The 288358-nt window shown below is 41.4% G+C and overlaps 4 protein-coding genes and 1 long non-coding RNA gene across 10 annotated transcripts; 2 read left to right on the top strand and 3 right to left on the bottom strand.

Annotated features, from left to right (window-relative positions):
- Positions 1-7534: 7534 nt before the first annotated feature.
- On the bottom strand, positions 7535-19640 carry bloc1s2 (biogenesis of lysosomal organelles complex-1, subunit 2). Its single transcript, XM_074668674.1, has 5 exons — positions 19196-19640; positions 18925-19041; positions 18594-18713; positions 17498-17602; positions 7535-8268 (listed from the first exon to the last, which is right to left on the bottom strand). The coding sequence occupies exons 1-5, from the start codon at positions 19491-19493 to the stop codon at positions 8237-8239; spliced, it is 672 nt and encodes a 223-aa protein (XP_074524775.1). The 5' UTR covers positions 19494-19640; the 3' UTR covers positions 7535-8236.
- Positions 19641-20044: 404 nt separating this feature from the next.
- usp24 (ubiquitin specific peptidase 24) lies at positions 20045-137118 on the top strand. Of its 2 annotated transcripts, none has more exons than XM_074667358.1 (66): positions 20045-20478; positions 33736-33904; positions 34020-34087; positions 34178-34321; positions 41567-41692; positions 42124-42159; positions 42253-42318; positions 42484-42549; positions 42832-42906; positions 45128-45286; positions 45376-45490; positions 45579-45682; positions 45835-45942; positions 46051-46146; positions 46252-46413; positions 48146-48253; positions 48444-48593; positions 49024-49155; positions 50358-50469; positions 50822-50898; positions 51004-51144; positions 51237-51290; positions 51374-51507; positions 51642-51708; positions 55134-55244; positions 55327-55425; positions 55692-55865; positions 56003-56088; positions 61937-62045; positions 62352-62501; positions 62633-62730; positions 64284-64379; positions 64540-64762; positions 65035-65197; positions 66924-67085; positions 67238-67308; positions 67402-67562; positions 67636-67697; positions 69064-69255; positions 69353-69467; positions 70038-70182; positions 70268-70387; positions 70467-70592; positions 70967-71065; positions 81345-81427; positions 81535-81676; positions 81753-81872; positions 81958-82172; positions 84278-84402; positions 85944-86085; positions 93531-93681; positions 93891-93986; positions 94087-94190; positions 94262-94375; positions 95022-95229; positions 95328-95417; positions 97885-97987; positions 98085-98203; positions 126717-126830; positions 126904-126969; positions 127054-127120; positions 129724-129802; positions 129902-129977; positions 133134-133220; positions 133454-133564; positions 135160-137118. In XM_074667358.1, exons 1-66 carry the CDS (start codon positions 20200-20202, stop codon positions 135220-135222), a joined length of 7785 nt encoding a protein of 2594 aa, XP_074523459.1. In that variant the 5' UTR covers positions 20045-20199; the 3' UTR covers positions 135223-137118. The 2 variants fall into 2 exon arrangements, with proteins under 2 accessions (XP_074523459.1, XP_074523460.1); XM_074667359.1 differs by having other exon boundaries at positions 51374-51489.
- On the bottom strand, positions 120856-122752 carry LOC141788530 (uncharacterized). Its single transcript, XR_012598142.1, has 3 exons — positions 122638-122752; positions 121484-121676; positions 120856-120986 (listed from the first exon to the last, which is right to left on the bottom strand). It is a non-coding gene; the product is annotated as an uncharacterized LOC141788530 (long non-coding RNA).
- A 13449-nt stretch (positions 137119-150567) lies between the features above and the next one.
- On the bottom strand, positions 150568-215304 carry LOC141789539 (lysine-specific demethylase 4A-like). Of its 5 annotated transcripts, none has more exons than XM_074669002.1 (22): positions 215014-215304; positions 210623-210788; positions 177917-178092; positions 177651-177765; positions 176495-176688; positions 173896-173945; positions 173113-173216; positions 172789-172926; positions 170180-170409; positions 169483-169625; positions 168321-168712; positions 167049-167145; positions 166765-166949; positions 160873-161077; positions 159597-159673; positions 159410-159465; positions 156206-156314; positions 155687-155875; positions 155385-155555; positions 152608-152727; positions 152375-152467; positions 150568-152282 (listed from the first exon to the last, which is right to left on the bottom strand). In XM_074669002.1, exons 1-22 carry the CDS (start codon positions 215016-215018, stop codon positions 152142-152144), a joined length of 3156 nt encoding a protein of 1051 aa, XP_074525103.1. In that variant the 5' UTR covers positions 215019-215304; the 3' UTR covers positions 150568-152141. The 5 variants fall into 5 exon arrangements, with proteins under 5 accessions (XP_074525103.1, XP_074525102.1, XP_074525104.1 ...); XM_074669001.1 differs by having other exon boundaries at positions 150570-152282; positions 167049-167148; XM_074669003.1 differs by lacking the exon at positions 215014-215304 and adding an exon at positions 214763-214986 and having other exon boundaries at positions 150571-152282; positions 167049-167148.
- LOC141788761 (zinc finger BED domain-containing protein 4-like) lies at positions 187921-195034 on the top strand. Its single transcript, XM_074667819.1, has 6 exons — positions 187921-187987; positions 188081-188225; positions 188335-188566; positions 188657-188779; positions 189079-189252; positions 194906-195034. The coding sequence occupies exons 1-6, from the start codon at positions 187921-187923 to the stop codon at positions 195032-195034; spliced, it is 870 nt and encodes a 289-aa protein (XP_074523920.1).
- Positions 215305-288358: the final 73054 nt, after the last annotated feature.

Below are 288358 nucleotides of genomic sequence, written 5' to 3' on the forward strand. Positions count from 1 at the left end.
CAAGCCGCGCAGACCTGTTGAAATTGCCGTTTTCTTTTCGAAAATCGCTGCACAGTTGTGTGTTTGTTACAGCTATTTGCAGGGCTGCAATCTGTGAGTTTCAATTATTATACGGGTTTCTGTGAGACCAATAATAATTTATTAACAACAACATATTTTGTCTTAATGACAATTTGTGTGGATGCAGTTGGGTATTAGCTAGCAAAGAAACAAGACGTTGTGAATGAGACATATGAGCCACTTGGACTATTACAAAGTAACCTGACTTAATTCTATACACGTGGGAAAGGCATTACTCATTCCTTTTAACATGATTATGTTAATGTTAATTATGTTATTTTAACACGACAAGCTGTTTCATTAGTGAAATATATCCTAGATTTAGATTCATTGTGATACAGTAACTGGCTGGCTTTCTGTTTGCAAAAATACCCCCCTAGAGTGCAAGATGGCACACTTTTGTGCAGCATATAGATGCTCTAACAAATGTTCCTTCAAAACCAGAGCCCGTGGAATCACCTTTCACAAGAAATGACATGAGGGACATATTTAGGATAACTGTTGCTAACTTAGTGCATTTGTACTTGTATAACACAAGTCATTTTGACCCTAACATTTTAGAAATGTTTCTACCATTTGTTTACATAATAATCATTGAATATTTCTTTTTCACATTTCTTTTAACATGTTACTGTTATTTAGGTTTTCATAATGGCATTCAAGCATAGGCTACATGAATTACCCCAACAATATCATAATTTAGCTCTGTATTTTTGTTCTTAACATTAATGTTAAAAGTAAGAAGGGTGTAAAATGTTGTCAATAATTTATATATCTTGGTATCTTCTCATGTTTTTTAAGATTTCCCCAAAACGCAGAGAAGAGGAGACAATGGGAAGTTGCTCTAAGAAGGAACGGTTTTGTTACATCAAAAAACTGCAAACTGTGCAGCGAACATTTCAGGAGTGAGGATTTTGACAGGACAGGGCAGACTGTCCGGCTTAAGGCTGTTGTTGTGCCAACCATTTTCAACTGCCCTGCTCATCTCCAAAGGGTATGTGTGTCATTGGCCAACAAGATTATGTGATATACGTGTTGTCATGATTTTTGCAAGTTTAGGAATACATAAAGTGTTGTGCATTAAGGACATTTTAATATGTAACTGTATATTTTCGCCGGTAGCAACAAGAAGCACTGCTGCCTCTAGAAGGTGGTAATCTGTGTAAAAGGATTGAGAACCACAGGCTGTCACTTGCTCATGTCACTCATATACTTTTATGAATAAGCATTTGCAAACTACAACTAGGTGTAGGGAACCTGTACAATCAAAACTGACATTTTTGTCGAGAGACCCAAAACATAATTTCACCTTTAGCCAAGACAATCTATTTAAATCTATATATTAAAAGAACACTGATTTGGGTTTTATTTTGTAGATTTAAAGAACATAACTTTGTATTGAACACAGCACTGACAGGTGAACATAAATTGTTAAAATGTTACTGTTAGTACTGTCCTCACTATTATTATTATATTTTTCCAAAACCTCAGACAGCCACTGGAGAGAGGAGAAAGAGCCTGAAGAGGAAGGCTCCTGACCACCTGTATGCATTGCCTTCCTGCCCCAAGGCTATAAAGACCAAACTCGATGCAGCCTTGGCAATAGTGCGGAATCTGCAGCGGGAAAAGAGCAATGCCTTGGCAAGGGAGAGGAGGGCAAAGAAAAACAGTTGAATTATTTTGTAATTGTGCACACCTGTTAATAAAAGAAACGTTGATGTCATGTTACTGAATGTGTTTATTTAAAATGTATAATAAAATATATGTAGGGGAGAACAGGTAAGATGAATGAACCATCCTCTTGATCTTTAAAACTTTACACATGAGTTGTCACGAGTTGTCATGAGACCCTAGAATAAGAACACAAACATTATTTCCAACTGGCTGTGGAATTCTTTGACTTATGTGGTATAACTATTTTTATGCTGAAGCAAATGGACCCAGGTCTAAACTTAAACATTAAGCATGTTAGTGATATGCAACGTATAGAACTATGTGAATCATTTAGCAAAAGATCATTTGAATCATTAAATGAATTAGGTTTTATCAAAATGACGGTCATGGGGCAAGATGAACCAAAAGCCTTGGGGTAAATTGAACCAATATGAATCACATATAATGTCCATACATTATTTCTTCAGTTTAAGTTTAAAATATCATGTGGGTCGACTTACCCCTTTATATTTCATATATGTATTAATTAGAAAAATAAAATATCAAACTATTAAATGTTTAACATAAACACTGACAATTTAATTTCACTGTGTGTATGTGTACAGCTATGGCAGGTAATGCTCTACTATCTGCTTTTTTAATTTAATATTAAAGTCCATGGTTATAATCATCCGTAAAATATGCAGTAGCATAACTACATCTCTGACGTTTAAAACAAATCAAACCGTTTAAAATCGGATGAAAATTGAGCAAGTTATAGTTATTTAAATAGTACATGCTCCATAGGCATTAATGTTATCAGTGAGCCAGCAGCCCCAAGGTAAGATGGCCACCGCGTAGCGACGTCAGCCCTCATTGGCTCACAGCGTCTGTGAGCTATCTAGCCTTTATATATATCTATGTTTTGCAATGTCTTCAAACAGCGCCAAAGCAGCCATTGTGTTAAACAGTATGTTTTTTTTCACTACCGTATTTTCCGCACTATAAGGCGCACCGCATTATAAGGCGCACCTTCAATGAATGGCCTATTTTAAAACCGTTTTAATATATAGGGCGCACCGCATTATAAGGCGCATAGAATAGAAGCTACAGTAGTGGCTGGGGTCGCGTTATGCATCAACTAGATAGAGCTGCGCTAAAGGGGATGTCAACAAAATAGTCAGATAATTCAATCAGTCAAACTTTAATAATAGAACACAAACCAGCTTTCTGACAACTCCGTTCACTCCCAAAACAAGTTAGTGCATTAGTGCAGTGGCCGCCCTCGTTGAAAACAATGTATTTCCAACTCCATTTGTCACAGTTCAAAGCTACATGAACAGCGCTCGAGCTGCGCCTCCTCGTTCTTTTGCTGCAGGATCCATTTTCGCGACACGGTGTATCTTTTACCAACTGCAAGGCATAACAGTTAGTGCAACTTTTTATCACGTAGTCAGTGCATTCACAAACGTGAAGGGGAACTTTTCCCTGATTCAGTAAACATGTTAAACGAACAGTCCAATGCGCTACGGTAAATCAAACATTAGTGCAAACACAGTATTACCCTAGTAACTCGAAATAGTAGGTACAAGCAATAACAATATAAAAATAACTCAACGTTGTTCAAACGTTAATGTCCATATTCACAATATCTCCCAGACTTGCTCAGTCGTAAACACGTAAAACTCACTTTTTCGAGTTCATTCCCCATCCACAAATCCATCGAATTCTTCTTCTTCAGTGTCCGAATTGAAAAGCTGGGCGAGTGCAGCTTCCAACTTGCCCGGCTCCGTCTCGTCAAAGTCGGCAATGTCCGAGTCAGTGTCGCTGCCGTTGGGCAGTTCAGTGACAATTCCTGCCTTCATGAAAGCTCGGACCACAGTTGAGACTGACATATCAGCCCAAGAATCCACGATCCACTGGCAGATAGTGGCGTATGTCGCCCGGCGCTGTCTCCCCGTATTGGTGAATGTATGTTCACCTTCTGTCATCCACTTCTCCTACGCAGTTCGCAGTCTAGCTTTGAATGCCCTGTTGACGCCAATATCTAGCGGCTGCAGTTCTTCAGTCAATCCACCCGGAATGACGGCAAGCACCGAATTGGTGTGCTTCACTTGTTTTTTGACATCATGGGTGATATGGGCGCGCATGGAGTCGTAGATCAGTAGGGACGGAGCTGTGTGAAAAAAGCCACCCGGTCTCTTCACGTAAATTTCTCTCAACCACTCACTCATCTTTTCTACATCCATCCATCCCTTCGGGTTCGCTTTGATGACGACGCCGGCTGGAAAGTTCTCTTTTGGCAAGGTCTTCCTCTTGAAAATAACCATGGGTGAAAGTTTCTGGCCATTAGCCTGGCACGCGAGAACTACAGTAAAGGATGACTTCTCATTCCCTGTGGTGCGTACATTCACCGTACTGACCCCCGTTCTCTCCACAGTGCGGTTCACAGGAATATCAAAGGTGAGTGGAACCTCGTCCATGTTGATGATGTGCTCTGGTCGGATCTTCTTTTCAGTGATCTTGTTTTTGCAGTATGCGCGGAAAGTGGCTAGCTTTTCTTGGTAATCTTTTGGCAGTTGCTGCGAGACAGTAGTTCGTGTGCGGATGGCGGGATTACGTCTTTTCATAAAGCGAAAACACCAAGAAGGACCGCCTCTAAATTCACTGATGTTCATGTCGCCTGCCAGCGCTGTTGCCTTCATTCGATTAGTGACTGTAGACACACTTCTACTTGCTGCTCTCTGTTCCACAACCCACTGCTCGAGTTTGTCCTCTAACTGTGGCCATCTCGCTTTGTTCCCTCGGAAACTCTGTTTAGTCCTCTTTACCTGGCGCAGGTCATCTTGTTGTTTCCTCCACTTCCGTACCATTGATTCGTTAATGTTGAATTCTCTGGCTGCTGCTCTATTCCCATGTTCTACTGCGTGACTGATGGCCTTGAGTTTGAACTCTGCTTCGTATGCATTTCTCTTCAAAGGTGCCATTTTGGGGTCTTCATACACACACAAATGAGTAAGGAATTCTTTTTACCGCGCGGTAATTTCGGCAGCACCCCCTGACTACGGTAGCCATAGTTAACCAATATTGATTCATATATAAGGCGCATTGGTGTATAAGGCCCACTGCCGGTTTTTGAGAAAATTAAAGGCTTTTAGGTGCGCCTTATAGTGCGGAAAATACGGTACTTTGTGCATGCTTTTATATCCACCCAGATAACCACAGACACGTGTGTTAATTGTTCATCAAAGTAAATTGTTCATTTGTCTCATATGTGCAGCTATTCAGTCTAATGACTAATTGTTTTCACGTGTATTTATTTAACAGTTCCCTGCATCACCTGTAAGTGTCGCCAATGGACCAACAGCGGTAGAAACGTGCGTGTGCCAGCCATGGAATTGGCGTGAGGCATCGCACATTTCCACAATCATTTCACTCTTGATACATTTGAGCTTTGCTGTGAATAAGAGTGTACACCACGTTTTTGTGCGTACGCACCCTTTGTACATCAGGCCTCTAGTCTCCGGAGTCTGGTGACAGACAAACTGACTGGCAGCGTTGATTTTTGTTAAATCTACGCAGCATTAATCCTTTAGACTACATAGTTCCTGTTGTATATAAAATCTTTAACAGTGAAGTCAGTGCAAAAAAAAAAAATCAGTTCTGACACTTGTAAGTATGTACAAGTATGTTCACAGGGAGAACTATTTACATATCACTTTGGTAAGTATTTGTACATTAGGAGGTATAAGGTATAAATATTTTTCTTACAGCACCTCTTCTCTGTGACCAACATCTGTTGAATGTGCTTTCCTAGTTTTCCCTGTATTTAACCAGGGTCAGGTTCTCGGCTCTGATTGGTCAGTGTTGTGTCATGTGAGCAGGTAACAGGGAAATTAAGTTGTTGTTCACATTGTTTGTTGGCCAGATCACCTATAAGTGACTTTGGGCTTATTTTCTAATGTTTAGTTGCTAATTGGGGCTTGTTTTGCTCTCTGTATGATTCAGCTTAACTCTCTCCCAGCTCTCCATTGCAACACGTTTAGTTTTATTTCTGTACATATGGAACTTCCACTTCGCTCATGTGCACACCGCCCCTCCTCCTCCTCCCCGCTGAGTGTTGCTACACAGAAGAGGAGCTGCAACAGATGGCGACTGAAAGGAATACAGAGGAGACATCCACTGACACTGGACATCGAGATGCTGAGTGTTACTGCTGCCACGACTGTTGTTGTTGTTGCTGTTACAGGACACTCCAGAATTCAGAAGAGCAGGGAAATCTGTGTGATGAGTTATACAGACGGCTTGAGAGTCAGCGGTGTCCTCTAACTCAGACAAATCCTGAAGAGTGTCTGTAACCAAGTTCCACTCGTGACAACAGTAACACTTAGCATCCACAGGCATTGAGTCACAGCTCAGACATTTACACCAATGAGTATTTCCGACTCTGTCTTGATGTCCAGTGTCCGTGGATGTCTCCTCTGTATTCCTTTCAGTCACCATCTGTAGCAGCTCCTCTTCTGTGTAGCTACTTCGGTTCATACAGGTATCCTTTTGGTTCCAAAGTGAATGAAACTTCATTGTCACTGTCATAGTCACTCATTTTGAATTTCCTATGCTGCCTCACGATCCTTAGAGTACAAACAAAAGAATTACGTTACTTGATCAAACTTAAACTCTTAAACTGTGGTATTACTTTTTGATTTTAGTTCTTGTAGGCAGAGAAAATAGCCTTTGAATTTGGTACCGTCTGTCCCTGTTAGCGTCTATTTCCTTGTCACCATCGATAAAAGTTTGTGTCTTACTGAGGGAGAGGAGACAACTTTCTACTGTATCTAATGTCCTTAGTGGTCACATAGAGCTCATACAACCCCACTTCAAAAAAACTGAACTATCCCTCTAAGTATAAAACAAGTCAATTAAGTCAGAGGATTTAGGGGAAGGTCACCCAGAGGAAAAATCTAGCTATTGTAAACGTCAAAACGAAGCCTTTTGGAGCATTTTGAGCATTTCACATTATAAATCTGAATCTAAGAAATAAACAAACTGAAGGTTTTCTATGAACTCAGTGGACTAAGAGGTATCTGTCATTAAGTACAAGAAGTTTTTTTTTTAATATTTGGATGTAACTTATGCAGTACTGTGTTTTATAACTCTGACCCACTATGTTAACACTGAAAGAGTAAACTAATGCATGCTTGTTGAGCTAATATACCATGTAAAAATTTTGTTGTCTAGTTTAAAGCTGTTTCATGCTCTGTCCGGTAAATGTGTTGTATCACCTGTTGTCAATCCTAACAGAGAGTGTCAGAATCGGCTATGTCAATGAATGTAGACTGTGCTGCTGAGACGTCATTGCATGTCATTACGAGAGATTTGTGTTTTGCAGTTTGGTAATGTGAAAAAAAAAGAAAAAAAGTTGTAGGAGACTTTACAGTTTGTATACAGATTCACAAAAATCTTAGTTTAGTTTAATCAGCTTTGTATTGATTTATTTTTGGACCAACATGCGACTGAAAGGGTTGAAATTTGTACTTGCATGTGTGCTCCCTTTTTTTTTTTTTTCCTACTCCCAGGATGTATTTCTAGGCGCATATGCGAGTGAAATGCTCGCACTAGACAGCCCATCTGTGTGTTTGTGTGTGTGTGTGTGTGTGTGTGTGTGTGTGTGTGTTGAATTGCTGTGTCTCTGAAAAGCTTGAACGATGAGCAGTGTTCAAGTTAAAAACATTTCCATTTAAAAACACAGATCAACATTTAAACTCTGAGTCATGGTGCAGCTCTGCCTCCTGCTGGTCAGAGTCACCTCTATGAAGGAAACTGTTCAATAAAAAAGCACACAGTGGTTTATTGAGGGAAAACTTGCTATACAAATAAAAATATGAAAATATTAAATCTTTTAGAGTAAACTTTTAGACAAACTTGAGTTTGATTCCAACTGACACAGTGACCTCACCTGGGCAGGTAACAACCCACCATGAGTGAGGGAGAATCAAGACCAGGCATCAGAAACAACATGACAGAGCAGACTGTTTTTGGTTCTGCATTTTGAGATTGAACTTAATCTTTTTTTTTTTTACTCCACGGAGTAGGAAGTATCCTTTGCACTTCATGAATAAAAACAGAGAACCAGAGTGTATTCAGGGAAACTACCCAGAGTGGTGTGCTGGGAGGAGATTGTTCTGTTTCCTGTGATTTCTCAGTCAGTAAGACTGACACTCCTTATCTTATTTCAGTGTGGATCTAACAAGAAAAGGACAAGGGCCCCAGACCAATCCAAAACAGCTCCCAAACCATTCCACAGATGTTAATTTACATTTACATTAATTAGTTCACATTTGTGCTGCTGAGTCATCCTCAGGGGGTTGAGTCTCTCAGTATGTCTGGTCATAATTTGTTCCAGCCAGAACTGTGACTCTGACACACAGAGCTGAGCTAAAGGTCAGGAGGTACCAGAATTCTGTCTGTGACATCATCTTCATAATTTCCTTAGCCATCCTTCTTTCTCCTCTCTTCCTTTTCTTCATCGTTTCTCCAGCTTTTTGAACTTAGCCTCTGTGAAGAGAAACAGACACAAAGCATCAGTCAGCAGGTGAATACCTGCTGTCCTCTCAGCTGCACTGAGGAAGGAAACACAGCACCACCTACTGGTGGTTGTAAAGTATTCAGAGGGGTTACAGGTGTCTGTAACTGGTGAGTGAACGGATTAGTACTTCTATAGCTCTTTGTTAGTCTCTCCGACCGCTCAAAGTGCTTCACACTTCTGATCTCGTTCACCCATCCACACCACATTCTATCATAACCATCAGTTTTATCTAACACATTCATACCTCGAGCGCTGCCTCCCTGGTGCTGACAATGTCACAGCCCCCCCAAGGCTGTAAACCGAGGGGAAACACTGCACTGACCAACAGTGGGAGTACTTTGGGGTTCAGTGTCAAGGACACTTTGGCATGTGAGTGCAGGAGCTGGGATTGAACTCTTGACCTTCCAATTGAGAGAACTCTACCAGTGAGCCACAGCCGTCTGTGTCAGAGAGAGACTCGTGCTGTGTACGGTATACTGTATACCGTCGGTCTGCTTCTTGATGGTATAAATCTTCAGAACACCAGTGTACACTGATGTTTTTGTTGAGTCTGAATGGAAGGACAGATGGAGAATTTGTATTTTAAGTGGTTTAGAGATGTATGCTTCATATGATAGGGAATGAATGATGGGGGGTACCTGTACAAATGTAATAAGTTTGTAAACATTATCATTCTGTGCATTCCATTTTTATTGTTATTATTATTATTATTATTAATATTGTTGTTGTTAAAAAGGCTTTCAATTCAATTCTATTGCAGTTTGATTCAATTCTCTTCAATGTTTTATGATTAAATGTTGAGTATGTCATATGTTTTTCTTTCTTTTTTTTTTACATTAGTAATGAAAGTTTAAGTGAAAAAAATGATAAATGTTAAAGTCAACAGATGAAAAATAAATAGTGAACAGTGATACCTTGAGACATCTTGAGACGGACATATTTCTAAGACATCCTGAGACATTTTGAGCCATCATCATAATCTTGAGACGTCTTAAGACAATGTCTATAGACACGTCTTACAGACATGTCATGACTAGGCTTGTCACAATACCAGAAATTTAGTAGTCGATACCAGTACCACTACCATTCTACGATACTCGATACTGCGGTAAGAAAAAAAAAATCCCCTGTAGTTTAACATACACTCCTTTATTTGAACAAAGTGAAAAACAAACAATATTATATTACTAAAAACTGTACATGTAGCCTTCAAGTATAAAACAGAGTCAAGTGCATGTAGCCTTCAAATATTGAACAATAAAATAAAACTGTACATGTATCCTTCAACTATTACACAAAATAACATGCCATGTTGACTTCAAGTGTAAAAATAAAAAATATTTCTGTGTAAATGAAATAATTTCTACTTTGTAGCTTGTAACTGGGGTTGAACTTTTTAAGCATTTTATGGAATCCACACTTTTCTACAGTGTACATAGGAACTTGATCCATGCATATGAATTCAGTAACTTCCCTATCCAATGTCCTTGCTTCACCTGAGTCATGTTCATATTTTTTGTGCTTCAGGAAAGCGTCTGTTATGGTTGGCTATGAATATTGATGCTGTCTTTGCCCCAGCCTGTCCATGTCACTGTCCTCCTCTGGCTTATACTGTGAAAAGAAGATTGAGATTCAGGTATAGCTTAATGACTGTATGAGAACAGCAGAGGCAATACTAACGCACACATGCGCACACGCACACGCACACGCACACACACACACACACACACACACACACACACACACACACACACACACACAATCACGTTCCTAACCTAAAAAAGTTACAATTCAGAACATTGGCTAAACAGCAATGCCAGCCCTCTCAAACAAAGACAAACATTATTTTGGGGTGGTTTAACAGTACATTAGACAATTCAGCTGCCAGACAACGTGCCATAACTATTGTGTGGGACAGACGAGGCTGGACATAACGCTAATGTTACTTTGCCAGGCAGCTCATTTACTAAGGGCTGGGCTCATCTCAGCATTGTAACATAATTAGATATGAGCAACAATGATAACACGTGAATTCAAATGCACTCACCTTGAATTCTCTGTACAAGTCTGGATGCTTGTCTTTTAAATGTTTCGCCAAGTTGGACATGTTGCTCCCTTCGTGGTGCTGTGGTGACGGCATTTGTTGCAGACAGGTTTTTCAACCAATCCGTCCTCGTCAGCCTCAAACCCAAAATACTTCCAGACGCAACTTCTGGCGTTTTTTTTTTTTAATTGATTGAGGGGCAGCTGTTGTTAACGTGCCAGGTGTGTGTGCCTCCGCAATGTCGTTGTTGTTCTTAGCAGGGTAGTCAGTCACGTGATCAGCACCGTGTGAGGGTTGCCAGATAATCTCTCATTTACAGCCAAAAAACAGCGCTACAGAAGTGGCCAGATCTGGCTCCTCTGTACCAAGGGTACTATGGGTATTCTAGAAAAGTCAGTATCGTCATATTTTCAGAATCGTAGTACCGACTTGGTACCGAAGTATCGGCTCTCGTGACAAGCCTGGTCTTGACTTAACCAAGACGACTCAACAAATGTGTCTTAAGACACATCTCAAAGGGCAACTCAGTTTTTTTGACACCTGGACCTTATTTATAGCTGTGTGAATGCTTATATACTCACTCAGACAAACATCGTGCAGCTCGGAGTCCTTCAGAAGTTATTTAGATCCAACCCATTTTAGCCACACTTAGCGGGGGCCACGGCAAGGGAGCTTCAGCGCGGGACATAATCTCTGCAAAATCGCTCGTTTCGGCTATATTTTTTCATCCATCGCCAGTGTTATCATAAAGTCAGCTCATCTAACGTCTTCAGACTACGACTTCGAGTTTGACGGTTGTCCTTACCGGTTTGAGCCTGAGTACACGGACGAGGAGCTCCATGAAAGAAGGATGCAGAGGGAGAGAGACGAAGAGCTGGCTCAAGAACAACAAACAGGAGCATGTCCACGACTCAATGTGAACTGGTGGTGCGCTTGTGGACAGTGTTCGCCTATGGCAACAGAAGAGGAGCGTGTTTCTGATAACCGTGGATAGCGATGGATGAAAAAATATAGCCGAAATTAGCGATTTTGCAGAGATTATGTCTAGCGCTGAAGCTCCCTTGCTGTGGCCCCCGCTAAGTGCGGCTAAAATCGGTTGGATCTAAATAACTTCTGAAGGACTCCGAGCTGCACGATGTTTGTCTGAGTGAGTATATGAGCATGCACACAGCTATACAGTTGTGTTCAAAATAATAGCAGTCCCACATCAATAGCAAGATAAATCTCTGTTTTTGTTAGATTTTCCAACTTCTACACTGCAAGTAAGTTTCTAGAAGGTTTAAGAAAGGTATAGAAAACCAGCAGACCCAACAGGCATGACGTGCATGCTGCTGATTCTGTGAAACTGAATCATCAACTGAAAGGGGTGTGTTCAAAAAAATAGCAGTGCTGAGTTCAATTAGTGAGGTAATTGATTGTGTGACAAAAACAGGTGTTAAACAGGTGGCCCTTATATAAAGATCAAGACAATCGACGCTGCTCATGCTGGCTGGGCATTTGTCCATGAAAAACAGAGTGAAATGGGTCGTTCAAGACACTGTTCAGAGCAAGAGCGTTCTTTGATAAAGAAGTTAATAAAAGAGGGGAAAACCTATAAAGAGGTTCAGAAAATGATAGGCTGTTCAGCTAAAATGATTTCAAATGCTTTAAAGTGGCAGCCAAAACCAGAACAGCGTGGACGGAAAAGAAAAACAACAATTCGAATGGATCGGAGAATAACCAAAATGGCAAAGGCTCAGCCGATGATCAGCTCCAGGAGGATCAAAGAAGATCTAAGGTTGCCTGTGAGTACTGTAACAATCAGACAACGCCTGTGTGAAGCCAAGCTTCCAGCAAGAAGCCCACGCAAAGTCCCATTGTTAAAAAAAAGACATGTCCTGAAGCGCTTACAATTTGCCAAAGGACACATTGACTGGCCTACCAAGAAATGGCGCAATATTTTGTGGACTGATGAGAGCAAGATTGTTCTTTTTGGGTCGAAGGGTCACAGACAGTTTGTCAGACGACCTGAAAACACAGAATTCAAACCACAGTACACAGTGAAGACAGTGAAGCATGGTGGTGCAAGCATCATGGTATGGGGATGTTTCTCGTACTATGGTGTTGGTCCTATTTATCGCATACCAGGGATCATGGATCAGTTTGAGTACATCAGAATACTGGAAGAAGTCATGCTGCTGTATGCTGAAGAGGAAATGCCCTTGAAATGGGTATTTCAACAAGACAATGACCCCAAACACACCAGCAAGCGAGCAAAATCATGGTTCCAGACAAACAAGATTCAAGTAATGGAGTGGCCAGCACAATCCCCTCAATCCCATCGAAAACTTGTGGGCTGACATAAAAAATGCTGTTCACGAGGCAAAACCAAGAAATGCAGAGCAATTGTGGAACGCAGTACAATTGTCCTGGGCTTCAATACCCGTTGACCGGTGCCAGAAGTTGGTAGACTCCATGCGCCACAGATGTGAAGCTGTGATCAGAAACCGTGGTTATGCAACTAAATATTAGTTTATGATTCTCAAGGAAAGTTGAATCATCAAGAATTTCTTTATTTATACATTACATTTTTGAGTTTGTAAATAAAGATGTCAACACTGCTATTTTTTTGTACATTGTATTTCTTGACTTTCTGTAAAATATTATCAAATTCAATCACTTTTTCAATTGTTTTTGCTTTAAAAAAGAATGTGCAGTGTCCCCAATACATTTGTTTGCATTGAAATAAAATTTATTTGAAGAATTTTGAGGTTTACTCACCTTTTTCAACGCACTGCTATTATTATGAACATAACTGTAAATAAGGTCCGGGTGTCAAAAAACCAGAGTTGCCCTTTAAGGCGTCTTGAGACACTTTGATGACTGGGTATGTTATTCCCTTCCATGTGATTGCATGCAGGCTTTTGAGCCCCTGTTGCTTTTAGCTCTGGTCATGCCGCCTGTGGGGTCCCCTATCTAGTTTTAGCTGTTCATCCTTAGTCTCTCTTCACTGTGGCATTTGACTCAAGGGTCTGAGTGTGCATTTATGTTCTACCCGGGCCCTGACCCTCACAACAGCCCTTACAGTCCCTCTGCAGAGGGAAAGACAAACAGCAGAAGAGGGGGGCTCTGAACATCTCCACAGGTGTAACATCAATATGATTTATTTCATTGTAGTTAAATAAAATTGAAGTAAGCCTTGAAAGGTCTATAATGGATAGTGATGGGCAGGAGGAGTGCAAACATACCACGTGTCTCACACGTCATAACCATCTTGCTATCACACTCTGCCTCTAAATTGGGCGGTCTATTTAAACCGGGAGTCCCCCATCCCTCTTTGCCAGTCAATGCCTTGGCTGCCCTGCGTTTGTAATGCTGCATGTTCTTTTGCCCCCACTACCACCCCAGCAACCACCTGCAGGCTCCAGGGGGGATTGTGTTCAGTATGTTTTGCTCATCACTCCTCAATTTCGCCATGCAAACTTATTGTGAGGGGTGGTGAGGCCGGAGCCTGGACGCCAAACATAAAATATATTTGCTGCTAAATAAACAATTCAAACATGAGTTGTCTGACTGAAATAGATTAAAGCCCTATAGAGGGATTATTTGTTTGTAGATGTGATTTGTGCACCTGTAAATCAAACTTGATAGACATTGCCTCTGTTGTATAGTACCGTTTCTAAAATCTGACCACAGAACAACCGTACATTTTTATGCTAACAGATTGAATTTAGAGGCCGTTTACACGACAACGATTTTAGGGGGAAACGCAAAAGTTTTGTTGCGTTTCAGCCTCGCGTTTACACGGAAACGGCGTTTCTGCCGACCTAAAATGCAAACTTTTGAAAACGGCCTCAGAGCGGGATTTTTCTGAAAGGCTTCCGACACCGTTGCCATGTAAACAGTAAGCCGGCTTTTTCAGTGGAAACGCTGCCGTCACACTCCACCTCGCGCATGCGCAAACAACAGGACAACAGTACCGTTGTTATGATCATCTCGAACTACCATGTCGTGCTTGTGCTGCTCAATCTACTGTATTTGTTGACTGTCTTTCAACAAAACCTGCATCTGTTGCTCCACTTTTTAACTTAGTATTCCCCTATACACCAGATGACTGGCTCAACCCTACTTCAGTGGAGATCTCCCTAAAGCGGCTTCTGGACAAGAAAGTTATAGCACCACCTACAGGCCAGGCATGCTTACTACAGCGTTTTCAGTCCATCAGCGTTTCCATGAAAACGCAGATTTTTTCACTGCGTTTAGCGTTTTCAGATGAAACGTTGTGTAAACAGGGCCTTAGTTTGTAAAAACCGCTAACTCGTCTGAATGAATGGACCTAAACGCTGCTCCTGCAGTCAAGATGCGTGCGCATCCTTATGGCGATGTAGACTGATAACCCCTCTGTTCCTGTGTGATTAATTTCCCATGTGAATTAACCATGTTTGTAATTTGCAGAGTAAAAATTCCAGGGCGAATCATTGACCATATTTTCAGACACACAAAGGTCCTTTAATTGTTCTAATCCAGTCTAAATCAGCATCTCAGTAACTTTAGGTGGTAATAATTTTTGAGATGGTCTGAGAGCTCGGCTATCTCTAACTCACTGAGGGAGTAAGGCTCACCTACAGTATCTCACAAAAGTGAGTACACCCCTCACATTTCTGCAGTAATTTAATTATATCTTTGCATGGGTCAACACTGGAGAAATGACACTCTGAAACAACGAAAAGTAGTCAATGTACAGCTTACATCACAGTGTAAATTTATTGCTCCCTCCAAAAAACTTAAGATACAACCATTAATGTCTCAATCACTGGCAACAAAAGTGAGTACACCCACAAGTGAGAAATACCCAAAGTGTCAATATATTGTTTGGCCACCATTGTTTTTCCAGCACTCTCTTGAACATGGAGTTCACCAGAGCTTCACAGGTTGCCACTAGAATCCTCTTCCACTCCTCCACGACGACATCCTGGAGCTGGCACATATTTGAGACCTTACACTCCTCCACCTTCTGTTTGAGGATGCCCCAGAGATGTTCAATAGGGTTTGGGTCTGGAGACATGCTTGGTCAGTTCGTCACCTTTACCTTCAGCCTCTTTAGCAAGGCAGTGGTCATCTTGGAGGTGTGTTTGGGGTCATTATCATGTTGGAATACTGCCCTGCAGCCCAGTTTCTGGAAGGAGGGGATCATGCTCTGCTTCAGTATGTCACAGTACATGTTGGCATTTATGGTTACTTCAATGAACTGTAGCTCCCCAATGCCAGTAGCACTCATGCAGCCCCAGACCATGACACTCCCACCACCATGCTTGACTGTAGGAAAGACACACTTGTCTTTGTACTCCTCACCTGGTTGCCACCACACAGGCTTGACGCCTGCTGACGCTTTGTCTTCAGCAAAGTGTTTGTGGGCTTTCTTGTGTGTTATCTTTAAAAGAAGCTTCCTTCTGGGACAACAGCCATGCAGACCAATTTGATGCAGTGTGCAGCGTATGGTCTGAGCACTAACAGGCTGACCCCCCACCCCTTCAACCTCTGCAGCAATGCCGGCAGCAATCATACGTCTACTTTCCAAACACAAACTCTGGATGTGTCGCCAAGCACGTGCACTCAGCTTCTTTGGTTGACCACGGCGAGGTCTGTTCTGAGTGGAGCCTGCTCTGTTAAACCATTGGATGGTCTTGGCCACTGTGCTGCAGCTCAGTTTCAGGGTGTTGGCAGTCTTCTTATAGCCTAGACCATCTTTATGTAGAGCAACATGTTTTTTTTTTTTTCAGATCTTCAGAGAGTTCTCCACCATGAGGTGCCATGTTGAACTTTCAGTGACCAATATGAGAGGGTGTGAAAGCTGAAATACCAAATTTAACAAGCCTGCTCCCTATTCCCACCTGAGACCTTGTGACACTAACGAGTTACGTGACACTGGGAAGGGAAAATGACTAACTGAGCTCAATTTGGGCATTTTCCCTTGTGGGTGAACTCACTTTTGTTGCCAGTGATTTAGACATTAATGGCTGTATCTTGAGTTTTTTTAAGGGAGCAATACATTTACACTGTTATGTAAGCTGCACATTGACTACTTTTCGTTGTTTCAAAGTGTCATTTCTCCAGTGTTGACCCATGCAAAGATATAATGAAATATCTGCAGAAATGTGAGGGGTGTACTCACTTTTGTGAGATACTATATTTAAAGGTATAATTGGTAGTTTGATTTAGATACACCTTTTTTTATGCTGGTTAAAATGAGCTATATGTCCTGATGGCAAGCAATACGTGATGTGTTCTTAAATAAGAGTGGAAAATATCCGCTATCTACAGCAGGAGTAAAACAGGGAAAACACCAACCAATCGCCATCCAGGGACACCTTGCTTGTAAACCAATCAAATCCCGTCGCCGTTCTGCCCACCTCCTGCGCGTACATTTCACTAGCGTGCACATGAATCAGTGCGTGTGGCCGAGCTGAGAAGGAAGGAGCAGCGCTGCAGAATGGCGGAGAAGCTACCTATACCTTGATTGCCCGTTGCCGCTCTTCCAGCTAAACAGAGCAAGAAAAGAAAGACGGAGGCTTTCTTTTCTTGCTCTGTTCCCTTGCCTCTAATTACTGCCCCTCTTGCTCGACCTCGGACCTGTCCCCTCTGACCCAATGAGGTACTTGGCTCTGGGCTGTAGTCCGGATCAGAGTCTAATAAACTTTCACCACAGGGGCTCTGACAAGCAAAAAAATAAATAAAACTGTGATATTTAGTAAGTCCTAGAGAAAATGTACATGTACTATTTGTATTATAGCTTTACTCCTGATATCATGTCACAGGTCAAAGTGGACGATTCTAGCATGACAGTTGCAACAGTTATTGTTTTTTAGCTTTACATTTTAACGTATTGGTGTTTCCTTACATCTAAATGAGACATAACTCTACGTAGTGCAAAGCATAAAATGATGAGCTGAGTCTGTTTTTCAGTCATTCACAATCATAGTTGCAAATCAGCGGCACCTATGCATGTGAGCAGGGGCATTGCTTTGAAGGAGCCCCAAGGGGAGGGGGAGGAGGGGCTAGGAGGAGTCCTGACGAGATGCTACATTCAAATTCATGCTAGTTTTTCTGGACTGCCAACCCTGCGTTTAACTAGTATAGTTAAGCTTCAAAGCTAACTTACAGAGAGAGCGTCTTACCTAGTTTCTTGGAATAAGCGTCCAGTTTGTAAGCAGCCTGCTCAAGTGATGACACCTGCTCTTCAATCTGATTGATCTGATCCAGATATGGCTGCAGACTGGCATCTATAGACAGACAGACAGACACAGGATTATTACGCCATGTCCACACGTACCCCGGTATTTTCAAAAACCAATATCACCCCCTCATTCATTTTCAAACACTTTCACCCACACACAGCACAGCAAATCTGCCGATAAGTGCAGTGTTTTCCAGAGGTAAAACTCGTGCTAGCCAATCAGAATGGGCCCCCGTCATTCACGTGACATTTAAGAGCTGAAAACTCTGTTTACAGGCATCCACGCGAAACCATGAAAGCAGAGTTTTCCAAAATCTTCACTTAGGCTGAAATTTTCAGAAAACATTGCTTTTAGTTATGTAGAGCTATGATTTCATGTGAGTGACAGGTGTAAATCTATAAAAATATATGCAGTTTCCCATATACCCAGCTCCGTGTGGACATGGCCTTAGTCCTACATTGGAGAGTCTACCAGGCTGCTGACTCACTGACTTGTGACATACAATTTTACAGTTTCATTTAGCTGACGCTTTTGTCCAAAGCCATGCACAACACAAGCAAGAATTTTGACAGAGAGAAAACCTTAGTGTTACAAAGTGCTACAAGTTATTTGGCTGCAGGCGCTGCCTGTAAGTAACAGATTTTATTTTCCCCCATGTAGAATAATGTGTCTGTAACTAACCACAACCAATGGCTGCAAAAATATAGTTTAACCCTTAACAGCATTCAATGAACAGTGCTTAATACAGACTAAGAGCTGGGTCTGAGACCTTCTGACTCATTCTACCCCTGAGGACAAAAGGGAGAAGAGTCAGCTTGAGGGCTTAAGTGTTCCCTGAACAGATGAGTCTTAAGACATCTCTTAAAAATATAAAGGGGCTCTATGGATTGTATGGAGTTATGTAATTCATCTCTGTAAATTTATCTTTGTGTCTGCCTGACAGTTTAAACAACGCATCCCAGTCTGAAAAACATCTGATCCAGCTTCAACTGTTAAAAGTAGCTGAGTGTGTGAGTTTATGTTGTGTGTGACTCACACTTGTTGTTGAGGTCCTGCAGGTTCCTGCTGATGTTGATGCTGATGTCCTTCATCTCCATGTACTTCAGACTGGTCAGTTTGTTCATGTTTTCAAGCAGACGGTAATCCTCACATGTACCTGAACAGGTGTGAGATAGGACACAAGATATTTGAGTTAAAAACAGAGAGACGGGGGAAAACACCAACATAAAAGAAGAGAGGAGAGGGGGAAGGAGGAGGAAGAGAATGATGAGGAAGATGAGAAATAAATAGTATGCCTATCAGTGAGGTGTCAGCCAGTGCATGGAGCAGGTGTAGCCGCTCTTTAAGGCAGACCCGCTGACCCTGACCTGTGAGCTCTCCCTGCAGAAACACGGCCATCTTTTCAAACATATCCGTGCAGAGCTCGTTGATGTCTGGGTCTGCAGGCTCCACAGCCTCCTCTGCTGTCTCCACACCTGCATCACCTGACATTAACCAACCAGAGAGCAGCCTGTCAGTGCGAATCAAACCGTAACACAAATACGCACAATGCACACTGATATGTTAGGACATGGAATACTATGTGTCATATTCCAAAAAGCTGCTGTGTTAGCATCAGCATTATAGGCCATTCCTTACTGTTTGTGTTGGTCTTTTTCGGGGCCACCGCTGGGCTACCCGACCCCTCAGCCGTTGTTCCTCCCTGACCAGCGGTGTCTCGAGCCGGGTTCGGAACCGCTGTATGAGCCGCTGGAGCTTTGGAGATGCTGTCCATTGCTGCTGCGTCGTCCCCCGTAGCAGCCATTTTGTTTTGACTCTTCTTTGTCACATGAGCTGACTGATGATCATATGACGTCCGCGCGCCACCACCCCCTGCGCACACACAGCCACGAGCCACGCCCTGCTCCGCTCGCATTTCACGCCACATTCGAAACATTTACCCTCTAGCCAGACTGCTAACTACCATCAGTTTTACACCATAAACAGTGATGCATATCGAAACACGGGTTGAAGTTATTGGTTTTGAAATGTACAATATGGTAGGTTCCCACGTTTGGTGACAGTAGTTTACCTGTTCAAACTTGAGCAATGAAAACCCCATTTCAAAGCCTTTTGGTTATCTATTAAAAAAAATGTTTCGGTCACCTGTCAGCGTGTATAGAGGCAGCAGTGCAGTCTATTAGAATATAATATAGGTGTATAAACGTTCTTTTAAGTAGTATGATAAAGGCGTGGTTTCCATTCGTCATTGCCTCTTGATCATTTCTGGTTTTTAATTTATTTTTAATGTAGCTATTGGAAAACAGGTCTATGTGTTTTCAGTATGTTTCAATTTCTGACAAAGCTTTTCCCTACCTACACTGACAGCAAATTTATATATATATATATATATATATATATATATATATATATATATATATATATATATATATATATATATATATATATATACGCGCGCCCCCGCTTTGAGCGTGCAGTTCTCGGGGTGCAGGCCTCTGCAGTACACCGGTGGGCGCTGTTGTGGGGGAAGCTGATCGTGACAGGCTAACAGCAACGGACTGTAAACATGGCGGCGTGCACAGCGACAGGGCTGAACCGTACACCCCGTTCCTGCTAGTATAAGAGCCGGAGGCACCCCGAACATGGAGACCGAGGAGGAGCAGCACATCACAACGCTCCTCTGTATGGGCTTTCCGGACCCAGACGTGATCCGAAAGGCGCTCCGGCTGGCCAAGAACGACATTAACGAGGCGGTGGCGCTCCTCACTAACGAGAGCCCCGGGCTCGGGTACGGATACGAGCCGATGGAGAGCGGGCCTGCCCCCAGTCTGAGCTCTGGTGGCGATGGGGAGAACAGCGGGCGGACCGGGACTGGAGGGTTCGATCCTCCGCCCGCTTATCATGATGTGGTGGACAGCGAGGTAAGAGCAGCCGCTTACATACGGAGAGGTCAGGGGGAAGAGTCCGGCTTTCTCTAACTGTGATAGAGTCAGGCTCGCCTATTTAACTAGCACAGTTTAGCTTCAAAGCTAACTTTAGCGAGCCCAACGTGCACAGCTGTCAAAGAAGCAGGCGAGACTCCCCAAGGTGAGGACATCACCACGTCACCTGCGCCGAGTGACACCAGACTCTTGAGATTACATAGAGACTTTGTTCTCTTAACACTGCGGGAGACCGGGATACTTACTCTTGTAGCCATCACTGTTAGCTCGTAGCTGGTGAGCTAACGCTGGTCAAGATTTTTAACGCGCCACTGCCTGCCCAAGTGGCACACCTCTGTGGAGGTTTGGAGCTTCAGTGATCGTGTGTTTACAGGCCGACCGGATTACCGCCATCAGCCTGCGTATAGAATTAGGAAAATATCTATCTGAAATGATTCCTAACCTCGATGGATCATCAAGTAGAAATCACTCTATCCTTCACTAAAATAACTACTTATTTGTGATACTTACTGGCCCTCTTGGTAGTGGGGTTGTTTATCGTTGAACTACTACTTTAATCAGAGATATGTTGAACAGGTGAGTGCAAGTGTGAGCACAGAGGTGTGTGCCCGATGTGCTGTCGCTAAGCCTGAAGACTGTTCAGATTCAATTAGCCTGTGGTTGCTTTAAGAGGCTAATGGCACGTTTAACCTGCTCAGATGAGTGGAGTCAAGCATATTGTGAACGCACAATCATACATACAAGACTCAGCCACAAGTTCAGTGTGAATTATTGTAGTGCATTATACTGTAATATTATTGTTTCTCTGAGAACACCTGTCATTGATTTATCTGTTGCTCCTGTCACTTCCTCCTACTGTGACGTTGGTGAACGTTTCGTTCAAATGAACGAATCACCTGGGTGAACGAACTAAACTAAACTACACTTAATCACCTTCTAAAAAGATTCGTTCAATATTTAACTTCATTTGCGCGCTCCTCTCTTCCGTCTTCTGTCACTCTCTCTGTACTATAAGAGTCGCCTAAGCCCGTCCTCCCTCTCCCTTTCATATCAGTGATAAATTTAGTGACTGAACCAATAGGTCGGAGTCAATTGGGAGCCTTGTGTTGTTTAAACCTGCCCCTATCATCTCCCTGTCTTGTCTCCAAGGAAGTAGTGAATATTTCATTGAACATGAGGTGTTGCAAAATTTATGTGCTATTAGGTGTTCCCTACAATTATAAAAGCCTTAAAGGGATAGTTCAGTTTTTTTGAAGTGGGGTTGTATGAGCGCTATGTGACCACTAAGGACATTAGATACAGTAGAAAGGTGTCTCCTCTCCCTCAGTAAGACACAAACTGTAATCATGGTGACGAGGAAATAGATGCTAACAGAGACAGATGGTACCAAATTCAAAGGCTATTTTCTCTGCCTACAAGAACTAAAATCAAAAGGTAATACCACAGTTTAATAGTGCGCTACATAAAATATTTTTTAAGTGCATTAAGTCTTTGGAAATATAAACATTTATCTGGACCTAACTAAGTGGTCATGTGTCCTTCTGCGTAGCGCTAGTGCACTCTGTCCCCCCTCCTCCTTTCAGCTGTAGGGAATGTAAACAAGCTATGCTTCGAGCGCCGGTTGTAGCCTCGTGTAAGTTTGATCAAGTATTGTAATTCTTTTGTTTGTACTCTAAGGATTGTGAGGCAGCGTAGGAAATTCAAAATGAGTGACTATGACAGTGACGATGAAGTTCCATTTCCTTTGGAACCAAAAGGATGCCTGTATGAACCGGAGTAGAAGAGAGAAGAGGAGCTGCTACAGATGGAGACTGAAAGGAATACAGAGGAGACATCCACACAGAAACAAAACCAAAAACTCACTCACTCACAATATTTTGAACAATTTACTGAACAACATTTCAACAACAGGTTATTTAGACTATTTCCCCTATCTGTGATCCGTTATCAGGCTACTGAGACTGTAGCCTACCTTTATTCTCTCACCTAAGTTAATGAGGTGTGTGTTTGAAGCTGACGAGAGAAAAGAGAGCAAGAGGATGTGAGTAGGCGGAGCAAAGTGGAAACCCTTGTTTTAACATCTTAAAAAAATTTTTTGGGGGGGATAAAGGGTCAGATTACGATTCTTCTTCTCTCTGCTCCCTTATTTGGATCTGGGAGTGTTGTGTTTTCATTCTGTTTTTTTTTTCTACAGTGACTGCTGAAAATAGTCTAAATAAATAAAGATTCCTAAATTTGCTGCGGCCCACTTCATCACAAAATGTAGCCTAAATCAATGCAAGGTCATTTTCTGACTGATATTTCCCGATATTGCATGGCTATGAGAGAAATTCGGCTTCTTCCATGCTCTCTTCGTCTGTTGTGTTCACCGTCTTATACTGACTTCACTCTACAAAATCCTAGAGTGCACATGGCTACTTAATATGCACATGCTCATTTGCATTGACCATATATGGTTATGTTCGGGGTGCTGAAGGCGGGAAAGGAGGCATGCCCACATCACCACATTCACACTTTTCTGAGCGTGTGCGATTTATCACAGAGAATAGCGTGCAGCCGAGTGTATGCAGAGTTTGATAGATCTTAAAAGAGTGTTGGTAGTATGCACGTTTTGCCTTTTCGTCGTAAGTGAAACTTAAGAGGACTTTTTACACGCTGTAATAAATTTAGAATATGAAAGAATAAGCCGTGTCAGCTCGTTGGCATGGTGACAGATGATTGTACTGTGTGCCTGCACTGACTCTGAATGCGCGGTGATAATGAAACAGTGTGGCCGCTCTCGTCACTGAAACTCCGGAACATGCACAGTGCAGCCGTTCCTCTTCCCAAGAAGGGGGGCAGACAGCGCAGTGAGATACTGTGTCAATGGCCGCAGATAGCAAGGGCGCTATTGCCCAAAAAAGAAGTTGCACGTACCTCAGAGTCAGACGTCCAGCCCCAGTGTCGCTGGAATCTGGTTTGCGCCAAATGTATTAAGAGCCACGTGTATGAGCGTGACCAGTGCGCGCGCACTCTTGTTCTCGCTTGTTTACGTGCGGTAGGAAAGTACAGCTGTGTAATAGTCTGACAGAGTAACAGATCATAATTTTTTCTCCATATGAGACTGTGGCGGGCCGCCACAGTCTCATTAATTAATGGGAAACACTGCTGTATATCGGACAGCGAGCATGGCAAACAACCGTAAGAAACGGCAGAAACAGCTCCCTGCCTTCTCTGTAAAGATGTGACACTCACTCCCCTGCCCGCTGCCTCTGCCCCGGCTGTAAAACGAGGGGAAACACCCATGCTTTTAATTGCTGCTTTCAAGTTACAAACGGCTATACCGCTGTTGGTCAGCAACAACACTTAGGTTGACTGTGACATTTGAACCCCTAAATACCTGTAGTCCTCAACAATGTCCACACTGACTCCCTGGCAAAATTTGAATCAAAGCGCGTCAGTTTCGACAGCCCTAGTTATTTCATTTAATTATTATTTTGCAGTTTTAGGGTTAGGGTAAAACTGTTTTATTTTACCATACAGCACACATACATTTTTGAACATGATGTGTTTCAGTATGTGAACATGTTCAGGTACATTAGCACAAGGGTCCTCAGGAAGCAGCTCTGCAACCACACAGGTTTCCTTTTCACCTATAAAATCATTCTGTAGGCTGTAGTACTGGCAGGCCAGTTTTGGCCCACAGATCTCATGTTTGACACCCAGCTCTCAAGGAAGCTCCTGGATTCAGCCCTCTGAAGGCAGCCAAATACTGTGATGGTTAAATCCTTATTCCTGTTGGTATTGAGTGACCATATTATCTAGGAGTGCATGATAACTATCGAACCGATAGTTATCGAGCTGATAACAGGAAATTGTCATTAGGGTCATTCCTATTGGTCCGATATTGCGGCGGTTAGCCCCAATAACGTGTATCTTTGTCAGCGCAGCAGTGCCCCGCTCCCACTGTAAGACATGAACGGCCTGCAGAGAGTGATGCGTTCATGTGGGGTCGGCATATAAAACAATGCTTCCTGACTGGGAAAAATTAAGAGTTCCCCCTCATGTCGGAAAGACTCGCCAACTAGGCCATATTGTGGTAGTTGCAGACTTGAATTGGCATCCACAGTATTTTTTTCACATGTTACACATAAAAAATACAAATATAAACTCAAAAAGACGGAAAGAAGGACTAGCAAAAGTGGGAACCGTGATTTTCTGTCACACCCTAAATGCGTCACACAGCACAGCATGATGACACTTCTAAACAGAAAACGTGGAGTCGACTGTGTGGGACTTCTTCAAAGTTTCTGAAGAAGACAGTTATTCCAGGAAAGTTCCATAAGGAGGAAAAGGGAGCAGCTTCAATACTTAAAACCTAATCAGTCACCTGAAACAAAACTGTCACTTCTGCAGAGTTTTGAAAGCATAAGGACACCCGGGATGCTAAAGACGCTAATAATGTAAAGCCAACCGCAACGAAGCCACTGGGACTTTCACACTTTTAAAAAATCCAAGAAATATGCTGGACATGACCCACGGGCTAAGGTAATTTAAGAACTGTTAGGAATACAGGAGCCACGGTTACATGGGGAGTTTTTCATCTTTCCGTATGGAATCTTTTCAAATGACTTTTCCAAAAACAATAGTATACATGGAAAGAAATATTCCAATCTCTGGTCTACATGCCCTGCTGTAATCAAACAGAAGAGTCAATGGGGCATGCGCAGAAAAACGTAAACATCTTGAGATTTATCAAAGCTGGAGGGCGACAGTTTGTTTATCATGTTGTTGCAATACTCTGTATTGCGAGTTTGTCGTCTGTCCAGTCTTGAAATTATGTTCATTTCTTTCAAAGTTTGGATCAAAAACAAAGTTTCCGCAGCAGTCCATTGCTGACGGCTCGCCGCCATTTTTAAAGTTGAGGAATGTCTTTAGTTGCGTCTTATGTCATATCTGAGCATGCGCTGAAAGAACGCACCCTGACCACTTTCCGTTTGAGTGGATACATGAAACCTCAATCGGTTTGGGGAAAGGAATATATCACCCCTGTGAAACTGATTAAATGTCCATTCGGATTGGCGCTTTTCTTTCGGAATGAGGTGTATACAAAGTTTAAATTCTTTCCATTTGAGCAAATAAACCGAATGCAAGCGGAATATTTGGGTCCATGTAAACGTGGCTAGTGTTAGGTCAGAACATGTGCCATCTTCATAAGTAGTAAAGCTTGAAGCTTATCCTCTCCTTCTCTCTTTCTCTGTTTCCATTTCTCCTTTTCACAAAATAAAAGCGATATTTCTGAAGTTTCCATAAAGTAAAATTGCGCCTTGCCGGTGTTTCCATTACGACTAGAATCACGCACAACTTGAGTAAAGTGAGGAATAACGTCTGTCCAGACACTACACTGATGATGATGATGATCCATGAACATTACTGTTTTTTTCACTTAACTGTGATCATGCTAACTCAAAGTAGGCATGAACAAAACACTGAATGAAAATCATCATCTCCAGCTCACATACTCTCGCACTGAGTGAGATCTTACTTCCACACACCTCCGCCCAGATGTTTTTTTTTTTTTTTGTCCGTCAGTATGAAGGCATCGTGACGGCTGTGAGTGCACTGAACACAGAACTAACAGCAGAGCTGTTACAGTATGAACGCCAGAGTCCGTTGTGACACGTACGTGGAGGTGAGGGAGATGCATTGTTATGGTAATGTGACATGTTTTTGCAATAAAGGTGTTTCCATTGCATATTTTGTGATAAACTTCTCTGAAAAATCACCTCATGAGAGCATAAAAACTTTTTCCAAATTTCTTCCAAATTTGAGAGGTTTTGGTGAAATTTTGGTTTCTCCATTGTCAATTCTTTACGATGCTTAAAGTTGCAGAAAAAAATAAGTGAACCTCATTCACTGTAGTGAAAAGATATTCATTTGAATTGAACCAGAAGCCGTAGTCCTTTAGATAGATAGATAGATCGATAGATAGATAGATAGATAGATAGATAGATAGATAGATAGATAGATAGATAGATAGATAGATAGATAGATAAAACCAAACATGCTTCCCCTAGGATCAATACTTAGGAAGCATGGTATTGCTTTCCACTGTTATGCGGATGACGGTATTGCATTGGTATTGGTATCGGCCTGTAGGAGCTGAAAGTTATTGGTTATCGGTATCGGTTCAAGAAAAAAAGTGATGGGCGATGTGGACTGAGGCTGAAACAGCTTATTGTGAGGTTTGGTTGGGTTGTTTTTGGTCTGGTTTTAAGCGATAGTCAGGGTCAGTTCTATGTTAACACAGTATTTGATTGTGGTTTCTAGCATGCTGCTGTTGGGTTCTAAAGAAGTCTTAAACCTGTCCAGTTTGTTTGTCTTTGTGAAATTATTTCTGTTTTGGAGTCGTGTAGGTGAAGTATTAAGTTTATGATCTAACATCCTAAACAAGAGCTGCTTGGTCTCTGTGTTCAGTGAGCTCAGGAGAAGTTTGACAGCAGGATATGGATCCACATAGCCAGTGTTTACTGGTGTTAATGCAGAACAGAGGAGTGTATGGATGTGGATCACCGGTGCAGAATAAGGTGGGCTTTAGACGAGTACGAATTTCTACGACTCCGGTAAAATAAACTATCGATCCGGTGATATTGACACACGGAGACGCGTATTTGTCCATGACTCCGCATCTTTTTTGAAAACGGGTCTGCAGGTGGATACCTGTGTATTCGTCTTCATGCCGTATTTGGTATAAACAGATAAGTCCGGAAAAGACGGTGACCTCATAGCACCCCTCCTACTCCCCGCCCCCCAACCCACATTGTCACACAACAACAACAATGGCGGCAGGTTTCTGATTCTGATATTGTTCCAGCAGCTACAAATATTGCTTCGACTATTATATCAACATTTTCCCAGAGAGCATGAACAGCACCAGCTACGGCAGCAAGTGCTCATGCAGAGATGCAGCATGTTACGCGTGAATGAGCACTTGTTGATGTGGAATCCGCCTCGGAGCAGAACCAAACGGGTAACCCGATGACATGTACAATACGATGTGTAAACAGCGATACATGTTTTGATGCTGACGCCAAGACGATACAGGGCCGTCCTCGTGTGAGGAGGGCCTAAGTCCGTCCTTATTGCAAAAGACTGCTTGATTCCAGCTCAGACCACTATTGACTAGTATAGGTCTTTCTTTATTCTACCCTCTTTCTCTTTATCTGTTAAGCATTCATTATCAGACACAGACTGACCTTCTCTTCAGGTTAAGGGGAGCTCCCTCTACCTTGAAAGCGGCTGTGGCTCAGTGGTAGAGTTGTCGCCTCTCAATTGAAAGGTTGGGGGTACAATCCCACCCCCTGCAGTCACAAGCCGAGGTGTCCTTGAGCAAGATTCTGAACCCTGACTTACTCCCACTGTTGGTCAGTGGTGTGTGAATGTATTAGTTAATATTGATGGTTTCCACTGTGTGTGGATGGGTAACTGCTGGCAGTGTAAACCTGTTTGAGTGGTCCGGGAGACTAGAAAAGCGCTTTATATAAGTACTGGTCCACTAACCATTTACCTTAGTTTAATGTCCCCTGAGCAGCATAAGGAAAAAAGCAGGTTATAGAGGACACAGTTCGTGATGAGAGCTCCCATTCTGCTCTTAGAGGACTCTCTGTCTGACTGGATCTCTGCACAGGCTGTTGAGATCATCTCAGAGGAACAGAGACAGGAGCTGTGGATAATAATCCCACCCAGGACTGCAACAACGAATCGACAAAATCGATAAAAATCGATTAGTAAAAGTGTTGACAACGTTTTTCTTTAATCGATGCACTGTGCTGCATACTGTATTAGTTTCTCTGCAGTTTATTTGTCTTTTTCCTTTCTGTCGGATTATTTAGTGGTTGGCCACTAGCTGAAGGTGCATTACTGCCACCTACTTGACTGGAGTGTTGATTACCTGGGCTGTGGCGCTGTATGCATCACATGTAAACAGATCTGCGTGGCGGAGGAGAAGCCAAGCCAGCAGGTGAGGGAAACAAGTAAACGTGCAAATAATGGCAGAGCCAGAGAAGCCGTTCTTTAAAAAAATTCCAGAGTTTAGGAGTATTTCACACTGAGTAACAGGACACAGCATGTCAATTGCAACGTTTGCAAAAATGACCTTGCGTGGCACGGCAGTACGACTGCACTGATCCTGCACTTAAAATGCAAACATGTTGGGCTCATCAATGACTAGCCGGGGAGCTTAACAGTGAGGCGAGTGGCTACAAAATCCCTCATACATTCCTTTATATGTTGTGAAATGCATGCTATGTCTTTTTGTATAATCATTTTATTAAATCCTCACCCGGTTTGAAAACCACAAGGAGTTCATAAAACTGATGTTAGCATTAGTGTTAGCTGCTACAGATAGTGGTAGGGCAGAGGGGGTTGGACTGTTTGACCTGCAGGTGAAAAGTTTGAGGACACATTTTTATTTTTTTGCTTTTTTGGCCCACTAAGTTCTTAATCTGACGTCATAACAATATAGTTTCTATTATTTTGCCCATACTGTTGATTCTTTAAGGGACAGTACATGCATGTCATTTGTTATGCTGTATAAATGTAGCATCTGGTCAGCTTAAACTATGTTCAAATATGTTGTTTCTTTGTATATGAAATGAAATGATATGAAATGAAAAATACTTTATTTATCCCAAAGGGAAATTCAGGATTACAGTAGTTCAGCTTGTGTTCAATAATAATAATAATAACAATAACAACTATAATAATAACAATAATTAATTCTGGACTTTGTTTATGAGGCTGATTGCTGCTGGCAGGAATGATCTTCTGTACCTCTCAGTCTTACATCGGACCTGAAGAAGCCTCTCACTGAACACACTCTTCTGTCTCATCACCGTGTTGTGGAGAGGGTGTGAAGAGTCCTCCATTATCTTCATCAGCTTGTGCACTATTCTTTTTTGGGCGATCAGCTCCAGCGGCTCCAGAGTTACTCCAAGCACAGAAGCAGCTTTCTTGATCAGTTTGTTGATTCTCTTGAAGTCTCTGGTTCTGATGCTGCTGCCCCAGCAGATTGCTGCAAAGCTGATTGCACTTTCAACAACAGACTTATAGAAGATGTGCAGCATTTTGGTATAGACCAAAGAGCTCAGCTTCCTTAAGAAATAGAGTCTGCTCAGACCTTTCTTGTAGATGTACTCAGAGTTGCATTTCCACTAGGGGTGTAAATAACCAGTTTAATGACGATACAATACGATATCGATTCTTTAGAAAACGATATGATATTTGCCGATATCACAAAGCCTGTCACAATATGATACGATACGATACGATTCAGGGGCCTTCGATCGATTTAAGATTATATAATGTCCTCACTGAACACAATCAGCAACATTTCACCTGAGGCAAGAAAGAAATACAAAACAATTTTGTTAGTTTTATAACTGAAATGTGTAACGATGTGCTGATCTTTGGGTGTGACAGTTTGTAGAGGATTAAAGCCATCTGTATGATCTAATTATGTTTTAAAATTAAAACTGGTTAAATTCAGGTAAGGTGCTTTTTTGCCCCCACAATTACCTTATGGGTCTTACTGTTATATTGTAATGTTTGTTTTTTATATCAAGTAATGATGCAACACTATCATTAAAAATTACTGATTGCATAAACTTTATTATTGACATCCAACATTTGATTGTTTTCTATCAAACCAAAAATGTGAAGCTTTGATTTTAATCAAACCCAAACATTTCTATTTTTCAAAATTAGAACTATCAACTTAACTAACTATAGATTGATAGTTTTTTTTCCTGTGATGCCTGATAACCACAGTTTTTATGTCAGTGTGATCAGACTTTGTTTCACTGTGTAACAGTCGATGTGGAAGAGGAATGACACTAAGCTCTCGCCGATTTTCTTTTTAACTCAATGAAATTTCATGAATCAGTGGCTACAAAATCAAATTATGAGATAACTCACTGTCGTCTGTGCAGCATGCATCCTCTGCAGTCAGATCGACCGTATCTAACCCGGATACAGGAGAGCTATTTTATGACTGGCCGATGTGTCTGGCTCCCTTTTAGCTCTGCGATGCTAACAGCGTCTTGCTACACGTTCGCCTACAGCGGTGTGACTCGGTGGGCGCTGAACAGTCCATTTTACAGCAGGAGAAATATCAGGCGTGGCGTGTCAGAGAGTGAAAAGGTTCAAATGTGTGTCTCATATGCTGAGTGCGTGAGGCTTGAGAGGAAACTTCAGAACAACTCGGGGTTGGACGGAGACGGACATGCGTGTTCGGGATTTCAAAATAAAGGCGTACATTAAAGACCACGATGTTAATTGATGTTTAGACTTTCCATCGATGTGATTGGATCATTGCTTAACCAATCAATGTATCAATGTATATCGGTGGACCATTACACTCCTAATTTCCACTCAAGTCTATTGTCCAGCTGAACTCCAAGGTACTTGTATTCCTCCACCTCCTCCACCTCCTCCACCTCCTCTCCCAGGATGGAAACACATTTATGTGTATTCTTGTTTCTCTTGAAGTCAACAATCATCTATTTTGTTTTGTTGGTATTCAAGATGAGATGATTGTTACCACACCATTTTACAAACTGACCAACCAGTTCTCTGTACTCTGCTTCCTGTCCATCACTGATACATCCAAAAACTGCGGAGTCATCAGAGTATTTCTGCTGATGACATGACTCAGAGTTGTACTGGAAGTCTGAGGTGTACAAGGTGAAAAGGAATGGTGAAAGTACAGTTCCTTGTGGTGTTCCAGTGCTGCTGACCACCTTCTCAGACACACAACTATTCAGTCTCACAAACTGTGGTCTGTTTGTGAGGTAGTCATAAATCCAGGTGGCTATGGAGGTATCCACCCGGAATCTATGGAGCTTCTCACAAAGCAGAGCTGGCTGAATCGTATTAAAGGCACTTGAGAAATCAAAGAACATGCCCCTCAAAGTGCTGCCTGACTGGTCCAGATGAGAGTGGGCTCTCTGAAGCAGGCAGATAATGGCGTCTTCAACCCCAAGCCCATAACGATATGCAAACTGTAATGGGTCTTGAAAGGTGTTCACCTGCTTGTTGAGGTGAGCAAGTAGGAGTCTCTCCAGGACTTTCATGATGTGAGATGTCAGGGCAACTGGTCTGTAGTCATTTGGTTCAGGTTGTGGTTTTTTAGGCACTGGAACAAGGCAGGATGTTTTCCACAGCACCAGAATTCTTTTCAGACTCAGGCTGGTGTTGAACAGGTGCTGAAGAATCGGACACAACTGTTTTGAGCAGGTCTTGAGAACTCTGGGACTGACACCATCTGGACCTACTGCCTTGTTCTGGTTCAGTTTCTCCAGTTGTTTCTTGACTTGATTACAGGAGACAGACAAAGTGGAGGAGGGGACAGCAGGGGTTTCAGGAAGTCCTGAATTGGATGGAGATGAGCCTTTATCCATGTCCTTGACTGAGCTGCAGGGTGACAGAGTGGGGCAGTGACAGGAAAGCTGTGGGTTCAGGGAGGGTGTGTGGCCTGTTGGGTTTGAGGCAGGAGGTGAGCTGAACCTATTGAAGAACATGTTCAGTTCATTAGCTTTGTCCAGACCTCCGTCAGTTTGATCCCCCTTTATCTTGAAGCCAGTGATCTTCTTCATTCCTGACTACACATCCCTCATGTTGTTTTGCTGAAGCTGACTTTCCAACCTTTTCCTGTAGTCCTCCTTGCACTTCTTCGTTTGTATTTTCAGTTGTTTTTGTGTTGACTGGTCACTGGTGATCCATGGTTTGTTATTGGGGAAGCACCTCACTGTTCTTGTAGGAATGATGCTGTCCACACAGAAGTTTATATAATCTGTCACACCCTCAGAGCATCTTCAGCTTCATTAGACCAGGTTTTAATAGTCTTTCTGATGATTGGTTGTTGGTGAACGATGGGCTTGAAGGAGGAGGTGAGAAGAACCAGATTATGGTCAGATCGTCCTAAAGGTGGCAGGGCAAAGGCGCTGTATGCATTTTTGATATTTGCATAGAATAAGTCCAATGTTTTGTTTTCTCTGGTGGAGCAGCTGACTAACTGGTGGAATGTTGGTAGAGTTGCAGAGAGGGAGATGTTATTAAAATCACCAGAGATCGCCACAAAAGCGTTTGGATGTTGTGTTTGAAGCCTGGCAATTACAGAGTTAATAACATCACAGGCTGTGTCTGGGCGGTACCAAGTATTATAGAAACCACTACCAGAATAACATGTCAACTCTCTGGGTAAATAATATGGGCAAAAACTCACAGCTAGCAGTTCAATGTTTCTTGTGCAGATCTTCTCTTTAACAGTGACACGTCCAGGATGACACCAATGCTGGTTAACCAGCATTGCAATTCCACCTCCCTTTAGCTTTCCACTGAGTTGTTTGTTGCGGTCTGCACGGACCGTCATGAAGCCGTGTACAGACGCATTACAGTCTGGGATGTGTTCATGCAACCACGTCTCAGTGAAGCACATAATACTGCATTCTCTGTATTCTTTCTGAGACCTGGTTAGCACCCGGAGCTCGTCAATTTTGTTAGCTAGCAATCTTACATTACCCATCACGACAGTTGGAAGAAACGGTTTAAATCTCCACCGTTTTTCTCTCTGCCTCACTCCTACCCTGCATCCTCTTCTCTTTCTTTTCAACTCCATTGGGATTTGAGGTGATATTTCACTGATGATCTTGAGTTTGGAGAGCATTATCAGTTGATCCCCGTGGTAAACAAGTCTCGTTGCCATGAAGATCCAGCATAACAAGTCTTGAAAAAGCCAAAAAATATCCATAAAATCTCCCGTGTAGCACAGCCTCTGAACCAGCGTCAGAAATCCTCTTGGGCAAACCAAAAATGACAGCTAATGTATTAAAAAGAGACGTATATATTACAAAAAAAATCACAAAAGTAAAGACAGAGCTACTACAATTTGCAGCCACCTGGCGGCGCTTTCTAGAATAGTTCCCCTATATATCATCAAGCAAACAATAGTCATCAACTAAAATAACAACGTGTATTTGGTTTTGAGGATTTTAATATTATGCATTCTCATCCTTTTTTTCCCCAATTCATCGGTTAATTGTAAATATCATCGTAAGAGTAGCCCTAATCCCACTGGTCCCTTGGTCAGTGTTGGGTTGTAATATGTGTGTGTGTGTGTGTGTGTGTGTGTGTGTGTGTGTGTGTGTGTGTGTGTGTGTGTGTGTGTGTGTGTGTGTGTGTGTGTGTGTGTTTTGACAGAGGAGTAATGATGAGAACGGGAACTGTTCTGGGGACAGTATGGAGTTTCCCACCACCAACCTGTATGAGCTAGAGAGTCGTGTCTTTACTGATCATTGGTCCATTCCATACAAGAGGGAGGAGTCTCTGGGGAAGTGTCTGATCGCGTCCACCTGCCTCGCTCGACATGGTGAGAACATCTCTGGTCTGTCTCTGGCTGTCTGTGTATAAGAGTGTGTGGTGGGGGTCCTGGTCATGATCAGCAAGATAACAGGTGCATGAAATCTTCCTCTGTCTTGCCTCAGGTCTTGCCGATGCTGATGAGAACTGTAAGCGGTTCATGGATCGCTGTATGCCTGAAGCCTTTAAGAAGGTGAGCTGGGGGTGTCCTCTCTTGATCTGCAGTGGTTTATTCTTTCAGCATCCTTTGCTGAGATGTATTTCCTGTGCTGTTGTTTTCCAGCTACTGACCAGCAGTGCTGTGCATAAGTGGGGCACAGAGATCCATGAGGGAATCTACAACATGCTGATGTTACTGGTGGAGCTGGTGGCAGAGCGGGTGAAGCAGGACCCTGTCCCTGTAAACCTGATGGGGGTCCTCACCATGGTAGGTCATCTGTCTGTAAAGTATCTGACTGTTACTCCCAGTTGTTCTGTGTATTAATTTCTGTGTAAATGTTTAAATTCAGTTATACTCAGAGAGCTGTGTCCTATGCACATAGCAGGTTCTAAAACAGGGTTCTCAGGTATGGCCCAGAAGTGGGAGAATGATTATTTCTTACACCTTTAACCCCTGTAATACAAACCGTCAGCCTGGTCCCTTTCCTTCTTTTTAAATCAGTTAATGTGTCAGAAACATCTTTTGTTTAAACTCTTCCCTTTTTTGGGATGAACACAAGTTTCGATTTCTCTCAAGAATTTGTCCTTTTTATGACGCTTAAATGCTTTAGACCAGTGTTTCCCAAACTTTTTTCAGGTGACCTACTTTTTTGGGGGAAGAAGCCAGTGACCCAATCCAAAATATGTCATCTGTAAACCAATTGACAGAATAACTGTGCAAAGATAAAGGGTTCTTTAATTATGTATCTGCATCATCTTACATTTTTTGTACCAGCTAACAGGCCTAACATATTTGACAAATGCATTACAATAATGCTGTGTAAATGCTGTGTTAGGTTTACACTCTGAAAATTCTTACATTTTTACTATACGGGTTAGCCTGCTTGCTTTTCAGAATTGTATCCCAGTCATGTGATATTCAGGAAAAGATATTAAGATGCAATGTTCATCCACAATAAAGGTAACAGCATCCGTCCATGCCTCTTTCTCAGTGTGATGTCACTGTACAGCTGTAACAGTCTGTAAAGGTGGTGCCTGTCCAAGATCCAGCAGTGACTTTGGACTTTCAAACTCAAAGGTCTTTTGAATCTGACTTCATATCTTTCTTTTGTAAACTAATGATCAAAGTAATCAGTGGGTCAGCTCTCTCAAATGTGTGATGGTGACACAGTGACAGCGTTTTCCACTAAGTGCTGTAAAACAGTAGGAAACATACAGGGGTTTGGCTTTGGTTGTTTTGATCGCACCAGCTCATGGCTTCAGACTTTTGAAAAGCAGGTACATGTTTCCAGTTACAGTAAACATCGTGGCGATGAGGTGTGTGTGTGTGTGTGGTGTGTGTGTGTGTGTGTGTAAGGGGGTGTTCCCTCTTTCTCTAAAATAACATATCCTTGAATGACACAACTTGCAGTAACTTAGATATTGGTTCTCCCGTCAGATTTTTTTTCATGGATTGTGTGGGGATTGAACAGTCCCATAAAGCGATCAAAAATTCTGTCTCATATGAAGCATATACAGTAGGGCTGGGCAATTATGGTAAAAAGAAGAATCCCGATTATTTTAAGTGATATTGAAATCACAATTAATATACACAATTATTCATTTATTCAAAAACTTCAGTACTGATTTAAACACAACTTTAAAGAACCAGCAAGTGGCACATACAGCATTATTGATACACATAAGTCACACTCACTCGCTGTGGCTGCACATGGAACACAGAAGAGCTATGAAGCACAGGAACTTACATACATCTACACTGTGTGGCATATTATAATTGTTTTTCTCCGATTATATTGTTTTTATGATTGTCAGATGGCAAAAATGAAATCATGATTAAAATCCAATTGATTGAGTGTATCCAAAATGGACAGGAATCTGAATACAGGGATCTGATAAAAGCTTTCTGTGACTGGAGTCATAGAAATTGTCTCCTACTGAACACCTCAAAAACAAAGGAAATGATTGTGGATTTCCGAAAGTCTGGGCTCTGCCATCAGCCAGTTAACATCCATGGGGTGGACGTGGACGTGGTGCCATCCTACAAATATCTTGGTGTACATCTGGACAACAAGTTGGACTGGTCCCTTAATACAGATGCAGTCTTTAAGAAGGGGCAGAGCTGTCTCTTTTTCTTAAGGAAGCTCAGATCAATTGACGTCTGTGGAAAGCTGCTGCAGATGTTTTATCAGTCTGTGGTAGCCAGTGCTTTGTTTTATGGTGCAGTCTGCTGGGGAAATAGTTTGAAGCAGAAGGACAAGAGGCGACTGGAAAAACTGGTGAAGAGAGCTAGTTCTGTGGTTGGATCCAGTTTGGACTCAGCGGAGGCTGTGGTGGAAAGGTATACACAGAAGAAAGTGGAGGCCATCATCCGTCACTCTGATCACCCACTTCACACCATCATAGTCCAGAGAATCAGCAGCAGGGGACGTCTTACCTCTGTGCGCTGCAGGACCGAGAGGTACCGAAGATCGTTCCTCCCTGCAGCCATCAGAGTGTACAATTCTTTGCTTGGAAGAGAGCCCGAACTACTTGAATTTCCCTCCGGGGATCAATAAAGTATATCTTATCTTATCTTATCTTATCTTAATTGTCCAGCCCTAATTTACAGGGTGATGTAATATTCTTTTTTGTTCCATAATACTCAGGATCTTTCAAAAAAATGTAGGACTGTCTTACTGTGTCCAACCCAGGCAGCAATGGCACGCTGCGAGGGGCCTGGCTTATGCAGCTAGACGATCTGACCAGGTTCAAGAAGAGACAGCTTCTTAGCTTCAGCCATCAGGCGAGCATGACCGTGTGATTGTCTGACAGAAAATGACAATTTTGTGCACAGTTTGGCTTTCATAGCCTATAGGCTCAAACTTTTGATCAAACAACCTGTTTCAGTTTTTTTTTTTTTTTTTTTTACTTACAAGTTCCAAATGTTTTTTGTTGCACTCTCCCTTCTTGCTTTTGCATGTTGTAGCTCTTCTTAAAACCCTAACTAAGGTCTAAATGTGCAAAATGCATATTCTAGCAATTTTTCTGGTCTGGTCTTAAGATTTTGATCAGGTCTGTATATCTAGTTGAAAATCTGGTTGCATTTTTACTTCCGGTTACCGTTGAGTGACGTGCTATCGAATGACGCAGAAACTAGAATGTCATAAAAATGTACCTGTGTGTCTTTGACAACCAGCACCTTGATAGACACATGTTCCTGTCAACAGCCCAAGGAGTTTAATATAAACTATCAGTAACTTATTAGTAAATGTTCAAACCCCTTTCCTTTAGCACTCTGTTTTCTGTCTTTCACTTTTCAGGAGTTTGATTAAGATCTTTGAATCATTTGCGAAGCCAAGACCTCTTTGGTTTCACCTGCAGGTTATTAAGGATTTGAACACCCTCACTCTACCGAAGAACATTCCCTCATTTTGGTGATACGGCTTGTTCATGATTTGTGAAAACAGACTACGGGGAGGGAGACTGGATGACGATGGGCGATTGACCACAGCGGTGCTGCTTGGACATACACTCACTGGCCACTTCATTAGGCACACCTTGCTAGTACGGGGTTGGACCCCCTTTTGCCTTCAGAACTGCTTTAATCCTTTGTGGCATAAATTCAACAAGGTACTGGAAATGTTCCTCAGAATATTTGGTCCTTGTTGACATGATAGCATCACGCAGTTGCTGCAGATTTGTTGGCTGCACATCCATGATGCCAATCTCCCAATCCACCACATCCCAAAGGTGCTCTACTGGATTGAGATCTGGTGACTGTGGAGGCCATTTGAGTACAGTAAACTCGTTATGTTCAAGAAACCAGTCTGAGATGATTCCACCTTCCTGACATGGAGCGTTATCCTGCTGGAAGTAGACATCAGAAGATGAGTACACTGTGGTCATAAAGGAATGGACAGGGTAAGCAACAATACTCAGGTAGACTGTGACATTGTAATGATGCTCAGTTGGTACTAAGGGGCCCAAAGTGTGCCAAGGAAATATCACCCACACCATTACACCACCACCTCCAGCCAGACTCGTTGAGTTACTGTTGCCTTTCTATCAGCTTGAACTAGTCTGGCCATGGTCCTCGGACCTCTGGCATCAACGCGGCATTTTGGCCCACAGGACTGCTGCTTTCTGGTTGTTTTCTCTTTTTCAGACCATTCTCTATAAACCCTAGAGATGGTTGTGCGTGAAAATCCCAGGAGATCAGCAGTTTCTGAAATACTCAGACCAGCCCGTCTGGCACCAACAACCGTGCCATATTCAAAGTCACTTAAACCACCTTTCTTCCTCATTCTGATGTTGGGTTTGAAGTGCAGCAGATCATCTTGACCATGTCCACCTAAATGCATGAGTTGCTGCCATGTGATTGGCTGATTAGAAATTTGTGTTTTAACAAGCAGTTGGACAGGTGTGCCTAATAATGTGGCTGGTGAGTGTGCATGCTCGAGTAGTTGTTTGTCTTTTACCTGGGGGAAAGCTGAGTCCCGTCTTTCTCCTTCTATTCTACCAACTGAACTCTCCATTCAGCATACATTTGGCGGGATGGTGTAAAAAACACAACCTGGCCCTGAACATTAAGAAAACCAAAGAACTGATTGTGGACTTCCGCAAATCATCAAATCATGCCCCATTGGCAATCGATGGAGAGCCAGTGGAGAGGGTGACCTCCTTCAAATATTTGGGCTTGACTGTGAGGGAGGAGTTGTCCTGGGGCTGTAACATCACCTCTGCTGAAGAAAAAGCACAGCAGCGTCTCTTCTACCTGAGGAAGCTGAAGAGACTTAAATTCCCCCAGAAGCTCATGACAAATTTTTACAACTGTGCCATTTAAAGTGTGCTGACATATGGTCCGCTAGTGTGGTTCTCAACTGCACTAAGGCATAGAAGCAGGCGATCCAGAGAGTAGTGAGAACGGCAGGAAAAGTCATTGGGTCACCTCTCCCAGAGATCTCCACTGTGTTCACCTCTCGGTGCCTGCGTCGCTCTCGTAACATTATAAGAGACCAATTCCACCTAGCACACCGTTTGTTCCAACTGCTGCTTTCTGGCTGGAGGTACAGGTCACTCCCTGCTAGAACCAGCAGAATGGCTATCAGCCTCTTCCCCCAGGCCATCAGACTTTTAAATGAACACTGTCCCCCTCTCCCCCCTCCATCATCCACTACCTCACATTAACCATAACTGTGTACTGGACTTGCATTGTTGCAGTAAACAACCATCTACACCATGCTACTGTTCTGATTTCCACTCATGAATACTCTACCTTTTGTTGTGTTGTTGTGTTTATATGTCTATTGCTTACCTCATTATTTTGTTTACATTCCAATGCACTTGTAATTACATCACAGCCATGCCACTGAGTGTTTGATGCTCTAAATGTAATTTTGTTGTTCCTTGTGTCAATGACAATAAATTATTGAATTTGAAATCCATCCGCTGATGAGCAGAGCAATGTAAAGTACTTGCAATGAGGTACGTGCTGACAAGCAGGGGCAGACATTATAGACTGGGTTGCCCAGACCAGGGCACTGACTTATGCAGGGAGGCATGAATTTTGTGGTGTGCCGACGGCCAATGCTGCCGGTCTGCTGATAGCCGATGCTGTAAGGTTGCGTGCGTGCGTTCGTGCGTGCATGGTGCGTGCGTGCCGGTCTACCTGCGTGTCCTGTTGTTGTGAGCTGGGCCGAGTCAAAGTCCCGGGCGGTTTTTCAGTCCCAGTCTGCCACTGCATACTGTTAAGGATTAACTCTTGAGTGAAACAGTAAGTGAGTTATGGCCAGTCACAGAGAGAGACATTGTTCTGGATTGTCTCTTTCAATAAACCTTTTTTTTTTTCTTTGAGGCACGTGATCCCTGTTTTTGTATTTTTTGTCTAATTGTTACATTTTACCCCAGTAGCGTTGTAGGTTGTGACAAAGGACCACCATGTATTTGACATCACCTGGGGAGGTCTGTGATATTCTTGCAGGGGTTTGAATTGGTGCAATTTACAGTAAACAAACACAAGTTTGAGAAGTCCGACTCAAAAGTTCAGTGAGTCAGAGGTGCTGAAGCAAAAAGTGTTACAACCATCGGTCTCTCTATAACATGTTTAATCTATTGAATAGGAATCTCTTGTCAGAGAGTAATGTATTAGTGGGCTCTCTGAGTCTCTTGTAGCCTTGTTTTTACCCTATTCTTTAATAAAAGTAAAAACACATGAAGTGCGAGGTATATATACGCATGATAAAACTTTCTTTAAAGTATGATTGACCTGAAGCACTTAACTTTAAGCACAAAAGCAAGTCTTCTAGCTTAGGCTAGCTAGTGTTACCAAATTACCTTAATAGAAAAAAAAAAGATGTAAGCATCCTCCCGCTAATGCAGATGTTATCTGAACTGGGATTGACTGCTTCTCCTTGGTTACCTGGATGTTGACACTGAATTTTTTGACGACAAATTTTGAGACACTTTTTTTACATTGATTTTTTTTTTCGCTTTTTTTTTTTTTTTTTGTGAATTTTTTGGAGCTGTTGAATTATGTAATGAATCAGTGCTTGAAATGCAATGGTTTTCAGAATTCTAAGTCTGATTTCAATGCTGATAAAAACAGTGCTAGAAATTCATATTTTAATCCCTGTTGGCTCAGTTATACCTCCATAGAGGAGAACCAGTGCAGAATTAATAAAGTAAACCTGTGGAGCAGTCTGCAAAGTATCAGGGAGATGAGCAGACACGACAAGCTGCACAGCTAAAGAAAGAGCTGTCAACACAACAACATGTATTCCAGTGAGCAAGAAAGGAGGCCAGTCAAAGAACAGGTCCAGACTTAGTGATGAGCATCTTCAAGACATGCTGAGGGTTTCAAACTACCACCTTCCTCAGAGACAGTGTGACTTAGCTGTCTGAGAAGAAGAGCTCTCAGGTGTCCCGCAGCATTCAGCAAGAAAAGCCAAATACGATTGTAAAATAACTTTTGTTGAGAAGTACAACTGTTCAACAGTTGAATTTTCATTTTCATTTTTTGTGGAGCACCTGAAGCGGCCCCCTCGTGACAGCATTTGATGCTCAGTGGCCCTCAGGTGATTTCAGTGTGAGACCCCTGCACTAAATATAGCTCTTAGAGAATTTTTTTCTCTATAAAACAAAGTTCCTTCTTAGGGATTTTACTTTCAAAAGACTGAGGATGATGACTGTTTTGTACTTGCAGGATGTTACTGGTGTTCTTAGCCATGTTAAAATGAACACCAGTTGCTGCTTCTTCATTTCAGAGGCTGTCTTGTTCATACAGATGTTTGGCTTGCTGTACCCCTATAAACTAAATCCCTCAGAGAGGATCTTAGTATCCTTATTATATAAAGATATTATCTAAATGTTGAGGTGTGGTGTGGTGTTTGTTTTTGGCTTTCACTTCCTTCTGTTTTAACTTGAAGTGAGCCATTAGCTTCCTGCTGAGAACTGAACCTGTCACCTTGTCTTCATTGTTGTTTCCAATGAATGAAATGAGTCCATGTGTCTTCTCTCTCCCTCTTTCCCTCAGGCCTTTAACCCTGACAATGAGTATCACTTTAAGAATAGGATGAAGGTCTGTCAGAGAAACTGGGCTGAGGTTTTTGGAGATGAAGCCAACATGTTTGCTGTGTCTCCCAGTAACACCTATCAGAAAGTAAGATGCTCACCTTCTCTGCACACACACACACACACACACACACACACACACACACACACACACACACACACACACACACACACACACATACACACACACACACACACACACACACACACACACACACACACACACACGCACACATAGAGTCCTGTGTTAACTTTGTTTACCATCTATGATCATGTTCAGGTCAGGTAAACAGTCTGTTTATATCCATGTTGTGTAACTGCTCAGCAGAACATGACACTCACATACAACAGCTGACAAGACAGCTGTGACAGACCATCATGTGTTATCGTCGACGTGCCCGTGTGTGTGTGTGTGTGTGTGTGTGTGTGTGTTTGGTATTTGTGTGTGTGTGTGTGTGTGTGTGTGTGTGCGCGCGCGCGCTGTATAGATATGCTCTAACAGATGAGTGTGTGTTTCAGGAGCCACATGGTTGGCTGGTGGATTTGGTGAATAGAGTAAGTATAAAACTGGATTTCTTCCTGTATGTTATGTGGTTTCAAAAATGCTGCTTTCCTTTGAACACTGCTTTTGTTCTTTTGTTTGTGAAGTTTGGGGAGCTGGGAGGATTTACAGCTATCCAGACAAAACTGAACGCAGGTGAAATCGAGATCGCTGTGAGTGACAGTTAAAAACACACACACAGACACACATACACACACACACACAGTCCCTTACCCCCCACATGGGAATAAAGGGAAATGAGAGAAATAATATAACCAAAACATGACCAACATCAAGTACATTACATGAAACATACTCTTTCTGTCTCTTTCTCACAGAGTGTGTCAGCTCTGGTCCAGCCTCTGGGTGTTAGTGCAGAGTACCTGAACTCCAGCCTTGTCCAGGTGAGACACACTCATACAGAGTTACAAATAGAGTGGATAGCTGTTCCTTGGCGTTTCCTTTGTCCCTCCCTTTGTCCCTCCCTTTGTCCTCAGACTGTTGCTGATCTTCAGTTTCTGTCTCTTGGTAGTGCAGTGAAGTCTTTTCCCCATGAGCCAGATGCTTTGTTCTGCTCTGTGTTTTCTGATTGGCTTTTGCTGTATGACTTATTCTTCCCTCAGTGATCTGTACAGTCTCTTGTTGACTTTTTATCAATCTTTTTGTTGTGTCTTCTATGATTTCAGCCCATGCTCGATCCTGTCATCCATAAGATGATCACATATGTGCAGAACCTGGAGGAGAAGGACCTCAAAGATAAGGTGGAGATTTAGTTTCTCTCTTGGTAGAGAAGAGTTGCACATATAAAAACAGTTTGACACAGAGCAGCCTTTATATTCCAGGTCATTGACCTGATATATAAGACAGTATAAACAGTTAATCCTGAAAGTATGCAAAGAGCTTTACTTTTTTCACATTCTATACTGCAATAAGACTCTATAACGCATTATATCAAACCTGAACTCCCACCCTATGCCATCCAGCATTAAGAAAATTCTGGCCTTTTGCACATCATCTCAGTACTTACTGTACATTGATCTTTGTACTAACCTTGTTCCTATGTAAATATGTAAATAGTAATATTTTTCTACTTTTCTACATTTCTTTATATTCTGATTTTATATTCTTATTATTATTCTATTTGTTATTGCTACTGCATTATTGCACCTTGTTTTGTGAGTTGCTGTGACCAAAAAAATTCCCCCATGGGGGATAAATGAAAAGTAGTCTTTTCTATTCTATTCTATTCTATTCTATTCTATTCTATTCTATTCTATCCTATCTATTGTTTAAGTTACAGCTCCATGCTGAAATGAATAACTTAATTTTTCCCTCTACATAATGACAACATGAAAACAGGGCTTTTTTAAAAGAAAACGACTAAGAAATCAAATTACCATATGTAGTCACAGCCTTTGCCACAAAGCTTAAAATAAGGCTCAGGTGCAGCCTGTTTCCACTGATCACGATATGGAAAGGTGCTTATCTCTTGGCATGAGGTCCCACATAAAGTGGCTGACGATTTGCAAAAAGCCACAGCACAACGGAAGTACAGCCACCTCGCTGTCCCACCATGCCACTCCGCTCATTACTGCTCAGCGCTCATCCGAGATTGTGTCTCTGTTCCACACTTGCTCCAAAAATATGTGCGTGCATAATTTACTTCGAACCCAAATAGGTGGGAGGTAATAAGATATTTGTTCTCCAATACTGTACTTAAATAGATTTGGGCCCAGGATTGGGCATGCATTGGACTCTTGTCGTGAGCGTAAACGAGTGCAAATTGAGCAGGGCGGCACCCCGCTCTGCTTCCCCATTCATAAAAGAAAATAATCCCACTTTGCTCTCTTTTTAAAATTCAGCAGCTCAGCTCCGTCTTCATGCTCTGCTGTACCCACAGGTTAGGGCTGGGGGATTATGGCAAAATTTCAAAACAGGATTAACTGATGAACCTTCTACCTAGATTCAGTTCATGCAGGGTTACTCCACTCTCAGCTCAGTTTATCTGTAAATATTTGTGTAATTTTAAATCAAGTAACTGAAATGAACATGCTTGGTCGAAAAATGAAGGGTAATTTACTGTCGCAATGGGATTGAAAACACACATCAGCTAAAATGGAAATGTTTTGGGTGAAAAAAAATCTCAGAAAAGGAGAAATAAAACAACTTTTATTTCTTGCAAGCAAAAGAAATAACTTTAGAAAAAGGTAAGTTTCAAAGCAAAATTATAAGTTTAAGTGCACTTAGTAAAAAATTGATTACAGGGGAGAATATGTTGCATCTTTTGCAAATAACAACATTGCCATGTGTAAATAGAAAAAACTTCATGTCTTGTAAGAAATACTTAAAAAAAAACTCACATTTTAGTTTTGAATTAATATGCAAGCTAACAGTGCAGCCAACAGAGAAAAATACCATGCATAAACAACAAAAAGAACTTAAAATATTTCCTTGGAAGAAAACAACTTGCATCTCTTTAAAAAATGAGTACATAAATAAAAGCAATGCACAGAGTCTTCAATAAACCACTGCTGATGAAGTGCAAGAAAGGTGCTTGAACAGCACAGCTCTAATGGATCAGGCTGTGTATCTTGAGTGATTGTAGATGTGAGCCTGAATTGTAACAGCTATGGCATGTCATCTTCCTCTCAGCCTTCTATTCCTGTCACCTCAGTCCGTGACCCATTTTTTTACTCCAGGTTTCCACTGAAACACCAGCATGTTTACCATATCAAGTTTCAAGCAGGCTGTGAATACCTCTCTACATGTGATGTTTTTTATTTTTAATACCTTTGCAAAAATTTCGAAATCACTTTTTCATCTTCAGATTCAACATTTTCCATCCATGTTTCATGAGAGTGAGGCGGGCAGTGTTACTGTCGAATGAACGGTCTAATACATTAGTTCAGTAAAGGAGGAGAGGACTTCAGTTTTTAAACTGATTTTGTGAACATTGATCCAAAGTTCTTCTTCCTTCCTCAGCGTCTGGTGAGCATCCCTGACCTGTTGTCAGCCATCAAGCTGCTGTGTATGAGATTTCAGAGAGAGCTGGTGGCTGTGGTAGATGACCTAAGACTGGACACGCTGCTGCGCATGCTGAAAACCCCCCACTTCTCCACCAAGATGAACTCGCTGAAAGAGGTCAGCTCTGATGCACAGAGGAAAGCTTTGATTTCTTGCCCTGACCTTTTTATATCATCCCACACTCTGGTATTTCTCTCCTCTCCCAGGTGACAAAATTAATCGAGGAGAGCACAGTGTCAAAGACAGTGAAAAACGCCATCGACACGGATAAACTGTTGGACTGGTTGGTGGAGAACTCAGTCCTGTCAATAGCACTGGAGGGTAAGCACTGGAGGGGAAGACCTGGAGTCAGTGAATAGTGGGTCTGAAGTGGATCAGATCAGTCAGTCGCTGTGTCTTCATGCTGCAGGTAACATTGACCAGGCTCAGTACTGTGAGAAGATAAAGGGAATCATTGAGCTGCTGGGGAGCAAACTATCTCTGGATGAACTCTCTAAAATCTGGAGAATACAAGTGAGCGCAGTGTTTCATTCATGAGCATGTTTGCTATGATTTCATCTCTTTAAAGCTAAAATGTGTATTTTATAAGGTCTATATTTCACAGATTTTCAGTCAGTCACTGATCCAATTATGGTTTGAGTTAAATAAAAGTTTGTTCTCGTCAGGCTGGCCAATCATCAACTGTGATCGAAAACATTCATACAATCATTGCTGCTGCTGCTGTAAAATTCAGCTTTGATCAGCTCACACACCTCTTCATCCTCATCCAGAAGGTAAGCTATCTCTCTGATAGTCCAAAAAAAAGTATAGGGTTGTGTATGTTTGGAATTAATGTGTGTGTGTGTGTGTGTGTGTGTGTGTGTGTGTTTCATGCTGGGTAGAGCTGGGAGGTGGAAAGCGACCGTGTGAGGCAGAAGCTGCTTAGTTTGATCGGGAGGATTGGCAGAGAAGCTCGCTCTGAAGCCACTGCAGGGAAGGTCAGTCTGCATCTGAATCATTGAGAGAAAACACAGCAGGAAGACCACAGTGTCTGAGGTAATCTATGTGTGCGTGCATGTGTAACAGTGCATAACTGTACCCAGGTGCTGGAGGTGCTCTGGGAGCTGGCTCACCTGCCTACCCTGCCCACCAGCCTGGTCCAGCAGGCCTTAGAGGAGCACCTGGGGATCCTGAGTGACGCCTTTGCTGTGAAGGAGACGGTGAAACGCAGTTACATCATCAAATGTATCGAAGACATCAAGAAGGTTAGACAGATGATAGATTGGCTGATGTAACCACGCTTCCTCTCTGCCCAGAAAAGTCCTAATACAACCAAAATGTCAACATAGGAGGGGGTTCGAGGCGGACACAGACACTGACACACATGGATATATAGAGATGAGTAAGAAGGATAATACCTGTAAAAGTTGAGGTTTTTTTTTTTGGGGGGGGGGGGGGGAATCCCACTGACTTTACCTTTGACTGAACCCTCTGTTCACCATTAATACGTCAGTTGTTGAGCAAAGCAACTTACACCTGCAGTGAGTAAAATGGGACTGAGGACAAAATTCAATAAAAAAATGTAAACATAAAAATGAAGATGCAAAATAGGACATACTTTTTCATTTCGACATTACAGGTGCATTATTTCAGTCATGATCAAAAATAAATGTCAAATATCCATCTATAATTTTTATCTTTAAGACAGCACTTCATGTAACAATATTCAAATTATGGGTGAAAAAAATGAAACTGAAATAAAATTAAAAAGGTGTTTCCATTTTAATTTCCAAAACATGGTCAGCTAAATACTGAACATATTTCAAATCAAAATGCAAACATGGAAATGAAAATCCAATAAAGAAATTACAAATTTAATTATCAACCTTTACAAGCACAATATATGACATGCCTATAGAACAACATAAAAATGAAATTGAAATGGACTCCTTGGTTGTACCTCAACAACACTGCAATCAACCCACAACTACATTAGAATAATACAAAGACCCTCCGACTGAATCGTCAGAACTAGCTTAGTGTGATTTGTTCACCAAATTGTTCAGTACTCCCTGCAGCTCTGCCCGTGAATCAGAATTTAACAAGCTTAAACTCAGCCGAACATTTAGTTCTGCTTGTGGTCATACCAAGAACAGCAGTGGTGGAACAGTGGTGACTAAGAAGCCAATGAGCTGAGAATCTAATGGGATAAAGCTACAGTTTACCTACTGAAAGCTGCCAAAACAATCATTTCCCCAACCGTTCTGTTTATGTTTATGTTCAGTAAATAAATCATTCCCTGACTGTCTGTAGGAGGGGTTGGAGGCGGAGCTGCTGTTCGTTGACATTAATTTTAATTTCGACTTGAATATTGCACCCGTATTTTTTAAATAAAAATGCACGGTCTTGTATTCATTTTCACTTTAATGTATCTATTTTCATTTGAATTTAGTCCTTAATACACTTATGTATCAATGAGTCCTAGATCACTCTAATGACTGGTGATCTATGGGATCAGTCTAATGACTGATGTATGATTAGTCTAAGGCCCAATAATCTTGTCTCTGAGTGCCCACTTGGGTGAAATAGGAGCATGTCTTTAATTATAATACAGATTGAATCAGAGCCTCGGATGAACAGGAGCAAATTGTAAAACACTACTGATTCAATGTTTTAGGTCCTTGACTCTGATAATCCCTGACTTGCTCAAATTAAAGGTACAAAAACAGAAAATCTAAGAAAATCAGCTTTATCTTCTCTTCTTTAAGCCCAAAATCAGATTTCTCCAAATCCCACACAGACTCTGCTTTTGTAGTGGTTGTGTTTGTGTGCGCATTCTGCTTTGATGGCAGTTCTTACCCTTTGTATCTCTGTAATTGTGTGTGTGTGTGTGTGTGTGTGTGTGTGTGTGTGTGCGTGCGCGCGTGCGTGCGTGCGTGCGTGCGTGCGTGCGTGTGTGTGTGTGTGTGTGCGCCTGTGTGTCTGTCTCTGTCTTAGGCCTCTCAGCCCAGCAGTCCTCAGTCTGTCTGGGTTGTTCCTGCTCTCCGTCAGCTACATGAGATCACTCGCTCTTTTATCAAGCAGACATATCAGAAACAGGACAAGGTAACACACACACACACACACACACACACACACACACACACACACACACACACACACACACACACACACACACACACACACACACACACACACACACACACACTTATCTAATTTAAGGATCAGTATGCAGTGGGAGTACAGTGTTGTTACAGTACCAGTCTCCTCCTCCTCTGCCTCCTCTTCCTCACAGAGCATCATCCAGGACCTGAAGAAGAACTTTGAGATTGTCAAACTGATCACTGGTTCTCTTGTGTGCTGCCACCGGCTTGCTGTGATGGCGGCAGGGAATAATGGCCTCTTAGGCTCCACAATGGTGGACGGACGATACACCTACCAGGAGGTAGATTCATAGGTTAATCCTTTATATCAGAAACACATTTAAAAATAGAAATTGGGAGTGTAACATTAAAAAAGAAATTAACCTATTTTGGAAGGTTTAGTGAGACCATCGGCTACAGAGAGGATATTCAGAGTTCGCAGTTCATTGTGCTCATAGCACCTCTTTAAGCAGATAGGATTTTAGGACTGTTCGAGGGAATATTTTCATAAATCAAGGCTAATGGGGCGAGTGTCTCGTGGAGGTCCAACATGAGCTGAAATAGTCAAACCTGCTCAATACATAGAGCTTTGTTACACACAGTCAGAAACAGCAGTACTCTCCTCTTTTTTATCACTGGCTCTTATTCCCCTCACAATCAGCTGCAACAACAAAGTGAGTCAGGAAGTATGCCAACATGACTCATACATGTAACTCGGATTTCTGTGTACAGTACCTGGACAGCCACTTGCGCTTCCTGGCCTTCTTCCTGCAGGAGGCCAGCCTGTACCTGGTGTGGAATAGAGCCAAGGAGCTGTGGGATTGTCTGGTGTCAGGGCCTGATGTTTGCGAGCTGGACCGAGAGGTACCAACAAACTCATACACACACAGGCATTGTATACTTGTTGTACGTACAAAAATAGAAATTATTTAAATATCTAAACATAAATTACACTGACATTACTTGGTTTTCAAAATTAAAGATGTTTGCTTTTCTATTTGTGAGGGAGTGTGAGTAGCAGAGATCTTCACAAGTCTTTTTTTGCAAGTGGGAGTTAAGTCTTAAGTCTTTGTGGGGTGAGACTTGGTTAACCCTAAAGTCTTCAGTCACGGGTCTAAGTCATGTATCAAGTCTTATGAGCTTTTGTCATTTTTTGCTATGCGGTCATCAAAAAATACTGCACAGCTATACCTATGAAAAGCATTCAAAGCTTTTACTGTTTTATTATCACTTCTATCTATTAGCATACAGCATCAGTACTGACTAGCTGTTTGTTATATGACCAGTTTAAACGGGACATTGCAATATGAAGAAAACACACAATGAATGCTTTCCTTTAAGATGGCTGATTAACATTACCCATCTGTCATGTCAATGCACCTCAAAATGTGAACTATTGTGACAAGCAAACGTTCACTCATCTATGCAAATATTCAGTTACAAAGCTAGTAGAAAGCTAAGTGAACGTTATGTAGTTAATGCTGAGCCAACCATCCTTATGCACTAATGTGACTGACCTGTCCGGGTAAGTTTCCAGGTGCCTGATAAAATTTTGATGTGGTGGAATCAGCATCTTTGATCTAGATCCTGCAGACTTTGCAGTCAGTGCTCCTTTTATTGGTTCCGTCCTGTTTGAAGTTTTTATAACCAAATGTAATGACAAATGGTACAGCAGCAGCTGTAGGTCTGCTGCCGGCTGCCATTGTTGTAATAAGATATAAAAGTGATACCACGTGATGCCACAAGGTGCACACCCAATGCGTAAAGTGGTCACCATGGTTACCATGAAAAAAGAAAGGAATCACATTATGTTTGTCTGAGTTTCTTTGCTATTAATATACCAAAAAAGGTAACAAAATGATTGTCCACAAGTCCCAAAACAGGAGTCAGAGTCGAGTCTAAAGTCTTTTGAGCACCAGTCCAAGTGAAATCTAAAGTCCTTGTTTGTGACTTAAGCGCAACTCGAGTTAAAGTCGCAAACTCGAGTCCCCATCTCTGGTGAGCTGGGGACTGATATACAGGTACAGAGACTGATTAAATTGAGGTACTGTGTTGTGTCTGTGTAGATGTGTTTTGAATGGTTCACCAAAGGACAGCATGACCTGGAGAGTGACATTCAGCAGCAGCTGTTCAAGGAGAAAATCCTTAAACTGGAGCCTTATGAGATCACCATGAACGGTAAAACTGAGAAATCAATTCTATTCAACACTGCAGCATATGGTATTAAACATCTATGCTTTACAGTATGGCCCTATAGTATAATAGCTCAAATTATTGCAGTTAACATGATTACAGTTTGCATTATTACATTCTACAGTGTCAAATTTTACGTCATCAGTATTAACAGTTTTCAGTATCATAGTTTACAGTATGACCATCCACTGCATCAGAGTCAACAGTATTACAGCTCAGTGCATCATAGTTTGAATTATTTATGTATACACTGTTTAACATCCCTAACAGTATTGCAGTGTTTATTATTTTAACTGTTTTAAATGTGAAACATCAGCCGACATGTTTTACCTTCCAGGTTTTAATCTGTTCAAGACGTTCTTTGAAAACGTGAATCTGTGTGACCATCGTCTCAAACGTCAGGGGACTCAGCTGGTCAGTCCTCACCCTCAGTTTGTTTTTTAATAAACTGAGAAACAGTCGAACAGTTTAACATAGTGAGTTTATGTCAGTTTTTAATGTCCTATGGTCTGATTTCAGTGTGTGGAGCGCCTCGACCTAGCTGGGATGGATTTTATCTGGCGTATCGCCATGGAAACCCCTGATGAAGAGATTGCCAACGAAGCAATCCAGCTCATTATTACATACAGTTACACCAACCTCAACCCCAAAATGAAGAAGGTTTGGAGAAATCCACTTTGACCATCTTCTTTACAGACATATTGACCTGGTATCTAAATGAAGTGTGTTGATGTTGCTGTCCTTCCTCACAGGATTCTGTGTCCTTGCATAAGAAGTTTATTGCTGATTGTTACAAGCGCCTGGAGGTAAGAAGTGTCAAACTGGAAACAGACAGAAGGCATTCATTTTAAAGACACACCTGGGAACTGTTTCTGTGTTCTTTTTCCAGGCAGCAAGCTCATCCCTTGGGGGTCCAACTCTGACACACGCTGTTACCAGGGCAACCAAGATGCTGACAGCCACAGCAATGCCAACTGTGGCCACGTCTGTACAATCACCTTCCAGGTACCGAGGGGGGTTTGGGTAAGAACATAGTAACTGAAATTTAAAACATACCAGAGAAAAAGTGTTAGTGCTCTAAGGTGTCACTAACTCAACTTCAAACAAAGGACAGAGGACAGCATTCAACATCACTAAAAAATCCTTTTTATCTCCAGGTCCACAAAGCTGGTGATAATTGAAAGACTGCTGCTACTGGCTGAACGCTACGTCATTACCATAGAGGTAGGTCCTCTTCTTCACTCCATATCTGGAATCAGTTTCTTATTCTAACTTGGGATGCACCGAAAATTTGGCCACCAGACATTTTTGGTTGAAAATGACCCAAAAGTACATTTTCAGTTTTCCGCCGGAAGACTTGTATCACTGAAACAACTCGGCCAAAATAGTATGCTGTGATGACACAAGCAAAAACCACTCTTACTTGGATTAGGGCCAACTTGCCTATGGTTTGGACATATTTCAATCTATAGGAAAAAGAAAAAATGAAAAGCATTTTGCAACGCGTGGAATGTGTAACATCCTTTATTTTTGGCCAGGAGCTTTTATTTCATCCCTAATTCTTACCAAAACACCCACTGCTGCAAGCCCTTTCATTCTCATGCTGGCTTTAACTGATTGACAAGAACGGCTCCTGCCTACTTGAGGTCCCTCATCCAGGTCTCTTTCTCGCCTACTCTCTGCTTTTTAATCTCTAGCCAGACTCTACTACTCTGTTGTTTCCAAATGGTGGAATGAATTACCTGACTTTACAATCCACAGGGTCCCTTTCTACTTTTAAGAGATGTCTGAAGACTCATTTGTTCAGGGAGCACTTGGGCCCTTAAGCTGACCCATCTGCTCTTTGTCCTCAGGGATAGGATGAATCAGTAGGTCTCAGAACCAGCCCTTAGTCAGTATCTAGCACTGATTTTTGAATATGTTGAATGTTAAACTATATTGTTGCAGTGATTAATTATGGTTGGTTATGGACACATTATTCTACAAAAGAAAAAAAAATCTGCAGCCACATAAGTTACAGCACTTTGTCACACTTCTCCAGCTGGGTCATACAGTGTGCCCGCCTAGTATATTGTTAGCTTCATGCAGTTATGTTCTTGCTGTAATACTTCAATTAAATTGTCTTGCTCTCCTGCTTGGCATCACTTCCATAATAATAAAACACACACACACACACACACACACACACACACACACACACACACAGACACACAAAGGTAGTAGATTACAGCCGACTGACCCCTCCCTCAGCTCCTGCAATTCTATTGTCCACTATAACATGTACTACCATAAACCATCTGTGTTGTGTGACTTGTGTCTGCTGTGTAGGCGTCATTCACGTCCCCTTCCCTCAGCTTATCGTAACCAGGGATCAGTGTAGTCGCTCACAATGGAAGGCTCCCACTGTTGTGTTTCCTGTGGTGCCCCCCTTCAAGTGCGTGATGGCCATGACCTCTGCCCAGGGTGCCTCAGTCCTGACCACCTTAGAGAGGGTTTATCTGACGAGCCATGTATGGATTACAGCTACATGCCTCAGGCCCTTAGGGTTGCTAGACTGTAACAGGTGTCCTCTGTTGCTAATGGGGATCCCTCCCCCCTAGGACAGCTACCCTCTTACCAACCAAGACGCATGAAGCGCCGCAGTGTGTCTGCTACTGCATCTGCCCCCCCCCCCAAGAAGAAGGCAAAGGCTGAACAGCGACTTGCCTCGGAGGTTGATCAATAATATGCAGAGTTGGCAGAGATGAGGTCTCTCTTGCAAGAACGTGAACCTGCCACACCCACAGAGGAAGCAGGACCATCCACCCTGCCTATGCCAGTGCTTGCACCAGAGGACCATGTTATTTCTCTAGCAGCTTCGGCCTCTTATTTCCAAGATGATGATACTGGTCAGGTCTCCTTGATTTCAGTACCAGGGTCCCCATCGTCAGCTCGGAGCTCATCAAGTGTGACAATGAATAGCTCAATGCAGGCTATCATGCGCACAGCTTTGGAGCGTTTGCAGCTGGATTTGCCACAGCAGACTCACTCTGCTCCTGAAAGCGCTTTCTTTTGGCGGAGGCAACCCTCATCTGCTTTCTCTATTTCCCTCTCTGGGGACTATTTAAGAGAACTTCATGCTTGCTGGAGAGATACTGGGGCTCTCTCCCGGCTTTCAGCAGATGGCTGGACACTGGCGGCCATGCATAATGCAGCTGGAGCCGGCCTGGAGCAGATGCCTGATGTTGAGCCAGCCATAGCATCTCTCATGGTGTCCCCTGAGGTACTGGACCTGAGAGGGCTCAATCAATATTTGAAGGGGTTACCATTCCACATGCTGACTACAGCGGATGTCCTACGCACTGTGACCCCCATATCCCCATCGCACCTCAGCACAGGCAGTTTCTCCGTTTTGCCTACAAAGGCCGCCGCTGGCAGTCCTGAGTGCTCCCTTTCGGGCTCTCCCTCTCCCCCAGGGTCTTCACTCGATGTGTGAAAGCAGCACTTGCACCCCTACAGTCGCAGGGCATAAAAGTGTTGCCATACCTAGACGACTGGCTTATCTGTGCACCATCACATTCTCAGGTGGTCCAGGCAGTATGCCAAGCTCTTTCGTCATGTGGCTCGATTGGGTTTTGGATAAATTACAAGAAGTCTTGTCTGAACCCCTCCCAAAGGATGACCTTTATTGGGGTGACCTTTGACACCTTAGCCATGAAAGCCCAGCCATCCTCTCAACGGGTGGACAACGTTCTTCGCCTCCTCACACTCTTTGAAGGCGGAAGAATGTTGCCTTATATCACTATGCTGCGGCTTTTGGGAAAGCTGATGTCCATGACACCTGTGGTCCCTTTGGGTCTGCTGTTGCTGCAACCCTTACAGAGGTGGCTGAACAGCTTCCATTTGGACACCAAGTGGCATCGTCACCTGAAGCTCAGAGTGTCACGGCAATGTCTTCTTGCCCTGGCCCCCTGGAGGGACAGGGCTTTTCTGTCGAGAGGCGTTCCACTGGGTGTGGTCCCAGCTCGTAGCGAGACTGTCACCACAGATGCCAGTCTCTCATTATGGGGGGCTGTCTGGCAACACAGGACAGTGCAGGGACCAGCTAGCCAGCCTACGGGCCATGTATTTGCTGGGGACTCTGAACCATCTTGCAGACTCCCTCTCCCGTCAGAATACCCCCCCCCCTGGAGAGTGGCGCCTCCACCCAGAGGTGGTACACGCAATTTGGGGTCTTTTTCGCCAGAGCACAGGTCGATCTCTTTGCCTCAGAGGAATCGACCCACTGTCCCCTTTGGTTCTCCCTGAGAGAAACCACCAGCCCTCCTGGCCAAGATGCGCAGGCCCACCCCTGGCCAGAGGGCCCTCTTTATGCTTTCCAGCCGCTCCCTCTGATTTGGCCAACACTTCAGAGAGTCCTAGTCCTAGTGGGCACAGATGCAGTGAAATCACAACTCAGTGGGGACAGGTGAACAGGCCCTCCTCGAGAGAAGGAGGAGACATTTACCCAGCTGAGAGCCCCATGCTGTTGATTTTATACATCCAGTGAATACATTTGCAAGTTTCACAGAATTTGACTGTTCATTCAAAAAGCAGCCACACACAGAGGTTGATGTGGTCTGTATGTTGATGTCTCTGTATTGACGATCAAGTGTTTTCTGTCTCTGTAGGACATGTACTCTGTTCCTCGAACTATTCTACCTCATGGTGCATCGTACAATGGACACCCCGTCACTCTTCACATCACCTATGAATCAACCAAAGACACCTTCACCTTAGAGGTAAGACTTTACCTGTAACACCTGCATAAAGTACACAGGTGCATCTGCAGGGAAATAACCTCTCTTCGTGTGCGTCATGTAGACACACAGTAATGAGACCATAGGAAGTATCAGGTGGAAGATTTCCGAGCACCTGAGCTGTCCAGTGGATAACGTGCAGATCTTTGCCAATGACAGTGTGGTAAGTGTCTCTCAGTGGTTGTTGGTCACTTTGTTTTGAATGAAGTTTTACTTGAATTTCTTACCTCAGTGTGTTGCTCCTCTCCTGGTCATGTGTTTCCCCAGAAGCTAGTAATGGCATCTGTTCAAAATCAGTGTAAAGGGATTTACTCTGCCAGGGTTTCCTCATCCTCTTTGGTCTTCTTTGTAGGTCAGGGGAAACACAGCCTCAAACAAACCTCACCCCTTTTTATTATCTGACTCTGCCCCCTCCTCCCTGTGTGTTAGCTGACCATGAACAGGGACCAGAAGCTTCTGTCTCAATTGGGTTTCAATGATGAGCAGAGTTTGACCGTGAAGAGTTCTGGCACCGGCACACCTTCTGGCAGCTCTGAGTCCTCGGCCTCAGCTTCCAGCAGTTCCAGCTCAGCCGTTTTCAACTCCGCCTACGCCTTAGAACAGGTACCGTCTCGCACCTGACTCACCCCACAGCACCATACAGGCTGACATCCATTCACACTGTCTGTGTGCATGTGTGTATGTGTGCTTGTGTTTACCTGTGTTCATGTGGTTATGTGTGTCTTGCTCTCCCTCTGCAGGAGAAGTCCCTGCCTGGTGTGGTGATGGCGTTGGTGTGCAACGTGTTTGAGATGCTTTACCAACTCGCTAACCTTGATGAATCCAGGTGAGACACTAAAAGGTCTACCTAACATCTATGGAGAAATGAATCTTTATCAGCGAACAGAAAGCACAAAGAAGAAACTCTTTACCATATTAAGAAGTTCATATGAAGATCTGTCAGAGCTGTGCGGAGCTTAGTGCATTACTGCAGGTCAGGTGGGCTTAAAGGAAAAGTCTGTGTTTCTTGACATGAACCTGCATGGCATCCTCATCTGTAGTTATGTGCATCAGCGCTGTCTTACCCCTGTCAGCTGTCACTTGTTGCGGCTCCCTGCAGCCCGCAGTTCCGGAGCCGGATGCAGCCCTTTAGCTTGGTGTCGCTCCATGCCAGTGATGGAGCTGAGTGAGTGCCATGTTGTGTTCATTTTTTATTATCTGCAGGTGCCGTTTTGCAGCGTAACGGCGCATAAAGCCGGCTGTGACGATCGGCGGGCCCGTAAATGCCCCCTGCCCCCACCCCCCAGAAGTTAACACGCATCACCGCTGCACCTGCGGCTCCACACGACTTCTCACAACTTCGGTGGAATAGAGGGCAAAATGGCTCTTTCCATACTAAAGTTTGCCGTGTCCAGGGTCTGGCAGATTGGAGCAGTTAAGCGTTAATTGGCAGCAGTATTAAAGAGAGGCTGAGATAAAATAGTCTGTAAGGCCCTATTTTACAGGGCGTAAGCCTACACTAAGCCACTTCAGTTTGCATCATTAGTCTACGTCAATGCGCATTGCGTTTTTGCAAACATGGACACACTGCTGTTAGAGGAGGGCACTGACGTGTCAGTGATTGACAAATCAGTAAATAAGTGGAGATGGGCTTGGCTGAATGAAATGGGCAACAATGGTCAGCCATTTAGCTCATGGTGCAGGAAAATGAATATAGCAGGTGCATTGTTGTTATTAAACCATTGTTACTGAAATAATAAAAAAATGAAGTTATGTGATTTATATCCAATTAATGACAATAGTAAGGTCTATTGTTACATTATGAAAATATATTACAAGTAGGGGCTTAGGAGGTAATGCAGCCCCCGACCCCCTACTACCACCACCAACACAAAAAATAATTTTCAGTCAAATATATATTTTTTTTTTCCACTTTAATCCATGCAGGTATTAACATTCAATTATGACCTTTGAACTGAATTAAGAAATTTATATAAATGGAAATGGGATGCAGATTAAATCAAATATTTGGGAGTCACATTACCAAAGGATTTTTCAAAAATATTTGAAATGAACTATGGTCCTTTAAGCTCTAGGCTAAAGTCAGACACACAAAAATGGAGTGTTATCCTGTTTTTCAGCTTAAGTTCCAGGATTGATTCAATCAAGATAAATGTTCTTCCACGAATGCTTTACCCTTTTCAATGCCTACCAATCAAAATACCCCGTCAACAATTTTCAGAATGGGATAGTTTAATATCAAGATATATATATGGCAGAGGAAAAAGGCCAGAATTGAATACAAGACCCTTCAATTGAAAAAAGAAAAAGGTGGACTAGGTCTCCCCTGCGTACAAGAATACTATTACTCAGCCCAGCTAAGACCTTTTATTTGCTTGTCTACACCGAACATACACAGCAGGTTGGAAGGACAGAGAAGGCACAACAATAAAAACATACCAATACAGGCTTTATTAGCAGATGCAAAGTTACAAGGTGGACTACTGGTCCCATGCAGGACAGTCTTCTGAAATCCTGGCAGGAAAAAGTAAAAATTTGCAGAGTAGAAGAGTCAACTAAACTTCCTACGATTCAGATTTTGTCCCAAATGAAAGTGATGATAGATTTAAACAATGGCCAACGAAAGATCTGACTACCTAGTACTCATTTGTCCACAAGGGGGCATTCTAAAGCTTTGAAGCCCTACAAAATATACATGGTTGGGAAAGGATGATTTTTACAGGTACTTGCAGATAAGACACTCCTTTAACCAAAACCTAAAGATAGTGTTATAAAAGGGGGAATCAGGGTTCTTATAAATATTCCTATCTCTTCTCAAGTCCAAAGTATGTACTAAAATCATCTCCAGGTTATACAATGGCATATTAGATTCTAAACAAGAGAGCACGGAATATATTAAGAAGAAGTGGGAAAAAGAAGGCAATGTGTTGATTTCCGTGGAAAGCTGGGAAAAAATATGCCAGTTACAGTGGATATAAACAGTGTCAAATGTATTGCACGAGTTTTGTTGGAAACGTGGTGAGATTTCTTGTTACCCCTGTTCAGAGAAGACATGGAGGAGGTGGTGATGCTTGTTGGAAATTATGTGGGTCTGAAGGAGCTGATCACCTCCAGGAACTGTCAGGTTATTAAAAATTACTGGAAACAGATTAATCAACGTTAGTAATGCGTTTGGACTAGACATTTGTTTTAAGTGTGAAACTGTGTACCTTGGTGACTTATTTTCTGTAAGTTATAATATAAACAATAAAAAACTATTTGGTATACTATTGGCAGCTAGTAAAAAAGCCAAACCTGCAAAATGGTTAACAGTTGATCCATCCACCATACAGGAATGGATTTTATCATGGAAAAGATAATAAGATAAGATTTTCCCTCAGAGCACAACAAGAAAACTTTCATAAAAAGTGGTCTAAATGGACTGAGCATGTTAAACATGCAAAATCAGACTTTAACTGACTTAAGTTGTGAATTTTTAGAATTTGTACCCCCTACACATTGTCTTTTTGTTTTTATTTCTTATTTTGATCTAGAGGTGGTGAGCTCTCCAGTTCTGTGGTTTATGTCATAGTGAATACTGAAATGACTTATAAGGGAAAAAAATATTAGTAATCTGGGAAAGCATTGTGGAAAAAGTCACTAAGACTTTATGTACTAGTCTGATGGATACAGAAATCTACGCATAATGGAAAACAAACTGTGCTTTTCCTAATATAAAGACAAAAAAAAGCAAACAAAAAAAAACATTTATTAGGATCATCCCAAACTGCACCAATGTAGTAATTAGAGGTATGAAAAATTATTGATATGGCAATAAATTGCGATACTTTGACCTGTGCTAAAATATTGCTGTTTTAACTCTTGATATTGATACTTTTATTGAAATAAAAATTCATATTTTAGGAGAATTGGAAGTATAATACGTCTTCCGCACCTCCACTGCGGTAGATGGCACTGAAGAGCCACTCCGCTGTATGTTGTCCATAAACTGTATAATAAAGATAAGCTCAAAGTATATTCAAAATATTAACTGCTTAACTTGATTATGTGGGTTTTGATGCCTAAACATTAATGTTTTCACTCTTTTCTTGGATCACTTTGTTTAAAATCATTTTAAGTTTGATTTTTACAGTGTGGTAGACTAATACAGTAACAATCATAGTCATGTTTTGTGCAATATTAGATTTTTATATGAGTAACATTGGTTACAAAAAGTAACCCTTTTTTTTGTTTCATCAACTGACCAAATCTTTCACCCAATAATTTTTTTGCAGCATGAGTTTAATGTTGCAGTAGTATAAGTGACAGACTTGATGCACTTAGTGTATGTATGTATGAAACACTGCATCTGACTTTCATTATTTCAAACACAAAAAAACAGAAAAGATGTTTTTAATCAAATAGTTGACTGTGTAGAATATCACAATAGAATCCCAATATTGTGGTATTGAGATATAATCGTATCATGACTGTCAAGTTCCTTTTTAGCTGTGCAGTGATCCCAACTTGAAAGGAAGAGAAAACTACCCAAAATAGACTGGATTTTACTCTTGACGGATGACAAGACAGATTCTTCTTAGATTCGCTATATTCTTTTCAAGGTTAAAAACCTTTAAAGTAAGCAGACCAAATACAACAATGTTAAGAACTCATATAAATCATCAAAAATGAAGCATGAGCATAAAGTTTAAGCATTTTATTTTAAAAGAAAGTCAACATTCCTATCAAACTAATATATTTAAATAAATAAAGTTTAATTATAGCTTAAACTTACGTTTTACTTACAAATAACTAAAACTATTCCTTTTAATCTTTAGAAATCCCGAGCTGTAAACTAAATTAGGTTCTGCTTTGCCTTAACTAAAGAATAATTTTAAAACAATCAAAGTTTTATTCATTTATGATTCCTTTCCATAATGTTAGTATTTAATCACGTATCTTTATTGTGTTAAGGAGATAAACAACGAGAACAGAGAACAAAGGGGTGCAGGCACTTGCAGAGCGCAGGCCCTGCGCGCACCTGTGCCAGCATCGTCAGGGCAACATTTACCAAACTACAATTGCTTGAAAGGTTAAGACTGCCTCTTTTGTTTCTGCAGTTTACAAAGAATGCACAGCTCCACTTTTTTCTCTTTAGTTTTGAATTTCTCAGGGAGCACAGCATCTGGCAGACGCGCGTCCCTCACCTGCAGCTTGAAGTGCGTAATTTGAAAGTAGGTCAACCCTACCAGAGGGAAATGTGCGCTTTTAAGCGGTGACAACATTCGACAACATTCGACAACATCCACAACATTCCCTATCCCCCCTAGTAAGCAGCATGAGGTGATCATTCATATTGCAAGTTTCATTTATTTGTTTATTTACCTTCAGAACTGCACGTGACTATTTTTATTTACCGAAACTTATCAAAATAAAAAACACATAATTAACCTACTCTCTCATTCATTTATTTCTACCTAGATTAAGCTAGTTTTAAAGGGTATTTTTTTCTAAACCATTTTTAACATCTTATTAAACTTGTAGTTTGAGTCGACAGTGACCCAAGTATCGTGATGCAAATCATATCGTTAGGGTCTTGCCAAAACAAATCCCTCATAGATGCACGGCAGTACTGAGTGCATCTAAATGAACAATCTTTCAGAGGGCCAATTTTCTGCTTTAAAAATCTTATTTTAATGCAACAGGAATCTTTGTTTAATGCAACATTTTAACTTGATGAAAAATAACAATAATAATATAAATAACAACAACAAAAATGATACATACAAAACTTTGTTCATACATAGCACTTTCAAAAACATTGTAACAAAATGCTTTACATAAAAAAAAATCACTGCCAAATATGGGAAAGGAAAACATCTGGATAGTAAAAACAATAAAAGATTAAAACAATTAAAACAATAACAAGATATAGGATTCAAGATTCTGCCCATGATACTTTTTTTAAATATGAGTCTCAAATATGTAACTTTTTCCCAGTATTATGATCATCAGATGCACCTGTACACACATATACAGGGCTCAGCAAATTTATCAGACCACCTGTTATGAAGATGAGAAAACCATCCAGCTATATGGAGAGCTTTTATTTAAACTCTTTCTTTCTCAGTGGGTTTCCTTGCAATAAACATTTGAATAGAAGTCAAGAATTTCAAACTTAGTTCTGATTTCTCTTCTGAGAAATCAGAAACTACTCAAGGATAAATGACCACTCAAACACATTTTTATGTTTCGGAATGAAATAAAAAAATTGTGATGTGCTTTACTTTTTTCTGCTTTTTGTAACAGTACATTAAAAAATTCATGGGTTACATACATAATGAAATTTTAGCGCTAAAAATACGCTTTTTGATCACAGAGCTTAGACACACTGGTGGATTAACTATTACAGAAACACAAGACAATCAGCAATATGCTGTTAAATTAAAGGCAACAGTGGCAAACACCTTACACTGGGTGGTGGTCTAATAAATTTATTGAGTGCTTCATACGTTGAAAGAAACAGTTAAATAGAAACGGAGAGATTTAGATCTCAATAAAGAAAACTCACTCTCCAACATGTTGCAAATGATAAACAATTTCTTTAACAACTCATTTACGTGAGATCAAACACTGTTACTGTACGTGGAGCTGCAGCAGTTGAAGTCCCCCTATATTAAATCTTTGATCTGCAGGATCACTCTGCGTGTTAGGAAGCTGCTCCTGCTGATTCCTACAGATCCAGAGGTTCAGGACGCTCTTGACAACTTTGTCCCCAAAGAATCCAGCGTGTGGAGTCACCAGGTACATCCAGCTGTCAGGGACTCCCTCTGTGGCCCTGTCTATCTCTCTCTTTTTCTCTGTCTCTCTATATCGCTCTCATTTCCGTCTTTGCATGTCAATTCCATTAAAAATCAGAATGAATTAATGGTATGAACATCAGGACAGTATTGCCAAAACTTAAACGAGATAGCACATCACATTAACAACATCATATTTAAGAACAATTTACACACCTACAGTGAACAACGTCTCTTCTTTCTTTCCCCCTCTCTCTCCCTCTCCCCCTCTCCTTCTGTTTATTTTTTGTTTTGTTTTGTTATTTTGTAGAAAACCCTCTTCACCCTTGGTCAGAGCTCTCGTTCTCCATCTCTGTCCTCCAAACAGCAGCACCAGCCGAGTGCTGCCTCCATCTTGGAGTCTCTGTTCAGGTCCTCGGCCCCTGGCATGTCCACCTTTAGAGTGCTGTACAACCTGGAGGTAACACCTTTCCACACAATCTCCATACAACCCAGTCTAGTTTAATCTACTATTAAAAAGTATAATGATAAAACAACTGTTCCACATTTGAGACACCCCCCACCCCCTCCCTCTCTCTCCCTCTCTCTCAGGTATTGAGTTCGAAGTTAATGCCCACCTCTGATGATGAGATGGCCAAAACGAGCAGCAGGTCTTTCTGTGAGAACTTCCTGAAAGCAGGTGGCCTCAGGTACCAGAGAGAGCAGTCAGACATGGAAAGACATCAAATACCGTGTTGACCCAAATATAGAATGACCCTGATTATAAGACCACCCCCCTTTATCGAGACCAATCTTCAGAAAAAGATACCGATAACCAAAATTTAATTTGTTTAAAGAAAGTATTTTAATTGAAATTCTGAGAAAATCATTTAAATTATTATTCGAGACTCCTTTCAATTTTTAAATCTAATCACTAAGATCTATGTTTCAGATGTCATTCTGATGACTGGTAATGGGCATGCCCTCATTATGTTTCTCACTCAACTCACGCAACCTCCTGTCAGTCTCTTGGAAACAGACGCCTTGAGGACCACAATCAGCCTTTATTTTACAGTTCACATTTTTCAGACTGTCTCTTTGGACACGGTATCTTCGGAAATTACACTTTGTTACTCTATGCTTTTTGACTGCCTGACATCTGCTGCATTGACTGTCATTATCTTAACATCAGCATCAGAATAAGAACGTCCGTCCTTACGGACGCTGCAAGGATGATGCTAATTTGTAATGCAATACTTTATTAATAATAATAATAATAATAATAATAATACATTTTATTTATAGAGCGCTTTTCAAAAACTCAAAGTCGCTTTACAGTAAATTGTTAAAAGTGCAGGTAAAAACAAGTGTAAAATAGAAAACGGATAAAGGCAAAAAGGTGACAGTGCAAGGTAAAAACATGGTGCATTAAGATGGTCGATGTCCGCCGTGACCACACTAACTCACAAGTTGGAGAAAAAGGAAAAAGAAAATGAGTGGCTCATAACAGTCTAACCTGCAGAGTCTTCTTCCTCTCTCAGCTCTCACTCACACTCACACACCTGGATATTTTCACAGTATTTAGGTTGTTTACTTTGTATTTGACTAAACCCCCCCTCCACAGTGTGCGTCAAAAGCACCAAATTAGCATGTCAGACCAAAGCTGTTTCTTGGACCAGTCTGTAAATGTGTTTTTAATGCTGTTAAAGTCTTGTTTTTTTGGCTTGTTGTGTATGTGTTTCCTGGTCTTTCTGCAGCCAGCCTCCAGTGGATTTTCCATGAACAGCAACTTTTAAAACTTCTACATAGGCTTTGTTTTTCAAAACCAGATGTTGCCCCATGGCCTGTTATTTTATCGTCGAGCCTCAATAGAGCTAATAACACAGGTAGTAACAGCGACACTGCCCCCATTATTTCTGGTGGTACTGCCCTGTTTGGTCCATATATGTAAGCTTTATGGAAATGTGCAGAATTTATCAGTGATCAGCCCATCCTCATCATTTATGTTAGATCAGGACATCTACAGTGCACACAAAAGATTTCATGCATATAGGTGAAAGTAGCTGTTGGGGCTCAGAGAGCTACCAGAGCACTGGATGCATTTTTTCACCATGACTGAACTTGGTGTGAACTTGGAGCTATATGTTTTGGGGTTCATGTGGCCCTGATTACAACAGTCACAGTGTGTTTGTGCTTTTTTTTTTTTTTTTTTTTTTTTTGGTGTACGTACTTGTCTGTGCTTTTGTACGTGTATGGTGTGCAGTCTGGTGGTGAATGTGATGCAGAGAGACTCGATTCCTTCTGAGGTGGACTATGAGACCAGACAGGGAGTTTACTCGATCTGCCTGCAGCTGGCCAGGTGAGCAACATCTGTCTGTCAAACATACACACACACACACACACACACACACACACACACACACACACACACACACACACACACACACACACAGACACAGATACAGACACAGACACAGGAGGAATGTTTGCAATTTAAGATTTGAGTTATGTGTTCGCAGGTTTCTCCTGGTTGGACAGAGCATGCCTACGGCGCTGGATGATGATGTAATCCGGGATGGTGATACATTGTCATCTCGTCCGTTTCGAAACGCTGGGCGCTCTGGACGTCAGTTATCTCTGTGCGGGACTCCAGAAAAGTCATCATACAGACAAATGTCTTTGTCTGAGCGCTCATCTATCAGAGTGGAGGAGATTATACCTGCAGCGCGTGTAGCCATCCAGGTAAACCCACTCATCTGGAGGCTAATGGGCTGACTGATCTGCTAACTATTTTACAATTTACTCATATACACTACTGGTTAAAAGTTTGAGAACACCCTAATTTTTCCAGTATCTTCCCATAGTGTGCCACCATACCCTTTGATCGTTAATTAACAGTTCTGTACTGCAGAAAGTAGAGTGTTGCTGTAAAAATGATAAAAAACTTTATGACTCTTTTGGAACAAAATAACGCTAATAAATCAACAAACCTTTCTGGCTCGTTTCCTCTTCAGACCATGGAGGTGGGCGACTTCACCTCCACGGTGGCCTGCTTTATGCGTCTCACCTGGGCAGCTGCAGCCGGCAGGTTGGATCTGGTCGGCAGCCCACAGCCAATCAGAGAGAGCCATAGCTCCTTGTTGCCACAAGGTGTCCGCACCCGAGTCAGCAGCACAGGTAAGGCAGGAAGATGACCTCAGTGTGATTTCAGCAACAGCAAGAAAAAAAACTCAATCTTACACACACACACACACTAGTGTTGTCACGATACCAAAATTATGATTCGATACAATACCTGCCTAAAAAATTTCGATATCAATACTTACCAATACCATGGCAAACTTAAAATAGAAGAAAACAAATTTAAAAAACAGCCTAAAGAGATGGCTGCCTCAAGCGAGTTTTTTGACATCTGTTTGTGTGTCTGTGGGGCTAAGGGAGATTTGTAAATAGGGCTAATATTTAAGAAAACACACACACACACACCCACAAAGTATTATAGATTATATGCAGAATCAGTTCCTAGAGGGAACCTGAACTCATTTATTGTTCTCAAGAATAATTCAACTAAATAGAAAACCAGAAAATATTAATTGTTGTACAGGAATGAGCAGGTAAAATAACAATTCCAGACTTAAACAGCCATCTATTGTTTTCATGCTCAGCACACTGTAGTTAAGCCTTCACAGTGTGTTAATACACTGAAAAGTACTCTTTTAACATGAATACTCTAAAAAAAGTGTACCCGTGTTATTTAAGCTCTTTTACAGATGCAACACTTTAGTGTCTCCTATAGGTTTCTTCGTTAAAGTTAGAAAACCACTTGTCACTTATTCAAACTGTGTCAGCACCACACAGCTCTGTGACTCAGGGCTACGTGTGCTCCACAGCTCATGTGTTTATGACGCTGATTATTCGTCGTATTAACAACAAGTCGTAGTGAACTAGTTTTCTTGTCACAAAGTGATTGACACTCGTTTGACTTTTGTGTTTGGGCTCGTCGTTTGAATCTGTCACTCTTGCTCTTTAAGGAGGTGAGGATGCTGAACGATGAGGCGCTTCATCATGTTTGTAGTGCCTCCGTGTGTGTGTTGTAGTAAGCTTTATAGATGGGCTTTGATACATGTATTGGCTTACGAAGCCGCCCCGACTGTCGGCTTTGTAAGCAGAGTAATGACAACTTTCGCTATGTGCACCGGCTTTTTCGACAAGCTGCGGCCGGTTCACAGTACCTCTGTAAACTTGAAGCCATGTCTGTAACTCCGTCTGTACGTTTGCATCCAGCTTAAGAAATCAAACTGTGAGTTTGTCAGCGCGAGACTGGATAATTAAGATGCACTTTAACAACTTTGTCGGACTGAAAACGGCCTAGCATCGACTCGCGAAGCTAATACAGGCTCACTGTCTAACTTGCAGCAACACACACACTGCAGAGCAAGAAAGAGAGCAAGTCTCTGCCCACTCCTCAGAGAGGAGGGAGGACCCAGCTCGGTGGCTGCAGACACTCAAGTTGCCTGAGTCAAAATGTATCTGATTCAGACGAAAAATTGCCTTGGAGTATCGATACTTAAAACACGTGGTATCGTTTACTTTTTGAAAACACGTGGTATCGATGCTTTCTCAGTATCGGTATATCGTGCAACCCTAACACACACATACACACACACACACACACACACACACACACACACACACACACACACACACACACACACACACACATACACACACACACACACACACACACACACACACACATAGGTGTTCTTTAAGGTGAAACAGCTTGTGTGTCCTGTCTGAGTCCTCTGTCCATCCCTAAACCTTTAACCTGACCCCAGACACCTGCTCACAAACTACAGCTACAGTCCCAAGAGTTGAAAATCTGTCTTGTGATGTTCTGCAGGAAGTAACTGCAGCTCCAGCAGTGAGGGGGAGTCCATTCCCACTGCACTGCATGCAGGGATATGTGTCCGGCAGCAGTGTGTTTCCATCAAAGACGCTATCATCGCCCGGGAGGCTCTGTCTCTGCTGGTGACTTGTCTACAGCTTCGCAGTCAGCAGTTGTGTAAGACTGTTAGCTTACAAACACACACACCAACACACACTCAAGCAGCGTAAGAATTTATTGTTATAATAAAGCACTGTTTGACAGTCTGGGCCTTTGATTTTGCATGTGTATGTGTGTATTATGTAACTTTCTGCTTCTTTCCCCTGCAGCGTCATTTTATAACCTTCCCTCCGTCAGTGATTTTATCATCGATATCTTGCTGGGATCTCTGAGCGGAGAGGTAAAAGCGGGGCATAAATTCTGCCGGAGGAAAATTTGAGTCCAAACATTCAGTGGGGTCACTATTTCCTCTCGTCCTCTCTCCCTCTGTCAGATCCGACGTGTAGCCTGTGATCAACTCTACACTCTGAGTCAGTCTGACACCTCAGCCTTCCCTGATGTCCAGAAACCAAATCTGTTCCTCCTCTCAGTTATTCTCACAGCTCAGCTGCCGTTATGGAGTCCAACGTCAGTCATGAGAGGAGTCAACCAGAGGTAAAAACACACCTGACTGTGGATATTACTATGTTACAGTTATTAATTTTATTAATGATACTCTCCTCCTCAGGCTGCTGTCTCAGTGCACAGAGTACTTCGATTTGAGATGTCAGCTCCTGGATGACCTCACCAGTAAGCCAGCTCCATTTTTACTTATAGAATAGAATAGAATACAATAGAATAGAATAGAATAGAATAGAACAGAACTTTACTTGTCATTGCAACAAGTACAACGAAATTGCAAAAGCCCTTCAGTCAGTGCAAAACAGTTTAAAGTGCAAAATAGCTACCATGTTCAGGTGCATTAATGGCATGAGGTAATTGTTGTATTGTAATTTTATGACGACAAATGAGGTACTGATTTCAGTCTTTGTTCAGGACCCTTACTGCTGTTGGGTAGAAACTGTCTCTGAACCAGTTTGTCCTTGTAGTCATAGACCTGTACCGCCTGCCTGATGGTAACAGATTAAACATGTGGTGTCCAGGGTGAGAGGGGTCCTGGGTTATTTTTCCCGCCTTTCAGAGGCAGCGGGAATGGTGCAGTTCTTCCAGTGTGAGGAGAGGGCAGTCGATGATATTTCTGGCCATGTTGATGTTGTTTTGTAGTGACGTCCTCTGAGCCACTGTGCAGCTGGTGTACCACATGCACAGACAGTACACCAGGATGCTCTCAACGGTGCACCTGTAGAAAGACACAAGCAGTCTCTGGGGGATGCTGTTCTTCCTGAGCACCATCAGGAAGTGCAGTCTCTGCTGGGCCTTCTTCAGGGGCTCAGAGGTGTTCACAGTTCAGGTCAGGTCCTTCTCTAAGTGGACTCCCAGAAACTGGAAGTCCTCTACTCTCTCCACACATTCCCCATTGATGGGTAGGGGTGGAATGTCTGTTTTAGTCCTCCAAAAGTCTAAGATCAGCTCCTTGGTCTTAGCTGTGTTGAGGAGCAGGTTGTTATCTCTGCACCACCCAGTCAGCTGCTCCACCTCAGCCCTGTATGCAAACTTGATGATGGTGTTACTGGGGTGTGCAGGGGTACAGTTCTGTGTGTGTGTGTGTGTGTGTGTGTGTGTGTGTGTGTGTGTGTGTGTGTGTGTGTGTGTGTGTGTGGGTGGGTGGGTGGGTGGGTGGGGTGGGGGGGGGGGGGGGGGTGGGGGGGCAAACTGTGCCTTCAGTTTATCTGTTTTTAGGCTATAATCTCAAAAAATTAGCAGCAGATCCACCCCTGAAGGAAATTTCTGTTCCTTGAAGATGCTAGCTTACAGAATGATTACACTGAAGGAACAATCTTAAAATGGCCTTCAAAGCTGTGAATCATGACTCACTTGAAATGAACTCCAAGCACTATACTCAGGTGTTTAAAGTCAAATATGTAAGAGTGTCCCAATAAATAGTTCAACATCTGAACATAGAAAATAAACTCAGTCTGTTGTACAAACTAATGGATGCACACACAGGTAACGACAATCTGTCATTAAGTGTCTCTCCGTACTCCTCCTTGTGCAGTGTCAGAGATGGAAGTGGTCAAAGTAAGCGCAGCCACCATGCTGGAGGACGAGATCTCCTGGCTGGATAACTTTGAGCCCAGCTGGAGCTCAGAGATGGAGACCAGTGAGGCTGACAACATCCTGCTGGCTGGACACCTGCGACTCATCAAAACCCTGCTGTCACTGTGCGGCAATGAGAAGGAACACCTGGGTCAGCACACACACACACACACGGGCACACACAAACACACACAGTTGGTAGTTTGTTGAACAAGGTATAACCATCTGTATCAAACTGCCGTCTGCAGGTCCATCTCTGATTCAACAGCTGTTAGATGACTTCCTATTTCGAGCCTCCAGGATCATCATCAACAGCTCGAATCCAACGCCCTCTCCTGCCCCGAGCCACGACTTCCACCCAAAGTATGTCATCTGCATCCACTTCGACTTCATGTGATCTATTTGGGTGGATTAAACAGTGTGGGGATTCATGTCTCATAGACTCTGCCTGTGAGACACTGTTTAAGTCATTCTGTTTAACTTGTTATAAAATAAAGCCTGATCTTAAATGAAGTCCAACAGTCACACTATACGCATGAAGAGCAGTTAACTGTGTTGTTGTTTTCTTTTGGGGACGAGCTGGAGAATTTCTTCTTACACTAATGATAACTGTAATGAACTGCAGTTGATAATTATGACTCATAAACTGACATTACGCTGTGATTTATGCTAAAGAGATTTCAGAATATTAAGTAATAGTGCAGAAAAGACACCAAGGTTAAGAAATTAACAAGATGCCCCTCCGGTCTTTTTCTACTGCTAGTTTTTGACCTGTGATCTATTTTCTTTTTGTGTGTGTGTGTGTGTGTGTGTGTGTGTGTGTGTGTGTGTGTGTGTGTGTGTGTGTGTGTGTGTGTGTGTGTGTGTGTGTGTGTGTGTGTGTCTGTGTGTGTCTGTGTGTGTCTGTGTCTGTGTCTGTGTCTGTGTCTCCAGGTGCAGTACAGCCAGCAGTCGTCTTGCAGCCTATGAGGTTTTGGTAATGTTGGCAGACAGTTCACTGTCAAACCTGCAACTCATCACCAAGGAGCTGCTGTCCATGCACCACCAGTCTGACCCCTCCCTTTGCAAGGAGTTTGATGTAAGACAGCGGTGACTGAAAACATAATTGATTGATCCAGTCCAATAAGGTTTCATGAATGACACCTGATCTGCATGTTTCCCAGTATCTCCCCCCTGTCGAGAGCCGCTCAGTCTCAGGTTTCGTGGGGTTGAAAAATGGAGGAGCCACTTGTTACATGAACGCTGTGTTCCAGCAGCTCTACATGCAGCCTGGTCTACCAGAGGTACAAAGATCTATTTCGTGCTCTTCTTTCTGCAGCCACCAGGGGGCACTGAACATGGATTTGTGTGTTTGTTTGGAAGGCTTTTCTTTCCATCGAGGACGACACCGATCAGCCGGAGGAGAGCGTCTTCTATCAGGTACAGTCACTGTTTGGCCACCTGATGGAGAGCAAGCTGCAGTACTACATCCCCGAGAACTTCTGGAAGGTAACATACCTGATCTGAAACCAGCTGTCCTCTGATCATTATGCACTCACCTGTACACAGAGCTGTGTCTGCTGTGTTATGAATTCATGAAGTTACAAAGAGATGGGTCCTTTCTGAGTGAAGAATAATACATTCAGTAGATAAACAGACCAAACCAAGAAATATTCACTATTCATAGCAACATGCCCAAAAACATACAGCACATGATCTCACTGATCTGAATGCCAACAGATTCTCTGATCCGTGATTGGCTGATGGAAAAAATATAAACTAAGAACAGAGAAGTTTCTGCTTCTGCTTTTTTCTGTGACTTCATATCATAGACAATTAAATAATCAAATGTTCACTGACCCATCATCCTGTCTCTGTATCAGATCTTCAAGATGTGGAATAAGGAGCTGTACGTAAGGGAACAACAGGATGCCTACGAGTTCTTCACTAGCCTGGTGGACCAGCTGGATGAACACCTGAAGGTAACACGGACACACCCGGTGGTGACAGACACACATATCTGAAGAACACACACATACACCTGAAGAAAGTGGATTATAGATCATTATGACTTTTTTTTCAGAAAACTGATTATTAATGACAAATGACTGATTATGAGGTAATAATAATTGCTTGAGATTTCTAGATTATTGGTGATTGATAACTCATGTCATGACAGTGTTTCCCTGAGGCTTACAGCCTATGGCCAGCTGAAGCACGGGGTGGGGGGTGCGCTCAGTACAGCTAGTGTTGCAGAGAGCAGAAGAGAATTGTTAAAGCTTGAACATGCAGAGACACAATTGACATCCTATATTAGGGGGGATGTAACCATGGTTCTATGAACCCTGAAAGATCGGCAGAGGCAGTGCTTTAAGCACTAAATGATACCATATCACGCATATGCAGGTCGAGTAGGTCTACCAACAGAGTCCCATGTGACCCCCTGATGATCCCGACAGGTCTATATCCTCCAGTGTCATCAAAGGATCTGTTCCTTCATAATCTTCTCGCGAGATGCGTTGATCCCCAGTGACCAGAAGCTCTGGCAGTCATCCAGGGTTCATAGAACAGTGGTTACATACGTAACCCTTGTTCTGTTTCATCCTTCTTGACAGCCAGAGGCGGTGCTTTAGGCACTGGATGACTTATACCAACAAGGTCACGAGGGGTCCCTGTACACCAGTGGTCACCAACCTTTTTGAGCCCAAGATCTCTAAACCCAACCTGAGTGAATGCAAGATCTACCTATTGAAGGCTTGAGGAAAAATGGACAACACATTCTGTATTTGCAGTTTAAACGGGGCTGGATGTATGGATTATACTCATTTACAGTTTCATTTTAAATGTTCTAAGCTATTTTGCTGACCTGCTGAAACTCTTTGGTTGTTATAACTTTTTCCTTTTACATTATGAGAAAATGGAACTTTAACGTGGTATAAAAGACACGTTAGTGAGATGGCTGTGACTGAATATGTCTGTGAGGGCCTTGTAGTCAGACTCATGGCTACAAACAGCCAGTCTGAGACACTCAGTAGGGTGGCTGACAATAAGATGGCTCCTGTTCTTTGATTTGTCTGCATGTGACTGTGTGTCTATCAAATTAATATGGTGATTAATTCAATGATAAGGAATATTGAGCATACAGCATTTTTTCATTCAACATGTTCTTGCAATTACTGCTTTAAATATCCCTTTTGTAGTAATTCAAAGGTTTATCTCATCAATTTTGTCTTAAAAGTACTGCTTTAAAACAATAGACTGGCTGACTTACATGATGTGTAATACATTTTTTATACTAAAACCACAAACTAGGATTTAATTTCTATACAATATCTATAGAGGGAAATCATCAAGCCTTACACTAGTCAGCATTGACATGCTACAGGCTGCTAACAGCTAATTTCACATGTAAACAATGCAGCCATGGATACATGTAGGATCTCCAGACAAACACAGGAGAAAAGTAGTAAAAATAATGCTGAAGCCACAAAAGTTTGGTGTCCATGACCAACAATGAACCATACAAAGTAATGATCCACTCCAAATACAAAGATGACGAAAAAGAGACAAAAAAAATTACAAGAAACGGACAAAGAGAGAGCTGCTGCAACAGGCAGCTACTTGGGCAGCGCCTAGCTTGAGACACCCCAGTCTGAAAGTCTGGACATGCCCCTGCACAGAAACACACAGTAATGGTGTGATATGAAAGCTGGCAGGCTTTCAAGTTTGATCACCAAAAGCTGGAGGAAAACGTCCCTGCTGTTAAAGAATAAGAGGAAAGAAAGACAAACTAAAATTTCTGTCCTAGAGAGAGCAGAAAGGTAAATCCTGTATGGGCGCGAGAAGGATTAATGATCATCTGATGTGAAATACACACAAGTTCTGGAGGGTAGCACTCACCTTTACAGTACCAACAGACTGATTAAAATGAAGGTTAAATTAAATGTAAACCACAGGGGGAACTTGTGCTTCTAAATCTTATAAATCTGGGCATAGCTCAGAACTGAAGTTTTCTCTGCAACTCACGGGATAGGTAGGTTGTGACATGAATCATTACAGTAAAGAAAACACAGAGGTAGATGATAGTGCCTCTGTAAACACTGGCAAATGATCATAGGAAGTGTGGATTTGATTTCCTCAAGCAACTTTTCCAGTCCGCATTTGTCTGTAATGTCTGTGTGCTTCGGGGCAGAACTTCATCATGCGTGATGCGGAGTGATTCGTTTTTTCATTATTTTCTAAATCTACTGGGGAAGCCCCAAAGATCAACTGGTCAATTGTCGTACACCCACCTCAATGTGTAGGAGCTGGCTGGTCCCGTAGTAGGACCACACCAAGTGGATGGGGGTCAGGGATGTTCACCCTGTAAAACCATGTGAAGGTGCTCGGCAATGTCCAAGAGGCCGCTGTACAAATGTCTTCCAGGGGCACGCCTCTCAGAGCTGCCAACAATGTGGAGATGCTCCTTGTAGAATGGCATCGCACTTGAGGGGGCACAGGTCTACCGGCTGCCTGATTGCCCAAGCAATCACGTCCACAATCTGCTGTGCACCGCCTTTTTTAGGACTGTCATAACACACAAATAACTGATCTGATTTTTGCATACTGGCTGTATGATTAACATATGCCCATAACGCCCACACTGGGCAGAGCAGTGCTGACCTGCTGTCATCTTTCCCTGGTGGGGGGTTGAGACGTGCAAGCAGAATTGGCCGATCAAAATTTGACCTTGACATAAAAGAAACCCTCTGCCGTAGGGTGACACCTGAGTCATCTGGGCTCCACCTCAGACCTGCAGGATCTACAGACAGAGTGTGGAGCTCCCCCACTCTCTTTGCTGTCGTGACGGCTAGGAGAAACGCAGTCTTCGCTGACAACCACCGCAGGTCTGCCTCCGCAAAGGGCTCAAAGGGAGGCAAACACAGACTGTCAAGCACAAGGTGCCGGTCCCAAGCCAGTGCCCTCCGGGCTCTTGGTGGAAAAAGCTTCATAGCCCTCTCAGAAAGAGAGAAACTAGCCAATGGCACCCAATGGTGGTGTTGTCTACCTAAACATGCTGAGAAATGGCAGCAATATAAACCCTCAGGGTAGAGAGGGAGAGACCTGTGTCTAGGAGCAACTGCAAGAACTCCAGGATCAATGGCACAGTGCAGTGCCCAGGGTCCAAATCCCTGTATGTATGCAAGTGCCGAAGCAGTCCCAGATGCTGGACACTACCTTGGGATGTAAATGCCACTCCCTTGGGGATGGCATGCCCTGAGATAGGAAATCTGCCTCTTGGTTCCCCTCCCCCGGTCGGGACATTGCTCTGAGACTGGCCAGGCAGAGGGCTGCCCATTTCAACAGGTCCTGGGTCACACGCAGTAACCCTGCTGACCTGGTGCCCCCTTGATGATTTATATGCAACACTGCTGGGATGTTTTCCAAATGCACTAGGACATGCTTCCTTCTGAGGCATGGCATAAAGTGCCTTAGAGCCAGGTGCACAGCCCACAGTTCCAAGACGCTGATATAGTCTCTGCTGGACTGAACAGGCCACCACCCCTGAACAGCTCAGTTTTGCCATACCGCATCCAACCCCGTGAGGGAAGCATCGGTTGTGACAGTCTCAAGACGGGCCAGAACCAAGCCCATGGCACACCCTTCAGCATGAAAGAGCTCTCCCTCCATGGGGCCAGTGCAACGAGGCAACTCCGAGGCACTGAGTGTCCTTTGCCTGTGCCACCTGGCATCCAGACGGAAGCTGTTGAGCCACCTTTGTAAGGGGTGTAGTGGCAGAAGACCCAGAGGCACTACAGTTACAATTGATATCAGCCCCCCCCCCCAGATAAGGGGAACAGGGCCCAAGTCCACCTGCGGATCTGACAGATAAGCCTTCATACATGTGGTGTCCAGAGCCACACCAAGAAAGGTGATGGTCTGAAAAGGAACAAGGAAACTCTTCTCTTAGTTGACCCTGAGGCCCAACTGAGCTACATGGGAAATGAGAGTTGCAGTGTCCTGTGACTGAAACGGCACACACACCAGCCAGTTGTCCAGATAGCGTATGCACGATTTAAGCGCAAATTTGTGTGTACGAACTGTTAGTGAATGAGGCCCAATGTGGCAGCAACAAACCTCTGGGGATTACTATCCAAGGAAGCCAAAGTCAAGCTTGTCACAGCCCTTGGAGGGCAACTGAAACACTGCAACTCTGACAAGAGTCTCAGGGCTACCAGCGATAAGCGAGTAGCATTTCTCGCTTGTCGCTGAAAGAGATGCTACTCGCTTGTCCAAACACCTGCGAGCCGTAAGATGTAAAGAACAGATTCTCTGATGACACTGGAGGATATAGACCTGTCAGGGTCATCATAGGGTCACATGTGACTTTGTTGGTATACTTACTTGACCTGTGCATGCGCGATATGGCATCATTAAGTGCTTAAAGCACCGCCTCTGGCGGTCAGGAAGGATGAAATAGAACATAAGAATGTACAATAACAATTAAAGATAAATAATAATAATAAAAGAACAAGGTATAGACATGGGCCGGTATTCACAAAGCATACGTGGGCTATAAGTAGCTCTTCATTCTTAAGATTTTCCTTTGAGTTTTCCCTGGGTAAGATAAGAATTATTCACAAAGTGGGTCTTCAGAGAGCTCCGAAGGTGAAACACTATTAGAAGGAGGGAGTAAGACTTTATGAAGCCTAAAAGTGGACATTGGTACTGGTGTTGGACTTTGCCAACATGCTAAACACAGAGTCTGCCCCCTGAGACAGCTTTTAGCTGCTGATCCACTATTGAATTAATTTACTGCCAAAACCTCACAAACACAAAAACTGTTTTATTTGCGGCCAGTGATTCACAAACTCAGTGTGATTTGCAAAAGCAAAACATAATTCACAACTAATGTATTTAGTTTTATTAATGAAAAAAAATGTCTCTCCAACAAATACATCTTGCTTCACAAATACAAAAAAAAATGTTTTTACTTAAATTAAAATATCCCTGATGCGCAAAAATAAAATCTTTCAAGTACGAAAAAAATATTGTTCAAGATTTAATTTTTTTTTCTCGAGTTAAAAAATAATCTGCAAGTAGGAGAAAAAATTCTGCAGGTAGGAGAAACATTTCTGCGGAGAAACAGTTCTGCAAGTCGGAGAAAAAAATTGACATGATTCTACCACGTCATGTGACTTTTGGCACGATCTTCCCGCCGTCACGTGACTTTTGGCAGTACCATTCCGCCGTTCTGATCCACATCTGCAGGACTTAGATTTATACATGAACGGCAGCACACGACTCGAGCAATGTTCTGCAATGTGCACGACACAACAGCAGGTGGCACTGTTGATGCTGTTAAGACCATAGATCTACATCATAGATACGGCGAGGAGCCCAGGAAAGAGGGCAGCATCACTCGCCCTGGACTGTTCAAATTCAAGGCAGCATTAGCAGCCAACAGGTGAGTTTGGGACCATGGTTGGTGAAGTTTTTGATTTTACTGGCATTTCCTCTGTTTAGTATTTATATATATATATATATATATATATATATATATATATATATATATATATATATATATATATATATATATATAGAGAGAGAGAGAGAGAGAGAGAGAGAGAGAGAGAGAGAGAGAGAGAGAGAGAGAGAGAGAAAACGAGAAAACAGGAATAAGGTTAATTTGGCTTGATAGGTTAGTTCCGGCAGTGCCATAAATTACATCAACGGAGGAAGTGCCAGTTAAATCAAAAACTTCACCAACCGTGGTCCCAAACTCACCTGTTGGCTGCTTGTGCTGCCGTGATTTTGCGCGGTGATGCTGCCCTCTTTCCTGGGCTCCTCGCCGAATCTATGACGTAGATCTATGGTCTAACAGCATCAACAGTGCCACCTTCTGTTGTGTCGTGCACATTGCAGAACATTGCTCGAGTCTTGTGCTGCCGTTCATGAATAAATCTAAGTCCTGCGGATGCGGATCAGAACGGTGGAAAGTTACTGCCAAAAGTCACGTGACGGCGGGAAGATCGTGCCAAACGTCACATGACGTGGTAGAATCATGTCAAAACTGTGTCTCCGACTTGCAGAACTGTCCCCCCACAGTGTTTCTCCTACTTGCAGAATTTTTTCTCCTACTTGCAGATTTTTTTTAACTCGAGAAGAAAAAATTAAATCTTGAACAATATTTTTTTTGTACTTGAAAGATTTTATTTTTGCTCCTCAAGGATATTTTAATTTAAGTGAAAATATTTTTTTCTGTATTTGTGAAGCAAGATGTATTTGTTGGAGAGACATTTTTTTTCATTAATAAAACTAAATACATCAGTTGTGAATTATGTTTTGCTTTTGCAAATCACACTGAGTTTGTTTATAAATCACTGGCCGCAAACAAAACAGTTTTTGTGTTTATGAGGTTTTGGCAGTAATTAAATTCCATAATCCACCCCCTAAACCAGGGGTCACCAATGCAGTGCCTGAGGGCACCTGGCACCACAAAAACCACTGAAGGTGCGAGGCATGTTACAAAAGACAGCACTGTTCACAATGGATCTCCTTCCTACCACCAATGTTGTGTACATCATTAATAATAATTGTGAATTAATTGTGTAATCATTAACATTGACAAGCGAGCGGTCTCTTCACATAGTATTACTACTACTACTATGATTAATGTTATTAAAAAGTGATCCGTGCAGTTTTGTTTAGAAAGCTTTTATCAGACAAGTAGTCCTTTGTGCCACTCATTTCCCATGAGGTAGTCTTTGGTCTCAAAAAGGTTGGTGACCCTCGCCCTGAACAGTCCAGTAAATGAGCAGATGAAATTCTGCTACATGTATACAGTTATTAATATCAGAGGAAGTGATGTCAGCAGGTTAAGTGGGAGCTTTAAACACTGTTTGAGAAAAACTTCACTATAATCTCAGCTCTCTCACGGGATTGCAGCATGTAACACCGTATCTTACACTCATGCCCGATGTGCGGGCAAGGAGAGGCAACAACCCATTGATTTGTTGAGCAATGCACTCCCAAGTCTGCCTCTTCCCTTGTGCCGTGATCCCAGGACCTAGTTTCCCTTTGAATCCTCTTTGATTCTCCTCCATGAGCTGACCAACAGCAGGCTCTGCTCTGTGTCTTTTTTTTCAGCTCCTTCAATCAGCCCATGATTCCACCCAGGTGTAACCCCTAATTCACACATAAAGGTTTTGGGGCGCACGCCAATTCACACTAGATGCATCTCTGGAGCGCAGCGCCCAACGCAGGTGGATACCCGAGATCACAGAAGAACCACATGTTGCTGCAGGAATCCCACCCATGACAACGTACTTGCATGGTGATTAATTAGCATGTCCAACCCACCTGGCCCCCCCAAAACTTCAGCACCTTCAGTCCATGCCTCCTCCTTTCTGTTGGTGTCCTTGTAGAAAGGATGTGTTGTGTCGTATAGAATTATCAAGTTTTTCACCTCAGATTTCATCTGGATCTGACCTGCTAAATACTTCTGGCCTTGTGCCAGAGATGTAGTTTTGATAAACAAGGATGAGACTTACGATCTGGAGCCAGCACATGGAGCTTTATTTTAAAATGACTGGATGCTCTGATCGTTAATGTGCCAGATGTCCTGTTTGGTAGGATCTGCTCTGCAGAGATTGGCGTGTTTCTGCAGCGCATTCCAGCAAAAATAGACTAGTAGCGAAACAGCTGCGCTCAGCTGTTGATGATCGCAGGGCCGGTTGATCGCAGGACCGGTTGACCGCAGCGTGTGCTGTGTGAATGCTATGATTTAATAGAGTGGTTCCTAAGTACAGCGTGGTGTGCGGCGCTGCGTGTCGTATGTGTGAATTGGGGGTAAGACTGAACACTTCAGGAGCTACTTTGTGCCCACTGCCATCAGACTGTTTATCAACTAGGGAAGCCCCAGACTGTCCCAATGCTGAGCATCCGCCACCCCAGACACTCAACTGCACTCACCCACTTTAACTATCGTTTATATGTTACATTTGTAACATTTCATTCACTCCAATTTATTTTATTTTTACTGCATCGTTGTTTAAGTTAGCTTAGTGTATTGTACTTTGTAGTGTATTTGACTGCACTGCTCTTTTACTTCTCACTTGCTGCATGCTTCAACAAAATAATTTCCCAAAGAAGTCTTATCTTAGTAAAATGACCAGCTTAGACTAATAACAGATCAGTAAGCTAATCAAGATGATCAAAGTGTGTATGAGGTATGTTCAAACATTCTCAAGCTGTGTTACAATTAATTTAGTTGAGCTGAGTTTCTCCTTTCTTTGAATGTCAAATAATTAAACAGATGACTCAGCAGATTATGTGATAAATGATATGACTTAAAGTAGTTTTGTACTAACAAGAATACATTTTTGTGGTCAAACAGAGAAATGTAAACACCAACATAAGTTCACCAGATATTGTTGGGTTGGTTGTATAAAACATAAAGTGGTAAATTACTGAATATATATATATATATATATATATATATATATATATATATATATATATATATATATATATATATATATATATATATATATATATATATATATATATAAATATATATATATATATATATATATATATATATATATATATATATATATATATATATATATATATATATATATATATATATATATATATATATATATATAAAATCTGTGCAGTTTTAATCATTTGGACCACATATTTCCTGCTCTATTTGAACTCTTTAACAGTGAAGTCAGTGTAAAAAATACAATTCAGACACTTAAGTTCAAGTATTTTTACAGTACTTACAGGGGGAACTGTTTACATAAAACTTTTATAGCTATTTGTATATCAGGGGGTTTGAATATTTTTCTTACATTATTTTATATCTGTGACCAACATCTGTTGAATGTGCTTTCCTAGTTTTCACTGCATTTACCCAGAGTTAGACACCTCTCACCTCTGACTGGTCAGCCCTGTGTTCAGTAACTTCATTAAAATCAAGAAAATGTTCTTAGTTGTACATAAGGGGATGGTTGTGACACTTTTTAAAGATAGGTTACAACCCACCCCACCCCTGTCAGCCAGTGTTTAGCTAGCTGTATTAGCATAGTGGATTAAAATTAGCATGGGGAAAATGCATCACATTTAGCCTGAGAAACTACAATTCATTCTGATATAAGTCAAATGGTTTTATCTGGAATATAATTAGTACTAAACAAAATATTGTCTTAGCCAAAAAATTACTTTCTTACCTCAAAATCAGTTTTCTCTATAGAATCTGCATGCACCTGTTTCCAGCCCTGACAGTCACTATGTGTGATCAGGGTGACAGTGGGTAAATACTGAAATAATAATTTGACGCCCATCTTATCCCTGATTGGTGGAATTGGTGGTGTTACAACTCTCCCCATGTCACAACCATGCCCGGTCTCCCCTACAATTAATGACCATTACATGTTTCTGAATACTGTCTCAGTTAAATGATCGGTTGATATCCGTCCATCCATCACCAGGAGCACAGAGCAATTTTTTCTCTCTATTCCCCCTTTTGTAGTAACTAATCACAGCTTTCAGAAGACTGTGTCATGCCTAGCTGCATGGACAACCACACCTCCTCACTAAGATCAAAGTTTCTGTCCCCTCTTTTCTCAGTACTGCTTTCAGTAACTTCTGAATCACTGTAAAGCTCAAACTCCTTGCTAAAAGTTTTGGGGCTAAGTTAGGATCTCTCTGGGAGGACTGAGGAGCTTTGTGAATACAGGCCCTAGTCTATGAGAGAGGTACCCTTAGATTACCTCTACTGTAATCCGACAACATACATGAAATAAAATTCAATCAATCAATTAATCTTTATATATATGGTGCCAAATCATAACAAATGTTATCTCAAGACACTTTCCAAAAACACTCGAAGGGTAGACCCGTTAATGTTAATAAATTTTATTAACAGAAACCCAACATGAAGACAAGATAAGGAGTCTGTTCTCATCTTAACCCACCATCAGTACAGAGTTTTGCAGCATTTGGCAAGTTACAATGGAGAGGAAAATTAACCTGACTTCGTGGTAGGAGGGTAAAGGAAACACTGCATGAAGGATGAGAAATTACTGATGATAGATTTTTGATAATAGATTATAGATTAGTGATTATGGGTGATAGACTTTTGTTGATGCTTTATGGATTACTGATAATGAATTATGAATATTGGTTTGTTTATGAATAGTAATAGATAATATATTTTGGATTTTTGACTGTTGATGGATTATGAATGATTGTTTTATGAAAACACAGAAAATGGGACGGGAGCAGATTTTCAAAAACACGTTTCAGGGAATTTTCTCTGATCAGAAGATCTGTAAAGACTGCCCCCACAGGTGAGCAAGAGGAGCTGTAAAATTAATTTATTATTAAACCCTTATCTCTCTTACCCACACACACCCACACACACACATTGGGTGACCTCTCTCTTTTTATTGGTCAGGTATGAGCGTGAGGAAACTTTCATGGCTCTGAACCTTGGAGTGACTTCCTGTCAGAGTTTGGAAATCTCTCTGGATCAGTTTGTCCGAGGGGAGGTTCTGGAGGGCAGCAATGCGTACTACTGTGAGAAGTGCAAAGAGAAGGTGTGTACCATGTCCTACTCTCATTTTGTCATCAGCCCTGACGTCAGGTGTACTAACGCAGTGTTTACCTGCACAGAGAACCACAGTGAAGAGGACATGCATTAAATCTCTGCCCAGTGTCCTCTGTATTCACCTCATGCGCTTTGGTTTTGACTGGGAGAGTGGTCGATCCATCAAATACGACGAACAGATCCGGGTATAAAAAATGAGTTTGTACTGCTTGGATTATTTTCCAATCAAAATCCCTGAATCAGAGATCATTATTATGTGTTTTTCCACAGTTCCCCTGGGTGCTCAACATGGAGCCTTACACAGTCTCTGGCATGGCCCGCCAGGACTGCAGCAGCGAAGGTGGTGAGGGGCGGGGTGACAGCACCTCGGGGGGATCACCCAGGAAGAAGGTCACAATGTCTGAGAACTATGAACTGGTGGGAGTTGTGGTCCACAGCGGTCAGGCTCATGCAGGACACTATTATTCCTTCATCAAAGACAGACGGTGAGAGACGCTTGAAGAGTCTCTCTCTCTGTCTTGTTTAGATATTCAGAAAAATGCAAAGTAAACCCTGCTGCTGAGCTGGACAGTGTCTGTCAGTAGGAATTATTTATAGTTAACCTTTATTTAACTAGGAAAATAACCCACTGAGATCAGGATCTCTCTGACAAGGGTGACCTGGCCAAGAGGGCATCAGCACATCATGAAAAAGCCTTACATTCTAAAAAGACAGTTTACAAACAAGTTAATAGAAAAGAACATTATGCCATGTGCAAATTGATTCACAGATAAAGTGCAGAATCTAGCTCACAGATAGCAATTCAGGAACACTGGCATGGTCCAACTGTCTCGCATATTTTGTCCCTTAAGATCAAGCTAAAGGCTTCGAACTAAATAAGATCCACCATTTTTAAGTCAAGCTTAGTAGTCAACGAATAGACAATTGAAATACCTCACAGGAACACAAGGCATGGTGGCTTTTAGTTCTTTGGAGATAAGAACATAGATAACACTGCACCAAACTAAGGAGAGCTGTATAAGTCGGCCTGAACAAGTGTATATGCCACCACATCTTCAGTTGCTGTATTGGTCACAATGATGAGTGAAGCATCTACAACCAGTAACAAATCACAACACACATTGATACACAGTGTCCAATGACTGCAAACATTTGGCCAAGGTACCCGTATACAGCACATCACCATAATCCAACATAGGAAGAAAGGTATATGAAACAAGAAAAAAAAGTTTCCTTGCTTTGTTTCTATAATCAAGACAGATTCTGACATTTGCATGCGTTCTATCAGACAGATAATTGCCAAACCAGGAGGCTGCCTGCTTTGATAAACCAACTTGATGGAGGATTTTAATCAGTAATCCATGATCAACTGTATCAGAGGCTTTTGGTAAATTGGTAAAAAGAGCTACACAAAAGAAGGAAGCCGTGATTATTGCTGTTTGTGGAGCACAATCATCCTCTTCTTTAGTTTTCTTGGTGGCATGTGGGGGCATCCTTTGCTCATGGATGAGTGTGCTGGCCCAGTTTAGTCTGTCAGCTCCTGCAGGTGTGATTTTGGAGCAGAGGAGCTGAAATGTGAACTCTTCTTTCCCTCTGTCAAATTTTTTGATCCGTGAGAAACATCCATGAATACAGATTACTTACACCAGTGTGCCTGCAGGACATCAGGCAGGCACTGTGGCTGCTCCTGCAGGCACTCACTCAGATCTAGATCTGCAGAAACTTTATCGTCAAGAGTGAGTGTCAGAGAGAAATGCAGAGTTGATCCAAAGACTCAGATTTGATTCTAACTGGCTACGTGCCTTTTGTTTTTTAGGTATGTGACTGAGAGTTTCCTGTTCCTGTTTGTTTTTATCTGCTTCCCTAAAAAGAGTGAATGATTACTAAAGCCGCGTTTCCACCAAGCAGTCCGGGACGGATCCCTAAAAACCGAGACGAGCCGTCCTACTTTTTTGGGACCCATTCGTATGGGTGCCAGACTGAACCGATCCGCTCTCGGGAGGTGGAGCAACACACTGCAGACGGTTGATTGGTCAAAAGAATCGTCACTCACCCCGACAGCGGCTGCATTTCTCCTGGCGGCTCACAGACTTCTCTGAAACGAAGCTTGATTGCACTTTGTAACAGAGAGTTACATGAAAATCACAGAGAGGACGAAATGCTGCATGTCTTCCATCCGTGCTCTTTGTTTACTGTGTCGCGTTTTCTTCTTTGTTAGATTTAATCGCGGGGTAAGCTGCTACGGCGTCGCGCTATTGTTTACCAGCTGTGGCTTCCGGCATGCGGCTTACACGCCGCCCACCACGAGAGGGCACAGTTTGCTGTGGAAACGCAAACGGGATCAGACTTAACTGTCCCAAACCGTCCCAAACCGTACTGAACCGACCCGTACTGCTTGGTGGAAACGCAGCTTAACATGACTTTTTGTTCATTAAAACAGGGATCCTTCTTCTGAATTATAAAGGTGGATTCCTGTTTGCTCATCTGTCCTGTGCAGTGTATTAGTTTGCTTGTTTGTAAAATATTTAACAGATCCAGAGTGTGACTCTCTTCACATACATGTTCCTCTCTTTCCTCTCTGGCCCGTCAGAGGCAACGCTCGAGGACGCTGGTACAAGTTTAACGACAACGTGGTGGAGGAGTTTGACATGAATGATGAAACTCTGGAGTATGAGTGTTTTGGTGGAGAGTACCGACCAAAAGTTTACGACCAGTGTAAGAAACTTTCTAAACATCATGTTCATTTTTCATATATTTGATATTCATCATTAGCAACAGGACAGCTCATTTCACAGGGGAACCCCTCACAGCTGATCTAGTTTGTTCTCAGTGAGAGTTGAAGAGAGTTTTAACATCCTCTACACATATGTGTAGGGGTCTAATGATTTGTTTTGACAACAATTTGATTCATGTTTTATTGTTGCTGATGCGATTCAGGGAGAATATTGGTTCATTTAGATCACATATGTCAAATTACGGGCCACATGTTGCATTTATTTTACATTACCTTTAGTTACATTTAGCTACATTGTATTCTGTCTTATGCCACGGCCACACCAGACGCAAATTCGCAAATTTAAGCTTGCGTCACGCCTGTAACGCGCCTGTGAAATCCCAAGTCTGGACACTGGACTATTTTGGCAAGCTGAGGGGCTGATGCGTGTTACTGTGCTTGCAGAGTAGAGAGCCCGCTCATTTAAAGACGGAAGCCCAAAAGAGCATCTAAAAAACAATGAGCTGTGGTTTCAAAAGCATAACAGGAGTGTGTGAAAGCCTTGGAGATCACACTCAAGGCCTGCTGCCTCTTGCAAATTCACGTCCGGTGTGGCCGTACCATTACAGTTACATGTGGCCCTTTGAGGGCAACCGTTATGCTGATGTGGCCCTCACTGAAAATGACTTTGACACCCCTGGTTTAGATCAATATGATCAGAAACTATTCAGTGACTTGAAATTAATTCAGTAACTTTTTAGCCAAAAATTTAACATGTGACTGTGAAACAAATACCTGGATACTGGACGGTGCAGGTGAAATTTCCTCAATTTCTGTTGTTTCTTGTAAGGGAATCTTGCATAAATTAGTTATGGATATGAACAAACTACTAAACAACATTAATTGTAAATGCAGTCACATTATATTTAAATAAAGTGTAACCAACACTTCAGGTTGTATTAACAGGTTAACCTTTTGCCATCCACCATGCTCTGTTTTATTGTCTGCTGGCATGTGGCGATGACATCACAGTTAGGTAGACCAGACCAAATTAAAAGTGTAAAAAAGGAAAAAAATTAAGTCTGAAGAGAGGTTGTGTTGTCATAAAATCCAATCATTATCTTCTAGTGTCAATACAATCAATTTATTATCTTTTAAAGTATTAAATCGATGGATGTCATCTGGAAGGCCAACCTACCAGGCCCAGATTGATATTTATTGTTTATTTAATTTGGATCTCCATTAGCTATACCCTAAAGCACAGCTAGTCTTCCTGGGGTCCAGAATGCATCACAGGATTATGAATGGACACATCCACGTAGTAGATGAATTGTTACACCCCTACAAATGTCTTTAAATCAACAAAAATGTTTGCTTCAGTAGACAATTACTGTCAGACAATTCAGTCATTTACTTTTTATTCACTCTTGAAGCATGTTTTTATTAGACAAAGAAGAACAAAGGGATGGAAAAGCAGGCAGGAACTGAAGGTAAAGCTGAGTATAAATCACACATCTCATGTTTGTATTATCTGTGTGTGTAGCAAACCCGTACCCTGATGTAAGGAGGAGGTACTGGAATGCCTACATGTTGTTCTATCAGAAGATCAGCGACTTGAACTCACCTGTGCTGCCCAAGAAGAGCAGAGTGAGCATCATGAGGCAAGAAGCTGAAGACCTCACTCTGTGAGTCACAGTCCATAAGCAATATTGATGATAAGAGAAAAATTGATAATTACCATTAATTTTTTATGGCTGAGGTGACGTGCTTTTTTTCCTGATTCAATTTTTTCACAATTTTGGGGGTGCTGATTCGATTTAAGTTTCAAATCTTTGAAATTTCCAAGTTTTGTGATTTTTGGTTTGCCTGTGTAGCCCCAGACTATGTCAAAAAGCTGAATGGTGATTAGGGTGTCTACAGACTATATCAGGACAGGAGCCTAGTTTCCCCCAAAATGTACAGCACATATAGCGGCAAATGTTGTATTACACTCCCTTTTATTTACAGATATACAAAGTTAGAAAAACTAAAACAAGACAACGGGTGTCACACTACCTAATTTTCCATGAAATTTGGCTCACAACAGTTTTCAATCATCACTCACAATACTTAATATTCTGGTACTTAAAGCCATGTATTATATTTACTCAAAAAAAACAGGTCTCCTCACTTTTATATATTTTATCCATCTGGACCCCAACTTCTTAAATTTTTTAGATTGTAGGTTTAATGCAAAAGTCATTCTCTCCATAATTTAGATTTCATGAATAATTTCTTGCCAGTCCTCCAGTATTGGTGCATTAGGTTGTAACCAATTCCTTGTAATAGCTTTACCCCCTCCTATCAATAGTATCTTTGTTAAATAATTGTCTGCTAATGATTGGGAATGCACTGCCATGGTGCCAAAGTGCAGTGAACAGATATCAAATGGGACAGTATTTTCAAATATATACTCCAGACATTCATCAATGTCAGACCAATATGACAAAAGTTGTGGACAACCCCAAAATAAATGATACTGATTGGCTAAATCTGAACCACACATCCTCCAGCAATTTGCTCCACCACTTTGATGTCTCATCTGGGTAGGGCTAATGAAGAATCTGATAATGTTCTTCCATCCAAACTCATGCCAAGTATGTGAAGTTGTGGTTTTCCATTGCAATTTACAAATACTTTCCCATTCATCCTCAGGTATGACGAGATCTCCTTCTTTTTCCCATCTGCATCCCATATGCAGGGTGTGTGAGTTAAGGGGGTCTTGGACACTTTTGTATTACCTAGATATAAGTCTACTTCCACTCCCAGATTTATAAGTTGAAACAAAAACCTTCAGGATATCACTTCTTATTTCCTCTATCATAAATGTTTTAAGTCGATGTCTTAATTGTAGATATTTGAAAAAATCTTGCTTCTCTAAACCATATTCTTGTTTGAGATTCTCAAAACTTTTTACAGACCCATTATGTACAAAGCAGCAGTAGACCGTTAGGCCTCTCTCCATCCATAATTTAAATCTACTATCTGTCCTATTTGGTATACAATCTATGTCATTTGAACACCAACGTAACATATTTTCTGCATCCTTTAAATCATATTTTCTAACTAATTTGTGACAGATTTTAAAGGTTGTTTTTATCCATGGGTTGTTTTTATGTATCAGACAGTCCATCAGTTTTTTATCGGCTATTGCTGCCTGTACGTGTGGACCCAGTGGTCTTCCCTCCTCTATTTCTTTCCACCTAGCTTTGAACTGCGGATCACAGAAATACACCAAGGATCTTATCTGAGCCGCATAGTAGTTTTTTCTTTTACATTTGGTAAGGACATTCCCCCTTTGCCTTTTGATAACTGCATTTCTTTAAACTTTATTCTTGGCTTTTTACCCATCCATATGTAGCAAGAAATTCATTTCTGCCATTCAATGAACTGTTGATTGTTTATTTCAATTGGCAGTGACAGGAAAAAATACAACAGGCAGGGCAAAATCACCATTTTAATTGATTCAATCCTCAAGTTTAAACTAAGAAAGGGTAAGTGATTCCATCTAGAGATGTCTGACTTAATTTTAAGGGTGAGAGGGATATAGTTGGCTTCAAATAATTTCGTAACATATTGAGTAAGATTAATCCCTAGACATTTCATTGATTTCTTATTACAGTTCAGGCTGTATTTAGTTATTAAATCATCTGGTGGGAGACAATTAAAAGTCATTCTCTGGGTTTTCTGGATATTCATCTTATAGCCTGTTAGTTTACCAAACATATCCAATGATGACATTAAAGCTGGTAGGGATGTAGAGGGTTGTGCTAAAAAAATGAATACATCATCAGCAGAGATATTTTGTGTTCCTGCCCCGCTATTTCTGTACTCATGATCTGTTTATTTTAGGGATGCACGATAAGAAAATTAAAACCGATACGATAACCGATATTTAACTGCTTCTCATGGCTGATGCCGATACCGATAACCGATAAGTTGTTAATTTTATATTTAATATAATCCTTATATAGTCTTCAGTTTTTGCATATGAAAATAAAAACTGTAAGAATGATGAAATTACATTTTAGTAGCTCTGGCCTAAACATTACAGCAGACAACAGTCCTGGCTCTTCAAACTTGATTTTATTTTTTGTGTGATCAAGGCAACACAACATTTCATTAACAATAATGCAATTTGAGTAACTTTTGGATGTGTCATATTACACACAAAGGCAAGCAGTTCTAACACAAGTAAAATCAAAATAAAATTACTGTGATTGCACAGTGAATTTACTTGCATCTTAGTATAGGCTTTTCAAAACTTCAGGGATGTGGGCAGCTGCTATAGATTGAAAAAGAAAAGCAGCAAAAGACATCTTACATGTCAATTCATTAAATAAAAAGCACTGACATGTTAAATCACACAACTGAAACAAAACGTGTATCCGTCAAGAAAAGGGTTTAACAGAACTATGACTCATTTATATGCATCATATTCAAGTTTTTTAGGCATCACAAAGGAACACATCTCTTCAATATTTAGTGCATGAGGAAGAGATATGTGTTTGTGTACAGCTAAACGTTTTCAAAATATGTGGTAAATTAAATGCATTGACATTTGTTAACCTCAACTACAAAAAACAAAAATAAAGTGCATTCTCAACAAAAGGTGTTTACAGAAATGATATGCTCTAACTGCATAGGGCATCATAAAGATTTCTCTGAAATGTTGTTTAGAATAAAACTTAAACTGATTTTAACTTTCCAATACTCAACATTTCTTACCCTCCTCCAAAGTATTGTCACTCTGTCCCATGTATCTTTTCTATTTAAGTGACGGTATCAGTGGGAGATTTTTTTTTTTACAAAGAGAAGCATCTCTGCTTTATCACACCCAATTCTGTTTCTTTTTTCATCAATGACATTTGCAGCAGCAGAAAAAGGCGTTCGCTGTCTACGCTGGTACATGGGGCTGGGTATTTCCTTGGAAGTGAAGCAAGATCTGGGAACCTGGATTTGTTGCTTCTCCAGTACTCAAAGGTTCTCAGATCTGGGAATCGAGGGTTCTGATAGGTACCCTTTTATCTAAAGTAGAACAAGAGCAAAGAACAAAATTATATTTTTAATATTACTGTTTTTTTCTATTTTGTAAGAAACATTCCAAACTTTATTTAAACAATAAATTAATTACCTGGCCTTCTGTTTGGCTTTGGGCCAGCTCTTTTGTGATATCAAAGTTCTCCTGAAGATTTCTTCATACATGTCTAGTAAGGAAATGTTGTTGTTGCTATCTGCCATGCTCTTCTTCACTTTTGGCTCATTTACATTCGCTGCTGGTGCACCGCTCACCTTGGCCCGCAGAATTTCTGTTGCTTCCCTTTTTGTTGCATGGTCAAAATAGCAATCCTTATACCTCCAGTCCAAGATTGTGGCAAGAAGAAAACGGGGGCTCTGTTGTTATGTGACTGAATCGTTGCTCTATGGCTCGCAATAAGGTGCTCTTGTAAGTTTAACTCCCTGATCTGTTGCAGTCTTGTTTAGCAGCTGTTTTAAAGCCTCAGTGGATGGGACCACATCACAGCAGCTGTGGCTGTGACCGAGCTAATGTCTTTTGTCAGCTGTTCACATGGGTTAAGTAAAGTCAACATATTTTCAATTAAAGTCCATTGACATGAGTGTAGAAAGGCAGGTAATTCAAAATCTACTGCATATGCTGCAAGGACTCGCCTCTGCTCCAACAAACATCATCAACAACAGCATGTAGAACATACTATTCCATCTAGTGGCTGCGTCCTGTTGAAGCCTTGTGTCTTTCATGCCTAGTTGTTTCTGTTAGTCTCTAAGACGGGAGTTGGCAAGTTGGGATTGTTTTAAGTGACCAACTATTTTCCTGCTGATGGAAACAGTCTATAATGGCTCTTTGGCTCAGCACAGCCTCGTTTAAGGCGAGCTGTAAAGTGTGTGCCATACAGCCCATGCTGAAGAGCCCACAGTCCTCCATGGCCTTCGTCGTGTTACGTGCATTATCCCTTAGCACAACATGCATTTTTTCTTTTGATATACCCCACCGTTCAAGCATGTTTTTAGAAGCTTGGCACATCATTGCTGCTGTATGCCACCTGGACCACTCCTGTGCATGCAGCAAGGCTTTATGCATCTGAAAGTCTTCATCTAACCACTGAGCAGTTAAGCTAAGCATACTGACCGGACTAACATCAGAAGTCCATATGTCCATAGTGAAACTAATGTGCAGTCCGTTCTTGTCGATCAGGTTATGAATGTGTGTGGCGACTAAGGCCATGTCCACACATAGCCGGGTATTTGGGAAACCGCATATATTTTATATGTTTACGCCTGTCGTCCACACAAAACTGTAGCTTTACGTCACTAAAACGATGTTTTCTGAAAACTCCGGCCAAAGTGAAGATTTTGGAAAACTCCGGTTTCATGGTTTCGTGTGGACGCCGGTAAATGGAGTTTTCCGTTCTCAAACGTCACAGCTGAATGACGGGGGCTCATTCTGATTGGCTGGTATGGGTTTTATGTCAGGATGGTCTAAGCACTGTGACCTGCAGCCCCTTCTCTGCCATCTCCTCCGTTGCTTCCTTGTCCGGTTGTAGGTGCGTGTCCCACCCATGTAGAAAACTCAAACTCTGGCCGGGAAGGGTGTCTGAAAACGGATCCCATTTTTCTTTCAGAACCCTCTCTCAGCCTCTACGTACTGTTGCCTTTTCTTTAACACACTCGGTGCATAGTCATTGTCCAGATGAATTTGTTTATTCTCCCATATGAAGTCTTATTCCGCCATGCAGTTCTTAAAATTTCCTATTTTGTCTTGTAGCTCAGAAACTTGATGATAACTGATCTCGGAGGTGCTCCTTTTTTGGTACCGGCCAAAGTGCCGGGTGTGCCTGTTCAGTTTGAAGATCAGCATCTTCTGACAGAGACAAGCCCCATTTAAGCATATTTACAACAAATTCAATCATAGACAGAGACTTGTTTTCTGATCCTTCTAGAATGGAATATACTCTAATGTTGTTTCGTCTTGATCTTCCTTCTTGGTCCCCCTGTCTTTCTTCCAGGTGAGCTTGAAGCTTTATCAGTTCCTCCGTCACTTTTTTCCAGCAATTGCATTCTGTCTTCCGTGTCTAAAACTCGTACTTCTACTTCGTCGAGTCTCTGTTTGGTTTTGCTTATCTCTCCTTTAATCTCCTTAAGCTGTTGCTTATTGTCTTGTCGGAAATCTTTTATCTTAAGCCAGAACTGTTTTCGAGCTAACTTCCATGCTAGCTTTGCCCTCCTCTTCGTTGTCATTAGCTGATGAGCTACAGCTAGCTGGGGAAGACTCTGGACCCTGTTTCCATTAAATACAACAAATACAACACAATAAATTCACATTCACAAAATCGTAATCCCAGGTGCACAAATCCTTTTCTAAGTCACAAATACACTGACACGCTCACATTTTGCACCTATTGTTGCAGCGCACTAGGTGTTAAACATACTTGTGCACTTGTATTGTATGAAATGAAGGTCTGGTGAGAATTTGAATATGAACAAATCTGAATGTGAACTTGTGCAATAAGTATGTGAAATAATTTACCATGAAAAAAGCTGTGTCCTCTAACACACTAACGCAGATTGCTACTTACAACCACTGGAATCCTCCCCACGAGTCACACATTCTCTGTTTTCTACAAGTGCAAATCAGAAATTGTACTTTCGGTTCCGCTGAGATATTTGGTGCAAAACTACGAAACGATCTGCCCTGCTCTGAGATTGACAGTCTTTGAGCCAGTCAGAGAGGAACTGCCCAGCCAATCAGAGGTTTTTATTCAATATGAGGTCGGTCATTTGTCCCAAACCACAACAGGATTCTCTACATCTAGGCGCTAGGCCACCCTGTTGGTTGTGGCTGCCTGTTGCAGCAGCTCTGTCTTCTTTGTCTGTTTCTTGTAATTTTTTCATCTCTTTTTCATCATCTTTGTATTTGGAGTGGGTCATTCCTTTGTGTGGCTCATTAGTTGGTCATGGACGCTACTGGTTTTGCCTTTAGTGATATTTTTACTACTTTTGCGCCTGTGTTTGTCAGGAGATCCTACATGTAACCATGGCCACATTGTGTACTTGTGAAATCAGCTGTTAGCAGCCTGTAGCATGTCAATGCTAACTGGTGCAAGGCCTGATGTCTTCCCACAAGGTGAGGAGAAGGAGGTGAGGATGATGTGCTGGTTCTCAGGTGTGAGCTAAGAAGTGATAACATAGACATGTTCTTTAATCCATCGTTATGGGGAATGTAAGATCTATCTCCAATAAGATGGAAGAGCTAGCTGTGCTAACCCAGCAACAGAGGGAATACCAGAAAGCAGAGTAGCATCATGCTATTCACTAACATGGCTAACAGAGCTAACACCAGACACCAACGCCACATTGGAAGAACTTCACCTGCTGTGAGCGGACAGGAGACAGGAGACAGAAACAGAACAGACTGCTGAAGAAGCTCAGTCCTGTGGAGGTGGAGACTGGCTGAACTGGAGAATGATGGACAAGCTGTCGTCATGTATTTTCTTATGGACCTTTGTGCACTTTCTTGACACTTTCTTACTTTTATTTTCTTGATTGCTGCTGTGACTCCCCCTGAATTTCCCCTCAGGGATAAATAAAATATTTTCCATTCTATTTCTATTTTATTCTATTTTTCCAAGGGTTTGGGGCCCTAATTACGTGTGAGCCAGTTTTTAGGATTTATTCAGGGTATCTGACATTGCGTTACTAGATAGTCCAAGCAAAACATTTCACCATTTGCTGGAGAAAAACGGTAACTTTTTTTCCAACCAAGCCCGGAAACAAAGAGTAAAATGAAGGATATAAATTTGAAAAAGAAAATATGATTTTTGAACAGAAAAATCTAACCCTGCAACGAAAAATCTCCAAACTTATTTGAATCAATTCCCCCACCCCCACCCATTACTTAGTTTAGCAGCTTTAATATGAATGGTATTGGTTTTTAACTGAGGAAGTTCTATGGGTCATACTGAATGTGTAACTCTTCCAACACACCAGGCCAAAGTTTGAAGTTCGAACTTTCTGCTGCTGGATTTCAACAGGTTCCTCCTCTGTTCTAAACTCACCTTCATCATGTTTTCAGGTCTGCCCCGTCTTCCCCTGACATTTCCCCTCAGTCCTCTCCCCGGCCCCCCAGAGCCAATAACGACCGCCTCACCCTCCTCACTCGTCTGGTCCGTAAAGGGGAGAAGAAGGGTCTGTTTGTGGAGAAGATGCCAGCCAGTATCTACCAGGTCAGAGCCGAGAGCTGAGAGCCATCCCACAGGAGCTTCATGCCAGCACTCACAGACACTAACACCGCAAATCTGTAACATGCACTCTGTGAAAGAGAGATCAAAGATTTAAAGGGCTGGAACTGTTCATCCCAACTCTCTCCACCCGTCTGTCTGTCTCTGTCCTTCTGCCTGTCTCTGTCTCCATCATTGTCGCTGTCTCTGTTCAGATGGTGAGAGATGAGAATCTGAAGTTCATGAGGAACAGAGATGTCTACAACAGCGACTACTTCAACTTCACCCTCTCCCTAGCCTCTGTCAACGCGGTATGATCTTCTCCTTTTTTCATCACACACAGCATCACTCACAGACAGGTGAGAGACACAGTTCCAGATCTGGGTGAGATAAGTGTTTTGTCCCTTACAGACTAAGCTGAAACATCCAGACTACCAGCCCATGGCCAGGGAGAGTCTTCAGCTGGCTGTCCACTTTCTGTTTCACACCTACCTGCACACCAAAAAGAAGCTCAGGTATGTGTTGACCTGCATGAAGAGCAGTGTTTCTCAGCAGCAGGCTCTCCACATGTCCGTCTCTCCTGCAGGGTGGACACAGAAGAGTGGATGGCAGCGGTGGAGGTGTTGTTGACGAAGAGCAGCGAGGCATGTCAGTGGATGGTTCGATACCTCGTTGGACCTGAGGGGCGAGAGATCACAAGGTAGGTGCTTCGTTGTCCAATAGTTAGGACACAGACACATACACTCTCACACGCTCTGCTCAGACAGTAGCCACGGTTACATGAGGAGTTTTTCATCTTTCCAAATGGAATCTTTCCAAATGACTTTTCCGAAAACAATAGTATACATGGAAAGGAATATTCCAATCTCTGGTCTACATGCGTCGCTGTAATCAAACAGAATAGTCAATGGGGCATGCGCAGAAAAAGGTAAACATCACAAGATTTATCAAAGCTGGAGGACGACAGTTTGTTTATCACGGTGTTGCAATACTCCGTATTACAAGTTTGTCATCCGAACGCACCCTGACAAATTTCCATTTGAGTGGATACATGATACCTCAATCGGTTTGGGGAAAGGAATATTCCACCCCTGTGAAACCGATTAAATGTCCATTCGGATTGGCACTTTTCTTTCGGAATGAGCTGTATACAAAGTTTAAATTCTTTCCATTTGAGCAAATAAACCGAATGCAGGCGGAATATTTGGGTCCATGTAAACGTGGCTAGTGTTAGGGAGTGTTGGTGCATGTTCAAATGTGTCTGTGTAAAAAACTGTACATCTGATTTGATTCTGATTTAAATTCCAATTCAGTTTCATGGCTCATTGTTTTGTTTCTGTCCTCAGGGTCTGTCTGTTAGAGTGCAGTGTGAGGGAGGTGAGGGTGGTGGTCGCATCCATCCTGGAGAAGACTCTGGAGAGTGCTCTGCACTTTGGGGACCCAGGATTGGACAGTTTTGTAAATGTTCTGTTGTCCTTATTGGACAAAGACGTTCCTGAGAATGTGAAGAACTGTGCACAGTACTTCAGCCTCTTCAGTAACTTTGCTCAGAGGGTAAAAAACACCTGGATGCAGTCTTTAAATCCTGTAATCAAAGAAACAGGACTGAGTGTTTCTCTGTGTATCCCTCTGTGTCTCTCTCTCTGTCTCAGGGTTGCAGTTCTTGTCAGCTGTTGTTGAAACACTCTGCTTATCGACGGTTGCTTGTCTTCTTGCTGGGTTCCAACAGGCAGAATAGCCAGGTAACGCTGTAACACACCTTCCTCCACACATTCTCTGTTGGTCCCTGTAAAGACCCCATTAACAAATCAAGCATTTAAAACTTACATGGTTAAAATCAAAACCTAAGCATGAGAACAGATCATCCAGAAAGTCTTTACGGCTTCACTTTTTCTACATGTTGTTATGTTACAGCCTCATCCAAAATGGAATAACTCCTTTTTTTCTTCTTAATTCTTAAGACACCACCCCATAATGACAAGGTGAACAAAGTTATTGTTTAAGTTTTTTGCAAATTTAAGAAGAATAAAAACAAACACATCACATGTATATAAGTATTCATAGCCTTTGCTCAGTGCTTAGTTGATGCATCTTTGGCAACAGGTACAGCTTCCAGTAAAATGCCTAAAAGCTTGGCCCACCTCTTTTTGGGCAGTTTGGTCCATTCCTTTGTGCAGCACTTCTCTGGTCCATAAAGCTGGACCATCAATGCAGTCATTTTCAAGGACCTTCGCAGAGTTGTCCTGAAGCCCCTCCTTTGATATCTTGGCTGGGTCATTGTCCTGTTAAAAGATTGACCGTCACCCCAGTCTGAGGTCCAAAGTGCTCTGGAGCAGGTTTTCATGCAGGATGTCTCTGTACATAGCTGCATTGATCTTTCCCTCAATCCTTACTGGTCTCCAAGGTCCTGCAAAACATCCCCACAGTAGGATGCTGCCACCACCATGCTTCACTGAGGACCTCCAGAGCTCTGGCAGAGGGACCATCAGGTTCTTGGTCTCCTCCCTGACAAAGGCCCTTCTCCCCAATGGCTCAGTTTAGACAGGGGGCCAGCTCTAGAAGAGTCCTGGTGGTTCTGAACTTCTGAACAGATGATGGAGGCCGCTGGGCTCATTGGGACCTTCAAAGCAGCAGAAATGTTTCTGGACCCTGTGACTTGGAGGTCTACTGACAGTACCTTTGACCTAATGCTTGGTTTGTGCTCTGATATGCACTGTCACCCGTGGGACCTGTGGGAGGTGTGTGCCTTTCCAAATCATGTCCAATCAACTAAGTTTACCACAGGTGGACTCCAGTTCAGCTTAGGAACATCTCAAGGAGGACTAAACAGGATTAACCTGTGGTCCATTTTTGAGCTTTGTGGCAAAGACTTGGAATTCTTATGAACATGTGTTGTCTTGTTTTTTTTTTAGTTTAAGAAAGGACCTCTTTCACAATACATGTAATTTTGCCCACAGCCCAATTTTTTGTTTATTGTGTGGTATTTGTAGTACACCCAGAGACGCCCAAGAATATACCTTGAGAAAATCCAAACGTCATCCAGGGCCTATACTATGACCTATTTTATGATCATTACCATAGGTGTGAGCCAGGGTGCACACTTAACCCCAGAACTTACTCAAACACAAGTAATAAATCATCAGACTGGGTAAAATCACCTTCACTGAAGTCTGGTGCATCTTTTGAAATCAAATGTAAAGCTAAGTATTACAAATGAAAGAAGTTATTGAATTTTAAGTGGAAAAAATAGTTTTTTTTAAATGATTTTTTCAACAAATTCAATTCTTTAGAGATGTGTCTGACCAGCTTATAGTTGCTGTACACCTAAAATACTTACAAATTATTTGGCCACATATATATTCTCAAAGTGGGGAAAAAAATCATCAAATTCTGAGACCGGTAAAGTTGTTCAATTAACAGGTTGGGTTACTGTGGTAGAATCAGGATACTGTTCCATGCCTTGTATATCATGAAACCTTAAAAGATTTGTTAAGAATTCATCCTTTAAGTATGATTTCTTTTACAATTTGAATGCTAGATTCAAGTAAGTAAGTATTTTAGGTGTACAGCAACTGTAAGTTGGTCAGACACATCTCTAAAGAATTGAATTAGTTGAAAAAATCGCAAAAAAAAACTTTTTTTTTTCCACTTAAAATTCAATAACTCCTTTCATTTGTAATACTTCGCTTTACATTTGATTTCAAAAGATGCACCAGACTTCAGTGAAGGTGATTTTACCCTGTTTGATGATTTATTATTTGTGTTTGAGTAAGTTTTGGGGTAAAGTGTGCACCCTGGCTCACACCTATGGCAATGATCATAAAATAGGTCATAGTACAGGCCCTGGATGGCTTTTGGATTTTCTCAAGGTATATTCTTGGGCGTCTCTGGATGTACTACAAATACCATACAATAAACAAAAAATTGGGCTGTGGGCAAAATTACATGTATTGTGAAAGAGGTCCTTTACAAAATATTAAAAAAGAAAAAAAAATGTTTTTCCACTTGTCTGTATGGGGTGTTGTGTGGAGAATTCAGAGGGAAAAAATGAATTAATTGCATTTTGGTGTGCTAAGATTTTGGTTTGACTTTAAAACATGTGATATGTTGATGCGCTGTGTTAAGCACTATTTCAGCTATGTCAACTGATGCAACCTGTGTTTAATATTTGGTCTTTTGGAGTTTATTTGTTTCTGGTGCTTCTGACAGAACCGGCGGTGGAGTCCGGCTCAAGCTAGGGAGTTCCTCCACCTCCACAGCACCCTTGCTCTCATCACGTTGCACTCTGAGCTGAACCCCCAGAGGACACATGGTTAGGCACTGTCTGTAGAACATGGTGGGCTGTTTTTTTTCTGAAAAGTCCAGCTCTCAGTCTGATCTATAAATGTCCCACTTGATGTCACCTGCAGCTCAAGGAGGCTTCACAACCAGAATGAGCTATGTCCCATCCTCAGCCTCGCTCCTCCCGCTGAACTCAGACATCCTGACCTCTCTCTATACCCCGGAGGGACAGCCCTACCTTTTAGAGGTAACATCCAACACTCACACGCCCACACGCGCACACGCGCACACACACACACACACACACACACACACACACACACACACACACACACACACACACACACACACACACACACACACACACACACACAAACTCTTTATGTGTACTTGATCTAAGGCAGATAGACAATAGATAGACATTTATTTGTCACCGTGGGGAAATGGCATTTCATTTCACACTTTAGGTAGCCCATAAAACAAAAGACACAAAACACTTTCAATCACTTAAAAAATACAATAAAACAATATTTTCACATTCCACACATTATGGCCAGACCAGCTGGATCTATTGCCTGTCGATATTTAAAAATTTGATGGCTTGTGGAATAAAAGACAGTTTGGACCTGTTAGTTTTAAAGAGAGGAAGGCAATAATGCCTTGCAGATGGCAGCAGTTTAAAGACAGAGGCAAGTGGATGCCTTTTATCAGCCACAATAGTGTCAGCCTTTTTCATGGCCAGGTCTTTGTATATACATTCAAGGCTGGGTATTGTGGTTCCCAACAGTTTAGTGGCTGTTGATGCTGTCTTTCTCACATACTTCTTTTGTGCTTTAGAGTCATTTCCAAACCATCAAATGATGCTAAAATTCAAGACACTTTCAACAAAAGCACAGGTCCATTCTGGGCCATTTTGCAATTCACATCTAAAGATAAACGTTTCTTTAAAAATACATTCTTTGTTGAGCCTTGGTGCTCAGGCAGTGACACCAAGAGTCCCATTTTAATCTGTGGTCGAGCACAACCCCAAGGTACTTGTATTAGGTCACAGACTGACTCACTGTTTATAAAAGTGGACTGGACTGAGTTTTTCTTCTGAAAATCAATAAACATGTCCTTTTTCTTAGAGGTGTTGAGGACAAACAGCAGGTTCTGAGAGGTTCTGTCTGAAACTGTAAGCAAGCGGGATCAAATCCAAGCCAAATTGACAGATTTAGAGGCCCACTCACAAAGAAATAACATCCATGTGTACTAGTGACGTATGATCGATACTGAAATATTGATTCTCCTAATACCAGCTCTCTGTGCTTAAAATCGATCCTAAACCCAGAATATCGATACTTTTGATACTTCAGTCATTTGAGGTCCTGTAAATCATTAATAGGAACACAGCAAAAAGTCACCAGACTGTTGAGAACGTATCTGAATGAAACGCCGTTCTATGGGAACTACTTTTTCTTCTGCCTGGCTAAATGCATAATGTGTAAGTGCAGCTGCATGTTGCTCAGTCTGTCACCCACTCTTCCGCTGTCACAGGACAGAATGGCAAAATGCAAAAGAAGTCGCATGTGGAGCTAATTTAGCCACACAAACAGCCAGGACACCGTTTGTTATATTTTAAGAAAAAAGGTCAGGACTTGTGGCAAACACTTTGGGTTGAATCACAACCAAGAATACTAGGTATTCACGATGAGGGGGACTAAGTATCAGTATCGCTAGACTTGTAGTCAAGACCTCCTCAGCCGAGACCAAGACAAGACCAAGACTAAGACCGAGACAGAACAAGCCAAGACCAAGACTTAGTCAAACCGAGACCAAGACCGAGACCGAGACCAAAAAAAGAAAAAAAAACAGTCTAGAGTTGGAGTTAATATTACACCATAATCTGCATGAGTTGAAGAGCACAAGCACCATCCTGGGGTTCAGCTGCATGGTATAAATATGATGATTAAATATAACAATTGTATTATTTCAGTACAGAGACAGTGCATGTCTTGTGTGTGGCTGCGTCCCAGTTCAGGCAGGAGGCATATACTCAACAATTCTATATTTGCCAGATGCTGAAGCAGTGATGTGTTAATTTAACAAAAAGCAGATGGAGTGAGACAGGAAGTTGTGCAGTGACACCACCCAAAAATGCCCAGTTTCTTTTTAAAATAATCATATTCAACATATTTAACAAGGTAAAGATATTGATCAACAGTTAGGTAGAGCTACGCTTTAAAACCTGACAACAAGCTAACTTTGTCAGTTTGTTGCATAGTTTAGCAGCTGTCTACATTTCTCTCTACTCACAGCCCGTTGCTCTGAGACTTGTCTGTAATGTGTAACGTTAGTGAATCCTGGTTCTGTCCTACCAGAACTCATGTACCAACTCCAACCTCACCAATCAGAGCTAACGTAACCTCACTCTTCATTTTATTGATAGACTCTCAAGTTTGAACAGACCACTGCAGAATAACTGCTGACTGTGGGTTGGAGGAAACATTAGCACAAAGTTTAGCCAGTGTTTGAGCCGACACTCTATGTCTGTCCTGTTGGACAGTTAGGCTCCTGTGTCTACCATCACTGCAAAATTAATCACAGAAATCGTTTTCAGCACAGAAAAACACAGACCTCTCTTCTCTCTATTGAACTCAGCTGGCGTAGTGTTGTCATAAAGACTTCGACATTCTGTAAATCAATCTGGTCCTGTCTGACCAAAGAGGGAAGCTGAGAAATAGCATTTGGAAATAAGCTATGTTGATGCTGATAGTCTCATTTTAAGTTGTGTATTAAAATCAGGCATAGAACAGAAACTATTTCAAGAGTACTTGTAAAGTCCTCACAGTCCTTTTAATTTTTTTTTTTGTTTTAATTATAGTTATTATTATTATTTTTATTATCATTATTATTATTTATTTATTTATTTATTTGTAGTCCCATCGCATGTAATTAGTTAGAGCTGTATCCTTTCAATCCTGTATTTTTAATACATACATAGCGAGTGCCCTGGTTGGGGCACCCCATTCTAAAATATTTGGACACACCCCTGCACGTCAGCGCAAATCTCTCTGCAGGTACGTGATGTTGCTTCGCTCATCAAAAGATAGATTTATGCTGAACAGAGGGTTCAACTCGTGGATTAAAGGGAGTTATAATGCAAAATGGGACTTAACTTTCCCCAGGTAAGAGTCAACAACTCCCCAAGCATACAACGCGTCTCTGTCTCTCTCTCTCCAGTTAAATTGATGTGGATCGCCCATCTGCGTCCTGTCTGCTTCTCCGCAGTCACAAACGGGATGAGCACAGACGTATGTCACAAAATACTCAAAGGGCGCGTAAAAATAATAAAAGCCATTATAGAAAGTTGTGCTCTACAAAGCCAGCAGTGTGCCTCGACATATCGTGCGCTTCTAATCGCTCCAAGACCGACATGTTAGTCCGAGACCCATCGAGAACGGGAGACCCCATGACCAAGACAAGCCCGAGACCAAAGACTGTCGAGGCCGTGACAAGACCGAGACCACGAAAAAGTGGTCTCGAGACCGGTCTTGAGTCCAAGACCAGTCTCTAGAACTACAAGCCTACGTATCGCCGATACCAGCCTGAATTTTACCCAGGATTGGAAAGATTGAAAAGGAAACCGGTGGTATCGAACATCACTAGTGTGTACGGAATTCCTGAGGATGCAGAGGGAAGTAACCTGCAGGACTTAGTCAAAAGTTTCATGAAGGCTGAGTTGTCACTCGAGGATTTTGACCTTGACATACAATGCTGTCACCCTGCTCTGGGTCCCAAACCACCACAGAATGTCAGCCCCCGCTCCGTGATCATTTTTTTTCTGGAGTACAGGACCAAAAAGCTGGTACTCCACACTGCGTCGAAAAAAAGGAGAGATATGTCTCGACCAACAGAGAGTTTATTTTGACCAAGATTATTCCACTAAGATGCAAAAGAAGAGGAAAGCATATGCTCCCATCAGAAAACTTCTGAAAGAGAGAGGTCTCCACTTTCAAACCCTGCCACCAGTGACAGTGAGGGGGCTCGTACCAGAGGACAACAGCAGCGTGGGACCTGCCGCTGCAGCGACACTGATGGAGAAACTGAACAAATCATCCCAGGAGACTGTGAAAACCAAACTAAGTAACCCAGACTCACATGAGGAGAGAGTACGGAAAAAACTTAGCTGCTTTCAGCACAACGCTGAAGCTACCACCTCCACAACAAGGTGAACACCACCCAAACAACCACTCGACATTTCCGGGGCAAGAGCTACCAACACAGTGAATTTAACTGGCAAAATCTAAAGACTAGCTGATCATACTCAAGGTGAGACACTGTGCCAACACTTATGGACAATGACTATGATGTGATGTGTGTTTGTGTATATATATATATATATATATATATATATATATATATATATATAAATATATATATATATATATATATATATATATATGTATACGATATAGTGAGTTTGTATGTGTGTATATGGTGTAGTGCCAATGTTTGTGTGTACCTAGGTATATGGATATGAATACATACAATACATTTTAGTACATTACTAATAATTTATGTCAGTCTAAGAGGATTAATAATTAGCTGCAAAATACCAGACTGCTGCTCGGGGTGCCTGTTCAAGTTACTCCAGCGTGAACTGATCCACTACTCAATATTGAGCTATGTCAGTTAGCACTGGAGAGACCCTTCATTTATTGGAGGCTTCCCTCTCCAACCAAATTCTCCTTCTTATTGGGATTTTTGTTGTGGAAACCATTTTTCTTTGTTCTACTTTTATTTGGGGTCTCAACTTACAAGTCCTTTGTTATTGTTCATATTTCAGTTCCAATGTTAAGGTCACACATTGTGTACATAGGGGAGGAGGCAATGCATCTTACAATTTATTTCTAAACAGGAAAACGAAATCATAACACATAATGTCAATGGGTTACAGAGTCCTATTAGTCCTAAAGCTTGTAGCCAAAATGAGGAGAGAAGAGCACAATGTAATCCTTTGGCAAGAAACTCACCTGGTAAGAGCAGAACATGAGAAATTGAATAAGATGGGTTTTACAGATAATTCTACTCCTCTTGTGCAAATGGACATGCAAGAGGAGTTGCAATACATATTACAAATAAAGTAAACTTTCAGCTTGCCAAACAGGTCACAGACAAGGAAGGGTGTTTTGTCTTGGTGAGGGGAATGCTAGATTCTAAGGAAGTAATTCTACTTAATATATTTATATTTCAGTCAGGAACACTCTCGTCATAGATTAACCATTTATTGCCAAATGGATACAGTTAGAATTGGCGTTAAAGCTCTGCTTTTCAGAGTACTCCCTGGGTTAGCCGAGCAGCTTGCTCGAGCTTTCCAGGGAGTGCATAGCAAACCCCCCGTATACATACAGATCAAATCAATGCATACAGATCAATAAGATACATACATGAGGCTAAATAGGAGGAGGCTGGGGTGGAGGTGTGATGATTGTGACAGCAGCAGCTGAGCAACAATGAGGTAGCAGGAATATCTGAGAATGAAGACGTGATTTAAATACACCGCCTTGTTGTTAGACACACGCTGTGATTGGTTGAGAGGGGTAGGTTAGAACATCAGTCTGTCAGCTGATCACAGCTGGGCGTATGACTTCCGTGTCCTGCATGAACTTACGTTAACTCCATTTATATTTTTAAAAAATATTTGATCTCATAGCTACAGAAGTTTCTGGTGTCTTGATCTGTGGGGGGGACTGGAACACCCCACCCTGGACTGCTTAAACCTGAAAAAAAAAAAACACTGAGTCCCTGTATATCAAGATAAAGATTTAAGGGATTGGCTTAATCGATGTATTAAGGGACTTTCACCCATCTGCTCAACAGTTTTACCTTTTTCTCCCACCTTGACTGAGTCCTATCCCTAATTGACTGTTTTTTTGTATTTAGAACAGACAGACACAGGGTCACAGATTGCAGCATTGGCATTAATGACATATATTGAATTATACTACCAGAAACTGTACAGTCAACTCAAATTAGCAGAGCCCTCTGCAGTTAAACATTACCTGGATTCTCTCGCCTTACCATCTATTGGCTTAGAACAAAACAAACAGATAACCACAGAGATAACAAAAGCAGAGGTTGATAAAGCCATTTCTTTTGTATTTTGAACTTTTTATTGTCAGAATTAAACAGACAATAAACACCATAACAACACTTTCCTGAAACTGGGCCTTGACAGATACTTACAATTTCAAAACAGAAATGGGAGAAAAAAAACACAATTATCCTATTTAATGAGGCCTATGACTGGTCTCCATCTTCTTTCAAAGGTTGGAGTCTTCAGCTATAGTTGCACTGTCAGCTGTACACTTATTTGACTTTTTGTATCCATTGGGAAACTGTCGGTGGTTCAGGTTTTAACCAGGAAATTGTTATCATTTTTCTTACAGTCATTAGAAGAAGATGTAGTAATTCCTGATCATGGGACAGTCCATCAGGAAGTATGTCCAGTAAGAATGTTGAAGGGTCCAGAGTAGGGCTGCACAAAATGGCCAAAATCCAGTATCTCGATATTTGTAAGCTATATCTCGATACACTATATATATCTCGCTAACCTGATGTCTCCTCTAAATCACTATGATAATGTTAAATCCAACCCTTTGATGCATAAAATGACATCAAGCAGACCTTTTAGTTGATTTTTTAAAATTTGAATGCAAAAGGGGAAAATCTCAATCAGTAAAAGTTTAGCTAACCTTTTATTTTAAACCAAACTTCATGTACTTATATTTTTTAAGTTATGATATGGTATATTATATAATATTAAATTATATTATATTATATTATATTATATTAAATTATATTATATTATATTATATTATATTATATTATATTATATTATATTATATTAAATTATATTATATTATATTATTTATTAGATCCCCATTAGCTGCTGAAATTAACAGCAGCTACTCTTCCTGGGGTCTCACCAATCTCATCAACCAAAGAAGCCGTAAATAAACACTTTTACATTATATCACTTTCATACTAACAAATACACACAACACAGATTGCAGCTCAACACCTAAAAAAGAATAATAATACTTAAAAATATTGCTCACTTTACAATGCTTTTTCACAGTTATACATGTTGGGTAAACAGAAACAATTTCAACTTTTTCTTAAAGCACATTTCATTACTCTCAGAGACCAGAAAAAGGGTAAAGCATTCCATGCCACCATTGCTCTGTAACACATCGTCCTCTGTTTAAAGTTGGTTCTACACCAACTGATGTTCCGAAGACTGTCGGGTGAAATGATAATGAGTATCTGAAAAAAATTCTAAGGTCCTGTGTAGTATTTCTGGTATTTTTGTTGTTATAATATTTTTGATAAGACATATTAGAGAATATTGCACCCTGCATTTAACACTTAACCAAGCTAAACTATCATACATTAATCTAACATTTGTTCGGAATGGGCATCGAAGGATTAAACGGGCTGCTTTATTTTGGGCCACCTGTAACCTATTCATGTTACTCTCTGATGTACTCAACCAAATTATAGAGCAATAGTCTAAGTGTGACAGCACCAGTGCCTGCACCACTTGCTTTGGTATATGATTAGACATTAAATTTCTGCAGCGTTTAATCACAGCTATACCACTACCCATCTTTTTAACTATATTATCTACCTGCTTGTTCCAGGACATTTGACTGTTGACAATAAATCCTAATAGTTTTACCTCTGTTACTTGTTCTACCTCCGTGTCACCCAAAGATATGTGAAGCTTAGGTGTTTCTCTTAATGAATGTTTAGAACCTAGAACTATACATTTTGTCTTGCCCCTGTTTAGAACCAGTTTATTGCAAAGCATCCATTTTTCTGTTAACTCTAATGCCTTATTTAATATTCTAGTCAGTTCATCAGTTGTATATGCTGAAGCATAACTTGTCAAATCATCTGCATATGCTGCAACAGTGGCATGATCCAAAATCAAAGTAAAATCATTAATAAATATGGTAAACAAAAGCAGGCCCAAACAACTTCCTTGAGGCACTCCACAGCTCAAATCTCTCTGCTCAGAGTAACTACCATTGAAGTATACTGTAAATTTCCTCTCAGTCAAATAGCTCTCAATCCATGCTACAGCAGAAGGGTTCAAAACCGTAACAGCACAGTTTATTTAATAACACATGGTGATCAAGAATGTCAAATGCTGCACTTAAATCAAGCAGTACAGACCCAACAATTTTTTCATCGTCAATTTCCTTCATCCAGTCATCTGTCATCTTAGGGAGTGCTGTGGCTGTGGAGTGTCCTTTTTTGTAAGCATGATGATACACAGAACTCAGCCCATTTTTACAAAAATAACTTTGAATTTGATTATATATTATTTGCTCCATTATTTTACTTAGGGCTGGTAATACACTAATTGGTCTACTATTCTTTCCCGAAAATGATTGTTTATTGTCCTTTGGCAGTGGCAAAATTTTAGCTATTTTCCATTCGGCAGGGCAAACACATGTTTTTAAACTCAGATTAATAATATGGGCAACTGGCTGAGCAATCAGATCAACTACAGGTTTCAATAACTTCATATCAAGGTTGTCAACACCAGAGGCTTTTTCTTTACTAACTTGGAGTAACTTCAATATTGTCTCAGGTTGAATACTTTCAAAAGTAAACTTACACACTTTATTATACATTCTTTTGTTCATTATCGGTTTACTTAAAAAATTATCTTCATCTTTAGATTGCAAATTATTACGTACATTTAAAATTTTATTACTAAAATAACTACTGAGATAATTAGCAATATCACATGGCTTAGTAAAAAACTATCCATCTCCCTCTAAAAAATGAGGTGTAGATCCTGCTTTTCTGCCCATGACCTCATTAAGTGTACTACACTACTGTCTAGTTTAGCACTGACTATTTTATTTTGATAATAATTTCGCTTCTTTATCTTGTTTAATTTTGTTACATGATTCCTCAATCTGCAATAAATTACCCACTGTTGTGCGTCTCCTGATCTGATTGCTTCAGTTTTGGCACGATTTCTTTCTGTCATCTTATCTCAGTTCTTTGTCCAACAACGGCACATTGACATTTCTTACTGTGAGCTTCCTTATTGTAGGTCTAGAAAATTAATTGGATTTTAATCGGGATTTCATTTTTGCCATCTGACAATCATAAAAACAATATAATCGAAGAATAACAATTAATATGCCACACAGTGTAGATGTATGCAAGTTCCTGTGCTTCATAGCTCTTCTGTGTTCCATGTGCAGCCACAGCAAGTGTGTGTGACTTATGTGTATCAATAATACTGTATGTGCCACTTGCTGGTTCTTTAAAGTTGTGTTTAAATCAGTACTGAAGTTTTTGAATAAATGAATAATTGTGTATATTAATTGTGATTTCAATATCACTTAAAATAATCAGGATTCTTATTTTTACCATTATCACCCAGCCCTACCTTATTGGTGCATGTCTATCAATAATTTACAGTAACAAATCATTAAACACCTTAAAGGCCCTGTTAGAATCTTGTTCCTGAAAGACTGTGGACCAATCAATTCTACTAACATCTGTATAATACAAACTCTCATCAAAGTTTCAATATATTCTCTTTAAAATTATTTTCTGCCCTGCTTTTGGTACTTTTGTCTTTCTTCCTATAGCCACTAAATTGTGGTCACTACAACCTACAGGAATAGATATAGCCTTTGAACATAGGTTGGCTGCACTTGTAAAAATTAAATCAATGCATGTAGATGATTTCAAGCCATCAGCCATCATTATATTATACTTTGAAAATGTTATGAACTAGAGTTGGAGATAATATTACTTTCATTTTCATAAAGCAGCTATATAGATAATGTTGGTCATGCTGAAAGGACTCAAGTGACTTCTGTCTTTGAGCCTGGGGTCTGGTTGCGTTGCATCTCATTTGGGTTTGTTTTCTGATAATATCCCAGCTTGCAGTATTTTGATATTCGGCTGTAAAATAGCATCAAAATCATCTGCCTTCATGTTTCGAGCACTGCACAGCTGATAGCCCTGACTGAACGGCAAGCAGGGGAGGGGGGCGGACAGAGTGCGAAGAAAAGCGAAAGTAAAAGTCAAAATCATGTTGCGTTTGTTTTGCATTGGGGAGAGTTGGGAGAGCACCAGGGGGGTATTCCACGAAGTTGGCTAAAGAAGGCTGGGCTATCGCCGGTAAGCGTGGCTTGAATAAGCTGCCACTTTAATCTTACCTGCAACTCGTTCCACTAACGAGGCTCAGCTGATTTTCAGAGACGCTTATTCAAGCCAGGCTGATCCAAGCTGCGGCTAAGCGCGCGTCCGCGTTATGTAAAAAGCCCCGACGTGTTGATTGTCGAAATGACCAAATCATGTCAAAACCGAGAGCGGAGACGTTTCCCTCAGCGGAGAAAAAACTCCTCATGGAGTCGTATGATAACTACAATGTGAAAATCACATAAAAGGGTGACACGGTGGCGATTAGTAAAGCCAGAGAAGCTGCTGGTTCAAGAATATCATTCTTATGTGACAAATCAACACTGACTGTTTCTGCTGAGTTTGATTACCCTTTTTCTTCTCACTCTGAAGCTCCTCACACTGCTGTGGCCCAGAGGAGATTGATCTTGATTAAATTAAAGCTGTTCATATATATAGGCCTATATACCTTATGGGGTGATGTTTCATCAAACACTGACTAAAACAGCAGAAAAAGACATGTAGATGAGATGTCACTTTTTTAATTAGAGATGATTCAGCTGTCAGATGAGATGGGTCAGTGATACAGTGCCCTATATCTAAATAAGGGGAAGACATTAAGTTATGTCACTATGTGGAATCACCTTTACATTATCATCATGATCAGAACGGACCGCCGGTAAAGGAGGGTATTTCTATGGAAAATTGTGGCTGTTGTCACCTTTTATATCATTAGACAATTTGTGCCTTTATTCTGTTATATGTTGACTGTACTTTAAGGGTGACAGAAGAAAGAAAATCAGATAATTTTAAATAGATACCACTGGTGGGATCGAACCCACGCTGCAAGTAAAACATAGATCACCGTGCATCTATGTCCCACCCTCTAACCACTCAGCCAATGATTTTCCTGTGACAGGGACACACAGTCTACTATCTGACATGTCTTGATTCACGGTTATTCCAGTCTAGTATGACTGGGGCGGTTCACCTGTCAAAGGATCACGCAGGTGTCCTAAAGCAAGCTCAGGGAGGACGGAAACCTCCCGTGGAGCTGAAAGAAAAAAGCTCGCTTGATCTTGATTTTCAGTATGAATACGGACCGTGAAAGCGGAGCCTCACGATCCTTCTGACTTTTTGGGTTTTAAGCAGGTGTCAGAAAAGTTACAGAAAGGTCTCAGCTTATGTTTCTGAACAAAAACATCAAATATTACAGGTATAGATTAATTTAATGTGACACCTGCAGTTCACAAGGTGTCTTTCAGAAGCCTTTTGGACCTTCTCTGAGACGCAGCTAAGGTAAGCCTGACGTTAAGCCTGACCGGGACCAGGCTAGTCGCACTGGCTAATTTACCATGGTTACCAAGCCACGCTAGCCCTAAGCCTCGTTTTTGGAACCCAACTCTCGCTAAAGTTAGCGAGGCTAACCCAAATAAGCCAGGCTTTGAGCTAAGCCAGCTTCGTGGAATACCCCCCAGGGATCATAGCAAACCCAAATAAACAGCTACACTCTAGAAAACAAGCCCCAGGAACACACAACCCGCAACTGATTCGGCAAGTAAGTGACTCTCTTCTCTCCTCCCCCAATACAAAAACACGCATGGGGGGGCGTGCAGGAGGGTTTTTCTGGGTGGGCAGGGGAGCGTGGTGCTCACGGGCAAGCCCACGTTGGGCAAGGGTTTTAACTACATCTCTTTCAGACAGCTGATTCACAGTAATGAGTTTGTGCTCTGCCTATCTATCAAAGCTCCTGTCCACTATGGATGGAAGAAACTAAAAATTCCCACTTATGGGGATGGCTCAAGAGAGGAGACACCATCCCTTTTAATTTTTTTTTGTATCTGGTTTTAAATCCTAATGTATTTTTAACCCACAAGTTTGTAATCTTTATTTTTTTCTGAGACTGCAGACTAAGAAATGAGAGACTTGATAGGGAGATACCTGGTAATGAACATTCGTCCATTCTTCCACTGTCTTTGGATCACAAATGATCTAGGCCTCCATTGCTTTTATGTGGGCCACACAGAGCCGGCCCCAACCAATTTGGTGCCCTAGGCAAGATTTTGTCTGGTGCCCCTTGTATTCCAGCAGGATCCTACACCATTAACAATTTTTACATACTTAAATAAAACTATTATACAGCTCTACATTTTAGTGACTTTATTTTTATATAATAAAAAACCTGCAAATAAACACTTTAATAAAATTTAAATAGATACAAAAAAAAAAAAAAAAAAAAAACATCAGCCACACCTGAACTGAAATACAAAGATCTATAAATACAAATTGAAGATTTGAAAATATGTATATCACAGGAACCTATAACAGAAATACAATAAACAAGAAATCAAGTTATTTTCTTAAAATGTTACACTCAAACAAAAACAACCCTGCTTAGGCATAACAAGTGCAGGAATAAAGATAGCATGAGTATTGCACCTTTATTTTACTTGTTTGTTCAGGGGTGGGGGTAGCAGAAGATGCTAATGAAGACTCACATGGCTGTACTACAGATGTGAAGGTGGAAGATCCTGATAGTGCATCAGTTGGCTGTAGATTCATCAGGGAAGCAGAACTGTCCACAGATGGCCCGGAATGGCGGGGGCTTCTAGAGCATCACTATGACACAATTAATTTTTTTTAGTTGGTTCAGCATCTTTTTCCTCTTAATAGGACTACCCAAGCCTTTGACATTATAAGTAACACAAATAAGGTTATTCATCTATTTTAGCACTACATTGTTTCCCACTTAGATCACAAAGAACTCACTCATCACAGGTATATCTCAGGAATAAAAAAAACATTTACAACTGAAAAAATAGCAAACCAACAGGACAATGTAGGCTTTCATATACCAGACTTAATCAGTCAAAGTCCTCAAACCTGAGTGACCCAGTCCCGAGGTGGAGGTTGGTGACTGATTCTCCATGGATAAAGAAAGCGATGTGTGTTGTGTCCCTGTCGTCCGGCTCTCAGGCCATGTCCACCCCTAGCCGGGTATTTGGGGAATCACATATATTTTTTACGTTTAAACCTGTCATCCACACAAAACTGCAGCTTTACTCACTAAAAATAATGTTTTCTGAAAACTTCGGCCAAAGTGAAGATTTTGGAAAACTCTGGTTTCATGGTTTTGTGTTGACGCCAGTCAACAGAGTTTCGGTTCCCAAATGTCACAGCTGAATGATGGGGGCTCATTCTGATTGGATGGCACAGATTTTACGTTGGAAAATCACTGCCCATTATGGGTCTGGCATGCATCAAGCCACACTCACCAACCTGCTGCATGTGGACGAAAGTATTTTTAAAAACAAACAAGGGGGGGGGGGCTTTTTTTGAAAATACCCGGCTACGTGTGGACATGGCCTCAGAGCAGTCTGTTGCAGTTTGGATGTAGATAGATGGTCCTCCACTCCCTTTTCATCACGTCCCGTCCAAGGTTTAAACACTTTGTTTTTCTTTTAACTTTTTCGTTTAAAAACAATCATGAATTCTGCAAGAAAAAAAAGATAGAGAAAAAGAAAAACAGTTCACTCCTTTGTGCTTAAGAAGGTTTTCATCTCTTGGTGGGTAGATGTCAGGGGACCTCTACCTGGTGTCACTCCCGCAGTGCTCCAGCCGTCCCAGGACAGCCTCATTTCTAGTCACACTCTCTCATCCACTCACACCTGCACCCCCCTCTCTTCTGGGAGAGCAATCAACATCATTGGGCAGGTTTTCTCACCGTCCTCAAGGAACACTTTCAGCTGTGCAGGGAAAATGCTCTTCCCTTTGATGTTTTTCATTTTTAACTGCTTGACTGTGTCTCACACAAGCATCCTCTTCCTCTGCAGTTTGGTAGAGAAGTCATGATCAAAGTAAATCTGCTAGTCTTTGTACATCACCTTTCTATGCTCCCATGTTTTTTTAAGTATGGTTTTGACTGAATAATCCAAAATCTTGACAATCAAGTATCGCGGGGCAGTATCGGGGTTCTTTGGCTTGGCGGTTAGGGCTCTGTGTGCTCTCTCAATACCAATGTTGAGCTTGCAGCTCTTATACAAAAAGTCTAACATCCTTCCCCTCACTTCCCTACAGCACACAATAAATTCTCAAGTCGCTACGCCGAAGTCTGTTCTGCATGTCCTCACACTGCACAGTCAAGAGTATTTCTCTGTGCAACAAGTACCGAATAGCCTGCTCATGGCACCTGGCGTTAACACGTCCCTCCGCTTCCGTGATTCTATTTTCCAGTTTTGTCATATCTTCTCTCTGTCTTTTAAATGAAGTTTCTAGTCTTGTTAGGAAAAGTTGGGTTTGTGCATGTCCTTCTTGGTTGTCTTCCCTTTATTCCTTGAGCTCTGCAAGTATTTTTGACTCAGAGTCATGCATGCTATCTTCTGTAGCTACAGGTCCACTAGAGGCTTGCTTCAGTTAGCTGCTTCAAATTATCACCTTTGTCTTTGGCTTAGTCCACTTTATGTGATCCTTTACCTCTCAGGGATTGTTTAATTAAAAAAAAAAAAAAGTATTGTTTAATAGTAAGGAAATAGTTGAAAATAGTTTCCTTGTTTTTATTGTTGTGTGTACAAGAGAAAAAGCACTTCTGTATTCCAAGACAAGTTGATGTTATCAATTTACATGCATGTATACACCATTAAGTTTAGATTTATACATTTTAAGAACAGAGAACAAACAACATCCACAGCACACCCGAGGAAAAAGAGAGAGAGAGAGAGAGAGAGAAAAATAGGAATTAAAAATGGATTAATAAATTAATACATAGAAATAGGAATAAAAATAAATAAAACAGATGACGCATATACAAATATGAACAAATAAAAAAAGTAATAATAATCATTTTTTTTAAATTAACCACGTGAAGAAATAAAGCAATAGGAAAAAAAAAAGGGAGGCGGGCGCTGTTACATTGTTGTAAAAAAAATCCAGAAACAATTGATATGTCATGTAGAATTTGTTCGAGTTTCCCATTTTTGAATATCTTATTTTCTCTACTTTAGCCAGTCTTGTCTTTGAATAATGGCATCTAAATACAACTTTAAAGGTCCCATATTATGCAAAAATCCCTTTTTTTAAGTCTTTTAGTTAAATTTTCTGGTCTTTCGCTTTCCTCCCAGCCCACAAAATGTGATATTTTATGACAAAACCTGCACTTAGTCGTGCTTGTGAATATAAAATCCTGACCTAAAACGAGCTGTTTGGAATTTCCGGGGTTTGACGACGTCAGCAAGTCCCTTTATTGAATAATCAGGAGCAAGTCTGACCTGATTGGTCCACCGGAGCAAATACCCCTTTCCCTGCCCACTCCTCTCCCCACATCTGGAGAGAAATCTCTCCAGCAACGGGGAGAGGAGTGTGGCTGTTTTTGGCTGTAAACAACCACATAGTTCCATGCACAAGCTTCCCATCTCGGAAGAAGGCAAGACTAAAGCCTGGCTCACACTACAGGATTTTAAAAATCTTAAAAGATTCTGAAACCAGGTTGTATCTGGAGAATCTTCACCGATCATCTTCTCTTAAATCTTAAGCACACTCTAACAACAAGATTTGAAAATTCTGACCAGGATTTCACCAAGATTATTCGACCAGAGAGAGTGATGCACCACATGTGCTCAGTTGTTTGATCTGAGGTTTTTAGCGCACTGGTGGGACAGGAGGAGAGAGAAGCGGAGCTGTCTGCAGCGGTGCCTTTCATCCATTTTCATGCATTCAAGGTTTTTTCACGTAAGTTTTAAAGAGTGTGTAACAATGTTTAATGCCATGTAAGTTGCATCTTTTGTGTGACGAACAGAGATAAATGCTACTGTTAATTCACACGTTCACCATAATCTACAGTAAGATTATAGAACGGCTTTTTAACGTCGTGTTAGTTGCATCTTTTGTGAGATAAACAGAGTTAAGGTTACTGTTAATTCACACGTCCACCATTATCTAATACAAGAGTATAATACTATGTTTTAACGTTGTGCAAGTTGTTTTTCTGTGAGATAAACAGAGATAAATGCTACTGTTAATTCACACGTCCACCATTATCTAATGTAAGACTCTAGAACGGCGTATTAACATTGTGTAAGTTGCATCTTTTGTGAGATGAACGGAGATAAAAGCTACTATTAATTCACACGTTCACCATTGCCCAATGTAATAGTATAATATGGCGTTTTACGTCGTGTAAGTTGTTTTTTTTCGTGAGATAAACAGAGATGATTGGAACTGTTAATTCATACCTCCACCATTATTTAATATAAGAGTATAATATGGCGTTTCAGCGTTGTGTAAGTTGCATCTTTGTGAAACGATACATGCATTATGCAACTGTTTACATGTTTACAGTTTGGAAACTTTATTTTTGAATATTTATTTTCATTGTACTCTTAAAATACAGTTTGCACTAGTTTGTTCGCACAAATTTGCTTTATTGCCTTACTTATCATTGTGTGTTTACAGTTTAATTTTTCCTATTTATCATTGTGTGTTTACAGTTTGACTTTTTTTTTTTAATTCATTATTGTGTTCAAAGTTTGACTTCTTTATTTATCATTGCGTGTTTACAGTTTGACTTTCTTTCTACTTACTGTGTTTAAAGTTTGACTTATTTATTTATTATTGTGTTTACAGCTTGTTCTTATTTATCATTGGTTTAAACTACAGTTCTTATGTTGACAGTTTTATAATTAAAGTTCCTTGTTTTAATTTAATAGTGTTCTGTCTCTGTCTTGAATCATATGGGTATTTCATAATAATTTGTGTTTATATACAATATATATCCTGTGTATATCAATGAATTTATTATATATTTCAGCCGTTAAATCAGATATTGATCGATATACCAGATATCGGCTGATGTATCGGATATCGGCTTTTTTTTTGCCCTCAGTATCGGTATCAGCATTGGCCCCAAAAATCCCATATCGGTCGGGCTCTAGTTTGCGTAGGGATGACACCTGCCCCTGTCACTATAAAAGAACAGGATGTGGTCACAATCCAGCAGGTCAAATATCACAAAGCCCATAGGCCAGATGGGCTAAAGGGAATGGTTCTTCAAGAATGTGCTATCCAGTTACGACCATTATTCACCAGATTGTTTCAGATGTTCCTCAATATTAGTTTTGTCCCTCAAGCCTGGAAATTGGCAACTATTGTCCTTGTGTCCAAAACTGCTTATGCACGATCACTTAATGATTTCAGACCTATTGCCCTCACTTCCTTATCAGGCAAATGTATGGAGGGTCTAGTGAGCAGGGAACTCACACTGCAAACAGCAAAGCACATGGATCCCATGGAGTTTGCCTATAGAGCCAGTCGAAATGTGGTAGATGCCAATCTAACCCTCCTGAATTAAGTATCTTATCATCTAGACTAGAGCCCGACCGATGTGGGATTTTTGGGGCAGATACCAATACTGATACTGAGGGCAAAAAGAAGCCGATATCCTGATACAATAAATCCATTGATATACATGGGATAAATACTGTATATGAACACAAATTATTACTAGCTATTGAAAAGTTCCATCTTCCATTTAATGCATGGGACTAAACTAGATTTTAAGTAACAATGTAGCTCCTTTCAGAACATGTAATAAATACAATTACAACTAAACACATAGAAACATTTTCAAAAATTATTTCAACGAAGACAATAACTTGTGAACTTATAAGCCCAGGTTAATCCTGCATGGCATTATGAAGTGAGACGCTGTGTGGTAGCCTTATATTAATTAACACACAGGAGCAGGAGCAACAGAATCACCGCGGAGCAAAAATGTTTACAATCGGCTACATTTTGGCTAATGTTGACTAATCAGTGACAGGTTATAATCAGCCCGATCAATCGGCCCACCTGATTAATCAGTCGGGCTCTAATCTAGACCAGGGGTCTTAGGGTGTTTTCACACCTGATAGTGCGCACCCTGGTGCGGCTTGGAATGTCATATTGGTACTTTGTTGCCATTTTGCAGTTTGTGCGGTTCCTTTCACATCTGCATTTTGTCACTCGGGACCAAATGCCGCAGTATTTTGAGAACGTCATGTTTCCATGACGACAACGGCTAGAGCGCGTGTAGCGTACTTTCAGTTGGAAGCTGGAAGCGCCGAGAGAACTGTTTGCTTAAATCAGAGATGATGGAGAGTCAAATAGGCCTACGCCGAGTTTTTATAGTGCTTAAAATTCATTTCTATATTGTTTGTGTGTATAACCATCTGCAAACGAAAGTGTTTGAAAATGAAGCGCAGCTGCGGCTTGAAAAAGGCATACAGATGCACTGGAGACGCCGAATGGAAATATCTGCCCGATTCCGGAGAAGGCGAAGATTAATAGAGTAGAATAAAATAGAAAATACTTTTTTTTTTTATTCCCAAGGGGAAATTCAGAAAAAATAATTCTTACTATGTACCGTGAGATCCTCATCAGACGCAGATACAGACGACCGACAAGGTAATCAATGCCTGTTATATGATAGGCCATATAAAACGATGTGTTTTTGACGTGAGGAGTCAGGGGAGAGCCCTGCTTTTTAGATGAGTATATAAGTATAGTTAAGGATGTTGGAGTGCGCAGCTGTCCTGCATCACAAACAAAACTCCACGGGAGCCCTCTAATGTCAAACTCGCCGAGTTCGCCTGACAGTTGCATCGCACCTGAGTGCGGCTGCTTTCACACCACAGCTGGTGCGCACCAGAGTGCGTCCAGAGCCGCACCGAGATCACCTCCTCTGGCCGCACCAGTTTGGTGCGCACCAGAGTCCGATTTTGGTTTCACACCAACCCAAAGGGGACCAAATATAGGTCGATCTAAATTTGGGTCGACCTAACACTGTAGGTGTGAAAACACCCTTAGACTCGCGGCCCGGGGGCCATATGCGTCCCGCGGGCCGATAGTTTGTGGCCCCCGCCTTATTATTAAAGTTTCATTTTAGTGCGGCCTGTGAGTTTGATATGAACGGCACTGTACAGTGTTTTCTGTGGAGCTGAACAAACCTACCAATCACAGTGGTGTATATGGCTCTCGAGGGCGGGACATTTGTTTCTCTTTCAAGCAAAGAAACATTTCTCAATGAGTGAAAGTTACAGCAGCGTTGCCATGGAGCGTTTTCTTCCACTCCTGGCTGGCTGCCTCATTTCTATTGGGCACGCGCGGACATTCGTCCCAGCTCGCTGCGTTTACAACACTTCCAAAATGAGTTATTTTTGAGACCCCTGATCTAGACAGTACGACTAAATCATGTTGTTTACTTTTTATGGATTTTTCCTCCACTTTTAGTACGGTTCAGCCCCACATTCTCCTGAGACGCTTATGTGACCTGAATGTCAGCAGCAACCTCATTTTGTTGATCAGGGAGTTTTTGAGAGAGAGAACCCAGCGCGTGTGTGTTAAAAACACCTTCTCTTGTCTTAAACACCGGCGTTCCCCAGGGTTGCATATTATCACCCTTCCTATTCTCTCTTACACAAATGAGCTGCAGCATAACAGCAAAAACCTCTCCCTCATTAAATATGTGTATGATATGGTCCTGATTGCTGGCCTCCATGCTTGCTGTCCCTACTCTCAGTGCATCAACCAAATCACCAGCTGATTTGTGGAGAGTTTTCTTGACCTCAGTATCAACAAAACTAAGGAGATGTGTTTGGGAGGGAGAATTGATGCAGAAGGCACAGGGTCCATCTTCAGGCCTGGAAGCTTGGAAGGGAGGAGGTGGAGCAGGTCACTGAGTTTAAATATCTTGACACAATCATTGATAATAACCTCACTTTCCAGGAAAATGGCGATAGCATTTACAAAAAAGCAAGACAGCAACTCCATCTCCTCAGGCTATTAAAGAGCTTTAATGCCAGTAAGCAAACTCTGGCCATGGTCTGCCAGTCACTCACTGAGAGTGTTCTGTCCTATAACATCATTTCCTGGTATGGGAACCTCTCAGTCAGACACAGGAACAAGCTGACCTGGGTAGTAAGCCAAGCCAGTCCAAAAATAGGGGATGAGCAGATACAGCTTCCGGACATAAACAACCATTCCATAACAAAAAAAGCTCTTCTGATCTACACTGACACCACCCACCACCTCAATCCTGTGTTTTTGTTTGTTTTGATGCCATCAGGAAGGAGGCTCAGAGTTCCTCTAGTTAGGAGAGCAGCATAAAAAAGGTAATTTGTGCCCTCTGCAGTGAACATTTTAAACCAAACAATTTTGAATGAACTATGAGCTCTGTCTCAGGTAACCTATATGCGTAGTGGATTATTTATTTTGTTTATGGACTTGTTGTGTGTTTTTAGTGTTGTAAGCTTTACTGTTGTGTTTTACTGTTGTTGTGGCTGGCGATCATGATGCCAAAGGCAATTTTTCACTGTGTTCTAAACAAATGGACAATAAAATCTTCTATTCCATTCTATTCAGAGCTGGTTCCCACCAGCATTCACCAAAAGTCAGTTTGAAGACTACGGTTGAAGATGGTTTAAAGAGGCACTGCCAGCTCAGAAGCACAGGAGAGCAGGACAGGAGGCAGCAGCAGCAGAGGTGGAGTAGCCGCTGGGTGGAGCAGGGCAGGAGGCAGCAGCAGCGGATGTGGAGTAGCCGCTGGACAGTGCAGAGCAGGAGGCAGCAGCAAAGGGGGAGTAGCCGCTGGGTGGAGCAGGGCAGGAGGCAGCAGCAGCAGAGGTGGAGTAGCCACTGGACAGTGCAGAGCAGGAGGCAGCAGCAGAGGTGGAGTAGCCGCTGGGTGGAGCAGGGCAGGAGGCAGCAGCAGCAGAGGTGGAGTAGCCACTGGACAGTGCAGAGCAGGAGGCAGCAGCAGAGGTGGAGTAGCCGCTGGGTGGAGCAGGGCAGGAGGCAGCAGCAGCAGAGGTGGAGAAGCCGCTGGACAGTGCAGAGCAGGAGGCAGCAGCAGAGGTGGAGTAGCCGCTGGGTGAAGCAGGGCAGGAGGCAGCAGCAGTGGATGTGGAGTAGCCGCTGGGTGTACATGTAGAAGGGGCGGAGTCAAACCTGTTGTGGAAACAATTGAATTCATTCGCCATGTCGGCATTTCCAGGTGCCGCCTTTCCCTTCTCCTTGAAGCCTGTGATGGTCCTCATGCCCCTCCACACTTCTCGTGTGCTGCTGTTCTGTAATTTCCTCTCTGGTCTTTCTTTATAGGCTTTCCTTGCCCTCCTTGTACTCCTCTTTCCCTCTCTCTGAGCAATTCTAAGCCTGTCCCGATCGCCACTCCTAATTGCCTCCTCCTTCTTCTTGTTCAAAACCTGTTTTAAATCCCTCGTAATCCAGGGTTTATTGTTAGGAAAGCAGCGGACGTTCTTTACGGGCACCACCACATCTGTGCAGAACTTAATGTAGTCTGTGACACAGTCCACAACTCTACTGAGGTCACAATTGTCCCCTCCAGAGCCCATAAGTATATTCCAGTCGGTAGATGCAAAACAGTCTCTCAGAGCTTCGGTAGACTCTAGGGTCCATTTTCTGACAGATCTACTTGTAATGGGCAGTCTCTTCACACATGGTGTATATGATGGTCTTAGGTGAATCAAATTGTGGTTGGACTTGCCAAGGGGAGGCATAGCCACTGCACTGTAGGCATCCTTCAGGTTAGCATAACACAGATCTAATATATTGCTATGCCTTGTTGGACTGTCTACATACTGAGTAAAACCTCCTAAATGAGAGGATACGTCAGCATGATTAAAGTCCCCCGATATTAAAATCAATGTGTCCGAGTGTAGTGACTCAATTCCTGTGACAGCTTCCTGGATGACGTCACACGTGATTGTAGCCATAGATATATATAAAGGCTAGATAGCTCACAGACGCTGTGAGCCAATGAGGGCTGACGTCGCTACGCGGCGGCCATCTTACCTTGGGGCTGCTGGCTCATGGAGCATGTACTATTTAATTAAATATAACTTGCTCAATTTTCATCCAATTTTTAAACGGTTTGATTTGTTTTAAACGTCAGAGATGTAGTTATGCTACTGCATATTTATGGATGATTATAACCATGGACTTTAATATCAAATTAAAAAGTAGATAGTAGAGCACTACCTGCCATAGCTGTACACATACACACAGTGAAATTAAATCGTCAGTGTTTATGTTAAACATTTAATAGTTTGATATTTTATTTTTCTAATTAATACATATATGAAATATAAAGGGGTAAGTCGACCCACATGATATTTTAAACTTAAACTGAAGAAATAATGTATGGACATTACATGTGATTCATATTGGTTCAATTTACCCCAAGGCTTTTGGTTCATCTTGCCCCATGACCGTCATTTTGATAAAACCTAATTCATTTAATGATTCAAATGATCTTTTGCTAAATGATTCACATAGTTCTATACGTTGCATATCACTAACATGCTTAATGTATAAGTTTAGACCTGGGTCCATTTGCTTTAGCATAAAAATAGTTATACCACATAAGTCAAAGAATTCCACAGCCAGTTGGAAATAATGTTTGTGTTCTTATTCTAGGGTCTCTTGACAACTCGTGACAACTCATGTGTTAAGTTTTAAAGATCAAGAGGATGGTTCATTCATCTTACCTGTTCTCCCCTACATATATTTTATTATACATTTTAAATAAACACATTCAGTAACATGACATCAACGTTTCTTTTATTAACAGGTGTGCACAATTACAAAACAATTCAACTGTTTTTCTTTGCCCTCCTCTCCCTCACCAAGGCATTGCTCTTTTCCCGCTGCAGTTTCCACACTATTGCCAAGGCTGCATCGAGTTTGGTCTTTATAGCCTTGGGGCAGGAAGACAATGCATACATGTGGTCAGGGGCCTTCCTCTTCAGGCTCTTTCTCCTCTCTCCAGTGGCTGTCTGGGGTTTTGGAAAAATATGATAATAATAATGAGGACAGTACTAACAGTAACTTTTTAACAATTTATGTTCACCTGTCAGTGCTGTGTTCAATACAAAGTTATGTTCTTTAAATCTACAAAATAAAACCCAAATCAGTGTTCTTTTAATATATTGATTTAAATAGATTGTCTTGGCTAAAGGTGAAATTATGTTTTGGGTCTCTCGACAAAAATGTCAGTTTTGATTGTACAGGTTCCCTACACCTTGTTGTAGTTTGCACATGCTTATTCATAAAAGTATATGAGTGACATGAGCAAGTGACAGCCTGTGGTTCTCAATCCTTTTACACAGATTACCACCTTCTAGAGGCAGCAGTGCTTCTTGTTGCTACCGGCTAAAATATACAGTTACATATTAAAATGTCCTTAATGCACAACACTTTATGTATTCCTAAACTTGCAAAAATCATGGCAACACGTATATCACATAATCTTGTTGGCCAATGACACACATACCCTTTGGAGATGAGCAGGGCAGTTGAAAATGGTTGGCACAACAACAGCCTTAAGCCTGACAGTCTGCCCTGTCCTGTCAAAATCCTCACTCCTGAAATGTTCGCTGCACAGTTTGCAGTTTTTTGATGCAACAAAACCGTTCCTTCTTAGAGCAAGTTCCCATTGTCTCCTCTTCTCTGCGTTTTGGGGAAATCTTAAAAACATGAGAAGATACCAAGATATATAAATTATTGACAACATTTTACACCCTTCTTACTTTTAACATTAATGTTAAGAACAAAAATACAGAGCTAAATTATGATATTGTTGGGGTAATTCATGTAGCCTATGCTTGAATGCCATTATGAAAACCTAAATAACAGTAACATGTTAAAAGAAATGTGAAAAAGAAATATTCAATGATTATTATGTAAACAAATGGTAGAAACATTTCTAAAACGTTAGGGTCAAAATAACTTGTGTTATACAAGTACAAATGCACTAAGTTAGCAACAATTATCCTAAATATGTCCCTCATGTCATTTCTTGTGAAAGGTGATTCCACGGGCTCTGGTTTTGAAGGAACATTTGTTTGAGCATCTATATGCTGCACAAAAGTGTGCCATCTTGCACTCTAGGGGGGTATTTTTGCAAACAGAAAGCCAGCCAGTTACTGTATCACAATGAATCTAAATCTAGGATATATTTCACTAATGAAACAGCTTGTCGTGTTAAAATATCATAATTAACATTAACATAATCATGTTAAAAGGAATGAGTAATGCCTTTCCCACGTGTATAGAATTAAGTCAGGTTACTTTGTAATAGTCCAAGTGGCTCATACGGCTCATTCACAACGTCTTGTTTCTTTGCTAGCTAATACCCAACTGCATCCACACAAATTGTCATTAAGACAAAATATGTTGTTGTCAATAAATTATTATTGGTCTCACAGAAACCCGTACAATAATTGAAACTCACAGATTGCAGCCCTGCAAATAGCTGTAACAAACACACAACTGTGCAACGATTTTCGAAAAGAAAACGGCAATTTCAACAGGTCTGCGCGGCTTGAATCATAGCCACGCTAATAAGATTTGTAATAAACCAAACTGTTTGCAAATCTGTCAAGAATTCAGCAAGTTAAGTGTATTTTGTTTGTGTAAGTCGCTCACCTTCCATCCACTACTGTAGAGCGCTCCGGAGAAGTCCCCCTAGGTAAGATGGCCGACCAGTGACGACGCCGGCGAAAGTCCCATGAGCCATCTAGCCTTTATATATATCTATGATTGTAACCTCTGCTTGTGGTGGGATGTAAACAACAATGGCGGCGACTTGCAAGAACTCCCGAGGCAGATAGTATGGTCTTAAAGTAACCAACAGGAGCTCCACATCACGACAACAGGTCTTTGTCTTCATGGTTACGTGATCGGGATGACACCACCTGTTGTTCACCAACAAGGCAAGTCCACTGCCCTTTGTTTTACCACACGTCTCCGCATCTCTGTCCGCCCGTATCATTGTGAAGCCGGTTACATTGACAAGCGAATGGGCGACGCTATCCGCTAGCCAAGTCTCCGTCAAAAAGTATAGGCAGCACTCACGGTAAACTCTGTCAGTCTTAACCAATCCCTCCAACTCCTCGATCTTATTTGGTAGAGAGTTTACGTTCCCCATAATAACTGATGGTATGAATGGTTTGTACCGCCACCTCCGTGCCTTCAGCTTGGCTCCTGCTCGGCATCCGCGGAAAGGTTTATTTATCTCCAGCGGGATCCAATGCTTAATACCAGCCGAAGTGTGTCACAGCCGAAGCAGTACATCTCTTGGGTACTTAAACATGCACATCTTGAGAAATAAAACGCAATTTCACTTGCATTCTTTAGTACAAACACAAGCTGCTCGAACTAGCTGCCACCGCAGTTGGCACATGCAATTAGTGTTCCTCACATCTACTGTCAAGAGTGACAAGTTGGGCTGAAAGTTTATCCACTTTATTTTGAGTGAAGTCATGCTTTGGATGGCAGTAGCTCCCTGTGGAGATGGTGGTCTTGCAGCCGAACTTCGCGGTGTAGTCGCCATACTATGAAGCGGGGATGTTGCCAGGGGAGTAGGCCTCACTAGCGTAGTTTCCGGATTGTTCAAATTTTTTTCTTTTGGAGGTATTTTGACGTGTAACGCAGTCACAACAAGTCTGTGGAGACACACAATAAAGACCGAAAGTCCGTTAAAGTGCCTTAAAGTTCTTTTAAGAGAGTTTTGCAGGAGCTCCCAAAGACGTGTCTCACTCCATTAGTTGCTAAGCTGGAAGTTCTAAAGCCATTTCAAAACAGAAAGCTAGTAAGGCACCTAGAGGAGATGGACTGCCTGCAGAGTGGTATAAGATCTTTAGGGACTACCTGATGCCAATGTTGTTAAAATGTTTTAATCATGTGCTTAAAAGGGGTGAAACTCCACCATCCTGAAATCAAGCTATATCTCTTATTCCAAAACAGAGTAAAGACAGGACGGAGTGCAGCTCATTTGGGCCTATATCAGTTTTTAACATAGATAATAAAATCTTCACATCAATAATTGTTATCAGACTAGAAAACATTGTCCCAGACCTGATTAACACAGACCAGACAGAGTTTATCACAAACAGACACACACAAGACAATACAAGGCGAGCAATACACCTTATGGACCTTATGAGTAGAAGTAACATGAAGTCTTTAGCAATTAGCTTTGATGCAGAAAAAGCTTTTGATTCTGTACAGTGGGAGTTCCTATACTTGTTACTTACAGCGCTTCAGCTTAGATGATATGATTATAAATTGACTTAAATCCATATACAGTTCGCCAGTAGCCCGGATCAAAATAAACGGTGGTCTCTCAGACACAATCACCCTGGAATGTGAATGCCAGCAGGGCTGTCCTCTGAGTCCCACTTTATTTGCTTTAGAGTCACTTGCTCAAAAAATCAGAGAAGACCCAAAAATTACAAGAATTGTATTGAAGGCAAGAGTTTGTATGCTGATGACATCTTGGTGACCTTGTCTGATCCAGATACCAGTTTGCCCAAACTTATGTCCTGCCTCGATCAATTTGGTCTCTATTTGGGATATGAATTAAATGTAGAGAAAACCCAGACCCTTACTTTTAATTACTCTCCTCCAAAAGACTTGCTCAGAATGTTTAAATTTAAATGTAAAACTAAAACAAAGAGATATTTAGGTGTTAATATTCCGAAGACTTTAAATGAGATATATGATACGAACTATAGTATTATCACAAAGTTAAAAATAATTTGGAAAGATGGGCCCCTCTGACGATTAATTTGTATAATAGAGACTGTAAAGATGATTATTCTTCCTCAACTGTTATTCCTTTTCCCAATCCTTACCTGTGAAAATACCAACTAAACAGTTTAATGAGTGGAATCGGACTATCTCTAGGTTTGTGTGGCAGAACAAGAAACCAGGGGTGCACAGTAAAACATTACAATTGGTAAAAGATGACAGAGGGATGTTGCTTCCATGTTTGGGGAGCAACTACAAAGCAGCACAAGTGCAGTATGCTGTCTACTAGTGTGATGAGGGTTACAATGCAAAATTGAAAAAACTAGAAATGAGCTAACTTGATATCCCTCTTCAGTCTCTGATAGGTGATAAAGGCCTCAGGACCAAAAACTCAAATAGCTTAAGTGCCCTCATAAAAGTTCTTCTTAATGTAAGGTTCAAGGAGGTCTGTGATGCGCACCTAGAGAGGAAAGTACGGTTATTAAGATGGGTTGAACATGCTAGGGACTTAAAACCAGCACAACTGGATTCCACATTCAAAGAAATTACCCAAAAAGGCATTACATCATTCTGTGTAATTTCATCTGACAGTGGCTTGGTAAGTTTCCAGCAACTACGGGAGAAGTATGAATTGGGCAAAGGGGACTTTAATAGATATGTACAGCTCAGGCACCATTTTGATAGAAACGTAAAAACATCAGAGAAAAGAGGGGGGGGGGGGGGGGGGGGGGGGATGCAGATAAAGGTCAATTCTATAAGAAAGTGGTCTCCAGGATTTATCTATGCCTGCAATCTTACAAAAAGTTATCTACATCATACATTAAAATCATCTAGGAGAAGGAAGCAAATTTAACGCTTACAGCAGACGAGTGGCTTAACATGTAGCAAATAAACTCCACCACTGCCAATTCAAGGCATTGTAGAGAATTTGTTTAGAAAAATGTCATTAGGTTTTTCAATACACCAAGATGAACATATTTACAGAGCAGGAGAACTGAAGCTGGGTACTATTGGAGACACCATAATCATATGATGGCTGGTCTAAATGGATACTTCATGTAAACAAAATTGGATAGAGCTTTTAAAAAACAAGGTTCCCATTTTTTTCAATTAAATTTCATATTATTTATTAATTTTATCTCTCCTTTTTCACTCTAAAGTAGGTGTCAAATGTTTGAAGTCAAGTAGTGCCTTAGGACGAATGGTGTTCTGTAGTGTCATTGGAAACTCCTCCTTGGATATCATCATCCGAAATCTTTTTGGTATTTGCTGGCTTTGTCTTGTTTGTGCCTTGTGACTTTGTATAGCTATGCACCTTTTTCAATCCCCTTTGTGGACTGCATTGTCTTACATGTGAACTAGAGGAAGTCTCATACAGGATTGGCAATCGTATATCTCCTCTCTGTCTTAATACCCAAATACTGCTATAAATAACCCTTATGGACAGAAAAAATATTTTGTTTGCTAAATAAATGCTATATTTGGAGCTAGGTGTCCCGAATGTTCTGTACTTTGTTTATGTTGTGTTTAATTTGTAAAGCAATGAAACTCTCAAATTAAAAATAAAGTTAGAAAAAGACAATTTTGACCTGAAATACAACATTTTTATACCCACATATTTTTGATCCTGCATTTGGAACTGTTTTTACCTTTTCAGAACTGTTTAATCACTTTAATCTGGATCTGATGTGGTTTATGAACTTTCTCATTTTCAGTTGTTGTTGACTTTCTGCAGAATTGAATGTACAGAGCTACAGCTTTAGACCTGCAGCCTATGAACAGTCCACATGTAGTTTACAGTGACCTAGAAGATAGTCAAAATGACACGTACCAACTCCTGCCACTCAACCCTCGACTCTGTCAAATAAATATTTCTTTGTGTGTGTGTGTGTGTGTGTGTGTGTGTGTGTGTGTGTGTGTGTGTGTGTGTGTGTGTGTGTGTGTGTGTGTGTGTGTGTGTGTGTTAAATCCAGGTGATGTTTGCAATGCGGGAACTGTCTGGCCCCCTGTCTGTGCTCATAGAGATGGTCACCTATGTCTCCTTCTGCAATGAACCCTTCTCGCTTGGTGTGCTGCAGCTGCTAAAGGTAAAACTCTCTCTCTCTCTCACACTCACACACACACACCTGCTCTGTAACAGTTTTGTTTTCTCTGTCACAGACCCAGCTAGAGACTGCTCCTCCACATGAGTTGAAGAACATTTTTCAAATGCTGCAGGAGCTGCTGGTGAGTGATGACATCAGATTACCTGATCATCTTAAAACTAGTTTGAACCACTTTCTCTTACATTGCTGAACTCTGTGTCCTCAGGTAATGGAGGATCCTCTGCAGACTCAGAGACTCAAGTATGCCTTTGAGTCAGATAAAGGCCTCTTAGGTACGTCCCAGTCTGAAGCTGTTTTTCATCCAAAGGAAAAAGGGTATAAATTTAGTTCTAGGGATCAGTTATCCCCTGAAAACAGCCCTGTATTGGGATAGAACTTTCCAGAGGTCCAGGGACTTCAGAGGGTGAAGCTGGGAAGCTCAACATCTATGATTGGTGTAACGTGAAGTTTTTAGTCCTTCCTCGATCCCATTCACATAAGATGACCCCCAGCTGTGACAGACTTGGTTGAGTTCCTGCCTAAACAATGATTTTTTTTTTAGCCTGGTAGTGTGAATGTGTCTCTGTCAACTCCTGGTGTTCCAGCTTAAAGAGTGATCTGTAAACTGGAGACCTTCGGCTGAACGTGTCAGTGTATATGCAGTTTACTTCAGCTGCTCAGACACAGAAGAAGTCCTGGGGAAGTCATCCTGCTTTAGTCTGATATTCGTATATATATGTGTCATAATCTGCTCATCAGATCAGGATTTAATGATGATCCAAAGCTGTTTGAGAAGGGGCATCTCGCTCAAAGTTCTCAGTCAGCAGGTTCCTTTTGAAGCTCAAACATGGCTTTAGAGATGGGGAAACACTCAGTCCGCTGTTCCCTGACTCTGAGCTGTTCAGGGCTTTACAGCTTGGACCGGCTTTAGACAGCTTTGGCAGACAGCTGGTCTTCTTCAAGAATCAACAAATCCATCTGCAGTGAAATAATGCCCCATCACAGGCCCCATGCTAACAGGCTAACAGCACTGCTACACAGCAGTGATGGCAGCTTGTCTGTCTTCTATGGTGTTGTTTTTTGCTGAAAGGCACAAGCGTATTGTGTTACTACCCTCTACTGGATTTGTTGTGTTTTGCTGTTGCCTGATTTTTTATTCTCTTTACATCTTTGTCCCGTTTAGCTTAATCTTGGGCCCGTGGTTGAAATGCAGACTGATAGTGGTGGGCATCGGGAACACTTTTGTGGGGAATGTTTTAACAGGGCCTCAAGGTTCCTGCCCTCGCTGGCCTGAAAACACAGCATTGATGTCCTTCACAGCAGTCTCTGAAATACACCGCTCAAAAAATAAAGGGAACACTAAAATAACACACCCTGGATCTGAATTAATGAAATATTCTTATTTAATACTTTGTTTTTTACATAGCTGAATGTGCTGACAACAAAATCACACAAAAATGATCAATGGAAATCAAATTTGTGAACCCACAGAGGTCTGGATTTGGAGTCGCACTCAAAATTAAAGTGGGAAAACACACTATAAGCTGATCCAGCTTTGATGTTATGTCCTTAAAACAAGTCAAAATGAGGCTCAGTAGTGTGTGCGTGGCCTTCATGTGCCTGTATGACCTCCCTACAGCGCCTGGGCATGCTTCTGATGAGGTGGCAGATGGTCTCCTGAGGGATCTCCTCCCTGTTCTGGACTAAAGCATCTGCCAACCCCTGAACAGTCTGTGGTGCAACGTGGGGTTGGTGGATGGAGCGAGACATGATGTCCCAGATGTGCTCAGTTGGATTCAGGTCTGGGGAACGGGCGGGCCAGTCCATAGCATGCCTTCGTCTTGCAGGAACTGCTGACACACTCCAGCCACATGAATTCTAGCAATGTCTTGCATTAGGAGGAGCCCAGGGCCAACCGCACCAGCACCCCTTGTGAGACCATGGGGTCTGAGGATCTCATCTCGGTACCTAATGGCAGTCAGGCTACCTCTGGCAAGCACATGGAGGGATGTGCAGCCCCCCAAAGAAATGCCACCCCACACCATTACTGTCCCACTGTCAAACCGGTCATGCTGGAGGATGTTGCAGGCAGCAGAACATTCTACTCGGCGTCTCCAGACTCTGTCACGTCTGTGTGAACCTGTTTTCATCTGTGAAGAGCACAGGGCGCCAGTGGCGAATTTGCCAATCTTGGTGTTCTCTGGCAAATGCCAAATGTCCTGCAGTGCTGGACTGCAAGCACAATCCCCACCTGTGGACATTGGGCCTACATACCACCCTTGTGGAGTCTGTTTCTGACCCTTTGAACAGACACATGCACATTTGTGGCCAGCTGTAGGTCATTTTGCAGGGCTCTGGCAGTGCTCTTCCTGTTCCTCCTTGCACAAAGGAAGAGGTAGTGGTCTTGCTGCTGGGTCGTTGCCCTCCTACGGCCTCCTTTACGTCTCCTGATGTACTGGCCTGTCTCCTGGTTGCGCCTCCATGCTCTGGACGCTACGCTGACAGACACAGCAAACCTTCTTGCCCCAGCTCGCATTGATGTGCCATACTGGATGAGCTGCACTACCTGAGCCACTTGTGTGGGTTGTCGACTCCGTCTCATGCTACCACTGGAGTGAAAGCCCCCCCTGCATTCAAAAGTGACCAAAACATCAGCCAGAAAGCTCAGGAACTGAGAAGTGGTCTGTGGTCACCACCTGCAGAACCAGTCCTTCATTGGGGGTCAACAACATGTGCAAATGATTGTCAATCATTTTAGCTTCCTAATTGGACAGTTTGATTTTACATAAGTGTGATTGACTTGGAGTTGCACTGTGTTGTTTAAGTGTTCCCTCGATTGTTTTGAGCAGTGTAATATTAAAGTTTGAAAATATGATGTTCTGTTCTTTCCTCTCAGGGCTAATGCATCAAAGCAACAACGTGGACAGCAGGCGCTGCTACCAGTGTGTGAAGTTCCTGGTGACTCTGGCTCAGAAGTGAGTTCCTCTCGAGGAGGACAGCAGTCTTTGTTCTGCACTTTCTCATCATTTCTCTGGCTCATAATTTATGACATCTTGTTCTCCTTCCCTTTCTAGGTGTGCTCCAGCAAAAGATTACTTCAAGGACCTGTCTGGACACTGGAGCTGGGCTGTTCAGTGGCTGCAGAAAAAGGCAGGTGTCTCCTGGTTCATCTCAGGGACCAGGTTCCTCACCTCAATGAGAGACTGGCCATAAAACACAGATTAGCATTATGTCCAGACCCAGACCTAGTCTCTGATGGTTCAAAGCCTCATATGGTTCAGATGCTGTTGTGGTTCAGAGTAGATTTGTAGTTCTCAAGACTGGTCATGGTCTTGAAACCAGTCTTGAGACCACTTTTTCGTGGTCTCAGTCTTGTCACGGCCTCCACAGTCTTTGGTCTCGTTCTTGTTTTGGTCTCACTGGGTCTCGGCCTGACGTGTCCGTCTTGGAGGGATTTAAAGCCTGCCATATCCAGGGACACTGCTGGCTTTCCATAGCACAACTCTCTATAATGGCACATCATTATTATTACGTGCCGATGGGTGATCCACATCGACTTAATTGGAGAGAGAGGGACACATTTCATGCTTGGGGAGCTGTTTGACCCTTACCTGGAGAGAGTTGAGTCCCATTTTCCCAGTGTGATCTGTGTTTTTCTCATCTGAAATCAATTTCTGCTTTTATTTTTTTTGGGGTGGACACTGGAGCCTAACTGTCAGACAGAAAAAGGACAGAAGAGCAGAAGAAAGCACAACAGCAGTGTGATTACACACCAGCTCAAACATGGGCTAAAAGCTTGAACCAGTGGTTCCCAAGCTTTTTTGGGCTGTGACCCCATTTTTACATCACAAGTTTCTAGCAACCCCAGACACCCAAAACAAACGATTTTTTTGCTAGAAAATTGTTTTTGTTCATGTAATAGTTATATATATATATATATATATATATATATATATATATATATATATATATATATATGAAATTTATTTATTTATTATTTAATTTTTTTTTAATAAACCTTAATTTTAACAAACACTAAGGCTATATAATGTATACTATTATGGATGAGGCAGGAAAGTTAGGTTGACAATTTTAATGCCCCTAGTCAGGATATGTACATTCAGTGGAGCTTAAATTTACAAGACTGCAAATTAATACTGAACAAATAACTAATTAATTAATTATGAAAGAGCTGCAGCATCTTAAACCAGCAACAATGAACATTTTAAAGATAAACCACAGTGCTTCAGTTTCAGTTTCAAAATTTTTGGTGTCTTTTATGTATGGTGACTGTCTCTCTCAACTCACCATATTTAAAGTGATACTCCGGGACAGAACAAGTTGGGTCCTATCACAAGGTTCAGAATAGAATAGAATAGAATAGAATAGAATAGAATAGAATAGAAAATACTTTATTTATCCCCGAGGGGAAATTCAGGAGTCACCGCAGCATTTAAGAAAACAAAAGTAAGAAAGAGTATAGAAAGTGCAAAAAGGTCCATAAGAAATTAGATGACGACTTCCCGTCCACCACTCGTCCACCACTCTCCAGCCCAGCCAGTCTCCACCTCCACAGGGTCCAGGACTGAGCCTCCCCAGCAGTCTGTTCAGCCTCTGTCTCCTGGATCCTGTCTGCTCACAGCAGGCGAAGCTCCTCCGATGTGTCGCCGGCGTCCGATGTCAGCTCCGTCAGCCACGTCCGTGAACAGCACGATGCCGCTGGGTTAGCACGGCTAGCTCGTCCATCCCCAGGAGCGAGATCCCACGTTCCCAACAACGATGGATGGAAGGACAGGTCCACGTTGTCATCTCCCAGCTCACACCCGAGAACCGGCACGTCGTCCTCACCTCCTCCTCCTCAGCTCGAGGGAAATCATCAAGCCCTACACTAGTTAGCATTGGCATGCTACAGGCTGCTAACAGCTGAGTTCACATGTAAACAATGCAGCCATGGTTACATGTAGGATCTCCAGACAAACACAGGAGAAAAGTAGTCAAAAATATCGCCGAAGCCACAAAAAGTTTGGTGTCCGTGACCGACAATGAACCATACAAAGTGATGATCCACTCCAAATACAAAGATGACGAAAAAGAGACGAAAAAAATTACAAGAAACGGACAAAGACGAGAGAGCTGCTGCAGCAGGCCTAGGGCAGATATTACCCCTACAGCAGTGTTTTGTTTTTGTGCAGCAGAAGCCCAGAGCGCTTGCACCAAAGACCCCCTCCCTGCCCATCAGCCGGTTTCTTCTGCACTCAGACGGGGCCATATTTTACTTGACCAAAAACACAAATAAACGGACTCCCACCAAAAAAATCTGATATCTGTCTGCATTCACGCTTTATTTAGAGAATTTTCAGCGCGTTACTTTCACACAAAAACACCGCTAAATAAGGCTCTAGTTCTCATCGTGTCTCTTCGTCCTGGCAGACTACCTGCGTTTGTTTACATCTGGCTCGCCGCGTGTGCTGATTGATACACTGAGCGGGGAGCCCCTCAAGCCAGCTGTGTCTCTGCAGCGGAGGTAGCGCCGTTTTACGACACGATGAGAACTAGAGCCTTATTTAGCTGTGTTTTTGTGTGAAAGTAAAGCGCTGAAAATTCTCTAAATAAAGTGTGAATGCAGACTGATATCAGATTTTTTTCGGTGGGAGTTCATTTATTTGTGTTTTCAAAGTCAGGTGCTGTGGTAGAGAGCGCGCATCTCATCTCCGATGTAACATCCAGTCGAGAGGGTTAAACTTGTTTTTGTATTATTATTAGCAAAATAATTATTATTATAAAGGAAAATGTGTGGTGTTTTTATTTAAATGAAATATATGGGCCTATTCAATCATTAAAAAATATATTAGTATTTTTTTATCTTGTTTTTTTTTGTTTGTTTGTTTTTTTATCAATTGCTGGAAATTCCAGGCGACCCCACATGGGGTCGCGACCCCAAGGTTGAAAAAGACTGGCTTAAACACTAGCTTAACTGTTTGTGATAATGTTCATTCCAACCCACATGCAGCAGTTATTCTGCAGTGGTCTGTTCAAGCTTGAGAGTCTATCAACAAAATGAAAAGCCAGGTTAAGTTAGCTCTGCTTGGTGATTTTGGAGTATCAACTCCAAATCAAGACTGTTTTATTCTTTTCTTTTGGTCTTGGTCTTGATCTCTAATTGACTAGGTCTTGGTCTTGACTTGTTCTGTCTCGGTCTTAATCTTGGTAGTGTCTTGGTCTGGGCTGATCCTAGTCCTCCAGTGAAGCAAAGGTTTGATTTTTTTGAGGTTCTGTTGGTCACTGTGCGTTTCTGTTTGTCCTCAGATGACTGAACATTACTGGACTCCACAGAGCAATGTCTCCAATGAGACCTCCACCAACAAGACCTTCCAGAGGACCATCTCTGCACAGGTAGGTCCACACACACACACGCACACACACACACACACACACACACACACACACACACACACACACACACACACACACACAAAAACACAACCACAACACACACACACACACACACACACACACACACACACACACACACACACACACAACTTTAGAAAGAATAAAGTTTGAATAAAGTTTTGTTTTTTGAACCAGGTATGTTTTCATGTTTCTCTTGATGTGTGTGTGTTTAGGACACTCTGGCGTATGCTACAGCGCTTTTAAACGAGAAGGAGCAGTCGGGCAGCAGTAACGGCTCTGACGGCAGCCCAGCAAATGAGAACGCAGATTGCAGTCTGAGACAGGTAGGAAACACCAAGAGCCCCACCAGCTGCTGTGCTCAGATACCCCCTTTCCACCATTGCTTGTTTGATACTGGTACTAGTGCTACTGCTTAGTTGGTTCTTGTCATGTTCTTTCTGAGGACAGGTTTGATTTTTAATCGGTAGAGCCAAGCTGGGGCCACGTCATTGCGTCACAGTAAAATGTCGGTACGTCACTGCATACGTGGCTGTTCTGGAAAGAGGTGGCGTTGGCCAGGGACGCATGGGCCAGGAAATGGCAGCAAAGTTGGCACTGCAAAGCTTGCTAACAGGCAGAGATTCGTTTTTACAATAATCTTTCCTGACTGTCTATTACACGGAGTGTGTTCGTCTCTGTGCGTGTGAGTGTTAGTGTGTCTGTGAACAGAGCGGATCTCTGCCGTGTGCAATATAAAGCAGGGGAGAAATGTGAACACAAAAACACAAGTCAAAAGTGACCTCCGTGTTGTAAGTAAGATAAATATCATAAGGCTGTTAAGTCTAGCACTAAAAATTCTCTAAATAAAGCGTGAATGCAGACCGATATCAGATGTTTTTCGGTAAAGTACGTTTAATTGTGCTTTTGGTCAAGTAAAATATGGCCCCGTCTGAGTGCAGAGGAGCAGGGAGGGGGTGTTTGGTGCGAGCGCTCTGGGCTTCTGCTGCACAAAAACACTGCTAGGGGTAATATCTGCCCTAAACCTTGTGATAGGACCCAACTTGTTCCATCCTGGAGTATCACTTTGATGGATAAGCGCCCAACTGTAGCTGTGAGTGAGTGAAGAGAAAAGAGAAGATCTAGTTGGCAGAACGTGAAGAGAAATGACAGAAAGTAATGGAGAGGACTGTGTGGTTGCTGGATTACTTGAAACTCTGTTTTTTTTTTTTCAATTTTATATCTTAATTTTTTAAATTGTTTGAAGTTGTGTTAGGTGTTGCAGTGTTCAGGCACATGGTAAATTTTTAATCCCACAAAACTATCAATATACTAAACTTTCATGTCACATGATTCTGGCTATTGTTTTTATTTCTTTGTTTGATTGTTTATTGCCACGTGTGGTCCCATGGTCCTACTGAAGGCCCAGTGGCTGGGGCCATGGTTCGCCACTGCAATACGGTAACAAGGTATAGACTGATCTTCAGAGATGAAAGGGATTAGTGCCTTAATTTTGTCTCCATTTTAATGAGGAATGGGTAAACTCCAGCAAAACAGTGGACGGCTAGACCAGCAGCTTTCCTTTTTAAGAATGACCTTTTTTACTACTGATCTATGGTCACTGTTGCCCCGCCCCCTGGCCCCCATACAGTCAGGGCTTAGCTCTGGCCAGCAAAGAGTTGGTGCTTGCTAAGTCCCAGTTTTTAGTACCTGGAGCCAGTTCTTTGTCTGTGGTAATACAAAGAACCAGTGGTAAGTCAGGAACTGGCCTGCAACTAACACTAGCACCAGTTAGTTGGAAAATGGTTCAGCACTCAGAGGGGATCAGAGCTGTGTGATGGTGTCTCTCTGTTCTCTTTGTCTGACAGGAAGTCACAGATTAGCTGTCACCTGTCCGTGCTTGCTGAACACATGATAAAACACATCTCTCTCTTTCTCCCAGGGCTCAGAGTCTCCCATGATGCTCGGCGACTCAAGGAGCGACTTAGAAGACGTAGACCCGTAGCTCCGCCCTATCAGCAGCATCCCTCAGCAGAGGAGGCAGCTCGGCTCAGTGCGGTGGACAGGAAGGGCTGCACTCAGATTGGTCAGAACATTTAGAACTCACGGCTAAAACCAGTCAGAATACTTAATCTCACTGTCTCTATGGGGCTTTGAATAAACCATGATGAGTTCTTAAGAGAGCGGCAAGGCAGAGGAGCAGAGAAGACCACCTTCCTTCAGTTCAGAGGGGTGGCAAGAAGGACCACCATGTTTTTATACACACCTGCTCACAGAGGTGTGACTTCCAGGTTTTAACATTGTTCTCAGCCCGCACAAAGAGATAGATAGGGGTTACAGCTGCTCCAGAGAGCACACACACCTCTGTACAGGAACTTGGACACACACACACTCATCCACTCAGAGGAGGCAGGGTTAAATAGCGCTTTATTGTCTGGCCCAGTATGGCACTCTCTGCTTTCCCTAGAGCCTCCCAGGTGACCTCCTTTTTCTATTCTTTTTTTTAAGCAATTATTTCTAGTGCTACTTATGCAGACACCTGTGACCTTTGACCCTGCAGACCTCAGTATAGCCATGAAAACATAGCACAGGGCTGGACCAGGATAAAACTGGACCCTGATCTGAGACAAGCAGTGCCATCATCACAGCTTTGTCCTCCTCCTGCCTCATTTCTCTCCTCTTCCTCCACCTCCTGCTCCTCCTACTCATTCTTCACCTCTGTTTTCTGCATTCTCTCCTCTGGATGGATTGGCCCACGGAGAGAACAGTTCTCGCCTTATGCAAGAAAAAGCTGATCCTTGGTAGATTGGCTGCAGTCTGTGCCGACTGAGAGGAGCTAAGGAGCACATTTTATTTCAGGTGCCAAGGCTACAACACGCACACACACACACACACACACACACACACACACACACACGCACACAAGCACCACATACAAAGAGCGCCAAACACTATGATAGAAGATTTGAAGTTATGTTAATGTTTCACTCATGGACAGGTTCTCCTCACTGTTACCTCCATCCTTCATCTGCTTTCTGTTTGCCTTTCTTTGCTGTTTAGCCTCTTAGACACACATACATATACACACACACAAACACACACACATACAAAAGCTCCACCCAAGCCCCCCCACCGCTCCCTTCTCATTGGGAAACTTGAAGTGCCTTAACCTCCCGTTTCCTGCCTCACTGTAGGATGGTGCCACGACTTTATCCCCCTCAGTAAATGTCTGCTGTGGGCTAGGACAGAGGAGCAGGGGGGTGTAAGGTCACAGTCAAATGCTGCTTCTCTGCTCTCTCTGCAGTCTGATGCTATCTAGCTACTCTCCCCCTACAGACTGCAGCCTCAGTTAGCTTGGCATTTAGCATCTTAGCTTTGACAGGTAAATGTTTACAGTAAGAGGACCTGAACAAGCAAACATGCTAAAGTTTTCTGTTGAGGCCTGCCTGTTCACAGAGTCTGAGGTGAGATAAGACCTAAAGACACACACTGCTCTCCTGTGTTGTACTCCCTGTTGTCATTTCATGCTCTCCACCATGTGTTTTTTTATGTTCTGTGCAACACCGAAATTCATCCATGCACTTGTGTGTGTGTGTGTGTGTGTGTGTGTGTGTGTTGTTTACAAACACTGCATCCAGTGTTTGTAAACAACCCTTCCTTCCTTAAGAAGAAAAGGGATCAGACTGTAACATGTGGGAAGTGGGGGGTATATGGTGGGGGTGGGGGGTATTTGGGGAGCTGTAGGGGATATGGAGGGGCTCTGTATGGGTTTTTACTGTCTCTGAGTTTTTCCACTCCCTGCTGCCTCCTGCAGGATCCTGTACCGCATGTGAAGCTCTGTTTTAATTTGTACATCAGAGTTTGACTAAAGGGGACATTTGATATAAAATAAACTGGAATGCACAACCTTTGCAAACTGTTTTCTTTTTTTTTTATCCTTTTTTTATTGTGAAAGTCCAGGTCCACACAAACAATGATGATACATGTTATATCTCACATTTGACCATCTGTAGATGTACAATTGTATCCCACATTCAGCAAGCAGTCCAAAAGTGTGAAGTACCCATCTTATATCAACACTATCAGTGATATTTACATTTAACCTTTTTTTTTTCAATAAAATAAGAACAAGAACACTAGGAAGTAACACACAATGGGGTAAATCTCAGTGGCGTATAAAACCCTCTACAGAGGGAATATACAAAACCAAAACCAAAAAAAAGACACGCGCGAAAAAAAAAACAATCACTTCAGACAAATGATGATCGGATTGGTGTGACATACTTTATCCATCTTTCCCATCTTTTTAAAAAGGTTTCTTGTTGGAGTCTCAGAGCAAAAGTAATCCTTTCCATCATAAACATAAACTATATCGATCCGCAAACTGTGTTTTCATGTCTGTTTACAAGTTATTCTGTCTGTTAAAGCTGGAGTTTTCAAAGTGTTTGACAGTGAGCTTCCCCTCAGAGAACATGAAGTCACCAGGACCTGCCCTATTTAAAAAATCAAATACTGATAAATGAATTATCTACTCTGGGTTTCAACCACAAAATTATAAGTATTTATTTGGAACATTCAGTCCTAATGCAGTCTCCGACATTTTTGTGAAAATGGGTAAGAAGAATCAGATGAATTTTGATCAGTGCCTATATTTCATTTATCATAATGACTGTATTAACTTCAAAAATGAAAATAAAATGAGATGACAGCTCTTGGGCCAGGAAAGAAAACATGGCCACTGTGGCAGCAAAGAATAAAAGTTTAATCAAGATGTAGTAATTAAAACACACTCCAATAACTACTGTATAAATCATATACAGAGCTGCTTTAGCATTTTGCCATACATCGGTTGGCTGAGTTCATATGTTTACATACGTGTATATGTGTGTGGGGTGGGCATGCGCCCCGCCCAGAAGTTCCCTTCTGGGGAATGAGTGTGAGTGTTGTAGCTTATGTGAGAAACAGGTGCTACAGCAGACACACAAAGAAAACATCATGCAAGCTGTTCACAGGTAAGGAACCAAACATGTCCGAGCTACAGAAATTTGGTTGTTTGCTTACAAACAACAGAAAGCGAAGACAAGGTGTGACAAAGGCATTTTTAATCAGCTTTGATAAAAACAGCCCAGTTTATGAGCAGTACAATTTTGTTTCAGTCAGGACCACTTTGTTAAAATAATCTTTATTAACTTGCACGGTTTTGTTTGGCAGTATGGTTCTGTTCTGGGACTCTCTACTCTTTCACGCGCTTGCGTGGAAAGCCTGAGGCAGGAAGACCATACCTTCCTGCCCATCACAAGCCATCATGAACAGCATAAGCTTCCCAGCTTGCGCAGCAGCAAAATAAAAACCCATACAGATCGGAGCAATTGACATGAATACAATTACAGGAGGAGATGGGGTGGAGGTGGGTTGCAAAATGCCATCAGAGGAAGCAGGAAGGAGGTTGGGCCAGAGCTGTTTAAATAGACCGCTCTGAATGCAATTTTCCAATAGGAAGCGGACATGGGAGTCAGCTGAGCAATCAGCTTATCTGCACCTATGACAGCTGGGCTGTTAGAGCTTGAGATCCCGGCCTGCCTGAACTAACGCTACGCTTGATAACAACCACTGCTACGCCTATCCAGAGGTTGAGTTAAACTAAATACCCGAGAGTGGCCAAAAACATGATTGACACCACTGTCTTAACCCACAGCTGGTTTCGGTTTTCAGAGAGATGTGCTATCAAAGTTTGTGTGTGTGTGTGTGTGTGTGTTGAATTAGATCATTGACCTAGGAGACTGGGTGTGATAGAGTGACACTCTGAAGGATTGCCTGGTCCAATAGCCTCTTTCGACAAAGCTCCGGTCAGAGAGAGGTGCACGGAGAGGATTACAGGAACTTAAATGTTGAAGTTAGGATGGATGGGATACAGGAGAAACACAACAGGTGCACAAGATGGTGCCTGTGTGTATATGGTTTGGGTGTGTGGTCTACAAAGGAAAACAGAAATATAGAGAAATATTAAACATTGTAAAATAAATAAATTATATTATTCAATACTCAACATTGTCATATATCGCTGCAATATGTGATAATGTGGTCAAATAACCCAGAAAGTAACAACCACAGCAAATGTGTGAATATAAAGGATTTCAGATAAATTTGATGGTCTGTGTCTCCATCTAGTGGGCGCAGACTGCAACTACAAGTAATCTGGCTGATCACGTGAAGCACTTATGGGTGAACAACAATCACACGCATACACGGCACGCAGAGAAGACCAAGCTACAAAAAACAATGTAAAACAGATAACCGCACATCACCTAGCACCCGGAAACAAAGTATAAATACAGCATCCAGGTTTACAATCACACAATAGCTTATGACACTGTCAGGTGTGTCTAATTAACTTATAAACGATGCTCCGAACTACCCGAACTTGCACATAAAACACAGGATAAGAAAAAGGAGCTTGAACCAAAAAGATGTCTAAGCATTCATAAACAATATCTAGGCATTTACAGCAATCGTCACTTGCTTCTAGTCATGCACGCACACCATGGAAATCGCCGATGAGAAGTGCACTCGATACACGAACAGAAAGGGAATTGACGTCACCTGACAACACCTTTCACAATAAAATTAAAGAAAACCTTAAACACTTTCCGACACTGGGCGAAAGTTTACATAAGGTTAGAGAGACCTCAGACACAAGCTGGAGACAGGGGTTATCCTTCTATCTGACAGATAAACATACATCAACCCTGAACACAGCATATGACTTGATTAAAATACGAAGCTATGTCAATTATTACAAAAATGTATAACAAATACCTCTCGATGTAATTTCTTATTACGTCAACCAAAAAAGTGAGAAAAAACTCCTAACTGGCACATGTCTACCCTTCCAGTCACAGTCCCATGAATCCTATACCTGGGCCCTCCCAAACCCCATACATCTCATCAGGAACTATTGTGGGAAAGCAGAGATGCTGACCTGTATGTGATGTAGTGTTGTCACGATACCAAAATTATGATTCGATACGATACTTGCCTAAAAAATTTCGATATCGATACTTAAACGATACCATGGCAAACTTAAAATATAAGAAAATAAATAAAATAAACAGCTTGAAGAGATTGCTGCCTCAAGCGAGTTTTTTGACATCTGTTTGCGTGTCTGTGGGGCTAAGGGAGATTTATAAATTGTGCTAATATTTCAGAAAACAAACACACAAAGTTTTAAAGATTACATGCAGAATCAATTCCTGGAGTGACCTGAACTCATTTATTATTCTCAAGAATAATTTAACTAAACAGAAAACCAGAAAATAGTAATTGTTGTACAGAAATGAGCTGGTAAAATAACCCTGCCAGACTTTAACAGCCATCTAATGTTTTCATGCTCAGCACACTGTAGTTTAGTTCACACTGTGTGTTGATCAACAAACACTGTGTATGGATACACTGAAAAGTACCCTTTTAACACGAATACTCTAAAAAAAAAAAGTGTACCCGTGTTATTTAAGCTTTTTCACAGATGCAACACTTTAGTGTCTCCTATAGGCTTTTATCATTGTTAAATTTAGAAAACTACTTGTCACTGATTTAAAGTGTGTCAACACCACAGCTCTGATTCAGGGCTGAGCCTGCTCCATGCAGCTCATCTGTTTATGATGCTGACTAATCGTCGTACAAAGCGTAGTCAACTAGTTTTCTTGTCACAAAGTAATTGACACTCGTTTGACTTTTGTGTTTGGACACGTCGTTTGAATCTGTCACTCTTGCTCTTTAAGGAGGTGAGGATGCTGAACAGTGAGGTGCTTCATCGTGTTCGTAGTGTTTCCTTCGTGTGTGTCTGTAGTAAGCTTTACAGACGGCCTTAGATACGTGTATTAGCTCACGAAGCCGCCCCGACTGTCGGCTTCGTAAGCAGAGTAATGACAAATTTCGCTCCGTGCACCGGCTTTTTGGATAAGCTGCGGCGGTTCACAGGAGCGCTATAACTTGAACCCATGTCTGTAACTCCGTCTGTACTTTTACATGCAGCTTAAGAAATCAAACTGAGTTTGTCAACGCGAGATCGGATAATTAAGATGCACGTTAACAACTTTGTCGGACTGAAAACGGCCAAGCATCGACACGTGAAGCTAATACAGGCTTACTGTCTAACTTCACAACAACGCACACACTTTGGAAAGAGAGCAAGTCTCCGCCCACTCCTCAGAGAGGAGAGAGGACCCAGCTCGGTGGCTGCAGACTCACAGGGTGCCTGAATCAAAATGTCTCTGATTCAGACGAAAAATTGACTTGGAGTATCGATATTTAAAACACGTGGTATTGTTTACTTTTTGAAAACAGGGGGTATCGATACTTTCCAAGTATCGGTATATCGTGCAACCCTAATGTGATGCATAGGTGTAAGCTGGTCTTCGTTGCAATTACAGCGCAAGCGTTCTTCATTGCACAGAGCTGTGGAAATCTCTGTATCAGTATCATTTTTCAATGAGAAACAATGGTTACACCATTGACACCATGACCTTCTGTTTGGTCAAAATCAACCGGCAACCTCCGGTCTGAGAATATGAGACAATGCGGAAGTGCTAAAATCTGCTGTTTCTGGAGTGTTCGCTTGAGGCTGGCTCCGGAAGAAGCGGAAGTTACATACACACCAAGCCAAAACAAGCCATTTTCAAAGCAGAAATTAACCTATTTACAGCCTGGTTCAAAAAACTTCAGTCTGAGTCGCTAATTTTACTACCAGCACCCACTGTCCGATGGCTGAATTTTTTGTCTAACGGGGCCGTTCAGAAGTTATTAAGATTGTGAGCTCCCCCAATGAGAGGCACAGCTGAGAGTCACGTGACGGCCGGCGCCCTATAGCTGTAGGCGAAGCCCTTGCCACTAGCAATATGGCCGCTATGGCCGATGTGCTTCATTTTCCGTTTCAGAAACTGAGGGGTGACGTTGGGGAGACTACGCCCATGTTTTATACAGTCTATGGTTTTATACAGTCTATGGTCAAAATCTATTCCAAGAAATTGGTTCAGTTTTCCTAAGTCTTTCATTTCAAAACTTTCAGTGAGCATGCTCTTAACACACTCCAGTATTGTTGTTATGCTACAATCAGATCATCAACCCATATGATTAATATTACCTTAACATATTATGCAAAAATAACTTTATTGAGTCTTTTAGTTACATTTTGGGGTCTTTGGCTTTCCTCCTATCCCTCAAAATGTGATATTTAATGACAAAACCTACACTTAGTAGTGCTTGTGAATATGAAATCCTGACCTAGAACAAGCTGTTTGGAATTTTTGGGGTTTGCTGACGTCAGCGAGTCCCTTTTTTGAATAATCAGGAGCAAGTCTGACCTGATTGGTCCACCGGAGCCGAACCCCCTCCCCGCCCACTCCTCTCCCCGCATCTGGAGGGAAATCTCTCCAGCAACGGGCAGAGGAGTGTGGCTGTTTTGGCTGTAATCAACCACATAGTTCCATGCACAAGCTTCCCATCTCGGGAGAAGACAAGACTAAAGCCTGGCTCACACTACAGGATTTTAAAAATCTTAAAAGATCCTGAAATCGGGTTGTATCTCACACATAAGGAGAATCTTCACAGATCATCTTCTCTTAAATCTTAAGCACACTCTAACAACAAGATTTGAAAATACTGACCAGCACACACTACAGGATTTCACCAAAATGATTTGACCAGAGAGAGTGATGCACCACATGTGCTCAGTTGTTTGATCTGAGGTTTTTAGCGCACTGGTGGGACAGGAGGAGAGAGAAGCGGAGCTGTCTGCAGCAGTGCCTTTCATCCATTACGCACACGCAGAGGGACAGAGGTGAAACTTTTGCTGTATCAGCCAATAATAGCATGATCTCACACTGATCACTGATAATAAAACAGTTTGCTTCTGTCTGAAAATGGTGTGGTGTTACATTTAAAGGCATTATTGAACTGGCACGAGTAGGCCAGTGGAGCGCGCAGTCAGCTGACCCGGAGCCTTTCAGTTGCACCTTGAGCCTGCATTTGTTGTCCGGTCTCTTGTAAGGGAGCTCTCTCTCTCTCTCTCTTGACTGTTGTCATCCTCAGTGAGAATGAATGTTGTAATCATCCAGATAAATATCAAACATGTTTGAAAATTATCGGGGCGGCTCCAACAATTCTGTGAGACGATTGTGGGGCTAAAGATTTCAACCGCTCACACTAGAAAATAATCTTGGCCGAACGTACTCATAAATGAACGCTCCGACCAGCTACACTCAGTAAAACATGTGTGTGCTTGTCACTTCACTGCCGACTGCTTTTCCAACTTGAGACAGTACAACAGAGAGCTAGCGAATAGACTAGTCCTGAATCCAGGCGAATTACCAACCATCCGCCAACAAACCTCAGACCCTGGAAATCTGAGTATTTTATGTGCTGTGTGCTGTGGAGCAGATGTAAGAGCTTTTCCTCAGTGTCCCCCCCTGTCTCTGTTTTAGCTTCAGGATGCGCTCAAGCTGCAGTTAGCCTGTTGTTTTAGCCTGTAATGTTACGGTAAACGAGCTCGGAGCTTGTGGCGCCGCTCTCAGTGACACTGAAGAGCTTGTGAAGGTCACGCCCACTAAATCAGACTGTTCTGAACAGACAGGCTATGAGAGCCTGGAAACAATGCTGCTGTGCTTGATTTATTGGCTTTTTGGACCAAAACATGTTACTACCATTTCATGAAGACATCAATGATCCATATTAAACTGCAGAAAAGGAGAAAAATATGGGACCTTTAAGTTTTGGTTTTCCTTTGTGTACACATAGTGATCTGCAGGGTTCTGTACAAAACATTCTCAATCAAGCATATTGCAACATAGCATTGCAGTTGCAACCTGACTGTTTAAGCCGTAGAGTGATATTGCAACTTAAAAGCTTTTCACCTGTTTCTGACTTTTTCTCTGGTTGCTCAATGTAGATTTCACAATCAATTGGTGCACAGCTGTCTTAACGTCCATTTGGTGTGAGACTAGATTCTCCTGTGCTGCCTTTTGCATGTACACTCTTCAACTTGTTTGATCAGCTGTGGGAATTCATAGTGAATTCCTGGTTTTTAATCGTAAACTTTTGCTACAAATCTTGCCTTGTATTTGTCGGATCCGCGTAGACCCACTGTCTGTTTGCTTGGCAAATGGGTGAGGTTGAAAGTCTCGTTTTTCTCCAATGATCGTATTTCTTCATCCATGGAGTTTTTCTAGTGCCTCGACTTGGTTGACACAATGGCTTCTTGGTAGCTTTGAGGGATGCCAGATATTGCTCTACAACAAGAGTCAACACGTTTGCAATTTATCCTCTGCATCCTCAGTCTCAAAATTCTGTAAGCGAACTGGTTTCTTCTTGGTTCTTGGTGGATTATTTCTGATCTCAGTTTCTTTACCTTGCTGTGTGTGGTCAGTCAGTTCAGAAAAATTTTCAGGAACATCACATTTAATACCCTGACTTTGTACATTTTCCACCTTGTCATTAGCATGTTCTTCGCTGCCACTTGCAGTAGTATGGGCATCTCTGACATCATCTGTGTATGACTCAGGTGTTTGTGTTTCTTTTTCTTTGGCTTTTTTGGCCGCAAACTTTAACAACCTGTGTTTTTAACCTTCTCTGTGTTGGGATAGTACCATGGGCGATACCATGGGGTGATAGTGGGGGGAAACTTGGACCAGACTACCCAGGGCCCAAGTAGGGAGAGGGGCCCGTGAAAATCCCGATTTTTTTTTTTTTTTTTTTTTTCGAATGAATTGGGCCCTCCAATTAATTGGTTTCATGCTTTATTTCAAATATTGATAGCATCAGCTGAGAGAATGAAGATCCAAGATATTGGACATTCCGGAGGCCCCCTCTTGGATAGCAAAATGGTTTAGTCCGCCCGACAGCGACCGGCAACAAGTGTAACGTCAGTGAACCCACATTGAATTGGCATCATGCTGCCCAAAAAGCAGAAATCCGGCTATCGCAAGAAGAAAGAGAGAGAAGAAAAACAATCAAGGCAGAATAAGGGGAGGCAGCTGTTGACTGCTTTCTTTCCCAAAGGTGAACCGAGTTTGCTTGTTATGCCAAGTCCAATTACAGTTAACGTAGTCCACTCCAGACAGCTGGTGTTGATGTCTGTATGCTCACGTCAAGTCTCTAGCTTAGCTAGTTGGCAACCAGGCTGCTTGCAGCTGTAGTATAAAGACAGTTATGGGCCAGCTAACATTAGTTGTCAACATGAAGCAGTTTCAGAAACAAACAGTGGCGCAGCCGCAGCAGCTGGAGCAGCAGGAGCAGCAGTGGCCAGTCCTGGCGGCTGTTCTGAAGATGAGGATGAGATAATACATGAGCAAAGAAAGGTGAGATCGTTGTACAAGTTTTCAAGGGGCAAGTTCCCCCCTCCGACTACCCCTTCCGGTGGTATGATGGATCGCGTGCATACGTGTGCGAGAGAGATGGAGCTGCTGACTGGGAGACCGCTGCCTAAATGCGAGTTGTTTACCTTAAGTTTAAAGTAAGTCATCCTGTTAGTACACAAACCAGCAGCCTAACTTGTAGCCTAATGTTTTAGGTATTTGAGCACAAGTAGGCCAAATACATTTATTCAGGTGGTGAATGAAAGAACTACTCATCAATATAATCTGATCTGATTGTAGCTTAAAACCGTATTTATGCTTTTTTTTAATTTGAAATAAATACCCCTTTTTTCCCCTTTTTCTTTTCTTTTTTTGCTCATGCACATCGTGCACTGGCATGGATATAGGGGCTCATTCTTTCAGGACCAGCGCTGTAAACCTTACCTGTGATCAGAATAAATGCTGAACTGAGAAATGGATCCTCTTCTTGTGATCTTTGGGCGTTCCGAAGGGGCAAGCTCCCCCCTCCGACTACCCCTTCCGGTGGTATGATGGATCGCATGCGTATGTATCTACCTGGTTCTTTAGTCAAAGAACCAGGTAGATTTTATTACAGATCACAAACCTACATCTGTCGCAAAAGAGATTTGTGAGAAAGATATTGGAGAGTTTTAAAATGCAGGATTTCAGATCTAGAGTGACCCCATGTGAGCCAAAACTTGAGTGCACAGAAAATGCTGAAAAAATGAAAGATCCAATAAAGTACAGAGAAGCAGGGGGACGTTTAATTTCCTTGTCCACATGTGTCAGAAATTCAGTTAACAGACTGTGGTGAGGGAAACTGTAAAACAGAAAGTCAATCTTGGAATAACACTGCTAACACTGAAGTTGTTTGCTCGAGACATGTTTGGCACCTAGAAGTGCACAACAAGTGTTTTCTGTTGTTTTGTTCCCATGTAATTTACTTGGCTAGGAGCGAGTTAACCTTGAGAATAATAGAAGCACTTGTCACATCTGTCACACTTAAATGGTTTCTCTCCAGTGTGAACTCGCAGTTCACACTCCCCTTACTCAATTTATTATCCTGTTTGAAAAAGGGTTGCACAATGCGTGCCGACTATTGTAATTAATCCCTGTTGTGGTGACGCTAATAAATATGCCAAAAGCTGAGGAACAAGGACCGGGTGTCGTCAATACGCAGGTAGACAGCCATGCACTCCGACACCCTTAACAGAAGTGATGTAAAAGAAATGTTACATCTTGTCATTTCTTGTCATAAAAGAGGTGTTAACTTCTAAAATTCATTAAAGCCCATAGAAACAACCAAAAACCTTTTTTAAACCACACCTTAATTATATGGGAGTGGGTTTTCCATCAGCTGTAAAAATTAGAAGACAATCCCTTACAGATTTTTTTTTCAATAAACAATAAAGCTTGTGGTTTGAGATCAAAAATCAAATATAATGAGTCTGCTCTAATACAATTTCAGACCCTTTTCAAATATTTTTAGCTATACAAATAGGACCCAGAAATCTCTCCCTGATTTTTTCAAATGAATGTAAAATATACCTTAAACCATTGAAAATAAAGAAAGGAGCAAAAACAAAAACAAAAAAAACTGATAGAATTACTTTAAAGAACTCCTGAATGACATTTTCTTCCCTTGCTTAATTTATTTATTTTTAATTAACCTTGAAGTTATTTTAACTGTTATTTTGTATCTTTAACACCGATTTGATTTTTTAATCTTTGATTAATGTGCAAGTTTTATCGTTAAAAAATTAACATAAAACAACCTCACACCTCAAATTCCAGAAGTACCAAAACAAACTAGAAAAGCAATTTCTAAAGAAATTGTGCTGTGAATGCAGAATGCTGAAGCAGCTTGTGCTGAACTGCTAATGCAACAAAAGCTGAACCTGAATGACTGAAGATATGTCTGAAAATGGTTGAAAAAGTCTTGAAAAACTTGCGCTCAGCTGCTAATGCAGAATGCTGAACATGAATAACTGAAGGTTTGTCTGAAAATGGCTGAATGAAGTCTTAAAATGCTTGCACTGAACTGCTAAAGCAGAATTCTGAACAAGAATGACAAAAGTTATGTCTGAAATCATTTGAATTAAGTCTTGAAAAGCTTTTGCTCAACTGCTAATGCAGAATAATGAACATGAATGACTGTAGGTATGTCTGAAAATGGCTGAATGAAGTTGTAAAAAGCTAGTGCTGAACTGCTAAAGCAGAATACTGAACATGAATGACTGAAGTTATGTCTAAAATATTTAAATTAAGCCTTGAAAAGCTTGTGCTCAACTACTAATGCAGAATACTGAACATGAATGACTGAAGTTATGTCTAAAAATATTTAAATTGGGTCATGAAAAGCTGGCACTCAACTGCTAATGCAGAATGCTAAATTAACCTGCCATGAACTCTTGGATGAAAGGAAATTAATGGATGAATCAGTTAAATGGATAAATGAATTTAAAGTTGAAATGGCTGCATCTTTTCAAAATTTGAAACAATGAATTAAATTTTAAAGAACATTAATGGAAGAAATGACCTGACTGAGGGAAAATGCAAGTCTCATCTCTGAAACGCTGTTAAAATGAAATTCTGTGTGTCCTGTGTGTGAGTTTTTATGCCGCGGCCACACCAAACGCGAACACGCGAATGGCCTGTCACGCGCCGCGTGAACCCCCGAGTCTCGCCGGTGGACTTTTTTGACAAGCTGAGGCGCGAACACGCGAATGCGCGGTATTGCGCATGCGGAGTAGAGAGCTCGTTCATTTAAAGACCGAAAGTCCAAAAGAGCAGCTGAAAAACAATGAGCTGTGGTTTCCAAAGCATGACAGGAGAGTGTGTGAAAGCTTTTGAGATCACAATCAATGCCTGCTGCCTCTCCCTGGTAATCCACCAGCCCTGCTTGGCTGTTCCCTACGATCTCATCCCCGATCCCCCGAACCTCCGACCCCCCGACCCATCTTTCCCGGAGGTCTCCCTGGGGATAATGAAGGGGTGGAGGAAAGAGAGGAGCACAGAGAACTTCCATCTTTTCCCTGGCTCTGCCCCTGCCCCACTCTTTCCTCCTCTTTATCAGGCATAAAACTCCGCTGAGGAAAACACAGTCGGACTCAGTGATAGCCCGTGCAGGCAGATCCAGCTGGGAACGAATGTTTTCAGAACTTACATTCAAAACCTGTCTCCTCAGAGACTTTCAACCAAGCCTGCTCCTGTTTTTCTGGTGAGTTTAATCATGTAAACCTGTCAGCTGAGGCTCATCTGAAGCCAGATGTTGCCATGGTGATCATTGTTTACCAACTGCCATCAGAGTCTGTTGATTCCCAACACAATTCACTAAAATCAGGGTGTCAAACTGCCTGCAACTGTGACAAAACCAAAGGGCCGATCAGAAAAATGATCACACCATAGGAATCCTGAGACCCTGAGGAAGCTGTCTGTGTAAATTTCATGTCTAAAGATGCTGAAATAGGCCCATGACAGCAATAGATAGATGAGGGAAATTTGACTGATCTCTGAGAAAATCCCTCAGGAATCAACATTGGAGTACATGGGTGCCGGAGCTGATTTTGCCCTGACAGTTGGCCATTTTGTGAAAAAGTGCTCCATCCTTTTGCTTCAAAAACCACTTTTTCAGAAGCAGGACAAGCCTCCCTACATTTTGACATATAATATGCCTATGTGGGGCAAAAATTGTGACCAAGAGAGCAGTTTACCCAGAAGTTTCCCAGGTTTCGTTTCCCCCTCTCCCCACTCTGTCGTTTGAATCTCCCACTCTAAGCTGAAACATTCCATCCAATACACACCGATGTTAAACGGCTAAAAGAGCTGAATATCATCATGACCTTTGAAGGGTCATTGTGAAGAAACTATGAATGCTAGGAAACATTCGAAACCCAGTGAATGAAGCCAAAAGATAGCTGAATATTTTGAAGTTTGAATGGAGTTTCTAGCTGAATATATAACTGAATGAGAAGGGTTTGAAGCAGGCTGAAAAAATGTCCTGAAGGGAGAAAATTTTGAAAATTCCGCATTCATCTCAATGGGACTGAAATTTCATAAATCGTTGAATATCTCGGAAAGTATTTGTGAAAAGTTTATGAAGAGTCATAGCCCACTGAACCCCACTGAGACACACGTTTTGAAGTTTGAACAGTGAAAATTGGTTGAAGTTTGTAGAAGTTTTAGCGGTCCAAAAAAGCGGGCGGAAGAAGAAGAAGAAGAAGAAGACATTTTTTTGACACAGAAGAACATATGCTGTGAATGCATTGCTGCATTCATTGCAACTATAAATGTATTCATGGCTCTTCCATTAGTTTAAGATGAACAATCTATCTGGTGATCTCTGCATATTTATAACTAAAATGTCAAAATGTACCCATGTTTGTTTTGTTTTTTGTGCATTATTATAAAGGCAAAAAAAATCCTTCAGTTGTAGTTCTGCTTTCAGAAACTGAAAATCAGGATAGTTTACTCCAAAACAGACACAACAGAACACTCATACTACGTGCAAAAGCAGGGTGCCTCCTTCTTTTGCACGTAGTATGTAGTATGTAGTATGTAGTATGTAGTATGTAGGATGTAGTATGAAATGACTGCAGTATGCAGTGCCTACAACACACAACATTCACATGTTGTATACAGTAGACAGTTTGGATAAAACAGCCCCCAAAAGGTGTCGCTGTGGTCTAATTCAAACAGATTCTCTCTTTAAGTCTCCCCTTTAGCTTTATCTCCTGGATCGGCGGTTCCCCCTTTTGAGATGAACTTTCTTTCCAAAGTACCACTGAAATTGGCCCTAAAAAGACAGAACTTTTGCCTGTGTTCACCAAATATATCAATTTCTGTCCAGAAATGACCTGTCAACGTTTCACCATCACATCAATAACTGTATTGATTTTAATAGAGTAATAATGCTGCTGAAGCTGATCAGGCTTTAAAACATCTGACATTGTTTAGTCTGGTACAGTAATAGTTTTCCATTAGCCTCTCACAACCATTTTTCCAGATCATGCAATGATCAGCAAAGGAAGAAACAAGAATTCTGTCTTTTGAAAGTTTGTATTGTGATCCAGAAGACACAAGAACAGAGAATTTGTTTAACAGGCTAGCTTTGGTTTTTGCACAAATGCACAAGAACATGAAAATGAATAGAAAACCCTCTCTGCCACTTAATGGCACTATGAATACTTTATTTACAACAGAAGAGCCATCATTACATTCCCTTTTCTGCATCAACACAAGAACAAGAACAAACTCACAAGAGAACAAACAGCTCATGGCTCGGGTTAGTTGTTGACAAGACTGGTTTGGGGGGGGGGGGGGGGGGGGGGGGGGGGCAGTATGATTTTCCTATACATGTTGCAGTTTCCAGTTTTAGTGAAAGAAAATATTATATCAGTTTGGTTTAATAGGGTAGTTTTTAAGTGAATAACTTTTTAAAAATATCTTAGAGGCCCCCCAAATCCTAGGTGTTGCATCAGAAATGATCTTTTGCATTGATGTGAAATTCAAGGCAAGCTGCCCTCTTCCAGAACTTTCTGGGTAGATTTTTTCTACCAATTGATTTTATCAGAGCCTATTGATTTCTGATTTACCTGAGTAGTACCTAATCTATCTAATGTAAAGTAAAGGATGTGATGTGGGCGATGACACTTGCTGTAATGGGAATGCAAAGCTTAATGACATCTTAAGCCAGTAAACAAAGTGGCTGATTGTTGGTACTCAGCGGGAGCTCTGTGACCTTCTCTTCAGCATCAGTGTCACCACACTTTCTTAATGTGTTCAGCCAGGTTTTGTTATTTTCAGGTGTTTATTTTGAGAAAACCTTTCTACTATGTACACAGTTTTAGCTCATCACCAAGAAGTTATAAATGAAATCAAAAGGTTTTTGACCCAAGTTTGTCTGGCCCATGCAACAAAGTGTGATAATTAATTCAGGGCTGTCATAAATGGAGTAGATCTATTCCAGCTGAAAAGCATCTTTATATCCAGTAAGTTAACTGAGCCTCTTTCAAAAACCACAGCCTGAACATGGTTAGTAGATATGGGATACATGGATCACTTTGTAGACATCTGATGAAAAGACAAAAAAATAATAATCACGGAAAAAGATAAAAGAAAAAAAGGAAGGAAAAAAAAGCAATACAGAATTTGTATGAAGCCTATTATTCTGGATTTTCCACTCATTTATAAATTAAAGATATTAAGGCAAAACTCAGCCTTTATAAAAGCAACTCCAGCCTCATTTCATTTTTAAACACCCTTTCACTTTCTGGTTTGTGTCACCCTTTTGTTTTTTCAGATGCTTTGCTGCAGAAAAACACCTGTAAACCCATCCTAACTGTAATCTCATCTCATGGCTAAATGTCTGTTTTAGCGGTGGTACTGAGCTTTTACTAAGAGACTAACACACCTCTTTCACTTGGCTGCAGTTACATGAGGTTAACACACGGCTCTTTAACAAAGTCTATGTGATGTTTAAAAAAAGGTGTTTTGACTGAGTGTCCATCAGTCACAGTCAGTCAGTGCTGGTGGTGTGTCCCACAGAGAGTCTGAGCTACTCCATGATGGCTCTGTAGATCACAGGCTCAATGTAGTCTCCTCTGTAGCGTGAGTTGATCACTCTCTGTCTCTTAGATTCTTTGATGATCTCTTTCTCCTCAAAGATTCCGTCAAACCTCATGTCTGAGGCTTTGGACTGCAGAGACATGCACAGGGGTGAATGACAGAGCTACTCCTGGTTTGCTGTCTGTTACAGACTGAGTCTCAGAGAATAAAATAAATACCCACCAGTCTGGATTTGACTCTCTTGGGGAGTTCCTCATCCAAAGAGTAAACATCATCTCTTTTTGCTGTGAGCTGTGAGCCGTCTTCAAACTCCACCTATAGTTCAACCATGTGAATACACTTAGATACTACAGTGTAGTCAAACACATGTGCCAACTTAATTTATTTATTTTATTTTTTTGGGTAAAAAAAACAGAGTATTAAACAATCCAAAAGTCATACAAAGAAATTCTTACCAGGTACATGTGCACTGCATGAGCTGCCACAAACTTGGCTCCGTAGACCAGGCCATCAGTCCACCTCACTTGAACCACTTCACCCTGTGGAGGGGGGCCAAGCTCACGGCAGTCCTGGCTCTGAAACAAACACACAAAATAGAAAATAAATAAATGAATGACATGAAAAGTTATACTTCAGAAATTTGTCTTTTGGATGACCTTTTTGGTCCTGATTTTAACCTAGGACACAAATCCCCTCCATGAAAGTACATGCAAGTTCATTGATAGATTCAGATATGTTACAAATTAGAGTAGCAATGGAAAAGAAAATGTAGAGAAAACCAACTTGGGAGACATTTCTTTCCCCAACAGGTATCTGTTAAAAGATGGAGGCTATAGATTGAAACTGCTTAGGCTCAGACATTGTGGTCTAGATGCAGCAAACTTAAAACAATAGGCAAGAAAATAAATGGTCTCTGCCAGCGTGGGAAGTTGAAGACACCACAGCATGTAATGTTTGAGTGCAATATATCTATAGGGATGAAAGACAGCAGATTTTCAATGAGTTATGGAAGTTGTGTTTTTCTTCCTTTTCTTTTAAATCTATATTGTCATGTGTGCGGACTTTCATCTCGTTGTAACAGCAATACAGTAATGCTATTTCTCCAGTCATCTTGACAGATATAGATATATCTACATATCTATATATATATCTATATATATATATATATATATATATATATATCTATATATATATATATATATATATATATATATATATATATATATATATATATATATATATATATATAGATAGATAGATAGATAGATAGATAGATAGATAGATATAGATATATATAGATATATATATATAGATAGATATATATAGATATATAGTGGCTAGACATGTGAAAAGAGTGACCCCACGGGGCCTAATTTCCCTCAGATAGAGTTTATTGAACAGTGATCTGCTAACTTTTGTCATTTAAGGCCCACCCACAACTTAAGTCATGACTCTGTCTCTGAATAATGCTTCTCTATTACTATCAGGCTGAGACAGTAGAGACATAGATAGTTTTAAACTTTGGCTTACACTTCCTCCTAATTGCTCAGAACCTAATTCTCTAAAGCAGTGATTCCCAACCTGTGGGCTGCAGCCCCCTAGTGGGCCGCAAAGGTACTGCAAGTGGGCCGCCAAAGCTTTTCCAAAATAGTTTGATTTTTGTGCGGGTGAGAATGTAGTTATGTAAAAATAAAAATGTTGCAACATGTTATAGATGCTGTGTTAGTGACAGTGGAGCCTGCAATATGTTTCTTTTGTAGTCAGTTCAGTCCTTCATGTTCAATCTTTATTTTAAAAAAGGTGCTCTCAGAACACATCGTATGGCTGGATTTCCGTTACATAGGATCATGGCACACCGCCACAACAAAGTAAAAGCCGCCATGCCTTCTGAATTATGATCTTTCCTTTTTCTGATGTTTCACACGTAAATTACATTGCACATGGCTCTTGTATGCAACTAAAACTTTCAGAATGCCACAAACATTTTTTGATGCTGCCCGGATCAAACGGTTATCTTTCACAAGCGAATCATCTCTCTGTGTTCTCATGTGAACGAACTCACACTCATGGTTGAAATCATATCACGGTTTGAAATAATAAAAGACAGAGCTCTGGTGGGTATTTGCCGTTCACAGTTCTCAGCTCTCAGCATCACGCACAGCGGAGTTCTGCTCCGATGCGCACAAGACGCACGGTTACTGGAGAAAAAACAACTCCATGCTGACCCTGATCATTCATCTGTGTTTACAGATGTACGTTTTCTGTGTATAAAGTCACCACAAGCAGAAGTGCTCCTGTCACTCTGTGGTTTATATTTGCTTCAAACTTCATCCTGATCAGTTTGTGGAGTCTGTTATGATTATCAGTACAGTGCTTATGCTGAGTTCACTCGCGCATATTACACAGCAGCTGATCGCTGTTCCTTCTCCCACTCGTCCAGGAGTCACCTTTCTGCTCTCTTTGGGACAGAAGTTATAGTTTTGTTGTTTTCATCTCATTCTTTAAAAATCAGCAGAGGAGTTTTCCTCCAGCTTTCAGAGATCAAACCTGAAAGCCTTCATACCACACTGTACCTCTGTGCAGGGGCGTGTCCAGACTTATAGACTTATAGACAATGAGAGCAGCAGTATAGGTGGGTGGGTGGAGGGGTACAAACATACAAATTATTACCGTCTTGACTCACTACTTTAACTATTAGTAACTATGGTTGTATGAATATTATAACCCAGTGTATGATTTTAGAATAAAATGTATTATATATTACTGTGCATCAGCCCGTCTAATAAATTTAAAATACTTTTTTAAGCCCAGATAAAAAGATAGAGCTGACTGTAAACTTTGCCATTAGATAAGGCTAAACTATGTTTGTGTTAAATTGATAATTCATCTATAAAGGTTTTAAGTTGTGGTATGTTTTTATGTATTTACCGGTCCCAGGTGGGCCGCGAAAATGTCTGAGACTTAAAAGTGGGCCTTGAGTTGGAAAAGGTTGGGAACCACTGCTCTAAGGGGGTTGCACGGTAAAATGTGTGCAAGTAAGTCAATAATGAATATGGCCTAATTCACAACACACAAAGAGTTAAACACTCCACAAACTGTGCTGCAGAGCAAACAGTAACAATGATCTGTTATCCTGAGTCCAAACAGAATGAAACAATTAATTCTCAATGTATCAAACTAAGAAATGTTCCAGTTTTTGTCTGGAATGAAAATAAAAGAAAAAGATTTGTACCACGATATCTTCAGGGAAGAGGTTATCGCTGAAGGAACCGTCATCAAAGTTGACTTCATAGAAAGTGTCTTTGGACAGCTGCACAACATCACACTGGTAGTAGCGACCATTCTTGTGCTTGCAGATCACCTTCTGTCCCACCGTCAGTTCATGCATGGCTGCTTTATTACGCTGTTAAAGAAAAACATACGTGCCCTCCTTTATGATACAGCACACACAAGAAACTACATTAAACCAAAAATCTTTCACCACTGTGAAAAAATCATAAAATCTTAAAAAAAAGGTCCAAACTGGCACCTTACCTCATTAGGAATGGGGCCCTTGTGTCTACAGCAGGTAACATGGACCACAAAGGGCCATTCACCTGGCTGCATGAGGACTCGAGCTGCCTGAGCACAGGTGGGATGGTAAGCTGTGGGACAGCGGCCATGAGAGCACTGCACGCAGCAACCAGACACTTTCTTCATCCTCTTCTTACAGAAGTAACATTTCTGTTAGGAGTTATGAAAAAAAAAACACAGGCTCAATAATGCAATGCAATGCTCTGTTGCAATAACTGTTTGAGAAGGAGATCCATCGCAAACCTTTTGCCCCACTGCCAAAAATTGTCAGATTTGACACTGCAGGTCATGTTTTCTTTTAAAAAATACAGTTTTCTTTGTTTTGTTTTTTTTGATTATCTTTTACCTGCACATTTGCAAATGTGCAGGGTTAACAGTATTTCTGTTCACCAGAGTGTCATGCCCTTGTTGGAACAGAGCAACAGGGTTGTTACTCAGCAGATGGGATTTTAAATGAAAGAGCACTGGGCTTTAACCTACCAACTTAAATCTCTGTAGAGGGATTCCACTCAAATCCACTGGACTTCTTTCTCTGATATTGATGAAGCGGGCTTCCAGCACAGCAACAGCACAAAGCACATGTACCCACCTGCAACGCAAACAGTCACAGAGTGTCTTGTGATGTCATAAAGAGAGGAGATATCTAGAATCCTTTTCATAAATGTTTCAATGACTTCATCAGGCAGTAAAGTACTGTTACTGTCCATTCTGTTTGACAACCCATTTCACACTCAGCTGACACTTTTGTCTCTATATGTCTTTCAAACACCCTCTATTAATGGAGATTTGACCTTTGATGTTTTTCTAATGGGTGCTCTTAAACTTTTAAATCATTGGCCAAAGTTTTGCCAATTAAACATCAATGTATTCTTAATTTCTTATAAAACAGCTCTTACATTTTTTAAAACACTGGTACAAGTTTAGCCAGTTAAACACCAATGTATTCTTAATTACCAATTCTTCATTACTTATAAAACAGTAAAAATGAATAAATGAGACATTTATGAAAATAATTCTATTTAGTGTCAGAGTCTTGCACAATGATGTTCTTGTGCCATTTTTCCACTTACACTGAGCTCTGACGCCATTCAACCCTCAGTCCCCACCGCTGTCTTCTCAGTATCATACAGAAGAAAGCTACAGCCAGGTAACATTACAGGAGTAAGCTGGGCAAAGCTTGCTGATGGGCAACTTTATAACCACATTGTGAGATTATCAGTGACTTAGCATGTCTCCCATTTCAGTTTAACTCTCTTTGCCATGAGTCATGACAAGTGACGCATGCTTTGTTGTGGTAATGCTTTTCATCTATGTTGCATTATTAATTTTGTTCTGGCTTAAGTCTGTCTGTAAAACTGAACACATAAAGAAACATACATTAATCTCTTAAAAATTCCTGTTCAATACTTTTCAACATGGTAAACATCACCTAACCATAGGAAAACTATAGGAAAAACCCCTGATAGCTTAATTAGCATCAATTCCACTAACTGTGCTTGACACAGAAATATGGAAATACTCAAAGTTTGACACTGTTTTAAGGTTATATAATTTTATAATTATTATTATATAATTTCCCAGAGGTTTGATGCTTTTTTGCATGTTTTTGTACTTGAAAGTTCCACTCTGTTGTAAAGTACAGAAAATACTAAAGGATAAAGTGTTGTAAAACAGTAAAATTTTCTTCCTGCATCTCTGTTGTTATAAGCATTAAAAGGATGGGGGAACAGTAATGTTATTCATGATGTAAATTTAAGGTTAATCAGTTTTCAGAATTTTTTTTTCTGCCAAATATTGGCCTCAAAATAACATACCAGTCAGGCTGAAATCTTACCTGTATACTTACTTTTATTAAATATAACAATTTGCATTGAGTTAAGCTTTTCACTGTAGAAAGTGTAAAAAACTGGCTTTTTGATTTTAAGTAACTTTTATTGGGTAACTCTTTTAATTTAGTTTTGAAAAACAGAGGGATATTTCTTGTCTGTAACTTTAGCATAATTTTTTTATTCTAAAAACACTTTCTAAAAAATAAACTAACAACAAACTACAAAGAAAAAAAAAAATACTAACAATTATCAACACATAATACTCTTTTCCTTATACACCACCTCACTTGGGGCAGTGATCCACTCTCATGGCTTCTCCTACCACTGCTATGCTGACGACACTCAGCTCTTCCTGTCTTTTCCTCCTGATGACATAACTCTCTTGAGAGATCAGCGTGTCTGGCTGATATCTCCACATGGATGAAGGAACGCCACCTTCAGCTAAATCTGTCCAAAACTGAGCTCATTGTCCTTCCTGCTTGTTCCTTGGTTCAACTATAGATCAATGTCCTGCTTGATTCCAATCAACTTGTGCCCACAAACTCTGCCAGAAATCTAGGTGTCATGATCGATGACCAGCTGACCTTTAAGGTTCATGTGGCCTCAATTTCACGGTCTTGTCGATATGCCCTCTATAACATCAGAAGGATCAGACCCTACCTGACACAACAAGCCACGCAGCGTCTGGTACAGTCCCTTGTGATATTATGCATTGACTACTGCAATTCCCTCCTAGCAGGCCTTCCTGTGTACATTTAAACCTCTGCATATGATCCAGAATGCAGCAGCACACCAGGTCTTTAACCAGTCCAAAACAGCACAAGTCACCCAGCTGTTAATCTCGCTTCACTGGCTTCCAGTAGCTGCTCGAATCAAATTCAAAGCTCTTCTTCTGGCTTACAAAACATCAACAAGAATGGCTCCTGCCTATCTGGGGTCCCTCATCCAGGCATACACTCCCTCTCGCTCACTACGCTCTGCTTGTGAAAGACGCCTGGTGCTCCCAGCCCAGCGCGGCTCTAAATCACGAACCAGACTCTTCTCCTCTGTTGTGCCCAAATGGTGGAATGAATTATCTAACTCCATACGATCTGCAGAGTCCCTTTCTACTTTTAAGAGAAGTCTGAAAAACTTATCTGTTCAGGGAACACCTATGCACTTAACCTGACCCTTCTCCTCTTTGCCCTCAGGGGTAGAATTAGTCAGTAGGTCCAAGACTCAGCTCTTGTGATTTTTTAGCACTATTACTGAATTTTGTTGAAGATTGAGGTATACTGTTGCAGCAATTAATTGCGGTTTGTTGGCTTGTTGATTATTGCACCACCCCCCCCCCCACCCCCCCCACCCCCCCACCCCCCCCAAAAAAAAAAAAAAAAAAAAAAAAAACCTTGCACTTAATGGCAGCACCTGCAGCCGAACAACTTGTAGCTTTGTTGTCGCACTAACTAGGTTTTCCTTCCATCTAAATTCTTGCTTGTACTGTACGTCGCTTTGGACAAAGCGCCTGCTAAATGAAACTGTAAACTGTAAACATGTCTCACTTCTTGTTATAATGTTATAACGTAATACTTTTTGTACAGATGTCTGGGAACCAGTCAGAAAAGAATAAAAGGCTCCTAAATAAATAAATAAAGAGATAATTTAATTCTTGTAAATCTGCAAACCATAAATACATTCCCCCCTCCATTTATAAGTTTTACATTGTTTAACTGTGACCGGGATTCAGTCTGAAAAGAACAATGAGCAGCTGAATATGTTTTGAGCCCCTGTGATTGAGCACTTCCTCCAGTTTGGGAATAAATGGGTCTCATGAAGTACGGAATCTTATTCCAGATAACTCTTTGCAGTAGCTTACTTGTTGTTGTTTGCTTTCTGCAGTGCACCTCCTCTTAGCAAACATAGACAGCAATTCTGCACCAGGGAAAAATAAGACAGCATAAACTCAATATTAATCAACAAGAAGAAACATATATTTGTTAACATGGATTTATATCTGCTAAAAAGGCTTTAGGTAAAAAGCAATGCATCACATGTTTACAGACCTCAGCCATGGCATTAGCCTTGCAGCGGGCACATTTCCACTCCTCACTCACACCTGCTGGATTCACACCATAACAGCCTGAAAGACACAATCATAGGGATGGGTATCTTTCACATTCGAAATGACACGGTCCTGATGCTCAGTGCCTGGCAATTGGCATTGGTGCTCAACGGTGCTAATTTTCAGAACTTTCGAATAGTAAATATTAATTTGTTTAATAAAAAAATCTCAAAGTTTTCAATTTTGTTATAAACTTATAATATATGTATAAATGTATGTTTTATATTTATTCTCAGTGTATAAACTTACAATGCTGTGTTTCTGTCCAGTATGGAAAATCCCCTGCTCTTCTACTCCCTCACTGTTACAGGGATGTGTTTAGGTACCAAAACATAGAATCGTTTGATTTTACGTGAATTAGTATTCAGTACTAAAGACAGAATTCAGTTGGTACCTATTATAACCTAATTTGGTACCTGTCCGTACACAAAGAATAATTAGAGTAGTCAGGTTCAAATAGCTTTAATCTTGAGCAGTTTGGACAAACTGAAGGGTCTGCTCTAGTTGATTTGTGTTGCATTGGCTCTTCTTTTTGCAATGCTCTGTGAAAACATGCTAACCAAGGAGGCAAGTGTCTAGAGTTTTAAAATTCAATTTTTCTTTGTTTTGCCTGATACCAACTTTTAGCTACTTGGCAGGTTGGGGTGTCCTTGTTTTTTTGTGATGTGCCAAATGTTTTCAGAGGGTGACAATAGTCAGTTTAGCTCCTGGACTACTCTGCTTTGGAACCATACATTAAGGATGTTTGTCACTGCCCTGTTGAAATTATGTGAGGTGTTTACTGAAAAAGTATTGTTGGGATGGCAGCGTGTGTTGCTCCAAAACCTGTATGCTGCTGCATGTGCAGCATTAATGGTAACACCACACCACAGCTGATTTGTGATTGATTTTTTCTATGGATAGGTCAAGTTATATAAAACAAAAAGAGTGCAATCTGGGCCTGCTCTCATTGGGTCTTTTTTCATGATATGATGCTTTGTAATAGAAATGGTCTTGTTAACTGATTGATGATTGTTTGATACCAAAAACTGCTGGCCTAATGTGAGAAACACATTTTAATTTCAACAACATCAGAGAACACTGCAGGACTTAACATTTAAGGCTTTAGCATGTTCCAGGCTAACAAGTGTTTGACTGGTACAATGGTAAATTATGGCATTCAGACTGTTTTAAATATTTCTTGTATGTAGTCTGAGTTTAAGAGAATATATACTGACTGGTGTGAACCCGAACGTTGCACTGAGAGCAGCTGATGAGGAGGCTGGTTCCATCTGCTTCCAGTTGAGGTGTGACAGGTTGCTCCTTACACTCAGAGTCCTCCTCCGTGGTGGTGGTGAAACACGTCTCTGGGATCAATGGTTTTGTTCGCATATGCCCTCCAGCCACCATTATGGGATTGTCTCCACCATTAGCACATTCATTCTGACAGGAACAGCACAATGAAACAAAGACATCTTTTTAACAATTGGCCAAATGTATGCAAGGTTATGCTTTAGTGAAACATTAAACTTTTCTACATTCATAAAGTTATGTCTGCCAAGTGCTGTGTGTACCATGTTGCTGCACTCAAATCTTCACTTCATACATTACAGAAGCACTCTGCTTTCATTCCAAATTACAACTTAAATTATCGATGATTGCATGAGATAAGATAACAGAATACAAAATACATCTGAGATTCTGAGGTACCAAATGCAACTACAAGTACTGAAGTTTCGCGACCATTATTTAATGTAATTGGCGAATGTTTGTGGCCAATGGCTAGTGCTAGTATAAATACACTAGTCTGATGGTCAATGAACTTTTTGTTTACTTACCCTTTGTTACTATCTTACAGTCAGGTGAGGTCAGTCTGTTTCTTTTCTTGTAATTATGGTGGGACCTACAAGTTTTTTTTTCCAGTTTAACTGATCGAGGGATCCCTGGGCAGTTTTTCTTCTTTACTTGTCTGAATCCTAGTTTCCCATTCTCATCGCATCATAAAAACTAGGGCATTACCCAACTCTTTCAGTAACCATTCTATTGTTTTTTGCATTAGGAAAATCAAAATGCCTTGTCTTCCTTTTAAATTCATCAAAATAAGGAAAACCAATAATACTAGACAATTTCCATGGAAATCGTGAGGGGCTTTTTCACATTCATTACACACAGTGAAATAGTTGTCAAACGAGCCCCAGCCCCAAATTAATAAACATGCTCAATAGACAACAAAAAAAGTCAAAGGTCATCATTTACCTTGGATAAAAGGATGGGATCTTATAGACTTACTTAAACAAAGACACAAGGCATGGAAAAAATACCATGCAACAAATGATTCCCTTGACTTGAAGGCCTCAAAGAGCTGTGGAACAAATGCAAAATCAGCACAAGAAATGCTAAGGCAAATTACTACAAGGACTGTTGTCAACCAATTTTAAGAACTCAAAGCAATTTTAGAAGAGAATCAACACCATAACCAATGAACTGTTAAAAAATCAAAATAAACGAATCGTTGACCAACTATTAATTGCAGAGGCATTTAGCCAACACTGCTCTACAATAGGCAGCCCATTGTCTAGTTATTCTCACTCTGTAACCTGATTTAGAATGTATGTGACTGTCACTTTTAGAACTATCACACCATCTGATGTCCAACAGGTCACTGATGGTTCTAACTATGGATGCAATGCTAGTCCTGGTGGTCTGGAGATTACGTTTTTTAAACTTGCCTCTCATGTATTATCGTTTTCCTGGCTGATTTATTTATTTATGCTGAAATGCTGATTCAGCACCACCAAGGAGGTCCAGCAGAAGCCCTGCTGTAGCCCTGGCAGATCCAGACTACGCAGACGACATCTGCCTGATATCTGACCGCGTAGAGCAGGCACAGGAGCTCCTGAACAGAGTGGAGGTGGAATGTGCTAAGGTTGGCCTCAGACTAAACGCAAAGAAGACAGGTAATGACCTATAACATCCACATTGACCATCTGCCTATTAAAACATCAGACGGCAACACTGCGAGAGGTCAGTGAACTGGGTTCCTGGGTAAACTCCATAGAACAGGACCTTAAGATCAGGAAGGCACTAGCATGGAGGGCCCTGAACGGTTTGTCAAGAGCATTGTGCTCAAATCTCCCTCAACACATAAAGCTGAATCTATTACACGCCACTGTAGAGTCTGTCTTACTGTATGGCTGTGAAAGCTGGACCCTGACACCCACCCTGCAAAAGTCCCTGGATGGGTGCTACACCAGAATATTTTGGGCTGTTCTGAATGTCGACCAGAACATCCACATTTCCAACAAAGATCTCAGGCAACTGCCGAGACTAAGCAAGAAAGTAGCAGCTAGGAGGATGAGGCTGGCCGGCCGCTGCCACAGACATCGGGAGCTCCCGGCCAGCAGGCTGGTCCTGTGGGAACCAACACGTGGGCATCGATCCCGAGGATGTCTCATGCTAACATATGTGGACGTCCTGAAAAGGGATGCAGGAGCTGGAAGCTCCTCGCAGCTGGCTGGGTGTATGGAGAGCCGGAAGGATTGGAGACTCCGATGGAAGCTGGTCTGAGGACGACTGAGAGAGATTTCAACATATTGTTCTCCTGTGACTTTAGTAATCGCTCGGGCTTGCAATGAGCCGCCTCCTCCACAGCAGAGGAAGCCCCTATTGCTCTTCTGTTTGTTCCTTCTTTTCCATCTCATCTTCCAAAATTTTGATTTGTTTCTCCTCCTAGGGCTTTGAGAAAACCCCACATATATCAAAACTAGGCTTGTAGGTCTCGAGACTGGTCTTGGTCGCGAGACCACTTTTTCGTGGTCTCGGTCTTGTCACGGCCTCGACAGTCTTTGGTCTCTGTCTTGTCTTGGTCTCGGGGTCTCCCGTTCTCAGACTGACATATCGGTCTCAGAGGGATTAGAAGCAAACAATATGTCCAGGCACACTGCTGGCTTTGTAGAGCACAACTTTCTATAATGGCTTTTATTATTTCTACACGCCCTTTGAGTATTTTGTGACAAACGTCTGTGCTCATCCTGTTTGTGACTGCGGTGAAGCAGACGGGGAGCAGATGATGAGCACATCAATTTAACCTGAGTGAGAGAGAGAGACACGTCGCATGCTTGGGGAGTCATCTGACTCTTACCTGGGGAAAGTAAAGTCACATTTTGCGTCGTAACTCCCCCTAATCCATGAGTTGAACCCTCTGTTCAGCATAAATCTATCTTTTGATGAGCGAAGCAACATAACGCACCTGCAGAGAAATTTGCACTGACGTGCAGAGGTGTGTCCAGATACCTTAGAATGGGGTGCCCCGACCAGGGCACTCGCTATGTATGTGTTAAAAATACAGGATTGAAAGGATACAGCTTTAACTAATTAAATAAATAAATTAATAAATAATGATAATAATAATAATATTAAGAACTATCATTAAAACAAAAGAAAAAACATTAAAGGGACTGTGAGGACTTTACAAGTAATCTTGAAATAGTTTCTGTTCTATGCCTGATTGTAATACACAACTTAAAATGAGACTATCAGCATCAACATAGCTTATTTCCAAATGCTATTTCTCAGCTTCTCTCTTTGGTCGGACAGGACTGGATTGATTTACAGAATGTCGAAGTCTTTATGACAACACCACGCCAGCTGACGGGGTTCAATAGAGAGAAGAGAGGTCTGTGTTTTTCTCCACTGAAAACGATTTCTGTGATTAATTTTGTAGTGATGGTGGACACTGGAGCCTAACTGTTGGACAGAAAAATGACAGAAGAGCAGAAGAAAGAGAAACAGGAGAGAGATAGAGTGTCGGCTCAAACACTGGCTAAACTTTGTGATAATGTTGACTCCAACCCACAGTCAGCAGTTATTCTGCAGTGGTCTGTTCAAACTTGAGAGTCTATCAATAAAATGAAGAGTGAGGTTACTTTAGTTCTGATTGGTGAGGTTGGAGTTGGTAGATGAACTCTGGTGGGACAGAACCAGGATTCATTAATGTTACACGCTACAGACAAGTCTCAGGGCAACTGGCTGTGAGTAAAGCTAAATGTAGCCGGCTACTGAACTTTGCGACTACCTGACAAAGTTAGCTTGTTGTCACGTTTCAAACTGTAGCTCTACCTAATTGTTGATAAATATCTTTACCTTGTTAAATATGTTTAATATGATTATTCTAAAAAGACACTGGGCATTTTTGGGTGGTGTCAGTGCACAACTTTCTGTCTCACTCCATCTGCTTTTTATTAAAATAACACATCACTGCTTCAGCATCTGCCAAATATAGAATTGTTGAGTGTATACCTCCTGCTCGAACTGGGATGCAGCCATACCACGACAAACACATTAATTCACAGTTCACACACAAGACATGCACTGTCTCTGTACTGAAATAATACAATTGTTATATTTAATAATCATATTTATACCATGCAGCTGAACCCCAGGGTGGTGCTTTTGCTCTTTAACTCATGCAGATTATGGTGTAATAGTAACTCCAACCCTAGACTGTTTTTTTTCTTTTTTTGGTCTCGGTCTTGGTCTTGGTTTGACTAAGTCTTGGTCTTGGCTTGTTCTGTTTCGGTCTTAGTCTTGGTCTTGTCTTGGTCTCGTTACCTTCTGGTCTTGGTCTTGGCTGAGGCGGTCTTCACTACAAGTCTAATCAAAATGTGCGGCTTGATGGGGAAAGGTGTGCTATGACTTGTTTTGTTATTTCATGAATTTTTGGCCAAATTATTCACAAAAAACGGCAAAAAAACAGTCCCATAAAGAATCTTCAACTCTCCCCCCTAATTTTCCCTCAACTTTGAGATGTTAACACTTTAGCAAACTACCACCTACAGACTCCCACTTTTGCTTTAAAATGTTTACAAATCTCTCGGCTATTCATGTTTGATCTAGCTTCTAGACATCTTCAACAGTTTTTGAGATTCAACTATTTAAGCAAATTGTTGGAGCCATAATTTAGTTTTGTTTTCTTCTTGGTTTCTTTTGTTTGTTGTATGTTCAAGAACGTTCAAGAACGCAATTTTTTGTTCTGCCATTAAGTGGTGTTTAAAAGGGATTTAAGAAGCCTGAGTCAATGAGCCAGGTGTGTGTGGAATGGGAGGTATACAGTTTTTTAACCATGCTTGTTGGAACGGGGGTGAAACGTTTTGGTTATTTGTGTTTAACGTGGATTATTTGTTTTCTTTTTGGGTGAATAATAAACGGGTCAAGGCATCCAAAGCTCAAAGGACAATGGTATTGTTTTTTTCAAGTTTTGATTTCCGTTACTACTTAAACGTGCGTCTGAGAAGTTCTTCCCTTCGCACCGGAAAAATGTAGTCTTATTGGAAGACTCTACACAACTTAAACCTTTCAGTTTTCTGCTGAGACTTCAGCTCCCAGAGGACGGAACATCTTCAGCTAGAGTGAAGGAGGCTGCTGCTGATCATGACCGATGGAGGTTTGTTTACTTTAGTTGGATAACTTGTAGCTTTAGGAATTTACGTGATTTAAACGATGGAGGAAGGTACCCAATAAATTACTTTAAAAAAAGAAAAAGCACATAGTTTGTAGAAAAAGCTTAATAGTTTGTTTTATTTCTTCATTTGCACTCTTGTTAATTTACCTTGCTATCTTACTCCTCTGCGTGCCTTTGAACTGGCTCCCTGGGACAAATATTTTATTTAATTAAACTGAAATGAAAAATGTGAAACTATAATAACCGAAGTGCACACACGTTTGTGTGTGTGTGTGTGAACACGGGGTAGGGGGGCCTTTGTCATGCACGACAGAGAGCAGAGGAGAATTATCAATAGGGGACCATTCACACAGCTACAAAACCACAGATTTGCTTTCAACCAAATAGGACACTCATGCTTCCTTCCCGTGCCGGTACACACTCATACAAACGCATGCATACCTGGCAAAATATACTTCTAAAGATACCATCCCAAAGGTTTTCAGTTGCATGTCTTCTGTCAATTATTGGGTCTCAAACCCCCCGAGACCCCCCGTATTTCACACAGTGGCAATAGTATTTTTCTGTTGACTAAGAGCACAAGCATTTTATTTTCTGTGATGCTGGAAGTTTGCAGAGCTAAGCAGTAAAGTGTTTGTGATTGGAGCATGGCAGCCTTGGTGCTAAGTACCTGCTGGTATGTGTAAAAGAGCGTGCAGATGGAGCAGTATGGAGGTTTGGAGCCCGCACACTGGTTATACTCCCTCTCTTTCTTCAAATTGGGGGGTCCACTCTGCCACAAGGGAGCCAGAGGCTTAGCCAAGCTTCCCCCCTCCATGCCACCTTCTTCCACTGGTAGGGCCTCCTGTGGAGCCTCTGATGTATACACAGAGAGGACATTCACATTAAAAAAGACATTATAGAGGCTCTATTTGTACATCTCAACTTCAGTGGGTTTAAGCTGATGTGACAGACCTTCATCGCTCATGCCGTCCTTAATGAGAGGATGGTGGCCTGGGAGCTGTCCCAGGTCAGGTCTTAGCTCGCCATCTCTTGTTACCTCCTCTTTTATCTGCTGGATATGCAAACTGTGGTTATTGACAGCATCTTTGCTGAAAAGGATTTTTTATGCCTCTGAAAACTGAAATCTGTTTTGTTGCTCCCATAGTTCTTTGATTTTCTAGAGATAGTTTAAAGTCTACTGAATTTCTGTCACTGGATCCACAGACCAATCTGAGAGGATCATTTCAGATGGTTACAGAAGAGTGAAACGAATATAATCAAAATCTTAGATCTAACAAAAACTTCCTAAAATAGTGAAATTTTTCTGTTTCTGAAAATGTTTTTGCAGGACATTTCTCTTTTGCCCCCTGAGTATCCCATGACTAAAAATGGAGTGAACTATACAACTATAATGTTGAACAAAACACTTCTCTAAATTATTCATCTACTCAGAATCTGAATGCCACAGAAGTGTATTCTCTTCTTCCACCACACTTTAATTTATTACCAAATTGGTTCTTGTTCGTGAATGGTTTAGAGCAGCGGTTCCCAAACTTTTCAGGCTGTGCACCCCCTTTTACCTCCTGACTTAGCCGATGCACACCCAATGCCAGAAACATGAAAAAGGAAAAGGCGTAGTCTTTAAAGGCACATATATGGTATCAAATTTTCTTAAACTTGATACCTTAATTTACTGTTAACACAGAACAGAATGTACAATAATGGGCCCAATGATTTCTCACATAAACAAACAGTGGGGAGAATAACAGTAAGTAACAATATAAAAATGACAATGATAATATTTAAAAGTCAAGTAAAAGTCAAGTACGGTTGCCGAGCAATGAATAGCAGTCATTACTAGGTAACAAAGTTTCAGCATTTAAATATTTTAACTGTTAACCCACATTAAAAAGTTTTTAAATTATTAATTTAATTATTTATGTATCTATTTATTGATACAATATCAATAAATGATGTTGCTTAGCTGCCATTACACTTACACACTCGTGCACCCCCTAGCAATAGCTCGCATACCAGAGGGGGTGCGCACACCACACTTTGGAAATCCCTGTTTTAGAGCATCAATATTTTTAGAGTCTATTGAATATTTGAGCTGTACTGTTGGATTTCACAGTTCTGTGTATTAAAAGGTTATCTGAAAATTAAAAAAATAGGTTAATAGAATCATCACTACTGTTGCATTCTATTAACATCAAATGTAGGCTACCGATAAAGTCCACTCACTGCTTTGCAAATATGCTTGTATTCTTTTTCCATCTCGCTGTCGCTGCTCTCAACCTTCCTCTCCTCCTTGGCTGGGAGTTCTCCCTCTCCTCCGTAGTCTCCTTTGGCATAGCTGTGAACGTGCAGGACATCTGCAGGGCTCATAGTCCTCTGAAACACGTTATGTGTCTGGCTGCTGGTAAGCTTTGGTTCCCCACAGATGATAGCCTTCTCAGAGCACAGAGGGACTGCCTGTTTCTCAGAGGCACTGAACGTTGAGACTCCATTTTTCTCTTTTTTTGGAGGACTCTGTCTGTTCAAGCTTTTCTTTGCAATGACTTTAAGATAAGATTTAGACTGCAGCCTCTTATGTTTATCCAGTTTACGCTTCAGCTTGGCAGCTTTTATTGTTTCTGAAAGAAAAGTACAACACCCATATGATTGCTTAAGTAGTAGCTTACTGAAGTTTGTTACGTATTAAACAAAGTAAGGGGTTTATTCCAATAGGCCAGCAAGTCTCACCAACAAGGACTTTTACAAGATAGGTGTAGGCCTTACCTTGTTCACGTTGAACTACAAAAATGTATGAACATACAAGAACATAAGGTGTCATAAAATTGGATGATGGAATCTAAGAGAATGGATGCTTGGAGTAAAGTTTGTTAGTCCATGAAAATATCTAGGTAGACCTCATCAGAATAAGAATGAGCTGTCTGTCTATTGGTCCATGCAATCCTGAGATAAAATGGAAAACCCACTTATAGGGTGAGACTTGGAAGAAATAACAATTATAAGACATTTGTGATACCAGCTATTGAGAACAAAATGATCTGAGAAAGATAAAAGTTTTCCTGTTCGGACAGTGTGTTTGAAAGTACTTTTAATCCAGTGCTGGCTGATAATAAGGGCATTTTATGAGATGTTTTACAAATCTGCCAACGAAATTGGACTTAAAAATGACTGTGAGGACTTTCTAAGTGATCTCGAAAAAGTTTCTCTTTTAGATTCATGCCTGATCCTAATCTACACTTTACAATGAGATCAGCACCTAAATATTCTGTTCAAACTTGAGAGTCCATCAATAAAATGAAGAGCCAGGTTACATTAGCTCAGCTTGGTGAGGTTCTACAACATGTGATTAAATCCTAACCCTGAGGCTGAATACAGGAACACTGTGCAGTACCTTTATATGAGCTTTCTGAAACTCTCGTCAGTGAGGCTTTGTCCGTCTTTGGTTCTGATTCCTTCATCAAGAGTGAAGGCTTCAGGTCTTCAGATTCTTCAAACGCTTCCAGATGACATTTGGTCCTGACTTGAGGCTTAGGACTGAGGCATGCAAGACATTAGTGGAACAGCAATACTCAGAGGGAGAGACTTTCACAGCACAGCCATCATTTTAAGTTAAGATGACAAATATTTGATAAAAGCAAATATTTGTTATGCTCTTCATAACAAAGTGAGAAACTCTACAGCACAACTTGTAGGTTATATCTCTTGTGACATAAATACTTAACTTGCCTGAAAGTGGAGGCTGATGAGTCAGGCTAAGGTTATGATATTGGCAGTAACGTGCAGTGAGGTCCATGACGAGGGAGGCAGGCAGCCAGCTAAAGTTGAAATTTTTATATGTGTGTGTAATATATACGGTGTACTGCTCACATTTGCTAATACAAACTGTTACTTGCCAGCCCTGCCCCTTTAACGCGACAGTCTGTGCTGTGTGTCTGTGTGTGTGTGCGCGTGTGACATGGCAGGAGAGACGGTCTGAGTGCATGCATGGTGTGTGTGGGGCGGGAGTCTCTTATCTTCTGAGAGTTATATAAGTTGTATAAGATGAGAGCAGAAAAAGTTTAAAGGATTTAGGAAAAGCGAAACTAAACCTGTTGTTTTCCTGGACAGGTGTATTTGGCTCCTCAGATTCATCTTCATCTGGACTCAGTTTTGGAGTCTCTGTGGTGTCTTTGAGAAAATGAGCCACTTCTAGTGTCGGTTTGGAGTGGTCGATGGGAGTGTCGTCTTTCCCTGCTTTCCACAAGTGGTAACGTTCTGGTTGAAACTTGTGCACGAACACATCCATGGAAATCTTTACAATGTCCTGCCGGCATGAACACTGGAAAGAAACACAGACCAATATTTTAGGCTATATCTACATGTGATTGTTGAAGAAAAGGGTCAGATGTTGGTGTTCTTGCTTACTTGCCCTTCAGGCACGTACTAATAGGTACAAATTTTCCTTTGTGCCACGAGCAATCACTGCAGTCAACTTGCACAACTCTTAATGGCAATGCTCAGATGACCTGACATATTTTATCCTTGTTTGACGATTGACAACTGGTTTTACCCATGACCTCACTTCTTCATTTATTGATTTATTCTTAAACCCTTTAAATCATTTTACATCTCCGGGGGGTTGTTCATGTTACGTTTGAATATGTTTGTTCTTGCGACGTTGTCCTGTACAAATGTTTATTTATTGATTGTTGTTGTTTTATGTGCCCACACTGCAAACAAAATTTCCCCTGGAGGGACAATAAAAGCTCTGAACTGAACTGAACTGAACAGGGCAACTGCTTCCTCCCAAATTTATTTGCCCCTTCTAAATTCCTGTCTGCCCTGTCTAGGAGGTACTTTTCTGGCATACTGTGCACACATTTTGCTTACAACAAACTTAAAACTAAAATCCACTGCCTGACAACTGAGGAAAGCAATACGCTACACTTCTTTTGTAAGGAAACTATATCTATTAGCTACAAGTTAGCCCACTGAAAATAATATCGTCACCCAATTTAATTAATGGCCTAAGTCATTTGTTTAAGGAAAATTAGTTCTAGCTAAAATTGTCCCTTGATAATGCTGGCCATCTCTGGTAAAATTGCTTAAAGCTTTAGCTAAAAGGGCCATGTTCTTTATGCCCTATAGTAGGGTTAGACGATATATACATATATAATGGCCTATGTCAAGAGGGTGACTTAGGCCATTTTATATTTCTAGCCCAAGTCAAAATTTTGGATTATTTAGGATAAAATATGTGACTTTGGGCAATTTAACAAGCTTTCATGATGGCGGCTGCTTCAAGAAGAAACAGAATCTTTAGTGCAGAAGAAGCTGTAAACATGATTCTTGAATCAACAGGTGAGTGATTGGGTTCACTATCATAAAGGCTAGGGTATAATGTTGTGTTGTAAGTTAGTCTAAATTTCACAAGTTATAGTTAAACTACAAATTTCTTTAAGAAGATTTTTTTTTTAAATAAAATAATGAGGCCAACCAACCACAATAAGTTGCTGTAACAATATACTTCAACATTCAACAACATTAAATAGTTAGTGCTGAAAATTATCTAAGACCTGGGTCTGAGACCTTCTGACTCATTCTACCCCAAAGGACAAAAAGAGGGCAAGTGTCAGATTAAGTGCTTAAGTGTTCCCTAAACAGGTTCCATGCGCTGTGCAGTTTTGAATCAAAGAAATATTTTTGCTTTTTGGTAGGTGATGTAGTATGTATACTCAGCGTATGATTGACCTGATATTTGTTCAATTTGGGTTGAAGTTATTTAAGTTTTGAGTCTGCTTTATGGAATTAAAGGGGAGTTAATAGTCAGGTTTCAAAAAGTTGTCATAACTGGATGTTGGAATGGGTTAAGTTCAATAAAAAACCCAGCAAAGAAGACCTGAAGAAGTGAGGAAAGGGCCTGCCTCCTGACCAATTTGATTTACCTGACATTTGTTTAATTTAACACAGGTTAATTTCAATTTTCTCCCTGTTTGTTACCTGGTTAAAGGTAAATTACGCTGCTTTTCTCATCAGCGGATGGATTTAAGCTAAACGGAGGGTTCAGTTGGTGGAAAAGACAGGACTCAACTTTTCCCTGAGTCTTTCCAATTGAAAGATAATGTAGATTGCCCATCAGTGTCCCGTCATGCTCCATCCATATCACCTAAAAATTTCCTTTGATAGAGTGAAGTGTTCTGGGAAAAACTGATATATGTTTCTTCACTTTCTAAATCTAAAAATGACCAGGGCATTATTTTTGAAAGCAGCATGCATGTCATTAACATAATTAAAATGATAGTGTAAATTTAACAATGATCTGATCAAATGATCCAGTGAACCGATTTGCTTTGTAGATGTTTCTTTAAAAGACAGAAAAAAAGAGAAGAAAATAATTAAATTAATAAATAGAAAGGCTCAGAGTTGTGCTTGGATGGCCTTGCATGTTTTGCTTGCTGAAGCTGCCCCGGACATTCGGGCAACCATTAATTTTGGGCCCTGAAGAACTTTATAAAGTGCTTTAAGAAAAGCTTTTCTTTTTCTTCTTCTTCTTCTTCTTATTATTATTACTATAATTATTATTATTATCATCATTTCTATTATTATTATTATTAGTTGTAGTAGCAGTAGCACAACACCATTTTCAATACTTGATTAGTTATTCAAACTTCTTGAGTCACTCCTCAGGCAATAGATTCAAAGATGGCTGTTTGTGTACCAGTGTTGCCCGTTTGCCGTAATCAATCCAACGTTGGGTGGCAAAGTTGGTGGATTCTGCACAGTTGAAGCCATGGTTAAAAGCAGCATGATAGCTAAATGGAAACGTCACGATGAACTGCCCAGCCTCCTGAACAACCTAAATATAAAACCAACATAAAATCACAAATAAAATCAACTGTTTTACCATTCTGTCTGAACAGCATTTTTTAATTTTCATCAATTAGTTTTACTGCATACAAAAAAGTCCCCTAAATAAAAGTGAAGCTTAAACATGTTTTTCTGGATTTTATCGTGGGGCCACAATATAATGAATGCATGTCACCTTCTCAAATGGTATGCCATATTTTTTCAAAATTGAAGGTGAAATCAAAGTCATCTTATGGCGCAGGAAAGCTTCACAGCTCTGAGCATTTCCAGGGAAGAAACCTATAAATAGAGGAAACATCAGCACAAGCAACCAATACTGAATGTGTACATATAATCAGTAAAACTGAACATAACATACGATAAGTGATGTTAAGCTCATAGAATGCATGTGTGTCAAACACCAAACACCGCAAGTTATTTCAACAGAATGATATCAAAACTGTGGCAGCCAGACATCTTGGAAGGTTAGGATATTTCTTGACGCATACACTTGCACCTCTGGTTTGTCACTGCACACAGTTGCTTGTCCAACCTGCCTCTGCCCCTGGTGTGTCTTTCTACATGAACAGTTCAGTAAAGTAGCACGCAACATGTAATTTGGATTTTTTTACTAAGATAGAGGGTAGGTGTTTGATTTGTCATAGACACAATTAAAACTGACTGACACTAGCACCCACCACACTGCAATCAAAAGCAGAGAGCAAGAACGACCACGAGTTAATGGACTGTTGATGACAATCAAAAAAGGGGAAAATACTGAGATTTGGTCAAGCAAGTTAGAATGAGCACTTTGGTAGCCATAAATACTGATAAAAGGACCCCTGGTAGAGCTTGTCCCAGAAACACTGCACTACTACACTTGCGTTAATAATGAAGTTTGATTGAAGATTAAAAAGTGTTTGCCTGTTGTTACACATTCATTAATTTTTTTGAAGTTTTACAGCGACCCATCACGCACCTCTGGCAAGTCGTTCCAGTCTTTTCCCGTGCTCTGGTGGAACAGCATACCTGAAGACAACATACAAATTTATATAAGTTAATGATGACTATATGGACAGTATTTTAGCTTGGGATATGGTTTGCTAGCAGTTAAAAACTTGTTAAAGATAAAACTTAATTCAAAGTGACAGAATTTCCAGGATAAATTGTACATGTAGCAGTCATGACTGATAGGAGGTCAAAGAGTCCAAAAGCGGGGCTGGCAAAACAGGGGAAACTGCCCCTTACTTTCAATTCATAGCTCTAAAGGACAAAAATATTTGTGTGAAATGCACTCTATGCCCAGGCCAAAGGTGTCTTTCAACTGCAAACTCAATAAGCAGCTTGTCGAAACATTCGATTGGCCAGAACCACACTACAAAACTTGTGTCAAAACATCCTGCTCACCACCAAGAGCACCAGTCGAAAGGTTTTTTAGTCTGGGAAAAAGTTTTAGTCTGGCAGCCCTGTTCTGACCCTAAGGAGGAACAGGCTGTCAGATCAAATATTCAAAAGACTTTTACTTATGCAATACAAATACTATTTTTAAGAATAGAGAAAAAATATACATTTTATGAGATAAAGTGAAATTTATTTCTCTTAAACCCACTTTTTTTTTTGCCCTGATTTCATGCAAGCTGGTTTTGTTGTCAGGAGCAGGCCCACATTTGATTCAGTTACCCACATTGCCTCTTTCATTCTGTAGTTTGTGGATTTAAAACTGAGGCACGTTTCTTTGTGCTGACAGGGTAACTGTTCTTTAAGTGAATGGCTTAGTGTTATCTGACATTTTGTTTAGATGTATGCAATAACACACTTTATGGAAAGGCTTAAGAGATGCCCTTTAGTGAAAACTGTAAATAAAGAGACGAAAGGGTCATGATGTTTGTCCTAGTCCTAGTCCTGCCTGATAAATTTGGGCATTAAAAAAGTGGAACGTAAAGTAACTAGCAGTAAAGTTACTTTTTAAATGCATTAATTAGTAAAGTAATCTCAGTACAACTTACATAAGTAACTACTAACTTGTAACTAATTACTTTATGTGGGGAACTACCCCAACACTGCCAATAATGGCCTCTCTATTTTTAAAAAGTAAATAAATAATCAATATTAATTGATAAATCAAAATTAAATAAACACTTTGTATACAGAGAAATCAGCTGAAAGCTCATTGCTGATAATACATTGCTTTTTCTTAAGCAATGTATTTTAGAGGTTGGCATAAGATGAAAGAAACGTTAAAGACATTCTTGATGTCGTATTTTATTTAACTATCTAAATATTACTCTGTGAAGGGCTGATAGTCTGCCTGAAAATGGTCTGCATTTGTATGATTGAATAATTTTCCTCCACAGACAGATTTTCCTCACCCTACCACGCTCCCCTCCTACATGAAACTTGCGTACTTGAACTCAGAGCTGGTGTGAGATTTGAGTGTACCCTATACCCACATTCAGACTGATAGACTGCAATGTATGTATGGACGTGAGCATACACCCATTTTTGGGTTGTACACACGTTTGATAATTGAGTTGATTTAAAAAGCTCAGTTTCCTGGAGGCAAAAAGTGGAGCGAGTCTTTACATTCCTATATTATCCATTGTGTTGCACAAGATTCCTGTGTCAATGGTGTGGCTGAGCATCTCCTTATCAGTTACTGAGGGCTGACAGAAAGACCAGTGGTAAATGGTAAATGGTAAATGGACATGAGCTTATATAGCGCTTTTCTAGTCATGGACTACTCAAAGCTGCTGTACACCACAGGTCACACTTACCCATCCACACCCATTTGCTCTAACATTCCCACACTGATGTCATTTCTGCTCGCTCATCTGCCAGTAAACTGGGCTCCATGCTACAGAGGAGCTCCATAACTTTACTGTGATTGCTTGATAGGCTGCAGGTGGGTCTATGTGCCCACTGGCTGCAAAGAATTCACTGGGAAATACACTCCCTCTACCAACTACCCCAGCCCAAGAGTGAAGTATGGCTCTCTACTGTCCCTGTAAAATCATAAAATCTTAGTATGGGGAGTCCACTCCTCCTCCGCACTACGTGGTTTGGGATGGCCCTTGATGTGGCTAGTGTGTAGGGGGTAGTTTGTAAGTGGGCCTATGAGGGGCCATTTCCTCTGTTTTGCTACAGGGGGTAAAAAAAAAAAAACACTTTAGACAATCAATATTCCAGTAATGTTGGTACACTGGAAATGTTTACAGAAAACTGAATTACATGGGCAAACATTTCAAGTCAATATTGGTTTGGGATGGCTCTTAATGTGGCTTGTGTGGAGGGGGCAGTTTGTAAGTGGGCCTATAAGGGGCCATTTCCTCTGTTTTGCTACAGGGAGTAAAGAAAAACACTTAAGACAATCAATATTCCAGTAATGTTGGTACACTGAGTAAAATGTTTACAGAAAACTGAATTACATGGGCAAACATTTCAAGTCAATATTTAATTTAACAAAATAACATCAAGATACAGATTTAACCCATCCGTTTAAAGTAGTAGGTAGCTGGAAGGCTTAAACGACATGGGATATTTATCTGTGTAGCAGTGTGAATATTTAGCAGTTACTATACCAAGACTTTGGCTCTCCAAAGTGAAGATAGTTGATGCTGTAGAGATCCATGTCCTCTGTATGCCATGCAAATGAACTTTTCCACATCCCAAAATCAAGGTACGGTGTCTTGACCCCTTTAATCTTGATTCCACTTTCTTTTTCTACATCTTCAAGGATGGTGTTGAGACAGCTGATGTTCCACTCATTCACGTCCTGCAAAAGATGGATTCAGCAGAAGTTTTCAAAATAATACTGATGTCAAAATCAAACCTTTAAAACATCAGACAGGTAAGGACATAAATCCAGGTGGTTGAGTTACCAGGGTTTTTCCAAGCAGGTTCTCTCATTACTGAAATGCAAGTGTTCCAAGCATACTGGCCACAACAAACACTTTCACAAGTGCATTTTATGAATTTTAACAATCGTATCAGAAAAAATCATATGTATAAGAACATTTTTTGCATTTGAGATTTATTTTTCAGAGAATGGATTTCTGTTGTTTTTTTTTAATGCAAATCTTTTTGTGAGCACTTATCAATTTATCAAGTTTCTTCTACTAGCTGAGGTGCCACCTGTTGCTTTATTAATGGGGATGAATAAAGTTTTTTTTTTTTTGTATTTGAACTGATTTGATTCACACTGGATCCTGTTTAGCAATCCTGGTGATGTCAGAGGGGCAGGTGAGAGAAGGTTACTGGTCTCTAAAAAGGCGGCGGTAATGTTAGCAGCTGTGTTTATTTTAAAGGTCAGTCAACCCCAGGGCTCATAAAAGGGGAGCTAAATGAGGATTGTTTAATGTTAACTCTACCACAACAGCCAGGGAACATTCATCACTGTGGCACGCCAACAGCTGCGGAATCACTAGAACTATTTTTTCCCCCTTTTTTTTTTTTTACAACACTGTATTATGGACCATTACAAATTAAATAATCCTTTAATTAACTTTTTTGCCAATGAAATAACTTTTCCTGTTGGCCCATTGGAGGAAGTTTTGGCACTATGTGTTTTGATGCACTGGACAGATTACAAAACAGTGTTATCACCACATCAAAAACATTGCAACAGTCATAAGACTTTATAAAAGTAGTCAGAGGCAGCCCTCTCCTAACTCTTCAAGCGGGAGAACCATGGTATGGTGTTAATGTGGTGGCTCCATCAAACCTGTGACAACTCACTGAATCATACAGTGTTCCAGAGACATCAGCCCCATACAATGGTGGGTTAAAGGTCAAGTTCTTCCAGAACTTTCTCTCCAGCTCATCAGAATCTACACACTGTGGTTTGCAGAACCTGTGGGATGTTATTTTGAGATCAGTGAAAACTATTACAAATTCAACAAGAGTGAAATGAATCTACTTTAAAAGGTTTCGTATATTTGATCATAACAGTCATTTCCATCTATCAGTTAACTGAGGCTCATATTTGGAACACTGCACTGTACTTTTCTATTTTGGAGGTCTTTCGGAACTCCTGGACAGTCATTGGCTTCTTCTGGATGTTGTACTGCGTAAACAGTCCTGATTGACCAGTCACTACCTGCTGAACTGGAGCAGGAATTATCATTTCATCGATATCATCATACGTCTGCCTTGGTTTCCAGCTTTTGGGCGGAATAACCTGCAATAAGAATCAGAAACACTTCATTAATCCCTTGGAGAAATTCATAACAGTGCTACTTAAAACTTTGTGGACGATCTGACTGAAGTAGATTGCAGCGCCACCTTTGGCCAGAATCTTTGATGTTTTGATAAAGACTCTGCTTCCCATGAGCACTTGCCCACACTGCCGTGTGCACATGAATCTAATGGGGGTCTCTTGGGGGGTGTTGAGGATTTTCCAACACCCAACTAAAAAATGTCCACTAGAACACCCATTGAAGTCAGAGCTATGAATCAGAAACCCAGAGAAAAAAAAACACACTGGACTTCACCGAGTTTGGTTCATTTTATGACAACTTCAGCTTCCACAGAAAAGTTACAAGTGAATGGCGACACATTGTCAAAAATTATCTTGTGGCAGATTTAGTTGACAGATTTAATTATGGATATTGTTTGCAATAACTTGCTGCTGAATCAAGTTATCTACTTACTGTTTTTGTCTGTAGAATAGAATAGAATAGAATAGAATAGAACAGAATAGAATAGAATAGAATAGAATTTGTCATTGCAACAAGTACTACGAAATTGCAAAAGCCCTTCAGTAATAATAATAGTAATGCATTTAATTTAAAAGCGCCTTTCAGGACACTCAAGGACGCTGAACAAGAGTAAAAACAACCACAATAAAATCAACAGTAAAAATAACATCAACAACAATGATAAAAACCAACAATAGAAAAAGCACACATCAGAGAAGAACCGGTGGGGAGTGGAGGTAGGTGAATGTCAAGAGGGGTAAGCAGTCCTGAACAGGTGAGTTTTGAGTTTGGATTTGAAAGGAGTCAGAGAGGTCAGGTTGCGGAGATCTGGCAGAAGAGAGTTCCAGAGCTGGGGAGCAGAGCGACTGAGGGCCCTGTTCCCCATGGTGCTGAGGCGGGCAGAGGGTACAGTGAGGTGGGTGGAGGAGGAGAATCTGAGGGAGCGGGCTGGAGTGGCAACGTTGAGGAGTCAATCTTACGGTCGGTGAGGAGATCCTGAATGAGATGACCCCTGCTTGTAAGTGAGCGAATGTTGAACAGACCGAAGATGACTGAGGTGTTGTCCTGTTTGACAGCTGCGTTAGCCGACCGAGCTAGGCTGGCTAACGCGCTGTGGTCGACTGTCCGGCCAGAAGTTTTGGGACGGCGGCGAGAGGTGGATCAAAAGGATTTTATTGCTGAAGAGTTGTTGTGCGGGACCCACGGTGAATGTGTTTTCGCCGGGGAGGAAGAGCGATGTCGGGGTGTTGGAGAAGCCCAGGTGGTGCAGGCTGGGGCACGCGCCAGCGGATCCAGAGGAGCTTAGCAGCAGTGTACTGATAAAGTCCAGTAACAGGATGATGGCACACGGATAATGATGTCCAGAGAAGAGCAGATCAGAAGCACAGCGGGCTGATCCGCATAGTGACAGCAGCAGGGACGATGTAGAGAGAGCAGGAAGCAGAGATCTGACCAGGGGGCTATGTTTGCCAGTGTGTTAAGACCACAATGCAGGAGCAACAGTCGGTGACGAAAAGGTAAGTTGAACAACACTCATAATAGTCTACTAATCCTCCGATCAGGCTTAAAAGAGCTCACGAAAAGGATTAAAACCGTGTTGGGGGAGCAGCGGCAGCGAGACGTGCCAGCGTCCACTCACCTCGGAAGTAATGGTTCAGTCAGTGCAAAACAGTGTAAAGAGCAAAATAGCTGCCATGTTCAGGTGCATTGATGACATAGAGGTAATTGTTATATTGTAATTATATGACAACAAATGAGTTAATGATTTTAGCCTTTGTTCAGGACCCTTACTGCTGTTGGGTAGAAACTGTCTCTGAACCGGTTTGTCCTTGTAGTGATAGACCTGTACCGCCTGCCTGATGGTAACAGATTAAACATGTGGCGTCCGGGGTGAGAGGGGTCCTAGGTTATTTTTCCTGCCTTTCGGAGGCAGCGGGAATAGTGCAGTTCTTCCAGTGTGAGGAGAGGGTAGTCGGTGATGTTTTTGGCCGTGTTGATGATCCTTTGCAGTGATGTCCTCTGAGCCACTGTGCAGCTGGTATACCACACACACAGACAGGACACCAGGATGCTCTCGATTGTGCAGCTGTAGAAAGACACAGTTTCTGGGGGATGTTCTTCCTGAGCATCAAGTGCAGTCTCTGCTGAGCCTTCTTCAGGGGCTCAGAGGTGTTTGAAGTCCAGGTCAGGTCCTTCTCTAAGTGAACTCCCAGAAAGCGGAAGTCCCCTACCTTCTCAACACATGTGTTGATGTGTAGGGGGGGAATGTCTGTTTTAGTCCTCCAAAAGTAGACATTCAGCTCCTTGGTCTTAGCTGTGTAGAGGAGCAGGTTGTTATCTCTGCACCACCCAGTCAGCTGCTCCACCTTAACCCTGTATGCAGACTCCCCCCGCCCTAGAGATGAGCCCAACTACTGTGGTGTCGTCGGCAAACTTGATGATGGTGTTACTGGGGCGTGCAGAGGTATAGTCAGATGTGTAGAGAGTGTAGAGCAGAGGGATCAGGATGCAGCCCTGGGGGGAACCGATGCCAAGGCTGATGAACCTGGATGTGTGGTCTCCCACCCTCACCCTCTCTGCCTGGGGTCTGAAAGAAAGCTGTAGATCCACATATAGATGGAGTGTGGAAGTCCAAGGTCTCCCAGTTTACCCACCAGTTTGAGAGGAAGGATGGTGTTAAACGCGGAGCTGTAGCCTGTAGGCTAGAGCATCCGTGTGTAAGTCCCCTGCTTCTCAAGGTGGTACAGTGACACGTGGAGCGCTGTGGCTACAGCATCCTCTGTTGATCTGTTGGACCTGCAGGCGAACTGGTGGAGGTCGAGACTCTCGGGGAGGAGTGAGGTGATGTGACGCCGTACCAGTTTCTCAAAGCACTTCATCGCCACTGGAGTGAGAGCTACTGGCCAGTGGTCATTGAGGCTGGAGATGTGTTGCTTCTTGGGCAGGGGGACGATAGTGGAAGACTTCAGGCACAGTGGAATGATGGATTAGGACAGGGACCGGTTGAAGATTCTAGTGAACACCCCAGCCAGCTGGTCAGCGTAGTCCTTCAACACCCGTCCAGGGACACCGTCAGGTCCAGCCGCTTTCCATGGGTTGATTGCCCACAGCGTGCACCTCATGTCGTGCTTCTCCAGTGTGAGGCTGGAGCTGCTCTGGACCTCAGGGTGCGCCTCTTCACCAGCATGGTGATCCACGAAAGACCCAGAAGTTCTTGTATGTCCATCGGGATGTTTTGCAAGTTAATAAAATCAGCAGTAACGCTCTGAGTGACCTCCTGTCCTATCCGGTGTCTGTCATTTCTGGTTTTAGAATATAATAGAATAGAAAAGAAAATACTTTATTCATCCCCGAGGGGAAATTCAGGAGTCACAGCAGCATTTAAGAAAACAAAAGTAAGACAGTGTATAGAAAGTGCAAAAAGGTCCATAAGAAAATAGATGACGACATCCCGTCCACCACTCTCCAGCCCAGCCAGTCTCCACCTCCACAGGGTCCAGGACTGAGCCTCCCCAGCAGTCTGTTCAGTCTCTGTCTCCTGGATCCTGTCTGCTCAAAGCAGGCGAAGCTCCTCCAATGTGGCGCCGGCATCCGATGTCAGCTCCGTCAGCCATGTCCGTGAACAGCACGATGCCGCTGGGCTAGCACTGCTAGCTCGTCCATCCCCCGGAGATAGATCCTACGTTCACAACAACGATGAATGGAAGGACAGGTCCACATCGTCACCTCCCAGCTCACACCCGAGAACCAGCACGTCCTCACTTCCTCCTCCTCAGCTTGAGGGAAATCATCAAGCCCTACACTAGTTAGCATTGACATGCTACAGGCTGCTAACAGCTGAGTTCACATGTAAACAATGCAGCCATGGTTACATGTAGGATCTCCAGACAAACACAGGAGAAAAGTAGTAAAAAATATCACCGAGGCCACAAAAAGTTTGGTGTCCGTGACCAACAATGAACCATACAAAGTAATGATCCACTCCAAATACAAAGATTACAAAAAAGAGACAAAAAAATTACAAGAAATGGACAAAGACAAGACAGCTACTGCAACAGGCAGCTACTTGGGCAGCGCCTAGCAATGGTAGAAGAAACTATTGTCTCCAAGAACGTCTATTAGCCTGTTTTCAATGCACTGGTTGGGAGAGCAGTTAGCCGGAGCTATTGTGAGCGCCACCATGGTAACAATAATCTATAGTATGTATAGTATGTATAGCTGAATAGAAAATTGGTAAATGTCAATGAAAGAGTTCTCACTCAGAAAACATGATCAACTTCATTTAGATATGCTGGAAAGTTTCATTCTCTTGCCGCTTGCCACAAAATTACCTTGCCAGTGACAAGCTATTGATATTATGGCTGACACTGTACATCTGGAATGCTCTGACGCCAACCTTCAAGTTGTCTGGACCGCAGCATCAACAAGGTGTGAGTTTGTTTTGGAAATAAATGGAGATCCAAGGCCAGTACTACAAAGCTGGATTATCTGTTAGCAGGGTAATTCCAGGCATAACCCTGGATTTTCTATCCTACAATGCTGTTCACTTCATACAGGGATAAGCTGAGCCTCCAAAGAACATTGTGGACAATATAAACCAAAGGAGGCGCCCTGATGAAGTGTCTGCCTCAAACATCTGTGCTGTAATAAAATGAAACTGAGTGATCAGAGCACTGTCTGTTTATATTGTCTGATGAACTACTTTTGAGTAATCTCACAAATTTCACATAAACAAACGTGGAAATTTTCTGGTAGCATTCCTTCCTGGAGGCTTTTTGGCCTCGATGATGTGTTTGAATTCACTGTGTCTCTAAAGAATAACTGTTTGCTCCCCCAGGGTAAAGTTGGCTGCTCTAAAGCTCTTTATGTTTGTGATTGGTCAGACACTGCAAACTCCACCCCTTTTAATGTGAGTGCGCACTGATCAAGACTGTAAAACCCTGGATTCACTTACTGAGTTTATCCTGAGATATCCAGCTTTTTAGAGCAGGTTATTAGGACAGCAAATGTCTCTTAAGTCAACCTAAGTAACGGAGAGATCATGGGGGCCCCTGAGGTACTACAAAGATTGATCGGGACTCGGGAGGTGGCGCTTTTATACTCTCTGATCTCTTATCGGCCTGCTCCAGAGCAGATTAGTCGTTCAGCACAAGTTACCATGGTGATTTATCCCAGAATGAAGTGAACCATGTAAGATGGAAAATACAGAGTTAAGCCTTAAAATTACATTGCTGGGAGAAAATCCAGATTCATAGTACAGGCCCAAGATCTTCTTTTTACTCTACTTTTTTTCAAAGACAACGTTTTACCGGAACAACGTTTTACGTGATTATGTTATCACACAATGAGGTGAGGCATTTATCGACAGCTAGGTTGAACTACGGTTTGAAACGTGACAACAAGCAAACTTTGTGAGCTTGTACCACAGTTAAGTAGCTGGCTATATTTAGCTATACTCACAGCCCAGTGCTTTGAGATGTGTCTGTACCGGGTAACACTATTGAATCCCGATTGTATCCTACTAGTGCAGTCTTTTTCAACCTTGGGGTCGCGACCTCACATGGGGTCGCCTGGAATTCAAATGGGGTCACCTGGAATTTCCAGCAATTGATAATAGAAAATAAGATTAAAAAAAACTAATATATTTTTTAATGATTGAATAGGCCTATATATTTCATTTAAATCAAAACACCACACATTTTTCTTTATAATTATAATTATTATTATGATAAAAAAAAACAAGTTTAAAAAAATGCAGTATATAATATCTATGAAGTCAAAGTACCGCTCAACTGGATGGTACGTCGGGGATGAGATGCGCTCTCTCCACCACAGCACCTGACTTTGAAAACACAAAACCACAAATAAACAGACTCCCACCGAAAAAATCTGATATCGGTCTGCATTCACGCTTTATTTAGAGAATTTTCAGAGCGTTACTTTCACACAAAAACACCGCTAAATAAGGCTCTAGGTCTCATCGTGTCGTAAAACAGCGCTACCTCCGCTGCAGAGCCACAGCTGGCTACGAGGCGCTCGCCGCTTAGCGCATCAGTCTGTACATACATACATACATACATACATATACACATACATATATATATATATATATATATATATATATATATATATATATATATATATCTATATATATATATATATATATATATATATATATATATATATATATATATATATATACATACATATATATATATATATATATATATATATATATATATATATATATATATATATATATATATATATATATATATATATATATATATATATACATACATATATATATATATATATATATATATATACATATATATATATATATATATATATATATATATATATATATATATACATATACATATATATATATACATATATATATATACATATATATATACATATACATACATATATATATATACATATATATATATATATATATATATATATATATATATATATATATATATATATATAGATATATAGATATATAGATAGATAGATAGATAGATAGATAGATAGATATAGATATATAGAGATCAAAGGTGTCTGGGTCGCCAGAAACTTGTGATGTAAAAATGGGGTCACAGCCCAAAAAAGGTTGGGAACCACTGTACTAGTGCCCATCTACCAAGCAGACTTTATGCAACCTGACTCTTCATTTTATTAATAGACTCATAGGACTGAACAAACCACTGCAGAATAACTGCTGCATGTGGGTTGGAATGATCATTATCACAAACAGTTTAACCCATGTTTTAACCTTGAGCTCATGTTTTAGCCTTTAGCTCGTTCTCTATCACTCTCCTGTTGACATTTCTTCTGCTCTTTTGTCCTTTTTCTCTTTGACAGTTCAGCTCCAGTGTCCACCATCACTACAAAATTATTCACAATCATTTTCAGCAGAGAAAAATACAGATCTCTATCTCTTCCAAACTCAATCAGCCTGCGTGGCGTTGTCATGGAGATTCCAATGAGACATAAATCATTCTGGTCCTGCCTGACCCAATCTGGGAGCTGAGAATAGCATTCAGGAGTAATCTATATTAATAGCTTGAAAAGGTTCATACTGTCTTGTTAGTTTTATACTGTTTGAAAGGATTCTTTTTGAAAGACAGCGAGGTTTGTTTACCTGCTTTACCAGTTTCAACCCTCTTGCGGGGTCTTTGTCAGAAGCGTCACGTGATGGTGAAGTGACGTGTCATGGGCTGCTTTTATGGATTTACCATAAAAGTGGCTGTAACGTACCACCCTCCCTTGGGATTTTCCTGGCAGTTCTGCTGTCCCCTCAACTCTTAAGTCATTATACTGAGACTGATCAACGCCCCCTGATAGGGAGAGGTCAGTAACTCCAGGCCACCTCCTTACAAATCCATATATTACTCACTCAAATCCTAAACCACCCCAGATTGCAGAGGTCAGTAACTACAGGCCACCTTCTATCAAAACCCATGTATTAATCAATCAAATCAGAAACACCCACTGGAAGGAAATGGTCAGTAACTAAAGGCCGCCTTCATTCAAACCTGCGTGTTACTCACTTAAATCCAAAATGCCCCTTGTAGGTAGAGGCCATCTCTAGTCAAACCTATAGGTTACTCACTCACATCCTGAAAGCCCCCAGAACGCAGAGGTCAGTAATTGCGGGGTAACTTTATCCAAACTTATGTTACTTACTCAAATCCTAAATGCCCTTTGCGAGAAAGAGGTTTGCAACAACAGGCCATCTCCATTCAAAACATACCTTGCTCACTTACATAGAAAACAGCCCCTGCAATCAGAGGTCAGTTACTGCAGTAAAAAACCCTGATTTCACTTTCTAGAGGAGAAGCTGCATATGTGATGTTTTTTTATGAACTCAGGCAGGAGAGATTTAAAGTTTTTACTTTCATTGTCATTAGTTTACATGTATTTTCTTTTTTAAATCATTTTAAGGCATTACAGAGAAGCTTTGAATATCAGAGGTTACCCTTTACCCTTACCCAGTGTTGGTTTCACCATGCACCAAACTTTTTTTTTTCAGCTGCGATGCTGTATTATTTTTTTAAGGGACAATCCAAAAAACTCAAGAATTGTATAGCATCTTACTTATACTATGGAATGTACTTTAAACTTAGCTGCCAGTTGTCCCTCCTGCCCTCTCAGCTTTGGGGTAGGAGTAAACAGAATCATAAGTAGGGCTGAGTACCGAACTTCGGTTCTTTACTGGCACCGACCGAACTGTTTCGGTATTAATGAGTATCAAAATATGCCTTGTCTTTCGGTTCCATGTTCCGGTTCCTAGGATGAAGTGGCCTGTGATTGGCTGTGACACTACACGTGAATGCCGCATGCAGGAAGACATACTGATCACACGCCCCCTCTCGCAGTGTTTACAGCAGTAGTGTAGCGTGTCGTCAAACAGGGAAAAAAAAATGCCTCTGAGGTCTAAAACGTGGCTTCACTTTAACAAAATTGATGCCAATAGGGCACAGTGCAATATATGCCAAAAAATCATCGCTGCTAAGTCAGGCAAAACCACGAATTTAATGAAGCACTTAACCGTCCACGGAATCAATTTAAGAGCGGAAAGTTGCTCTGTGTTCGACTGCAAGACGAGCGGGCCACAGCCACCCACCTCCTCTCAGCAATCATGCCAGCCTGTGGACGTTACAGAGCTGGAGGGTTTACCACCAGGCTACGCTTCATCCGGGAGTACCGAGGACGACGCCGTGTCTGGGATTTCATCAGGCAAGTTTACGTTCAGCTTTATCCGCCCAACTTCTTTATTTGTCAAGCTAACGTGACTGCAGCTTCATATTTGCACTGCACGGTGAACTTAACGGGGACCCATGTAACGCTGCTTGAAGATATTAGCGTGCAGCTTCGTTTTATGGCTATGTGGCCAGCTAAATGAAGAGCTAACTTAAGACTGGCAGTAAAAAACGGCGCTCAGCTTTTCAAATGTGCTCCACCATTGGGTAGGCTGGTTAAACTCGCCTAACGTTCACTATTCTGTTCATCTTCACAGCCTCAGACCCTAATGTGAGGGGGAAAAGCCCAGCTAGTGTGAATCCATTCACACTAGCAGAAAAAGGAAAATTTACAAAAGAAAGGCAAGCCGAGTGCCACAGGGCAGTCACACACTTTATTGTTAAAGGTTTGCTGCCTTTTTCGACAGTGGAGGCTCCATGGTGGAGGTAAGTAAGCTGTATATTGGATAGTGATTATCAGTTAATCCTTTATCTCTCAGACCAGATGTTTTTTGAAGCAGTAAGAATATAACTATGTTATTGATGATGTTTTGTGTTTTGATGTCAATTAGGGAGATGATAAGAGCCCTTAATCCCAGATATCAGCCCCCCAGCAGAGACATGCTGTCAAATACACTCATACCTGCATGGTATGCAGTAGAGAAGGGAAAGGTCAAGGAAGAAATGCAAGACATCAGGGATGTGGCTGTGACCGCGGATGGGTGGACCAGCGTGGCACAGGACCACTACTTGACTGTGTCAGTTCACTACGCAAGAGAGGGTACCCTGAAGGAGAAAATCCTGCATACCCGGGCAGTGTACACATCACAGACAGGGCATGTAATAGCCGAGGAAATAGGGGATATTCTTGATGAATTCAATATAAAGGAAAAAGTTGTAGCCATCACCGTGGACAATGCAGCTAATATGGATGTAGCGGTTAAAAAAATGAGCATTAGAAAAGTTGGCTGCTTTGCCCATACTCTTAACATTGCTGCTCAAAAGCTGTACACTATACCTTCCATCTCAAAGTGGGCAGGAAGAATCCGGGCTATGTTGGTGTGGTTAAAGCGGTGCAGCTTGGCTAAACCTGTCCTTAAAGAGAAGCAGCGTCTTCTCGGTAAGAAGTCAGTGTAGACTAAGAGCAAGATTTGATGGCTAAACAAATTATTAAACTATTACTTCAAATAGACAATACACTGTCTGTCCATAGGTCTGCCGGAACATGCTGTCATTCTGGATGTTCGGAACCGGTGGAACAGCCTGTTCTTGATGGTGGAGCGATTTCTGGAGCAGTTTCCTGCCATCCAGGCAGCCTCTATGGACCCTCGGTTAAAAAAGTCAATGGAGAGGGACAGGTATTGTAGATCAGGAGGACATAGACCTTAACCTAACCTTATTACTTTATCAGTGTGAACTTGTGGGCTGGGCTGTGTTCTTACTAACAAAGCAATTTGTCTTTTTCAGACTGGAGAGACTTTCTGATGATGACTATAGAAGGGCAGAAGAGTTTGTCAGGGTGATGAAGATACTCTACACTTCAACCATCTGCATCTCTGCTGAAAGGAGTCCAACATTGGGCCAGATTCTGCCCATCTTGGGTAAACTCCAGCACCACTTCACAGTAACTGCTGAAGACTCTTCCTTTACACAGACCATCAAAGACAAGATCTGGGGTGACCTCTCACAACGATACCAAGTATGCAGTATACAATCCTGTATGATGCAGTTTTTATTCCATTAAGTATACTCAGAAACATGAGTACTATTCTCTGTTGTTGTCTTGCAGGATGAGAGCATCAGGCAGTTCTTGGAGGAGGGCACAGCCTTGGACCCAAGATTCAAGACTAAAGTGGCAGACGAAGTGTGGACCAGACTAGAAGAGGAGCTGATGAGTCGGAGCTCAAAAGAGGTGTTTATTAGTAGTAGTAGTATTTTATTCCTCCTCCATTGTAGATCATTTTGTATGACTTCCATAATTTATTGAATACAGAATAAAGGTGTAACGATTTAGGCCCAGCAGATGGATCAGGAGCTTGAAGGGACAACTGGTGACCATGACGACTCATCTGAAGAAGACTGTGCTACTGCAGTAGCAACACTGGTAAAATAAAAATATACAAAGTTGTCCTGTTTTCCCTCCTACTTCATTATTAGAACAAAATTAATTTGTAAGCTACCCTGATTGTCTTTTCTTCTTGTTGTTTTTAGAAGAAACCAAAGCTCTCTGCCCTCGAAGAGCTATTTGCTGATGAAGACATGGCAGTTGAAATAAGACAAGAGGACACTATGACCATTACAGAGAAGGCTCAGGATGAGATACAGCGGTACAGAGGTCTGCCATCTACCCTGTCCTCAGTGAATCCAGTGACATGGTGGTGGAATGTAAGGGACACTCTGCCAATGTTATCAAACTTGGCTGCCAGGTATCTCTGTGTGCAAGCATCGTCCACACCCTCAGAGCGAACATTTTCTACTGCTGGGGACACCATCAGCCAGGAAAGGGCTTGTCTGTGTCCTGAAAAAGCAGACATGTTGATTTTTTTGAAGAAAAACTGTTAAGTGAGTCCTTAATATGTACAGAACTGTACATTGCTCTCAAGTGTTCATTTACACTGGAAAAATAAAACCCAAGATGCGAAAAGTATTGTGTAATGCAATTTTCATTTTGTTAGAATTGATATTATAAAATCAGTATCGAAAAAAGTATTGTTCAGGAACTGGTATCAAAGTCAAGGTATCGGTATTGGTACTGGTATTGAAATATTTTTTTTTTTACCCAGCCCTAATCATAAGTAACGGAATGACAGGAGACAGACAGTGATCTCAGTGTCCTCAAGAGTACAGGGGATAAAGCTGAACACTGCCCAATGGATGAGTTTGCCGAGTGTTATAATGTTGCTGTTTAGATCAAAAAGACCTTAAAGGATCGCCGGATTCTGAGTAACATTTTCACATTTAAAGATCTCCTCTTTCTGACTGACAAATGAAGACATCATCATGTCGTGCCTGTCTCCCTCCTGAAATGTTGGCTGACATGCAGGTCCAGGGCCAGCTATGACAGAAACAACACAAACACATCTGAGGACACGCAACCTGAGCCTGCTCCAATTCAGGATGCAACAAGAGTTTCTATTATGCACTCAAAACTGACTACCGATGCACACCTTCCAAATGTGGACCCGAGAAGGATAGCTTCTGTTGCTCAGAAAAGAACAGCCAATTAGCATGTTGTACTTTGGAAAGGAATGTCTTGCAGATCATCTGGAACGCCACACACCATAATATAAAAAAAAGCTGCTTCTGACTTGCTTTAGAGGTTTTTTTGGAGAGGTTTTTTCTAAGGGTCTGTGGAGAGTTTTTCAGGGTCTGTAAAGGTCTTTAGGGTTTTTTTTCCTTAATGTTTTTAGGGGTTTTTAGAGGTTTAGAGGACCTAGGGGGCTCACTTTGTTCAAGATGGCTTGTTTTGAATAAAGTTTTCTGATTCAGACTGACTGTACTCCTTGGCTGATTGGACTCCGCATCTTCTTCCTCAGTAGTCTCAGATCAAGGTATTAGAAAATTTAGTGATGAAGTATTTAGGCAGAGGAATTAGGGGCCCATCCCGAGGAGGGAAAAGTTACTACAGCACCAGCACAAAATTTAGTAATAGTGCCACCTTAAATGCCATCATGTCACCTTTTTATCGCTTTCCATGACTGTAATATAATGTTCATAATTTTTAAACAAGAATAAGGTATAGAGAAATGTTCGTCTTTATTTGAAACACAACTAAAAAGGAAAAGAAAATGTGTAAAGTGTTTAAAGTGGTTCAATGAGCTGAAACTAAACATTACATTTTAAACCCAAACACGAAGAAAAATAAAACATTTCCAAAACAAAGTGCCTGTTCCTTAAGTTATTCACTGAACTGAATTGATGTTAATCCATTTTTTATCATCATTTTTTAGAATTTATTGTTTAAATTTGGTGAACGGCAACTCCTCTTCGGCAATGTTGCACACAACATAAATAATGATAATGATAATAATAAAAATAAAAACAATAATAATAATAATAATAATAATAATAATAATAATTCATCTTATCTGTGGGCACCTTTCATGACACTTAAGGTCACTTTGCATAACAAGTATAAAAACGAGAACAATCAATTACATTAAAACAACAAAGAGCAGAAGTGAGGATGGCCAGAAAAAGCTAGTTGAAACAAATTAGTTTTAAACTGGGATTTGAAAGAAGAGGGACAGCTAATATCCCAGATAGTTTGAGAGAGAGAGTTCCAGAGATTGGGGGCAGCACGGCTGAAAGCTCAGGAACTCATTAAAGATTGGCGTGCAGAAGGTATGGCCAGGAGCATGGAGGAAGAAGATTGGAGAGTCCTAGAGGGTGTATTGGTGTGAGGCAGGGGCGTCACTAGACCTGATACTGTACTGGGGCACGCCTGGGGCACAAAGAATTCATGAGAGCACGCAAAGTGCACGAGAAAAAAAACATATTCAGCACTTATTTATCATCAGAAAACAAATAAACTTTGTTTAAACTATTCAATCATATCAGACTATGTTTTTGTCAAGATCTTTGATTAACCACCTGAAATGTACTGCAGTAATGCATTTGGCCCAGGGCTGTAGCCAGGATTTTGAAAATACCAAGGTCATTTTATCGTGGGAGCGGTCAGGCTGTCGGGCCAGCACTGTCCAGTCGGTCATGTTCAAATCTCTGATATTATATTTTCGGCCTAAATGAATGCTTATATACACCATCAGGGGCATTTCTTGAGACTGAGGGCATTGGGGGCTGAGTCTGAACCGTCAGGGAAAAAAAAATCTCACTATATGCTTGCCTTGTTTTGTTTTCTATTGCTGAACTGAAACATACAGGCATGAAAATAGGTCTGTGGTGAGAAAGGTCAGAAGACTAACGCCTTTCAAACATGGTCACATTCTGCTACTTAAGAAATGAGACTGACAACTTCTCTCATAAAATATGTTAACAGTTAATTTCTATTGAAGGCTTGTTGTTGTTGTTGCTGTATTACCTCTCCTGCTGTGTTGGCTAACGTTATGGATCAATGACACGATGCCTCTTTCAGCAGCTTTAATTATTCTAGTAATATATTACCTGTAGCCACATGTAGTCGGAACCAAGTCATTGTTATACAAGTCACAAGTAAGTCTCCATACAAGACAGTCAAGTCCAAACTCATGTCCTGAGTCCTACAGTTTCAGTTTCAGGTCCTTTCGAATCTATCTTAGCTGTTTCTCTCTGGTCTGTCATGTTGTCCAGAACTGACTTAAGTTTTATTATTTTCCTGGTTGAATGTTGGCTGGTAGGTGGATTTCTATAAAGCAGACCCAATAGTTTCAGGGGCTGCATTTACAGCTGTAGGGAATCACTGAAAAGAAATATACTTTTTAGACTCCAACTAAAATCCATTCACATTTTTAAACTTGATAATATTCTGGGGGCTGTGGAGGGCCTGATGTGGCCTCAAGGCCACCAGTGGATGATCACTGATGTCCAGAATGATGACAGATTTGTCAGACAAGGTACGTTCTAGGGTGACTGTCCTGTTAATGGAAATGTATAAAAGATTTCCCTTAGCTAATATAAGAAGCGGAAGGAAACAGTTATGTTTGACACTTTCGGATAAAACAGAGTGAGGAGTCAACTCTTCCTGCCCTATTCTGATCATCTCAACAGTCAACATGACCCAAATCTCAAAAAGATTAACCACTTAAATTTGTTTAATGAAATATCGCGGCAGTTTGGACCTCAGATAAAAGAAAACACATTTTATGCATAAAAAGTGGAAAATTTTACAAAGATTCAGCAATAGTGAGAGGAGATCACAGATCCATTAATCTTACAATGTTTCTCATCATAACATTCATGTTAGTTGTTTTCCAGATATCTCAAGTCAAAGGTTCATCATAGGAAAATCCTTATGTCTGTGCCAAGATGAAAAGGATACATCAAGATTTTGAGAGAACAGCTAATATGTGCTTGTTACAGCACAACAGAGTAAAACACAAAGTGTCTTCTCCTGACACATTTTTACCTGATTTATACACCGTCCACTGAATACAGCTCTAAGACCCAATTTTGGGCCTCAGCCCACAGGTAGAGAATAGTTGCACTAGTAGACTGCATTTGGAGCTTGATCCTTTACAGATTGCTCATATATCATGAATAATAAGTGATGCAGAAAACCTGAGGATAAATTTAGAAACATTTAGAGAAATTATGTGGAAAAGAAGGAGCTGGGCTACTCAGGAGTGCTGAGTTTTAATTAACTAAAAGGCGCATTCATACTTTTTTAAATTCTCTAAAAACTGTGTATTGAGGGCCAACGAGACACCGTTTTAATTATAACACACCAGGCGACTGATGATCCCAACCGGACGTTCTGGTATTCTCCAGAACGTGAACGTATTGGTGAAATTTTTACTGGGGCACGTGCCCTGGTGAAATCTGTCTGGCGACGTGACTGGTGTGAAGGAGATCAGATAGGTATGGAGGTGCAAGGTTGAGAGCCCTGAAGATGAGGAGCAGAATCTTGTGGTCAGTGCGGTATTTGATTGGTAGCCAGTGCAGTTGGTAAAGAACAGGAGTGATGTGATTTGCAAGAAAGGGATTCTGGTGATGATATGGGCAGCTGAGTTCTGAACCAGTTGGAGTTTATGGAGAAGCTTGAGTGGTAGACCAGAGAGATGGGTATTACAGAAGTCTAAACGGTGGGTGGCCAGGATATTGATGAGGATGACAGTGCTGGTGGGTGTGAGAGACAGGCAGCGATGGTTGATACTGCAAAGGTGGAAATATGCTGACTGAGTGATGTTGTTGACTTGAGCTTCGAAAGATAGGGTACTGTCGAAGATGGCTCTTTACTGTGGGCGAAGGAGAGACTATGGAGTTGTCAGTGGTTAATGAAAAGCAGGGCGATTTTGCCAGCGTTTGTTTGGAGCCAACAAAGGGGACTTAGGTTTTGGTATTGTTGAGTTTTAGAAAGTAGTGAGTGAACCATGATTTAACTTCAGCAAGGCAGTCCAAGAGGGATGAGGACGGCAGGATGGAGCAAGGCTTGGAGGAGAGGTAGAGCTTGGTTTAGTCAGCTTAGCAGTGAAAGTGAATTCCAAATTTCTGGAAGATGAGACCAAGTGGTAGGAGATAATTAATTAGGAGGACAGAGCCCTGAGGAATGCCAGTGGTGGGTGGGGTGTGCCGTAATCTGAACTTTTTGATTTGAACAAGCTGAGCACAACCAGAGAGGTATGATTTAAACCAAGTAAGGGGGGTAATAATAATAATAATAATGAATTTTATTTATAACGCACACTCAAAGTGCACAATTAAATGAAAAAATAAAACAATAAAAACAATGATAAAACAGTAAAAAAAAAAAACAGTAAAAGACAGTCAAACAATAAAATCAGCCAGGGAAGGCAATGTGAAATAAAATAATAATTAATAATAATTGTATTATTTGTATAGCACTTTTTAAAACAAAGTTTACAAAGTGCTTTACAAGCATTCAGCACAAATAAAACACAAACAAACAATGAGCACAATAAAATAAAAACAAAAAGCACAGTTTCAAATAAGACTAACAGTGCAGTGTAAAAGGACATGGGGTGGAACGGTCCTTTCCATAAATTATAGTACTTAATAGAAACCCAGACAATACAAGAACCATGCAGTCTAAAAAGAGAGACCATGAGGACCAAACATAAAAAACATAAAATCAGCAAGTATAGGAAACGCAATTAAATAAGTAAAAGTAAATAAATAAATAAAAACACATAATAGTATTAATAAATTAACCAAAAGAAAAAAAAAAGAAAAAAAAAAAAGAAAATAAATAAATAAATGAATAAAATAAAATAAATAAATAAATAAGATGGAGATAAAACACATTAAAAATGGTAAAAGACAGTAATAGACGGCAGCACATAAAAGCAAGTCTGTAAAAGTGAGTCTTTAAAAGGGACTTAAAAGAAGCAACAGACTCCGCATGCCTTATCTCCTCCGGCAGGTCGTTCCAAAGTCGAGGAGCTCGGATGGAGAAAGCTCGATCACCCTTAGTTTTGAGTCTCGACTTTGGAACGACCAGCAGGCCTTCACCAGAGGATCTAAGGCTGCGGGCTGGCACATAGGGGACTAAAAGCTCAGATAAATAACTGGGGCCCAGCCCCATGATTGCTTTAAAAGTAATCAATAAAATCTTAAAATCAATTCTGAAACTCACAGGAAGCCAGTGAAAGGTGGCCAAAACTGGAGTGATGTGATGCCGTCTGTTAAAACCAGTTAAAAGCCTAGCTGCTGTATTCTGGACCAGTTGGAGGCGATGGAGAGATTTTTTATTCATACCGGGGAGGAGGGAGTTGCAATAGTCGAGCCTGGAGAAAATGAATGAATGGGTGACTTTTAGGAGGTCTGGAGGGGTGAGAATTTGTTTTATTTTTGAGATGGATCGTAAATAAAAGAAACAGGACTGGATGGTTTTATTGATGTGGGTGGAGAAGGTGAGGTCTGAATCGAAAATGACTCCTAAATTTCTGGCAGAGGGGGTGATGTTTACTGATAGTGGACCAAGGCTAGACTGTATGAGGGGGGAGTTTTGAATGGAACAGAGGATTATTTCGGATTTTGAGTTATTTAACTGAAGAAAGTTTTCTGCCATCCAACTGTTGATGTCCCTGAGGCAGTCCATGACAGCAGCTAGGCCCTGTGGGTCCTCAGGTCTCAGAGGAAGGTATATCTGTGTGTCTTCTGCGTAGCAATGGAAGGAGACTTGGTGGTGCTGAATTAGTTGGCCAAGGGGCAGCATGTAAATGGAAAATAAAATTGGACCTAAAACTGAACCCTGCGGTACACCATAGGCAACGGCAGCAGAAGAGGAGCTGTGGCTGCCCATGGTGACCGCAAAGGTTCGCTCTAAAAGATAAGACTGAAACCAGCTAAGTGCAGTGTCCCTGATACCCACCCAATTTTTAAGACGCTCAATTAAAATGGTGTGGTCGACAGTATCAAAGGCTGCACTGAGATCTAAAAGAATTAAAATTGAGCCCACCCCTCTGTCTGCTGCTAAAAGATCATTGGTCACTCTGAGGAGGGCTGTCTCAGTGCTGTGACCTGCTCTAAAACCGGACTGAAATTTCTCAAAGAGGTTATTATCAGACAAAAAACTTAAACGCTGTGTCGAAACCATCTTCTCTAAAAGTTTGGATAAAAAGGGAAGTTTTGAAATTGGTCTAAAATTGTTAAAATCAGAGGTGTCAAGGTTTGGTTTATTTAAAAGAGGCTGGACCACAGCGTGTTTGAAAGCAGAGGGAAATACTCCCTCTGCTTTCAAACACCACTCAGACATTTAATTTGTGGATGTATTTTAACTGCCACAGCGCCCCGGTAGCTCTCTTGGTAGCTTCAGTCAGCTGCACCGACCCCCATTCATAAACTCTACACCGCTGATCGTGTTATTAGCTGTGTTTAATATACTACTGAAAAGGCTTTGAAAATTTGCTGGCAAATAGTGGCGGTGTTTGGCGGAAACGCGCTGGAAGCCGGTCACAATTAGACGTAGAAGAAGAAGAGGTCGACATCATGTCATCATTCCCGGTAAGTACGGCGCTCGGCAGTATGCGATTTGGGACAGCACTACACCCTCAAAATTTGCGCACTAAGCCAGTGAGTATGTAGTATGCTTAGTACACTCAATTTGAAAATTTTGAGTACACAGTATGGAAGTATGCGATTTGGGACACACTATAAGTCTAGACAATGTCCTTTTGCATGGGTTGGTTCCTGTATTGCCTGGGTAAGGTTAAAAGAGTCAAGAATTTCAATAAAATCAACAGTCATGGGCTGAGAGGGACAACAGACGTGTATGTTAAAATCACCTAAAATAAGAATACTGTCATAATTACATACAAAATGGGATAATAACTCAGAGAACTCATGGATAAAAACAGTGCTGTGTTTGGGGGGTCTATAGATTATTAAAACTAAAACAGGGTCTTTCAACTTAAAAATAAAAGCAAGGTGCTCAAAGGAATTAAAAGTGCTGAAGGTGATGGGGGTACATTCAAAAGCCTGCTTGTGAATGACCGCCACTCCCCCTCCCCGACCAGACAGCCGGGGTTGATGGAGGTGAGTTAAGTCAGGGGGGGTGGCTTCAATAAGGCAGGTGTAATTGTCTGAAGTGAGCCAAGTTTCTGTTAAAACAAAAAAATCCAGGTTATTTTGGGAAATGAAATCATGGCATAAAAAGGTTTTGTTGTTGATTGATCTGATGTTTAAAAGTCCAAAGTTCACAGCTTTACTGTTAAAAGCAGAGCGGGGTAGCCAGGGGAGCAGGGGAATGTGGATGAGGAGGGGGTTGGAGGGGGTACAGTTTCTGACTGGACGGGGGAGAGGACGTGAGGAGGTGGTGTGGACTGGGATAAAGGATTCACTGTGGGGGGTGCGGGGGCAGGTGGGAATGGGCAGGTGAGTGGGCGGGGTTAACAGGACTGCTTTGGGGTGACCAGATGTTGTTGTGAGGAGGGGGGAGGGAGTGACCTGAGTGTGAGAAAATGAGCTGCTGAGTGCAGACTGTCAGACAGGTGAGGAGTGGATCTTGAATTGAATGCTAGATGACAGCATTTGGCTACCCCGCCTGTTGGGATGGATCCCGTCATGTGTGAAAAGCGATGCTCTGTCCCAAAAGAGATTAAAATTGTCAATAAAATGGAAGTTGTGGGCGGGGCAAGTGGCCTGGAGCCAGGTATGGAGGCTAAGGCCCCGTTTACACGGAGACTCCCGCAACGATTCTCCCTTTGCGTTTTCAAAAGCCACCCGCGTTTACATGAGGACGGCGTGAAAACGATCCGCGTTCATACGACTCCAGGAGGAGAAGTCTCCTCTTCTGTTCTTTCTTTTTCTGCCGTTTTGTTGTGTGAGACGGTCGGCAATCCAACCATAACGCGCATTACCGCCAACTACTGGCTCAACTGGAAATGTGGCTGAGCGCGGAGCCTTCACATTAAACTGCGAGTGCGCATGCGGTGACGTCAGCGTTTCACCCTGAGACGCTCCGCTCTGTGTTTACACGAAGCTGGATGGAGGAGCGGATTCAGATCTTTCCACTCTGGGGAGCGTTTTCAAAAGTTTGCGTTTTCACTGAAAACGCAACGTGGTCTCGTCTAAACGGAAGGCCAAAACGCAACGAAATGTTTGCGGAATCGACCGTTTTCGGCGTCGTGTAAACGGGGCCTAAGAATCCTGCTAAAACGCTCTGCTCCGCGACCGAGTGTGGGGATGGGGCCAGAGATAAATACTGTCTTTCCAGTATCCTTTAAAATGTTAAAAAGCAAGTTAAAATCAGTCTTAGTGACCTCAGACTGCTTGTAGGATGTGTCGTTTGAGCCCACATGCACAGCGGTCTTTGAAACAGAGGAAGGAAGGGAGGGGAGAAGGTGGAGGAGTTCACCAGGATGACAGTAACGGTGGCACCAGGAAAGCAGTGAGTGATGGCATTAAAAAATTTGATGTACCTGGTTATTGAATCGCCAATGATCAGCGTGGTGGGGGGGAGGAGAGGACGCGGAGGTGAGGAGCGCGCACTGAAGCCCCCAGCTCTCAGGCGCTCCACTTGTGCTGCGACAGGTGCAGATGGACCAGGTGGGAAGGGGGTGTTGGACGCCGGGGGAGCCCCCCCGAGCGCCTGGAGACGGCCTACTTCAGCAGCCGGCCTCCTTCAGCAGCCGGCGTCGGAGTATCCCGGTCGAGGTGGGTCGCGCAGCCTGGTCCGTGCTGGGCATCCGTGGAGCCGCCACAGCGGAGGAGGAAGCTGGCGTAGCGGAGGAGGGAGCCGCCTTACCCGGTCTGTTGGGGATAGATGAGGTGTTCCAGCGGCAGGATCAGCGGTGGAGCCCGGAGCCTCATCCTTCAGGGATGAGAAGCGGTTGGAGAAGGAGGGGCCGTGGTGGTGACGAAGCTCTCCTCGCAGCGATCGGCCTCCAGCCGCATTGCACCACCTTAGACCAGACTGGCTCTGCCTGCGGCTTCGGGGTAGAGCTGTGGGCAGGATGTGCTGGGAGCCCGTCTTCCAGGCTAGCACCAGGGGCATCATGCCGCCGCTGACCCCGTCCCGATCCGTGGCGGGGGAGGTGGAGTGACAGCCCGCCGCCTCAGCGCTGTGCCGCGGCTTGGGGGAGCAGGCTGTCGCCCCGGCCGCAGGGCCCTCCATCGGCCTGCTGGGGGAGTGGAGAGAGGCCATCCAGGGTAGAATGGTAGCAGAGGCTGAGAGCAGCTGTGGTGCGAGTGCTGAGGGCGACAGACCGGTGATCCTCGAGCCCTGCATCAGGGATATGTGCTTGGACTGTTCTGAGGCAATGGAGATAAATCCCTCCAACAGCCTGTCCTTTTCGCGGAGGTCATTTTGGAGACGACTAAGCTTCTCTTCCAACCGTGAGTTTTTCTCTCTGCAGCCCACACACACAGCCATTTAAAACCAGAGTTGAGGGGATTTGTAAATTCCCACTCTTCCGGGTCCTGTGGAGAGTTGGCGCGCAGGATAGGAAACACAGTTTTCAGTGCTTGGTTCAGCCCGGATTGTCCTCAGAACGATTAAAAATATCGAAAACAATGTTGTAGTTAAAAAAGAGAAGAAGGGAATCCGTAAAAAGTAGTTAAAAGTAGTTAAAAGTCTGTGGTTTAGGAGAGTGTCTCGCGGACCCAGCGTAGACGCTGACGTACTTTGCCGATATTCGCTTGGACATCTTGAGTTAGCATATTTTGTTCTGTTTTTTTTTTTATCACGCAGGCAAACTGAATATTAAAAAGTATTCCTGCTGAAATAAAGAAACGGAGCAGTTCAGGGCTTTAGTTATTGCACAGGATTAACCAAATGGCTCAAAACTTTTTCGCGCTTTCAAGTTTTAAGACCTTTTTTAAAAGAGTCCACAGACTGTGGAGCCCTGAGGTGATCAGGGAAGGTGTTCCACAGACGTGGAGCAGCAACCTCAAAGGCCCTGTCGCCCATCGTCCTGAGCCGAGTCCTGGGCGGGTGCAGACGGTGCAGTTGGCGCAGTTGGCCTGACCAGGTTCTGGCTGAAGTGTCTGGGTGGAGGAGTTCAGTGAGGTAGGTGGGGCTGCACCGTGCAGACAGTGGTGGGTGTGAAAGAGGGTTTTTAATTCTATGCGGAGGTGAACGGGTAGCCAGTGCAGTGTGCGAAGGATGGGGGTGATGTGATCACGTTTATGAACCCACATCAGGACCCGGGCAGCGCTGTTCTGAACATACTGAACCTTTGTAGGCTCTTGCCAGGGATCCCGATGAGGAGTGCGTTACAGTAGTCCAGCCTAGAGGAGACAAAGGCATGGATGAGCCGTCTCTGCAGCGGGGCGGGAGCGAGACGGCTGGAGTTTGGTAATGTTACGGAGGTGAAAGAAGGAGGTTTTACAGATGTGAGTAATGTGATGTTCAAAGCTAAGATGGGGGTCAAACCTGACCCCCAAATTAGTTACAGAAAGGGAAAGGGGAAAGCTGTGCCCGAGAAAGGAGACTGAGGAAATGACCGAGGAATGGAGCTGGTGAGGGGTACCAATGTGGATAGCTTCCGTTTTGGAGCTATTCAGCCGTAAAAAAATTTCACTCATCCAAGCCTTTATCTCCTGCAGGCAGGAGTCCAGTTGAGTGACAGAGGAAGGGGAGGTGGAGAAGGGGGTAACTTTGAAGTAAGAGTTGAGTGTCATCAGCATAGCAATGGAATTGTATTCCATGCCTGCTGATGACACAACCGAGGAGGAGCATGTATATGATGAAGAGGGTTGGACCAAGGACAGGGCCCTGGGGGACCCCGCAGGTGACCGTGTGGGGGCGGGATTTAGTGTCCCCCAGGGCTATGAACTCGGTCGTCCCTGTAAGGTAAGATTGAAACCATCAGAGGGCAGTGCCAGAGATACCAATGTAGCGATGGAGGCCGAGAAGGAGGATGTGGTGATTAACAGTATCAAATGCAGCAGAGAGGTCGAGAAGGATAAGGAGGGAAGTGAAGCCGGAGTCAGAGGTCATCAAGAGATCATTTGTGACTCTGATGAGAGCTGTCTCTGTGCTGTGAGCGGGGCGAAAACCAGATTGAAATTTTTCATTCATATTGTTAAATTTGAGATGGTCGTAAGGTTGGATGGAGACAATTCTTTCAAGAGTTTTGGAGATGAAGGGGAGGTTGGAAATAGGTCTATAATTTGACAGAGATTCGGGGTCAAGAGTGGATTTTTTGAGGAGGGGCTTGATGACGGCTGTTTTGAGACTGACTGGAACATTGCCGATTTGAAGGGAGAGATTTATGATGTCTGTAATCGGTTGACTGATGGAGTGGCAATGAGCTTTAAGCAGGGGAGAAGGGAGGGGGTTGAGGGAGCATGTGGACGATTTAGGTTTACTGATGATTTTCTCGACCTCCTGCTGCACTGTGGGGTAAAAGTGAGACGGTTGTGTGGTGGGTGCAATGTCATGTTTTGGGACAGAACTGTTGGTGAGGGAGAGAGATGCACGGATGTTGTGTATTTTGGAGGAAAAGAAGTCCATGAATTTGTTGCACTGTGTCACAGTTTGGTTGTGGTGTGGTGAAGCCTGAGGTTTGAGGAGGTGTTTGATGGTGGTGAAGAGTTGCACGGAGTTACCTGGGTTATTGTTAATGATGTTGGAGTAATGTGCTGACCTGGCCTTGGAGAGTTCTTTGGCATATCTCCGTTGATGTTCCCGGTAGGCCAACTTATGCACCGTCAGCCCAGATGTGACATAGGCCCGCTCCAGGACACGACCAGTCCTTTTTAAGTGTCTCAGCTCATCTGTGAGCCAGGGGGCGGAGCAGGTGAACGTGACTGTCCTGGTTTTCAGTGGTGCATGAAAGTCAAGTAGAGCCTGAGCGTTATTGTAGTAATCCATGACGTCTGCAACTGATGTGTTAGAAGGAGGAGAAAGGAAATGGAGATGTTGGCTGAGGATGGTGGAGTCAATTTTCCTGAGGTTCCTGAAGGAAATAAGGCATTGTGGTTTGTTGAGGGGAGAGGGATTTTGAAGGTGACTGCGTGGTGGTCTGAAATGCCAATGTCCTGGATTTGAAGGTCTGAGATGTGGATGGAGTCAGTAATGACCTGGTCCAATGTGTGGCTCATGGTGTGAGTGGAACCAACAACAGATTGGTGGAGATTGAGGCAGTCCAGGATCTTTTTGAAGTCAGCAGCCGATCGACTTCAGGGTGAGTCCATATGGATATTGAAATCCCCCAATACCAGAATGTTGGAGTGTGAGGTGCAAAGTGAGATAAGAAAATAGTGAACTTCAGAGAGGAGTGATGGGTGTGGTTTTGGGGGGCGATAGATAAGCGCTATGGTTGCAGAGGTGGTGTGATGTGCTGTGATGTGTTCGCAATTAAAAAAAACAAATGTTCAAAACTACATGTGACATGTGGGACGGGAGGTTCGAAAAGTGCTGCGGTGAAAAACAGCGAGGCAACCCCCTCGGCTGGTGGTCCGGGCCTTGCTGAGGTAGTTGTTCCCAGGGGGGCAGGCTTCATTGAGGACAGAGAAAACATCTGGCTGTTGCCAGGTCTCTGTAAGACAGAGAATGTCTATTTTCTTTTCTGTGATGCGGTCATTAATAAGTCCAGCTTTGTTTGATAGTGGCCTAACATTTAAGAGTTCCAATGTGGAATGAGAAGCAGAGTTCAATCCCTTTAGGGGGCGGAGGACGCTGTGATCCACTCCTGGTTTTCTGTCCAGCAGACCGCCTCTGTCTTTAGTGTTCGTAGCAGCGGTGTTCTGATCATGCCACTGTTGAGCGACACAGCGCGTGCAGACCAGAGAGATGTCACTGGCTGGTAAGAGTTATCATGATCTCTGTGTATGGACAAAACAAACCGGCGACCAGATCCTCTGTGGATGTGGCGAGGTTGGCAGGGTAGTTGGAGTCGACCAGAGGGAGCACTGATGTGACGAGCGTTTAGAAGGAGATGACAGTGAAGTAGCCTGGATCACCAGAGTTGCCCATTAGCCAGGACCCCGTCGAGCGACAATGGATGACAGCCGCACAGCCCAGGATGATCCAAAGCTTTGGATCATACTGCTTTTGCTGGAGATTGGAATCTCCAGCAAAAGCATCTAGAGACTACAGTGTATGCAAAAAAAAAAAAGCTGCCATAATCTTGCTAAGGGTCCGCAAATATGATTACATCACCCTCATTCTGAAAACTCTCTACTGACTCCCCGTTCTACTCAGAATTGAATACAAGGTCACCTATATCACCATGGGTGATCTGGCCCTCTCTGCCGCAGCTCCGAGGCTGTGGAACACCCTTCCTGTCCACCTGAGGGCCCCACAGAGTATAGACGTTTTTAAACAGGACCTAAAGATTTACCTATTTAGAAAAGCTTTTACTTTACTAAAGGCTCCCCCTTTTAAATTTTGAGTCTTTTATGCTTTCATCTTATCTGTCGCTCTGTGACACTTTGAGATTCTTTGTATATAAAGTGCTTTCCAAAAAAAATGTGTTATTATTATTGTTTTTATTATTATTATTTTTATTATTATCAATATTATCATGATTATCATTATTATTACTATTTAACCAAGGTGGTTGGCAGGGGATCAAGCTGACATGTAGAAGATTTGAATTTTTTAATCAGACTGGAAATATCGATAACAGTTGGGAGTTGGAAACAGGAAAATAGAGAGAGAACAGGACGAGATAGTGCATTGGCTACTGAGAGTTAAGTGAAGGACAGCTGGTGATGTATATGTACAATTTTTACATAGAGAAAAGTTTTACAGTAGTCAGCAGAGAGCATATGAGGAGCATGAAAATCAGGTGGTTGAAGGATGGCATTGATTATAGAAAACAGAGTCTTTGAGTTTGCTTCTCCCATCCTAATTAGGTTGGCAAAATATGTGGATTTGGCAGTGAAGAGAGCATCTTTGTAAAACCAGAGCAACTTTGTAAAACTGGATACATCAGTGTTTCCCTGAAGCCTTGCCTGTTTTTTGTGTGATTTAAAAGTTTATCTTTTTTTTTTTTTTATCTAGGCTTAAAAACTGCTTTAATTTCATTAGACTGGCTGGTGCACATTTATGTTTACTACATTTTTACCAAATAAGTACTGAGCACACCCTGGCCACCCCTACCTACGCCACTACCCTCAGTTTGAAAGTCTGGACACCCCCCTGCACAAAGGCACATCGTGACAGTGGTATGAAAGCTGATAGGCTTTCAGGTTTGTTGGTGGTGGAGAAATCCTGTTTGTTTTTAGAAAATGAGAGGAAAGCAAGCCAAACTACAACTTCCTTCCCAAAGAGAGCAGAAAAATGACGTCTCCATCTGATCGTCTCCTACTCCCGCGGCTCGACCTGTCAATCAACCGCACTTTAAAACAGACAGCAGATGAATTAAAAACCTTTACTCATCATGAAATATATAATGTTCATCGTGCAAATTTAAATATATAAATATATACATATAGTTCAGGACATTGTATTCCATTATTTCTTTTTCTCTTTTAATGTCTCATTCTTCAAGGTAATGTTGATGGCAATGACGGTGGGGTGGCGCCTTAGCACCCTCAATTGGCCAGCTGTCACTGTCTGGTACATTATTGGTGCAATGTCAACAAATGTTTGATTTTGTTGAACCCATTTTGAACATCTTTTGTCCAGAGTAATGGACGCTGTGGATAATTTTGTATTGTATAAGTTGTAAGTTTGAATTTTTAGTCATTTAAATTGTGTGCAAAAGTCTTTGTGACCAAAAGTTAATATCAAAACTAGTAGATTAATCTGTTTCCCACTGTAGCATTGGGGGTGAAATGGAATTCTCTGTCTTGACTAGTATTCCATATATTTTTCATAACAATTTTGGGGCACTGAGATTGATCAATTCGGCAACTCAAACAGGAAGTTGTAAATCCAGCTAGTCTGAATCATATTTCTTACTTATTATGGAATTCATTTGTTGGTACTCTAAAAATTTGGTGTTACTGACTCCAAATTGTATAGTGAGTTTCTCAAATGATATGAAGTTTCTGTTCTAAATTGTTTGTTCAAAGTGCATAATCCCTTTATTATGTCACTGAGCAAAGTTTCTCTTTTTCTTATTTTGCAGGATGCCAGGGTTGTTCCAGATGGGTGTAAGCTTGCAATGAGTGAAGACATGGTTAGTTTAAGAAACTCCCACCAGGCAGTAAGAGTGGAGTTGATGTTGATGTTTTTGAAGCATTTATGATATCTGACAGTTGAGCTATAAATGGCATATTAGAAATTACTACGCCATCACAAAGTACTTTCTCTGCATTAAACCATGGTTCATCCAGTTGGTTGGGATTTAGCCATTTTGAGATATATTGCATTCTGATTGCTAGGAAATAGTGGTGAAAATCGGGCAAATTTAAACCACCATTGTTTCTAGTCTTTTGTAGAGTTTTTAAATGGTAGTTTGGCTTTCCACTGAAAATTACAGATATATATAAGTACAATTACTTAAGCGAGGTGGAAAGAGGTTTGATGGGAATCATTGAGAACGGATAATTTACTCGAGGCAGAACCATCATTTATATGGTGGCAAGTCGCCACCAACCATGAGTGATATGGGTTAGGATTTCCACCGTGCGAGGTCGCCCTCAACTATTTTTAAAAGCTGGATTTGGATTAGTTTTATTATTTCAGAGAGACTGGGGGAAATGTTTACTCCTAAACATCGAATATTACCTGAATGTATTGTATTATCTGGAATATTCTGGAAAGTGCAGTTGATAATGATAACAGAAGTTATGGACCAATTTATGGAGTAGTCAGACATTGATGAAAATGTATTAATGAGTGTGATTGTATGAGAGACAGAGAGACGTTTGTGAGTTCTGGAGGAAAAGTAAGCATAAAGATCCGTCTTGTGTTCTATACTTTTACTGTAAATACCTTTCATTTTTTTTATTTTGTCTAATACTAGCTGCTAAGGGTTCAACAAAGACAGCAAAAAGTGAGGGAGAGAGTGGGCAGCCCTGTCTGGTACCCCTTTGCAGACTAAAGCTTGGGAAATTTGATCATTTGTCCTGATGCATGCATTTGGTCATATAAAATCTTCCACCAGTGGGGCCAAATCCAAATTTGTTCAGTATCGCAAATAAGAACTTTGTGTTAATGCAGTCAAATGCTTTTTCTGCATCTAAGGAGATGATTGTGGATTCTAGATTATGTGAGGTGACATAATCTATCAGATTTATTAGTCTGCGCATATTAGTGGAAGAACGTCTGCTCTCTATGAAGCCTGTTTGGTCAGGGTGTATGATAAGAGGAGTTACTGGTTCTAATCTTCTGGCAAGGGCTTTGCAGATTATTTTGAAGTAGGCATTTATTAATGATATTGGCTGGTAACTGGGAGGAAGTGTGGGGTCTTTCCCTGGTTTTAGTAGCAGGGTAATGTGAGCTGAATTCATGTTTTTAGGTATTTCACCTTTTCTCTTGATCTCTGAGACCATTTTGTAAAATGCAGGTCCCAGCATGGTCTAGAATGCCTCATGGAATTCTTCTGGGAAACCATCTGGACCTGGGGCTTTATTATGCCGCGGCCACAACAAACGCGAACACGCAAATTTACTCACGCGAATGGCCTGTCACGCGCCGCGTGAACGCCCGAGTCTCGCGGCTGGACTTTTTTGACAAGCTGAGGCGCGAACACCCGAATGCACGGTACTGCGCATGCGGAGTAAAGAGCTTGTTCATTTAAAGACCGAAAGTCCAAAAGAGCATCTGAAAAACAATGAGCTGTGGTTTCCAAAGCATGACAGGAGAGTGTGTGAAAGCTTTGGAGATCACAATCAATGCCTGCTGCCTCTCCCTGGTAATCCACCAGCCCTGCTTGGCTGTTCCCTGCGATCTCATCCCCGATCCCCCGAACCTCCGACCCCCCGTACCCCCGACCACCTGAACCCCCGACCCATGTTCCCGGAGGTCTCCCTGGGGATAATGAAGGGGTGGAGGAAAGAGAGGAGCACAGAGAACTTCCATCTTTTTCCTGGCTCTGCCCCTGCCCCACTCTTTCCTCCTCTCTATTAGGCTCAAAACTCCGCTGAGGAAAACACAGTCGGACTGGCAGATCCAGCTGGGAACGAATGTTTTCAGAACTTACATTCAAAACCTGTCTCCTCAGAGACTTTCAACCAAGCCTGCTCCTGTTTTTCCGGTCTCTGTAGAGTACACACGTCTTATCGTATAACTCTGGATGATGACACACCACACAGATTGTTTTCTCCTCCATCCTCTGGCGGAGTTGGAGCCGGAGCAGGCGGCAGTTGCCCCCCAACGTCGTCAAAACAATGACGTTGTGGGGGAATATTTTGAACTCAAGCGAATTCGCGCCCAAACGCGTGAGCGCTCCAATCGCGCCGCCCAAGGCGAATCGGCGGCTAAACGCGTCTTTGCATTGACTTTGTATGTAATCGCGCCGCAAATTCGCGTTTAGTGTGGCCGCACCATTACTGGGCATGTCTTGTAGTGCTTTATGGAGTTCCTATATTGTGAGGCATGAGTCCAAAGCCATTCCCTGATCAGGTTGCAGTTTTGGAAGGTAAATGTCGTTCAGAAATTCTTCAATATTGCTGTCTGGTGGGTTTATTTGTGATAAATAAAGTGTCTTACAAAAATTCCTAAAGGTGTTTTTTATTCTGTCAGGGTCATGGGTGATATTTCATGCTGAATCCTTAATAGAGATGATGGTTGTTTTTTCTTTGTTTGCCTTAAACCGATTGGCTTGGAATCTAGGAATTGCTAATTCCAAAGTTCTCCAAGCACTATCTTTGCAGCATAAACTAACTTTTCTTTTCGATTATTTCATTCAACTCAAGTTTAGCCTTTCTAATACAGTTCAGTATGTGCTCTTCAGGGGATGCCCTGTACACCTCTCCGAGCAAATTGATTCTCAACTCCAATTCAGATGTTCACTGCTTCTCTTCTCTTTTCTTGTGTGATGAGGATGAAATTATTTTTCCTTGCATTACTGCCTTTCCTGCTTCCCAAAGACCACAAGCTGAGGTGTTTGGTAGATCATTATTTTCTATATATAGAGACCTTTTTCTTTTCAAAGTAACTTATAAAACTCGGATCTTCAAGTAATGATCTCTTAAATCTCCAGCTTCTCGTTGGTGGTTTTATTTTCTTATCAATTACAGTGAATGAGACTGGTGCATGGTCACTGATGGTAATGGGATGGAGACTAGTTTCTAATTTATCTCTCATTCTCGAGCTGCTAACTAGGAAAGCATCTATTCTGCTGCTATAGCCTATCTTTGTGAGTTCAGAGATGCTCTTGGTTACCTTGGTTGTAACGAGTGGTTATTTTAGTTTCTGCTGCCTTTCAATCAGCTCCAACCAGTCTGGCCATTCTTCTCTGACCTCTGGCATCAACAAGGCATTTTCATCTCAGAACTGCTGCTCACTGGATATTTTCTCTTTTTCTTTTCATACTCTGTAAATCCTAGAGATGGTCGTGTGTGAAAATCCCGGTAGATCAGCAGTTTCTGAAATATTCAGACCAGCCCGTCTGGTACCAGCAACGATGCCACGTTCAAAGTCCCTTAAATCCCTTTTCTTCCCCGTTCTGATGCTCAGTTTGAGCTGCAGCAGATCATCTTGACCCATCTACATGCCTAAATGCATTGAGTTGCTGCCATGTGATTGGCTGATGATAAATTTGTGTTAACAAGCAATTGGACAGGTGTGGCCGGTTAGTGTATGTTAGCAATGGATAGCTTCGTATTTTAAATGGTTAATGTAACTATCAAATATCAACCTTCTGGGTCAGTAATTGTGTTCTCATCAGGAAAATTCACCTTTTATTTATTAAGATGGCTACACCTCTTCGTCTGGAATTGAGACAGGATGAATACACATGAGGGAACTGTAAAGTGGAGCGTAAACCCACTGCTGTCTCTGATAAATGAGTCTCTTGTAGCAAAATAATGTCTGCCTGTAGATCTTTCAATTTATTAAACTTCTCTTAGCAGGTTCTCTTCTTAAATGTGGGAGCAGGGCATTTTGCTGCTGTTTACTGACTTCTGCCTGCAGGGTGTGCTTTTGTATGTGAGTGAATAACATATAGGTTTGAATTGAAGTGGCCTGTAGTGACTTACCTCTGCCTCCTGGGGGTGTTTAGGGTTTGGATGAGTAACACATGGGTTTGAATAAAAGTGCCCTCCAGGGGACATTTTGGATTTGAGTGAGTAACACAAAGGTTTGAAAAGAGATGGCCTGTAGTTACTGACCTCTCCCTACCAGGGGCTGATGATCAGTCTCACTGTAATGACTTATGAGGTGAGGTGACAGCAGAACTGCCAGGAAAATGACAAGAGGTTAGTACATTACTGGCAGGCACCATAGCAGCCATCTCTGTACTGTCCTCACATGTGACCCATTGGCAGCTGCCAGCAGGTCACACAAGAGGCTGCCACTGACACTTGTGCTTGCCCTTGCTGGGAATATCTAGAAGGGAGACTTCTTCAAGATCACTTAGAAAGTCCTCACATTCTTACCATACCACAAGTGCTCCTGCTTCTGTTAAAAAAAAACAAAAAACAAACAAACACTGCACTGTTCATTGTTGCTCTCTAGGGCTGCAACGATTAGTCGACATAATCGACTACGTCGACGAAAAAAATTCATCGACGCAAATTTTAATAGTCGACGCGTCGTATTATTATTTTTATTGTTGTTGTCGCATGGTGAAATCAAATACCAGGGGGTAATACTCATTTGTAACTTCAGTTCACACCATGAGGTGCTGTGTTATTGGATACTTTTATGGGAAAAGATCACTAAGTTCATACGTGAGGAATATTGATGAGAAAAAATCTCCACTTCCAGAGAGCGCTGTGCGCTGACAGAGGCTCTGACGGAGCCTGACAGCTCCCAGAGTTTAGCGTCTGATAACGTGATCTAGAGAGTCTCCTTCACTCTCTGTTACCAACAATTCTTTTAAGGTTCTAAGTGACAAACTAGTGTAAAAAATCCCCCTAACTTTTGAAAAGAGAGGAAATTTATCACTCTCAAGCTCACACTGCAGCGGTAACACTCAGCGGGGAGGAGGAGGGGCAGAGTGTGCATGAGCGAAGTGGAAGTCGCGCATGTAGAGAAACGAAACTTGACGCGTTGTCATGGAGAGTTGGGGGAGAGTCAGACGGGATCGCACAGAGAGCAAAGCAAGCCCCAATGAGCAAATAAACATTAGAAAACGAGCCCAAAGTCACTAATAAGCGGTCTGTCCAACACTGCGTACAACAACTTAATTTCCCTGCTTCATTCAGTTTGAGATTTAGCCTATTTATTTTTTGTATAGCCTAGTACTTATATTTTTTCACGTCATCATGAATGAAATAAAGACAAACAAACAAACAAACGTGACACAGGGCTGACCAATCAGAGGTGAGAACCTAACTCTGGGTAAATGCAGTAAAAATGCAAAACACAGGTTGAATTATAAAGGTCTGCACCTTTTAAAGGCCAAATTAGGTTGAAACTCAAAATAAGCGTGATTAATCGACTAATCGAAAAAATAATTGATAGATTAGTCGACACTAAAAATAATCGTTAGTTGCAGCCCTATTGCTCTCTAGTTATTATACTGTCAATTCCCCCACTTAATAAAGAATGCTTTAGAATAGAATGATAGATTGTGGGGAAAAAAATTAATTGCATTTTGTGTTTGCTGATTTCTGACAGACTACTTACTTTTGCCATTCCAGCTTTGTGGGCCCCTTGTGACTCCATGTAGGCAATGTACCAGCTGAAATCCTTGAACTCCTCTATGGAGGGTGTGAAGGTCATTAGCCTGGGACCCATACTCTGGAATGGCACATCAGTGGCCATTGTGATGACTGCTCCTTGGATCTGAACCCTGATAAGTGAATGAAAAAGGGTAAAAACTCAATAAACTATTGTACCCTGCAGTAGTATCAGTTGCCACAGTCAGACACAGTCTCAACCAGCTCTTAGTCATGCTGCTTTAGGTTTAGACTCTGTGTGTGTGTGTGTGTGTGTGTGTGTGTGTGTGTGTGTGTGTGTGTGTGTGTGTGTGTGTGTGTGTGTGTGTGTGTGTATGTGTGTGTGTGTGTCTGCTGTTTCTGGAGTGTTCACTTGAGGCTGACTCCGGAAGTAGCGGAAGTCACATACACACCAAGCCAAATAAAGCCATTTTCAAAGCAGAAATTAACCTATTTACAGCCTGGTTCAATAAACATCTCCTGTCTGAGTCGCTAATTTTACTACCGGCACCCACTGTACGGGGGGTGAATTTTTTTCTAGCGCGGCCGTTCAGAGGATATTAAGATAGCTCCCCCAATGAGAGGCACAGCTGAGGGTCACATGTCGGCTGGCGCCCTATGGCTGGAGGCAAAGCCCTTGCCACTAGCAATATGGCCGCTTGAGCCTATGTGCTTCATTTTCCGTTTCAGTAACTGACAGGTGACGCCGGCAAGACTAGGTCCATGTTTTATACAGTCTATGATTGTGACTTGCTAAATGCTGCAAAGTGCTAAGTAACAAATAGGTGTTTTTTGTTACACAAATGTGATTGCAGGAACTGGCATTGAACCCGTAACGTTGGGCCTGAATCACCAACAATGCGCACACACAAGTATATGCTAAAACTGCAAATAAATGGAGGCAAAAATCTGAGATTCATAAATATTTTCTTTTCAAATTTATGCTTACAATACAAACAAAATTAGAATTTCCCCAGGCCATGCATTTGCACAATGATGACAACTAACCCTGAGAAGATATTTCACCCTCTTTTAACAAAATGCAAGACATATTTAAACTACTTTTAGTAAAAGAAAAAAGCCTATAGAATAGATCAATAAAAGAATTCAGTAATAAAAACTGAAAATTGGAGAGTTGTGTGAGACTGTGTTGGAGAGTGAGCTGCCTGAACTTTTCTAACTTGCAGCGTCTCACTTTGCCTCTGTCATCTCACATCTTCTCCTCATATCCATGCTGATCTCTCATCCAAAGAGCACACCGCTCCCACCTACAGCAGTTAACGACCAGACCCCGCCTACCCCTGCTGAAAAACATGATTTACTTCTATAAACTTCTATAAATGGTTGCACAACGTCAATGACTAAACTCTGTCGCCATTTAAAACACTTTCTTTTCCAAATGTCACCACTATAAGTAAACCAGCTTCAGTAAAGATAAAACAATGGCAATTTAGTTCAAACCATTTTCAACTCTCCCTAAGAAATCAAACTTTTTAAGTAGTCATAAGGGTTAACTCAAAGCCTTAAAAGCACTCAGCACCTTAAATCAACACAAAATGTAATTGTAAATGAAACCCACCTTTAAACCAAACATTTTCCATTTTAAAATTAACACAAAATAGTCCCTAAATGAAAAACAAACAAAAGAATGGCCACCCTCCTTCTTTTTAATGTATTTTCTCTTTTTAACTGTGTGTGTGTGGCTTTAAAGCTGCTTGCCAGGACCGCACTTCATTGTCCTTAAGTCCTGCGCTCCAAAGGTCCCAGAAGGGAAAGAAACACAAAAAAGTAATCCACAAAAAAGGTGCTGATCTTTTCTCCCTTGGTCCCGATCAATAGAAAACTAAAAATCCAATAGTTTACAGAACAATATGTCTTAAAAAAACAAAATCTTAAGGTTAAAGGGGCTGTGAGGCTCCCTTCAAAACATATGGGTGATTGTAATCCACATTTTAAAATCAGACTATTGGCACCAATATTGCTGGTTACAGGTTATTTTAAATTGCTGGATCATTTTCACATGCGCGTGAGATGTGAGCATCTCAGCTCACAGAAGCTTTGAGCTCTGTGCTAACAGCTAGCAGCCATGCCACAGTGGCTGGCTGAGCCTTGTGGAGCCGCGGCCCGGTTTTCGTTAAGGACAACGCAGTCGGCTCTGTGCAGACCTCGCGTTCAGCTGGTGAAGCAGCGGTCTGATGAGCATGACGTCCGTGACATGTCCCGTTATGTGCGATTATGCTCAACAAAGTTATGACGTTGCCAGGTGATGACAAAGACACCTGATCATGTGTTGATGGAGTGCAAAAAGTGAATTAAAAAATTAATATTCAATGCTTAGCCTGGGGTGGGGGCGCCCGCCAGGCTTGTAATACACTGGGGAAAACCCTCTACTGTTGTGTAGGAACCATGACACCCTGTGTACCGTGTAACAAAATGTTCAATCACTCACTAACTTAGCTAACTTATGTCATTATAATTCATTGTATTGTTGTTGTTTTTGTTTTTGTTGTTGTTGTTGGTGTACGGCAGACTGTCGCCAGAGGCTATCAACTTACATCTAGGCATTGTGTAAGAGGGAAGTGGTAGCTGGCGCCTGCACTCGGTGAAGCCAGGTCAAACCAACCAATAGAAGCTATTCTCTCTCGTAGGCCCCGCCCATTAAGTGCAGTAGAATTTGCAAGCAAAACTTTGGAGCTTGCAAGCAAAGAGGACTGATTTTCAAGAGAAGGCTTTCAACTTGAAAGCAAAGAGGACTGATTTATAAGCAAAATGGAAAGAAATATATTCTCCGTTTTATTTTATTTTTTTCCCCATTGCAACCTGTTGTGCTTTGGTCTCAATTTTTTTTCAGTTGCAACCTGTTGTATTTTGATCTCAACTTTTTTTTCAATTGCAACCTGTTCTGTTTTGATCTCAATTTTTTTTATTTCTCACTTATTTTCTTTTGCTTACAAATCATTTTTTGGTTTCAAATCTATTCTTTTTGATTGAATTATAACAAATCAAAATTCTCTCCATACATCCCTATATCCAGATAGAGTATACTGATAATAGTAATTATGATGATGTGGTGTATGTATCTACTGGTGAATAAAATCTGCAAAAGCCGCCAATAAACTTTACAGCTGGACTTAAGTTTACTCTCTCACCACCTTGGTCACCAACTCACTCAACCTCCAAAATGTGCTTAGGAATGGGTCATAGTTTATCGTTCATAAATGACAAATTGAGCATAAAAGGTTCTACATACCAATTTCAGGCCCTTTCTTTAGCATCCATTTTGGTTGTAGGGTGAAAAAAGGGATGAAGAATGAAGCATAAAACCATAACCAAACGCTACAAGAGGATTTCAAACATTAGTGTAAATAATCCAAAACTTTGTTTTAAAAATTCTGAAGCCTCAGAGTGAAGTATTTTCTAGATCTTAAGGTCTATGAAGCACGTTTTTTTTTTCAAGCATAATTTGGTTATTCAAATGTCACTTTAACAGCCAAACCGGAAGTAAACTTCAGATGTGTGTACCTGTGACAGAGAGCGAGGCCGTGTTTCTGATCTTTAGTGGGTTATGTGTTGGCCCTGTGACCGGGCTTCTCCTCTGAAAAATCAACATTTACAGGAACAGCTTTTGCGTTAGATAACACTTACAATGGGTAGCTGCTTTTGGGGGGACTTTGAGTACCACTTGTCATATGAAATGCACAAGTGGATTAACTCTCTGCTAGATAACACAGCTTAATAGAAAGTTTTTTGTTTTGTTTTTTACTGGGGCGTTTTACTCTTCAAACCTTAAACCTTCACTGCGATCGCTGGTTCTCTCTCTCTCTCTCTCTCTCTCTCTTTCTCTCTCTCGGATACACAAATTAAAAAACAGAGACAGACATAGAGAGACAGACATACGTTTATGGGTCAGAGGAAGCTAGTGGTCGCTCAAGCCACATAGATATTCGTAACAAGTACAAGCGCACGTTAGCATCAAGTCTCTGATGTCTGACAGCTACCCAAACATTCTCCTCTAACCAGAAAGTAATTGTCACCTCAAATCGACGTCTGGGTCGATGGACAGAACTCTCTGCGTAAGCTATGATTACAGGAAGAAGAAAGAACTCACAGTTTCCAAAATGTGGACGAGTTGTCTTTTTCGTCGTCACAAACAGAGATGATACAACACAGACTTCACCAGACAAGGCAGTAAAGAACAGTCCTCCATTACTATAGTGGCGCATGCTCAGTTTCTATTTGTTTACACGTTACTCAGTGGGATGGGCCTTCGTTGTCCCCGGCTAATCATGGTCTGACGAAGAATATGATGTTCCACGGAGGTTAGATTCCAAAGCACTAAAGTTTCACATTCACACTTACGTCATTTACTCGAGTCCTCTTGTCCCTTCACGGAGATATACAGGGAAGAGAGGAGGGAGCAAATGTGTTCGGGTAGGAAATCGCGAAAAGTTAGCTTTGAGTTAGATAATTGACAGACATTTGCTCCTGGAGGAAACTCTCCTGTACAACCCAGTCTGACTCTGAGCCAGCCCCCTCCAACATTTCGAGTGCATCCGTACTGCTGGCTTTCCAGTGAACTGATTTATATAAAGGCTAGATGGCTCATGGGACTTTCGCCGGCGTCGTCACTGGTCGGCCATCTTACCTAGGGGGACTTCTCCGGAGGCGAGTTTTTTTTCCCTAGGATGAAATCGGGAAATCCACGCCCCCAACCCATGTGATTGGCTCCTGCAAAGTCTCTCACTTCCACAGGCTTCTACCTCGAGTGCTCGAATGGTTTTTAAATTTTCACTGCAATTACATCGCCACTCCCATCACGTTGTGTTGAAAGTGTTCAGTTCTTGAATTGAAATGGTACATGTGGTAATTCTATAGTATTGTGAAATTTAAAATGTTATTAATCTTTGACGCTTTTTTAGTTTGATGCTTTTACTTTTCATTTAAAAAAATCAGCTTGGTTAATCATTTCTTTTTTTCTGTTAAACTCTGAAGCACTTTGAGCTGCATTTCATCTCATTAAAAGTGTTCTTCAAACAGGCCTAGTTTTATTATAAATATGTACACTTCATCATCACGATTATCACCACCATAACTACTAACCCAAACTGCATAACTAGATGATAATGCATAGATCTTCAGTTAATAGGATACTACATGGCTTCCTTGAAGTTGGACTACCAACACTCCATCTGTCAGAACCATATGTAGCCGAAACGTTTTGAAGGAAAACCGCATCAGCTTTGGAAGGTAGGCGTGCATTTCCACTAGATGCAAAATAGCATACAGATGATGCTGTTACCGAACGTAATTTAAGTGCAGAATATTTTACTTTAACATAATTTCTAACCTCCAAAGCGGACTTTTGGAGTCTTCGCCTCCTGGCCGCTTGCAATGCTGACAAAAGATAGACATTGCAACAGGAAAATATACAAAATCTGCGCGGTTTTAGCGTGTTTCTTTCTTGTTCTGATTTTATATAACATTCTAATAGGTAAATGTAAACCACCTGTAAACCATTTCCCTCGGAGACCGATGGTGGCGCATGTAATGCACTCGATGTCAAATCAGCAGGATTACACAGAAGAAGAAGAGATGCTGCAGGAACCAATCACATGGGTTGGGGGCGTGAATTCTCATCCTAGGGAAAAAAAATCTCGCTCTCCGGAGCGCTCTACAGTAGTGGATGGAAGGTGAGCGACTTACACAAACAAAATACACTTAACTTGCTGAATTCTTGACAGATTTGCAAACAGTTTGGTTTATTACAAATCTTATTAGCGTGGCTATGATTCAAGCCGCACAGACCTGTTGAAATTGCCGTTTTCTTTTCGAAAATCGCTGAACAGTTGTGTGTTTGTTACAGCGATTTGCAGGGCTGCAATCTGTGAGTTTCAATTATTATACGGGTTTCTGTGAGACCAATAATAATTTATTGACAACAACATATTTTGTCTTAATGACAATTTGTGTGGATGCAGTTGGGTATTGGCTAGCAAAGAAACAAGACGTTGTGAATGAGACGTATGAGCCACTTGGACTATTACAAAGTAACCTGACTTAATTCTATACACGTGGGAAAGGCATTACTCTTTCCTTTTAACATGATTATGTTAATGTTAATTATGTTATTTTAACACGACAAGCTGTTTCATTAGTGAAATATATCCTAGATTTAGATTCATTGTGATACAGTAACTGGCTGGCTTTCTGTTTGCAAAAATACCCCCCTAGAGTGCAAGATGGCACACTTTTGTGCAGCATATAGATGCTCCAATGAATGTTCCTTCAAAACCAGAGCCCGTGGAATCACCTTTCACAAGAAATGACATGAGGGACATATTAAGGATAATTGTTGCTAACTTAGTGCATTTGTACTTGTATAACACAAGTTATTTTGACCCTAACGTTTTAGAAATGTTTCTACCATTTGTTTACATAATAATCATTGAATATTTCTTTTTCACATTTCTTTTAACATGTTACTGTTATTTAGGTTTTCATAATGGCATTCAAGCATAGGCTACATGAATTACCCCAACAATATCATAATTTAGCTCTGTATTTTTGTTCTTAACATTAATGTTAAAAGTAAGAAGGGTGTAAAATGAGGAGACAATGGGAACGTGCTCTAAGAAGGAACGTTTTTGTCGCATTAAAAAACTGCAAACTGTGCAGCGAACATTTCAGGAGTGAGGATTTTGACAGGACAGGGCAGACTGTCAGGCTTAAGGCTGTTGTTGTGCCAACCATTTTCAACTTCCCTGCTCATCTCCAAAGGGTATGTGTGTCATTGGCCAACAAGAATATGTGATATACGTGTTGCCATGATTTTTGCAAGTTTAGGAATACATAAAGTGTTGTGCATTAAGGACATTTTGATACGTTTAATATGTATATATGTTAATAGGCATTAATGTTATCAGTGAGCCAGCCATAGATATATATAAAGGCTGGATGGCTCACAGACGCTGTGAGCCAATGAGGGCTGACGTCGCTACGCGGCGGCCATCTTACCTAGGGGCTGCTGGCTCACATAACATTAATGCCTATGGAGCATGTACTATTTAAATAACTATAACTTGCTTAATTTTCATCCGATTTTTAAACGGTTTGATTTGTTTTAAACGTCAGAGATGTAGTTATGCTACTGCATATTTACGGATGATTATAACCATGGACTTTAATATTAAATTAAAAAAGCAGATAGTAGAGCATTACCTGCCATAGCTGTACACATACACACAGTGAAATTAAATCGTCAGTGTTTATGTTAAACATTTAATAGTTTGATATTTTATTTTTCTAATTAATACATATATGAAATATAAAGGGGTAAGTCGACCCACATGATATTTTAAACTTAAACTGAAGAAATAATGTATGGACATTATATGTGATTCATATTGGTTCATTTTACCACAAGGCTTTTGGTTCATCTTGCCCCATGACCGTCATTTTGTTAAAACCTAATTCATTTAATGATTCAAATGATCTTTTGCTAAATGATTCACATAGTTCTATACGTTGCATATCACTAACATGCTTAATGTATAAGTTTAGACCTGGGTCCATTTGCTTTAGCATAAAAATAGTTATACCACATAAGTCAAAGAATTCCACAGCCAGTTGGAAATAATGTTTGTGTTCTTATTCTAGGGTCTCGTGACAACTCGTGACAACTCATGTGTAAAGTTTTAAAGATCAAGAGGATGGTTCATTCATCTTACCTGTTCTCCCCTACATATATTTTATTATACATTTTAAATAAACACATTCAGTAACATGACATCAATGTTTCTTTTATTAACAGGTGTGCACAATTACAAAACAATTCAACTGTTTTTCTTTGCCCTCCTCTCCCTCGCCAAGGCATTGCTCTTTTCCCGCTGCAGTTTCCGCACTATTGCCAAGGCTGCATCGAGTTTGGTCTTTATAGCCTTGGGGCAGGAAGGCAATGCATACAGGTGGTCAGGAGCCTTCCTCTTCAGGCTCTTTCTCCTCTCTCCAGTGGCTGTCTGAGGTTTTGGAAAAATATAATAATAATAATGAGGACAGTACTAACAGTTACTTTTTAACAATTTATGTTCACCTGTCAGTGCTGTGTTCAATACAAAGTTATGTTCTTTAAATCTACAAAATAAAACCCAAATCAGTGTTCTTTTAATATACTGATTTAAATAGATTGTCTTGGCTAAAGGTGAAATTATGTTTTGGGTCTCTCGACAAAAATGTCAGTTTTGATTGTACAGGTTCCCTACACCTAGTTGTAGTTTGCACATGCTTATTCATAAAAGTGTATGAGTGACATGAGCAAGTGACAGCCTGTGGTTCTCAATCTTTTTACACAGATTACCACCTTCTAGAGGCAGCAGTGCTTCTTGTTGCTACCGGCTAAAATATACAGTTACATATTAAAATGTCCTTAATGCACAACACTTTATGTATTCCTAAACTTGCAAAAATCATGGCAACACGTATATCACATATTCTTGTTGGCCAATGACACACATACCCTTTGGAGATGAGCAGGGAAGTTGAAAATGGTTGGCACAACAACAGCCTTAAGCCTGACAGTCTGCCCTGTCCTGTCAAAATCCTCACTCCTGAAATGTTCGCTGCACAGTTTGCAGTTTTTTGATGCGACAAAAACGTTCCTTCTTAGAGCACGTTCCCATTGTCTCCTCATTTTACACCCTTCTTACTTTTAAAAATTAATGTTAAGAACAAAAATACAGAGCTAAATTATGATATTGTTGGGTAATTCATGTAGCCTATGCTTGAATGCCATTATGAAAACCTAAATAACAGTAACATGTTAAAAGAAATGTGAAAAAGAAATATTCAATGATTATTATGTAAACAAATGGTAGAAACATTTCTAAAACGTCAGGGTCAAAATAACTTGTGTTATACAAGTACAAATGCACTAAGTTAGCAACAATTATCCTTAATATGTCCCTCATGTCATTTCTTGTGAAAGGTGATTCCACAGGCTCTGGTTTTGAAAGAACATTCGTTGGAGCATCTATATGCTGCACAAAAGTGTGCCATCTTGCACTCTAGGGGGGTATCTTTGCAAACAGAAAGCCAGCCAGTTACTGTATCACAATGAATCTAAATCTAGGATATATTTCACTAATGAAACAGCTTGTCGTGTTAAAATAACATAATTAACATTAACATAATCATGTTAAAAGGAATGAGTAATGCCTTTCCCACGTGTATAGAATTAAGTCAGGTTACTTTGTAATAGTCCAAGTGGCTCATACGTCTCATTCACAACGTCTTGTTTCTTTGCTAGCCAATACCCAACTGCATCCACACAAATTGTCATTAAGACAAAATATGTTGTTGTCAATAAATTATTATTGGTCTCACAGAAACCCGTATAATAATTGAAACTCACAGATTGCAGCCCTGCAAATCGCTGTAACAAACACACAACTGTTCAGCGATTTTCGAAAAGAAAACGGCAATTTCAACAGGTCTGTGCGGCTTGAATCATAGCCACGCTAATAAGATTTGTAATAAACCAAACTGTTTGCAAATCTGTCAAGAATTCAGCAAGTTAAGTGTATTTTGTTTGTGTAAGTCGCTCACCTTCCATCCACTACTGTAGAGCGCTCCGGAGAAGTCCCCCTAGGTAAGATGGCCGACCAGTGACGACGCCGGCGAAAGTCCCATGAGCCATCTAGCTTTTGTCTGGGTGCTTCCCAATGTGCCAAAATGCAGTCTCCTATCTCCTCTCTCCTCTGCGACACCGGAAGTACTTTGTGAGCAGCCATATTGGAGGACATTCCAAAGCGCCAAATGTGCTCAGAGGAGAGAGGAGAGAGGAGACTGAGCTGGAGGAGGCATAATCGAGGAAACACAAGTGCAGGCTTCGCGGAAGTCTTTTCACTGACAGACATGCCCCCTTGTGACGTATCAGAGCCGGCTATAAAGCGTCAGCAGTCCACAAGAGTGAAACGTGAGCTCCATGGAGCAAGATAAGCTGTATAAGTGTAAAGTCTGGCTCACACTACAGGATTCTCGCCCCGATTTAACCCAGATTCGGTCCTCCCCACAATCAGGGAAAAAATCTGGTCGGAAATCAGCCCCGACGTTCGGCAAAGATTATCTTCTAGTGTAAGCGGTTAACAGATAAATCTTTAGCCCCACGATCGTCTCACAGACTCGTCGTAGCCGCCCCAATAATTTTCAATCATGTTTGATATTTATCTGGATGATTACAACATTTATTTTCACTAAGGATAACAACAGACAATCAGAAAGAGCCCCAGAGACCGGACAACAGACAACAAGGCTTAAGTGAAACTGAAACGCTCGGGGTCAGCTGACTGTGCGCTCCACTGGCCCACTCGAGCCAGTTCAATAATAACTTTAAAAATAACACATAACCACGCCATTTTCATACAGTAGCAAACTGTTGTTTTATCAGTGATCGGTGTGAGATCATGCTAATATTGGCTGACGCAGCAACAGTTTCACCTCTGTCCCTCTGCGTGCGTGTAATGGATGAAAGGCACCGCTGCAGAAAGCTCCGCTTCTCTCTCCTCCTGTCCCACCAGTGCGCTAAGCAGTGCTTATAGCAGAATAAACACATCATTTATGAACACAAAGTGGCCCCAATATAAGAATTAAAAACTATCAATCTGGGCCTGGGAAAACGTGACATTTTTCTTTTTCATTCATGAACATATTCATGTTAAACTGATCTAAAAGTGAATATGAATTTTCCGTGGTCGAGTGCCCTGTTGTTTACATTATTTTCCTTGATTTAGTTTCTCCCGTGCGTTCAGACCGGTTTATCCAGCTGTGACGCCGTCATCACTAAAATACGTCGCTTCATGTGACGCTCCGGAGGAGAGGACATCTCAGTGCTCATAAAATGAACCTCCTTGTCTCCTCTCTCCTCTCTTCGTTTCCTCGCGTCTCTGGCATGCATCTCTGGTGGGCGGGACTAAGACGCAAGTGAAGGAGGCGAGTGGAGGAGGCGTGGATGGAACTTTGGAGCTTTGAGAAGCACCCTCTATATCTATGGAGCCAGCAGCCCCTAGGTAAGATGGCCGCCGCGTAGCGACGTCAGCCCTCATTGGCTCACAGCGTCTGTAAGCTATCTAGCCTTTATATATAGCTATGCATGGGACGGCTACAGCGTGTACCAACTTCCTGTTTTCAAAATAAAATATGGTATATTTAAAGCAGAGACACTGCATTAAAAGGTAAGAAAAAGACACATAACATGTTCCAGCACTAATAAAATCACAAAACCTAATACATAAATAAATAATAGTATCATATAATAGTATAGTAATAATATATATATATATATATATATATATATATATATATATATATATATATATATATATAGTATATAATAGTAATAATAAAAAAATAAATAAAGTATGACTTATCTTACTTATCTTATCTTATCTTACATTTTCAACCCAAATAGTGATGTTTGAGCTAAAATGCTAATAATCCTAGGTAAGAAAAAAAAAAAAAAGATAGTATTAAAAGATATAAAAATTAAAAACAAGAGGCATATCTCATGTAGACAGCACAGTTCTTTGATCTCAAGCTGATTTTGAGTCAATTGATTACATGACCTGGAAGCTGTGGAGCTAAAATGCTAATATTTATACATAAAATTTGAGAGAATTTATTTGGAGCAAGGGACTTTGATTTCACACTGATTTTGAGTCAACTGATCACATGACCTCGAAGCTATTGAGCAAAAATGCTAATACATATACATAAGAAGAGGTAAGTGTGAGATGTAAGATCTCTGCTGGTTGCATTAAATACACCTCTGCAGTTTAAATTTCATGTCTAACAAAATTCTATCAGTTTTAATGAATAAATACTAGCATTTTGGCTCAATAGCTCCAAGGCCATGATTAATTGACTTAATCAACTTGGGGTCAAATAACTGCTGTCTATATCAGATACATCTCTCGTTTTAACATTTCAAATCTCTAGTTTCTATCAATTTTTCACAATAAATATTAACATTTTAACTCGATAGCTTGTAGGTCATGTGATCAATTTACTCAACTTGAGTTAAAAGTCCTCTGCTGGCCGCATGAGATACACCTCTTTTTTAAACATTTCAAATCTCTAAATAATTTCTATCAATTTTAATCTATAAATATAAGCATAAAAGCTCAATACCTCCCAGGTCATGTGATAAATTGACTGAAAACCATTTTGGGATCAAAGAACTGTGCTGTCTACATGATATATGCCTCTTGTTTTTAAATTTCAAACCTTTTGATAATTTCTATCAATTTTAATCTATAAATATTAGCATAATTGCTCAATACCTTCCAGATCATGAGATCAATTGACTCAAAATCAACTTGGGATCAAAGAACTGTGGTGTCTGCAGGAGATAAGCCGCTTGTTTTCTATATTTCAAATTTCTAAATAAATTCTTTAATTTCTAATGTTTATATATAAGCATTTTAGCACAGTAACACTCAGGTCATAGACTTAAGATCAGTTCGATATCAAAGTACACAGGATTTCATTTAGTGGTATATTTATGCATTGTGCTCCTCTAGCTTAATGAAATATGCCTATTGTTTTATTACATTTTCAAATCCCTCATAAGTGTCTTTTGAAAATGTCATCATTTTAGTCGAATATTTAATAGGTCATGTGATTTTATAAATCAAAAATAGTGTTGGAACATGTTGATATGTCTCTTTTCATTACCTTTGAATGCAATATCTCTGCTTTAAGGCTTAATCCCAAACCACCCCCTATACACTACCCCTTCCAAAACTGAGTGTCACTCCAAATGAAGTCACACTCATAGCTGTGGAGGGCACTTTAATTAAAGGAAGAGGGGAAAACAAACCTCACCGCCATGGCAACAGAAAGTAACTCCCCCTGTATGTTACACTGTGGCACAGAATGCGAGTCGCTAGGATCGCTGCAGGACTGATAACAGCTGCATGCCTCTAAATTAGAATAGAATAGAATAGAAAATACTTTATTTATCCCCGAGGGGAAATTCAGGAGTCACCACAGCATTTAAGAAAACAAAAGTAAGAAAGAGTATAGAAAGTGCAAAAAGGTCCATAAGAAATTAGATAACGACATCCGGTCCACCACTCGTCCACCACTCTCCAGCCCAGCCAGTCTCCACCTCCACAGGGTCCAGGACTGAGCCTCCCCAGCAGTCCATTCAGTCTCTGTCTCCTGGATCCTGTCTGCTCACAGCAGGGGAAGCTCCTCCAATGTGGGGCCGTCGTCCGATGTCAGCTCCGTCAGCCACGTCCGTGAAAAGCACGATGCCGCTGGGTTAGCTCAGCTAGCTCAGCTAGCTCGTCCATCCCCCGGAGCTAGATCCCACGTTCCCAACAACGATGGATGGAAGGACAGGTCCACGTCTTCACCTCCCAGCTCACACCCGAGAACCAGCACGTCATCCTCACCTCCTCCTCCTCAGCTCGAGGGAAATTATCAAGCCCTACACTAGTTAGCATTGACATGCTACAGGCTGCTAACAGCTAATTTCGCATGTAAACAATGCAGCCATGGTTACATGTAGGATCTCCAGACAAACACAGGAGAAAAGTAGCAAAATATATCACCGAAGCCACAAAAAGTTTGGTGTCCGTGACCAATAATGAGCCATACAAAGTAATGATCCACTCCAAATACAAAGATTACGAAAAAGAGACGAAAAAAATTACAAGAAACGGACAAAGACGAGAGAGCTGCTGCAACAGGCAGCTACTTGGGCAGCGCCAAAATGACGCTTAGATTGACATAGCGTCATTTTGGAAGCATGCAGCTTTTTTTATAACGATACAAATTGAAGATTTGAAAATATGTATTTCACAGGAACCTATAACAAAATACAATAAATAAGAAATCCAGTCAGTCACATATATCAGTCAAGTTAGTAGTACTAAATATTTTTTTGATAATAAAGCAAACGTTTGAAAAGCTTAATTCCAGAGGTTCCTGGGTGTTTTCTCTTCATCAGAGCAGCAGGGCAAGTGTGCTTCAAACTATTTATTACAATATTTGTATTTGAAATCAGCCGAATGTTAGCTTACCAAGTGCACAACAATGTTAATAAGAAGCAGGACTCTTAACGATACCTGCCTCACAAAAGAAAAACTGTAATTCTACACCTGGTTATTTTATATACATGTTTGTTTACCTTATTTAAAAGTAGTGAAAATCACTAATGTTAACTTTATTAGAAGTTAGGACTTACACGGTCAAACGTGACTACCAACTGATAACAAGCTAGCATAACTGCGAGTAAAACTTTTAAATAACATGACGCACATACCTCAGTCTTTTTAATATTTATCCTTCTCCTCTCTTCTTCTCTTTCACCCCTGGTCTCCTGAAGGCTTTGGCTTTTTTGACATACCTGTTATTTAGTGTACTGCTTAGTACCATTTAAGCAGCATAAATTGCCTTTCCATTTCGTCCACTAATGAGCCAAGTGCAGGAAAATAGGGCCTTTATTAGGTTATTGTCATGTTTTGCAGGATTCTTTTGTAACATTACTGAATTTAAGTCTGGAAATTCTTTTATACAAAAAAGATAGCCGTGCTGGTGCCCCCATGATTGCCGGTGCCCCTGGCATTTGCTTATACTGCCTATGCCACGGGCCGGCCCTGTAACTTGTTGTCGGTTGGTAGTCATGTTTGACTGTGTAAGTCCTAACTTCTTATAAAGGTAACATCAGTGATTTTCATTACTTTATAATTAGGTTAACAAAAATTTTTATATGTGTAGATAAAATAACCAGGTATGGAATTACAGTTTTTTTTTCTTTTGTGAGGCAGGTATTGTTAGAGTCCTGCTTCTTTTTAACATCATTGTGCACTTAGTAAGCTAACATTCAGCTAATTTCAAATACAATTTAAGCTGCAAGCAGTGATAAGCAGGCCCTCGCCCGTTGTGTGCTGGTCGGAGCATGTCCTGGCCGCCGCATTTGCAGCAAAATGTGGCCAGAGAAGTAGTGACATCATGTGTGTAAAATTGTGAACAAATGAAAGAGAATGTTTATAAAACATAACATACATTTCCAGAGGGTGGCACATGCAGTAGCAGAGATTATAGAGGTTATAGAAGTGTTCTTAGATGGAAGTTGATGGTGTGTGTGCGAAATCTGAAGAAGATGGGATCTTACAGCACAGAGTAACTATGACTTCCTGGTTTATGACAAGTTTCTGAGTTTGTGATGGTGCCATAGACAGGACACAACCTGATCAGGGATGTTTTATGAAGGCTTGAGACAGATTTTTGAGTACAATTTGAAAAAAAGATATCAAAAAAGATAGGGAGGTATTCATCACAGAGTAAATTACATTAATTCCTGTTTAAAGAAGGGGGTGCTGCACGGTAACCTGAAAAACGCATAGTGATGCACTCACTCAGGCTGTGACACTAAAGATGTGTGTACAGTTTGGTCCTGATCCAACATCGTACATAAGAGCTATTTAGTTTCACGTGAAGCCAGAAAATTGATCAACTTTGGTGGTAATTTGTGGCCAAGCCCTTTGAGTTACAAAAAATGTTTTAATAACTTTTCATCATCATCAATGCATCAAGTATATAAAAGCCAAGTTTGGGGTTGATCAGATGAAAAACTAAAGAGAAGTTCATTCAAATATGCACCCTATAAAAATTATGACTTCCTGTTGCCATTTGGGGGCGCTGTAATTTTGGGTGAAAATAATGACATTAAGGCATCCAGGTTGCAACACTTAACATACACCCATTGAGATTCTATAAATGTTTTAATAACTTTTATTTTCAATATGTGTAGTATACACAAGCCAAGTTTGGAGTTGATCTGATAATAAACCTCGGACTAGTTTGTTCAAATAGGTAGTCAAAAATCGTGAAAACCCAATGTTTAAGTCCAAATAACCAACTTCTTGTTTGGAATTCACCATGGTCATAAGAGTCTTTTTGTAGGCGTGGGCATGATAAACCTAGCCAAAATTTCAGGTCTCTAGCTCAAGGTAGCCTGAAGAGTTGCAGTTTTCAGCCACTGGGTGGGCGCTTTGGTGTATAATTTTTTTTGTGCAAACACTGGGTTCATAAATTTTTGCCATGACTGAACTTTGTGCCCAGGTGTGTTCCTCTTTATCTCAAGTGAAAGGCACGCAATTTGGCTTAATGCGGCGGAAAGAATAAAAATGAATAATTAAAGCTGCAAGCAGCGATAAGCTGGCCCTCACCCAATGTGCGCCCATCAGGGCATGTCCTGGTCGACACATGTGCAGCAAAATCTGCCTCAGCCAAAAGCCATGTGAGTGGATGAGGTGTGGTCCCTGCAGCAAGCAAACATGAACTTGGACCTCGTATAAAGGAGTTACAATGACTTCCTGGTTCATGGCTAGTCATCAGAGTTTGACTCGACGGCAAAGACACTCTTTAACTATAGAACATGACGTAATACTGATGCTTTATGATGGATTGAAAAGTATTTGTGAGTACAAATGAATAGCAAATTCAAAGTTTTAATGTTGTTTAAATGACAGTTAAAAACATATTACTTCCTTTTGACAGTAAGGGGCGCTGTACTTTGAACTGAAACAGGCATAAAGATATGTTCAGGATGACACACTAAACAAGTGTGTGCATTTTGGTCCTGATACAACATAATACAAGAGAGGTATTGAGGTTTTCCTGATACTGAAGAAATGGTCAACTTTGGCGGTGTTCTATGGCCACACCCAGTGAGTTACAAAAAAATCGTTCATAAATATTCAATATGAATGTTTGTTGCAAATACAAGCCAAGTTTGGAGTTGATAAGATGAAAAACCTTATACTAGTTCAATGGAATACATAGGCTATTAATTGTCAAAGTCTGATGTTAAAGTCCCAATCACAAACTTCCTGTTTAGAATTTACAATGGTCTAAAGAGACTTTTTTGTAGGTCTAGGCATGATAGTTATGGGCGAAAAAATTTCAAGGCTGTAGCTCAAAGTTGAAAGGGCAGCAGTTTTAAGCCCCTAGGTGGTGCTATGAAGCATTAATGTTTGCAAAACCAGTGATAGAAATGCACTCAGGCTGTGATGATGAACACTTGTGTGCATTTTGGTCTTGATTCAACATTGTACAAAGGAGCTATTAGGTTTTCATAAAGTGGGGAACAGTGGGGAACCCTCTGGGCCTTCAAGGTGTTCAGTGAAGGCTTAATAGAAAATATTGAAAGAATTTTTGTACTCCTAAATAATTATTTTATTTCTTTATTTTGTTTTATTTTGTTTTTATTTATTTATTTTACTCAATGAAAGGCCCTGAAGGCCCTGCCTGCCAGAATGTGTCGCTGATTTACCCAGATACCATCAAAAGGAAAATTGTGATTGGTCCATTTTCCTTTTGATGGTATCTGGGTAAATCAGCGACACATTCTGGCAGGCAGGGCCTTCAGTAACTGCAACGAATGCCTGTGTAACTCAAGCAAATGTGGACACAATTTGACAATGACAGCTGTCTTAGCCAGTCATATTTTGTTAAGTTGTGGGCTCGATCATTTCCTGTCATCTTCCGGGGATTCGCGAATACCTACCAAACACCCCCTCCCTGCTCCTCTGCACTCAGACAGGGCCATATTTTACTTGACCAAAAACACAAATAAACGCACTCCTACCGAAAAATCTGATATCGGTCTGCATTCACGTTTTATTTTGAGAATTATCAGCGCGTTACTTTCACACAAAAACACCGCTAAATAAGGCTCTAGTTCTCATCGTGTCATAAAACGGCGCTACCTCCGCTGCAGAGCCACAGCTGGGTACGAGGCTCTTGCTGCTTAGTGTATCAGTCCGCCCGCGCGGCGTGCCAGATATAAACAAATGTAGGTAGTCTGCCAGAAAGAAGAGACACGATGAGAACTAAGGCCAACTGAGGCAGCATGCAACTACTGTAACAGTTAGAAAATGGACACCTGAGGCCAGTGAGGCTCTGAAAGACTGCTTTGAGTGCATAGACTGGAATGTATTGTTAGAAACAGATGAAAATAGTATAGATATTGATAAACAGGTTGACTGTTTTACTGAATACATCAACTTCTGTAAAGACAATATCATACCATCAAAGACTGTACTCCGTTTCCCCAATAACAAACCCTGGATCACAAGTGACATCAAGAATATCCTCAATCAGAAAAAGGAAGCCTTTAGAGATGGCGACAAAGAACGACTCAAACTGGTGCAAAAAGTGCTGAAGAGGAAATTAAGGCAGGCTAAGGTGAAATATAAAAAGAACATTGAGAGAAAATTACAAAATAATAACATGCACGAGGTGTGGAGAGGAATCAATAACATCTCTGGCTATAACACAAAGACAAGGCAGCCAATTGTGGGTGATGTTGAACGTGCTAACGAATTCAACCAGTTCTTCAACAAGTTTGACACAGCGACCACTTCCTCTTCTACTGCTGCTCCTTCTACACATCTGTGTCGCTCCACCACTCCTGCTACATCCCCTGTGCCTCTTCCACCGTCACCGTCTGTCACAGCTTTAGGAGTGAGGTTAGAGTTAGGAAGACTGTGCTCAGGGAAGGCTGCTGGTTCAGATGGTGTGTGTCCAAGACTGCTTAAGGACTGTGCTGCCCAATTGTGTGAACCCCTTCAGAGGATCTTCAACCTGAGTCTACAGTTGGGTCAGGTCCTGGCTGTGTGGAAAACATCTTGTATTGTGCCGGTACCAAAACTCAAATGCCCAGCAGAACTTAACCACTACAGACCAGTTGCCCTCACCTCACATGTTATGAAAACCTTTGAGAGGCTGCTTTTACGTCTGTTGAGACTTGAGGTCAAAGACACACTAGAACCTCTGCAGTTTGCATATAGAAATCATATTGGAGTGGATGATGCAGTTACATACATGCTCCACCGTGCCCTGTGCTATCTAGAAGAACCTGGCACCTATGTAAGAATTATGTTCTTTGATTTTTCAAGTGCATTTAACACCATCCAGCCCATGATATTGAGAGATAAGCTCAAAGACATAGGAGTGAACCCATCCTTTGTCTCCTGGATCACAGACTATCTCACAGAGAGGCCACAGTTTGTCAGGTTGGGAAACTGCGTCTCTGGGACGGTCATGAGCAGCACGGGGGCTCCGCAAGGAACTGTTCTGGCTCCATTCCTATTCACACTTTATACTGCAGACTTCAAATACAACTCTGAGCCCTGCCACATCCAAAAATACTCCGATGACACTGCTATTGTGGCGTGTATCCAAAATGGACAGGAATCTGAATACAGGGATCTGATAAAGGCTTTCTGTGACTGGAGTCATTGAAATTGTCTCCTACTGAACACCTCAAAAACAAAGGAAATGATTGTGGATTTCTGAAAGTCTGGGCTCTGCCATCAGCCAGTTAACATCCATGGGGTGGACGTGGAGGTGGTGCCAACCTACAAATATCTTGGTGTACATCTGGACAACAAGTTGGACTGGTCCCTTTATACAGACGCACTCTTTAAGAAGGGGCAGAGCCGTCTCGTTTTCTTAAGGAAGCTCAGATCAATTGACGTCTGTGGAAAGCTGCTGCAGATGTTTTATCAGTCTGTGGTAGCCAGTGCTTTGTTTTATGGTGCAGTCTGCTGGGGAAATAGTTTAAAGCAGAAGGACAAGAGGCGACTGGAAAAGCTGGTGAAGAGAGCTAGCTCCGTGGTTGGATCCAGTTTGGACTCACTGGAGGCTGTGGTGGAAAGGTATACACAGAAGAAAGTGGAGGCCATCATCCGTCACTCTGATCACCCACTTCACACCATCATAGTCCAGAGAATCAGCAGCAGGGGACGTCTTACCTCTGTGCGCTGCAGGACCGAGAGGTACCGAAGATCGTTCCTCCCTGCAGCCATCAGAGTGTATAATTCTTTGCTTGGAAGAGAGCCCGAACAACATGAATTTCCCTCCGGGGATCAATAAAGTATATCTTATCTTATCTTATCTTATCTTATCTTATCTTATCTTATCTTATCTTATCAATATACTAAACTTCCATGTCACATGATTCTGGCTATTGTTTTTATTTCTTTTTTTTATTGTTTATTGCCACGTGTGGTCCCATGGTCCTACTGAAGGCGCAGTGGCTTGGGGCCACGGTTTGCCACTGGTCCTTAATGGTCAAATTTTGCAGTCATTATTAGCTACGCCCATGGAGTTAAAAAAAAACTGTTTAATAACTTTCTATCGTCAATGTGCGTTGCATTAACAAGCCAAGTTTGGAGTTGATTAGATAAAAAACCTGAGTGTAGTTGGTTGAAATGTGTACCCTGTGACTGATATTCTTGCTGTTGCCATTTAGGGGCGTTGTATTTTTTGGTGAAAATAATGACATGGTTGCGTCTGGGCTGTTACACTGAACGTATGTGTCCATTTTCGTGAAGATTGAACATAGTTGAAAAAATGCAGAACTTTTAGCCCTTGTCCTGGCCACGCCCATTGAGATTCTATAAATGTTTTAATAACTTTTAATCATCAATGTGTCTAGTATACACAAGCCAAGTTTGGAGTTGATCTGATCTAAAACCTTGGACAAGTTTGTTCAAATACATAAGATAAGATAAGATAAAATTTATCGTCCCCTAAGGGAAATTTGTCATGGACAAAGTGCAGTGCTGCTCACATTTGATGCACATTCGCTCATACATACATTCATACCAACAACAGTTTACAATTTAAAATACAATTCCATGCCTGTTGTAAATAAATAAGTAACTGAGTAAAAGCTGTGTTTGCTGTGGCATGCCACCAGTGACTCCAACATGTGAATAAATACAAACATACTGGTACAGTGTTAAAATCAATGCCAATAAAAAGAGATTTAAAAAGAGATTGGTGGGAGAAAGAATAAGAACCCCCCTCTGCTCACACACTAGACTATTGTGCTATGTCACCGCTGATTGTTTATTAAGTAAAGTTATGGAGGTAGGGAGGAAGGAGAGTTTGAAGCGATTACTTTTCGCTCTGCTGGCTCTGAACTGTCTTCCAGAGGGCAGTAGCTCATATTCAGAGTGAAGAACATGAGAAGGGTCGTTTAGAATATGGTGTGCCCTGCTGACAACAATTTTTTCAAAGATAGTTTGAAGGGACACTTAGGGCTCTAATTTCGTAGACCAGGCGCAGGCGCACCTGCCCTGTGCCGGCCTTCGCCGTGCGCACAGACTCTCTGGGCAGATAAAAAGGACGCATGGATATGCATAGTAGTTCGAGGTCTGGGTCACAAGACGTTTCCCTGACAGTTAGCTGTTTACACCATCTGTCTCTCACGTAGACACATATACTTCCTCCTCTAGATTTCCCCGAGGCTCCATCTCTATCCGCCAGCACACAGGAGAAACCCTCCAGCTGGATGAAAGAGTTCGGAATGTCTTTCCGGAGCCATGACTCAGTTAAAAACATGATACAGGACTCCTTGAACTCGTAACAATTATGAGTGTTAAGACGTAGCTCGTCCATTTTGCTTGCCAGAGAACGTACATTACTTAGAATAATAGAGGGGAGCGAAAACATGAAAAGAAAACATACCCAGCTGGCATTTGACTGACATTTAACATTTAAATGGTGTTGAAATAATGTCAGTTCAGGAAAAAACATTGAATTGACATTGGGACAACATTGCCCAGCAAATAGCTGAAAAGATGTTGTTAGCTAACTGAAGATTCAGTATTGAAAAACCATAGCGTTCTTGCCCTTTGGGCGAGGACAGATCTATCTCCAATAAGATGGACGAGCTAGCTGTGCTAACCCAGCAATGGAGGTAATACCAGAAGGTATCATGCTATTCACAAACATGGCTAACGGAGCTAACATCAGAGACCAACACCATGTTGGAAGAGCTTCACCTGCTGTGAGCAGACAGGATACAGGAGACAGAGATGGAGCATGACTGAAGAAGCTGGAGGTGGAGGCTGGCTGAAATGGAGAACAATGAATAAGCTGTCATCATCTATTTTCTTATGGACCTTTTTGCACTTTCTTACTTTTGTTTTCTTGATTCCTGCTGTGACTTCAATTTTGTTGTACTTGTTACAATGACATTAAAGTTCTATTCTATTCTATTCTATTCTCTTCCACCCAATCAACACAATCCCCCGAACTTGTAGACAGGCACAGGCACTTACATCATTGATAAGATGAACATGACAAAACTTACACATAATAAACGCAGATAAATACGGGTCATGAACTGATGCAGACAACAGAGCCTCTCCTTCTCTTTTAGCTAACCCCCTTCAGTCTAGGATGCATCTGCCAGAATACCTTACACATTCTCGGTCCCACATAATCAAGAAACAGAGTCCATATATGATAAAATGTTCAAATTTTCTCTTTGGACCAATATGTCAAATATTCTAGCAGGGCAAATATAACTGTGCGCCAGACTGAGAGGGTTGGTGGCTTTTCTGAAATCCATTTAAGTAATAAACTTTTTTGCAGCATAGGTCAACACATTCTGCAGTTTTTGATTATGGGTGTTCTTGATTTGATCCCTAACAGAAGGCATACAAGGGTCCATTCTCAAATCCTTGTTAAAAAGCACACTTTGAAACAATTTTCCCAAAAATATTCCATATACACGCATAAGACACAGTATGTATTAAGTTACCAATCTCTGTGTTACACTTGTTACATACTGCTGACTTCTAGAGGTCCAGTTCTAAGCTGGGGCAATATCTTTATTCCTGTTTGAAATGCTTTTTTCTTCCTTCAACTAAAGCACCCCTTTAGCCAAGCATGAGTAGTAGATCTTCACAATATTGGGACCATATTTTTAGTTCCATGATATCAATCAATCAATCAATCAATCAATCAATCAATCAATCAATCAATCAATCAATCAATCAATCAGCTTTATTTATAGAGCACTTTAAATACAAACAGAGTTTGAGCCAAAGTGCTGAACAGCAAGGAAAACCCAACAAGAGCCAATAGCAAGTATAAAACACCAAATGATAAGATAAAAAGGGAGACAAATGAACAGCTTAAAATGCTAATGTGTCAGGGCAGCACAAACACATTAGACACAAACTTCCATAGCCATTATTACATGGAGTCATGGCCATGAACGCACACAACCACAGACAGCAGCTGACAGCACACACTCATCAACAGACACAGATACATACATACACACTAGTTCTTCTAAAGGAAGACATCATAATTATGAAAGGAAATAAACTCATGAAAAAGCAAGAGAATAAAAGTGAGTTTTAAGATGTTTTTTAAAACAGTCCAGGGAGCCAGAGGATCTAATATGTAATGGGAGTTTGTTCCACAGCCTCGGTGCAGCAACTGCAAAGGCCCTGTCTCCAAGGGTTTTTTTTGTGGGACCTTGGTACAGTAAGGAGTTCTTGGCGTGATGATCTGAGGGGCCTTGCAGTGCTGTATGGTGATATTAGCTCTGTAATATAGCTGGGAGCTGTGTTGTGACAAGCTTTGTAAACAAAAAAAAGAATTTTGTACTGAATTCTAAAATGAACAGGCAACCAATGGAGTGATGCTAATATAGGTGTTATGTGATCCCTTTTTTTAAGTCTGCAAAGCAGTCGGGCTGCGGCATTCTGTACAAGCTGTAATCGCTGTATTGATGCTTGGTTAATTCCAAAATACAAGGAGTTACAGTAGTCAAGTCTGGAGGATATCAGGGCATGGATGACTTTCTCCAAGTCTTATCAGTTTCCCTTTGCAACCAAATAATACACCAGGGATATTTATCAAATATGTGAACACGCTGCGCCCCTCTCCAGCCAGAGACAAAGCGGGAACGCACACATTCAGGCTGAGCAGACGTGCAGTGGCTCAGAGTTTGTTCTCCTGCCTTTTTGAAGGCTCAAGTAACCTTTGGCCAGAGATGTGAATCAATGAAAAAGTCATGGTCTTGGATAGAGACATTTCCAGAACAAGCGCAATGCATTTTGGTCCTCCTTGAGAAGAGCAAGCTTTAATCAAGGACCAAGAAGACTGGCAACAATAATAATACATAATAAAGTGATAAATTTTCATGTAGCATGTAGCAGTGAATACAGGCCAGTTCTGGTGAACAACTTCAAAATAGAAGCCTCTTGAACTCTTGAAAAAAAGGCTAATTTTGCGCACGAGTTCAGATAAATGATTCCGCTTCGGACTGATAGCTGACCATCTCAGAATGCCACCCAGTGCAAGTAAGACAATTCTATGTATCATTCCAAAATAAAAGCCTTTTGAAACCTTGAAAAGAACACACACACACACTCTTTGAACTTTATTTTTCCGTCTTTTTATTTGGGGAAATTTGGTGCCTAACTGTAAAACTGATATATTGTTCATGATGCATGTATCACAGTTATCTGTATGAGCCTGTTGCTGTTTTAAGTCTTTATGTCAGCATGTTCTGAACCAGGCCTCACTTTTTGAGCAAGACCTCAACCTCCACCCAGGTCCTTTCGCTCCAACTCTCCCTCTCTGTTCGTCGGGGGCGCAGGCTGCACTCCCACTGGTCAGGTGTCATGCCAACGTACTTATCCCAGTCAGAAAGTGTTTCCCCAGGCCGCGGGAGCAGGCATGCATTCAGTGAAGGTGGAGCGGGAGTACTGCGCTTTAAAGCTATAAAGCATCTTATACAAAGCTTAAGAGTCAATGGATTTAAATGAGCAGTTACGTTAACATTTACTCAGCATTGAGCATTGTCAAATGACAATCTGAGATAAATTGCAGACTGTATTTTGATTGAGCATTGGTTCATGTGTTTTTTCTTCTCTCTCTCCTCATAGGATGCCAGCCAAGAAGAAATGGCAGGGGAGGATGATCATTGGGTTTTGGTCTTCTAGGTGAACTACAGAGAACAGGACAGTTCAACACAGGAAGCTCCCAACTCTGCTTACATTGGGACAAAGGAAGTTCTGGTTGGTTGTAAAAGTGTGGTTTCCAAATGATTGGCTACTCCTAATGGGATTTGTCTTTCATAATAATAATAATAATAATAATAATAATAATAATAATAATAAATTCAATTTGTAAAGCACGTCATATTCGAAGAGTCTCTAAGTGCTGCAGAGCAACAGATAAAATAATATGATATGAGATTTAAAATCAAAAAGGGAGCCCATAGTTAGGTAAAAGCCTTCCTAAATAGATAAGTCATTAGGTCCCTTTTAAAAGCACCTGCAGTCTGTGGTCAGGAAGGGCGCTCCACAATCTTGGAGCTGCAGCGAAGAAGGCCTGACGGTGCATGGTATTGCAGCGTGGGTTTTTTGGGGGGGCTTCGAGGATGTTTTTTGACATGCTCTGGAGGTGGTAATTGTATTGGCACTACACCCATACATGCCAACCCTCCCGATTTTCCCGGGAGACTCCCGAATTTCAGTGCCCCTCCCGAAAATCTCACAGGCCCACAATTCCCCCGAATTTCTCCCGATTTCCACCTGGACAACAATATTGCCACACCATCCTTCTCTTCTGACCGGGCGCCGTTTTAATAACGGTCACACCTCGGCTCGAAGTCAAGCACGGCAAACAGAACAGAGGAAGAAGAAGAAGCAGAAGAAGAAACGAGTAAGAAGAGAAAGTATTCGTATAAATCCCAGAATGAGTGGAAAAGAGAATTCCCATTTATCCGGGACAACGCGAAGGGGACGGGATATGCTACGTGCACATTTAGTAGATCTGACTTTTCGATTGAACACGGTGACAGCACATCAATATGACGTATTGTTCGTATAGGGGCAGTGGTGGCTCTTGGTGAAATTTGGTGGGTGGGCTAACAACTGCATAATACAGATTAAATAGTTAACAGCTGTGAAAGCAGCATCACCTATGATACACACAAATTATAGGCACACTATTCTTTTTAAGTGCTATACATCAACACTCCCTCTTTCTACACAATCCCTCTCTCTCTCTCTCTCTTTCTCACTCTCTGTCTCACACGCACACACACACACACACACACACACACACACACACACACACACACACACACACACACACACACACACACACACACTCAGATACGCACTACAAAATGTGTTCCAACTGCAACGACTGGCCACAGATAGCCTGCTGCAACTGTCTTATTACTACTGGCGACATATAGTGCCAAACAGGCCTTCAGTACAATAGATAACCTAGGTAAAAAACAAGGTGTCACAGTCCTTTAATAATTCTACATGATGGGCCTTTCTGGGGTGCAAACAGGTTAATCACCATGTCATTGAAGTCTGGTAATTTTTGGATGAAGTCCCTCTCGATAGACAGCATGGCAAGTGTATTCAATCTGTACTCGTACTTCGCAGAAACAATTGAATCCTCTTGAGCGTACTGAAACACCTCTCTGACTCTGCCGATGTCATCACAGTTGTGATGGCTATTTGTGTTAATTTCAGTGTCTCAGAAAAGGTGCTCTGAAGGTTGTTCTCCGTCAGCATCCTCAAAAGTGACAAAGCCGACTTTAACCCCACAAACTCTGCATTACTGTACATCACAATCAGTTCACCTTTCAGTTTCTCTTTGCAGATCATTGGGAAATGTTCACTTGCAATGTCCAGCTGCTTCTGTGGAAGTCGGTCTTGAACAATGGAAACAGTTCAGGGTCAATAAGTGCCATACAAATAAAATAAAGTTGAAATAAATAAAGTTGAAAGTTGAATAAGTTCAAAAGACTGTAAGTGTCGGGCCTTTCCAAAGTGAGCCTTTGATTGCTCCATCATTATTTCACAGCACTGTGCAGCCACTGAAACATTCTTGGACCGCCACCTCGGTAGCACTTTAGATTACAGCCCGCGTCTTACAGTGTAGTTTCCCGTCTCTTACAGTGTAGTTTCGTCAACTGTAGGGGTAACTCTCACACATGTACCTTGACATTTTGCGGTACCTATCGGGTAGTTATGCTCTCGTCTTACAGTGTAAGTCCTGGAGTCTTACAGTGTAGTTTCCCGTGTCTTACCATGAACTTGTCAAAACAGTGTAATTTTCCTGGGCATATGCTTTTGCTGTTAATGTGCCACTTCCTCTTAACAATCAGTATTGTGAATAAAGTAGACCAATGATGAACCTAAACACTGTAATGTATTGATGAGTATGTGTTTCACACAATAATGATAAGACTTGCAGATGTAAAAAAAAAAACTTTATTTTTTTTTTTTAACACACAGAGACCCCACATAGTAATTCACCTTTTAAGTAACCCGGCCATTAAGTTAACACTAGCCACTGCTTACTGTCTAACTGTCCAGTACTTCCACTGCGACAACCCACTACTTTACCTGTAACTACTGGTCAACAACTGGAACCGGGCTGGATTATAAAGTGCACACTTGTTGGCTTGACTTACTGTGTAACTACCCACTAATTTACCTGTAACTACTGGTCAACAACTGGAACCGGGCTGGATTTTAAAGTGCACACTTGCTGGCTTTACTTACTGTGTAACTACCCACTACTTTACCTGTAACTACTGGTCAACAACTGGAACCGGGCTGGATTTTAAAGTGCACACTTGTTGGCTTTACTTACTGTGTAACTACCCACTACTTTACCTGTAACTACTGGTCAACAACTGGAACCGGGCTGGATTATAAAGTGCTCACATGTTGGCTTTACTTACTGTGTAACTACCCACTACTTTACTGTAACTACTGGTCAACATCTGGAACCGGGCTGGATTATAAAGTGCACACATGTTGGCTTTACTTACTGTGTAACTACCCACTACTTTACTGTAACTACTGGTCAACAACTGGAACCGGGCTGGATTTTAAAGTGCACACTTGTTCGCTGTACTTAATGTTCAACTACCCTCTACTAGTGTGCATTTTATAATCTAGTCCAGTTTCAGGTGTTGACCAGTAGTTACAGGTAAAGTGCTGGGTTGTTGCAGTGGAACTGTTGAAGCTACTGACATCTGTGTTTCTATGATGAATAATGCTTGGACACTTTATCCACACAGATACTCCGGTCAGAGAGTAAAGACAGATACACAGTTCACACATCAGTCTTTTATGTATCCTTTAAGAAACAGCATTACAGCAGCGGCCGGATGCATGGAGAATGAATGAACGAAGAGGATGACTAATGTGTGTGACATCAACGTCCAACAGCCACTTATCAGTTGTGCATCTCAACAGGGTTGGCAGTGTATGGTATCTGAAACAATAAATAACAGAAGGTGAATCAAAGACAGTGTCTACCAGACGTTAATGATGCGCCCACTAGCTATTTAGCATTAGCAGTGCAACGTAAGGGAAATAAGAGTCAAAATTCCTGCCACATAATCAAACAAACTAAATGTTTATTCCCCTCTCAACACTCCTTAAAGATAACTTGTAAGCCATTAAAGTACTTACTTCCTCAAGACTGCATCACTGATAACTTATAAGATGTTTTGAAGATGCTTTTAAACAATCGCGGAATCCCCGTTCGGGCTATACAACTTTTAGGACCCCAGGCTGCCCGCATAAAGGCATGAACGCAAATACGCAAAATCCTAAGGACCCCGGTCTGCCCTCCAAGTTGCCTGAATAAAATTATATACAAAATGCTTACAACACATCAACGAAGAACAAAGGCAATTTATAACAGAAAATACTGGATAGTTAGCCAGTAAGCAAAGACAAGTGTGATCTTAATGGACCAGTAACTTAAAAGGAGAATTACAATGTGGGGTCTCTGTGTGTATAAAAAAATAAAGATATTTTATACGTTTGAATATCATTATTATGTGAAACCCATACTCATCAATACATTACAGTTTTTAACTTTATCATTGGTCTACATAATCTTTATCCATGCTGATTCTTAAGAGGAAGTGATACATCAAGGTTTGCATAGTTAGAGCATATGTCCAGGAAAATTACACTGTTTTGATAAGTCCATGGTAAGACACAGGAAACTACACTGTAAGACTCCGGGACTTACTGTAAGACGCGAGCATAACTACCCGATAGGTACCGCAAAATGTCATGGTACATGTGTGAGAGTTACCCCTACAGTTGACGAAACTACACTGTAAGAGACGGGAAACTACACTGTAAGACGCGGGCTGTAATCTAAAGTGCTACCTGCTTTTCTCTAAAAACACGAGAAACTTTCAAATTCAAGGGAAAACAATCGCGAATAAGTGTTCTTAAAGCTTAAAGTATGATTTTGAATAATATGTCATTAATAGGTTTATCTCGCTAAGGCAAAGCGTTTCGGCGCTTAACCACGATTCTATGATGCAGGTGCATGAGAACTGTGCAAATCAATAATGCTTTTGAGACACACTCACCGAAATGAGAAAATCAGAGTACACCGGTGTCCCGAGCCTTTTCGGTGTTGTTTTGTCTTACAGTATGTTGTTGTGTTTTCTTGGTGTTTCTTGCTCTGCAAAGCGCTTTGGCTCATTTGCAGAGCGATGCAGGTTAAAGAGAACTGTGGAATCATTGTGCTTTTGTGACACACTAACTGAAACGAGTAGTTTAGAGTACATTATCCGTGTCCTGAGCCTTTTCGCGGTTGTTTTGTCATACAGCATGTTTCTTGCTCCGCAACGCATGATTATGCGTTTAAGACATAGTGAAATGAGCAAATCAGAGTACAAATCCATGTAATTCCGTGTCATGAGCCTTTTATGTGCTTTTATGGCTAAAGCAAAGCGTTTTTGGTCCTTTACAACGACTCTATGATGCAGATTAATGGGAACTGTAACAAAATTAAGCTTTTGACACTACTACTGAAATGAGTAAACCAGAGTACACTTCCAGTGTCCTGAGCCTCTTCGTTGCTGTTTTGTCATACAGCATGGTGATGTTGCGCTTTTGTCATTACACATCAATACCTCTGCTTTCTCTCTCCTTTTTAGCTTTTCATATTTGACATAGAACACACACGAGTTACATCAACATGACTTCGGGAACAGTCCAACTTGTTTTCATGAGAACTTAAAGCACGATTTAAAATATTTTTTCATTTTCCTTTATCGCTCTGCAAACCTTTTTTCTTTCACTAAACAGGTCCATTGGTATTGCCGTCCTCACTACTTTGTCACTTAATCACTTCTGTGTGATCTATGTTGTACAAAAATCCATCTTGTTCACTGTTGTGCGTTTTCAGTGCTGTTTTGGCATCCGGCATAGTACTGTTGTGATTACTGTCATCATTTCACATTTCTGCTATCTCTGCCCTCCATAGACTTTTCCTGTGTTGCATTCATATCCAGGAGAAAACAATCGGAAAAGGTGTGTTCAAGAGTGATTTTGAATGATGAACAAAAAGCTTTCAAAATCAAACATCAAACGCTTGAGCTACCTACAAAAAGCTGACAGACGCAATAAAGATGTCTTCAGCATCTCAAATCATAAATTGAATCATGACATGGCGTTTTTTGCTCTGCAAAGCCTTATATGCATAAAACTGTGATGTGCTCTTTATTTCGATCAGTATTTAATTAACACATAATTGCAGAATGCGATATCAGCAAGTTTTACTGCCTTTATGGTACTTGGAACTAAAACGTGCAAAGCTGTACATTGTGACCACAAGATGGCAGCATGTGACTACAAGTGAAATCACCGCAAAACAATTTCATCTTCAGTATTCAGGCTGAACAATATTGAACTGGAAAGGTGCCTTGCAGTAAATGCGTTGAAAGGCTGACACCAAATACTGCAATGCAAAACTGTGAAGTTAATTGCACAAAAGCAGTGCATGACAACTGAAAATGCAAAACATGTAAAATAAAAACTACATTAAGTTGACAAAATGTGAAATAATATTGCACAGAGCTGCAAAAACATATGCCTGTGGAAAGACAGTGAAGATCATTGTCTTTACACCCCGGGAATAAACTACTTTCTGGGAAGAAGAACCAACCACTTCCACAGCAAGTGATACTTCATCATGTAAAGCCTAAATGAAAAACATACACACAGATGCATGCATGATGCATGCACGCACACACACACACACACACACACACACACACACACACACACACACACACACACACACACACAAACACACAGACAAACGAAAGTTGAGTTTATGTGTATATTCACGTGTAGTCTATTATTGTCTCATTTTAGTCTGTTGGAGCTATTCAGTGACCTGATCCCCATCCATTCACAAGAGAGGGCCACAAGAAAAAGATCTAAACCACCAAGCTACAACCTCACAAGTGAGGAACACCTTAGCTACATTGCCACAAAAAATAAAACCAAACCAAAGCAATCAAAACAAAAAAAAAATACAAAAGGGCAAAAAGGTCAACAGGAAAACACAGCAAGACAACCAGCCATGTCACTTCTGTAAGGCTCGCCATGGTAGCCCTGATGATTCAAAGGCAACAGAGGAATGGATCATCAAGTCTCTAACTGCTCGGTCAGGTGCCATGAGAGCTGTGGCGAAAAGAACGGCATCTGTGGCGATGATGGCTTCACCTGTTAGGAATGTGTCTAAATTCGTGTTTTAAGTAACAGTATTTGCATAAATCCCATTTTAAGGCCTATTAGGTTGCAGTTTCTATTGTTTTTATCAATGTGTTTTATGCCAAAGTTCACATTGCCATTTGCGATGAGCATATCAGTTGGTGTCAATTTATTCATTCATTTATTCATCATTTACTATGTAATTAATTTTCCTGATAATATGAAATTGTTCTAATAAATTATGTTGCCACATCGATAGTTGTTTTACAATAAAAATTAATGACTATCCCTTTGCAGCTGGACTGGCCCAACTTACCCGATAAGCGTCCCATTTACCTGAACTCTGCTTGTGTAAAAAAGTTGGCACAGCTGACCTATCAAGACCTGTAGGGCCTAAAAAAATACTGCATAATTCCAACACAAAATGTAAAGAAAACAACCATTATTATACGCAATAAAAACCACATTTTAATAGAATGCATTGTTTTTTGTAAATGCCTGAAGCTATTTACCAGGAAGTGGCCCAATTTAGCTGATGTCACCCTACATTGTGACCACAAGATGGCAGCATGTGACTACAAGTGAAATCACTGCAAAAACATGTCTTCATCTTCAGTATTCAGGCTAAACAATATTGAATTAAAGATACACCACCCACCAAACCCAGTTATGAAATTAATGGTACAGGCGTAATTTTAGTATGTTCTGTCTTGATGTGCGCGCTGCACAGGATCTCATGTGTTCACCTCTGCTTTATTGTTCGAACGGTGGCACAGCAGCAGCCTTTGGTTTTCTCTTCAAGCCCCTCAAACCTTTTCTGAAGATTTTCTGAGTTTCCTATCTCTCATTTACCTGCAGGAAGCCTTGTCTCCATTGTAACTCCACATCACTCATCCTTCCTTGCTGGACATGACTGACCTGTTTTCTTGAGCTCCATGTCATTTAAATCCTCTTCACCTTTGGCTGCTATAGAAATACAACGACAGTTACTGACAACATACTTTAAACAATTGTAAGAATAGAATAAAATAGAATAGAATAGAATAGAATAGAATAGAATAGAATAATTTTATTGTAATAGAATAGAATTTTCCCAAAAGGACACCTAGTTAATACAAACAATGAAAATAACGTGGATTTGAGTCTTAATGGTCAGCGTGTGTGAGTCCCTCCCCTATCCGAAACACAGACAGACAGTCCTCCTCACTAGAGGTGGGCGATACTGGGACTTTTGGTATTGATCCGATACCAAGTAAATACAGGGCCAGTATGGCAGATACAGATACAGATACAGACACAGATACAGACACAGATACAGATACAGATACAGATACCGATACTTTTTAATATTAAGGGTTGATGTATCATCGAGCTGCAGACCTTAAGGTGTTTATTAAAAATAATCTGTTAATAGTGGATTATTTGGGTATATAGTAATCTGGGGTGTTAAAAACAACAACAATTTACACCGAACTCAACCCATAACCGTGACTACAAAACCGTGATAAGAACTGAACCGTGGATTTTGTGAACCGGTCCATCCCTACTTCATCACACACTTCAGTTAGAGCAGAGCTGGTGGGCCGCGAAGGTACTGCAAGTGGGCCGCCAAAGCTTTTCCAAAATAGTTTGATTTTTGTGGGGGTGGGCATGTAATTATGTAAAAATAAAAACGTTTCAACATGTTATAGATGCTGTGTTAGTGACTGTGGAGCCTCCAACATGTTTCTCTTGTATTGAGTTCAGTCCTTCATGTTCAATCTTTATTTTTTTTTTTTTTAAAGTGCTCTCAGAACGCATTGTATGGCTGGGTTTCCGCTACATGTATAGGATCGTGGCACACCGCCACGACAAAGTAAAAGCTGCCATGCCTTCAGAATTCTGATCTGATCTTTTCTTTTTCCGATGTTTCAGACGTAAATTACATTGCACATGGCTCTTGTATACAACTAAAACTTTCAGAATTCCACAAACATTTTTTGACGCTGCCCAGAACCAAACAGTTATCTTTCAGAAGCGAATCATCTCTCTGTGTTCTCATGCGAACTCACACTCATGGTTGGATCATATCACGCTCTAAAATAATAAAAGACAGAGCTCTGGTGGGTATTTGCCGTTCACAGCTCTCAGCTCTTAGCATCGCGCACAGCGGAGTTCCGCTCCGATGCGCACAAGACGCACAAGACGCACAGTTACTGGAGAAAAACAATTCCCACCCTGATCATTCATCAGTGTTTACAGATGCACGTTTTCTGTGTATAAAGTCAGCGCAAGCAGAAGTGCCCCTGTCACTCTGTGGTTTATATTTGCTTTAAATTCCATCCTGATCAGTTTGCGGAGTCTGATATGATGATCAGTGCGGTGCTTACGCTGAGTTCACTCGTGCATATTACACTGCAGCTGATCGCTGTTCCTTCTCCCGCTCCTCCAGGAGTCACCTTCTGCTCTCTTTGGGACGGAAGTTATAGTTTTGCTGTTTTCCTCTCATTCTTTGAAATTCAGCAGAGGAGTTTTCCTCCAGCTTTCAGAGATCAAACCTGAAAGCCTTCATGCCACTCTGTACCTCTGTGCAGGGGCGTGTCCAGACTTTCAGACTGGGGGGCGCAAACATATAAATTATTACCATTTGTCTTGACTCACTACTTTAACTATGAGTAACTATGGTTGTTTAACTATTATAACCCAGTGTATGATTTTAGAATAAAATGTACTGTTCATCAGCCTGTCTAATAAATTTAAAAAAATCTTTTTTAAAGCCCAGATAAAAAGATAGAGCTGACTGTAAACTGTGCCATTAGATAAGGCTAAACTATGTTTGTGTTAAATTGATAATTCATCTATAAAGGTTTTAAGATGTAGTATGTTTTTATGTATTTAGCAGTTGGGGGATGGGCCGCAAAAATGTCTGAGACTTAAAAGTGGGCCCTGAGTTGGAAAAGGTTAGGAACCACTGAGTTAGAGCATCCTGTCTCTTATGGAACTCCTGAGCGCAGTGAGTGTGTGTTGAAATTTTCAGTTTGCAAACCAAAAGCAATTCAATGATACTTGTTCAGTAAACAGCAGTGACTGCATGCAGAGTATTTAATCCTAAGGTGTAAATTAATACAAGACCACATCTCTAACAAAGACATAAAAATTATGAGTGCTTCGCATTATGTTGAAGAGATATAGTGTACTTTATAGTGGACGTGAGAGATTAAGTGTTGGTGAACGATAACCATGTGTGAATGATACAGCATTCATTTACAGAAGTCTGTGCTTCAGTGTAAGGGGGCCCCCAAATGAAATTTGCCTAGGGCCTCATACTCTCTTGGGCCCTGTTGTATTATTTGGTTGCAAAGGGAAACTGATATCATGGAACCAAAAATATGGCCCCAATATTGTGCAGATCTACTACTCATGCTTAGCTAAAGGGGTGATTCAGATAAATGTGAGGGAAGAAAAAAGCATTTCAAACAGGAATAAAGATATCGCCTCATCTTAGAAATAGAATGGACCTTCAGAAATCTAGAAGTGTACCAAGTGTAACACAGAGATCAGTAGCTTTATACATACTATGTAGTCTTATGTGTATATACAGGAATTTTTGGGGAAAATTGTTTCAAAGTGTGCTTTTTAACAAGGATTGGAAAATGGACCCTTGTATGCCTTCTGTTGGGGTTAAAATCAAGAACACCTATAATGAAAAACTGTGGAATGTTGACCTATGCTGCAAGAAAGTTTGTAACTTAAATGGATTTAAGAAAAGCCACCAACCCTCTCAGAATGGCACAAAGTTATATTTGCACTGCTTCCCATAGATTATTTGACATATCGCACCAAAAAGGAAAATTGGAACATTTCATCATATATGGACTCCCTTTCTTGATTATGTGGGACCGAGAATGTGTAAGGTATTCTGGCAGATGCATCCTAGACTGAAGGGGGTTCGCTAAAAGAGAAGGAGGGGCTCTGTTGTCTGTATCAGTTCATTGCCCGTATTTATCTATGTTTATTGTGTGTAAGTTTTGTCATGTTCATCTGTGCTGTGCCTGTATACAAGTTCGGGGGATTGTGTTGATTGGGTGGGAGAGAATAGAACAGAAAAGAATAGAATAGAACTTTATTGTCATTGTAACATGTACAACGAAATTGAAATCACGGCAGCAATCAAGAAAACAAAAGTAAGAAAGTGCAAAAAAGGTCCATAAGAAAATAGATGATGACAGCTTGTCCATCATTCTCCAGTTCAACCAGCCTCCACCTCCACAGGGTCCAGGACTGAGCTTCTTCAGTCATGCTCCATCTCTGTCTCCTGTATCCTGTCTGCTCACAGCAGGTGAAGCTCTTCCAACATGGCGTTGGTGTCTGATGTTAGCTTCGTTAGCCATGTTTGTGAATAGCATGATGCGACTCTGCCCTCTGGTTATCCCTCTATTGCTGGGTTAGCACAGCTAGCTCGTCCATCTTATTGGAGATAGATCCTACGTCCCCAATAACAATGGATGGAAGGACAGGTCCATATCGTCACTTCTTAGCTCACACCTGAGAACCAGCATGTCGTCCTCACCTCCTTCTCCTCACCTTGTGGGAAGACATCAGGCCTTACACCAGTTAGCATTGACATGCTACAGACTGCTAACAGCTGAGTTCACATGTAAACAATGTGGCCATGGTTACCTGTAGGATCTCCAGACAAACACAGGAGCAAAAATAGTAAAAATATCACTGAAGCCACAAAAAGTTTGGTGTCCATGACCAACAAATGAGCCAAACAAAGAAATGATCTACTCCAAATACAAAAATTATGAAAAAGAGACAAAAAAATGACAAGAAATGGACAAAAAAAAGAGAGAGCTGCTGCAAAAGGCAGCCATAGCCGACAGGGCGGCGCCTAGCTCTGTGTTTCTGACTGTATGATGATCCATAATAGGAATACTTGAGTCCAGATCAATGTGAGAGGATGACAAATGCCCATATAAAAGTTATGTGGGTGATTTAATCAGTTATTATGTGAGTAAAGCAGGGTCATATTATCGGATGGCTACCCTGTTGTCTCCTTACAGCATGTTCTTTAAATAGTTGTTTTTTTTAATTATAGCCACAACACTCATTTTAAATTTTTACTTATTTATTGAACATGTTTAGAGGGATTACATTATATAACGATCGTGAAGATAAGTATAGATAAACTAAAACACAAATTTAAAAGGAATTGTACATGTATCTCATGAGAGCAGGCACAGCGAACTACATATTTGAAACAGTTCATATAGACTTTTACATAAAATGTAGCTCTTAGCAAACGTAGATTATAGTATATATTTCCTTTAAAAGTCGCCTGATCTAATGTAGGGTTTTCAGTTCCTGGGTTATGTAGCTGTATATACGATGGTTTCTCCTTTATCAGTAGGAAGCCATCAAAAGCGGTGCTTACTCGTGGGTAGCAGATAAAGCAACATCAATCGACTGCTTTGTATAAATTACACACAATTTCTACAGATTTTGCAAACATTTACCCCAGATGTATCTTTGAGTACGCCATTTACGTAACTCAACTTCTCCTCCTCTTTTTTGGACAATGCACACATAGTCAATGCCCGCCATCGCCCCCTGCGGTCACATATTCCGATGGTCACAGGTTTCAGTGCAGCACCGTTCAGACATCTAGCTGCATGTAATTGTTTATTTCGTCCACTAGATGTCACAGTTGTGCCGGTAGCACCGCTGAAGGAACAGAGGTACAAGGGAAATTTTAGAAGACAATTCATGTGTTTTACAGTCTTCTTACAGTGAATAAATACTGGAGGAATTGTGAATATGTCAGCTCCCTCCATGTGCCAATCATCGCACGTTTCACAGACCTTCAAAATATTTTATTGCTCCATTCATCCCTTGTGGCAAGTGTTTGCAAGTTTAAATGAAGGTAAACTAGTGGGATAGATTACAGATAAACTGCAGTGCGCATGTTTCGTTTCGACATAAAGTTGTCCTCTTTTTGCTCCTTTTAAGTTCTAGAGTTAATTTGATGAAAGAAAAAGAAGCATGGAGCTATTTTTTTCTGGGAGGAACTAAAAACGGGAATTTCTTCAGTGGCTTCTAATCAAACTTTCTCAAGTCACACAAAAATTGCCCCTAGATGTGGACTATTTCCAGTTTGTTGTCAACCAGGAGATGCAACTTTTTAGAACATTTTCCAGCCAGGTTGAGATGCCGGAGAACATCACCCATGCTTTTACTGAGCTGTTAGCGCTGCACAAAGTCTGATCAGTGAGACCAAGGAGTTGAAAATGCTGACATAGCACGGTGCATGTTCACTTTCAGGGGATGTGGCAGGGGCAGTTTCCCGTCAGGAAAGAAATTGCTGACAGTCTAAATGCGTAAGTGTAGTGGTGTAGTGCAAAAATAATCTTTTGTGCCATTATCATCCTGAAATAGCACTGTTCACCATGCACTTTTACTGTAACATGCACCATACCTAATGTATTTCTTAGATGAATTTATTCATTTGTTCATTCCTATCGTGTTTACATTTTTTGTGATATGTAGCCCACATGAGAACTTTGCACTGGTACTAAGCAAGTACAATTTCCAGGAGCACCTTGTACTGTGTGTTGTAGTTCTGAGTACCATTGCTCCAGGTATATCTCGAAAAAAGAGAATAACATGAAAAAGTTAGATTGTTTGGTCACTCATTTCTAAATTGTAAATCTATTTATGGCACATAGAGTGAAATTTTTGAAGCATTTATTTTTTAAAAAGTTGATTATTATGGCTCACAGATAATGAAACCCCCAAATTCAGTGTCTCAACGGTTAGAATATTGTGGGAAAAGCTGATTATTGTAAAGTTATGATGTCACACCCAAATCAGTTAATAAACTCCAAACTCCTGCAAAGGTTTGCTGAACCTGTAAATGGTCTTTCAGTCTGGGCCACAACCATGGTAAAGACTGCAAACTTGACAATGTCCAGACGACAGTTAATGGCACCCTCCAATTTGTATGTACATTTTGTGCATACAGAAAAAATTGCATACCCAACAATGGACTCCCTGTTGGAAATAGGCTCCAGTATATCCACAGTTAAGGATTTCATCAGCTAGATCAGGCAGTTCAAAGCTCAACCTGAAAATAAAATGACCATGGCAAAAAAAAAAATATTTTAACAGTATTTCCTGACACAACATGCTCTATATCCTCTTATAGCTCATCATTTCTAGCAAATCAAGATTATACCTGGTCAATTAACCCTCGAAACTGGTCATCTGCTACTGCATCACTGTTGAGAATTATTGGATTTATATGGCCACTACCAATGTAGTAATGACACAAAAGGCTGGGGTTGGGGCACCTTGAGCCAAACCTGCAGCTAAAATCTCCCCTACGGTCCTATTCACAAAAAAATTGCACAGTTGTATCACTTAAGTTAGAATACCTTACAAAAATGATCAGAATGAAAATATAAACACACCTGGAGAGACCACAATCAAAATCAGTCAGAGAATATTGTGGGCTTTTGTTATGTCGAGGTCCCTCAAAGAATCGACCTTCAGTTCCAGTCACCATTTCAACATAAAAACAAAACAAAACAAAACAAAACAAAGCATTTACTGTGGTGGTCAAACAAAATAATTTGCATGTTTTTATAATTCTTCTCATTTGTACCAGCAGTAAATAAGACTTAAGACAGGAAAAGACAGGAAGAGAAGAGAAACAAAGTTTGCAGCATAACACACTTCTCAAGAATAGAAATCCTTCAGTAAGTGCATATCTTTTTTAACAGATGAAAGTTTAACATAGGATGGCCTTTTTTTTTTTTTTTTTTTTTTTTTTTAGCTTAAAGGTCATTAAATTGAACCCCTTTAAGACACATGGTTCTTAGGAGAATCATGGACAGGGGTCAGGGACACAGTTTTGTTAGAAAAGCCAGAACAATATGACTAAATAATTAAATCAACATCTAAGTCTTGATCTAATTTTCTGCTTGCTCTGTAAGACTCTGTGTAAGACTGAAAAAGTTGCTGGTGATTTACCAGTGACAATTTTTTTTCGGAGGCCACCTGTGTCCACCCCTGTGTCTCCAAAGAAGGTGACTGCCAGTGTACCAGTGGGAGAATTTTTCTGCTGGCGTTACCACTGCAGAAGGCCTCTCTCAAGGATGTTTGTTGAGATCTGGATATGGAACTGCTTTTCAACATCAACTCCTCGACACATAACCAAGATATCATAAACACTGTCAAACAGTAAGCATAATCAGTAGATGTAAACTACTTGTGTTGAAAACAAATGCACAAGGATAACTTCATGTATTTACACACTAGATTTACTTTTTGATGACTTCTCCATTTTCCTGGCTCAAGCCATTTGCCTTACCCGTCTAAAGATGGTCTATTCCTCTACAAAAGTACAATAAGAATCTTGGTTGAAAAGAATAGCAAAAACAGGTAATGTAAGTTGCATCTTCAAGTAAAATAATCCCATATAATACATGTAATATCTTCAGATATTTATGAAGAGAAGCACGTATTTACTTATTATTCGACTTGGCTTTTAACTTGGGAGGGGGGGGGGGGGGGGGGGGGGCGCTTACAACAGGTTTTCTATCACAGCAACTCACACTCTTCTTCTGGCTATACCCCTGTATAAACAACTCACTAGCAGCCTCTATTGGTAGTAGGCCGTGATAGCATCTCACTATATAACATTATCTATTACCTTTACCCACACGTGCTTGCATGAAGTTGTAGGAACTCTAGGGTAAATTTGATGAAACAGATATGGCATCGGAACTTCTGATGGAGACTAATAAAAGATTTACCCTGAAGATCCCAGGTCGACTGGCATGTACAAATCGTTCGTCCTATTCATAAGCTGTAAAAAGTGGCGTTATCCTCAGATCCTCAAGTTTCCGAGGGTACCTTGATGTATTACACGCGATGTCAGCAACATGCCGAGGACATGCCAGGAAAGAACAATGATTTTGTGAAACTGCCATCAACATCGTTTGCAGTTTGCAAACTTTATTTATATAGCACATTTTAAAACAACCGCAGTTGGCCAAAGTGCTGTACAGGCTTAAAATCAAGATCAATAAAAACAAAATGGATAAAACCACAATCAACTAAAACAATCGTTAATAAGAATAAGTTTAAACAGCGGGAAGGTAAAAGACACAATAAATAGTAGAGGAAAAAAAAAAAAGAACACACGGTAAATAAACACTGGCTGAAGAAGAATATTAACTAAAGAAGTCAGGCAAAATAAGGAGCTACACAGGAGGCTACAAAATTAACTAAGGTTATGCTGAAATTAACTCAAGATAAACAGAAAACACGATCTCAGACTAAATGGGGCTGAGCTAGGAAACACACAACCCGCATGGCAAAGGACACACAACAAAACGGACTAAAAAACTAAACAGACCCAGGCCCTACAGAGCTCGCACTAGAGTTAGCTGACCCAGAGAGAGAGGGGAAACCTTGGTAGACAGCCTAAGAGAAGGGAGAGCTTTAAGGAAGGCAGGCTGAGGAGGTGTGCAAGCGAGGCAGGGGAGGCTTCAGAGTTGGATAATCAAGAAAATACAGGTGAGTCAGGCTGAAGGGGTCCAGGATCTGAGGTACAGGAAACAGTGTTAAAATCCAGAGCGTAATATGCAAGAAAAGACTGAGTTTAAGCTTACTACTGACTGTGGTATGCAAAGATCCAGCTCACAGTAGCGGCTGCAGTCTGGTTTTATGGCAGAGGAAGGTGACTGCTGGTGAACCAGTCTGGTGATTACCAATCACCTGCCCCTGCCTGCACTCCACACACCTCACTCATGCTCACCTGAATAAGGAAAAGAGGGAAAGAGGGGGGAAGGGAGACGCTTCCACTAAGCAGAGCTGGAGGCCCTGGGTGCGTCTTAAAGCGATAAAGTTCCATCCTCCCTTCCTCCACTTGCGTCGTTCACTTGGGTCTTAGTTCCTCCCACCAGAGATGGATGCATGGGCGAGACGCAAAGAAATGAAGAGAGGAGAGAGGATGGAGGAGACTCGTTTTTAGAGCAATGGGCCGTCCGCTCCTCCAGAGCGTCACATGAAGCAACGTGTTTCACTGATGACGGCATCAGCTGATCACCTCTGGATCATCTGTCAGTCAGCTCTAACAAGCTCTAACAGCTGTTTGTGTGTCTGCACATGTGCGCCGTAACAACTCTGATAAAACATAAACAGTAAAAGAGCTTTGTCTGTTCCTTAAACCAGTTTAAGAAACACGTTGCCACGAAAAAAACCTGCACTCTGTTTATTCTATGTGCAGTTAAGAAGCTCGAGGATCACTTTACTGGTAAAATGCGTTATTGTTAGATTATTTATGAATAATTTAGCCTTTATCTAGATCGTGAACTCTGAAGCTTATTAATCTAACCTAGTTTATTCTGTTTCGGGAAGATATCATTTCTTAGATTTCAGTAAAAATCCTCCATTATATTGATTTGATGATGGTTGTGTTCAGTGTTTTGTGCTTTAAACTCACAACAAACACTTTATTACCTGATATATGATCAGTTTCTGAACAATCCTCAGCACCTGTCCTCAGCTCGCCTTTTCTCTCTCATTAAACTCTGTTGTGTTTGTGAAGTTTCATGTACAGAAGTCTGAGCTGCTGCAGCGTCCAATCAGAGAGCGATATTCCATATGGGGGCGTGTCAGTCAGTGGCAAGACTTCCGCAAAGCCAGCTCACGTGTTTCCTCTAGGGCTGCAACTATCAAATATTTTAGTACTCGCGTACTCTACTGAAAATTACATTGAGTACTCGAGTACTCAGATAAAACGCGTTTTGGCGTACTTAAACAGCAATTATTTTTCAAATGGAAATTTGTTTCAAGCAAGTGTAAAATCAAGTCACTTTGGGAGATAAATTTTAAATTCTGACTACATATATATGACATTTTAACTAGGAACAAGACATTTTTGAAAGATTTTGAGTCTTTGCAGTGTTCAGACTAAAATGATTATCCCTGCTGTATTGGAGCACATATGGCTCCATTACTACCTGATATTTGTACCCTTCTACCCCTGACACCAGCCCAGTTAGCTCTATTATGTTTTTGTTTTTTAATCTTCTTCACTCTTCAGTGCTGTGTTTTGTAGATTATCTACAACACTAAATCAGTAATCAACTAATTTGCATAACAAGTCACTTGTATGTAACGGTTGCATTTTCTTAATATATCACCTCTTCATGGCCCATATCCTTGGACATGTTGGCATGCCTTTGTCCAAGACCAGCCTGGGCAAGGTCAAACTCTTCAGAAGAGGTTGGGTTTGTCTCCGGATTCAGGTTTAACAGTTATCCATAGATGCTAAAAGGCCTTCGAATATTTAGATGCTGTGCCATAGGTTTTCAAACTCTATATCTTTTGCTTTCCAGAACAAGATTTCCTGTGAAAAAAAATGGGAGAGATCTGATTTTGATATATAGAATCCGAATTTGAAATATAAAAATACTATTACCATACTATACTTAAAATACAAAAAAAAAATTTAAAACATGACACACACACACACAAACACACACAGATAACCTGGGCCCATATTCACAAAGGTTCTCAGAGTCCTCTCAGAGAGCTCCTAACTAAAAATTCCTAGCAAGGGGTCTTAGCTTAAGAGTGATTCAGGAAGGTTGTGAGTAGAGGTCGACCGATATGGGTTTTTTGGGGGCCGATGCCGATGCCGATGCTTTCCAAATTTGGGCAGCCGATGCCGATATGCATAGCCGATTTTTCCAATTTGATATTCAGGCCGATTGTTAAATAAATATATATTTATCACATTTTTGTGAAACGCAGCAATTTCTGAGCAACTAAAAGAAATCTATTACAACAAGTCGTGTCCAGTCCTCTGAACATTTATTCAGCTTTCAAAACAATTAAATATTTTGTCTGAGTAAACACACAATGTAACAAGCAGTAGTAAATATTCACACTCTTCTTAAAATGTCAAAAAAGAAATTTAAAGTTATTAATATAATTTGAACAAAAGTATGTAATGTATCCAAGTGGTTCCATAACTTTGAGGTGCTCATCTTTTTTGTGCCTGATCAAAAATTGCGTCATTTTATACAACGGATCAAAAATCGGCTTTTTAAAAGAAAATACGGCCGATGGCGGATAGAGACAAATGTCCAAATATCGGCCCGATATATCGGCCGGCCCATATATAGGTCTACCTCTAGTTGTAAGAGCAACTCTGAGCAAGGAGGAGACAGAAACTTTTATCTTAGGTTGTGTCCGAAATCATTCACTCATTCTCTACTCACTCCTCACTATATAGTGAATTAGATGTAGTGGACTACATCAGCTAAATTAAAACAACATTTCCAACACTACTCACTCACTCACCAGCCGCTAACAGTGACGTAATTACACTCGCGTCGCTCATGGACGGCTAGGGATTTACAGGAATTATTTTTCTCAAACACTGCAAAACGTTTTTTTATTTCATTGATAACTAATGTTATACTTGGCGTATTTTCCGCAACAGCCAAATAGAATAACTTATTACACATTATTTATAAAATTCATAAACCATATATTTGCACAGCAACTTATGCTATATTTGAGAATTACAAAGTCCGGTGAATGCATCATCCGCAATGAAAAATTTAGCGGCTAACGTCTGTGTTGTTTGTTTTTCTGCTCAAAGTTGTGAGACACGTCCGTCCGAAAGTTTAGCAGAGAGCTTAGTGTCATTCTCTGACAGTTTTTAAAAATTTTTCATGTTATCAGTAATCACTAATCATGTTATCAGCCATTCCTTCAGTTTGAACTCATGATGGTATATATTGCTATTATAGTGAGCATCTCTAATACACTACTTTACAAAATGCATTGTGGGATACATTGAGCGGACTATATATTGAATGACCATGCTTACTCAGAATTCGGACAGCACTACAAAATGACATATTCACTACACAGTGCACTACATAGTGAATAAGAAGTGATTCCAGACACAGCCTTAGTGAGGACGTGTGGTTGACACTGTTGCTACGGGAAGAGCAACGAGAAGAGTACGAGAAGAGTACCGACTGGTACTCTTCTCGTACCAGTCGGTTGGTACGAGAAGGGGAAAGAATTGGGGGGGGGGGTTGTGAAATTAATTTTATCTCATGCTGATAAAACTCATCTAAATTATTGGTGACACAGCTTTCAAAATGTTTGAACATACCTCATTCACACACCGATTATATTGATTTCTTTATTGATCCATTTACTGCCCATGCTGGTCATGTTACTACTCAATGTGTTTGGTTTTAATGGTGGACGCAGACTCAGCTGTAAGCACTTCCTGTGATTGCTGACGTCCTTTTAAAAAGCAGTTTGATTTGGCAGAAGGACCAAAACAATGGCATGGATATAAAAAAGAACTAGACAGAGGAGGAAGGAGCATGCGCAGTACTAGAGCTGACTCCTTTCTTTGAGGGACAAACGTAAACAAAGTCTTCGTCAGTTCAGAGGTCATTACAGCCACATTGCGCTGTCTGAAGTGACAAAGACTGCAACAGAGGACTATCTCAGAGCGGACCATGATGGAATATTGGTGAAAAACACGAGTTTTTGGACGATTAATGCAGTTTTAGGAGCAGCGCTGTCTATGCCCCGATGGATCTCATTATACAGACGTCCGCTGCACGATTTTGGATCTAAATATCTCCCCAAGCACTGCTTGGATCAGGAAAACCTTCTGGGTGAGTATTTTGTTCTACTTCATTCTATAAACAATGTAAAAGCTGTATAAACCGAACTTTTCCTTTAAGCGCCTACGATTCCTGAAAACAACAGCACCAAGGAAGGCTCTGAGCCATCTTTGATGCTGTCACTCACAATCCCACACCCTGTAACGAATCAACCCTTATCGGGTCGGCGTTAAACACACCAGGGGACAACTTTCAGGAAAATGATAAATCCCCGCAAAAAAGGCACATCCCCATGAAACCAACAAAAGAGGTCAAAAAATGAAATAAACTTGGAGCAACGTTTAAGACAAACAAAAATTTCTCTTTAATCAAACCAAAACAAAGTCTCGCCTGCGCACTCGCGCGTAATAGAAATCAAACTCAAATAGTTCATCAAGGAAAAACCCAAATCCAGTCTGTCCTGTCTGTAAATAAAACCAAAAATCCCTTTCAACGAAAATTAGTCCAATTGTCTTTTTTCACCTCTCTTAAAATGTCTTTTTAACAGTTTGTGTGTCCGTTGTCCGATTGCAATCCGTCACGAAATAAAAATAATCCACACAGGGAAAAAAAACCCCAAAACACCCCAAAAAAAACGTGATCGATCAACAACCAAAAATCACTGGTATACCAGGAAAAAAATACCAAAAATAAACGTTGTAAGGCTCACCCCCCTGGAAGGAACTTAACATCTCCCAGCCGGGTCGTGCTCCTCCTGGTCCTGGGAAGAGATAATCCTTATGATTCCTTTGGGCTGTAGAGGCATCGCGCAAGTAAGCAACTCTGGTAGACTACTTGTAAGATTGATAACACTTTTCCCCAGACAGTTTTTACTTTTCTTGGGTTTTCCCGGCCCTTTCCACCGGCACGCCAGTTTCTTTGTCTTTCTTCCTCTCCTACGCCTCTCCACCCCTTCCCTGACGCCACGTCCTCCCTTTATAATTTCGTCCATTCTTTTCTTTTCTTTTTCGACCAAAAAGCCAAATCAGGACAGCAACAGGTACCCCGACTTCTCATACATCTTTTTTCTTACAGGGATTTATTTTCTTTTTACTGCATTCATTTCTTCATTCATTTCATTCATTCACAACAAAATTTTCCTTATTTAACCAACCTTCTTTTTTTTCATGTTGACACTGTCACAACCCTTCTCAGTCAAGACCAAGCTCCCCACACCAAAACAGGGCCAAAAGTTTGAATCTGAAGAAAAAAACAATCCGAAAGTGAAAAAAATATCTGAAACCCAAAATGAAGATTTGAATGCGTAAAAAAAACAGGCTGAGGGAGATTTTATGAAAAAGAAAATTGCACCTGAAAAAACAAACACCTCAAATTTTTAAAAAAATCAAGAGTAAAAACGGAATTGATTTGTTTAAAAATATTAAAGAGGTGAATCAAGACTATTTTTGGATTGAAAAATAATTGCTTTTGCTTATTTTTTTGTTTTGGTTTAGTGTGTTATTTATCTTTAAAATCAGGATTGTTTTATTTTATTTTTTTTAAATCAGGATCAAACTAAAAAAAAAATTGTTTCAATTCTTTTTTTTTTTTTATGATCTTTTTTTTTTTTAATTTACAAAACTTTTGGCCTTGACTCAGCTCCATACATTTGGTTATCATCTCTACTTCATGCAAAGCAAATCTGTTGGGCAGTCTGTGAAAACTACAGAAGTGGATTAGGGCCATTTGGGATGGAGAAAATAATTTTGGGCAGGTCGAGATTATTGCTGCATTCCATTTGTACTCGGAACTGGAAGTCGGGAGTGGGGTGTCATCTCCGAGGTTCAGCGTTCCAGTTGCTAAGTCGGAAAAAAAACTTGGCATAACAGCAGTATTTCTGTATATAAACATCGAATTATACTATGTATACAAAGCTGCTTAATTGCAACAAACACTAGTCAGAAATTGTTAGAAAAGAATATAATAGAAGCTTATTTACATTGTACAACTGAACTCAGAATTTCCTACTGGGAACTCGGGGTTGGTGTGGGTGCTCCAACTTACAAGTCGGAAATTCCGACTTCAGGAGCTGTTCCTGTTGGGCGTTCCCACCTGGAATTCGCAAATTCTGACTGCCGAATACAAATGGAATGCAGCATAAAGTCGAAATGATGAGAATAAAATTGAAATTTCAAGATCAAAGTGGAAATGACTAGAATAAAGCTGAAAAACAAATTCAAGATCAAAGTCAAAATGACGGCAATAAAGTTGAAATGACAAGAATACAGTCAATAAAATAATTTGAGATCAAAGTCGAAAGGACGAGAAAAAAAGTCAAAATAACCTGCTCTGATGTTTACCGGCAGTACGCCGGGTACAGTCAGGTCCTCAACAGTCACAGACACGACTGACAGTAGTAACAGCTGCCATACAGGAGCCTAAACGACAATCTTCAGAATCTGTGTTTGTGTGACAGGGTTGGTCTTTTACATTTTTATTGCATGTGGTGTTATATGAAGTGTGTGGGTAGGTAATGACTTTTCTGACTGGCCCTGAAGTATCCCCCCCTAAAACCAGCTCATTGGAGACCGGCAGGCAGGACTTCAGGACAGACACCTAAAAAGAGCAGCAGATAGCAGAGAGGGACGACAGTAGGACCGCAAGCAAAGCACGAGAAGCAACCCTGAAAAGACCCGATTGCTCTAGGAAGAAGAAGCAGCAGCCAGTTGTGGGCCTTTACGGTTTCCTGTGAAGAGAAGGAGGCTGATGTTGGGGAGTCACCGTGGAGTTGCCAAGGGGACCGTTGCTGTGAGCAGGGCTTGACGCTTAGCATTTTCCCAAGTAGCACGGGTGCTACCAAGTTGAAAAATCTAGTAGCACACAAATATTTTTAGTAGCACAATGAAAAGTTACCAAGTAGTATGTTTTTCTTTAATACAAAGATATCCAGTCAAGGAGGAGGCCTTTATAAGCATATGTATAGGAATATTTAAATTTATTTGAATAAAAAACATTCATTTGAAAGTGGCATAAACATAGACTTAAACTGAATTAATGGGAATTCATATGCATAGCGCAACCGAGGAATGGTATAAAAACAAGACGATAAAAACCAGAATAATATAACAATTGTCTGTTATTAACGGGTAATCTTAACCCAATACTTCTCTCCAACAGACTTAAGCTTATTTAAACTGTGTTATAATATAGAGGGATTATTTGTTTATCAACAATGGAGGATGCGCACGCAACTTGAGTGCAAAAGCACTGTGGAGTATAATGGTTTGTCAACTGACATGGGGAAGTTAACCACCAAAAAACACATTTTTAACCTAATATCATCAACTTTGACGGACGGTAAAATGCTCCCAGGTTTGTGAAATAGCAGTGAGTGGACAGATGCAATCAGCAAGTGAACAGATATTAGGTGGACAGACGTTTTTAGCAGAGAAACCAGAGTGTACCCAGAGAGGAAACACAACTCTCACTCAATGCTCATGACTGCATTATCCGTGGACACTTATCAGACTGTGACAGAGCAGGACGTGAACATTGTTTCATAATATTCCCTCATTTTACTTTGGTCATAAAATCTGTTTCTGTTAATCATAATTTATAGGTTCACTAATTATTCACTGTCCATATTGAGTCCATGTTTGGTCAGAGCCTCAGCCCCAAACCAACTTTTTTATTAAATAAGCAAAGTCAAATCTGGATTTTGAGTATCAGCAGTTATTGTTGCTTGTTTGCAGTCAAACCTGGTTAACTGAGGTTGGATAAAGACGGCACATTTAATTACACACACGCAGACGTCGCTGGTGTAACAGTGTAAAGTGTGACCCTGTTAACTGGTGACTCTCGGCCTTTAATCACGGCTGCTGTCGTCTGAAAGTCACCAGTTAGCATGGTCGCTATTAACGCCAAAACACCGGTTGCGCTGTAACGGTCAAAACTTGACAAAATTTTTGACAGCTGTCCACAGAAAAACCGCACATTTTGATGCTTCTAACAGGTTGAGTTTAGTGTTTAAAAACCGCTGACTCGTCTGAATGAATGGAGCTAAATGCTGCTTCTGCAGTCGAGATGCGTGCGCGTCTTTTTGACTTTATTACGTAGACTGATAATCCCTCTACACAACATTAATGAAGTTTTTTTCGAAAGGTGCTTGAACTTTGAGGGAAGGGTTCGCATCAATGTATGTCCTTTAATTACAAAGGACGCTTAATAGCACTTCTCGGCACGCGACATGACTGTTTGATTTACTTTGTTTTACTGCAGAATCTCGTTTAAGATTAGGGTGACAAAAACAGACTTCCCAGCTGTTTTTTATGCGCCACGCAGTACTTACAATACATTAATGTGTTCTCGTAAAGGAGCCATGGGAAAGCTTTCTGCCAGTCAGCATTAAACTTGTATCTCTTACGACTGGGAACGGCAGCGGCATTGCCTCTCCGGCATCTTGAGACACGGCTCTGAATCTAACAAGAACTCTCCCTCGCCGTCAGTTTCTCCTCCTTGCTCCATTTCTTCCTCTTGCCTTAATTCAGAGTCCACATGATCCGGTTTTGTTGGTCTTTTAAAATAATAACTGATGGGCTTCATATTGGTGTTATAAATCGTTTCGTCTTTCTTCTAAAATACTTTAAAATGTCGCTCGCTGTTCTGTCAGTGTACGTTGCCCGGCAACCAGTCCCACTGCTGCGCTGTGATTGGTCGAGATGACGATGTGGGAGCGCCTGGTTATGTCCGTCTGTACCTCGGGCAGGGCGGTGCAGGGATGTCGGGTGTGCTGAAGGCTAGCTTTGGGTGCAATTGGGTCAATAAATCAAACGTTTAAAAGCTGAACATGTTTCCAGCTGAGGCTGCGTTCAGGAATAACACCGGCCACAGCTTCCAACGCATTCAACACAAGATAAAACATGTTATGAACGGTCATTTTTCGTAGTCGCACGTGTGCTACCAAATTAAAATCACAACTCGCACAGTAATATTTTTAGTAGCAAATGCAAGTAGCTCCTCGCACTGTCGAGCCCTGGCTGTGAGGCACTGGCATTAGCTTTGAGGAGAAGCAACGTTGGATGCACCCCTCTCTGAGTTAAGTACCCTCACAGGACCTTTTTATATTGAACCTTGGACACGGTTATAATTGGGTCAAGGAACTTTTTAAACACAAAACACCAGTTTTATTCTTTTCTCTTTGTGGGTTTTAAGTGTTTTAAGGGGTTTAAGATCCTTTAGGGAGCTATTCTTTTATGCTAGTTCTTTTTTAGGATTTCACTCAGACACTTCTTTCTAGACCTGCAACCTATCACAGAGCCATAATGTGTGTGTGTGTTTTTTTGTCAAAGATTTTCATTATATTTTCTGTTATGTGTACAGGAAAGAAAAAGACATTTTAGGTACACAAAGCAGAACAATTTCGGAACAAAAACATTATATTCAATCACACTTATTCACACTACAAGAACTAAGAGACAAGACAACACACTCAATCGACATGGGGTATCAACAAGTGGACAAGTGGTATCGCAGAAATGAAGGTGAATGGAAAGACGAGAGAAAAAGAAAGACAAAGAGGAAAGGAGAAATATGCATTTAAGTATGTAATAATATTCAAATAATGAAAATAAATAAATAAATAAGAAAATAAAGAAAGAAAGAAAGAAAGAAAGAAAATCAGCAAGTCAGTAGTTCATAGGTTTTCAGCCTCAATGACAGGGTATCTATATGAAGTAAAAAGGGTTGCCAGATTTCATGGGAGGTCTTAAGGGAACCTTTCAGGGAGAATCTGATTTTCTCAAGTCTCATGCAATGTAAAATTTCTTGAATACATCTGTTATGTGTAGGTGGGTATAAATGAGTCCATTTAAGAAGAATGAGCCTACTTGCTAGCAAGGTAGAAAAGTCAAAAATACGATATGAAAATTTTGACCAGCCAGAGGATGGAAGCAGTCCAAAAAGAGCAATAAGAGGGTAGGCGTTCACAGTGCAGCCAAGGACTTTCCCTAACGTATCAAAAATGGTGCCCCAAAAACCAGTCAGTTTAGTGCATGACCAAAATATATGCATCTGGTCAGCTGGAGACAGTTTACACCTGTTACAGGAGTCGTCTCTATCTGGATAGATTTTGGCTAGTCTCACATTAGTGAGGTGTCTCCTGCGTAAAATCTTACATTGTAGAAGTTGTTGTCTGGCGCATATAGAAGAAGTATTAGCAAGGTTAAGTATGTGGTTCCATTGTTCGTCGGAGATTGTGGTTCTGGGGTCCTGGTCCCAAATAGCCAAATAGCCCTGAGGGGGTGGAGGGAGGTGGGGTTTATTCTGAATATTGAGTTTTACAAGACTGAGGTCTGGGATTTATGGTTTATTTTGGTCAAAAGAAGAGAATCCATCAAGGTCTCTTGGGGGGGGGTTGAGAAGTGGGAAGGGAAGAGGGAATTGATTTTTCACAAATGACGGATAAGTGAGATTAAAGTAGAGAATTTTTTTTGATAGTACGGCAAATGAAGGGAAAACACCCACAATATAAAAGTCATCAAGAATTTGCAGACCTTTATTTGACCAGGATTCAAAAGCTAAGTCGGAGCAGGAGGAAGAAATAAAAGGTTTTGATAAACTGGAGCAAGTTTCGATGAGGAATGTAGGCCAAATTGTTTCCTTAATTGACTCCAAATTTTCAAGGTCTCAGAAATAATGGCGTTCTGTGCTATTTGCTTGATTGGTGAAGGTAACTGTGAACAAATCACTGACCATAACGCAACGGGTGAGGAGGCTAGTTCCATGCAGGCCCATAGAGGGTGATTATTAGGAGCCATCTTAACATTCCAATAAAGGATTTGCTGATATTGCTAGCCCAGTAGTATCTGCAAAAATCAGGTGAGGCCAGACCCCAGTGAGATTTAGGAAGTTGGAGAGTTGATCTTTATTCTAGCTTATTTATTGCACCGTAAAAAAAGGAATTAATCAGCTGGCCAAGTGAAGAAAAAAAGATATGCAGATGAGCACTGGAACATGTTGAAAGATATAAAGAAAGCAGGGGAAAGTACCGTCATTATGATCAGGTTGATACGACCTGGTAAAGGCAAAGGGATAGTGGACCACCTAGTCAGATCTGATCTGCAGCGCTCAAGTAAAGGTTGAAATTTTTTTGCAAAAATACTCAGAGAATGGTTTTGTTACAAGAACACCAAGATATTTTAATCCTTGGGTCGTTTTCCTTAAAGGAAAGAGAGCAAGAGGGAGGTTCTCTGCAGTGGAGTTAATTGGAAGGTACTCGCTTTTATGTAGGTTAATTTTTAGAGGTGTCCCAGTCCGATATTAATATCGGATATCGGTCCGATATCAGAAAAAAAAACAAATATCGGTATCGTATCGGAATGCATCTAAAATCTCCGATATAAGCACTCCAATATAAGCAGTCCATTCCAGACTCCGCTCCTGCTGTTTTTATTTGATTTATTTAGGTTATTTTCTGGGTTTTCTAATTTATTCTTTATTTTATTCAATTACTAGTATTTTTATGTTTAATGTTAAAATTTCTGTTACCCGTTGGTTAATAATAGATGGGACAGTTTTTCCTCATACCTACTGTTGCTGACTGCTGTTCTTTGTTTGAATAAAATCACTGAATCAAGCCTTTTCTAACATGACAGACATACTACAAAATAAGTAATAAAAGTATGCATGTTAATGCTGATATCGTATCGGATTAATATCGGTATCGGCCAATACTCAATGCTGCAGTATCGGTATCGTATCGGAAGTGAAAATGTAATATCGGGACATCCCTATTAATTCTATAGTCAGATAATTTCATAAATTATTCTAGAATATCCAAGATAACAGAAAGTGATGAAGTTGGATTGGTGATGTAAAGCAGAAGGTCATCTGCATAAAGAAATAAGCCAAATCGAGAAAATCCCTTCAAATTTATCTTCATAACTTACATAACATAATTTATCTTAGCCATACGGCTAAGGGCTTGACGGCTAGAGCAAGCAGAGATGGGGAAAGCAGGCATCTCTGACGAGTGCCCCAGGATAAAGGAAATTAATTACATTTTATACCGTTAATATTAATCTTAGCCACAGGGGGAAATGTAAAGAAGCTTAATCCATGATATGAAGTTGGAGTCAAAACTGAATTTACTTAGAATATGGAACAAGTAGCTCCACTCTACCTGATTAAAAGCCTTTTCGGCGTCTAGAGATAGGATGATTTCAGCCGGGATGGAGTCTGAAGAAGAGCAGATGATGTTGAATAACCTTCTAGTTTTACTGAAAAAGATTGTCGACCAGAGATGAAACTGGTCTGGTGCGGGTTCGTTAGCGTAACCTTCAGGAGACGAGTGGCGAGCACTTTGGACAATTTTTAGAGTCAACATTTAAGAGGGAGATGGGCCCATAGCTGCTGCAGTGGAGAGGATTTTTATCCTTCTTAAGTAACAAGGTTATTGACACTTCTGAGAATGTAGAAGGAAGTTTCCCTCTTGCAAATGCATCATTAAATACCCTTACTAGGATGGGAGCTAGTTTGCTAGAAAAGGTTTGGAAAAATTCTGTGGAGTATCCGTCCAGGGGATTTGGAGCTTTGTAAAGACCCGATAGCTTCTTGGACCTCAGCAAATGTTATGGGGGCTCCTAGATTACTAAACTCATTGTTGTCTACTTGAGGGAATGTAAAGTAGTCTAGGGGGTTTGGCTCTGACCAGTTGTGGAAGGAGATTTCGGACGAGTAGAGTGTTAAATAATAATTAGAGAAAGTATTAAAAATTTCACTAGGATCTGTTGTAACTAACCCAGCTGGGGATGCTATGTTAGGTATGAGTTTAGAGGCAGTTGCAGAGCGGGCTTGATATGCTAATAGTTTGCCAGGTTTATCAACTTGTTCAAAGAAGCGTTGCTTTGTTTGTAAAAGCTGAATCTCAACTTTGCTGGTTGATAGCAATTCATATTGAGACTGTAGCTTTAATCTCTTTTTGTATAATGCAGCTGGGGGATTGGAGGCAAATTGGGCATCTAAAATACGGGTTTCATCGGATCGTTCTGTCAACTTAGAAAGTTATGATTTTTTAGAATGGGAAACAAATAAGATGATCTGCCCGCGTAAATATGTTTTAAAAGAATCCCACAGTATATCACTGCTGATATCAGGCACGTCAATTATTGTAATTGTTAAAGAAGAAATTGATTTCCTCAATGAGAAATTCTTTAAATTTAGCTTCAGAGAGCAACTGTGACTTAAATTTCCAGAATTTGTGAGCAGGTCTGCAGAGGGAGAAAGTGAAGTCTACTGATGCAAGGGCATGATCAGAGATGACTATACTATGATATTCACAGGCAACAGTACTGTGCAACAGTTCATTATCCAGTAGGAAGAAATCTATTTGCGAGAAGCTATGGTGCACATGAGAAAAGAAGGAAAATTCTTTATTGTAAGGAAACCTAGTTCTCCAAGGGTCAGACAATCCCAAATGGTCTGTATGAAATTTTAAGGTGGTAGCTGATTTTGTTTGAGCGATATGTTTAGCAGATGATCTATCAAGTGTGGTGTCCTATACCAGATTAAAATCGCCCCAAACAATGATAAGGTGGTCTTAAAGATTAAGTGAAGAAGAAAAAAAAAAAGATACAAATTTTTCATCATCCCAAGTGGGAGCATACACTGAAGCCAGGACTACAGGGGTGGTTTGTCAGAGACTATAACAACACATCCGTTAGGATCAGATATAGTAACAGAGGTTTCCAAGGAGTTGTATAACAATTGCAAGCACCCCTTACCCTCTCAGTAAACCCAGAGTGGAATAAGTGACCCATCCAAGCCCTTTCTACACAAGATATTTCAGAATTGCGAAGGTGAGTTTCTTGTTAGAAGCACAGATCTCCCCTTCAGGTGTTGCAGGTGTGATATTACCTTGTTGACTTTGACGACATTATTCATTCCTTTGACATTCCGTGAGACGAAACGAAGATTTCTACCAGACATCAAGATGGATTATTCACAGAACTGGCTGACTGAGCTGTGAAAAGAGCAGAGAGAGAAAATGAAACAGAGAAAGAGAGAAGAAAAAAGAAAAACAAGGACGAGGGATAACAAGATACAAGGAGAGACAAAACACACACACATACTTCTCATCGGTGGCGAACCGTGGTCCCAGCCACTGGGCCTCCAGTAGGACCATGGGACCACACGTGGCAATGAACAATAAAACAAAGAAATAAAAACAATAGCCAGAATCATGTGACATGGAAGCTTAGTATATTAATAGTTTTGTGTGATTACAAATTTATCATGTGCCTGAACACTGCAACACCTAACACAACTTCAAACAATTAAAAAAATTAAGATATAAAATTGAACAAAAAAAAAAAAAAAACAGAGTTTCAAGTAATCCAGCAACCACACAGTCTTCTCCATTACTTTCCGCCATTTCTGTTCACGTTCTGCCAACTAGATCTTCTCTTTTCTCCTCACTCACTCACAGCTACAGTTAGGCGTTTATCCATCAAAGTGATACTCCGGGATGGAACAAGTTGGGTCCTATCACATGGTTTAGGGCAGAAATTACCCCTACAGCAGTGTTTTTGTGCAGCAGAAGCCCAGAGCGCTCGCACCAAACACCTCCTCCCTGCTCATGTGCCGGTTACGTTACAAGATGTGCCGAGGCTTCAAAGCGCGCATCGAGGCTTGCTTCATTAGGAGGAGGAGCCTCGTTGCCCGACTGTACCACGTGACTGCTTCGGAAAGTGGTTCAGAGCTTACCGCGAGGTTTGACAGCAGCATAAGCCCATCAGGCTCCAATCCAGGTGATATTTTTTACTACTTTCTCCTGTGTTTGTCTGAAGATCCTACATGTAACCATGGCTGCATTGTTTACATGCGAAATTAGCTGTTAGCAGCCTGTAGCATGTGAATGCTAACTGGTGCAAGGCTTGATGATTTCCCTCGAGCTGAGGAGGAGGAGGTGAGGACGATGTGCTGGTTCTCGGATGTGAGCTGGGAGGTGACGACGTGGACCTGTCCTTCCATCCATCGTTGTTGGGAACGTGGGATCTAGCTCAAGGGGATGGAGGAGCTAGCTGTGCTAACCCAGCGGAATCGTGCTGTTCACGGACGTGGCTGACGGAGCTGACATCGGAAGCCGGCGCCACATTGGAGGAGCTTCGCCTGCTGTGAGCAGACAAGATCCAGGAGACAGAGACTGAACAGACTGCTGGGGAGGCTCAGTCCTGGACCCTGTGGAGGTGGAGACTGGCTGGGCTGGAGAGTGGTGGACGAGCTGTCGTCATCTAATTTCTTATGGACATTGTTGCACTTTCTATGCTCTTTCTTACTTTTGTTTTCTTAAATGCTGCGGTGACTCCTGAATTTCTCCTCGGGGATAAATAAAGTATTTTCTATTCTATTCTATTCTATTCAAAATGTAGGCTTTTGATAGAGTTGATCAGTCACTAATAGTGTTGATACTAGAGTTGGGATAGCAGTTTTAGTTTTCAAAATAAAAATGAGTAAAATCTCCCCTGTACTGTATATTATATTATATTGCCCATATATAAGCATATTCAGTGCTCCCTAGTTCCACACTTTCACTGTGCTCTGCCTGTTTGAGCTCATGCAATTTTCCTAAAGCAACAGAAAAGCATTATTACACAACCTGCCATATCATTGATACTACCATTTATGGGAAATTTACACACAGAATATTAAAAAATGCTGTTTTATATGAATATGTGTTCATTTATGTAGAGAATTTATTTTGTTGAACATTTGTTTATTTTCATTTTTGTAATTAACAGTCGTTCCCAAGAGCAAAAATAGGCACAGAAGTTCAATCGCACATTATGTGGTTAAGCTATAACTGCCTGTGATTGTGTGCCTGATCAGCAGGTGGTTTCGTGAGCACATGAAGCTTCGCGAGATGAACCCTTTCTCGAACCATTTGGGCTTAAGTGGTTCGATGCTTCATGAGGCTTCATCTCACCATCACTACCGGTTTCCTCTGCACTCAGACGGGGCCATCTTTTACTTGACCAAAAACACAAATAAACGGACTCCAACCGAAAAAATCTGATATCGGTCGGAATTCACGCTTTATTTAGAGAATTTTCAGCGTGTTACTTTCGCACAAAAACACCGCTAAATAATGCTCTAGTTCTCATCGTGTCTCTTCGTCCTGGAAGACTACCTGCGTTTGTTTATATCTGGCACGCCGTGCGCGCGGACTGATAAACTAAGCGGCGAGAGCCTCGTAACCAGCTGTGGCTCTGCAGCAGAGGTAGCGCCGTTTTACGACACCATGAGAACTAGAGCCTTATTTAGCTGTGTTTTTGTGTGAAAGTAACGCACTGAAAATTCTCTAAATAAAGCGTGAATGCAGACCGATATCAGATTTTTTTCGGTGGGAGTCCGTTTATTTGTGTTTTTGGTCAAGTAAAATATGGCCCCGTCTGAGTGCAGAGGAGCAGGGAGGGGGTGTTTGGTAAGTAGAAATAGAGAAATAGAAATAGAAAATACTTTATTTATCCCCGAGGGGAAATTCAGGAGTCACCGCAGCATTTAAGAAAACAAAAGTAAGAAAGTATAGAAAGTGCAAAAAGGTCCATAAGAAATTAGATGACGACATCCCGTCCACCACTCTCCAGTTCAGCCAGTCTCCACCTCCACAGGGTCCAGGACTGAGCCTCCCAGCAGTCTGTTCAGTCTCTGTCTCCTGGATCCTGTCTGCCCACAGCAGGCGAAGCTCCTCCAATGTGGGGCCGGCGTCCGATGTCAGCTCCGTCAGCCACGTCCATGGACAGCACGATGCCGCTGGGTTGGCACAGCTAGCTTATCCATCCCCCGGGGCTAGGTCCCACGTTCCCAACAACGATGGATGGAAGGACAGGTCCACGTCGTCTCCTCCCAGCTCACATCCGAGAACCAGCACGTCGTCCTCACCTCCTCCTCCTCAGCTCGAGGGAAATCATCAAGCCCTACACTAGTTAGCATTGACATGCTACAGGCTGCTAACAGCTAATTTCGCATGTAAACAATGCAGCCATGGTTACATGTAGGATCTCCAGACAAACACAGGAGAAAAATAGTAAAAAAATATCGCCGAGGCCACAAAAAGTTTGGTGTCCTTGGCCGACAGTGAACCATACAAAGTGATGATCCACTCCAAATACAAAGATTACGAAAAAGAGATGAAGATAATTACAAAAAACGGACAAAGACGAGAGAGCTGCCGCAACAGGCAGCTGCTTGGGCAGCGCCTCGATATGATGACATATAATGGAAGAGTTCAAATTATACTGTATTCGCGAGTATTCGTAAGTATTCGCGAATCCCCGGAAGATGACAGGAAATGATCCCGCCCACAACTTAAATGAATATGATTGGCTAAGACAGCTGTCATTGTCAAATTGTGTCCACATTCCCTTGAGTTACACAGGCATTTGTTGCAGTTAATGAAGGCCCTGCCTGCCAGAATGTGTCGCTGATTTACCCAGATACCATCAAAAGGAAAATTGTGATTGGTCCATTTTCCATTTAGTTATATTAACCCACTGTTTGCCAGGACAAGTTTATAAAAACAATATAAAACTCATTGCTATGATTTCATTGAGTAAAATAAATAAATAAAAACAAAATAAAGAAATAAAATAACTATTAAGGAGTTCTTTTAATATTTTTATTAGGCCTTCACTGAATACCTTGAAAGGCCCAGAGGGTTCCCCTCTGCTTCTCATGCACTCAAAACAAAACAAAAGAATCCCTTGGTAAAATTAAACTTCTGTATCATACAAGATACAAGACTTTCTATTCCTACAACTCCATCTTACTCCTGCTCCCATTACAAAACAAGAAAACATACATGAAGAGAATTAACCCCTAAAACAAGGAATGGCAACTGCTCAACAGATTATGCAAAATAGAGCAGCACCTAAAGCACTGAAGTTTCCAGTATATGAGTATTAAATGTTAAAATATTCAAAACATATAACTGGTGGTGGTCGGATTCACATTGGGTCACTAAGTTATCTCATTTATCACTTTTAATTCACAGCTGCATAATTCAGGTCATTGCTGCCTTTCATATGGTCGTCTGACCTCTGCACACTGTCATTGCTCACATCCAAGGTTGTCGTACCTCTCACCTCTGACATTGCTCACATCATGGGTTGAGTTGTAATCATCATATTTCCTTTCTATCTTCACTTACCCCAATTATTTGTATTATTTAACATTATTTCTTTGCCTTCTCTTTGCTTTTATCTAGAATCATCAGACTCCCCCTAAGGTACGTATTCTTACGGGTGATAATCATAATTCATAACGCCATTGTACCCCCTACATTGATTATTTTGCTCAACGCTTGATGGGTTCTAACCGCCAAACTTCATTTGCATGCATTTTTCATTAAATCTGTTCATAACTTTTTCTGTTTTATAAGTCTCTCTTAATTGAACTACTGTCATATCTGAGGTGTGGCATTTTCTTTGATGTTACTCAGTGAATGATTTGACCTCTGCAATATATCAAGCCACCTGAAAGATCAAAACTTTATTAGAACACAGCATTGGCTTTGTCTTTCTCACATGGTATGAATCATAGCAAAAAAACAGTGTTCAAAACAGTCTGCATGATAGGCCTGGGCGATATATCGATTATATTGATTAATTCGAACTTTTTCTTGTGGACGATTTAAAAAATTTGAATTTGAATTTTTCTCCCCCGCTATTGTGCACCTTTTATACCGCAGCAAGCGCTGACTCCACGTGTGTGCAGCATGCTTTAACAGTTCACTAACGAAACAACAGAAACCTAAGTGTCATAAAATGTTCTTGAATGTCTTTGACACCCAGCACCTTGACAGACAAGTGTTCCTTATGGTCTGTATCAACAGCCCTAAGAGGTTAATATAAACTAGACCTCTCGTCAGTAAACGTTCAAATCCCTTTCCCCAAATCCTCTGTTTTCTATCAGTCACCTTTCAGGAGTTTGATTAAGATCTTTGACTCAAACATTTCCAGAGCCGGGAACCCTTTCATGTTCACCTGCAGATTATTAATAATGTGACTGAGGCGCGTAAAACCTGCTGGTCTTCAAAGTTAATACTCTGATCATTTTGAAAATTAGATAGTAAAGAAATATACATTAGTTTTTCTCAGAACATCCCCACTCTACTGAAGAAAATCCCCTCTTATGGTGACATGGACGGATCATGATTTGTGAAAGTAGACTGCGGGGAGGGAGATGGAATGACAATGGGCGATGGAACAGAGCAGCGCTGCCTGGACAGACATGACTGAGAAGTTGTTTGGCTTTTACCTGGGGAAAGCTGAGTTCCGTCTTTCCCTGCAACTCCCTCTGTTCCACCAACTAAACCCTCCATTCAGCAGTAATCCATCCGCTGACGAGCAGAGCAACATAACGAACCAGCATCGAGCCGCGCTCTGTCAAGCAGGGGCGGACCAGACTTTTTAGACTGGGGTGCCCCCAACCAGGGCACTGACTTATGCAGGGAGGCATGACATTTGTGAGCCCACACTTGAATAAATAGCATTTATTTTTACTTATTTGTCTCTATTAAAATACAGGATAAACAGGCTACAGCCTTAAAAAATAAAACTAGACAAAAACAAAGTGGTTTTTTTAAATCGTTTAAAAGCAGAATATAACAGAACAGTGCTGTAGTGCACTGAAACAGTACTGTACACGCTTTTCCTAGCAGGATTTTTAAATTCAAAATGTACAAAATGGTGCAGCTTTCAATGTGAATGTGCCTCCCTTATAACTACAAAGTGAAGTTATTGAAACAGAAGAAGAGCTGAAACTTTAATTCCAAGAGTCAAATAGAGGTTACTTTTATTATTTTAAGTTTTTGACAAAATTAAAACAAAACTGGTTTTGAGTTGTCTCTGTCATTTGTACTTATCGTTTTCTTTAAAAGGAAAAAAAAAACCATCAAAAAATTGTAACTTGAAATTTTTGTGAAAAAAAATCAGAGATTTTATTTTAAGGCCACATCACCCAGCCCTACTGCATGAATTTCAACTGGATTTTTCCTGTGCGCTCTTAAGTGCTTGGCTGTGCGTCAGTGCGCACAACCTAAGCACCAATTTCAATGTTCAGTTTTGATTTTTAAAATTAAAGTCAAAAAGCTCACTCTTTCTTTGTTTTTTAAAATCCTTTATATCCTGAACAGAACATCTAACAATTTTCAGAACATACACGGATCCTGAAGACAGCCGTTTGTCCTGTATGGCAGCTGCTACTACTGTCAATTTTGCCTGTAGCTGTTGAGGAGCTTAGTGAACTCAGTGTACTACCGCTTAACATCAGGGCAGGTTGTTGAGACTTCTTCCTCTCATTTTGACTTTAGTCTCCAAATTTTGACTTTGAATTTGAAATTCCAATTTATTGTCATCATTTCGCCTTTAATCTCAAAATCGTTTTTGGACTTCATTCTTCTTCATTTCAACCTTTTCTTCAACTCTATTCTTGTCGTTTTGACTTTTAGCTCAATTTTTTTTACTTTATTCTCGTCCTTTCTACTTTAATCTGGACATTTTAACTTTACTCTCGTCATTAGCTCTTCATCTCAAATTGTTTTTCGACTTTATTCCAGTCATTTCAACTTTAATCTCGACATTTCAACTTTGTTTGCGTCATTTTGACTTCAATCTTTTCGACTTAACCTCGATTTGCCCAAAATTGTTTTCTCCGTCCAAAATGGCCCTAATCTGCTTCCCTAGAAACAGATCCTGCCACTGATGATTACTTTTTTTTTCTTCAAAACATTGTCATACTCAAACATTTATATTTCCGGTATATTTCTGGTATAATGCCGGTGTTGCTCATAAACGGGATAAGTTAACTGTACGGAGCCTAAAAAGGGGGGACTCCAGCAGATTATAAACCCAACTATTGATAAAATATAACCATGGTGTTGTAGTGGGTGGCTATGAATGGTGTAAAGTGTAAACATCATGTCAGGCTTTCCAGAAATGTGTATTAGGTGTTTCATCTGTAAGTTTGAAATTATGCAAGTGTTCACAAGCTGGTCTACACAGAGATGGTCTTTGTGGTGTGGTTGTCCTCACAGCTTGAAGGGTGAATTTGTGCTGTAGCTGTATATTTGCATAGTCTTTCGATACCAGTAGTAACTTTGAGCCTAAATTGTTGCTTTCCTCTTTCCATAAGCTCCAAGACCCTGTGTTTCCCCTGCCCCTTTGACCCCCATCCAAACTGGACTACAAGTGAAATCATTTGTTGACACCTTTTGTTTCTGTTTTTACAGGACCTCCAGAGCTGACTGAGCTGTGAGGGTAGCATCGCCTGGACCAGCATGGACCAGCTTGTGAACATTTGCGCCTTTTCTCACTAACTGATCAAACACCTAAAACACATTTCTTGGAAAGCCCAACATTATACTTACAATCTATATCATTTACAACACCAAGAACAACACTACACTACACTCTGCGCTGCCCAAGTAGCTGCCTGTTGAAGCAGCTCTCTCTTCTTTGTCCGTTTCTTGTAATTTTTTTCGTCTCTTTTTCGTCATCTTTGTATTTGGAGTGGATCATTACTTTGTATGGTTCATTGTTGGTCATGGACACCAAACTTTTTGTGGCTTCAGCGATATTTTTACTACTTTTCGCCTGTGTTTGTCTGGAGATCCTACATCTAACCATGGCTGCATTGTTTACATGTGAAATTAGCTGTAAGCAGCCTGTGGCATGTTAATGCTAACTGGAGTAGGGCTTTATGATTTCCCTCGAGGTGAGGAGGATGAGGACGACATGCTGGTTCTCGGGTGTGAGCCAGGAGGTGACGACGTGGACCTGTCCTTCCATCCATCGTTGTTGGGAACGTGGGATCTAAATCCGGTGGGATGGACGAGCTAGCCGTGCTAGCCCAGCAGCAGAGGGGCTGCCATAGGGCAGTGTGGCTTAATGCTGTTCACGGACGTGGCTGACTGAGCTGACATCGGATGCCGGTGACACATTGGAGGAGCTTCGCCTGCTGTGGGCAGACAGGATCCAGGAGACAGAGACTGAACAGACTGCTGGGGAGGCTCAGTCCTGGACCCTGTGGAGGTGGAGAATGGCTGGGCTGGAGAGTGGTGGACGGGCTGTCGTCATCTATTTTCTTGTGGACCTTTTTGCACTTTCTATACACTTTCCTACTTTCGTTTTCTTGATTGCTGCTGTGACTCCTGAATTTCCCCTAGGGGATAAATAAAGTATTTTCTATTCTATTCTATTCTATTCTATTCTATTCTATTTATATATAAATATTAGGGCTGTCATTTTAACACGTTAATTAGATTAATTAATTACACCGAAAATTAACGCGTCATAAAAATTAACGCAGATTGATCTGGATCCCAAACCCGCTAGGCAATCAAAGATGCACTTATTTTCAAATGTCTAGCATTTACAAACCATTTGTCCTACATGAAAAAAGTGGTGTTCTCGTCAGATTTTCAAATTTCCGACGGTCCCTGAATGTATCACACCTAGCAACATGCTTTGAACAGGGGGGGAAGAGAGCGCTGTTAAGGGGACTGCCGTCAACACCTTGTTTATTCACACGTCCTTTTTGAAAATCTACAGAAAATCAACCGTTTGCTCTAGCTCAACTCTGTAAAAAACAGGTCATTTTACACTCTCTACTGCATCAAACAAGCCCTGAATGATCGAAAAAGGTCTTGTATTTAAATCTAAAGAATTCTTTGAAAATTTCCTTCCATCTTCCTGGTGTCATGTTTCAGCTTGGGGCTGCTCTGCACCAATGACAACAGCTTGTGTGTTCAGAGCATGTTAAACTGAGAATACTTCACTTTTCTTTGATCCAAGACTTGAAAAAAGTGTTTTGTACATAGTTCCTCACAGTTTTTAGCCTTTAGCCCTGGTTCTCCTGACCTCATAGAAGTATAGAAGTTCATATTGCATCGAGTAAAAACGTGAACAGAAGCAAAAAACGTCCTAAAAATCAAATCAGCTTACCTTAGGTGCAGGACTGTGTAGATTTTGTAAAGAGAGAACCATAACACTTTTTTCATTTGTTCCTTATGCCTCAGGGTACCTAAAAATGTGTTGTATATATTCCCACCTTATTGTTAAATGCCTTTTAATGTAATTTTAATGTCCTGGAATTCAGATTCTTTATTTTGGGACCTTAAGCAGATGTGAGATTAAAATGCGATTAATTAGATTAATTAATTACAAATCCTGTAATTAATTAGATTAATTTTTTTAATTGCCTGACAGCACTAATAAATATATAATTATGTTTACAATTTATTTGGGTCACTCACTCCCTTTCAGGCCATATTCTCCTTACTATTGTCAAACATCTTTCATGACCAACACCAGCATGATACCTGTGGAAATATAAGCATTTGAATGTGACAATGTTCTGAAATTTAAATAAAAAAAATACACAAATACATGATTAAAAGATTTGTTTCCAGTGTGTTTGTACAACAGATTTGCTTTGCATGAAGTAGATGACCAAACACCAATACTACTAACACCAAACACAAGTGTGAAAAACTGTAGAAGAGAACATAAGATCATTGTGATATATATAGAACTTTTCACAAAGTGCACGTTGTTAAATTAACAGTGGCAGCATCAGGGGTGTGCTATATCATACCATTTACAACAATACTGGTATAATTTTTTTGACAAGATAAATTTGTCATTTCACGGTATTTACAGTGCAGAGACACAATGACATATGACGCTTCCTGCTGTGTACGAAACAACAATGGCGAGAGCGAAAGTAGCACTGCAGCATCATCAACCTCACATAAGGATTTAGTGCCTAAAAGAGGAGCAGAGCAGCGCAGAGCAGCGCAGCGCAGCGCAGAGCAGCGCAGCGCAGCGCAGAGCAGCGCAGCGCAGCGCAGCGCAGAGCAGAGCAGCGCAGCGCAGAGCAGAGCAGCGCAGAGCAGAGCAGAGCAGAGCAGCGCAGAGCAGCGCAGAGCAGCGCAGAGCAGCGCCCATAGCAGCTGGATTCCTGAGATAACAAGATCACAGGAAAACCACGTTTCAGCAGGAATCCCACCCATGACGACACACCTTCATGGTAATTAATTAGTATGTTAAGTAGGGATGTCCCGATATTACATTTTCATTTCCAATACGATACCGATATTTATCCGATATGATATCAGCATTAAACAGGCCCACTTTGATTACTTATTTTGTAGTATGTCTGACATGTTAGAAAAGGCTTGATTAAGTGATATTATTCAAAGAACAGTAGTCAGCAACAGTAGGTATGAGGAAAAACTGACCCATTTATTATTAACCAATGGGAAACAGAAATTTTAACATTAAACATAAAAAATACTAGTAATTGAATAAAATAAAGAATAAATTAGAAGACCCAGAAAATAACCTAAGTAAATCAAATAAAAACAGCAGGAGCGGAGTCTAGAATAGACTGCTTATATCGGAGTGCTGATATCGGACATTTTTGATGCATTCCGATACGATACCGATATTTGTTTTTTTTGCTGATATCGGACCGATATCTGATATTAATATCAGACTGGGACACCTCAAATGTTAAGCTCATCTTGCCCTCTCCAAACTTAAGCGCCTTTAGTCCATGCCTTCTCCTTTGTGTTGGTGTCCTTATAGAAAGAATGTGTTGTTAGAATTATGAAGTTTTTTGCCTGCTAGATTAACTTTTCCTTTTTTTTTTTTTTTCTTCTTTTCCCCTTGTCTGCATTATCTTTTCTGCTGAGCATTGTGTCATATGACAGCGTTGAAAAGACCGATGCATTTTTTTTCTAGCAGTCAGATTAACTGCTATAGTGACCATCACCAGCCCTCCCTGTAGGCTCCTCCCTCATTCTAAACTTTATTTAACCCCTGATGTGAGCTATAGGGGAGGGCCGTGCCACACCACTGTGTGAAAGAAGGGGAAATAATGACAGGCAGGACGAGACAAGACAAACAGAGGGGAGGACAAACGTCTACTATTGTTGATTTAAGATAGCAATTCAAGTGCTGGGCTAATGCAATACAGGAAGTAAAGGTTGTACGAAACCAGGGACACCAGAAATGTGGGGTCTTGATAGTGTGGGGAGTGTGGGCCTATGTGGATAGGAGAAGAAGTGGCATGCATCAAAGGATGTGAGAAGATGTGTAATAGTACCCGACTCAGCATGCTCTGACGGGATCTATCATAACTCTTAGTTAGTCTCCACAGAAGCTTGAGTATCTGCATGCGTGTGAGGTGGTCACTGAATATCCAAGTAAGTAAAACACAGCCAGGGGCGCCCCCCTGGCCACCAGGGCATCCGGGCCCCCCCACACAGTCCCCAAACCGCCAGGCCCAGGGACAACCCCAGGACTCAAGGGGGCACAGACCTGCCACCCCGCCGATACCAAAGACAGCACCCAGGGCCCAGAGCAGCGGCCCCCCTGCAGATCGCACCCGCTCTCCCCGACCACCCGTCCACCCGGCCCTAAGCCACCCCCACCCCCAGCACCCAGCCACCCCCACGCCCCCCGCGGCAGGCCGGAGGCCCAAAGCCACCCAAGAGCCAGCCTCCCCAGGACCAGACCCCTCCCCAGAGGGGAGGCCACGAACCACAGCCAGACCAGGTGGGGCAAGATGTGGGCATGTAGCGGTGGGATGGAGGTCCCAGCCCGTCCCCCAGAAAATCCGAGGCCATGAGAGGCCTTGGAGACCACTGCCCAAGCAACAGGGTAGCCCCCCCGGCAACCTGCACAGGACAGCACCCCATAGGGAGCCCGTCATGCCAAGGCCCCTAGCGAGCAACAGACCGAAGGATCACGCACTGTAGCCCACCAAAGGGTACGGGAGCCAGCCAGGCCTACCCGCCCCCTAGGGCCCACGCCAGACCCCCACCCGCAGCTTCCGGAGCCCAGCCGACCCACGGAAGCCGCCGGCGCCACCCGCCCCCCACAAAGTCATGACCAGCGAGGCCCAACCCCCACAGCCACACCAAGCCTATGCCCGTGACAAACTCTATACCACCGACAAACTCTATACCACCAACCCCCCCCCCCCTTCACTATTCTGTAACCTGGTCCCAGACAGGCTACATTATCCCTACACCGTGAATAGTGCAGCTAGGTGTAATGTGGTGCATTAAAACTGGGGAAGAACAGGTCGAGTGGGGGTCCACCAACCCCCCCCTCTCCCTGCCTGGCCCAAAAAAGTGGATGTTGTGTTGCATGAAAAACAAAGGATCGGTGGGGCAGGCGAGAGGGGAGCAGAAAGTGGCCACAGCCTAAAACAGACTGCACCCACCCACCAATCCCCCCAACCACCCCCTTCCCTACTCCAAGTAATGTTTGTAGTGGAGGGCGGGAAAGACAGAGGGGTCGAGCTGGTCGCTCCCCCTGTTACCCCCAACCCCCAGAACCCTAAGTGTTATGAATGTGCCCGAAAGTGATAATATAAACAAAGGTCCAATGTGTGAGTGGTGAAGTGCAATTAAGAGGCAGGGCTAGTGAGGGCCGGGCCAAACCACCCAAAACAGCGCGAAGGCGCGGGAGTAGCACCGAACGGCTCGCTGAACAGAAGGACCCAGGACCCACAAGCAACAATCCAGACGAGCTCCAGTGGGCAGGCGCGCCCAGCACAAGCACACACACACACACCCCTCACCCCCCCCCAGTAGACCGCAGCACCAGAACCACCGGCCCAGCGCCCACCAGGGACCCAACTCAGGCAGGCCACCCCAAGGGCACTGCCCCCCAGGGGAGGACCCCAGGGCACCCAAACATCAAGTCCCTGGTGCCCACCCCCTGCCCGAGCCACCGGGGGAGGTGGGACCAGCACCAGGGGACACCCACCGCCATTGTCTCCTGCTTCATGGCAGGATCTGGAGTCGCCCCACCCAGACCCAGTAGTAGGGTTGTCACGATACTAAAATTTTCAACTCGATACCGATACTCAGGAAAATATTCGATACTCGATACTATTTTCGATACCACAAGGATGAAAAATAAAGAACCTAATATTTAAAAGAAACATTTTTATTAACAAAAAAATGCAAATATAACCTCTGTTGCAACATGTAACAATTAACAGTACCACACACACAACAAACAGTTGTGTAAAAAGAAAGTTTCAGGCCTGAGGTAGTGCAAAAAATAAATAAAATAAATAAAGACATTTTTACAAATTTTTGCCTGATTTATGCACTGTCCACTAAAATCAGCCCTGAGACCCACTTATGGGCCTCCAGCCACAGGCTGAGAACCACTGCACTAGTAGATTGTATTTGAAGCTTGTTCCTTAAAAGATTGCTCACATCATGAAGAAAATGTGACCCAGGGAACCTCAGGATGAATTTATCATTTAGAAAACAGTGAGTGAGTGAAAACAGCAGCTCAGATGGACTGATGAACAATGCTGCATTTTGATTCATCAAAAGGTTGACTTGTCTTTTTTAAGTCTCTGTGTTCATTTAAAATGTGCTCATGAGCTATCAAGACACAGTTTGAAATATAAAATCACACATAGTGACTGACGATCTCTCACTGTCTGCTGGGATGTGTGTCTATCTGCGCCTTTATGCACGCCGGCACAAAGAGGAGCGTGCGTACACGGAAAGTGAAAGTTTAAGTTACACAACCATCCTATAATTATGTTTTATAGTGGTTATATGGTATTGGGGGTTTCTAGTGGGTATAGGGTGCATACCTGCGTATCTTGTATATTACACAACACGACCTCTGCGTCCTCTGTGCTCCTGTGCCTCTGACTTGAGCGTGAGAAATCGGAGGTGTAGCATGAGTGCGGGTGAAATTATCCAAATGTGTGAGTCTCACGGCGAATGCGTGACAGCAGTGTTTGCATACTGGCTTATCTGTGTCCTTCGGTTTTCCAAGCTCGTTAGCTTCGAAGGCAAAATACCTCCAAACAAACCTTTTACAACAACTTTGACAACCTTACCCAGTGGTACAGCCCAGATGTCGCAGCCCCCCCTGGAGGTATGCCAGGCCCCAGCGGCCGACCCACCAGCGGCCAGGGGCCCCCAACCCCCCGCGAGGGGAGAGGGGGGAGCAGGTGAGGGGGAAGGAGGAGGGGGGGGGCCGCAGGGCGGACAGCAGGAAGGAAAAGACACAGGTGCAGAGCAGAGGAGCCCACCACTCCCAAGCCCCAGGGCCAGCCAAGGCACCACCGCAAGAGGAGGCCAGCGCCATCCCCAGACCCTGCAGACTGAACACAGACCCAGCAGCCACAGGGAACACGAGGGAAAGCACCAAGCACCACAGCACCCCAGAGGAGGCCGCTAGGCCAGTTAGCCCCACAAGGTAGTGGGTTAACCTGGGTATCTAGGTGGAAAGATGTCTCCGACCACCATCACCAGAGTATATTTACCTCCTTTGGGACCCATGAAGCTGTGCTATTTCCTCTCCTTTAGTTCTCAGGAATCTATGGTATATAAAACCAGTAGAGGAGAGGGAAAAGAAAAAAAAAAACAACCAGAAGGAAAAAAAAACAAAAAACGAGAGAACAGAGCACAAGGGGGCAGTACTAGCTTACATGAGAGGGATCTTTGGTTAGGAATATAGATGTGCTAGAAAAGGTTGCCAGATTGAGTCCTGGTCTTCGGTCCTTTGCCTGTTTGATTCAGTTAGATTTTCCATTGATATGTGGTCGGCAAGGAGGTTTTTCCAGAATGTAATATTTATTGCCTGTTATGATTTCCAGTTCATGAGAATAGTTTTCTTAGGACGCGGTCACACTGGCCATGCAAAACGTGCCGTGCTTAAGCACGATTGCCCCCCTGCAGCGCTGTTGCCCAGCTGGAGAGTACGGCCGGCGGTCACACTACCCCAATATGAACCAGACTTTAGCGGGTATCAGACACGCGCAATGCCCGCCTTCGTCATCGTGAAGCATCTGTTTAGGCTACATGAAGCACCATCTCATCAGAGTCAGCACAATGAGACACAGAGAGCACTGCTACAACTTTAGAGACTTTAGGACTTATATTAAGTCATTATCGCCCGACACAGCCCTCTAACACCCTGCTTTGTTTAAAATGATCGTCGAGAGATGCGCTCGCGGTGATTATACGTATCGGATCGCACGCGCTGTGCGCGTGCTTGTGCTCGAGCTCGTGCATGAAGTAAACCGTGCCGAAGCCCACCTCTTCGAAGCGTGCCGAAGCACGGAAGGGAATCGTGCTTGAGCACGGTACAGTTGCGGTCACACTGGCCATTCCAAACGTGCTTTACGGCTGAAGTGTGCTCAGGCACGGCACGGTTGGCCAGTGTGACCGCGTCCTTAGCGATGGTTAGAGCTATGAGAAGAGTTCTATTTATTTTCATTTTATGATTCAATGATGATAAATCCCTTAGCAGACACAGTGAAGGGGACAGAGGGATGGGGCAGCCTAAAATATTTGAGAGAGATGTGATAATATCAACCCAAAATTGTTGGACAGGTGTGCAGTTCCAGGTGGCATGAAGGTAAGTGTCTGGAGTGTGTTGGGAGCAGTGGGTGCAAGTGTCAGATTGTGCTAAACCCATTTTAAACATCCTGTGCCCTGTAAAGTGAACCCTGTGGATGATTTTGTACTGGATTAGTTGGATATTACTGTTGGTGCTTATGGAGAAGGTGTTTTCACAGATTTGGTTCCAGAAGTCAGCATTGGGGGTGAGGGCCAGGTCTTGTTCCCACTTTATTGATGGTAGTGATATTGATTTGTCTAAGTTAGCAATTATCTTATATATTTTGGACAATGATTTTTTCTTTATGGGGTTGATTTTAATTAGGTCCAAGGTTGAGGCGGGTAAGTTTAAGTTTGTTCGAGTGATATCGAATTTAGAGGTAATGGCAGATTTAAGTTGTAGGTATTCAAGAAAATGGTTTTCCCCCATGCCGAATTCCTGGACCAGATCAGAGAATGGCAGCATGATGTTATTTGTGAAAATGTGTCTAAAATGAGTGATTCCCTTCCAGGTCCATGTATGGAAGTTTTTTGTTGATTTTGATACCCGGATTGTTCCAAATTGGTGTGTAGTCTGACAGAGCGAAAGAGGTGTTTGTGATTTTGTGGAATTTCCACCAAGCTTTCAGAGCTGTTGATATGGTTAGACTTTTAAAACATGGGTGGAGTTTAACTGATTGATTTAAGAACGGTAGGTCTGAAATTTTTATTTCTTTACAAAGTGTTTTTTCTATGTCTAACCAAGTGTTGCATTGTTGACTATTGTGGATCCACTTTGTGATATACTGCAGTTGGTTTGCTAAGAAGTAGTGGAAGAATTGTGGGGCTTCTAAGCCTCCGAGATGTTTGGGTTTCTGTAGTGTGGATAATTTAATCCTTGCTGGTTTATTTTTCCAGTAATATTTTGAGGTGATGGAATCTAGAGATTTAAACCAAGTGAGTGTAGGTTGAATTGGAGTCATTGAGAATAAGTAATTTATTTTTGGTAATATTGACATTTTAATAGTAGCTATTCTGCCTGTGAGAGATATTGGTAGGTTCATCCATCGTTCAAGGTCATCCATAATTGTTTTCAACAGTGGTGTAAAATTTAGATTAAACAGCTCTGACAACCTGAAGGAGATGTGAATACCCAAGTATGTCAGGTGACTGGTGCATATCGGGATAGGTGATGTATGGGCTGCCACATCCCAACCGCTGTCTTTAATGGGAAGAATACTTGATTTAGACCAGTTTATTAAATAATCTGATAGATGGGAGAATGATCGGATTAAATTAATAGTTTCTTTTAATGATCTAGATTTGGATTTCTGATATAACAATATGTCATCTGCATATAAACTGATTTTGTGATGAGATGTTGGAGTCTCGATACCTATAATGTTACAATTCTGGGGAATGGCTGCTGCTAGGGGTTCAATAAAGATAGTAAATAATGAGGGGGAGAGTGGGCACCCTCTCTAGATTAACTTTTCCTCCTCCAAAACGAAAGATTTCCTCTGGATCTGACCTACTTACTTTGCTTACATTTCAAGCTTGTGTAGTAGTAGTAGTAAATTATTGGAAAAGTGGCATCCATACTGTGTGTGCAATAAAAATGCTGTTGTTCAGAAGCAGCAATCACTAATAATGAGTTGTTTGTTTTTTTCCCATAACGTCATGAATATCATTATCACAAATTTTTGGCTGGTCGGCTACTGGCTAGATACATTAAACAAAAAGAAACATTAAGTGCCATTCCAGCCATTCAGGGGGCTGATGGCAGACTTCCGTGTGATCCTAAAGAAATAAGTGGGACTTTTAGAGACTTCTATGTTAAACTATATACCTCTGAGCTAACAGTGAGCAAAATAGATATTATATCTTTTCTCTCAAATCTCAATCTTCCTCGATTATCAGAGTACCAACTTGAGCAACTGGATTCACCCATCACTATTGAAGAAATAATGAATGTCATCAAAAATCTACCTTCAAGTAAAGCTCCAGGCTTAGATGGCTTTACAGCAGAGTTTTATAAAGCATATTCTGCAGAGCTAGCACCTTTGCTTTTAGAAACTTATAAAGAAGCATTTGACAAGGGCAGACTTCCTCCCTCTTTGACAGAGGCTGCTATTACTCTTATTTTAAAAGCTGGTAAAGATCCCTTGGATTTCAAAAGCTATAGACCAATAAGTCTGACGTCCTGGGATAAGTAAAATATTATCCAAAATCTTAGCCAACCGACTATGCAAAGTTATAACTTCCCTGATCCATCCTGACCAGGTTGGCTTTATACATCCTCCCTGTTCTGCAGACAACATCAGAAGGTTTATTGATATAATGTGGGTCTGTCAGGACTACACCTATAGAGATAATTTTGTTTCTTTATTATTCAATCAAAAAGAATAGATTTGAAACCAGAAAAGAGATTTGTAATCAAAAGACAATAAGTAGGAAATGAAAAAAAAAAAAAATTGAGATCAAAACAGAGCAAGTTGCAACTGAAAAAAAAAGTTGAGATCAAAATACAACAGGTTGCATTTGACGGACATCATGCTCAGCAGACCGCTGCTTCACCGGCTGGCCGAGAGGTCTGCACAGAGCAGGCCGCGGTGCCGTTAACAAGAACCGAGACGCGGCTCGGCAAGGCTCAGCTGGCCGCTGTAGCATGGCTGCTAGCTGTTAGCGCAGAGCTCAAAGCTTCTGTGAGCTTAGATGCTTTCACCACATGTGAAAATGATCCATCGTTTGATTTTTCAGCTCGTAGGGCTCGCGTTTGTTTTCACTCAGGTCCAAACAATTGATCAGTAAACGTCACGTTGTCATGGCAACTGACCGGAGGAAGGCGTGTGTCACTGTGTGTCAGAGAGAGACAGAGAGAGACGAAATAATGCTACACCAGACAGTTGTCCTGAAGTTTTTAGTGCAAACAGTATTATAATTGTTTATTTATGTGATTGGTTGAACAACATTTCAAGAGTGTCTTGAGCAGTCTCACTCTGCTTTGACTGGTGTTAAAATGTTATACATAAATGTTATACGTTATACGTCCGTGACATGTCCCGTTAGGCGCGACTCTGCTCAACGAAGTTGTAACGTTGTCAGGTGATGATAAAGACACCTGATCATGTGTTAATGGAGTGCCAAAAGTGAATTAAAAAGCTTAGCCTGACGTGGGGGGGCAGGTAAAGCCTGGCGGGCCCGCCAGGCTTATAATACACTGGGAGAAACCCTGTACTGTTGTGTAGGAACCATGCCCCCGCGTGTACCGTGGAACAGTGTTTTAATCACTCACTATCTTAGCTAATGTAACTATGCTCAGGCCGTGACTAGCAGAGACAACCATGCTAATTAGCGTGCTTGCAGCAGTAGGGCATTATAATTCATTATATTGTGTTGTTGTTGTTTTTGTGAGTGTACAGCGGACTCTGGCCAGAGGCTATCAACTTACCTCCAGGCGTTGTGTAAGGAAGTGGTAGCTGGCGCTCGCACTCGGTAAAGCCAGGTCAAACCAACCAATGGAAACTATTCTGTCATCCACCAGCGTAGGCCCCGCCCAGTAAGTGCAGTAGAATTCGCAAGCAAAACTTTGGAGTTTGCAAACAAAAAGGAATGATTTGCAAGAGAAGGTTTTCAACTTGAAAGCAAAGAGGGCTGATTTATAAGCAAAATGGAAAGAAATACGTTCTCAGTTTAATTTTTCAATCGCAAACTGTTGTGTTTTGATCTCAACTTTTTTTTTTTTCAAATGCAACCTGTTGTATTTTGATCTCAACTCTTTTTTTTCAAATGCAAACTGTTATATTTTGATCTCAACTTTTTTTTTCAATTGCAACCTGCTCTGTTTTGATCTCAACTTTTTTTTTTTCATTTCCTACTTATTGTCTTTTGATTACAAATCTCTTTTTTTGGTTTCAAATCTATTCTTTTTGATTGAATAATAAAGAAACAAAATTATCTCCATATACACCTCCCCTGTGGCAGCCATCTCCTTGGACGCCGAGAAGGCTTTTGACAGGGTTGAGTGGCAGTTCCTGAGGTGCTTCTCAAAGCTCCAAAGTTCCATCCTCGCCTCCTCCACTAGCGTCTTAGTCCTGCCCACCAGAGATGCATGCCAGAGACGCGAGGAAACGAAGAGAGTAGAGAGGAGACGAGGAGGTTCATTTTATGAGCATTGAGATGTCCTCTCCTCCGGAGCGTCACATGAAGCGACGAATTTTAGTGATGATGGCGTCACAGCTGGATAAACCGGTCTGAACGCACGAGACAAACTCAACTATGGAAAATAATGTAAACAACAGGGCGCTCAACCGCAGAAAATTCATATTCACTTTTAGATCAGTTTAACATGAATATGTTCATGAATGAAGAAGAAAAATGTCACGTTTTCCCAGGCCCAGATTGATAGTTTTTAAGTCTTATATTGGGGCCACTTTGTGTTCATAAATAATGTGTTTATTCTGCTATAAGCACTGCTTAGCGCACTGGTGGGACAGGAGGAGAGAGAAGTGGAGCTGTCTGCAGTGGTGCCTTTCATCCATTACGCGCACGCAGAGGGACAGAGGTGAAATTGTTGCTGTATCAGCCAATAATGGCATGATCTCACACCCATCACTGATAAAACAACAGTTTGCTACTGTATGAAAATGGCGTGGTTATGTGTTATTTTTAAAGTTATTATTGAACTGGCTCGAGTGGGCCAGCAGAGTGCGCAGTCAGCTGACCCAGAGCCTTTGAGTTTCACTTTCAGCCTGCGTGTGTTGTCTGTTGTCTGGTCTCTGGGGCTCTTTCTAATTGTCTGTTGTCATCCTCAGTGAGAATTAATGTTGTAATCATCCAGATATCAAACATGAAAATTATCGGGGCGGCTCCGACGAGTCTGTGAGACGATTGTGGGGCTAAAGATTCATCTGTCAACCGCTCACACGAGAAGATAATCTTGCCCGAACGTCGGCCGATTTTAGTCCACGACCAGATTTCTTCCCCGATTGTCGGGAGGACCGAACAGGTCCAAGACAGCTTATCTTGCTCCATGGAGCTCACGTTTCACACATGTGGACAGCTGACGCTTTATAGCCGGCTCTGATACGTCACAAGGGGGCGTGTCTGTCAGTGAAAAGACTTCTGCGAAGCCTGCTCTTGTGTTTCCTCGATTATGCCTCCTCCAGCTCAGTCTCCTCTCTCCTCTCTCCTCCAAGCACATTTGGCGCTTTGAAATGTCCTCCAACATGGCTGCTCACAAAGTACTTCCGGTGTCGTGGAGGAGAGAGGAGATAGGAGACTGCATTTTGGCACATTGGGAAGCACCCCTGCTCTCTGCCCTGGAGTCTTTTGGTTTTGGCCAGAGCTTCTGTTCTCACTAATGGTGTCATATCCTCTCCATTTGAACTAGGTAGAGGCACTAGACAGGGGGATCCTCTTTCTCCCCTGCTCTTTGCTTTTGCGCTGGAGCCATTAGCAGTGGGGTGATTCTCATGAAACTGCAACAAACATGTCCGGGTTATATTTTATGATCAAAACACGTTACTTTGATAAGTTATGATATTTCCTACAAAGAGGGTTAAGTGGGCAGTAGGGCTAAATGTTTTTTTACACCTGTAATATAATATTTACAATTATTTAACAAAATATCTTTGTGAATTCTCATTACCGAAATGTGTCCGGATCCATTATTGTATTGTTCTTTTTCATCCCCTGAAAATTCAGTTTTGTTAAAATAGAGCAAAATTGCACAGTATTGTATAAAAACATTTATATTTATGATCAGTATAGTTGTTTATGGTGTATACCAACACATATATATTGATTTTATTGAAAATTATTGTGTCCATACATAAAGTTCCTCATTACCGCAACTGTACTTCATCTGCCTATAAAAAGTGCACTGTTCCTTTGAATTGACAAGCAGTCCCTTGATGCATCACATCAGACAGAAGCTTCAAAATGGAGACAAGGTTAGTTGCTCTCTCTTTTCTTACATGATGAATTTTTTGAAAATGTCTTTAAATTGTCCTCTTGTTACACTGTTGGTTATCATTAACGATACAGGTTGATAATCTGTACTTTTAAAAATATATTACATTATTTTTGTCTGAATGTGAAGACAATTTTAGACTTCAACATGTAGCAAAGGTAGTGTTTGTGTAGCATGTTAGCATTTTGTGCTATATGCCAACTTAGCTAAGAGTGCCTCATTACCGTTGCTCATATTTCTCATTAACGTGTACTTTAAAGGCGCATACCGGTAATGAGAAGTTATGTTGTGGTAATGAGAAGCTCTTCCTATAGTTAGAGTATTACATTACATGCAAGTATGTTGTATTAATTTAGACCTCAAGATTTATAAATGGACAGTTGATGGTTATTTAATGAATATTTATTGACTTCCTACAGTATTTTGTTAGCTTATAATGTCTCTATGTATTAACTATATAAGTACTCAAATTGTTTTTGCACACTCACTTCGCCTTTTTAATGATCATGCTGAATGGCTTTTGTGACTGTTGCAAAGACTGACCAACGACCAGCGCAAGAAGGCAGCAGCCAAAGCTCGGGTTAAAAAGCACAGGGAGAAATTATATGGGAATCCTGAACTTCTGGAAGAGTACAGAAGAAAGGAAAGAGAGAGGTATTTTTAGTTACAGGAAGGATAGTGTGTGCATGTGTGTGTGTGTGTGTGTGTACGTAGATGCGTGCATGTGTGTGCATGTCTGCTTGCTTCAAAGATGTCTTCTTGGGATGAGCGAGTACACTCATTGATACCTGTTAAACCAACTAAATTGAATTTAATCAAAATGGATCTGAACCTGAACCCAGAGGTGCTGGGCTCAACCTAGGAGTGGGTGGTGCTTGAACAGGAAGTTGTTCATTGAAGCCTAAAATTGTTATATGATGATCAGAAGTGTCTATATTTGATATTTATTAGAAAACTTCACAGAAATTGAGAATTTATTTTTTATTATAAGCCAGAAGAATAGGAATTAGCAGCAACACATTTTTTTAAATTGAATAAATGAACTTAAACAATAAACAACTATCCATTCAGAAATCAACAAATTATAGTGGAAGAATACTCCAGGAAAATTAAATATGTATCTGATACCATTTCCGTACTCGCTCAACCCAAATGTAATCACACTAATTATATTTCTGCTCTTGTATCATATCCACATTTTTTGTTACTGTTGTAATATTGTTGATATTATAAAATGCTTGTAAAAATACATTTTCATAATTTG

The sequence above is a fragment of the Halichoeres trimaculatus genome, unplaced genomic scaffold (assembly GCF_033239565.1).
Source record: "Halichoeres trimaculatus isolate MK-OKI-2021-1 unplaced genomic scaffold, fHalTri1.1 fHalTri1_scaffold_4, whole genome shotgun sequence".
Lineage (NCBI taxonomy): Eukaryota > Metazoa > Chordata > Actinopteri > Labriformes > Labridae > Halichoeres > Halichoeres trimaculatus.

Excerpts from the sequence above, each read along its gene's own strand:
- usp24 (XM_074667358.1), top strand. The coding sequence starts at position 20,200 with ATGGAGACCGAGGAGGAGCAGCACATCACAACGCTCCTCTGTATGGGC. Across the intron at positions 20,479-33,735 it reads ATGATGTGGTGGACAGCGAG|AGGAGTAATGATGAGAACGG; the intron begins GTAAGAGCAGCC and ends GTGTTTTGACAG. Across the intron at positions 45,943-46,050 it reads TCTTCATCCTCATCCAGAAG|AGCTGGGAGGTGGAAAGCGA; the intron begins GTAAGCTATCTC and ends CATGCTGGGTAG.
- bloc1s2 (XM_074668674.1), bottom strand. The coding sequence starts at position 19,493 with ATGTTTCGAATGTGGCGTGAAATGCGAGCGGAGCAGGGCGTGGCTCGT. Across the intron at positions 18,714-18,924 it reads TCTGCAGGGAGAGCTCACAG|GTACATGTGAGGATTACCGT; the intron begins GTCAGGGTCAGC and ends ACACCTGTTCAG. Across the intron at positions 17,603-18,593 it reads GCAGGACCTCAACAACAAGT|ATGCCAGTCTGCAGCCATAT; the intron begins GTGAGTCACACA and ends GTCTGTCTATAG.
- LOC141788761 (XM_074667819.1), top strand. The coding sequence starts at position 187,921 with ATGTTGGTGTGGTTAAAGCGGTGCAGCTTGGCTAAACCTGTCCTTAAA. Across the intron at positions 188,780-189,078 it reads TGAGTCGGAGCTCAAAAGAG|AAGAAACCAAAGCTCTCTGC; the intron begins GTGTTTATTAGT and ends TGTTGTTTTTAG. Across the intron at positions 189,253-194,905 it reads CAGTGACATGGTGGTGGAAT|GTCGTTCCAAAGTCGAGGAG; the intron begins GTAAGGGACACT and ends CTCCTCCGGCAG.
- LOC141789539 (XM_074669001.1), bottom strand. Across the intron at positions 178,093-210,622 it reads ACAAAGCTGGAATGGCAAAA|GTTATTCCGCCCAAAAGCTG; the intron begins GTAAGTAGTCTG and ends TTCTTATTGCAG. Across the intron at positions 168,713-169,482 it reads TTCAGAAAGCTCATATAAAG|AAACAATAAAAGCTGCCAAG; the intron begins GTACTGCACAGT and ends CTTTTCTTTCAG.